General features: G+C 37.9%; 2 protein-coding genes and 2 pseudogenes across 13 annotated transcripts; 1 reads left to right on the top strand and 3 right to left on the bottom strand.

The window, feature by feature from the left end:
• Positions 1-1761: 1761 nt before the first annotated feature.
• Positions 1762-1986, bottom strand: LOC130847952 (small integral membrane protein 15-like). Its single transcript, XM_057725727.1, has one exon. The coding sequence runs from the start codon at positions 1984-1986 to the stop codon at positions 1762-1764; it is 225 nt and encodes a 74-aa protein (XP_057581710.1).
• Positions 1987-13918: 11932 nt separating this feature from the next.
• On the top strand, positions 13919-207539 carry RPS6KC1 (ribosomal protein S6 kinase C1). 12 transcript variants are annotated; one of them, XM_057725866.1, is made up of 15 exons: positions 13919-14158; positions 32247-32282; positions 38082-38202; positions 62654-62769; positions 74789-74882; positions 86651-87013; positions 126660-126775; positions 135570-135662; positions 165969-166016; positions 167226-167358; positions 175984-177576; positions 177848-177937; positions 196113-196195; positions 197242-197337; positions 206571-207539. In XM_057725866.1, exons 1-15 carry the CDS (start codon positions 14054-14056, stop codon positions 206679-206681), a joined length of 3198 nt encoding a protein of 1065 aa, XP_057581849.1. In that variant the 5' UTR covers positions 13919-14053; the 3' UTR covers positions 206682-207539. The 12 variants fall into 12 exon arrangements, with proteins under 12 accessions (XP_057581849.1, XP_057581853.1, XP_057581852.1 ...); XM_057725870.1 differs by lacking the exon at positions 206571-207539 and adding an exon at positions 199509-199556; XM_057725869.1 differs by lacking the exon at positions 135570-135662.
• Positions 38244-39219, bottom strand: LOC130848009 (NADH dehydrogenase [ubiquinone] flavoprotein 2, mitochondrial-like; annotated as a pseudogene).
• Positions 45491-46423, bottom strand: LOC130848052 (centriolar and ciliogenesis-associated protein HYLS1-like; annotated as a pseudogene).
• Positions 207540-288358: the final 80819 nt, after the last annotated feature.

Consider the following 288358-nt stretch of genomic DNA (forward strand, 5'->3'; position numbering starts at 1 on the left):
CCCCTATATGCTGTTATATTTTTTTTATATATGTAAGTATCCCAAACATTATATAATGTTTTATGTAATATATATTAAAACTATATCTAAGTGGCACACTCTATATCTTTCTGCAACTTGTTTTTTATTTATCTTTTTTTATAGAAAGTATCAAATTTATTTATTTCTAATTTCATTTTTAAGTTAAAGATTTTGGACAATTTTTTTGTAATTTAAGATTATCAGAGGTGAGGAAAACATTAATAAGCTATTAATTTTTGACAACAAATAAAATTATTAACCATGTATTTATAAAAGCCATGTGAAAGAGTTAAAAGTTCCAGTTATACTACTTAACTGAAGGAAATATTCCTTAGCTCTTTATTTCTAATTATAACACATTCTCATTTTGACATAATTTACACCTTTTTCACCCAATTATACTTTGCCAAACAAAATTTTTCCAAATGTTAAGCCTTTCTTTTACTTTTTAAAAGTTCCTTAAAAGAAATTTGAAGACTTCCTAGGTGGCTCAGTGGTTAAGAATCTGTCTGCCAATGCAGGGGACACAGGTTCGATCCCTGGGCTGGGAAGATCCCACATGCCGCGAAGCAACTAAGCCCGTGTGCCACAACTACTGAGCCTGTGTGCCATAACTATTGAAGCCCACGTGCCTAGAGCCTGTGCTCCACAACAAGAGTAGCCACCACAATGAGAAGCCCATGCACCACAATGAAGAGTAGCCCTCGCTCACTGCAACTAGAGAAAACCCATGTGCAGCATCGAAGACCCAATGCAGCCAATAAATTAAATTGATTAAAAAAAAAGGAATTTGAAATTTTAATTTTCACCATGAACCTCTTGGATCAAAAAAGCAAAGGTTGTCACTACCAAATGAATTAAAAGAATGGAATAAAAAACAAAAGTGGTACCTATATAACCAGCAAATTATTTAAAAAGACATTTTAACTACTTCATGTTTTCATTTAGCACAAGTGAGAATAAACTGGTTCCAAGGTACTACAAGGTTTGGCATTTTTACTCCAAGCTTTAAATCATAGTGTTATTCTACTCAAATCACCTCTAAGAAAATGGCAGTCTTCATAAGTACAAAAATTGTTATATCCAGTAAATGGTATTCTCTATAGTCATGATAATAATAAGAGAATTCTTTATCAAATTGGATTTTAAAAAATGCAGAATCCCTGGTAATTACCAGCATTTCAAAAGCTAAAATGAGAAAAATACAGAAAATAGAATTACTCATTGAATAGTATTTTGCTTTGAGGAAGCCAGAAATAATTCTATCCCAAGATATAGGTAACAATGATAAAAGATGTAATTAATACACTATATCTCTTTTAAGCCAAAGCACGCTTTTCACCTCAGGACAACTCTGATTTTTACATTCTTAATCTCCTTTGTCCAGAACAGGACCCCATTTTAAGCCTTTACTTGAATAGAGTTCATAATCTAAAGCCATTTTTCTCCACAAGATGTTTTCATTTTAGTACATAAGCTGCAAAAAGGCAAATGACTGTCAGTTATGAAGAATTTGTAGCATAATAAATGCCAATTTACAGTAACTCTCAATAGACTTCTACACGAAAGCCTAAAATTTGCTACAGTACAGGTAAGAACTAACAGGATTCTTCCATATGCTCAGACTTTGTTTACTAAATGATACTGTCATAAAATCCGAAAAGAAATCTTAATGGGTCCTTCCAAAGCTGCATAATTTTCCAAATGATTTTCCTTTGGTTGCAGAACATGTTCATTCCTTCAATCCTTTTTTAGTTGTTTAGCTTTTGCAATATTTTCTTGATGTTTTTGTTTCTTCTCTTGGTCCTTTTTCCTGGCCTCAATCATCTTGGCCAATTTCCAAGACAGTGTAGCACTAGCTAGAAACAATGGCGATAGGGCCAAAATAACTGTTGTAAGGAAGCCATATGGGTCCTTTGCAGCCCATTCCGCAACATACGCAGCCCAAGCCTTTATATCAAACATCTTTGTAGAGGCCTTATACTGGAGTAGTGATCTTTAATTTTGTCCTGGGATTATTAGCCAATCACAATTTCAGGTGACCCTCTGTGGGTTGTCTTCTTCTTTAGCTCTACCATACACTTATGAGAGATGGCTTAAATTCTGTATACTCCAGGCCAGAAGGCTGCAGCTTGCTTTTTTTTTTTTTTTTAATTTTTTTATTTTATTTTTTAATTTTTTTTGGGGGGGTACACCAGGTTCAATCATCTGTTTTTATACACATATCCCCTGCAACTTGCTTTTTAAACTCAATATTATATTTTAAGATTTACCCATGTTTATACCTCTAATTCTGGTTCGTTCATTTTTCAACACTGTACAGCATTCCAAATACAAGTCACAATTTATTAGTCTTTTATTCTGTCGATATACATTTATGTTGTTTACCATTTTTGGTAGTATTATTAATGCTGTAATTACTAATAAATGTTCTTGTATGTCTCCCTGTTCACATCTGTGATGTTTCTTTACATGTTCTCAGGGGTGGAATTGTGCCCATGATAGGAAATACATCCTCATCTTTACTGCATATTGCCAAATTGCTCTCCAAAGTGGTTTTACTTCCACTTGGCATGTATAAAAATTTCCATTGTTCCAAATACTAATTTTCTTGTATTCCTAACAAAATTTTGAGTAAGAATTTTACTATCTTTATTCTTTTCATGATTAAGAAAAGAACTTTAGCAGACTTTAATTTTTCATTAAACATTGCTGCCCATATTTCTTGATTTTTTTTGTTCCCTCAACATTAGTTTTTTAATAGTATATTCACCAACATATTTATAACAACTTCTTTGTCCCTTTGTTGTTGTTAAAAAACAAAATTCAGCTAAAGAAATTTGAAGATCCAGTTGGCTTTATTTAAGGATTCAGGAATCCGGCAGCATCCCATAAACAGATAGAAAGGAGCTCCGAGGAGCTGTACAAAGTGGAAGGCTTTTGGAGGCACAAAGGGATGAGAAAAAGGAAGTTTCAGCGAAGAGTGGGTTGTTTCAGGCAAGCTCACCTGCCTTTGGGGAACAGAAGGGTTCTTTTGAGCAGACTATCTTGCTAGTGCTGACCAGGTAATTTCAGACTGGCGGATTAAATGTTACATTCCTAGGAGAGGCTGAAACTGCAATTATGTTAGGTATTAAGTCTTGATTTGCTGATGTGGGACTTAGCCCAGTGAGTCCATTTTGGGCCTATTGTGTCGTTTTTTTAAACATTGCTTCTCTTTTTAGCAAGTGTCTGTGGGTGATCAAATCCTTTGGTTTTTGTGTGACCCATAATATCTTCATTTTGGTTTCTCTGTAAGTGATACTTTAGGATTGATTTGGTATAGTTACCAAACTGTCTTATTTGCCTCCATCTCCCTGCAAGGAATCCCAGACCAGAATCAGGTCTCACATTGGTGGCTTAGGCTTCTGTAGGTATGTTAGTAAGAAACACCGAGTCCAGTCTCTAATCTAGTGGACTGCTTGACCCAGGTCCTGGATGTGAAACTGTCACCTTTCTCTTGCCTACCTAAGTCACGGCTCTGGAAGCAGTCATTGCAGTGCTTTTCAACCTTTTTTTCATAGGTGAAGAAGTCCCTAGCTTCAGCAGTAAGACTGAATCCATCTTTTTTCTTTCATGGGAGGACTTTTGGTCCCTGTTAAAGAGCAGGAACCCTAGCAGGCCTCAATTTTAGTGTTTCTGGGCTTCAGAGAGGTTTATATTGGTTCCAAGCATGGTAGTTTGTTTATTGTTGGGCTTTGTTGTGTTGTTAATTTCTCTTTTTATATTTTATCTCATTGTTATGTGTTGGAGCAGAAGACATTTCAGTGCAAGAACTTATAAGGTATCTTAGCTGGAAGTACAAATATATTATATTATATTATATCCAGAAACAATTTCTTTATAAGCTCAAAGTATATGCCTCAAGAATCATGAAGACATTGAGATTCAGTGTAGCACAGGAAATGGAAAGACTTGTAAGTGTCAAATGGACCTGGGACTTAACAGACCTGACACTTCCAGATGTGGCATGGCACAGCTGTACCACCTCTTTATTACAGTTAGCGCATCTCTAAAGGGGAGAATAATACTTATGAAATATTGGAGGATTAAATAAAATGATAGCTGTGAAGTATCTGTTATATAGGACACAGGCAGAAATGTTTGTTTTTCATCAACTTTGTATGCAAAACAAATGAACATAAACTTGGTTAAATAAACAACATATACCGAGTAGGTAATACGCATGCAACAGAGCTTTATGCAGACACTTTGGAAAACAGCACAGAGGAAATTTAACACAGAATATTTAAAATGTTATACAATCACATGAAAAGTAATATGGTATAGATTCAACACATAAGGTATCCACCTGATACTCTCAGGTTTTAAAAAATATTTATTTATTTATTTATTTAGGCTGTGCCCGGTCTTAGTTGCAGCACACAGGATCTTTATTGCGGCCTTCATTGTGGACTCCTTAGTTGTGGCATGTGAACTCAGAGTTGCGGCAGGCATGCGGGATCTACTTCCTTGACCAGGGATCAAACCTGGTCCCCCTGCATTGGGAGCGCAGATTCTTACCCACTGGACCACCAGGGAAGTCCCTACTCTCATGTTTTTTAAGCCAAGAATGGGTATGTTAATGTATAACAACCTATTTTGAACTATTGATTGATATAAATGTGTTCTATTCTTCAAAAAACCTTGTATCCTTTGTTTAAAAAAACCCTCCTAATTCGTGAAGTTACATAGTCATATATACATGTACATAACATTTATATATAAATATGGGGTACAGAAATTATTTTTGCCCTTTTGCTCTTCAAAAACAGGATTTGGCAATATGTGGATTGCAATGAAAAGCTAAGGAATGAAGATCAAAATCCAAATTTGAAGTGTATCTCAGCTCCCACGCATGTTCTTATACTTCACTCTCAGCCTCCAAATTCCAGAAAATGTTTCTGCATAGCCTACTGACTCTCTCAATAAAAATATCTCAGGTTGTCATGGTGACATATAGTTCTCTCCCCTGCAGAACCTTGTAGTCTGGTACAGTGGTTTCTTAACTTTTTATGGTTATAAAATCTTACCCTTCTTTTTTTCATGCTGTTCCTCATTTTTTCCAGCCTAAATTACATCTGATCCTGCTAGAATGGTGGCAAATTAAAGATTTAATTTGGAGCATGCTAGATTTCACAAATGGTCTCGCAATATCCAGTAAATTGTTCTGAAAAGCTGATCGAATTCTCCATGAGTTTATGTTCTTTAGTGCTCCTTGTTGAGAACTTTACAGAGTTCAGCCCTTGCTAGAATTTCTCATTTCTTTCCTAACCTGTAAATGGGCTGATTAAACTGCAAACTCTTGATGCTCAGGCTTTTAAAGCAGAGGTACAATGATAGAAATTTGGTAGTTAGGAAATAAAACACAGGTTAGCTCATCTTTTCCCTCTACCTGAAACCCTTTTTTATTCCAATCTCTCAGTCCCAGAACGAGGGCTTTGTAGGTTTGTGAGTCCCCATAGTGCAGACATTCGTGAATGTTTCGGCATTGAGCTCAACTCTGACAGATGACCTTGCTGCCTGGCTTGGTCTGTTGTCGGGCTCCCACAGCTATCTTTTCGGGAAGCTCTGAAAAAGCAAGAACAGATCTCAGCAGGGGTTCCCTGGACACAGAGGAGAGTGAAGAGTCTGAGAAATGGAACAGCAGAGGAGAGCATGAAGAAGCTACATGTGAGACAGAGCAAAAATTCTCTGTGGTTGTCTAATGCAACTGTTTCAGTGTCTGGCTTGGTAGCTTTTGTTTGTCTAAATAATGCGTAAATAAATGGATATTTTATGGTATTTTACCAAGCATTTTGACTCTGCCATGCCGAAAGTAGATACTTAGCTGAAAGCAGTATGTGCCTTTCATGAAGGCTAACGTCAAGGTGTAATTTATGTATCATTTTATTCTCTGTAATTAATCTTTAGTTCATAAATAGTTATCTAAACCTGGGAGGTTTAGGAGGTCAAAAAATTTAAGGGAATCTTTGAATTATTACAATATTTTGAAAAATCTAATAGAAATTGAAGAAAAGACTACAACAGGTAGCAAAGGTTTGCCAAAACCTCAAGTTTCTTTGCTTTTGACTGATATTATGTGAGCTTAATATGGGTACATTTTTAATTTCATTCTGTCAGAAGCTCAGATCAGTAGTTATAAGTTGGTGATTTTGGCAAAAAGATAAATAATTATAACAATATATTTAATTGGATTGGCAGGAAAAAAATCTTTAGAGCCTTGGAATTAATGCACTCAGAAGCTCTTGTCTTCTAGCTTAACTCAGAAGCTTTTATCTTCCAGCCACTGCGGACAGACACCTGGGGTACAATACAAAGGAAGAACAGCCCCTGCCTTTAAAGTGCATGAGGGAACTCCTGCAGTGATGACTCTGGTGGTGGTTACACAATTATAGACATTTGTTAAAACTCATTAAAATATACATTTAAAATTGGTGAATTTTACTGTAAAGAAATTATGTCTCAATATAAACGAAGTTATAAAGGAACACTATCTTTTAAAAATAAAAGCATGCCTTTTTCTTTCCCATACAGGCAAGAATTAACATTCACTTAATATTGCTGAGAAATCTATATTACATTATGAGAATTTTGTGAACTTAGCATGATGAAACATCCAAAAACACTGCTAAGGTTCTGTTATATCTGTGTCTCCTTTAACTAAAGAGTTGATGGAAATCTATAAGAGAATTTTGCAATTCTGAACAGAAGTACTTATTCTAGATGAAAATTAATAAGCAACACAGAGTTTAACTGGGAAGTCCGTTAACAAGCTTGTAACTGGCCATAAGGTTATCTAAGCCTGACAGGTTCCAGAGAATTGAAAACAAAAGTATAAAGGAGATTTAAGAACATGAAACAGCTCTTATACTATCCAAAATTTAGCAGTGGTGTTGTACTTCCCATGATTCTAATTCTACTCCTACATAAGGAACCCTGCAAGGATCAAGAACATAGAGATCATTCCTTAAAGCTAGAAATCAGTCAGTAATAGGAACCATAAAGAAGACTGCCTTTAAAGAGTTCACAGTGTAGTGGGATTAAAGACATGTCAGCCCTAAATTAGCCCATGCAATATATCACTACCATGTAGTAGGTATAGAGATGTGGTAGCAAAGAAGGAGGAGCATCTACTATTCCTTGAAAGGGAAGATAGGAGCTGTGAAAGAGGGCTTCAGAGAGACGTTAGTCCTTGAGTGAGCTGATTCCTGAAGGCTGGTTGATGGTGGTGGGAATTTCAAAAGAAACAAATGGTTTGAAGATCTGGAGGTGTGAAATTGTAAAGGATTTGGTTGAAAGCCAGAGAAATGAGACTGACAGGTGAGAAGGGATCAGACATGATGAATCCTAAAAATCTATGACAGAGAAATCATGACAATAAGACCCACTGAAGAGTTTTACAGAGGAATGACATACTGCCATAGCTCTTAAAATGGATGATTTTAATGAGAACATGAAAGGTAGATTGGAAGGAGCTAGGAAGACCAGGGGACTTTTATTTCCTTAAAAAGTTGTTAAAGTATTGATTGGGGTACAACATAGACACAGTAGAGTGAATAAATCATAAACATTTAGTTTGATAAATGTTTTCTTTTTTTAAAAATAAATTTATTTATTTATTTGTTGGCTGCATTGGGTCTTCGTTGCTGTACATGGGCTTTCTCTAGTTGCAGTGAGTGGGGGCTATTTTCATTGTGGTGCGTGGGCTCCTCATTGCGGTGGCTTCTCTTGTGGAGCACAGGCTCTAGGCATGTGGGCTTCAGTAGTTGTGGCACACAGGCTCAATAGTTGTGGCTCATGGGCTCTAGAATGCAGGCTCAATAGTTGTCTCACATGGGCTTAGTTGCTCTGCGGCATGTGGGATCTTCCTGGAGCAGGGATCGAACCCATGTCCCCTGCATTGGCAGGCAGATTCTTAACCACTGTGCCACCTAGGAAGTCCCTAGTTTGATAAATGTTTTCATATGTATACACTTGTGTAACTACTAACCAGTTCATGGCCCTTTCTAGCATCCCTGAACAATTTCTCATGTGCTTCTCATGTGCTCCCCATCCCCATCATCTGTGGATAGCCACTGTTCTGACTTCTATCACTATAGACTAGCTTTAATTGTTTTTGAACTTCACATAAACGGAATCACAGTGTATGTACTCTTATGTCTGGCTTCTATGCTGAACATTATGTGTGTAAGATTTATCCTTTTTGATGTGTGTAGCAGGAGTTAATTTTTTAAAAGTTTTAGTGTATGGTGTTAGGTAGAGATACAAATTCATTCTCTTGCATGTGGATATCTAGTTTTACCAGCATAACTTGTTGAAAGAATTATCTGCTTTCCCTCCCCTGCCTCCTCCACCCTCCTCAGCTATTGAATGGTTTTGGGACCCTTGTTGAAAATCACTGGACTATAAAAGTATGGATTTATTTCTGAGCTCACAACTCCATGCCATTTATCTCTGTGTTTACCCTTATGCTACTACCACACTGCCTTGATTACTGTAGCTTTGCAGTAAATTTTGAAATCAAGGAGTGAATCCTTTTTTTTCTCCCAAGATTGTTTTGGCTATCCAGAGTCCTTTGCATTTCCAAATGAATTTTAGGATCAGCTTGACCGTTTCTGAAAAAAGGAAAAAAAAAAAAACAGAAACCAGTTGGAATTTTGATGGGGATTACATTGAACCTTTAGATAAATTTGGAAAGTGTTGCCATCTTAACAATATTCCAATACATGAACATGGGATGACTTTCTATTTATTTAGGTATGCTTTAATTTCTCTCAACAATGTTTTTAGAGTTTTCAGTATACAAGTCTTACATTTCCTTGGTTAAATTTATTCACAAATATTTCATAATTTTGATAATATTATAAATGGAGTTATTTTCAGATTGTTCATTGCTAGTGTATAGAAATAAAATTGAATTTTGTATGCTGATCTTATTTCCTGCCATTTTACTGAAACTGTTTATTAGCCCTAATAGTTTTATTGCATGTGTGTGTGTTTAGAGTTTTCTATATATGAGATTATGTCACCTGCAAATAAAGAGTTTTACCTCTGTCTTTCTACCCTGAATGCTTTTTATTTCTTTTTCTTGTCTAATTGCCTTGGTTAGAACGTCCAATACAATGTTGAATAAATGTGGAAAGATTGTACATCTTTGTCTTGTTGCTGATCTTAGAGAAAAAACCTTCAGTCTTTCACCATTGAGTAAGATGTTAGCTGTGAAGTTTTTTTTTTTAATTTAAAATATTAATTTATTTATTTGGTTGCACCAGGTCTTAGTTGCAGCAGGCAGGCTCCTTAATTGCTGCATGCGCACTCTTAGTTGTGGCATGCGTGTGGGATCTAGTTCCCTAACCAGGGATTTAACCCAGGCCCCCTGCATTGGGAGTGCAGTCTTATCCATTGTGCCACCAGGGAGGTCCCCAGCTGTGAGTTTTTCTTCAGTACCCTTCATCAGGTTGAGGAAATTCCCTTTTATTCTTACTTTGTTTTGTGTTTATCATGAAAGGGTGTTGGATATTGTCAAGTGCTTTTTCTGCATCTATTGAGATAATTGTGTGTTTTTCCCCTTTATTCCATTAATATGGTATATTACATTGATTTATTTTCATATGTTGAACCAACCTTGCATTTTGGGGATAAATCCCACTTGGTCATGTTATTTAATCCTTTTAATATATTGTGGGATTCTGTTTGCTAATATTTAGTTGAAGATGTTTACATATATTCATAAAGGATATTGGTCTGCAATTTTCTTCTCTCTCTCTCTCTTTTTTTTTTACAATGTCTTCATCTGGCTTTTGCATTCAGATTATATTGGCTTCATAAGATGAGTTATTGTTTTCTCTTCTCTTATTTTTTAGAAGAGTTTGAGAAAGACTGGTGTTAATTTTTATTTAAATATTTGGTAGAATAGTGAAGCTATCTTATCCTGGGCTTTTTATTTGTTCAAGTTTTAAAATTACTGATTCAACATTTTTACTCTTTATGGGTCTCTTCAGATTTTCTGTTTCCTTTTGAACAAGTTTTGGTTGAACATTTTGAACATTTTTTGTTTGTTTTTTGTTTTGTTTCTTAGCTCTTTGGACATATTTATAATAGCTTATTCACATTTGGGCTTCCTCAAGAACTTGATTTTCATTGATTGCTTTTTTCACTGTGTATGGGCCACACCTTCCTATTTTTTAGAATGCCTCATAATTTTTTGTTGAAAACTGGACATTTTGAATATCATAATATGACAAATCTGAAAACCAGATTCTCTTCCCTCCTCAGAGTTCATTGTTACTGCCTATTTTAGTAGTTGTTGTTTGTTTAGTAAATATTCTGGCCTAATTTTGTAAGGTCTAATAGTTGTGTGTGGCCACTGAAGTCTCTGTTCTGTTAGCTTAGTGATCAGTTAATGATTGGACAGAGATTTTCTAATATGCCTGGAAAAAAAGAATCAGATTTATTATCCAGCTGTTTTGTCAGTTACTGAGAGAAGAGTGTTAAAGTCTTAACTACAGTCATGGATTTGTCCTTTTCTTCTTTTAGTTCCACTGGGTTTTGCTTTTATACATTTTAAAGTTCTTTGATTAGGCACATGCACATTTAAAATTGTCATGCTTTCTTGATGAATTTGTCGACTGAAAGAAAAATAGACAACATAAAACTTGTGAATTAAGTTTTATTCAGGACCTTACTGAGGACTATAGACTGGGAGACAACCTCTCAGACACCTGTAAGGAACTGCTCCAAAGAGGTAAGGGAGGAGCCAGGATATATATGATTTTTTTGCTGGGAAAAACATGATGTCAAGCATCAAAAGATAGCTGCTAATCACAATGAATAAACTTCTCAAGTTAATGATTTTAGTGTTTTTCTGTGTATGGGACGATGTAAGAATCTGGGGTCATTTGAGAGATTTCCTTCGATATGCATCTTAACTATTTAAGGGCCAGTATATCCAAAGCATGGAATGTTTCTGGTTTTTCTCTACCCTGAATTCCCCTCAGGGTGCACTGTTAGTAGGCAACTGCAGTGACTAATGGCTTGATCCTTGTAGAACTGGAATGGCAGGCAGCATTTTTTTTTCTTTACAAATTGAACCCTTTATCAGTTAAGTTTTGACTTTCTTTATATCTGGTAATATATCTTCTTCAAAGGTTCCTGAGTAGTGCTTTCATGGTATATCTTTTTCCATTCTTTTAGTTCTAACCAATGGCAGTTGCTGAATCAAACAAATTTGGAGAAAGTAGGAGAGGAAGTTGCTAAGGGTGATTCCCAGATGCCTGGCTAATGTAACTTAATGGAGAGTAAAGCCATTCATTGAGATAGGAACAGACTTTGGAGGAAAATAAAAGCTCAGATTTTAATCTGTTTCGTTTTTAGTGGTATTTGGATATATAGGTAAAGAGGTGCATAATGTGTGTCAAATCCTAGGAAAGAGATACTCCTTGAGATATAGATTTGTAAGTAGTAGGAATAAAGAACAAAGGCTCAAAGGCAAAATCCTGAGGGACAAGAACATTAAAGGTTCCTGGAAGGAGGAGAAATCAACAAAGGAGATGGAGAAGGAGTGAATGCCTCAGAGTATAAAAGAAAAAAGCAAGAGAATGCTGACTCATATACTAAGGGCATAGGAGAGTTTTGAAAAGGTGGAAATAATCAGACACATTCAAAGTCTGAAAATAGTGGGTAAGATGAGGTCATTAGAAACTTTTCAAAGCAGTTTCACAGTTGTAGTGTAGTAGTGAAGACGGATTGAAGTGAATATGGGAATGGATGTGTGATATTCATGAGTGTGTGAATGTGTGATGAATATTTGAATATCGATGCAGATTACTTTAAAATCAACTTAAACATCTTTGACAAAGAGAGGAAGGAGAAAGAAAGAAGTAGGGAAAAAGACAACATGAATGATGTCCTTTACTCTCTTCTCTGCCTGGCTAATTCCGATGTTTCAAGATTCAGTCATAGTTTCCCTTGTATCAGAAAGCCTTATCTGGGACTTCCCTGGAGGTCCGGAGGTTAGGACTCCATGCTCCCAATGCAGGGGGCCCAGATTCAATCCCTGGTCAGGGAAATAGATCCTGTGTGCTGCAATTAAGTCTGGGCACAGCCAAATAAATAAATAAATATTAAAAGAAAAGAAAAGAAAACCTTAGCTAATCTTCCAATCTTGATTAGATGTGCTCTGTAGCATGCCATCTATCCATCCGTTATAATATTTATAACAATATACTTTAATTGTTCTCTGTTTTTTTCTTACTAGATGGTTCTTAAGAGCAGGGACTGTTCTTGTAACAGGAATGCCTAATTAGCATGATGTCTGGCACATAGTAGGTGGTGAATTCAGGTTTAATGAATGAATGATAGATAGATTCAGGCATACCTAGGCTGAGAAGAAGCAGCCAGTGATAAGGAAGAGACTAAAGGTACAGAAAGCAGAGTTAGGATGCCATTGATGGAACAATGTCTTTACGTCTGCCAATGAGGATGGGTATTAGGGCACAGGAAGAGTGATTAGTCCTGAAAATGAGGTAGGGATATGTCTACATCTCAGATTGGAATAGAAATGTATGAAAATGAAGGGATTGGTACTAAGAATATTCTCCCTGCCATAAAGATGGAGGGGCCAAAGGGTAGGGAGGCAAGATGAAGAGGAATAGAAGGTTGAGGAGAATGGCAAATGCTTGGAATGAATCTTATGGGGAATGAGAAAATCTTGATCAAAGGAATGTGGAGGAATTGACAAGCAGTGGATAGCAACAAATTGAAATAGGAAATTCTATCTTCATAGTAGCTTTCTGAGGTCAGGCGATTCCCCCCACCCCCTCCCCCACCCCCAGCCAGAAACAGGTTCCAGCTTTTAGAATATGAGGAGATGAATTTTATATTACTTTATTTTGTTTTGTTTTGCTTTATTTTTTTGCTGTTCGAAGATTTTTTATAATTATCTTTTATTGGAGTATAATTGCTTTACAAGGTTGTGTTAATTTCTGCTGTACAGTAAAGTAAATCCTCTATGCATATACATATATCAAGGGGATGAATTTTAAAATTGATATAGGGTTGTGTCAACTAATAAACATGCACACCGTGAGAACAATGAATTTCAGGTTTATTTAGGAATAGTTTTGAGGACTATAGCACAGGAGACAGCTTCTCAGATAGCTGAGAAACTGCTCCAAAGAGATACAGGAGGAGTCAGGTCATATATGATTTTTTTTGCTGGGAAAAACATGAAGTGAAGCATCAAAAGATTACTGCTAATCACACAGAACAGACAGCTCAAGTTAATGATTTTAGTGCTTTTCTATGTATGGGAAGATGCAAGAATCTGTCCAATTTTTCTTTAGATATGCATCTTAACTATCCAAGGGTTAGTATACCCAAAGTAGGGAACACTTCTTAATCTTCCCCAGCTTGAATTACCCTCAGGGCATACTGTCCCTGGTTGTTTGCAGTGGATTGCAACTTAATCCTTGCAAAATTCTAATGGCAGGCAACAACCTTTTTTTTACATTTGGGGGCTTGCTATGGTGGTATAAAGACAGGTGCACAGGTGGTCGCGATTTGTCTCTTTAAAAAAAGGGAAGAGTTATGTTAGGGAGAGAGTTCAGATGTTGTGCATATTTTAAACTTATGCGTCATCAGTAGTGACAGAAAGAAGATGCTAGCCTGGGGCATCCCTCCACCCTTCACAAGCGGTGCGACTGCCTGATCCTTGTCCACTTGCCAGGTTCAGGCCCCTGCGTGGGTCAGCGTTTAAGGTATAGTCTCTCCTCCTCCGGGAATTGGAGCCCCGGCCTGACCCGGAAGCTTTTCCGCCAACCCGGAAGCAGAGCCCTGCGGCGGACTCGCCGCCGCGGAGCCGCCGCCGCGGAGCCGCCGCCACCACCTCCTCCTCGCTGCCGGCCAATGCTTAGAGAACCCGGACCGCGGCGGCGCCGGGTTGCACTGATGGTCCCCGGCAGGCGGCGGCGGCGGCAGAGGCGGCGGGAGGATGACCTCTCCCCGCGAGCGGGGTGCCGACCTGGCCCGTTTCTACACTGTCACCGAGCCCCAGCGACACCCCAGGGGCTACACGGTGTATAAGGTCACCGCCCGGGTGAGTGCAGTTGTGGGACTGGGATAGGAGTCTGAATTGGGACGAGAGACGGGCGTGGACCGTGGTGTGGGGATACCTGACCCCGGGTCAGAGCCGAGGGTGGGACTAGTTACGCCTGCTGCCAGGACAGGCGTCCGAGTTGGGGACTTAAGGAAGGATTGGGTAGGGGCAGAGCGTGGGATGTCCCGGGCAACCCTGGAAGCGGTCGCGGTAGTGTCCCCATTCCAGGGTGGAGCAGACGTTGATGGTTTTAAATTGATGACTCAGCCCCATCCCACTTGGACTTTCTCTTCTGAAGCTGAAATTTGCAGAAGTGGTTTTGGTTGCCTTTGAGGGATAATGCAGGTTTTTAAAAAATGTTAAATTTATGTACTATTTGATTTATGTAATAGGAGATATTTCTTCCCTTGACCAGTTTTAGGGTTGCACTGAGGCAGATAAACTCTTGGGAAGGTATATCAGTGGTAGGGCTGTCATCCTAGGGCCTCTGTATCTGTGTCTTTTTGCCGCTGAGTTTTTCAGGGTTTTCAGTAGGAGACGTGAGAAATTCTGCTGAGGGCATCTTGTGTGAGTTATTTTGAGGACACATTTAAATTGTCAGGCTCTTTTACATCAACTGATTGCTCCAATTTTTAGTACGCACTTTGTTCGTGTTTCATTGCTCTTGCCTTGAGTTTTAGAGTTTGCATCTCCCTTCTTGGGAAATAAGAGTAATAAAATTAAATATGAATATTAAATATAAAATAAGAATGTTAAAATTAAATATCAACATGTATGTAATGTATGTAGTATAAATGTGTGTGTATATTAGGCATGTTGTACACATCACCCAATTTAATCCTAATTTTAATGATGAGGAAATTAAGGTTCAGGAAAGTGGTGTAGCTTGCCCAGCTTCACATTGCAAGGCGGTAGCACAACCAAGGTTTGAGATCAGTTCTGTTGAACTCCAGGTTGTATAAAATGTTAAGAATTAACTTTATCATTATCATAAATTGTTAAAAAGAGAATGATAGATAGTAGTAATAGTACAATATACATTTGGGGGTTGCAATAATCTTGGGTGATAGCTCAGGAAGTGGGCTTTGTGAAGAATCTTAAAGTTTAAATAGATTTAGATAAGCAGAGTTTGAGGCATGGAAATTGCACGTGCTTTATGGAAATGGTGCACAATTCAGACAAGCGTGAGAGGATGGAATGAGCAAATTTGTGTAAATATAATAAGACCAGGCCTGGTTATTGCAGAGGGCTGTGCCAAGAATAGAGAGAAATTTGTTACTCCCTGTTTGCAAGTAAGGTTGTTATGTAGGTGGAGTGTTAGTTTCCGGTTGAGACAATTTTTTAAGACTAGGGGGCTCTTGTTATATCACTCTTGAAACCTTCCTAGTCTTTGGGCCCTTCAAAAGCCTAGACTTGGTTTCGCAACATATTTTGTGGAATTAGAACAATATACCGACACAGCCTGTTCATCTCTTATTATAACACTTATCACAGTTATATTGTATTAATCTGTTTACTTGTTTGTGTTTCTTAGTAAGTGTAGAGTAGGTCTCTGTCATTGGTATTTGTTTCCTTTTATATCACAGAAGGCAGTGTGGGCACAGAGTGCCCCCCAAAATATTGTTGAATGTTTTCCTCTCTGTTGTAGGCAGCACACCCAATAAATGTTTAAGTTTCAGGCACTACGTGCTCTAGGGATACAAGGCTAAATAAAGTGGGGACCTTCCTTTCAAGGATACTCCTACTAGAAAAGTTTACTGAACTTAAATAGAACAAGGTAGAAAGTGTTAAATGCCATAAGAGACTACAGAAAAGAGCTATGGGATTTAAGAAGGCAGAGAGATTGCTTCTGGCTTAAGGAATCAGGGAACATGTACCAATTAAGATAGGTGGTGAGAGATGGGAAGAATCTAGGTGGGTGGGATAAATGGAGAGGGCATCGTAGGTAGAAGGAATAGAGCCCCCCAAAAACCTGAAGGGGTGAATGTGTGTGGAACTTGAATAGGAAACACTGAGTATGATTATTGCTTGTATTCTTACTTTACAAAAGGAAAGGTTAACCTAATTGAGATCTGAAATATCTTTTCTTAAGCTGTGAACTAACTTACATGACAGCATAAATTAGAAGATAAAGTAGCACATTGCCTGTTCTAATCAAATCCTTTTAATATGCATGCTATGTATTGCTTTGGTTATTTAACTGGAAATTGCTTACACTGCCTTTTTTTCTCCTTGTAAATATTTACATCCTCATTTATACTTATTGTACAGATTTTGTTTTCCTAAATTTAAGGATTGAGGGTTAATATAGAGATATACTTAAAAAAACTGCTTAGTATTATAAAATAAGGAAAATATTTGTTATTTTTTGAGACTTAAGGAGAAAACATCTTACGTCAGGAGAATTAATCAGGTAAGTAGAGCTCCCCTGAGAGAACTTCATGAGATAAACATGTCTTCTTTATGGTTCCTGTTGCTGCCTGACTTCTAGCTTTAAGGAACAATCTCTATGTTCTTGATCCTTGCAGGGTTATTTATGTGGGAGTAGAATTAGAATCACGGGAAGTGCAACACCATTGCTAAATTTTGGATAGTATAAGAGTTGTTTTATATTCTTAAATCTCCTTTATACTTTTTTTTTCTCCCTAATTCTCTGGGACCTGTCAGGCTTAAGTAACCCTACGGCCAGTTACAAGCTTGCTAACGGACTTCCTAGTTAAACTCTGTGTTGCTTATTACTTTTCATCTAGAATAAGTACTTCTGTTCAGAATTGGAGAATTCTAATGCAGATTTCCATTGATTCTTTAAAGGAGACACAGATATAAAAGAACCATTAGCAGTGTTTTTGGATGTTTCATCATGCTAAGTTTACAAAATTCTCATAATGTAATATAGATTTCTCAACAATATTAAGTGAATGTTAATTCTTGCCTGTATTCTTTCCGTGAATATGGAAGAAAAAAGTATGCTTTTATTTTTAAAAGACAGTGTTGCCTTATGACTTTATTTTGTTTATATTGATACAATTTATACACAGTAAAATTCACCAATTTTAAGTGTATAGTTTGATGAGTTTTGACAAATGCCTATAATTGTGTAACCACCACCAGAGTCATCACTGCAGGATTTCCCTCATGCTGCTTTGCAGTCAGTCCCCTCTCCCCACCCTCTGTCCCTAGGCAACCGCTGGTTAGTTTTCTGTCGTGTTAGATTAGGTTGTATTTTCTAGAATTTTATGCAAATGGAATCATATGCTGTGCTTTTTTTGGAGGGTGGGGAGGATCCAACTTCTTTAACTCAGCATGATTATTTGAGATTCCTCTATGTTGTGTATTTTTATTCTATTTTATTGCTGACCAGTATTCCCATGTATGGTTATACTACAATTAATCCATCTACCTGTTGATGGACTTTTGGGTTGTTTCCAGTTTTGGGCTATTATTATTATAGCTATTATGAACATTTATATACAAGTCTGTACGAATGTGGGGTTTTATTTCTCTTGGTAGTACACAGCCTTGTTTACTTTACCTTTATACTAAGTTGAAATCTGGTAGTCTTGGTCCTCTTTCTTTCTCAAGATTGTTTTGGCTATTCTAGATTGTTTGCATTTTCATACAAAGCTTGGAATCAATTTGTCAAGTTCTGTAAACATGCCTACCCAGATTTTGACTGGGATTACATTGAGAATGTAGATCAGTTTCAGAAGAATTGATATTTTTAAACAATATTGAATCATCTGATCCATGAACACATCTTCCATTTATTTAGCTCTTTAATTTGAGCAGTGTTTTCTAGTTTTCAGTGTGTAGGTCTTGCACATACTTGAAGTAATTTGGGTTTGTTTTCAAACTGTGAGAATACATGTCTTTATTTTATATAGCTAACATTTATTGGGTATTAATAGCAAACACTTCTGTAGTGTTTACTGTGAGTCAGGCTCTATTCTAAGCACTTTATATAAATTAGCACATTTTTCATAGCAGCCCAATGAGTAGATACAATTATTATTCTCACTTTATTGTGAGAAAATTGAAGCACAGAGAGATTAAATAACTTGCCTAGGGTCACACAACTAGCAAATGGTAGAATCTAGATTTGAATCCTGGTAGACTGGCCCCAGTCACAGTGCTTTCAATCCTAGTGCTGTGCTGTGCTGAACACTACCTAAACACATTTAATTAGAGGCTGTGGGTGTACTGTGGCTTGGCAAGAGTGATAGATACAGTGATTAGGATGGTGTGAACAAAGGGGAACAGGGAATGAGTAGTACTCAGCTTGACTCAAATCTGAAAATTGCCATTTCCAAAGCTTCATGTTCAAGCACTATTTGTATGGCTTGGAGGGAACGTGCTTTCAATTCCGGACCACATTCTTGCATGGCCTGCTTGTGTTTGGGAAGATAATTATTTATAGTTTCCTAAGTATGCTGGTACACTGCGTTCTTCCACACCTCTCTGTTAGATGCTGTTTCCTCTGTCTGGAATGCTCTTTCCTTTTGTCTTGGCAATCCTGATCATCTCAAGTGTCATCTCCTGCCCTGTGTTCTACAGGAAGCCTTTCTTAAGTGTGGAACTCTATGTGTATTGTGTATTCTTCCGTTAAAGACTTTATCATATTGTACTTGTTTGCCTCCTCCTCTGAGGGCAAACTCTGTCTTTTTAACTTTTCTTGATACCTTGCACAGAACTTGGACTATAGCAGGGACTTAAGAGAAGGCTGGAAAGAGGCAATATTTTCCTTTGTAAGTGGTACTTTTAAAATTAACATACAGTAAAATTAACTTTTTTTGGTGTATAATTCTATGAGTCTTTACACACTAATATATCCTCTATCATAATCAGGAAACATCAGTTCAGTCAGCCTCAAAAACTCCCTCTGCTTTCCCCGTTTTACACCCTTCTCCCCGCCCCTTAGCCCCTGGCAACCACTGATCTACTCTCTACCACTACACTTTTGTCTTTTTGAGAATGTCTTATAAAGAAAATCATAGAGTATTTAACCTATTGAGACTATCTTTTGCCCGTTTTTTCAGTGAGTTATTTGTTTTCTTACTGTTGAGTTTTGAGAGTTATTTGTTCTGAACATATTTTTTGTCAGATATGTGGCTTGCAAATACTTTCTCCCAGTGTGTAGCTTATCTTTTCGTTCTCTTAACAGTGTCTCTCACAAAGTAAAAATGTTTAGTTTTGGTAAAGTCTAGTTTATCATATTTTTCTTTTATGGAAGAAAAATGGGCTTTTAGTATCATCTAAAATCTCTTTATTGACATCAGGTTTTAAAAAATGTAGACCCTTTCTGTTCTCTTTTTGTTTATTGACAACTTATATGCTCAGATACTACAATTTTAATATTAAGGATTTTTATGTTAACTTTAAGGATTTTTACTTTCCTTGAACTTTGGAAAATAGAATAGTGCTATAATAATTGGTAAAATTTGAAGTGAGAAAAGCAAGTTTAGCAAACATTTATTGAGTATACAAAGGTAACTTGCTGTTACAGTTTCTTTTATTCTCCTTTTTGAAAAAAACTTATTTATATTTTATTTTTGGCTGCGTTGGGTGTTTGCTGCTGCGTGTGGGCTTTCCCTAGTTGCAATGAGCGGGGGCTACTCTTTGTTGCTGTGCGCGGGCTTCTCATGTGGTGGCTTCTCTTGTGGAGCACAGGCTCTAGAACTCAGGCTCAGTAGTTGTGGCACACGGGCTTAGTTGCTGTGTGGCACGTGGGATCTTCCTGGAACAGGGCTCAAACCCATGTCCCCTGCATTGGCAGATGGATTCTTAACCACTGCGCCACCAGGGAAGCCCTTATTCTCCTTTAGATTTTGGGATTTTAATAATGTAAAAAGTATTTATTACTTTCAACATATTACGTTTGTAAGAACTTACTAGCAAATTGAATGTCTAAAATTTTTCCCATTGACTTATCTTATTGGGAGTTCTTTCACTCCAGAGTCCAAAAAAAATTGTCAGGTAATCTAATTATGGTTTGTGCAGGTGCTATTTCTTGGGTCCTGACTACCTGGCTGGCAAGTGATTAACCAGCACAAATATTCTTGCCAACCAGTGACACCTGCATCTCTGCAGGGAAAAGAGGGAGGGAGGAGCTGAGATGCAGGTGGTAGGGTGGGAGGGAGGTTGAGTTTGGTAAGTGGATGCTTGCCTATGTGAGCTGGGCACTTTGAGGTACCTGTTCTTTTTGCCAGAGTTTGTGTGTGTGTATATGAAATGCAGTTTAAAGGTGTCAGTGTATTTTTATGAAAGTATGGATTTTATGAAAGTCAAATGTCTGAAAGTCAGGATTGCATGCATTACATTGATGTATGTACGATTTGGTTTACTTAATCACCACAGTGGGAGACGTTCAGTATAGTGTAGCCTTACATTTGTGTATATCTTATTTTTTTTTTCTTCTACATTTGGAAAGTCATATCTTTTTTTTTTTACATTCTTTTTTTTGTTTGTTTGTTTTATTCTTTCCATTATGGTCTATCAGGATATTGAATATAGTTCTCTGTACTATACAGTAGGGCCTTTTTGTTTATCCATCCTATATATAATAGTTTACATCTGCTAATCTCAAACTCCCAGTCCTTCTTTTCCCCCTCCCCCTTGGCAACCACAAGTCTGTTCTCTATGTCTGTGAGTCTGTTTCTGTTTTGTAGATAGGTTCATTTGTGCCATATTTCAGATTGCACATATAAGTGATATCATATGGTATTTGTCTTCCTCTTTCTGACTTAAACTTCACTACTTAGTATGATAATCCCTAGTTGCATCTGTGTTGCTGCAAATGGCATGATCTTATTATTTTTATGGCTGAGTAGTATTCCATTGTGTATACGTACCACATCTTTATCTATTCATCTGTCAATGGACATTTAGGTTGTTCCATGTTTTGGCTGTTGTAAATAGTGCTGCTCTGAACATAGGAGTGCATGTATCTTTTTGAATTGTAGTTTTGTCATGTATCTTTTTGAATTGTAGTTTTGTCCGGGTATATGCCCAAGTGTGGGATTGCTGGTTCATATGGTAATTCTATTTTTAGTTTTCTAAGGAACCTCACACTGTTTTCCCTAATGGCTGCACCAACTTACATTCCCACCAACAGTGTAGGAGGGTTCCCTTTTCTCCACACCCTCCCCAGCATTTGTTATTTGTAGACATTTTAGTGATGGCCATTCTGACTGGTGTGAGGTGGTACCTCATTGTAGTTTTTCTTTGTTTTAAAAATTTATTTATTGTTTTTATTTATCTATTTATTTTTGGCTGCATTGGGTCTTTGTTGCTGAGCATGGGCTTTCTCTAGTTGTGGTGAGTGGGGGGCTACTCTTTGTTGTGGTGTGCGGGCATCACAGTGTGGTGGCTTCTCTTGTTGTGGAGCATGGGCTCTAGGTGCGTGGGCTTCAGTAGTTGAGGCACATGGGCTCAGTAGATGTGGCCCACAGGCTTAGTTGCTCTGCAGCATGTGGGATCTTTCTGGACCAGGGCTTGAACCCATGTCCCCTGCATTGGCAGGTGGATTCTTAACCACTGCGCCACCAAGGAAGTCCCTCTCATTGTAGCTTTGATTTGCTTTTTTGTATGAATTAGTGATGTTGAGCATCTTTTCATGTGCCTGTTGGCTATCTGTATGTCTTCTTTGGAGAAATGTCTATTTAGGTCTTCTGTCCATTTTTCGATTGGGTTGTTTTTTTTGTTGTTTTTGAGTTGTATTGAGCTGTTTGTATATTTTGGAGATTAAGTCCTCACATCATTTGCAGATATTTTTCTCCTGTTCCTTAAGTTGTTTTTTCTTTTTTTTTCTTTCTTTCTTTTTTTTTTATGGTTTCCTTTGCTGTGCAAAAGCTTGTATGTTTGATTAGGTGCCATTTGTTTATTTTGTTTTTATTTCATTGCCTTGGGAGACTGACTTTAGAAAACATTGGTACATTTTATGTCAGAGGATGTTTGCCTGTGCTCTCTTCTAGGACTTTTATGGTGTCATATATTGTGTTTACATCTTTAAGCCATTTTGAGTTTATTTTTGTGCACGGTGTGAGGGTATATTCTAACTTCATTGATTTACATGCAACTGACCAACTTTCCCAGCACCAGTTGCTGAAGAGACTTTTTCCCATTTTATATTCTTGCCTCTTTTGTCAAAGTTTAATTGACCACAGGTGTGTGGGTTTAATTCTGGGCTCTCTATTCTGTTCCGTTGATCCACGTCTGTTTTTGTGCCAATACCACACTGTTTTGATTACTGTGGCTTTGCAGTATTGTCTGAAGTCTGGGAGAATTATGCCTCCTGCCTTTCTTTTCCCCCCTTCAGGAATACTTTGGCAGTTCTAGATCTTTTATGGTTCCATATAAATTTTTGGATTATTTGTTCTAATTCTGTGAAAAATGTCATGGGTATTTTGACAGGGATTGCATTAAATCTGTAGACTGCTTTGGGTAGTATTGCCATTTTAACAATATTAATTCTTCCAATCCAAGAGCATGGGATATCTTTCCATTTCTTTGAATCCTCTTTAATTTCCTTTATTAATGTTTTATACTTCTCAAGTATAAGTCTTTCATCTCGTTGGTCAGGTTTATTCCTAAATATGGAAAGTCATATTTTTGAGAAATGAAAAGAGAGGGCATGTCTCTCTTTTTCGTTGTGTTTCATTATTTGTACCGACACTTAATTTTTTTTTTAAAATATGTTACTTTTGTTAATTTTATCCTCTTAGGTCTGCTATTACCCTAAACTAGGAGCTGAATGCTAATAGTGAAGTGGCCATCAGAAGACTTGGTTATAATAAATTGCTCATAAAAGTAGCTTTTTAAAATTTATATTTAACTGATTTCTATTTGTTTCTTTTTTATTTTATTTTATTTTTTTCTTGATTTCAAATTTTACTACAAAGCTACAAGAATTAAGACGTGATACTGACATAAGAAAAAGACATATAGGTCAGTGGAACAGAGTTGAGAGCCCAACAATTTTGACAGTTTCTCAAAATATTAAACATAGAATTACCATATAACCCACTCGTTAAGTGTATACCAAAAGAACTGAATACATATATCCACATAAAACCTTTACACGAATGTTCACAGAAGCATAATAGCCAAAAGTTGGAAACAGCCAAATGTCCATCACCTAATAAATGGGTAAACAAAATATAGTATATGCATACAATGGGATATTTTTCAGCCATAAAAAGGAATAAAAGGTTGATGAATGCTACAACATGGATAACCTTATAAATATTATGCTAAGTGAAAAAAGGCCAAACACAAAAGACCACATTTTATATGATTCTGTTTGTATGAAAGGTTCCCATTCGGCAAACACGTAGAGACAGAAAGAGGATTTTGTTTTCCAGGGTCTTAGGGTGAAAATGAATTGGAAGAGACTAATGGATGCAAAGTTGCTTTGGGGGGGGGGGTGATGAAAATTTTTTAATCAAGTCATTTTTTTTGATGTTGGGTTGTATGAACTGTTTATATACGTTGAATATTAATCCCTTATTGGTCATATCATTTGCAAATATTTTCTCCCATTCAGTAGGTTGTCTTTTTGTTTTGTCAGTGGTTTCCTTTGCTATGCAAAAGCGTTTAAGTTTAATTAGGTCCCATTTGTCTACCCAGCAGTTCCACTCCTGGGTATATATTTGGCAACTGCTTCAATAGTTTTTCATTGGGGTTGTGGTTGGGGTGAAAGTTCCAGGCAGACAGGTTGATCCCGCCCGGGTTAAGACAACCCTTTCCAACCAGTTGGGTTGGTCACGTGAGCTGGGCAGCTTGGGGAGATTTGGTTGAACAGATGTTTGTGGAATTGTTGACTCGGGGAGCTGCTCTGTCACTGGGACAGGGGTGGGACAACCCCATCCCAGAGAGCCTTGAGGGCTCAGGCTCACCTTATTCTAGCTTTCAGCTCGGCTTCCTTCTGGGCTAGAGGAAAAGCCGCTTCAGCCATGCTGAGTCCGCCACAGACATCTATTTGTTTCTTATTTTGTGGTTGTTTTTGATAGGAAGTATAACAGTTAGATTTGAATAAATTTTGTGGTTTTGTTTTCCAGTAGCTGTCTCTTAACCTTATGAAGAAGACAATTCCTTGTGTACGTCTAAGTTGAGGTTGATTTCAAATCTTTATTATGAAGTACGATGATAAGTAGTTAAAAGAGTGCTTTTGACTTGACTTTTATGGAAACTAGGTAGTACTTATTAGGAAGTAGATAAGGGACTTCCCTGGTGGTGCAGTGGTTAAGAATTCTCCTGCCAATGCAGGGAACACAGGTTTGAGCCCTGGTCCAGGAAGATCCCACATGCTGCAGAGGAAATAAGCCCGTGGGCCACAACTACTGAGCCTGCACTCTAGAGCCCATGAGCCACAGCTGCTGAGCCCACGTGCTGCAACTACTGAAGCCCACGCACCTAGAGCCTGTACTGCACAAGAGAAGCCACCACACTGAGACGCCCGCACACCACAAAGAAGAGTAGCCCCCACTCACCGCAACTAGAGAAAGCCTGTACACAGCAACAGACCCAACACAGCCAAAAAATTAAATAAAATAATAAATAAATAAAATAGATTAAAAAAAAGAAGTAGATAAAATAAGTTAGCACTGGAAAGGATTTACAGGGCCTAATGACAGTATGGTTTGTTGTTTATTATGGGCCTTAGCTAGGTCAAGCCGTAACATTGGTTATTTTTTTTAAAAGATGAGCAAGAGGGCTCACTTTAAGATTGCAGTTCTTTGGTTTATCACTGAACTGGCAAGAAAGCAGTTTACAGCTAGTTGCAGAGCTGGTATTTTGACTCTACTTCATTCCTTCTCATCTGCCAAAGTGCTTCTTCAGCTTCTGTTTTTTGGTTTAGTTGTATTTCTCTGTGAAAGACAAAATGGGTTTGCCTAACAGGCATTGGGACTATTACCTGAAAGTAGGATTTTATTTTTGTTTTTGTAGTATTTAATTAATTAATTACTTTAGGCTGCCCTGGGTCTTTGTTGCGGCACGTGGGATCTTCATTGCAGCATGCGGGATCTTTAGTTGCTGCATTCAGGCTCATAGTCACGGCCTGTGGACTTCTTAGTTATGGCATGTGAACTCTTAGTTGCGGCATGCGTGTGGGATCTAGTTCCCTGACCAGGGATCAAACTCCAGCCCCCTGCATTGGGAGTGCGGAGTCTTACCCACTGGACCACCAGGGAAGTCCCTTGGGATTTTAATCTCTAGGAGGGCTGATTTAATTATGTCCTGGAAAGAGTACTTTGTTTGGAATCACAGAGTTGTAAGATCCAGTCCTGTCTGTTACTGATTAATCTGATTAGTATTGCTATGCTAATATATGCTCTTGGGCCTTGGTTGTTTCATCCTACCAGGCAAGATTGTCTTGTTGAGTGAATGAAATAAAGTACATTAATGAAATAAAGCACATTAAGAGAGAGTTAACCTTCACTATGAGCCCTTGTTTTCCTAAATTCAGAACTTGCTCTTGGCATTAACCGAGGCATATGGTCTACAAAGGTTGCAGTAGCATTTCCCAACTGTGTTTCAAATTTTAGTAGGTGTTGCACTGAATAAATCAAATAATAATAAACAACATATAAAAATAAAAAGCCGAGTGGATAAATGACCTTGCAAAATACTATATGTTTTCCTTTCAGAGATTTACTAGGCATAAATAATGTGTTCCAGGCCTTGAGAAACTCTGCTGTAAAAAAATTGTTTTTAAAACAAAGGTAAACTGAACTGGTCATTAAGCCCTTCCTTTGAGAGCATGGATTTTAAAGACTATCTGTATTTTATGCAGCACGGTTTGTGAAGTAATGCTTTAGCGTAATAATTTTCAAGATGACTTCGTGATAGAATTCTCTATAGCAAAAGGCTCCTCAACATAATGTATAGTACTTACTGAGCCAGTGGTAATCAACACTTGCAATTTATGAACTTTAAATGAAGGGAATTACTGCTTTAAATTTTAACTTTTTTTCCCCCTCTAAATTAAAAAAAAATTTTATTTGTTATTTATTTTGGCTGCACTGGGTCTTAATTGCAGCATGCGGGATCTTTTAGTTGCAGCATATGGGCTTCTTAGTTGTGGCATGCACGTGGGATCCAGCTCCTAGACCAGGGATCAAACCCGGGTCCCCTGCATTGAGAGTGCACAGTCTTACCCACTGGACCACCAGGGAAGTCCCTTTAAATTCTAACTTTTGTGAAATTATAGGCTGAATTTTATGACAAAATATTGAAATTCACCCAGAAAAAAATTACTAAATGCTAGCAATCTACATCAGGGTGAAATTATAGTATTTTTGTTTTGGAATTGGTATTACTTGTTGAGATAATTGTTAATATGGTATTACAGGTTATAGACATCTGGGATTGAGGACAATTTTGTTTATTTTCAATATGATCATGTTTTTCTTCAGATTTCTGACTTGATATTCTTATTTTTTGTCAATTTTATGGTGCTGCCGAAGAGAATTATATAGTTAGAGTTACTACTAAAGGACATTTGGGCTCAACTCATGTTATCCTAACACATTTGTATTTTTGGTTTTCATTTCAGAGGACACATTGTTAACTCATTTAAGTGAGATTACACACGTGGGAATACTGAATCCTTATAGTGGGGTACCAAGCGGTTGAACTTGGTAATAATGTATCTGACAAGTGATTGTATTTTTATATTGTGATATAGGAATCAGACCCAGTGTATTCACCACTGTGTTTCAGTATGTAGCAGCAGAGTAGGCACTATTTGTTGAATGAGTAAGAAAAAGAATAAATAAAACCTAATAGTGAAGGGTGTTGTGAAAGTAAGTAAAGTTAGTTATTGCTAAAAATACTGTGGATAAATTGAGGGATGCAGTAGAGTACAATGGCAAGAGCACTGAATCAGGAGTCAGAAAACCCGAGTTCTAATTCCAGATCTGAATAGCTGTGTGACCTTACACAAGTTTGTGGATCTTGTTTCCTTTTTGGGTAAAAGGGGGACTCATAATAGTCACTTATGCCTGTTCATAGGTTGTTGAGGGAATAAAACGAAACATTGATATATCAATGAAATACTTTGCAAATGTAAATGTAGAAAGTTAAGGTTTCCCTCCACCCCCCACATGCCTAGCACAGTGTCTTGAACAGTATTAGCCCAGATATAGACTTCCTCTCTTAATACTGAAAAGGAGGCTGAGAAGCAGAGTTAGGACTGATTCTTGGAGTGCTTACAGAGTGTGGAGGGTGGAAGGAAGAAGAACCTACAAAAGAGAAGCAAAAGAGCCAGAGAGGAGAGAGGAGAATCAGGCAAGTATAGCCCTATACTTTCCTTTCCAGACATGATTTTCACTAAGCTTTGTTTATGCTGTTTGGGAAAAGGATAGTTAATGCTCAGGAAATAAAATAGCTTGTGACTTAATTTTCCGAACTCTGCCTAAGTAAAATTTCCCCCCTTCATATGAGAAGTATGTGAGGGTGAAGAGAAATTCCTTTTGTGAGCTTAAAATTAAAGAGCTTAACTTAGGTAGTTTGAGTACTTAAGCCTTGATTTCTGTAATAACCATGAGTAACAGCATGAAAACATTGAAGGTCTTAAGTCAGTGACCTGTTCTTTGCTTCTGGGATGCCACTGTGGTCTGGACAGCGAGCCTTCAGTGTCGTGGGACGCGTCTGGGCTGAAGTGTTTCTTACTCTGTTGCTCAGCACCCTGCTGTCATGTGCACCGCCAGACTGTGAGCTCTGGGAGGTGTGAGGGCAGGGACTCCCTTTTGCTCACCATCGTAGCCCCAGCACACAGCACAAGTGTGCGAGCCACTAAGAGTGTGGATGAGGAATCATAATCAGATTGGTTATTTCTGATGAAGTGGTTTTAAAATTGTGGTTATTCCTAGGGGATAACTAATGTATTTCTGCTTATGCAGTACACATATATTTGATTTCTGGAATGGCTTACCTGAGGAAAATCTAAAACGTGATACTTTATTTTTTGATCAAAGATATACCACTTTTGGGCTTCCTAGGTGGCGCAGTGGTTAAGAATCCGGCTGCCAATGCAGAGGACATGGGTTCGATCCCGGCTCCAGGAAGATCCCACATGCCACGGAGCAACTAAGCCTGTGTGCCAAAAAAAAAAAAAAAAAGATATACCACTTTTATTCTAAAATATGACACTTTTTCCCTTTCTTAATGTTTTCAGTTCAACTAGCCTGAGTAGCTGCACATACATATACATAAATAATGCACAGACATATATATAAATAGTACTATGTATATATTACATATATGCAAAAAATGAAATTGAAAAAGAGATTGAATAAAAAAAATAAGTATAAATGGATTTCTGTTGTCTTCTTCATATAGTACAATAAACAAGTTTTATCAAACTCGGGTAAGAAGGCCTAATCTGCGGTTTAGTTTTCTCTTCCAAATACTAGAGTAATGATTTTAAAGTACTTTCAGTATTACAGTTTTATAATTTCACCAGTCTCTAATAACTAAAATATTCTCTCTTTGAAAAGAGAAACTCAAGCAATTTGAAATATTCAACAAGAAGAAAATAATAGTGCCCCACAGTTACCCATCTCACAGGAACTTCTTTAGGAAAATTCTAAGGTAACAAATTAGGAGCCAAAAGAACAGAGCAGATTGCATTGCTTGCTCTCAAGACGTGAGAAAAATAAAATTCAATCCTGTATTGTATAAAGCAAACTTACCTGAATGAAATAACTACCTTTGAAATAATTCAGCACTGTTTGCATGACCATCTAAGAGTGAGAAAAATATAAAAACACTTTGTTGCATAATTATGCACCTGAGGTACTTCCTCAGGTATCTGAGCTTTAAAATTTATTTATTTATTTTTAATTAATTAATGTTTGTATCTATGTATTTATTTTTTGGCTGCATTGGGTCTTTGTTGCTGCATGCAGGCTTTCTTGAGTCGCAGCAAGTGGGGGGCTACTCTTCATTGTGGTGCGTGGGCTTCTCATTGTGGTGGCTTCTCTTGTTGAGGAGCACGGGCTCTATGCTCACGGGCTTCAGTAGTTGTGGCACGTGGGCTCAGTAGTTGTGATGCATAGGCTTAGTTGCTCCACAGCATGTGGGATTTTCCCTGACCAAGGATCGAACCTGTGCCCCTTGCATTGGCAGGCGGATTCTTAACCACTGTGCAACCAGGGAAGTCCCTAAAATTCGTTTTTAATGTAGTCAACAAATAGAAAATGCAGGATAATTTTCTATTCATCTGCTATCATTGCTGATTATCAGCAATGATAATCAAAAATCTGTAGCCCCCCGTGAGTGTCCAGGCACAGCCCAGGGCCAGTGACACCTCTGCTTCCTTCCCAGTTGGATTTCTCTGGAGGTGTTTGTGGCGGCAGCTGCTCAGGCGACTGTGGCTACAAGACTAACATGTGATACTTCTGATACATATCCCAAATCAGGAAATAATTTCTTTTGTTGCAAAAAGATCATTTGCATGTGTAAAGGAGGATTGTTTAAAATAGTAAGATACTTTAGTATGTTTATAAAATGATTGAGTTGTAAATTCAGGAAATTGATAAATTTTCAGAAAGATACATCTTGTAGAATGTAAGGAACACTTGAATAAATCTTGTTGCCAGTGATCATATGTTGATTATTTTTGGTGGGTGGATATGAGTGGATTGATTATCTCTAACTTTCCTCTCATTAGCACATTTTACAAAAATACAAGAAAAAATTATGAGGCAAAATTAAAACATTTAATTATGTGAGACACTGTACTTTTGGAAAGGTGTGTGTGTATTTTTTGGGGGAGGGTTGGAATTTGAAAGTGTAACAGGGAAGAGCTAAATTGGACTCCATGTTGGATCTATTTCTTTGACTTTAACCTTTGCTTTTTTTTTTTTTTGGTGCACGGGCTTAGTTGCTCTGCAGCATGTGGGATCTTCCTGGGGCAGGGATCAAACCCGTGTCCTCTGCATTGGCAGGCGGATTCTTAACCACTGCGCCACCTAGGAAGCCCTGACCTTTGGTTTTTGTTGCTTTGTTATTATAATCACACATGATGGCCAGCCTCAGGGAACCCTGTGCCTCTGCCTGAATGTTAAACTGAAGTGCCCCTGTTCAGCTCACAGGCAGACAGTCAACCCTGCCTACCTGTGAATGGCTGCAGAAAAGAAGAAATCAACACATCCCCTCACCAAGGCTGGTTATTCCCTGGCTGGTCTTTCTCCGTGATGTTTTGCAAGACTGATGGCCCTTTTACTTTACTTCCCTGCCACCTCTCCCTCTCTATTCTGCATTTTTACTTTACTTCTTTACTGCTTCTCTCTCTCTGATTCTATAAAAGTAACTGGCATCAAGACCCAATAAGATGGTTCTTTGGAGACACTGGTCTGCCATCTTCTCGGTCTGCTGGCTTTCCAAATAAAGTCATATTCTTTGCCTCAACACCTCGTCTCTGATTCATTGGCCTGTCGTGCAGCAAGCAGAGTGAGCTTGGACTCGGTAACAAAAATAATAGCTAAAATCCAGTATTTGAATGATACATGGTTGTTAGTTACCTCTTCTAACTTCTAAATCTGTGTTGTTTAATATGGTAGCCATTAGCCATATGTGCCTACTTTTATTTACATTTAAAATAATTTAAATAAAATAAAATTAAAAATTAAGTTCTTCAATTGCAGTAGCCGTATTTCAGGTGCTCAGTAGCCACACAGACACATGTGGCCAGGGGCTACTGTGTTGAACACTGCAGATAGGGAACATTTCCTTCCATCATCAGAGAAGGTACTGTTGGACAGCACTGTTCTAAATGAATGAAAATTGGTATGAGATTTCACCAAATTTTATATCCTGAAAATTGAAGAATAGAGTGGCAAGAAATTGGAAACCTTTTCTGTCAGAATTCTTGTGTTAAATTCTATAGTAAGAGAGAGAGGGAGATAACTTTGATTATGGAGTTCTTGCTATGTTCTTATTTGATGTCTACTACAGCCAGGCCAGGCTGGGAGTATTATCCCCATTTTACAGAGGAGATCAAACATGTAAGTGGAGGAACTGTAACTTGAATCCAGGTTTGTCTGACTTTAAATAGTATACTTTTTGTTTTGGACCTCAGGAGTAGTGTTGAGTTGATCATAATCTCCGGTTCATGATATTATCACCAGTCATTAAAGACTTCACCAGTCATTAAAGACTTCTCTTTCTCTCCTCCACAGGCAACCATTTTAGTATGTTTGATGTATCTTTTTGTTTGTTTCTGCAAAATACATATTGTAGCATCAAGTTCATGACTTTTACATTTGCATAGAGGGTGTTATGTATCTAATGTGAGATTTTCCCACTCTACAATGCTGTTTGATGATTTAAGCACCCAGCCTTCTTCTTTTTGTAAATTTTGTGAGGAATTCTTTGTAGATGGTGTTAGACTTTTTGGCTTTTGTCATTAGAGAAGTCTGAAAGAATCCATCCCCCTCACCCCCGACCCCCCCTTGCTCAGGGAATATTGATAGGATTATTTGTCCCTGAATGATGTATATAATTTTTTATAGGTTACTTTTTTTCTTCACCATTAGGAGGTCAGGGATTACTTCGAACAGATATTGATGTATCTGAGCATTGTGGCTGCTCTTTTTTAAACTCGAAAAATTTTTGGAGCTAATTGTAGAGTCACATACAGTTATAAAAAATAATATAGAAAAAAAGGAAAAAAAAAGAAAAAAGAAAAAAAAGAAAATACAATACAGTGCTATCCTTTTGTATACTTTGTCCAGGTGCAGCTGCTTTTTATGCTTCTGATTTACATGTAGGCTGGAAAGGGGGATAGACAAGCTGTTAGAATGATGTCAAGTAAGGCTGAAAGCAGGAGGCATTCTCTTGTGAATGTAACAGTACATGAACTCTAGCATGTGGACTTTATTTAGTTGCCTTTTTGCTTAATTTTTTAGTATGTGTTTCAGTACTGAAGTTATTGTATAACTGAGTTCTGTAAAATTGATATAATAAGGTATTTTTCTTTAAGCAAGTTGAATTTTTCATACAAATGCTATTGAAAATAATCATGCAAATGTAAAATACTAAGTTTTGGTAATGATTAGATATTTCTGTGTATGCTTTGTTTTAGGTTGTTTCACGAAGAAATCCAGAGGATGTCCAGGAGGTAACATGTTTATCCATATGAAAATTTTATTTTATGTATTTGACAAAAATTTAATTAAATGCTTTATTGAGGAAACAATTATATGTCAGTCTTTGTATGTTTGTCTGAAGATGGTCTTCAATTCACTAAATACTAGCTGAAGAATCTTATTTCAGAACTATTAAGTACATGTTAAGTTTCAGTAGGTGTTAAATTATATAAATAAGAATTTTAGGAATTATAAGTGCCATTTAATAATGTGATAATTTTTCTGATAACTACCACTCAAAAGATTTCAGTATTAGTTAAGGGCCCCTATTTACCTGTTTTAAAATCATGGTGCCTCTTTGGTTAAAAAAAAAAAAAGTATTAGGTAACTAGTGTTAATTTTAAATATCTAATAATAAATTATGGGTTACTGTCTACTTCCACTTTTATACTGAGTTGGCATGTTGACATCTTGGAAAACTGCTTCTTTTTAAGATTTTGTAGTTAGCTCTTTCACAGACTATTTCCCTCTTTCTAAAATGATACCAGCTTGTTATATTTTTGCTTAAAACTGTGGAATTCTCTATTTGTAATTACTTTGTCCTCGTTATATACCTTTAGGACTCCTAACTGAGGAGTTTGCTTCTCTTAACACTATAAAATTTACTTTCATTTTGGTCCTTGCTTATTTACAGTAGGATTAGAAGGATATATATTTATTTGTTTTTCTTTTTCTTGCTAAAATGTTTAAAACAGATGTTGTAAATTGGCAGTCTTGATTCTGCAAGTTTTCTTTTTTAATTGCATTTTAATGTCTTCAAGTGGGCTATGTACTATGTACTATCTGTTTAGCCACAAGCCCCACTACTCCTTACTGACATCCCTGGCTTGATTCATAGATTTACGTTGATTGTTTGGTTCTGGTTGGTTCGATTGTGTGACACATGTTTAGATAATATTTTAACTTTTATATATTACCATTTCTTGCTACATCTGACACTTGTTTTTGCCCTGTTGTTAAAAAGAGCTCAGTAAGAAAAGTTCAATAAAAGACACATTTAAGAAAGATTTCAGACTTTTTTCCCTATATAGGGATTTTAAGATATCTCACTTCCCGCCACCCCCCATCCCCCAATAGCCAGGAAGAGAATATTATAATATTGTTATTTTGGAAGAAAAGGCTATATCTATATCTATATCCATATATCTTGATCCTTTCAAAATGGCAGTGAAAATAACTTGTACCTTTGATTAATAAAGTAATCTTTCTACCTAAGTGTCAGTTGATTAGTATGAACTATTCCTTAAAATTCTGTTATGTCGAATACCAGGCTCTGTTAGGATTGAAGTGTTTCCTTTGAATACATTGTCTAATTGCTGTGCTGTAGTTTGTAGCTTGATGTTCCCCTTTTCCAGGGAGACTCCTGAATCAGCCTATCCATGAACATACTCTCTGCCATTTCCTTAATCCTTTTCTGGGGGAAACTCTTTTATAATAACAACTGTTGGTGAACCATTCATCAGAAAACTCTTGTAAGTGTCCTTTAGTTAGATGATTGCATGGTCCTTTGTTAGAAATGGTATAAAATTTTAAAAAGAATATCTTCTGTCTAGCTGGCTTCTTGAAGTCTAGAATAACCTTGAAGTTATAACATTTTTTGGTTTCCCATGTATTTCATTTAAACATTGGAATTCTTATTTAGGAGAGGGATTTACTACCTAGAATTTGTTTCCATTTCCTTTTTTTTTTCACTTTCTCTGCTAACTGATTCATTTAGTTATTGCTTTAGAATTTAGCCATGCTTAACAAGGGCTATTGAAGAGCAGTAGATGTACTGCTTGTCTAAGTAAATATGGGGCTAATAATGTGCTATCCTTATAAAACTGGAGAAATTTAGCTGTTTCGTGTGCACGTGCACACACGCGTGTGCACACACACACACACACAGCCCTTGGCACATGCTACCAGATAGCTAAGTTTTCTTCCTAAGTATGCGAAAATACTCACATGGAGTAAATAACTTAAAATTACCTAGGATAGTTTTTCTTTTTATCTTTTAAAAATTCCCTCTAAATTTTTATTTATTAAGAGCAGCATGGGTGAATCAGAAAGGGGACAACAATAATTAATGTGGCTTCTTGTTCAGTAGATTCTCTAGAGCAAGAACACTTGCAGAAGGTAAAGAAAAAGATGGAGATGTTGTGCCCTTCTCTCCCAACCTTTTAAAAAAAGTAACCTGTAGCTTTGTTTCTGTATAGGTAGTAAATTTCACTGAGGAAATGTGGGAAAGAAGAACCAAAATAGAACATTCTATTGTATCATGTTAGAAATCTCTCACTTTTAAGTCATTTCATAAGTAGTTTTAGAAAAGCTTTGAGCATGTTCAGAAATGTGTCAAGGGAAAGGAAAGGCTCTTCAGAAGGGAAGGAGAGAAAATCCGTAAGCAGGTAGTATGGTGGTGATGAGATAGGAAAAGATGATCCACCAAGTTTTAAATACTATATGAGAGTAAAAAGGACAAAGTTAATTGAATCAAGTGGTTTTGTAAAAGATCTAAAGTTTTTTTGGTATTAAGAGAAATTATCTGAAAAGAAAGCATTGGTTTTATGTAAAAAATATTTAAGGGAATGTTTTTAATGAAAATTAAGCTTTTAATATATTTGTAGTTTATTATGATTATCACTAAATTCATATTTAATTGAGGAATTTTATTCAGAGCAACTTTAATGAATAGGAAATTTCTGCAGGGTTGGTTCAGTAGGGTAATAGCTATTAACATAACTTCTTTTTCCCTGATAGGAAATAATTGATTATTAGAGAAAATATTTTTTGCATGTATCTTTTGTGACTTTGTGTAGTCCAGTTATAGACATCAATACTTGCTGATGTAATAGAAGTATGCTTTTGTTCATGTTTCCATTTTGAAAATTTCTAGACATGTCCACGCTTAAAAGGACTAAGAAGAAAAGGAGGCAGTGGCTGGTGCCATTTTTGGAATGCTTTGGTTTCCTGCATTTTTTGAGGGTTTATATTTGCTCTTAGGTATTTCACTTCTACAGTCCTAGTGTTGAGAATAAGGAATATGTGAGTGAATAAATTAGGGCATGTTGAAGAAACACAGATTCTCTAATTTTTGCTCTGACAGACTGTCTACTGGTTTATATGCCATGGTGTTATTACCGTTATGGTGATTGAATTGTTAACTTTTGCCCCTTACGTTACTCTGACTTTATTTGAAAATGACCCTAACTAGAATATAAACTTTATCTGCAGATTTAAGTATTTCCATGAGCTTCAGTCTTTGGAATAGCTCTTGTTTCTAGCTTATAATGGCTTTAAGAATTGCATTTCCCTTATGTAAGGTTACTGCCATGAGCCCACCACCCATTTCCCCCTTAAGCCCTTGGCAAATGTGGTAGCAGCATAATTTGATCTATTTAAAAATATAAAAATAACACTATTTTCCCATGACAGAATTATGTTAATGTATCAAAATTAGAAACTACATAGAAGCAAAATACGAAAATTAAAATCACTTTAATCTTACTATCCTGAGACCTTTTACTTTCCAAGTGTTGGTCTGGCTCTCTCAGTTCTCTTACTCTTTTACTGGAACTGTTGATTCTCTGCTATCAGCATTTGTCTTGTTCACTTCCATTTAAAATAAAATCTCTTCTTCCATCCATGTGTCCTGTGTCATGGCATAGCTGAGCTTCTTAAACACTTACTTTGCTCTTGGCTTCCTCTCCCTTACTTTTGGGTGACTCCCATCATTCAGTTGTTAGGCTCCTCATCTTGTTACAGATTTCTGAGTGATTACCACCTCTTCCCTGATGACTCCCCAGTTAACACATCTTGTTTAGTTCTTGTTCTTGAATTCCAAACCTGTCCATTCAATTGGACATCTCCAATTAAATGCCTTACATGCACCTAAATAAAATATGTCTAGAACTGAACTTCATTCTTATCTCAAAACAGCTTTTTCTCCTTTGCTCTTCACCTTAGTGAATAGCACTACCATTTATCCAGTTGCAAAGCCAAGATTTTAGTAATTGTATTTGGCATCTCACTCTCCTTTTAAATACTTCATTCCCAACCACTTCTTTGTCTCTCTCTCTCGCTTTTTTTTATTCTAGCCATTACTTCCCTTCAGTATGCTCACCTAAGTCAATAATACCCTTCCGCTGCCCTTTGTAGCATTTATCAAGCTCTCTTGTGATGTAGTTATTATGTTGGCTTATTCTTTTTAATTTGACAGGGAACTATTTAAAGGAGGGTCTCTGCTTCTCATTTCTTCATCCTTTGTGCCAGCACAGTGCCTAGCATCAAGTAGGCTCATGAAAATATTTGTTTTGATGACTACTTTTGTTGTTGAGTAAATGAATAAAAGGAAGGATCAGGAGGAAGCAGTTTGTTTAAATTAATTCATATTATAGTCTGACTAGTCTTTTAGGATTAAAAGCAAGTCTCCTATATTAAAAGGAAGACACTTAGTAATCATGGTAGAATTTTTGATAGTATGACAGAGTTTAGTGAAGGATTTCTTATATGCAGAGAGTAGATTTTTTGACGAGTCTCTTAACTCACACTTGGTTACCTGTTTGGCCTAAGATTTGCTTATTAACATTACACTAGAAGTGAGATAATTAGGTTTCTCAGAAGTAAAGGCCCCAATATACCAGGTAATGGAATTAAAGACTCAGTCGTACCCTATTTTGTGGGTATATTAGTGATATCCAGGCGATGTGTCAAATTCTTTTTCTTAAGTGTTTTTTTCCTTCTAATTTAAATCTAGGTAAGTTTAGACAGTAATTTAAACTAATGTAGGTAAACTTATGTGTTGTATAATCTAAATGATTGCTATTTATTTATTTATTTATTTATTGTCGAGTTTAGTCTTCTTTGCTGTGCACAGGCTTTCTCTAGTTGGGGTGAATGGGGGCTACTCTTCGTTGCAGTGCTGCAGTGCGAGGACTTCTCATTGCGGTGGCTTCTCTTGTTGCAGAGCACAGGCTCTAGGCTTATGGGCTTCAGTAGTTGTGGCACGTGGGCTCAAGAGTTGTGGTTCGCAGGCTCTAGACCGCAGGCTCAGTAGTTGCAGCACATGGGCTTAGTTGCTCCATGGTATGTGGGATCTTCCTGGCCCAGGGATTGAACTCGTGTCCCCTGCTTTGGCAGGCAGATTCTTAACCACTGTGCCACCAGGGAAGTCCCATTGTTTTTTGAAATATCTTAATTTTAGTGGTATTCTGATCAGGATTTACCCTTTCCCCAGAGATCTTCTTAGTATTTTAATTGAGATTTATGAAATGCAAAAGGTTAGATTAATTGCTACAAAGCCATTTCTTCTTCGGTGTTTTTCAGATTATTTATCCATTTAGGCAAATGCTGAGTATGTTCTTTATGTTTAAAAGTTGTCTAAACTATTTTGTGTTTATAAAGATGCTGTGTTTGAGACGAAAATATATTTTGACATCTAACTCATTTCCAGGGCAGTAGTAATTAATGTTTGAAGAGGTTAAATGACATTTTACATAGTGTAGACCTTTTTTGTACCAAGTTGAATATTTTTCTAGTGTGAAGAAAACAGTGCTTGTTTAAAATGAAATTTAAAAATCAAAACAGAACAGTTGGAGTAAGAATTGCTGCTTTATATTTTTAAAGCAAATATTATTAGTTAATTTCAAACAGTTAACCATATTGGTTAGAACATATTTGTTTGCCTTTGCAAGACAATTTTGAGCAGTTTAATGAAAAGCTTATTTGTTGTTCAGATATCTGAACCTAAATGGTTTCACTGAGATACACATTTAATTTTCTTCTCTCTTTAGATAATTGTGTGGAAGAGATATAGTGACTTTAAGAAACTACACAAAGAACTATGGCAAATTCACAAAAACTTATTCCGACATTCAGAATTGTTTCCTCCATTTGCTAAAGGAATAGTGTTTGGTAAGTGACTATTTTGAAATTTTGATTTTGAAAAGTGATGATTAGCTAATTGTGTATGTATACTGAACACTGAAACACTGTACTGTGAAATCAGAAGCCCCTTGTTAAGAGAATTCCTATCATGCTGCAACACTTGAAGTTGTTTTTTCATGTTTTTTTTTTGTTTGTTTAAGATAGGAGATTTGTAATTTATTTCTCCAGTGACATATTTACAGTTGAATATAAATTGAAGGCTTGCTTGCACACCAAAGCGAAGTCCTTTAGGTGGTTCAGTCAAAGGTAAGACCTCTGGCTGGCTCACATGGGAAGCATCCACTCCTTGGCCCAGGTTTTGGGATTTTGCCAGTCTTGAGCTCATCATTAATTTCTTCAATATCCTTAAGTGTCAGATCCTCATAGTAGTTGTCATTTACTTGAACTATTGGAGCATTTACACAGGCCCCTAAACATTTCACTTCTGTAAGAGTGAAAAGTTTGTCAGGTGTAGTCTCCCCAACTTTTATTCCAAGCTTTTTTCTAAGTGGCCTCCAGTATGTTATCAGAGTTTCTGAAGCATGCATGGCATAGTAGTGCAGACTTAAATATGATACTTTCCAACTGGCTTTCAATTATACATTGTATAAACAGCTGCTACTTCATATACTCTCGTTGGAGGTACTTGTTAAACTTCTGCAGCCTTGTGCATAGCAGAGATGGGCAGCCATCCATTCTGTCTTTGGGCTAAATCCAGGACTGGAAACACAGCTACTGCTTTATTCCCTTCTGGGTAGTATTTTGCAATTACCTGTATCATCTTATAGTTTTCTGGTGTGAAATCAAATGGAGTATCTGGGTTATTCTCAGGAGTATTTCTGTGCACAAATAAAGCTCCTCCAGCTCCATTCTGCACAGCTGTCTGTTCTAAATTCCTTATATGTCTTCCCACTGGGTGGTGAGGCCAGCTGCATGGGCCTGAGCTCCACGGAGAGAAAAATGGCAGGCCAAACTGCGGGCCTTTTGGTCTACCTGCTTTTTCATGTTCTTGCTTTGGTGTTACTAACTCAGAAAGCATTTACTCCTCCCTTTCATGAGAAAATAGCACCAGAACAATTCAAACTCTAACCAATCAAGCAAATAGAAAAACCCTCTAGGAACATAATTGACAGTGAATTATTGTTACACAGTTGTCCCTTGATGTCTGTGGGGGATTGGTTCCAGGACCCTCTGTGGATACCAGAATCTGTGGATGCTCAAGTCTCTTGTATAAAATGGCATAGTGCAGTTGGCCCTGTGTATTTACAGGTTCTGCATCTATGGATGCAACCAGTCGTGGATCAGCACCTCATATAAGTGAAATCGCACAGTATTTGTCCTTTTATGACTGGCTTGTTTCACTTAGCATAATTTCTCAAGATTCATCCATGTTGTAGCATGTGTCAGAATTTCCTTCTTGTGCCTGAATATAGTCCAACATACATGATTTTGTTTATTTTTTCATCCATCAGTGAACACTTGGATTGCTTTTGCCTTTTGGCTGTTAAAAATAATACTGCTTTGAACATGGGTGTACACATATCTGTTCAATTCCTGCCTTTTTAAAAAAATTAATTAATTGATTTATTTTTTATTGGCTGTGTTTTTGGTCTTTGTTGCTGCGTGTGGGCTTCCTCTAGTTGCAGTGACGGGGCTACTCTTTGTTGCAGTGCATGGGCTTCTCATTGCAGTGGCTTCTCTTGTTGCGGAGCACGGGCTCTAGGCTCGTGGGCTTCAGTAGTTGTGGCACTCAGGCTAAGTAGTTGTGGCTTGCGGGGTCTAGAGTGCAGGCTCAGTAGTTGTGGCGCATAGGCTTAGTTGCTCCATGGCATGTGGGATCTTCCCGGACTAGGGCTTGAACCCGTGTCCCCTGCATTGGCAGGCGGATTCTTAACCACTGCATTACCAGGGAAGTCCCTCAGCTCCTGCTTTTAATTATTTTGGGTATATACCCAGAAGTAGAATTGCTGGATTATATGGTAATTTTATTTTTAATTTTTTGAGGAACCACCATAATGTTTTCCATAATGGTTGCTCTGTTTTATATTTCCACTAGTTGTGCACAAGGGCTTCAGTTTCTCCACCTCCTTGCCAACAGTCATTATTTTCTTATTTTGTTACTTTGGTGTTCCATTTTTGCCTTAATTTTCAAATAGTTTACTTTTTTTATATTAAATTCTCTTTGTTAAAAAAATTGATATTTTTTAATCCCAGCTTGACCTTGACCAGTAGAGTACAGAATGTAATTTCTTGTTTTTTCTATAACTTTACCATAAATTTTCTTATATGGACAGCTTTATATTCATCCTGTTATTATTATTTTTTAAAATATATTTATTTATTGGTTGTGTTGGGTCTTTGTTGCTGCACGTGGGGTTTCTCTAGTTGTGGAGAGTGGGGGCTATTCTTCATTGCAGTGCACAGGCTTCTCATTGTGGTGGCTTCTCTTGTGGAGCGTGGGCTATAGGCACACGGGCTTTGGTAGTTGTGGCACGCGGGCTTTAGAGTTGCACTGGTGCACGGGCTTAGTTGCTCTGTGACATGTGGGATCTTCCCAGACCAGGGATCAAATCTGTGTCCCCTGCATTGGTAGGGGATTCTTCACCACTGCACCACCAGGGAAGTCCCTGTTGTTATTTTAAAATCAATTTCTGCATATGGAGTTGTAGAGTCAAAGTATATGCACATTATTTTTCAAACTAGGCAGTTTTTTTTTTCAGATTATAAAAGTAGCATATGCAGATAACTCAGATGATACAGAAAACTACTTAAAATAAAAATTCAACCTTAATACTGTCTCCTAGATGGTATAACATTTTAGCATAATTTTTAGACTCTGTTGTGTGTGTGTGCACGCGCACGCTTGTGGTTGTATGTACATATGAATATGCACGTACCTCTTTTTAATTTTTTTTATTTTTCTTATTTTTTTTATTTTTACGGGCTTAGTTGCTCCGCGGCATGTGGGATCCTCCCGGAACAGGGACTGAACCCGTGTCCCCTGCATTGGCTGGCGGATTCTTAACCACTGCGCCACCTAGGAAGCCCCAAACCTCTTTACTTTTCTATACATATAAATTTCAAAAATGGAGTCTTCTAAATGTAGTTTTGTAATGTCTTTTTCATACAGTGGTATATTGTGATTATCTTTTCATATCAATAAAAAGAATCTACATTATTAATTTTAATAGATGCATAATATTTCAGTTTTTGTATGTACCATGATTTATATTATTTTTAATGTTTTTGCTATTATAAATAACAATACTTAATATTCTTATTTGTACATTGTTGCACAGATGTATAATTATTTAGTTAGGGTAAATTCCTGGAAGTAGAATTGCTTGGTTAAAGGGTATGCATATTTGTGTGACTTTTGATGCATATTGCATTATTGTTTTCAAATAATTTTAATATCAGTATCCTTTATACATTGGAATAACTTTAAAAGTCAAAGTAATATAGGCATATGGCTAAGAAAATTGAAAAGCAAAACACAAAACAAAGCTAATAGAAGAATGCTCAATAAGAAGCTGTAACTTCCTGGGGAGTGACATCAGGATCATGGCAGCATGACGTGATCCCTTCTTTCCCCTTCAGTCTACAACTAGTAAAACATCCACAACTCAACAAAGTTTTCTGTACCTAACAAAACAGGATGCTGGAGAGATCCGCACATTTGTATTACCTGAAGATGAGTGGACTGAAACATATAGAGGAGGTGGAACCAGGGGAACAGTGGAGGTGGTGCTTGCAATTCCAGCCCGTTGGCCATAGTAGCTGAGTCCACAGCCCCAGAGAATGCGGTAACAGCAGTGGAGGGGGCACATGTGACTGACCTTCCAGCTGCAGTGGCACCTGAAGCCACAGGGGACCATACATCAGTGTCAGTAGGGCATGTGATCCCGCTGATGCACTGTCCAAAGTCAATGATAAGGAAAGAATTTAAAGGCAGCCAGGGGAAAAAAGACAGTAACCTACAAAGGTACCCCCATTGGGGTTTCAGAAGATTTCTCAGCAGAAACTCTATTGGCTGGGAAACGGTGGGATGACATACTCAAAATACTGAAAGATAAAAACTGTCAGCCAAGAATAGTCTCTCTGGCAAAGTCATCCTTCATATGAAGCAGAGCTAAAGCCTGTCCCAGACAAATAAAAACTAAAGGAATTTATCACCATTAGACCTGTCTTATAAGAAATGTTGAAAGGAGCTCTTATACCTGAAATGAAAAGGTGAAAGTACACAAAACTTCGAGTAAGGTGATAAATAGACAGAATCAGAAAGTATAACTCTGGCAGAATAGGTTGATAAACACTATTATGACATAAAGGTTAAAGGGAAAAGAAGCATTAAAAATAACTAGCTACTTCAACTTGGTAATGAACTCACAACATGAAAAGGGATAACAAAACCATAGAAGGGGAAAAAGGAAACATAAAAGGGGAAGAGGAAAAGGATGGAAGTTTATAGGCAAACGAAGATATGATATTATCAGCAGAAAAAGGAATATTTTATCTATGAGATGTATTATACAAACCACAAAACCAAAAAGTCTAGAGCAGAAACACAAAACATAAAAAGAGGAAACTGAGAAAAACATCACACAAAAACACCAAACTAAAATGGCAGACAGAAACACAAGAAAAAAGAAACAGTGAAGATATAGAGCCACCAGAAAGTGATAAATAATGGCAGTACTAAGTCTTCGTATGTCAGTAATTGCCCCACATGTAAATAGATTGAATTTAATCAAAAGAAACAGAGTGACTGGATGGACTGAAAAATAAGACCCAACTATTTGTTGCCTCTAGGATACTCATGTCTGCTCTAAAGGCAAGTACAGGCTCAATGTGCAGGGGTGGAAGATGATACTGCAAGCAAATGGCAGCTAAAAGAAAGCAGATGTAGCCATATTTATTTATTTTTTTAATAAATAAATTTATTTATTTTTATTTTTGTCTGTGTTGTGTCTTCATTGCTGTGCTCAGGCTTTCTCTAGTTGCAGCGATCTGGGCCTACTCTTCGTTGCAGTGCATGGGCTTCTTAGTGTGGTGGCTTCTCTTGTTGCAGAGCATGGGCTCTAGGCACGTGGGCTTCAGTAGTTGTGGCACATGGGCTCAGTAATTGTGGCTCGCAGGCTCTAGAGTGTAGGCTCAGTAGTTGTGGCACATGGGCTTAGTTAGTCCTCGGCATGTGGAATCTTCCTCGACCAGGGATTGAACCCATGTCCCCTGCATTGGCAGGTGGATTTTTTTTTTTTTTTAAAGAACTTTTATTGAGAAACAATTGACATACAATAAACTGCATATATTTAAAGTGTACAATTTGATATTTTTTTTCTTATTAGTAATGTGTATATGGCAATCCCAATCTCCCAATTCATGCCCCCCCCCCCCCCCCCCACTTGGTGTCTGTATGTTTGTTCTCTACATCTGTGTCTATTTCTGGCAGGTGGATTCTTTTTTTTTCTTTTTTCTTTTTTAAAGCTCTTTATTGGAATATAATTTTACACTGTTATGCCAGTTTCTGCTGTACACCAAAGTGAATCAGCTGTATTTATACATATATCCACACATCCCCTCCCTCCCATGACTCCCTCCCTCCCTCCCTCTCCCAGCCCTCTAAGTCATCAGCCATCATCGAGTTGATCTCCTTGTGCTATGCAGCAGCTTCCCGCTAGCCATCTATTTTACATTTGGTAGTATATATATAACAATGCTACTCTCTATCACTTCATCCCAGCTTCCCCTTGGCCCCTCCCCCCCTCCCCCCCCACCGTGTCCTCCAGTTCATTCTCTGCATCTGCATCCTTATTCTTGTCTTGTCACTGGGTTCATCAGTACCATTTTTTTAGATTCCATATATGTGAGTTAGCATACGGTATTTGTTTTTCTCTTTCTGGCTTACTTTGCTCTGTATGACAGTCTCTAGGTCCATCCACCTCACTCAATTTCATTCTTTTTTATGGCTGAGTAATATTCCATTGTATATATGTGCCACATCTTCTTTATCCATTCATCTGTTGATGGGCATTTAGGTTGTTTTCGTGTCCTGGCTGTTGTAAATAGTGCTGCAGTGAACATGGTGGTACATGTTTCTTTTTGGATTATGGTTTTCGCTGGGTATATGCCCAGTAGTGGGATTGCTGGGTCATATGGTAGTTCCATTTTTAGTTTTTTAAGGAACCTCCAAACTGTTTTCCATAGTGGCTGTGCCAATTTACGTTCCCACCAACAGTGCAGGAGGGTTCCCTTTACCCCACACCCTCTCCAGCATTTATTGTTTCTAGATTTTTTGATGATGGCCAGTCTGACTGGTGGGAGGTCACTGTGGCTTTGACTTGCATTTCTTTAATGATTAGTGATGTTGAGCATCTTTTCATGTGTTTGTTAGCCATCTGCATGTCTTCTTTGGAGAAATGTCTGTTTAGATCTTCCGCCCATTTGTGGATTGGGTTATTTGCTTTTTTGGTATTAAGCTGCATGAGCTGCTTATATATTTTGGAGATTAATCCTTTGTCAGTTGCTTCGTTGGCAAATATTTTCTCCCATTCAGAGGGCTGTCTTCTTTTCTTCTTTATGATTTCTTTTGCTGTGCAAAAGCTTTTAAGTTGGCAGGTGGATTCTTAACCACTGCGCCACCAGGGAAGTGCCAAGAAACCCATTTATTTATTTATTTTCCTTAACAACTTTTATTGAGATACAATTGACATACAATAAACTGCATATATTTAAGAAAACCTATTTATTATAAACCAGTGTTATCTCAAAAAAAAAAGCTGTAATGTTCCGCTCTATCCATCTTCCTCCCAGTTTTGCTTCTAGAGAGAACTGAGTTTCACCTTTTTTTCCCCCACAAATTTCCCACATTCTTTAATAGATAAGCTTACTGCCCAGCAGCTTTAAAAACATACTCATAAAAACAGCACCTCACACTGGCCAAAGGTAACAAGTTTATAAAACAGAAATGGTACTCGCTTTGCTTACTCATCTGATAAAACACAAAGACCAGGTCTGTTTTTCTTTTTCTGGCATGAATCCTCTTGCAATTGCTAGATTTGAGAGTGGTAATTTGGAAGTTAAGTGGTATCTGATACCAATGTGACATATACCTAGGAAAGACCAATGATGGATGGAGTCCTTACTCTATGTTCCATGGCCTTTTGAGTTAGTTTCTATTTAAATAAAAGGAAAGAGATTAAGAACTGGGTTATCCCAAACAATCCTGTGAAAAGAGAGACAGGTTAAAAAACAAACAAAAAAAGACTGAAGAAAGAGAAAGAGGGAAGGGATGCTTCTTGGGTATCACGCCGTTTACAAGGTCACAACGAACACCCCAATGAAGGGCAGACCATTTCTTCTCAGTTGGTACTAGGTAATTGTTTGGAACATACACGTGCTGAGGCTTGGCTTGGGGTTCTGCACGACAAAGCATCTGCTCTCGGACACCCCAGCGTAATTCCTTCCTATGATCTTTACCAGGTAACCGCATTGAGTCCCAGTCTCATTTATACTCAGAATAGCGGGCTACCCAGTCTACCTTGCCCCGGTTTCGGCCCAACTGGTCCAGCCTTGGGAGAATAAATGACTTGGGTTGGCTGGCAACAATGAGGTCTTGTTCATAAGCTGGAGGGCCCATTTCTTCTCTTTGTAGATAGCAAATGAGCTGATCTTGAGAAATTCCTTGGTATTCATGTGGTAGACTAAATTTTTGTCACATATCATCTGGAGATTCCCTGTCTTCCTGAAACTGCAGATTCATGAGCCTTTGTCTTAAGTCCCAGACATCTGTGTCACTTTCCGTATCAGGCTCTGATTCACTGATGATAGACTCATCCGTCACTAATACTTCCCCACTGGGCTTTCGACGCAGCAGCTTTCTCTTCATCACAGGCTTGCGAAGTCTTTGGGAGCCCTCTGAGACTGCTTCTGAAGGGGCGTTGCTTTCCATATTTGGGTAATGTGGTTGCATAGGAAAAGCAGGTCGCTTTCCTGGGGTTACTGAGGCTTTACTGTAGGGATCACATGGGATGGACTGGGCTTCTCTCCTGACATCTCCCTCACCCTGCCCTGCACAGATACAGGTAAAAGCTGTAGGAACTGCTAACATTTGTTCTTCTGGATCCGTATTGGCCCATTTTTGTCCATCAGGTCTCACGAGTTCCTCCATTGCTTCCCCTACACTGTGGGACCTTCTTCTTTCTGCCATCAAAACTGCTTGAAGTGGGAAAATCTTGACTCCAGATTCTACTTCCAATATCAAGTACAGTCACTGACAAGTTTCTTCCATCAGGCCAGTCCCTGTTGTACCACTTATTTCAATGTGCTTTCACACTGGCGTCAGTTTTCGAGTCAAAGAAAAACTGGTCCCACCGCCGGCCCCAGGCCTGCGCCTGGCTAGCGCAGCACCGCAGATTTCGGTTCTATCTTTTTTATTTTTCGTTTCTTGAGTGTGTATTCTGTAACCATAATAGTAAGTTTATACCATTTTTTTCATTGATATGACAGCTTATGACGTGTCTATTGACTTTTTACTCTGATAGGTAAGAATTTACCTTATCCTGTTCCCCCGTATTATTACATAATAATTTTAGTTCCTCTGTTGACCGCATCTGTTTCTTATTCCATAACTGTGGACAGTGCTATTTGTCTCTGTAAGATGAATCTAAGCGCATATTTGTCCTTTCTTTTACCTCTTTAGCCCCTTTCAACACTCAGCTTTTTAAACTTATACACGTATTTAGTATTTGTCAAAGGTGATAATATTTGTATTCTGTACAATAATCATAATTAAGATTCCATACTTAATCTGTAGAATGATTTTCAAATCGGAAACTTAATAAACATCATCTGTGACATTTGTATTATTATAACTATGTAAATATTGTTCATTATTATGTCAGGGAGTGTACCAAAGTTACATTTTGTTCTCTAAGTTTAACTGTGATAACTACTGTGACAGTGTAGTTTTAATGGAGTCTTTTTTCCTTATACTATATCAATAAATCAAATTGATGCTGCATGCTAGTTTGCTAAATATTTGGACCATGCCTTTTGTGGTAGACAATCTCTAAGATGGCCACCTGTAATCCTCCTCTCCTGCTAGTTACACGTTTGTGTATTCCCTTTCCAGGGATTGGTCTGTATGATCAGTTGCCTAAGGAAAAATGACAGTGTGTCATTTCTGAGATTAGGTTATAAAGGCTGTGGCTTCTCTCTTGGGGATGTTCCCTCTCTCTCTCTCTCATTGCTTGCTCTGAGGGTTACCAGCTCTTGTATTGTAAGGACCCTTGTGCAGCCTGTGACGAGGCCCATGTGGAAAGGAACAGAGGCCAACAGGCAACACCTAGCAGGTATCTGAAACCTGGCACAACTGTGTGGATGAACTTAGATGCAGATTCTCCAGTCCTAGTAGACCTTTGAGATGACTGTAACGCTGGCTGACAGCTTGACTGCTGCCTCATGGGAGACCTTGAGCTAGAACCACCCAGCCAAGCAACGTTTGGTTTCCTAACTGTCAGAGGCTGTGTGAGATAGTAATGTTTGTTGTTGTAGGCTACTAAGTTTTGGGGTAATTTGTTACATATCAATAACTACTTAACAGACTTTTTTTTTTTACCTGGAAGTGGAGTGCTGTTATGACAAAAACCAAACATGTGGCAAGTGGCCTTGGAATGAGCTGTGTGCTTTGAGGAGAGTGTAAGTGAGGGCCTGAAGTGTCTTGAGGAAGCTGCTTATTGAAGCCTCATGGTCTTTGATAAGACTGCAGGTGAGGGTTTGCAGGAAAATTAGGTAAACGTTACTGGAAATTAGAGGAAGGTAGTGGATCCTTCTTAAGTAGTTGCAGAAAGTTTAGCAACATGGTTACATACAGTTATGTGGAAAGTAAAAAAAATACCAAAGGAAGAGGGTAATGTAGCTAAGGAGATTTGCAGCCAGAGTGTTTAATAAGTATGGTGTAGTTTCTTCTTGTTGCTTTTAGTAAAATATGAGAGGAGAGAGAAGTTGAAGGATTGTTTTTGTTGTGGCTTAAAGCAAGAGAACTTTATTTTCTTACAGTTTTGGAGGCCAGAAGTCTGAAATGAGTATCATTGGGCTGAAATGAAGGCATCAGCAGGGCCTAGAGCCTCTAGGGAAGAATATGTTCCTTGCCTCTTTCAGTTTTTGGTGACTGGGTGTATTCCTTGACTTGTGCCATTATCACTTGAATCTTCAAGGCCGTCATCTTCAAACCTCTGTCTGCTTCATCTTCATATTGCCTTCTCTTTGTGAAATCTCTCTTTCCCTTCTTTATAAGAACATTTGTGATGGCATTTAGTGCCCATCCTGATAATCCAGGATAAACTCTGCATCTAAAGAACCTTAATCAAATCTGTAAAGCCTCTTTGTCCAAATAAAGTATCATTTATAAGTTCCAGGAGTTAGGACCTGGTGTCTTTGGGACCATTTTTCAGAATATTGCATATATTCGCCTTCTTCCCTCCCTCCGTCTTTCCCTCCCTCTCTCCCTTCCTTTTTCCTTCCTTTCTTCCAAACTTTTAAGATCGTTAGTATATCCTGCTCTTCTACAAAATTGCCTCTTAGAGTTAGCATCCATTGATTCTTTTTTTTGTTTTAAATAAATTTATTTATTTATTTATTTAATTTATTTATTGGCTGCATTGGGTCTTCGTTGCTGCACACGGGCTTTCTCTAGTTGCTGCGAGCGGGAGCTACTCTTCATTGTGGTGCGTGGGCTTCTCATTGTAGTGGCTTCTCTTGTTGTGGAGTGTGGACCCTAGGTGCATGAGCTTCAATAGTTGCGGCACATGGGCTCAGTAGTTGTGGCCCACGGGCTCTAGAGCACAAGCTCAATAGTTGTGGTGCACGGGCTTAGTTGCTCTGTGGCATGTGGAATCTTCCCAGGGCAGGGCTCGAACCCATGTCCCCTGCATTGTCAGGTGGATTCTTTACCACTGCACCACCTAGGAAGTCCATCCATTGATTCTTGCATGAACCAGTGTTTGCATGATGGGTACAAAATAATGATTTTCCAGTTCCAGCACTCCTTCCACATTAAGGATTATCCTCTCTTCTCACTTTATCTGTGTGTCTTTGTAACTGTTCTTCTTTTTATCTGTATCTGTGTATCTATCTATACAGCTATATGTCTGTCTGTTGTATCTGTCTATACATTTATCCATCTACCCATTATTTATTTGGACTCATAGACCTATTTTTTTCCCCTAATAGTTTAGAATTCATTAATGTACTTAATTATTTTGATGTTCAAATTGTCCTAGCTTTGACCAGTAGGATAGGAGCCCTTTTACTCTGGTTTCTCTGTCCTTGTGACTTCTTCCCATCAATTTTTTTTTTCTTTTTAGCACTTCTTACTTTTAGGCATAACAAGATGTTCAGTGCTTCTCTTGAATTTATTGTGCTCCAGTCATCAGCCATCTCGTCACAGAGCTCTGGCTGCGTGAGGAATGATTTTAGAAACTGCTAGTTATCAATTTATTGTATTTTAGCTCCAAATCCACCTTTTATTGCCTTATTGGACCTACTTTTCCAACTGGCAAGTATAAACTTAATCCGTAGAGGATGTTGGAGGGATCCTGTGGGAGATAGGGTTTGGACATGCTTCTGTTCCTGCCCGCTCTGTGTTGTCAGTGGCATGTGCATGTGTGGGATGCCCAGTGGTGCTCACCCTCTAGCCTACAGTTCCTTGCCCACCGACTTTGGCCCTCCTGCTATGGAACAGGTGTGGCTGGGGAAACCCAGCTAACTTCTCTCACCCAGTGTGCTGCAGCCATACTGTCTCCTTGCGATCTGAATTCCAGCCTTGGGGAGGAGGCGCCCCTTACAGGTACTGCTTTTGATTCCATTCCTCTACCCTAGGATATTCCTTACAATTCTTTTTTATTCCTTCTTAGTAGTTAATGCTGTGTAAGTGGTTAATAATTCTTTATAAGATTTTTCCTGTTCAAATTGCTGCATGGATTCCATTTTTTGGCTGGACTGTGGCTGCCACAGAGACTGCTATCTGGTCAGTAGATAAGCTCATTGTAGCTTGCTTCTAGGCTCTTTCAGCTGCTGTAGTTGGGAAACACAATGCATGTATGTACATACATATTACAATGTATACATTATACGTACTTCCATTCATTTACAAACCTGCATATATACATGTATATGTACACAGATTTTATATACGCGTACATATACGTATTTCAGAGTTGTTTATGATAGGTTTTGCTAAACAAATTTTTATACGTTCAGTTCTATTCCTGCATGCCCCTCCACTAACCTCCCTGCCAAGATTTTGCGTTTTGGTCCTGATTAGAAAGGTCTCCCATACCTACGTTTGCTTGTAAGATGATTTTTATAGCTTAAAAAATTCTTTTTAATATCCATGTGGAATGTATATTTGAATGGGGTTTCAGATGATGCTCCATTTTACTTTTCTTTCAGATGGTTAGATATCTGTTGTAGGATCATTTACTAAATAATCCATATTTTTCCTAATGAAATCTTTGTTATACTTTTCATATGCATTGCTATTAATTAAAGCCTTTTTCTTTTTCTTTTTTTTTGTTTTAATAAATTTATTTATTTATTTTTGGCTGCATTGGGTCTTTGTTGCTGTGCACGGGTTTTCTCTAGCTGTGGCAAGCGAGGGCTACTCTTCGTTGTGGTGCACGGGCTTCTTAGTGCCATGGCTTCTCTTGTTGTAGAGCACAGGCTCTAGGCATGCGGGCTTCAGTAGTTGCAGCACGTGGGCTCACTAGTTGTGGCTCTCGGGCTTAGTTGCTCCACGGCATGTGGGATCTTCCCGAACTAGGGATCAAACCTGTGTCCCCTGCATTGGCAAGTGGATTCTTAACAACACTGTACCACCAGGGAAGTCCCTAAAGGTTTTTTCTTTTGTGGCATTTATTTGTCTATTACATTAATTCCTGTTTCTATACCATGTTGATTTTTGTATAATGGCTTTATAGCGTATGTTCTGTTACCAGCTGTATTTCTCATCAACATTGGAGAAATTGCTGCCTTTTAAGATCATCCTGGAATTCCTGGGGCTCTTATATTGGTACTTTTTGGTTCTAAGAAGCCATGCCAATTATCCATTTATTGCTTCTTAGCTTCAGGTGCTTTGTTTGTTTGTTTGTTTCTTTTTTTTTTTTTGGCCACACCATGTGGCTTGTGGGACTTTAGTTCCCCTACCAGGGATTGACGCCCCCGGCAGCGAAAGCACAGAGTCCTAACCACTGGACGGCCAGGGAGTTCCCTTCAGGTCCCTTCTGTCATTTCCTGTTCTGCATTAATGGGTTGAACTCCTTAAGCACTTTCCTTTACAGTGAGCGTGCAGTTAAATTTCACAGTAGAGGACACAGGAGGGGCATTGTGGGAGATTCAGGTCTTTTCTTCCTCTTTCCAGTATGCTGTGGACTTTGGTTTTTTTTTTTTTGGTTTTGCTGCACCATTGCCAGAGATATCTGCCTCAGCCATACAGCTAGAGCCCAGGCTCCTCATAGGCTTAGCTCCAGCTCAGAACACCAAGGTCTCCCAGACCTGTTGGAGAGTGTTCAGACTCTCTGACTCCCTCTGTGTACCTGCCCCTCAGCTTCAGCCTGCTAGCACCTTGTACCCCTCCTGACAGGGACACTGTAGACCTCAGGCCTAGTTGCCTGGCAGGTGAGCAGATTCTTGATACCCCTGTCCTTCTACATGCCTGTCTGACAGCTTTGGCCTGCTTTTATGATTCAGAAAGTCATTTCCTGTGGCCATCCTGACACTGACACTGTGGCCCCCAGGCCTTGCATTACCTTTCTTATGAGTGGGCTCCCAGCACTGTGACTCTCTCTTGTTGCCCGCCTGTGAACCTTGTCCCATCTGAAGTCTGGAGGGGTCTTTCCTGGCAACTGTGGACCAGCTCTGGCCTGGGAAACCCAGCAAACATCCCCCCCATCCAGTGGCTGTAACCATACTTTTTCTAAGAAGATCTGAGTCCTAACCTTGGGGAGGGCTACCCCCTTCCAAGTTTTTTTCTTCCTTGGGTACCCTGGGGGTATTCTTTAGAGTTCTCTTTTCACTTTAGAGTTTCTCATTTTTCCATTTTCTGGTTAATAGTTCTTTATATTAAACTTTTCCTGTTCCAGTTACTGTGTGGTTTTGATCCCATGACTGAACCCTACTCTCTTTCATTTTAGAAGAATTCTGGGTGATCTGACATTATCCTGTCTCCATTGGCTCAGAGTGCACATGGCACAGGGATTTCTCCATCCTGATTTGATCGCAGGACCACAGTATTAACTGAGCTTCACACCTGCTTCCTCAGGATATTCAGCACGTTTTCACAGCTCCTTGATATCTGGGTACAAGGCGCAGAGAACCTTGCATAGTGTAGCAATGTCAGTGCATATATGCCAGGATGAAGTGGTCATTGAAAGCTTCCTGCTACAATTCTTTAATTTTAGTAAATACTAAATGTTAACAATTTATGATATATAGTGAAATTTTGAAATATAAGTAATAGCAAAAAGTATCTCGGGTGCATGATTAAAAAGGTGAAAAATGATTGAGGGATGTGGGCAACTGATCACTATAACAGTAGAACCATTAGTTCTGATGGGTCCATCCATTCATTCCGTTTTCCTGCTAAGCATTAGGGGATTTGTGAACTCTTGTTATCATAGGCTGTTAATCTTTGCTTGCTTTTTGCCTTTGAGTCCAGACTTTCCATTGGTGCTGCACGTTTCTGTTGCCTTTTGGTCATAGTTATTATCCAAGATCTATGGTGCCTTACTTTTTTTTTCTTTTTCTTTCTCTTTCTATTGGCTGCATTGGGTCTTTGTTGCTGCACACGGGCTTTCTCTGGTTAATGCGAGTGGGGTCTACACTTCCTTGCGGTGTGCGGGCTCCTCATTGCCGTGACTTCTCTTGTTGTGCAGCACTATTTTTTCTTGACACCTGTCCTGATTAAAGTTGTAGCTGGTTATAAGCCACAAATGTGTTATTAATAGAGTCTTCTCTGATTAATTTCAGTTTAGCCCTTAATTATCTGGAAATTTTATGGGCGCATTTAATTCAGGAAACATTTTAGAAATAGACACTGCAGAGACAATGACTCAACTTCTGTCTTCTAAGAAATTTAGTCTCGTAGTTGAAGTGAGCATCATGATCCAGAAGTGCTTTAGCATGTGGCATGCTTTTTTTAAAAATTAATTAATTAATTAATATATTTATTTATTGGCTGCGTTGGGTCTTCGTTGCTGCATGCAGGTTTTCTTTAGTTGTGCTGAGCAGGGGCTACTCTTCATTGTGGTGTGTGGGCTTCTCATTGCGGTGGCTTCTCTTTTTTTATTAATTAATTAATTAATTAATTGGCTCAGTTGGATCTTCGTTGCCGCACGTGGGCTTTCTCTAGTTGTGCCAAGCGGGGGCTACTCTTTGTTGTGTGCGGGCTTCTCATTGCAGTGGCTTCTCTTGTTGCAGAGCACGGACTCTAGGTGTATGGGCTTCAGTAGTTGCAGCACGAGGGCTCAGTAGTTGTGGCTCATGGGCTCTAGAGTGCAGGCTTAATAGTTGTGGCCCACAGGCTTAGTTGCTCCGTGGCATGTGGGGTCTTCCCTAACCAGGGATCGAACCCGTGTCCCCTGCATTGGCAGGCAGATTCATAACCACTGCTCCACCAGGGAGTCCTGGTAATTTTTTTGTTTTTTAAGAACTTTTATGGAGATATAATTGACATACAATAAACTGGATATATTTTACATATATTTAAAGTGTACAATTTGATATTTTTTTCCTTATCAGTAATGTATATATGGTAGTCCCAGTCTCCCAATTTATCCCCCCCACCCTTGCTTTCCCCCCTTCATGTCCATATGTTGGTTCTCTACATCTGTGTCTCTATTTCTGCCTTGCAAACTGGTTGATCTGTACCATTTTTCTATATGTGTTAATATACGATATTTGTTTTTCTCTTTCTGACTTACTTCACTCTGTGTGACCATCTCTAGATCCATCTATGTCTCTACAGATGTCCCAATTTCGTTCCTTTTTATGGCTGAGTAATATTCCATTGTATATATGTATCACATCTTCTTTATCCTTTCATCTGTTGATGGACATTTAGCTTGCTTCCATGACCTGGCTATTGCAAATAGTGCTGCATTGAACATTGGGGGGTGTGTGTCTTTTTGGATTATGGTTTTCTCTGGGTGTATGTCCAATAGTGGGATTGCTGGGTCATATGGTAATTCCATTTTTAGGTTTTTAAGGAACCTCCATACTGTTCTCCATAGTGGCTGTAGCAATTTACATTCCCAGCAACAGTGCAAGAGGGTTCCCTTTTCTCCACACCCTCTCCAGCATTTACTGTTTGTAGATTTTCTGATGATGCCCATTCTAATTGGTGTGAGGTGATACCTCATTATAGTTTTGATTTGCATTTCTCTAATAATTAGTGATGTGACAGTGGTAATTTCAAAAAGGTTTAGTTACATTATGGAATCTGAAACCCTATCAATGAACCTTTGGTACTGTTATATTAAAATCCATTGGACTGTCTTAGATTTGAATGGATCTTTTACTTATGCATGAGCTTGTAACATCATGCATTGATCATTTGAAAAATATTGGTTCCCTGAGTTATGCATATCTAGCAAATGTTGACCCATTTCATTATATAATATCAAAAGTTGTTAATATAATTGCAGATTTGTAAAGGAAATTTTTTAAGTATTGGGAAGCTGTCAAGCTTATAATGAATTTTACCCACAGACTTTACATGTCTTTTACCCACAGACTTTTAAAAAGGAATGGTCTCAGGGACTGAGGTTTAATAAAGTTAATAATTTTTACTGCTTCATCAAGGACATTCTTACATGGAATTGGCATTAAAAATTTAATATGAGTGAGTGACAATAAGGAATATGATGATTACTATAGTAATATAGTTTGGTACCATTGTCTTGATTCACGCCAAGAGGTCAGCAGTTTTACTGCCATTGCTTTTAGATTATCAGTGCAAATGTCAATGTGAAAAATGCAACTGCTGTCTTGGTATTATTATGAAAATGGTTTTGACCTTGCTGATCCCTTGAAAGGCCTTTGGGGGACCCTCAGCTGTCTGTGGACTGAACTTTGAGAGCACACAAGACATATATGAACACACATATATGTATATACACGTGAGTTTCCTTGCAGCATTTTCAGTAGAAGAAAACTGAAACTAAATTTTCTCACTATGTGATTGTATGGATGTGCCATAATTTAGCCAATTAATAGAATTCTGCAGCTATTTGAGATACACTGGTATGGAAAGATGTCCGAGAGATATATATATATATATATATTTTTTTAATTTACCATCTTCACCATTTTAAAAAGTAAATTTATTTATTTATTTATTGGCTGCATTGGGTCTTCATTGCTACACACAGGCTTTCTCTAATTGCAGCGAGTGGGGGCTACTCTTCATCATGGTGCGCGGGCAGGCTCCTCATTGCTGTGGCTTCTCTTGTTGCGGAGAACAGGCTCTAGGCACATGGGCTTCCGTGGTTGCAGCACACGGGCTCAACATTTATGGCTCACGGGCTTTGCTTCTTGGCAAACCCGTGTTCCCTGCATTGGCAGGCGGATTCTTGACCACTGTGCCACCTAGAAAGTCCCCAAGATTTATTTTAAAATACAGAAAACAAATGCTGCATAGCAATATGTTTAGTAAGATCCCATCTGTGTTTAAATAGACATACATATTTGTGTGAAGACATACCTAGTGTGTGTAACCTATGATGATGTGGGTGGAGGGATATTTTTACTTTCTGCCTTATACCTTCTGTACTGTGGAATTCAACTGCACTGTAACTTTAATTCATATAGGTGTAACTTTGATGTTGGGAGATGTACAGCCCGGCTTCTCTCTTTTTTTTTTTTTTAATTTTTAATTTTTTACGATAAACTGCATATATTTAGAGTGTACAATTTGGTATCCCAGTCTCCCAATTCAGCCCGGCTTCTTAAACAATAAGCTTGTCACTGGGTGAAAAGGAGTGGCTTCTGAATTGGTTGAGGTTCTCAGCTATTATTGTCTGTTGTTAGCAGATTGTTTTCAACTTTTCTCCACATCATTATGTATTAAAGTGTAAAAGTTTCTTATTAATCTTAGTAAGTAAGCAATTTATCTCTTTCAGTAAATGGTACAGTCCATTTGTAATACTTACAGTTGCAGTGAACCCTGCAGGCAGCAGCTGTGGTTGTGTGGAGGGAGGTGTTGCTTAATCATCTATCTTTTTAGCTGTTCTCACATTTTTAGCAGGTAAGCCTCAGCTGCAAAAGAGAGTCCTGTTGTAATTTACAGAACCATCAGATATGTAGTTACTATTCTAGAGTTACAGTGAAAAGAAGATGCCTTTTGGAATCAGATAGATTTAGGCCCAAATCTCCTGTGCACTCTTTACTAGCGTTGTGATCTTGTACAGATTAACATCTGAGATTATTTTGTTATTGATGAGTTAGGGATTATAACTTCCTGTTCTGAGGATCATACTCATAGTGTGTATAGCTCGGTGCTCTACACAGGTCAGCTACTGTTAGCTCTCATCTGTCGCTGGGTCTGTCCTTTCTCTAATGTACAATGCTTTCTGTGTCTCCTTCAGTGTTGCATTGCCCCACTGAAGAGGTTCTGGTTAGCCTTTCAGATTTTTAGCTGTCTTCTCTTCTAGGAAGTTCTCTGTTTCCTTTAGGCAGAGTTAGTTGTTTTCCCTTTGTGGTTCTGCATCTCACCAATATGACACTTAACTCATTTTATCTTTCTCCAACTTTTTTAACTTGCAGATTTTTCAAATTTACAGAAAAACCCTAAAGAGTGGTATAGTGAATGCATATACCTTTTGCCCAAGTTCACTGATGAACATTTTGCCACATTTTTCTGTACCTGTGTGTGTATCCTTTTTTTCCTGATCCACTTGAGAGTAACTTGCAGATATTGTTACATTTCATCCCTGTTTCCCCTATTTCCCCTGTAGTCACAGTACCATATTACACTGAAGAAATTTAACCTCGATATAATACTATTATCAAATATGTAGTCTATATTCAGATTTCTCCAGTTACTCTAAAAATTTTTTTTTTTTTTAGGTTTTTGTTTTTTGATCCAGGATCATGCCTCTAGGTTTGTTTCTTTAATCTAGACTATTCCTTATGCATTTTTTTTTTTGCGTCTTTCATGACGTTGACATTTTTAAAGAGTATAAGACAGTTGTTTTGTAGCTTTCACAATCTTGATCTGTCTGGTTGTTTTCTCATGATTAGATCATTGTTTTTTCCTTGTTTTGTTACATCTCCTTACACTGTGATTTCCTGTAAGAAAGGGAAAAGCAGCTCCTGACAGATCTAAGAAAGAACTGGCCCAGATATTACCAATTTGTTTGACCTTGGTGTTCTTAGAGCTGGCCTGGCATTCATAGCTAGGCTCTGTTGTTCACCTGTTGAACATAAACAGTTTCGCAGAACAGGAACGTTAGACAAGGCCACTCTCTGTCCTTGGACCAAGACTAAAACACGACCACTCTGTAATCATGTCTTAACACAAAAACATGAACATTGTTCAAGTCACAAAAATGATCAAACATATATCTTCATCCTGGCTATCATGATGACTACAGCTTTTTTTTTTTTTTTTTTTTTAAATAAATCACAGCTTTAGCCTCTCTTCATTCTTCTTGGCCTCAGTAAGATTTATTAAAATCATAGAATTGTAGAATTACATAGAATTAGTAAAATCATAGAATTACTCCCACTTCCTGACAGCTTCCAAGCCTGGGCAAACAAAGCCCCACTTCTTTGAATCTTTCCCTAAAGCACCTGACACAAGCGCAAATCCTGTAAGTCCTTTCTGATACCCTCTTAGTGAAATTCCCCAGGGCTCCCCGTAGTATACTTTCTCCTTAGTGGTAAGGGGTCTTAAATCCAACTTGTTTGACTAGAGGTATGTTCTTGGTACTGTTGACTAGAGGGAATTCACACCTGAGAACCTTGGCCTCTCTCTTTTTCTTTTTACTCTGTGAAAGAATTTTTAACATAGTTAAGAATTAGCACCAAGCTTTTCTGGCTAGTTTTTTACTGTTCAAGGATAACTTTTAGTTTTATATAACCAGTTCCTGGTCATTCATATTTGCATTTTTAAAAAATTGTAAACTCTGCTTTCAGGAATTGTTCTGCATAATTAAAAAAAAAAGTAGAGAAAATCTTGAAGACAGCTTATAAATCAGAGACTTTATTTACGATGCTTTACTGGCTTTGTTAGAAGGTTTTGGTTTAATTTTCCTTCCGCAGCTTTTAGTAGCAAACCATTGTTGAGTAATTTGGAGGTGGTGGAGTGGCTTAAAGATAATGTATACACACTCACACACAAATAGTGTAATACCTAATATGTAATATTCTATAATAAACCTCAGGAAAAATTTGTTTTACATTTTCTATCACAGATTACCTGTAATTTTTCTGTTTTTTATTCCTCTATTCACAGGAAAATAAAAAAATTCCCATTCCAGTGAGTGGAAATATAAAGCACTGATAAAAGAAGCACCTGTTTATAATTTCTCAAGTTGTTGTTTTTTAAGGGTGGTTTTGATGATATTATAAGATTAACAATTTGAGAATAGCCACTAGGGTGTTACCTACCATTAGAATTACAGTTGAATCTTGCTACCTTTTAATTTAATTTTCAAATTACGTGGCTGTGTTACATGTATTAGGGCCAGTAGTTATTGTATTAAAGTTCATCTGCTTCTCTTTGTCTGTGCTACCAATACTATTTTGTTGTTGCTGTTGTTGTTATTCTGAAATATCTTAGGAACAAAGAAGTGAGCGTGTTCTTTCATCGTATTTGTTCTGATGATAGGATTCCACGTAATTGAACCTTTTAATGCATTAGCCTTTAATTTTGGTTTCACTCCACTCTAAAAAATGTTCTAATTCATCTCTGCTTGTCCAAGTTTAGTGGAATAGAAATGCATAGATCAATAGAAATGTAATAAAAACACACTTTTGACATGTTTATTCTATTTAGAAGTTGATATACTCATTGCTTAAGCATTTAAATCTAGTTTAATAGGGAGGTGGGATGAGTCATTGATCACACTAGGATTAAAGCAGCCAAATCTTTATGTATTTGTTTCAGCTAGTAAATGAGTTTTTTAGGATGTCATCAAATATTAGGAAGTTTTTCATTAAAATTTCGCAGCAAATTGTTAGTTCATTTAAAGATAATATCAGGTGGTCTTGTGGACTGAAGCATAATATATAATGTGTGCATTTTCTGGATTTCTGTTCTAAGATTACAGATGCTCACACAATGACTAATATTAATTTACTGGTTTCGCAGTTTACTTTTTTGTTTAAAGGATAAATATGTTGGATAATAATCATAAGCACTGATGAATACTTAATTTTTTATTTACGCAAAAGAAGGAATAATGGACCTTTAACTGTTATTTTAACCTGTTTGGCCAATGGTTTTTTCCCCAAGATTGAATATCTTAGACTGTTTTCAGGCCAGAGAATTGCTTTATGTGTTAGGCCTCTTAGAAGTTTGTTTCCAGATAAAATTATTGATAGGTAAGCTAGCAGTGTCATTTTAGATGTGTTTTTGTCATTGGAAGAATTTAATGTAATTGTTGTGTATGAACTGGGAACTAGTAGAAAAACAGATTTAGCATAATGGATTATGTTAGGTTTGGTTACTTGTGACAAAACTTAAAGCCAGATAGATGTCAATTTTTTTTCTCATGGCATAAGCTCTGGAGGTAGCCTTAGGTAGGGTGGCTCCAAAGTAATCAGGAATCCAAGCCCCTGCCTTATTGCTGTATCATTTTTAACCACCCACATCGTACTCCTTCCTGAAAAGGGAAAAGGAGATAGAAGAAAAAGGGGGAGGGGGAGAGGTGAGGGTATATATTAGTTGTCTTTTAAAGAGATTTCTGGTAAGCCGCAAAATAACTTTTGTTTATATGTTATTGGCCAGAATTTAGTCCGTGTCCACATGTAACTGCAAAGCAAGCTGGAAATTATAGTCTTTTTTTTTTTTTTTCTGGGCCACCATATATCTAGTTAGAAATTTGGGATTATTTTACTTAGAAAGAGGGTAAGAACAGATACTGGGATAGCAACTGGCACCTTATCCCATAGTAAATGAAGCAGCATACTGAATGTTAGGAATCCTCTAATCAATTGCCACTTGCCTGGTAATCTTTACTGGGCCCTGGGCTCTTTGAGGGTGCTGTTGCAAATTACAGATCTTTTCCCTAGAAAAATGTACCTGTGGACATATGCATGGAATTTTGTAGGATTGTTGTAACACATCCATTAAGCATGGGGGTTGTTTATGGACTCACTGTTAAAATTTCTTATTAGTGAAAGATGACTATCTTCTAGGGTAGGATGTTCCATTGTAAGATAGTTCTTTGTGTTAGAAAGTATTTCTCATTTTTTATTATTCACTCATATAGTCAACAAAAATATATTAGCATGTTCTGTATGCCAGACACTTTGATGGTACTTGAAGCTTTAAAGACACTGTGATTGGTTTATTAAGTATTTATTATATGCCTGGTATAGAACGGTTCATTTTAAGTACATTATTCATTTTTTCCATTTGGTAAATTAGGAAATAATCTGCCTAAGATTTTATAGCTAGTGAATGATAGAGCAAGTGGTTTGAACCCAGGTCTAACTCTGAAACCATTTCTTTTAGTTACCATGAAGTAGACATTTCACCATAAGCATGAGACACATTGAGCTGAGGTATTTAGTGGTTCAGTTTCAAATTCTTGCCTTGGGTAGTATAACTAGGAATCTTTCTCTCTCTTTCTCTCTTTTTTTTTTTTTTAGGTTGACTAACATTTTTAATGTGATCATTCTACTTTGCTTATTTACACTCCATAGACTTTTTTTTTATGCCTGTTCTCTTCATCCCCCTACACTCCATAGACTTTTAAAAACCTGTCCACTTGCTGTTTAACATTGTTGACCATTTTAAGGTGATGTCATGATTAAAATCAACATGCTTGAACTTCAATCTATTATTTTCCACAGTCTAATTATTACCTCATTTTCGTCAGCTGGGACATAGTTTAATCATACACACATGGGCTGGTTTTAAATTAAAATATGTTGGATTAGATGTATGTGACGTTTCCTAGTTCAGAACATTTTTTCCTAATTCTGTGCTCTCACAATAGAGTTGAGCATTTTGAAACAGATTTCTCCATAAACAAGGGAGAGTGGAGAGTTGGCACAGATTTAGTTAGCACACCAAAATTTAATCATTAATTGTGTTTCTGAGTGGGTGGAAAATAGATGTGGTATTTTAAAAAGTTACTAAAAACCAAATTTCCTTACTTTATAGTTATATTAAATACTTACTGAGCTACTGGAAGAAGTGTGGCACTACAAAAGTAACCTCTTTTCTCTTTGTAATCTCAGATGTAGTTTAATGCAAGTGAGGGCTCTGTTTTAATGAGTCTGTTTCTTTTTTTCCTCCCTTTCATTTGCTGGCTCTGTCATAACTGCAGAGAAGTTGATTTATTTCCAGTAAGTTGTGGTGCCTATAACTAGGAATCTCTTTATGCCCCAGTTTTCCATTAACATTTTGCAAAGCTGCTTAAGCATGGGATGTGCTACTCTTTTGAGTTTTGTATTTTTTTAAATTTAAATTGCAGTCAGTATGATACATGGCATGTGACAAATGCCAACTGGTAATCTTATCTGAGTGTAGTACAAAATGATCATATTTGAAAATGTCATCAGCATTCAAATTGTATATATCATTAAAAAAATTCTATGAAAACCACCTTTTGATCACCTTGTAAACCAGAGCTCACTGTGTTGTGTGTGTTCTCTTTTTTCTCACAAGCATGCTTTCATGTACACTGACAGCAGCACACATGGAATTTGACTTGAAAGCTTTTTGCTTCAAGCTGAGGTTTTTGACCCCACTGACATACAGATGTTCTCATAATTTCCTCTCTTCAACTCTCTTTATAAATCAAAAAAGAGTGGGAAAAGGAAAATTATGTGAGTAATTACAGTATTAAATTACTATAGAAAACCATTTGAGTTCTTTATAATTCTCTTTTCAACTTTAGTTTCAAATCACCAGCTTCTTAAATGGTAAGTTTTTTATATTGACTGGCTTTAGATTATGACTGCATTATTTATTTACTAGTTGACACCTCTGCCTCTTGTTTTATCAGAAACATTATTTTCTTTTCTGGTGGAGGACTGCTGATTCCAGTTGTAGAGACTAAATTTGACTTCAGAAGGTTGCATGATGAGCACAGCAGATAGGCAGTGAGGGGTCTGCCGCTGCTTTCTAAATTGTGAACATAAACTCTCGTACACCAGTGTTTGATCTTTCTTTCCTTAAGTGTTGATTCTTATTTAATTCTAGGACGGTTTGATGAAACTGTTATTGAAGAGAGGAGACAGTGTGCTGAAGACCTGCTACAGTTCTCTGCCAATATTCCTGCTCTTTATAACAGTAAACAGCTTGAAGATTTTTTCAAGGTTTGGTGTTATTTCTGAAATATTTTATATTTTATTAAATGTCTGTTTTCTAATTTGTAGTAAAGGAAGATTCAAGTTTATTAAAACAAAATGTCACTTACTTTGAATTTCATTATTTACTAAAATAAGTAAAGTTAATAGCTAAATAACAATGTCTATTTCATGTCTTCTGTTTCTCGTGTAGGAATGTATACAATTTTCAATTCACAGATTTAAAAAAAATTAATGCAGAGGGCTGAGAGATTATCTAATTCACTCTATCGTAATTGAAATACATTAAAACATTTAAATATTATGAAACTCCAGTAGTTATCTTCACTTTTTGAGGTGTCTTTCAGTAGTAGACTTCTTTTGGGGACAGAAACCACTATAAGTCCATGTTAAATTTGTTCTAATTAGACTAACTTGTGTAAAGATAAAACAAAACTAGTCACTGTACAACTTGGGTAGACTACTACAAATTGTATTACCAGAGATCTTTGGATATTAGTGTTCTAAGTTTCTTGACATGTAATGCCTTTATGCCAAGTTCGTTATCATTTTTTTAAAAATTTATTTATTTTATCGGCTGTGTTGGGTCTTTGTTGCTGTGCGCGGGCTTTCTTTAGTTGTGGTGAGCGGGGGCTACTCTTCGGTGTGGTGCGCAGGCTTCTCATTGCCGTGGCTTCTCTTGTTGTGGAGCACGGGCTCTAGGTGCGTGGGCTTCAGTAGTTGCAGCACATGGGCTCAATAGCTGTGGCTCACTGGCTCTAAAGCGCAGGCTTAGTAGTTGTGGTGGCTTGGTTGTTCTGCGGCATGTGGGATCTTCCTGGAGCAGGGATCAAACCCGTGTCCGCTGCATTGGCAGGCAGTTTCTTAACCACTGTGCCACCTAGGAAGCCCCCATTATCATTTTTTTTCTTTTTCTTTTTTTAAAATTTATTTATTTATTTAATTTATTTATTGGCTGCCTTGGGTCTTCCTTGCTGCACACAGGCTTTCTCTAGTTTATGCGAGTGGGGGCTACTCTTCATTGTAGTGCACAGGCTCCTCATTGTAGTGGCTTCTCTTGTTGTGGAGCATGGGGCCCTAGGTGCGTGGGCTTCTGTAGTTGTGGCACATGGGCTCAATAGTTGTGGCTCACAGGCTCTAGAGCACAGACTTAATAGTTGTGACGCACGGGCTTAGTTGCTTCGTGGCACGTGGAATCTTCCCAGGGAAGGGCTCGAACCCATGTCCCCTACTTTGGCAGGTGGATTCTTTACCACTGCACCACCTAGGAAGTCCCCCATTATCATTTTTAACAATAATTTTCTAGTTTATTTTGTACTGAACCTGTGCTAGTTGTCAGTTAATATCTGTTTTTATTTATAATATTGTCTTAATTTTCCTATTACATTTAGCTTTCTAGACTAAGGCTAGGTGATTGTGCCATAATTATTTTTTCCCTTCTTTAACTAAAAATCTAGTCAATTGTATAAATGTAATTTCTTAGAACATATGGCCACCAAGGTATATGAGGATCTTACAAAAGGATATTACCAAAGGATCTACAAAGGAAATTTATTTTTTATGACCTGTTTTAGTTTACTGAAGGAAGTTGATCTTTTGAAAAACATTACAAACTTATGACTTAGAAATAGAAATAGGAGTAGAAAGGTTTGTAGTAACAATAAGATTCTTGCTGATTGACTTTGTTGCTTAATTTTTCATTACTCTGCAAACTAGGAATTTGACTTCTGCTTATGACCTAATGCAGATATTTAGGCTAACAGGCCAAGTCAAATTGATACAGTGTTTAGCTCTTTGCTAAATACAGCTGTTTCTATGTGGCAGGGAATCTATGCTTATAGAAAAAGGCAGCATTATTAAGCAAGAAGAATATTGCTTTATAGAAATTGTGAAAGGCAGTCTTGCAAATTAACACACGCCGAGGGCTAAAAATAGGATATAGAGATCAGATCGTAGACTGTGAACAATTTAAATAAAAGTTAGTTGTTCATTCTTTTTCTTTTGGATCTGGGAATTCCTAATTGTAACTGCTGCTGCAAGACACTTGTTTTTAGGCTTTGTGAAATGAGAAACAACAGGAAGAAAAAAAGAAGAATTTTAAGAGCAGTCAAGCTAGTCTTGGAAAACATCTTGGAAATATCTTAAGTAGTGTGCTTGGCAGGAGAGAGATACTGATTTGATAATAACACAACAGTGATACTTAGTTTCTTTATGTAGAGATAAGTAAATATGGTCTTCGGTTATTTAGCTCCAAGTAAACAACACCACCAGCAAAACTCACCATATTATCTTAAACAAGAAAGGGGTTTATTTGTCTCACACAACAAAGTTTTTTTTTCCATATATATATATTTTAAATTGAGGTATAGTTGATTTTTATATAAGTTTCAGGTGTACAACATAGAGAATCACAATTTTACTTTTTTTTTCTTTAAGCACTTTGAGATACAATTGACATACAATAAGCTGGGTATATTTAAAGCATAGAAGTTGATATTTTTTTCTCATTAGTAATGTATGTATGGCAATCCCAATCTCCCCATTCATCCCACCCCAACCCCCCTACTTTCCCCACTTGATGTCCATATGTTTGTTCTCTACATCTGTCTCTATTTATACCTTGCAAACCAGTTGATTTATACTGTTTTTCTGGATTCTGCATATATGTGTTAATATACGATATTTGTTTTTCTCTTTCTGACTTACTTCACTCTGTATGACAGTCTCTAGGTCCATCCATGTCTCTACAAATGTCCCAATTTCGTTCCTTTTTACAGCTGAGTAGTATTCCATTGTATATATGTATCACATCTTCTTTATCCATTCATCTGTCGATGGACATTTAGGTTGCTTCCATGTCCTGGCTATTGTAAATAGTGCTGCAGTGAACATTGGGGTGCATGTGTCTTTTTGAATTATGGTCTTCTCTGGGTATATGCCCAGTAGTGGGATTGCTGGGTCATATGGTAGTTCTATTTTTAGTTTTGCAAGGAACCTCCATACTGTTTTCCATAGTGGCTGTATCAATTTACATTCCCACCAGCAGTGCAAGAGCGTTCCTTTTTCTCCACACCCTCTTCAGCATTTACTGTTTGTAGATTTTCTGATGATGCCCGTTCTAACTGGTGTGAGGTGATATCTCATTGTAGTTTTGATTTGCATTTCTCTAATAATTAGTGATGTTGAGCAGCTTTTCATGTGCCTCTTGGCCATCCGTGTGTCTTCTTTGGAGAAATGCCTATTTAGGTCTTCTGCCCATTTTTTGATTGGGTTGTTTGTTTTTTTGATATTGAGCTGGATGAATTGTTTATATATTTTGGAGATTAATCCTTTGTTGATTCATTTGCAAATATTTTCTCCCATTCTGAGGGTTGTCTTTTCATCTTGCTTCTAGTTTCCTTTGCTGTGCAAAACCTTGTAAGTTTCATTTGGTCCCATGTATTTATTTTTGTTTTTCTTCCCATTACTCTAGGAGGTGAGTCAAAAAAGATCTTGCTGTGATTTATGTCAAGGAGTGTTCTTCCTATGTTTTCCTCTAAGAGTTTTATAGTGTCTGGCCTTACATTTAGGTCTTTAATCCATTTGGAGTTTATTTTTGTGTATGGTGTTAGGGAGTGTTCTAATTTCATTTTTTTACATGTAGCTGTCCAGTTTTCCCAGCACCACTTGTTGAAGAGGCTGCCTTTTCTCCATTGTTTATCCTTGCCTCCTTTGTCATAGATTAGTTGACTATAGTTTATCTCTGGGCTTTCCATCCTGTTCCATTGATCTGTATTTCTGTTTTTGTGCCAGTACCATACTGTCTTGATTACTGTAGCTTTGTAGTATAGTCTGAAGTCAGGGAGTCTGATTCCTCCAGCTCCATTTTCCTCCCTCAAGATTACTTTGGCTATTCAGGGTCTTCTGTGTCTCCATACACAATTTTAAAGGTAATACTCCATTTATAGTTATTATAAAATATTGGCTATATTCCCTGTGCTGTATGGTATAATCTGGTAGCTTATTTATTGTACACATAATAGTTTGTACCTCTTAAGCCCTTACTCCTATTTTGCTTCTCTCCCTTCCCCTTTCCTCAATTGTGACCACTAGTTTCTCTGTGAGTCTGTTTCTTTGTTAGGTTCATTAGTTTATTTTTTAGATTCCACACATAAGTGATATCATATAGTATCTGTTTTTCTCTTTCTGACTTATTTCACTAAGCATAACACCCTCTGAGTCCATCCATATTGTTGCAAATGGCAAAATTTCTTTCTCTTTTATGGCTGAGTACTATTCTACTCTATATATGCACCACATCTTCTTTATCCATTCATCTGTTGATGGACACTTAGGTTGCTTCTATATCTTGCCTGTTGTAAATAATGCTACTCAGAACACTGTGGTGCATATATCTTTCTGACTTAATGTTTTTGGTTTTTTTTTTTTGGATGTATACACAGGAGTGGAATTACTGGGTCATATGTTAGTTCTATTTTTAGTTTTTTGAGGAACCTCCGTACTGTTTTCTTCAGTTGCTGCACCAATTTACATTCCCATCACCCGTGCACAAGGGTTCCCTTTTTTCCACATCCTGGCCAACATTTATTGTTTGTGGTCTTTTTGATGCTAACCATTTTGACAGGATGAGGTGATGTCTTATGTGGTTTTGATTTGCATTTCTCTCGTGATTAATGATATTAAGCATCTTTTCATGTGCCTGTTGGCCATCTGTATGTCTGCTTTAGGAAAATGTCTATTCCAGCCTTCTGCCCATTTTTTAATTGGGTTGACTGTTTTTTTTGATGTTGAGTTGTATGAGCTGTTTATATATTTTGGGTATTAACCCCTTATTGGTCATATCATTTGCAAATGTCTTCTCCCATTCAGTAGGGTGTCTTCTTGTTTTGTTAATGGTTTCCTTTGCTTTTCAAAGGAAACAGCTTTGTTTATTTTGCCTGTTTCCTTTGCCTTAGGAAACAGATCCAAAAAAATATTGCTATGATTTATGTCAAAGAATGTTCCACGTATGTATTCTTCTAGTAGTTTTATGGTTTCTAGTCTTACATTTAAGTCTTTTATCCATTTGGAGTTTATTTTTGTATATGGTGTGAGAAGATGTTCTAATTTCATTTCATATAGAAAACATATATCAGATAGATCTTGAGCAGTGGAATTGCTGTCTTATGGTAAGTTTATGTTTTTAAGAAACTGCCAAACTGTTTTCCAAAGTGATTTTACCATTTTACATTCTCCAGCTCTAGTTCTTTCACAACCTTACCAGCACTTGGTATTGTGTGATTTTAAAATTATAACTATGTGTATGTGTGTAATAGTATCTCACTGTAGTATTAATTTCAGTTTGGCTAATGATGTTGAACTTATTTTCATGTGCTTATTTATATGTCTTCTTTGGTAAAACCTGTTATTCTTTTGGTTGAGTTGTTTGTCTTAGTGAGTTCCGAATGTAATTTGGATACAGGTAGTCTATTAGGTATGTGATTTGCAAATATTGTCTCTGAAGGTGTGGCTTGTCATTTCATTTTCTTAATGCTATCATTTGAAGTGCAAAAGTTTTTAGTTTTGATGAAGTATAATTTACCAACTTTTTTTCTTTTTGAATCATGCTTTTGTTGTCATATCTAAGAACTCCTTGATTAATCCAAAGTGAAGAGAATTTTCTCCTATGTTCTTTTCTGGAAGTTTTAGTCTTACATTTAGGTCTGTGATCCATTTTCAGTTAATTTTTGTGTATAGTGTGAAGTAACAGACTAAATTCATCTTTTGGCACGTGACTATCCAGTAGTTTCAGCACCATTTTTTGAAAAGACCGTCCTTGCCCCATTAAAATATGTTGGCACTGTTGCTGAAAAAGAGTTGACCATACATGTGATGCTTTATTTCTGGACTTTTGACATCTTCTATTGATCTATGTGCCTGTTCTCTTACCAGTACTATAATGTCTTGATTACTGTAGCTTTATAATAAGTTTTGAATTCAGAAAGTGTAAGTTTTTCCACTTTATTTGTAATTTTTAAAAATTGTTACAGCAGGGACTTCCTTCGTGGTGCAGTGGTTAGGAATCTGCCTGCCAAAGCAGGGCACACAGGTTCGATCCCTGGTCTGGGAAGATCCCACGTGCCACAAAGCAGCTAAGCCTGTGCGCCACAACTACTGAGCCTGCACTCTGGAGCCTGTGAGCCACAGCTATTGAGCCTGTGTGCCGCAGCTATTGAAGCCCACGTGCCTAGAGCCTGTGCTCCACACAAGAGAAGCCACCACAATGAGAAGTCCGAGCACTGCAACAAAGAGTAGCCCCCGCTCACCTCAACTAGAGAAAGCCTGCGTGTAGCAATGAAGACCCAATGCAGCCAATAAATAAATAAATAAATAAATTTATAAAAATACATACATAAATAAATAATCTTAGAAGTCAGCCAACTTAAAAAAAATTGTTACAGCAATTTTGATTCCTTTGAATTTTCATAAAATGTTTTAGCATAAGCTTATCCCTATGAACAGAAAATTCTGATGAAATTTTGATTGGAATTGTATTAAATCTATAGTTCAATTTGGGGAGAACTGTTATCTTAACAATATTGCCTTCTAATTTATGAACACGAAATAACTCACCATTTATTTAGGTGTTCTTTAATTTGTCTCAGCAGTGTTTTGCCATTTTTGGGTATAAGTCTGCCACTTCTATTGCCAAATTTATTACTAAATATTTTATTTTTTTGATGGTATTATGAGTGGAATTGTGTTCTTTCATTTAGCATTATACTTGAAAGGTTTATCCATGAGTTATAGCCAGTATCCATTAATTCCTTAATTACTTTTTTATACTTGCTATGCTATTCCCTTGTATGGATCCATGGGTAGGCCACATTTTGTGTATCCATTCATCAGTTGATGCACATATGGGTTGTCTTCTCCTTTTGACTATTATGAGTGATGCTGTTAAGAAAACTGGCATATTAATTTTTGGGTGGACATTTTTTTTTGCTTCTCTTAGGTATACCTACGAGTGGAATTGATGGGGGAAGATTTTAAATTCTAATTCAGTTTATTTTTTTGTTAAACATCTATTCTAATTTCCTCTTTCTTCTTGAATCAGAGTGGTAACTTGTATCTTTCTGGGACTTCTTATCTAAATTCTGTAATTTGTTCATAGTGTTCCCTTACAATGTTTTTAATTTCTGTAGGGATGGTAGTGATGGCCCCTCTTTCATTCATGATTTTGGTAATTTGTGTCTTATCTAGCTAAAAGTTTGATATTTTTGTTGATCTTTTCAAGGGATCCACCTGGTTTCATTGATTTTTTTTTTTCCTCTATTTTTCTATTTCATTTCACTGATTTCTGTTCTAAACTTTATTTCCATCCTTTTGCAAGCTTTGGATTTACTTTGATCTTTATCTAATTCTTTAATTCCTTAAATTGCAAGCTTAGGGTATTGATTTGAGATGGTTCTTCTTGTCTAACATTGGCACTTATGGCTATAAATTTTCCTCTTAACACTGTTTGAGCCTCATCCCATAAATTTTTGTTTTATTTTCACTTTTATTCAGTTCAAAGTATTTTCTGATTATTTTTATGAATTTTCTGTTTACCCAGTGGTAATTTGGAAATATGTTTTTCAATTTCCAAATATTTGTGGATTTCTTAAAGTTTCATCTGTTGTTAATTTCTAATTTTGTTTGCTTGTGGTTGCAGTTGGAAAATATACATTGTATGATTTCAGTCATTTTAAATTTACTGAGACCTGTTGTATTTCTTAGCATATGCTCTACTCTGGAGAATGTTCCATGTTGAACATATTCTGTTGTTGGGTGGAGTTTTATGTAAATATCTGTTAATTCAAGTTAATTGATAGCGTTTTCTTCTTTATCCTTGCTAATTTTCTAATTGTTCTAGCAATTATTGAGATTGAAGTATTGAAGTCTCTATTACTGTTGAATTTTCTATTTTTTCTTTCAGTTATGTCAGTTTTTACTTTATTTTGGTGCTTTTTGGCATGTGCGTGTATGTTTAGAATGGTTATGGTTATATCTTCCTGATGAATTAATTTTCTTAACCTTATGAAATGTCTGTCTGCCTAGTAATATTTATTGTCTTTAAGTCTGTTTTGTGTGATTTTACTGTAGGCACTCTAGGTTTTTTATGGTTTACGTGGCACCTTTCTCTTCATTCTTTTGCTTTCAGTCTGTTTGTATTATTGAATCTAAAGGGTACTCTGTCATGTGCTGTGTATAGTTTGATCCTAATTTTTTATCCAGTCTGAAAAACACTGTTGTTGATTGTGGTATGTAGTCCTTTTATATTTAATTATTGATAAGATTGAATTTTTGTCTGCCATTTTGCTATTTGTTATATGTTTTACATATTTTTTGTTCTTTCGTTGCTGCTGCATGCCACCTTTTGTATTAAATAGGTATTGTGTATTATACCACTTAAATTTTTTTTATGTGTGTATTTTTAAAAGTTATATTCTTACTGTTTGCTCTAGGGATTAAAATATGCATTTTAATTTATGACAGTTTACTTTAGAAGAATACTAACTTAATTCTAGTAAAATATAGAAAGTTTGCTCCATAAAGCTCAATTTGCTCTTCCTTTTTTGTGTAAATAATATCATATACCTCAAATATAAACTGAACAGTACAGCATTATGATGTCTTTTTGAAAAAATTTATTTATTTATTGGCTGCATTGAGTCTTTGTTGTGGCAGCTGGGGGCTGTTCTTCATTGTGGTGCATGGGCTTCTTTCTCAGTGTGGTGGCTTCTCTTGTTGTGGAGCATGGGCTCTAGGCGTGAGGGCTTCAGTAGTTGTGGCACATGGGCTCAGTACACTCAGTACACATCTCTTGCACTTCCTCTGTGCATGTGCACCCTCTCATGGTTTGATCCCTCTCTGGTTTTTCCTGCATGGATAGGTAGAGAGCTTATTAAGAACCCTTATGGCTGTATTATTTTCTGGATCTTCCTGCTAAACGTCTGGCTAATGTGCTGGTCCTTTGCTAACTGCAACTTCATGCTTGCTGAGGCACTGTTCTTGCCATTTGTTTGGCAATGAGATTGTTACTGTTATTGATAACACTGTTTTGGTGGACTTTTCTCTGTGCTTAAGTCTAAATCATGCCAGCCTCTGCTGCAAGTGAATCTGCTGGTTTTTAAGGCTTGTCTTCCCCTATATAATTACCATAGCAACCCAGCTGGGATGAAAGATGGGAACAACACCAGGCAAGAATGGCACAGACTCCCACAGTTCTTACCAGTGGTTCTATGGTTTTTCATGAGTAGCCACTTATTCTTTTTTTGTATGTTTTTGGTCAATTTCCAGAGCTCTCAAATGGTTGTTTTGACAGTTTTCTCTAGTTTTGTTGTTGCCTTTTGGGGGGAGAGCAATTGCTGATTTGCTGCCGTGTTTGTATATTCCAGCATATCTGAACTCCTTCCACCCCACACTCCAGATTGACTCTTCATTAATCAAAACTTTGAGATGCTGTATAATAAGAGTTTCTTTTTTACTGCATACTCAGAAGCACTAAAAGGTTAATGTTTTTGAACTAGAGATTTAAAATGGAATTGTGGCATATTTTCCTACTACTTCCCTTAAGTTCCTCTAGAACAGTTTTCATTATTATTTTGTTTCGTTAAAGATTTATTCTTTATTATATATTTTGTATAGTATTGTTTATTAAAGTGGGTAAGTAAAATTTCCCTAGGATTATGAGCTAAAACGTTTTTTGCATTCTTTAGTATTTTGTTTTTATTTTCTCTTATAAACAGATCTTGTATCAGCTAGTAATAATAACAAATAAGTATTTATTGAGTGCTTACATTGTTCTGGATACTTTATATGTATGAAATCTTTTAGTCCTAACAAATCCTTGAGTTAGTTATATAGACATTATTTCCATTTTATAGGTAAGTAACTTAAAGTCACATACCTGGTAGTAGAAGGAGGTAGTTAATAGTTGAAAGGCACTTTCTATTAAGCGAGATTGTAGGTAAAATCAACTTTGCCTATTAAAATTCTCAAGAATACTTTTAGATTTTCTTAAGATTTGGTTTGAATGTTGTTTAAAGGATGGCTTAGTCTGAAATAGATACTCGTCTTTTTGGAGAAAAATTCAGTTATGATCTGTGTTTTGAATATTTTAATAAAGAAATAGAATAAAGTGATAAAAATTCAAACATTTTCAAAGTTTCAGTTCACTTACAACTCAGGGAAGTTAAATTTGATAATTTGAGAAGGAACATTTCAAATTTTTCTTCCTTAAAGATGTACTGGCATGGAGACTTGATTAGGTAGAGTTTTTAGGGGCAGGGGGAAGGATAGTTGTTGAGTTCTTTGTGCTGACACAGAGAGAAAATAGGGGTCTTATATTTCTCTTGGATTTTGCTATCCTGGTAAAAGTGTTTTGGGGGTATAGAACTGTTGGTGGAAGGTAGAAGGAAATATGTTAAAGAGCAGAAGAGAGGCTTCCCTGGTGGCGAAGTGGTTAAGAATCCGCCTTCTAATGCAGGGAACACGGGTTCAAGCCCTGGTCCAGGAAGATCCCACAGGCCGTGGAGCAGCTAAGCCTGTGCGCCACAACTACTGAGCCCACGTGCCGCAGCTACTGAAGTCCACCTGCCTAGAGCCTGTGCTCCGCAGCAAGAGAAGCCACTGCAATAAGAAGCCTGCACACTGAAATGAAGTGTAGCTCCTGTTCTCCACAACTACAGAAAGTCCGCGCAGCAATGAAGACCCAACGCAGCCAATAAATAAAAATAAATAAATAAATAAATAGAAAAAAAGCAGAAGAGCTATTATTTTAATTAGTTATAGTTATTTAAGGGTTATAAGCCTTTATATCTGTGCTTGGGGCATTCAGTCCATAAAGCTGCAGCACAAAATCACACCATACCACTTGCCTGATAGAGCATTCTCTAGTTGCACACAGAGTAAGAAAAAATAGTCTTTTCAGGCCTGAATTTGCAAACTTAAATATAGAATTAAAATGATGACCACGTGGATAAATCAGTTTTATATTTATTAAAAATGCGTCTTTCATAAAACATCTTAAGTTTATTTCATTTATGTACATTGTATTCAATGATTCTCAAATATAAGGCACTTCTCGGATCACTTGAGGTGTTGTGTGGTATGTTGTAGTTATTCATTTGGTAAAATTAAATAACTTCCTAATGGAGTCCATCATTTATCACTAGAAAGACTAGTGTCTACTGAGGATACTGAACAATATCCACAGCTTTAGCTGGTGGGCTTTTTTCTTTTTCTGCATTTTTTTAATGAGTACTTTTGGTAGATTTAAAATAATTATTTTATAAAAAGCCACACATTATTAAAAACATTGTAAAATTCCTGTTGTATTTTTATTAAAAATTTTATATTTTTTATAAATTTATTTGTTTATTTATTAGCTGTGTTGGGTCTTCATTGCTGCATGCGGGCTTTCTATAGTTGTGGCGAGTGGGGGCTGCTCTTGGTTGCAGTGCACGGGCTTCTCAGTGCAGTGGCTTTTCTTGTTGTGGAGCATGTGCTCTAGGTGTGTGGTCTTCAGTAGTTGCGGCATGTGGGCTCAATAGTTGTGGCTCATGGACTCTAGAGCACAGGCTCAGCAGTGGTGCATGGGCTTATTTGCTCCACAGCATGTGGAATCTTCCCGGACCAGGGATTGAACCCGTTGTTCCCTGCATTGGCAGGCAGATTCTTAACCACTGTGCCATCAGGGAAGTCCTCCTGTTGAATTTGAAAACAATCGGAAAAATTATGCAGAAAGTGTAGAGTTTTCCCATATATTCCACTTTCTCCCTTACAGTTTCCCCTGTTATTAACATCTTACTTTGGTGTGGTACATTTGTTTCATTTGATGAACCAATATTGACAGTCCTATGATTTTTTTTAAAAAGCAATTGTAACCTAATAGATGAGTATTTATGTAATTCTTATACATAGTTGAGATAACTATTGTTCATTCATTACTGACTTTTTAAAAATACTCTTCTTGACAATGAAACAGTTACCCTGATCTTTTTAGGGTGGAATAATCAATGATGGTTCTGAGTTGATTGGTCCCGTTGAAGCTTATTCGGATTCCCTCATTGATAGCTTTCCTGAGTGTAGTACAGAAGGTAAGAGATTTTAATTTTTGTTTTTCATTTCAGTGGTTTTGATTGCAGCGACTGTAAATCATATCTACATTGCCAAAATTAGATGAATATTAGGAATTTGAGAGTGTTTTACTAATTCTAAGATACTTTTTTTTTCCTTCACATTTTAACATCACTGATATTGAGTGTGTAATATTGGGTTGATGATATTTTACATTTAATTGACAGCTTTTTTCCTTTATTAGTGGTGTATAAAATAATGATTTGTGCTACAATTAATAGCTTTTAGATTTGATGAAATGTGGTATAATGAGTGTTCGGAATTTGTATTGTCTAGGATAAGAATGCCTTGCTAAAGTTTATTTAGCAACATCTAACTTTCAAACAATTCTAAGACTGGCTTTAAAAGTTTAGTCATATACCAGAAAGAATAAATCTAAGGAGTTTTAGTGTTTTTGATATGTTTTATAATAACATGAGTCTAAACTAAAGCAATTTTTGTATTTTTAATCACTTTAATTCAAGAATGCTTAATGTCTTGTTTTATTCCTCTAATAAGCCATCGTTGAATTTTTATGAAGATGTAAAATACATACATTTTGGTCTTTGAATTTCCTTAGCTAGTTTTCTTCCAGAAAATATTTTGGAATTAAAAAAGAGAGATTTGGGGACTGGAGTGGGGAGAATCTTTAAAAATAGGTGATTAGATTTGTTTGAGGTGGCTTAGGTTTGGCTTATGTGAAAGAAAAACCATAGACTAGATAATATTTCTTGATCTCTTTCATAAGAAAGAATTTATGGTAGAGGAGAATGGTTTATGACTCTAACGTGAGAGGTAGCCATGATCTCAATGTAGTGATGTTTTTGTGGGGATGTGTACTGATGTCATACATTGACAGACACTGACATGGATCTATTGCAGTGAATTCCCATCATGTTTTGCTAGGAGCAACAAGTTCCCATCCATTGTGTGGGCTTAAAATTTATTTTTCTTTTGGTGGTTCCACATTGGGAACTGATTAGCTTTTCTTATTTTTCATAATAACTCTCATTGACTTAAAAGCACAGTCCATTAACTTATACGCAGTGTTCTGTGTAATGTATGGGGACTTTAGGTCCAGGAGTCCCCCTTGGGTCCTCAATATCTTTGACTCCATCCTGAATCAGCTAAGGTCATACGAAAACATTTTTTTTTTTTTTCTTTAAAGTTTATGTATGTATGTATGTATGTATTGGCTGCGTTCGGTCTTCGTTGCTGTGTGGGCTTTCTCTAGTTGAGGAGAGGGGGGCTACTTTTCATTGCGGTGCACAGGGTTCTTATTGCGGTGGCTTTTCTTGTTGTGGAGCACGGGCTCTAGGCGCGCGGGCTTCAGTAGTTGTGGCACGTGGACTCAATAGTTGTGGTTCGAGGGCTCTAGAGCGCAGGCTCAGTAGTTGTGGCCCATGGGCTTAGTAGCTCCTCGGCATGTGGGATCTTCCCTGCCCAGGGCTTGAGCCCGTGTCCCCTGCATTGGCAGGCAGATTCTTAACCACTGTGCCACCAGGGAAGCCCGAAAAACATTGTTGATAGTAATTTTACTTTACAGTCCATCAGATTTTTTTGGGAAAAAAAAAAAATCTATCCTCCATGACCTCTTTGGATCTGATATTTTTGCTAGGCTTTGGAAAAATCTAATCAGTGCTTGGGATCCCGAGGTGACTGTTTCTAGAACTAGTTTCCTTGGAGGATGACTTTTCTGGGATAACCTGATCTGGCTTGTTGCCTCAGAGATACCCACCTATCCTGAGAAAGAGGGAGAGGACATTTTCTGCCTGTAAAATGTGCTGATTTGGTGCCATCCAAGAGAGGACAAGTAGGAGAGTTAGAAAGGTTTATGGGAGAGTATTCAGTGAGGAGTACAGTTTATGAAAATTACAGAATGTTTCTTTTCTCTTTTGATGCAGGAATTGAAGGGTATATGATTTGGGGGATGGTTATATTCTTTGATATCCATGATAAGTCTTTATTACCCAGGTAGGAGGGTGAGCGAAGGGTGTCTCAGGAGCCTGTTTTAAGTATAAGGTAGTTGTGGATGGGAGTGGTGTAGAGGTCTTTTGCCCTTTGCTTTAGTTTAGGAGAGAAAGGGAGGAACGTTATTATTAGGATGACTTTTCTTGGGATGGTGTTCTAAAACGTGGAAGGCTGTTCAGAATAAAAAGGTGGATGTATTAATGTTAATGGAGATATAACCTGAGGTAGGTTATAACTCTTACCTTATAAGCTAGTGTGAGCTTGTAATTTATTGTCCAAACTGACACACTTCTGAGAATTAAAGAGGAGCTATTGTACTTACTGTATACTAAGACAACAAGCATAAACCAGGACTTCTCTGGGCAGACTGGGTGAATGGGCCACCCTACCTACAGCGGTGGTAGAGTAGATTTGTTTCAGAGTTTGTCTTTGATGGTTCAAAAAGATGAGTTTTCCTTGGCAGCAGTTATCATTTAGGAATATGCTTTTATGAGAGAAACTGGGGGCAACATTTCTGTTAAAAACACAGAGATACTTAAAAGTAATACTGAAATTTTCTCCTTTCAGTGTATAGTTTAGTCTTCTAACTATATTACCATCTCTAAAACACACTGTGATCCATGAAGAATGAAAAATATGGAACTGGAAATGCTGTTAATGTTAAATGTTTTTTACCCCCTCCCTTTAAAAGCCTCTATGCCTGGCTAATTAATCCTGCTGAAAGATACCTTGTTGACATATACAGGTCAAGTGTCAGACAACTTGCAAATTCATTGATATTTGAGAGGAAAAATGACTTTTAAATATCATGAGATTGTCGGGCATACTGGGCAAGTGGAAGATTTACTTTCATACCAGAAGGTTTGCAAACCCCAGAGACAACCAAAGGAGAGGGCCTCTAGTAGGAAAAGAACAGGAGAGCTGGCAGCCTGCCAGGCCTCACAGGTATGCGGTGAGATGGAAGGTGGTAGAGGGATTGTGGTGGCAAATGCTTGTGATGTGGATTTAGAGCCAAAATGTGAGGAGGTGATTCACTCCGTAACAGCTCCTCTGAGTGTAGTATTTTAAATGGTGTTTTGAAGGTGGATTCATTTTTCATACTTGTGATTTAGTTTGCCAGTGGAATGAGCCAAAGGGGCAAATCTTAATATATAGTCTGTTGTGCCAAGGTCCTTCAGTTGGAGTTAGAATGACACATGGCAAGTATATCACCACTCAGAGAGAGAACAGATGTAGTGGCTAAGTGATCATTATTTTTATTGGTACCATAAAATGCAATCAACAAGTCTTAATTTACCTTGAAAGAAAGTTTTCTAAGCAAAACAAAGAGTTGGATTAGTGGACTTAAAAAAATTTCATTATTTTATAATACAGTGCGATAGAGGAAACCCCTTGAAGATTTCATAAAACCAATAATTTGGCGATTAACTGCTAAATATATTTTATCTAATACAAAATTGAAAATTATAAAATTACTCAGTAGATTTTTAGGTAAGAAGTTAATATTGTTTTATGTTTTTAAAATGAAATGCTGGTTGCTCTTTATCTCCTCTGTTCAGAGAAATTAAACTATTTTCTCAAAGATAAAAGAAGATTTAATTGATTATTAACATCTTATTTCCTTTTTTTTAAAGATCTTAAAAAAAATCTGTCTATTTATTTTGGCTATGCCAGGTCTTAGTTGCCGCATGCATGTGGGATCTAGTTCCCTGACCAGGGATCGAACCCGGGCCCCCTGCATTGGGAGTGTAGAGTCTTACCCACTGGACCACCAGGGAAGTCCCTTATTTCCTTTTTTAAATTCCATCTTTTTGTTGAATTAAACTTAGCTATAAAGTTACTATGACATTTGTGGAAACCTGGCCAAAATGGTGCATGGGAATTGAACTCCTTGACATGTTTCTCTCATCTGTTGGCCTGTTGGAAGGATGTAGGTTTCTTTACTGCCATGCTGGCCTTGATAGTAGAGCCTTTGATGTTGGTATAAGCGCATCTGGTAAACTGTGTCATTTCCTCTTCCTAGTACATTACTTGACTTCCTTTGCAGTTTTGGGAGTGACATTTTCCAGGTGTATGCAGCACATAAGAGAAAATAATTAGGTGATTATAACCACAAATACAAATGGAGACTTCAGCTTCTTACATGTAGCATATCTTAAGAGTAAGTATTCTTAAATGTTTCCCGGAACAGTCAGATTCACCTTTTTTGCCTTTTTCTTTTTGTCTGCAGGTTGTGGAGTAAGAGCTCCCTAAGTGTTCATGATGACATCTGTAGACACAGGAAAGATCTATTAAGCTGTCTTGAATTAGCTATTTTAGAGTAAATGAGATGTACATTTTGAGAATAGCATCTATTGCTGGTCTGTGTCAGGGACCTCTTAAAATCACTTTCAGTTGGAGATTTGTGTGTTTATTTGGTGGCAGGGTAATAATTCTTGCCATTATGTAGATAAGCACAAAGATGACAAAATATAGAAAGCCTAATTAAAAGTGATTTAAAGTAGAATTTAGTTCACTTGTCCACTAGGTGGCACCATGAGAACTCTACATTTTGTTACTGGGCTAATTCTAGGCCCTCCTATATTACTTTAGAGCGTGCGTATTCAGTTTGAAATTCCGTTTTCTCTTGAGTACTTAACTACTTAACTTTTATACACTGTCCATTATTAGTTGAATTTTCTTTGGTGGGGGAGTTTAAAATAAACAGGAAAAAGAAGAATAAGTTGTTATTCTCAAGCACAAATGAGAGTGTGTTTGTGTGTATGTGTGCAAATAAAACAAATGACATAAATAATAAATATTGACCCTTTACAAACTCTAGGGCTATTGAGGATAACGTTGGATATTAAGAGTTTAGGAGTCGGGTGGGGCAAATAAAAAATTCATGTTATGTTGTGGGAATGGGTTTGAGAGTAGAGGAACATTGGGAATGATATAGGTAAATCTCTTATGTTACAATTAAAAATTGGAATTTCAGAGAAGTTACACCAGGTGCCTAAGGCAGTCAAGACACTCCAGATATTTAATAGCAATCACAGAACTGTATTTTGAAATGAGGTTTCATTTTATATAGGGGGAGGCAGTGAGGATACATATTTGGTATAGAAAGCTCAGTGTGAGCTACATGTGTGCTGGTTACAGGTTTGATTTGCAGCGTAGACTATGGAGAGTAGCAGCATAAAAAGTTCATTAGGTAGAAATGGAAGCCAACTCATAGATCTTTGTTGTTCATGATAAGATAAGAGTATTAGGGTTGTAATTGTGATTGATGTGTTGTGTTCTGAGCTTATTCTCTCTTTTTTTAACCAAATATGTATAGATATTCTGATGTTCCTTTTATAAAATTTCAAGGATGAAGCAAAGACATGTATCAAGGACGTTATAAAAATGTGACACGTTAAAGGAATGGTTCTTTTTAGAAACAGTAGCTATTATTGAATGATGAGTTGGTAATCAAGTAGAGAAATCTTAACTAACATCAACTTTTAGGTTTAGGTATTCACTTAAAATTATATTTGTGAGGGCTTGTTTCTTAATGAAGATTGATTTGTGTGTCTTCTACCTCAGGGTGACCTTTGTTCTGCTGGCTAGATTTCTTGCTTTGTGTGTGAAGCTTGAGTCATTGCTACTAGGAAGAGTAGAAATTCCCTTTCATTGACCGTGACAATGTTTGAACCTCAGGGCTCAGTGAAAGCTATCACCTAATAATAATGAGGCCATGTATTTTATATATAGTCGGCCATGAGAGACCACCTGTTGTTCTAAAGGAAACGGATCTCTTTTTGCAGATGGTCTTCAAATACAGATTTCTGATAGCTTATAGTATAAAGATTTATTCTATGGCAACTCAGCCTTTTCCCCTGGTGCCTGTCTTTCAGAGATGGTATCTTAGACAGATTACACTATACTGCCCTACTCTGAGCAGTTCAAAGCACAGAAGGTGAGGGTAGGTAGGTGAACTGGGATGCTATACAAACCCTGCATGTCTGTAGCTGCTTTTTTAACCAGTCACCTGGGGCCCTCTAATAGCCCTGAGACTTGAATCTCTGTGATATGAACCTGGAGGCAGAATGCTTTCATAGAACCTTTGACTCCCCCCCACCCCCCCACCCTTTCCAAAAAAGGCTTAGGTTTTTGACTTGATGGTGTTGGTAAAGGATACACCTTTTACTCTCATGATGGCCCAGAGGGCCCCTTTAAACATGGATTGACTTCAGGTTGGTTTAACTTTTGACAAATAGTCTCTGTATTGTCAGTTGTTGCCCTGCCTTATTCACAATGTTCTTCCTACTCACCTCAACTGAGAACCTCTTTCTTGCTTGCAGCTCTCTTTATCCTACTTGTTAACTTTCTGGATTTCAGGTATCAAGTGTCCATTTCATGTGAAATTTATATGTGTAGCTTTGTGAAAAACAGATTGAATGACAGGACTGTGATTTTGAGGAGTTGAGCAAGCACTGTATTAGTAGATTTATTAAGGATATAAGATGAATAAACTAGGTACTGAGTATTTGCACACCTCTATATCATTATATTCATTGCTGAGGTGGTAACAAGGAGTGTTCTTCTTGAGCTGGTTGGGGAGTTCATCATTGAGAAGGAGGAAAGTTAGAAATTGCTTCTCTGTGGAAGAGAAACATATCAAATAATACTAGATGAGTTGCAGTGTATGGTTGAGGAAATATGATAGGGTTAGGCTTTCACTTATGTTAGGGTGCATCTTAAGAGGAGAATTAAAGGAAGAAAATAAGCAAGGAAGAAGTGTCAGGGGGGTTATTCCGCTTTATACACATCTGTCTTTATGATCATTTATGCCTTCTCTCTTAAGTTAAAAATTTCTTGGGTGATTCATACAGGCCTATATTTTATAAATTATGCCTGTATAACATATATTTATTTATAGACAAATCCTCAGTTTTAGCTCTTGCTGCATCTTCTTTGATATCCTTCACGTACAGAGCCTTAAGGGCTTGTCATACACATACAGCAAATATGATGAGTTACCTGTAGTCCCAGCATTCAGAGAAAAGTACTGTTAATGTTTAGTGTATCTTTCTAGCCTTTTCTTCTGTGTTTGTGTTTTTAAACTAGATTTTATACACACACACAGGCACGCACACACACACACTTTTTTTTTTTTTTGGCTGCATTGGGTCTTCCTTGCTACGCATGGGCTTTCTATAGTTGTGGCGAGTGGGGGCCCCTCTTCATTGCTGTGCGTGGGCTTCTCATTGAGGTGGCTTCTCTTGTTGCGGAGCACGGGCTCTAGGCACACAGGCCTCAGTAGTTGTGGCACTCAGGCTCAGTAGTTGTGGCTCACGGGCTCTAGAGTGCAGGCTCAGTAGTTGTGGTGCATGGGCTTCGTTGCTCCACGGCATTTGGGATCTTCCTGGACCAGGGCTCGAACCCGTGTCTCCTGCGTTGGCAAGCAGATACTTAAGCACTGCGCCACCAGGGCAGTCCCTGTATGTATACTTCTTTGCAGTTTGTTGTTTTTGATTAATAGAACATGAATACTTTAGCATTTTTCTTCTATAACAATTTTTAATAACTGTGTAATACTTTGTCATAAAGATGTGCCGTAATCTCCTATTGTTAGGAATTTGTTATTTCCAATTGCACTAATTTTTGTGATGGATATTCTTAGGTATGGATCTTTTTTTCACATGTCTGATTGTTTCTGGTATAAATTGCTGAATTTCTGGGCCAAAGATACAAGCATTTTTTGCATCTGATATGCATTGCCAAATTGTTCTCCAAAAAGGTTAAACCAGAAGAAGTCTTTTTGTTTCCTTTTGCTTCTCCTGTTTAGGCTAAAAAATTTCCTCTTCCATGCAGATGCAGAGAATGGACTGGAGGACACGGGGTTGGGGGCTTGGGAGGCGAAGGGGAAGCTGGGACGAAGTGAGAGAGTAGCATAGCCATATATACTACCAGCTGTAAAATAGATAGCTAGTGGGAAGTTGCTGTTTAACAAAGGGAGATCAACTCGATGATGGGTGATGCCTTGGAGGGCCGGGACGGGGAGGGTGGGGGGGAGTCGCAGGAGGCAGGGGATTTGGGGATATGTGTATAAATACAGCTGATTCACTTTGGTGTACCTCATAAGCTTGTACAATAGTGTAAAGCAATTATAAAAAAATAAATTAATTAAAAAAAAAGTTTCCTCTTCCTAACCTGCTGGTTTTTATGTTTGCTTGTTTTGAAACATTCCTTATTTAGAAAAATCAGGTAGAATTTGTAAAGAAAACAATTTGTATAGAATATTTATTACTTTATTTTACTGTATGACTTTCTCCCTAGGTGTTTTGATGGTCTTACTCTTCTGATCTAATTTCATTTAATCATGATTTCCTTTGCTAATAAAATAAGGTTGAAAAAGTAAGAGGAAATATGACTATGTGACTAGATTTTTATGGTCAAAAGCCAAGAAACTGAGTACACATAACTTTACCCTCTTGCCCTTTGGTATTATTGTTCTTGTTAGAAAGGAAAATCAGGCAAAGCATGAAACAGTACAATGTGATAGATGATGTGGAGGTTATAGTGACAAGACATCAGAGAGCAGACAAAGGATCTATAACAACATTTCCTTTCTTTTGTGATTAGCTGTATAAACCACAACATTTTTTTTCTTTGTCTGTTTATTAATTTCAGTGGACCAGGTTATATAGTGATAAACTAAGGAAATAAATATGTATTGAATATGTAAAATATTTTAAAATTATTTAAAAAAATATCTTGTAAAGTTTATGTATTTCTCATAGCAGTGGATAAATAATTTTATAGATTTCTATAAAGAGATTTTGATTTTAAGTGCTGTGTATACAGTTGAAATATCAGAGAATTGAAAAGATTTTCACTAGGTCCAATGAATTTTATCTGATACTGTGGATTTAATGAAATCTGTTGCTTTTAGGGAACAAAATTTAGTACTTTATGGACATTGTAAGGATTTGGGGGAAAAAAACCCCCTGAAAACAGGATATACTGACAGAGTGCCAAAGTGGTGTCTAAAGCTGATTTGAAATTTGAGCTTAGCTGCCAGTAGATGTTTTTACCCTAACTTACTTTATTCGGTATGAAGTAAGCAATTTGAGTCTATAATAGGGGTTGACAAACTGTGGCCCATGGGCCAAGTCTGGCCTGCCACCTGTTTTTATATTACCTACATTCTAAGAATGGTTTTTACATTTTTAAATGGTTGACAGATTCAAAAGAATATCATTTTGTGGCATGTGAAAATTATATGGAATTCAAATTTCAACATATATATGAGAAGTTTTATTGAAACACAGGCATACTTTTCTGTGTAGGTATAGTGTGTGACTGCTTTTGTGCTACAACAGCAGTGTTGCTTAGTTGTGACCAAGATCATATGGCCCACAAGGCCTAAACTATTCACCCTGTGGCCCTCAGAAAAAAAGTTTGCTGATCCCTGATCTAGAGTTGTACATTCAAATTCACCTTTAATTTTGACTTAGTATATGATCCTGAGGAGATCATTTTCTTCTTAATATATCTTCCTTTCTGAGAAACTTGGCAGGCAGTATTCAGTGGAGATGCAGCTCTCATAGTTGTTCCCAAACCTAAGTTTTGCCTAACCCTGTTGCCAGTCTTATGTAATGATATAGATCAGTGGCTCTCTTTAGACCCCTGGGTATTCCTGAGATCTTTTCAGGGGATCCCCCAGGCAGAAACTATTTTTATAATAATCTAGGAAATTATTTGCTGTTTCCGCTCTGCTGACATTTGCACTGATGATCCAAAAGCAATGGTGGGTGAAACTGCTGTCCTTGACCATGAATCAAGACAGTGATATAAGACTGTGACAGTGATTGTTGCACATACCTGCAGTAATACAATGCTAATTTCACCTAGGAATAAAGCCTTGCTAAAACAGTAAAAACTGTTAATTTTATTAAATCTCAACCCTTGGGTTACATGTGTTTTTGATACTCTATGTGATGAAATGGAAGTATGTATAAAACACTTTGCATAGCAAACTACCATGGTTGTCTTGAGAAAAAGCACTTGTGCAGTTGTTTAACCCATAAACTAGCTACTTTTTTCCTGGGACCTCATTTTTGCTTGAAAGAATGATTGACAGAACAACTATCCTTATTCAGACTTGGATATCTAGCAAATACTTTTTTTTGAAAATGAATGAAGTGAGGTGACACTTCAAGGAAAACAGCTAACAGTATTTGTTAAAATTCTAGTTTTCAGCCCTAAATTAGAAGTTGGGGAACCTGTATCAGTTACTTTGAGCCTGACAGTTTTCCAATACTTAAAGAGTTTTCTGGTGATATGTAGCAAATACGATTTTCTTGGAGATATAGTGATAATGAAATTTGTCACTGTTTGGAGGATTTGTGTCAGGGAACTAATATTTTCAGAATGACCAGGCTGTGATGTTACAAACTCCTGCGTGATAAAAGATCTGTTCAGTGTGTGAGACGGACTCATGGATTGAATGTAGCAGAAACAAAGTACATTGATAGAAATGTACATTCCACATGTAAACTAACCTTTAAGAAACTATTACTTAAGTTTTATTTTAGTATTTAAAAAAAAGCCACAATTATTTGAAAAGGCAATTAAAATATTCATCCCATTTTCAATTACTTACCTATGTGACATATTCTTCAAATCTTTCAACCAGAACAACATCTGACAACAGATGAGCGCAGAATTAGACATGACAATCTAGCCATCTTCTGATAGCAAGATTTGCAAAATGTGTAAAACAACGACACGTCTTAGTTATTTTTATAAAAATTATGTTAACATGTAATGGGCTTTAGTGTTTAAAAAATTGTCTATTTTTAAAATATCATGATTAATAAATATTTACAGATATAATCCATATAAACAAAAGCTCCTTGTGGCGCTTAATCGTTTTTAAGAATGTAAAGGGAGGTCCTAAGACCAGAAAGTTTAACTGTTGTTGTATTCAAGCTCATTACTATGAAGTCTGTCATATGAAATGGAAGAAGTAATTTTTACATTGCTTAAATGTTTCAGTAGCACCCATTATTCATTTTCTGTCAGAAAAGTAAGATGCAAATATAGACCAAAGCTTTCTCCAAAAGCTTGTGGGAGAGGCTGAAACTGTAAATTTCAAAAAAATTCAGTTAAAAAAAAAACACAACTAAATGGCATACATTTTGCAGATATGGATGGTTTCTTAAAAGCACACCTCTGAGGATACATTATATTATAGTAAAATAATTATTATGTAATTGCTATAATAGTTATAATTTAATGATAGCCTGTTACATGCATTAACTCTTTTCCTCGTTTAAAGCCCTGCGTAATAAGTTATATTATTAAGGAACTTGCTGTTGGTCACACAGTAAGTTTTAAGAGCTGGAATTCTAGCACTTCTTTTTGTCTTACTTTAAAGCTCTTATTCCTTTCCTTTTATCATAATGCTGTTGTTCACAGTGGCTGTATGTACAAGCATCAGCCTCCTATAAATAGGTCACAAGATCTTGTGGTAAAGGCTCTTTTTGACAGCAACGCTAGATAAAGACTTGTCTTCAGTTTTAGTTTGACGATTAAGGCAAGTAGATTGTCTTCTAGAGCTGTAGGGAGACAGTGCAAAAGTGAATGAACTAAACTGAAACAAATTGCTAGACACTGACTTCCATCAGTGAATTGCAACCTTCTTGATTGACATGGGTAGTATGAAAAAATGAATAGTCAGTAGGATTTTTATTCTTTTGGCTGATTCTCATTTAATATCTGTTTACTATTGTGGTCGTATTTCTAGGCTTCTCCAGTGACAGTGATCTGATATCTCTTACTGTGGATGTGGATTCTCTTGCTGAGTTGGATGATGGAATGGCTTCCAATCAAAATTCTCCCATTAGGACTTTCGGTCTCAATCTTTCTTCGGATTCTTCAGCATTAGGGGCTGTTGCCTCTGACGGTGAACAGAATAAAACAGAAGAAGAACGGGAAAGTCGTAGCCTCTTTCCTGGCAGTTTAAAATCCAAGCTTGGCAAGAGAGATTATTTGGAGAAAGCAGGAGAATTAATAAAGCTCGCTTTAAAAAAGGAAGAAGAAGATGACTATGAAGCTGCTTCTGATTTTTATAGGAAGGGAGTTGATTTACTCCTAGAAGGTGTTCAAGGTATGATTTTTATCTGTATTAATGTATTCTGGCATGTTCTTATGTTGGTATCTGGGGGAAAAAAGTATATATGTATAACTTTTTCTTGTGTATAATCCTATGTAAAAAGACTGAAAAGGAGAAATTACTGGTGATTAAATGACCTAAATAGGGATATATACTTTTAGTTACATGAAATGGAAGGCAGTATCAGAGATACTTAAGTCTCTGCTTTGATCAATTAATCAACAAAAACAGAATTAAAAAAAAATCAAGCCTCTAAGTCTCTTGTACAAATAATAATATTCTTTTTCTGACATGTTCACCAGGCTTCACCTCTCTCAGGAGTATTCACAGAGATTCTTTAGTACATTTACTCTCGATGGCCTGAAGAGACAAGATGAAATGGGCTTTTAAACTGAGAGTGTAAAGGGTTCTTGGATTTGCCTACTATTCTCTTTTTGTTAGTTGCGATAAATTCTTTGCTAATTAGTGGGGGTGATATGGGACATTGTAGAGCTGAATGTTGTTGAATATCTGGAAGTAGAGCTTAGCTTTTTATTTATTTTTTTACGCATCAGCTTTTATCATTTGCCTTTTCTTTATGGAAGCAGATTGAAGCATATTGTAATTCGTTACCTGACTTTCTGGACACAGTAATCAAAGGTTGATAGGACCTTCTTCCAGTGGTTTTCTTTCCAGAAAATCATTATTGTCGTTGTTCTGTGGCCTTTGACTTGTTAGTGCCATTTAGATTACCACTGTATTACTACAGTACTCCCACCCTCACTATGCCTGGTGTCCTATAGTCTAGACACCTTCTGTTTACTCTTCCTAGAGCAATGGTCCCCAACCTTTTTGACACCAGGGACTGGTTTCATGGAACACAGTTTTTCCATGGAAGCTGGGGGGAATGGTTCAGGTGGGAACGCAAGCAATGGGGAGCAGCGGATGAAGCTTTGCTCCCTCGCCCGCGGCTCACCTCCTGCTGTGCAGCCTGGCTCCTAACAGGCTGTGGGCCAGTACTGAGTTTGGGACCCCTGTCTTAGAGTATAAACTTTCTGTCTTCCAGTGTGGTGTAAAGATGAATACTTGGCTGTATGGAGTGGAAGGTGGAGTGTGTGTAGTGGTGTCCTAATTACTTCTTCACCAGGATTTTGATGAGTTCTCTTGTTTTTAGCCTTGACACTCACTTCCACAGCTACCTAAAACCACCAGTTCCTGAATTTTGGACAGATTTACAGTGCTGTGTAAGTCAGGCAGGTTAGGCAGCTTCCTTGAGTTGACCAAGTCAGTAACCACTCACCTGTCTACTTTTTAGCTTCTAAAATTTTGTTGCTGCTATTTTCTCTCCCAGTCTCTTTGTTCTTCAGGGTTTTGCCTTAAAAATAAATTTTTTTACTGCCACATTAATGGAACTTCAGGAGGGAGCATCTCTTATGGTTTGATTGATATGTCATTTTGATATAAATTTTTGTTTTTCAGATAGTTTCATAGTCTTTTGGGTTATTTTGTATGCTAATGGAACATTCTTGTCTTACTGATCTACTCATTTTTATTCTTTGTCTTAACTCTCATTTGGAGTTGGGAGTTTAAATTAGGGATGAGATGCAAACAATTGGCTTTGATATTTTGCCCTTTTCTTTCTATATAATTTTGTGTTAAAACAAAATTGATATATACTGATATAAAATACATCACTGTGATACTTTTCTGGCTAAAAGTTGTTTGCATTTAACCGTAGAACACTTCATAATGTTACCACTGGATGGCACCAGGAAATAAAAATCTTTACCTCAGAGTGAGAATTATGGATGCATGTCAGCAAATAACAACAACAACAAAATATCATTTAGGTAGTTGCTTTGTGATTATGGTAGTGAGTTATTTCTCCACTGGAACTTGATACCAAACCTGCTAGACCTGTATCTTAAGGAATGTTACTATTTAAACATATTTTTCCTGTTTAACTTATGCTGTGTCTCTGAAACCACCATCTCCATTTCTGCCTGGATTTAGTTTTTGTGGTTAAAATGCCATCAAATCCAAAAAGTTATAATCAACGACTTGCTTTTAACCTACTTTTGTTTATTCATGATGTGATCAATTTTATTCATACAAACTGTGGAAACCACAATCACAGAATTCTAATTTTTAGCCAAAATGTAAAACAACTTGTGTTTCAGGCCCATGGTTGTACATTTAACTGTGTCTTAAATGTAATGTCAGAGCAGTGTTTCTAGTCTGTGGATTCTGTTTAAAAGTATACCAGTCACCACACATGGATATTATTCTTAAAAAAAAGTGTTTTCTTCAGTTTTACTGAGATATAATTGACATATGACATCGTATTAAAGGTGTACAACATAATGATTTGATATATGTATATATTGTGAAGTGATTAATGCAGTAAGTTTAGTTGACATACATTAACTTACATAATTGTGAATTTTTTTTCTGATGCTGATAACTTTTAAGATCTATCCTGTTAGCAAGTTTCAAATATACAATACAGCATTGTTAACTATAGTCACCATTTGTGTGTTACATCCCCTGAATTTATTAATCTTATAAATGGGAGTTTGTATATTTTTACCACCTTCAACCCTTGCCTCTGTCAACCACCAATCTGTTCTCTATTTCTATGAGTTTGTTTCTTTTTAGATTCAACATATAAGTGAGATCATATGGTATTTGTCTTTCTCTTACTGCACTTAGCATAGTGCCCTGAAAAATTTTTCTTTCTTTTTTCTTTTGGTTGAATAATATTCCATTGTATATATACACCACATTTTATTTATTCATCTTTTGATGGACACTTAGGTTGATTCATGTCTTGGCTATTGTATATAATGCTGCAAAGAACATGGAGGTGCAGATATATCTTTGAGACAGTGATTTTGTTTCCTTCCGATGTATACCTGGAAGTGCAATTGCTTAGTCATGTAGTAGTTCTATTTTTAATTTTTTGTGAAACCTCCATGTTGTTTTCCATAGTGGCTACACCAATCTACATTCCCACAACAGTGCACAAGAGTTCACTTTTCTCCATGTCCTTGCCAACATTTATTTGTTGTCTTATTGATGATAGCCATCCTGACAGGTGTGAAGTGAGATCTCATTGTGGTTTTGATTTGTGTTTCCCTTATGATGAGTGATGTTAAGTACTTTTCATATACCTTTTAAGCATTTGTATGTCTTCTTTGGGAAATTGTTCACTTCCTCTGACCAAATTTTATTGTGATTTTTTTTTCCTGTTGAGTTGTGAAAATTCTGTATGTATTTTGTATATTAACTTCTTATCAGGTATGTAATATGCAAATATTTCTCCCATTTGGTAGGTTGCCTTTTCATTTTGTTGATGGTTTCCTTTGCTGTGCAGAAGAAGCTTTTTAGTTTGATGCAGTCCTGCTTGTTTATTTTTGTTTTTGTTGCCTTTGCTTTTGGTTTCAAGTCCAAAAAATTATTGCCAAGACTGATGTCAAGGAGCTTACTCTATGTTTTCTTCTAGGAATTTTTGGTCTTTAAGTCTTACATTCAAGTCTGTAATCCATTTTGAGTTGATTTTTGTGTATGGTGTAAGATAGGGGTCCAGTTTTTTTACTCCTTTGCAAGGGGCTGCTCAATTATCCCAGCACCATTTATTGTCCCTATCCTTTCCCTATTGAATATTCTTGGCTCCTTTGTCAAAAATTAGTTAACCATACATGCATGGGTTTATTTCTGGACTCTCTATATTGTTCCATTGATATTTGTGTCTTTTTAATGCCAGTACCATAGTGTTTTGATTACTGTAGCTTTGTAATATAGTTTGAAATTAAGAAATGTAGTGCCTCCAGTTTTTTTCTTCTTTCTCAAGATTGCTTTGCCTATTTGGGGTCTTTTGAGGTTCCATACAACTTTTAGAACTGTTTTTTTTCTACTTCTTGAAAAATGCCATTGTAATTTTGGTAGGGATTGCTTTGAATCAGTGGATCACTTTGAGTAATATGGATGTTTTAACAATATTAATTCTCCCAGTCCATGAACATGGAATATCTTTGTTTTTGTCTTCAATTTCTTTCCTCAGTTATTTGTAGGTTTTAATGTACTGATCTTTCACCTCCCTGGTTAAATTTATTCCTAGGTATTTTATTGTTTTTTATGCATCTGTAAATGGGATTATTTTCTTAATTTCTCTTTCTAATAATTTGTTGTTATTGTGTAGAAACACACTGATTTTTGTCTGTTGACTTTGTATCCTGTACTTTTACTGAATTTGTTTATTAGTCTAATAGTTTTGGGGGGAATCTTTAGGATTTTCTATATCTAATATCATTCATCTGCAAAAAGAGATAATTTTACTTCTTCCTTTTGATTTGGATGCCTCTTTTTTTTTTTTCTTTTTCTTGCCTAATTGCTCTGGCTAGGACTTCCAGTACTATGTTGAATAAAGTGGCAAAAGTGGGCATCCTTGTCTTGTTCCTGATCTTAGAGGAAAAGCTTTCAGCTTATCACTGTCAAGTGATGTTGAGTATAGTGGACTTTATTCCTTAATTTGTGGGGAAATTGGGGCTCTAGCTTGTGAGTTAACTTGGCATTTAGGAGCAGAAAAGATGTCTTCTTGGAGAAACTGTTATTGAGACATCACTATAACCAGTTATACCTATGAGTCATTTTGACTTAACTCTTGCTGTGAGAATTGTTACCTGTGACCTTGGATTGGATTGGCATGCTTTATAATAAAATAACTACTTTTGGATATGTGATAATCCAGAGAAAGAATCTTTCAGAGCTAAGTAGGAGTACTTTGTATAGGGGTTCTTATGAGTTGGCAAATTTTGTTATTCTGCATACTAACTATTCATCCTAACTAAACTATTCATTCTAAAGGAATTTATCTAGGTTGTTTGTAGATCTGATAAAGATGGATTGATGTTTTTCTTACTTAACTGGTATTTGCACAGCTGCGCTTAGATGCAAAACATAGTAGCAGCAGTTCTGTTTGCCCATCCAGCAGAGAAAAAGCATACCCCCATAGTTGTAACTTTGAATTCTCCTTTTGAAGCCAACACTTATTTCCTCAGTCTAGAAAAAGCTCTTGAAATTAAGGTGCCTTCTACTCTTCTAAGTCCTCAGATTTTTATGCATTTAAGAGAGAAAATCCAAAAGTCAAGATTGAAGGAATCAGCTTGAACCTTTGAAGAAATGTTTCAGTACATAACCTTTCATTTCTGTCTTATTTATATATTTCTGCAAGTGGCTGATATGATTAATCTATATTCTTAGTGTGGGCTTATTGGAATAATTGTGATAATGTAGAGTGGCAAATAGATGACATAAAGGTATTAGTGAGATATTTAAATAATAATTTTTTATTTAATACATGCCTGTCACTGTATAAGGTTTTTTTCTTAATGTTATTTTTACTCCTCAGAGCAAACCTATAAGCTGAGCTATGTCTGGTCATACTGGGCTTTGTCTAAGGACACCAAAACTTAGAGGGTGCAAACATTTAATATAATGATTCTAAAAGCTTGGCACCTAGTTAGCAAGAATAATTATTTGAAACAGGAAGCTACCAGATGGCAAGCATTGTTAGCAACACCCATCTGTGGACCACATTATGAATTACAGAGTTGATTTGAGAGCTGGTTTTTTTCAGTTTGTTATAGGTGCCAACATCGCTGGTGTATTGTGTTTGTAAGGTGGATACTGGAATCCCCATTTTATAGATGGAGAAAACTAAGACTTATATAAAGTAAGCAATTTGCTCAGCAGCATAAACCAGTAAAAGTTTCAGCTAGGATTTAAATCTGTGTCTTTCTGAGTTCAAATTTTGCCTCCTTTCCACTCTGCCATGCTACTTCACACATATCTCCCCTAATTAGATTAGCTTCTTAGAATGGAGACACAAGTCTTCTCCAGTATCAAAGTTTTTTAAACTTTGAGTATTTATTCTTTTTCCTTCTACCCATTTATTTCTTTGCTTGTTCAACCATCTGTCATTCAGTTGACCATTCAACAATCTTTACTACTTGTATGTACCAGGTTCTGTGATAGTGAATATACAGTGGTTTTTTGGTAAAAATATAAAATTGAATGATGGCCTTTCAAAATGAGACCGCCTCTCCTCTCTGCCCATCCCTTCTCCCTTCCCTTCCTCTCTCCTTCCCTCCCCTCTCCTTTCTGTTTCTGTTTAAGTCTCCTGCATACATTATGAATAGCATAATGAAAAGAGTTTCTGGATGTTGTTGGTATCTCATTTTTTTCGGCAAACTTGTTGATATTTTTGACCTGTGAGCGTACTTATGATGTTACTACTTGGCTGAGAGATGCAAACCATCTGCTGCAATTTTCATCCAGGTAAATGGTATAATAAGCAGTACCAAACCATTTTTATAGTTTATCCCATCCATGGGTCTGTGTGTGCTAGGCTCTCAGGGATGTCCAGACATATTTCAAAAGCTGACCTACTGTGCTGAGGTACTGTTTATACATCATTCTGGGTCTCTTATTAGGCCTTTTTTTTCCCTCTTCTTTTCTTTTCTTATTGGGTCTTGACTATTTTTCTTCCCCTTCCCACAGTGAGGAATAGAATTTCTGAAGAAACCATAAACCTACATACACTTCTAGGTTTCCTTTGAGTCACTTTGATTAGCTCAGAATTGTAGGGTTGGTTCTAGAACATGTCCAGGCTTTATGAATGTGGCTAGTCTCTGTGCAGTCATAATGACGTATACTCAAGTGCTTTAAAAGCAGTTTTGCCTGTTGATTCATTCCTTTGAATGAGAGTTACTGAAATATCAGGAACCTCAAAGGATAAACTGGTTTGCTTTAGAATGGATAGATATATGAGAAAGCTAGTAGTAAGTTTATGTTTGATGAAGAGAAGCAAGTCACATGATTTCTTACTGCTGAATTTCAGAAATGGAAGCATGTAGCTTTAAGAATAAAATTTATTTGACTTGTTTATGGTGTTAACTCTGAAGATGTTATGAAAATATTGTCTAGCCCACTTTTTCTGTAAGGGATTGCCCAGTTCAGTACAACGTATAAGGCTAACAAGTATATAGTATAAGGCTAACAAGACCAAAAGCTGTATTTTTAATAAGTGATGGTGGTATGATTGTCTAGCCTTCTAACGCATTGGCTCCTAGCTCCTTTGATTTATGATCCTCTGAGAATTTTGTTCTTCTTTTTCAATGTTGTTTCTGCTATTGGGGTCTCGTTACAACTCTATATAAATTTGAAAATCACCTTTAAAAAATTGAGGTTAATTGACGTTTTTATTTTTAAAATTTGTTTTTATTTTTTTAGAAATCAGCTTTTCTATTTCTGCAAAAAAGGCTGTTGGAATTTTAGTAGGCATTGAATTAAATCTGTAAATAAATTTATGGAGTATTGCCATCTTAACAATATTAAGTCTTTCAATCTATGAATACGAATGTCTTAATTATTTAGATCTTCTTTAATTTCTTTCAGCAATGTTTTGTGGTTTTCAGTGTATGAATCGTTCATCTCCTTAGTTAAATCTATTCCTAGGTATTTATTCTTTTGAATGCTAGTGTAAATGGAATTGTTTCATTAATTTTCTTTGCAGATTGTTCATTTCTGGTGAATTAAAACAGTTGATTTTTTTTAAAGTAATTAGTTAATTAATTTTATTGGCTGTTGGGTCTTTTTTGCTGTGTGCAGGCTTTCTTTTAGTTGCGGTGAGTGGGGGCTACTCTTTGTTGTGGTGCGCGGGCTCCTTATTGCCGTGGCTTCTCTTGCTGCGGAGCACGGGCTCTAGGCGCGTGGGCTTCAGTAGTTGCAACACATGGGCTCAGTAGTTGTGGCTCACGGGCTTAGTTGCTCTGCGGCGTGTGGGATCTTCCTGGAGCAGGGATCGAACCCATGTCCCCTGCATTGGCGGGTGGATTCTTAACCACTGCGCCACCTAGGAAGCCCAACACAGTTGATTTTTGTGTGTTTATCTTGTATCTGGCAACTTGCCGAATTTGTTTATTAGCTCTAGTAGGTTTTTGTGGATTCCTTGGGATTTCTATATATAGGATTATTTTATCTGTGAATAGATGTAGTTTATTTCTTCTTTTTCAGTTTGGATGCCCGTTTATTACTTTTTCTTGCCTAATGCTCTGGCCAGAACTTCCAGTATAGTGTTCAGTAGCATTGGGAAGGTAGGCATCCTTGGCTTGTTTCAGATCTTAGGGGAAAAGCTGTTAGTCTTTTACCATTGAATGTGATGTTTATTATTGGTTTTTCATAGGTGACCTTTATAATGTTGAAGAAGTTCCCTTCTATTTCTAGTTTTCTGGATGGATTTATCAAGAAAGAGAATTAGATTCTGTGAAGCAGAGTTATCACAGATTTGCAACACAAATTTATTATTTTATGGTCCCATAGGTGAGAAATCTGACATGAGTTTTACTGGGCTGAAATCAAAGTGTGGGCAGGACTGTATTCCCTTCCAGAGACTCTAGGGGAGAATGCGTTTCCTTGCCTTTTCCGGCTTCTAGAGGCCACCTGCATGTCTTCTTCCTTCTTGAAAGCCAGCAGTTTTGTACCTCTCTGATCATTTTTCCATAATTACATCTCACTTTGATCCTTAGCAAGGACACTACCTGATTTTAAGAACCCATGCGATTTGGTTGGGTCCACCCTGATAATCCAGGAAAACTGCCCTGTCTCAAGATTTGTAAACTTAATCACATTTGTAAAGTTGTTTTAGCCGAACAAAGTAATATATTCACAGGCTCCTTGGTTAGGACATGGACATTTTAGGGGTCCATTAGTCTACCTGCTACACTTGTGAATGACTTCTAGGTAATATACTTCTAAGTATGTTATAAGTACACTATTTAATACTCCAGCCATTGAGATTTTTCTGATTATCTTTTTGTTACTAATTTCTAGCTTAATTCCATGGTGTCCAGTGAAATTTGCCTGAATGATTTTAATTTTTCAAAATTTGTTGAGGCTTTCTTTATGGCCAAGGGCCTTGAAGTGGGGATGCTTGATACAGTCAAACAGTTATTTGAAAGTTTCATGATACTTTCTATAATATGGCTATTGTATTTATGTTTGTAGGACATTTTCTTACCTTTTAGTAGTCTCTACCTTATTTTTGATAATCAGTCATTATGGAATGGTCATAGGTACTTATAATTAAATTTATTTTTGAACTGTTGATATATGAGATGTCATTAAATTATTCTCTGATTAGTGAAGGCGTATGTGCTTTATTGGCTGTGGGTGAAAAGCTCACAAATATAGTAAAATCTTGCTATAAAATAGTTATCTTGAATAAGCCAAGATCAGTGATACAAAAGAAAAACACACTGTAGGACAATAAAAAACAAAAGCTTCGAGTACCCAGGACAAATAAAAACAGAGATTAGAAACAAAGAACCCCAAACTGTTTTTTTGTTGTTGTAGTTAATTAGTTTGGTACTTGGAGGGGGAAAAGTGCCTTGACTTGTGCTGTTAGTAAAAGGCCCATCTTCAAGCAACAAGAAGCAAGATTTGAAGGAATAAAAAATGAGAAGAGGTAAAGATGAATTATCAGAGGGGAGAGAATAGCAAACAATTGATTAAAAATGCCATTACTTTGTAATTTCCTAGTCTTCAAAATTACTTTTATTAGTACCTCTTGATGGCTAACCTATCCACTTTTTCTTTCTAGCACCTCTCAGTTTTTTCTATTTCTCTATTTTAGTTTTCATGATACATCATTTCAGAAAGTCTTTTGGCAGATACCTTAATTTCCCTTGCTTTTTGACCTTACATCACTTTTAACTGGGAGATCCCCAGCTATAGATAAATTTATCCACTTGTTTTGGAGAATCCATGAATTTCTCATATTTCTGGTTTACAGAGGTTGCTAACCAAAATGAATTCGTTGTTACTCATCTTAACTGGACGCTCAATAATGTTACTTATCCTAAATATTCCTTTGTTAACACAAATGTGTACACTCTGCAGTGATTGTATTTCATACAATATCTGCAGTGATTGTATTTCACACAATCTCTGCTTTCCTAAATCTCTTCTACTTTTCCAGTGACACCACACTTTTCATTTTCTTTCTGAGGTTGACTTTTCTAAGTCTACTTTGCCAGCTCTTTTCCTGTCTGACATTTAACTGTTAATTCTTGGTTGTTAACCTTCTTAAGCTCCTTACACTGCTTTCTTAGGTGATTTCGGCATTACATAGTTTTGGAGACTATCTACAATAACACTGTATAATATAAATATAATGTAAGACACATTTAAATTTTTCCAGTAACCACATTAGAACTAGGAGTCCTGCTACTGGCCGATATGGGTAACAGGGTCTGTATTCACTCTCCTTCATGAAGTAACTAAAAGAACAAGACAAAGTATATGTAACAATGGTTTTCAAGACACTGGATATTAGGTAATGAAGGGCAGTGTTTTCTGAGGTAGAAGAAACAAATGGGATGAGTCTTACGATTGTCCAGCTTACTGTCTTGAGTTTCCAGGCTGTGGTTCAGGAACAGGGAAACCAGATGGATTATGGCAAAACCTCTGAGTTGAAGAGAAGGAGCTGAGAGTCCATGAAGGCCAAAACTAGAGTTTGCAGTTAAGAGCTTGCAGGATCATTACTTGATGCCCAGTGTTTTATCTAGAGAGGAGATGACTGTATAGAGAGTTGCAGAGTGTCCCCTGGAATATTCAGTGGAGTACAGATTAGTGCATGGATGTGGAGAAACTTTCCATAGTCATGGAAGGATTCCCTGAAAGGATCGGAGGAAACATTCTGGGCACTCACACAGGGTTGGGAATAGTGTCTGTTTCTAAAAGGTAGTCCTGAAAATCTCAACCATGGGGAATCGAGTGAAATACTCAGAAGAGTCTTGCTCCAGGAGGGTGGAGTAATAGTTAGCTCTGGGCCCACCCTAACAAACCTTAGAAGCAAGACCCGCCAAAATGAAACAGCTTTCAAGAAACATAACTATCCCAGAACAAATCTCAGTAATGCCTGAAAGCTTTCCAAATTTGATTAAAACACTCTGCTGGTCCAAGAAGTGCAACAAAACCCAAGCATAAGAAAAATGAAAATGACACCAAGGCATATTATAATCAAATTGCTCAAAACCAGTGATAAAGGAAAAATTCTTAAAGTTAAAAGCAGGCAGAAAATAAAAAAACAAAATGTTAACAGAGGAACAAAGATGAGTGACATCTGATTTCCTGTCATAAATAATGTGAACAAGTAGACAATTGATTAACATCTGTAGCATAACAGAAATTAAAAAAAACCTGTTGACTGAGAATTCTGTACCCAGTGAAGATATATTTAAAAAATGAATGCTAAGAAAAAGATGGCGGCAAAGTAGAGGGATGTGGAATGCATCCCTCTCCACAGATGCATTGGGAATGCACCGAAGGATGCAATAATTCCCACAAAGAACCAGCTGGACACCAGGAGATGACCTCGGACACCAGAGAGGACCGCAAGGATCCCGACATAACTGGTAGGGAGGCATCTACGACGGCTCAAAGAGGGTGAAGCGGCGGAGCCATGGCAGATGGGAGGGAATGAGAAACATACGGAGGGTCCGCAGTGCAGCTCAGTGTTCCCGGACCGAGAAGTCGATTCACAGCTGAACAGAGGGTCCAGGAGTGGGAGCGTGGGAACCGGAGAGCTGGTTCAGGGTGAGAAAAATTGTTGCCAGTAAGGTGACAGACCGAGAGGACGGGAGGGAAGAGGTCCGCGGCAAGGAGTACCCGCCCCTGAGAGCTGCCCAGCCATGATGGTGGCTGGATGCTGCGGGCTCACGGGTGGGGGGGAGGAGCCGCAGGCATAGCCTCTCTCTCTCTTTCTGCGCCTCTGCAACAGGCAGTGGAGAGACGCCCTGTGGGCCACCTAAGGCGCTCAGGGATAACAAGTACCCTCAGGCACTCGGGCGGGGCTAGATTAAAACCCCTTGGAATGGCAGCAGGGAGGCCGCCAAGAAAAAAAAACAAAAAACCCGAGAGAGGCCCAACTCTGAGACTTTCTGTTTACACCTGAGCCACTGGGGTCCCTCTGCAACAGGCACCTCCAAGCCCAACTGAAACAACAGTGCGCCACTGCTCACTCACTCCCAGGGAAAGGAGCCACTATTGTACCATCTCCCTCCCCACACACCGATGCTTACAGACGAAAAAAAAAGGAAGCTCTGCTGGTCACAGAATAATGCAGAAAAACCCAAGGCGAGTAGAAGGACACTTACAGCTGAGACTCTAAGGAAACAGAAATATTAGTATCAATCCTATTGAACTGGTCCATTCTGGGATCAGTTCTGGATTTTTTTTTTTTTCCTTTAATAATTATGATCTTAGTCCTAAGAGAACTACAAGTTTTATAACATTTTTTTAATGCTATTTTTTATTCTATTTTTATTTTTTTGCCTTTTTATATACTTATATATCTAGCTGAGTTTTTGGTAGTACGGACAATATATCTCTCATACTTTCCTTTCATCCCTATCTTTTATACATTTCTATTCCTTTCTTTTTATTTGCATATTTCCAGTCACACTACGCTCTTCTGTTCCCCTTTCTTCCATCCATTTTTAGTTTGTTTTATCTTAACATACTTATAAGCAACACTATCGATCTGCTCAGACTCCTTGCTCTATTCTCCAGATGACATACCGCCTTGGTATTTAATATTAGGTTTTTGTCTTTATCTTAGTTCTTAGTATAATTGTCTAATTTCATTCTGAGAATCTGCATTCTGTCTGGTGGTACTCTAGCTCTTTTCTGTATTTGATTCTAGCTTACAAAATCTCCCTGGATTAATGTTTGTATGTGTAAGGTGTTATTTGTTTGTTTGTTTGCTTTTGCTTTTGTCTCTGACTTGTTCTGTTTCAGTTGTCAATTTCTGTTGGGTTTCTCTTTGAATATCTGATAGCATACTGGGGTTCTCTCAGGTCTTTCCAGAGCCTTATGTCCTAATGGATTCAGTAATTGTGTATCTTATACATGTATGTGTTTCCTAGACTTAGTATCTGTTTAACCCAACACTTGGACATTAGTTTGAGGCTTGGACAGTCTTCTATAAACACCTCTATTGTCAGGACAAGCAACCCCAAAAGTTTGGACAACCATGAGGAAACAAAGAAACACCATGCAGGCAAAGGAGCAGGAAAAAACCCACAAGACCAAATAAATGAGGAGGAAATAGGAAAAATGCCTGAAAAAGAATTCAGAGTAATAATAGTAAAAATGATACAAAATCTCGATAACAAAATAGAGAAAGTACAAGAAACAGTTCATAAGAACTCAGAAAAACAAACAGCAATGGATAACAAAATAACTGAAATTAAAAATACTCTAGATGCTATAACCAGCAGAATGACTGAGGCAGAAGAACGAATAAGTGAGTTGGAAGATAGAATGGGGGAAATAAACGCCACAGAGCAGGAAAAAGAAAAAAGAATAAAAAGAATAGAAGACAGTCTCAGAGACCTCAGTGATAACATTAAGCATACCAACATTCAAATTATAGGCATCCCAGAAGAAGAAGAAAACAAGAAAGGGTCTGCGAAAATATTTGAAGAGGTTCTAGTGGAAAACTTCCCCAACATGGGAAAGGAAATAATTAACCAAGTCCAAGAAGCACAGAGAGTCCCATACAGAATAAACCCAAGGAGAAATACACCAAGGCACATATTAATCAAACTAATGAAAATTAAACACAAAGGAAAAATATTAAAAGCAGCAAGAGAAAAGCAACAAATAACATATAAGGGAAAACCCATCAGGATAACAGCTGACCTTTCTACAGAAACTCTGCAGGCCAGAAGGAAATGGCAGGATATACTGAAAGTCCTGAAAGAGAGAAACCTACAGCCAAGAATACTCTACCCAGCAAGAATCTCATTCAGATTTGAGGGAGAAATCAAAAGCTTTCCAGACAAGCAAAAGTTAAGAGAATTCAGCACCACCAAAACAGCCTTACAACAAGTGCTAAAGGAACTTCTCTAAGTAGGAAACACAAGAAAAGGAGAACACCTACAAATACAAACCCAAAACAATTAAGAAAATGGTAATTGGAACACACATGTCAATAATCACCTTAAATGTAAATGGATTAAATGCTCCAACCAAAAGACACAGACTGGCTGAATGGATACCAAAACAAGACCCTTCTATATGCTGCCTACAAGAAACCCACTTCAGACCAAGGGATACATATAGACTGAAAGTAAAGGGATGGAAAAAGATATTCCATGCAAATGGAAGTCAAAAGAAAGCTGGAGTAGCAATACCCATATCAGACAAATTAGACTTTAAAGTAAAGACAATTAAAAGAGACAAGGACACTACCTAATGATCAAGGCATCCATTCAAGAAGAACATATCAGAATGGTAAATATCTATGCCCCCAACATAGGAGCACCTCAATACATAAGGCAAATGCTAACAGCTATAAAAGGGGACATCGACAGTAACACAATAATAGTGGGAGACTTGAACACCCCACTTACATCAATGGACAGATCATCCAAACAGAAAATAAATAAAGACACACAAGCTTTAAATGACACATTTGACCATCTTGCCTTAGTTGATATTTATAGGACATTCCATCCAAAAACGACAGACTACACTTTCTTCTGAAGTGCACATGGAACATTTTCCAGGATAGATCACATCTTGGGTCACAAATCAAACCTCAGCAAATTCAAGAAAATTGAAATCATATCAAGCATCTTCTCAGACCACAATGCCATGAGACTAGATATCAATTACAGGAAAAAAACTGCAAAAAATACAAACACATGGAGGCTAAACAATTCACTCTTAAACAACCAAGAAATCACTAAAGAAATCAAAGAGGAAATCAAAAAATATCTAGAAACAAACGACAATGAAAACACAACCACCCAAAACCTATGGGACACAGCAAAAGCAGTTCTAAGAGGAAAGTTTATAGCAATACAGTCCTACCTCAAGAAACAAGAAAAATATCAAATAAACAACCTAACCTTACACCTCAAACAATTAGAAAAAGAAGAACAAAGAAACCCCAAAGTGAGCAGAAGGAAAGAAATCATAAAGATCAGAGCAGAATAAATAAAAAAGAAAGGAAGGAAGCCATAGCAAAAATTAATAAAACTAAAAGCTGGTTCTTTGAGAAGATTAACAAAATTGATAAACCATTAGCCAGACTCATCAAGAAAAAAAGGGAGAAGATGCAAATCAACAGAATCAGAAATGAAAAAGGAGAAGTCACACGGACGCCTCAGAAATACAAAAGATCATGAGAGACTACTACAAGCAACTGTATGCAAATAAATTGGATAACCTGGAAAAAATGGATAAATTCTTAGAAAAATACAATCTTCCAAGACTGAACCAGGAAGAAATAGAAACTATGAACAGACCAATCACAAGTACAGAAATTGAGGCAGTGATTAAAAATCTCCCAACACACAAAAGCCCAGGACCAGATGGATTCACAGGCGAATTCTATCAAACATTTAGAGAAGAGCTAACACCTATCCTTCTCAAACTCTTCCAAAACATTGCAGAAGGTGGAACACTCCCAAACTCATTTTACGAGGCCACCATCACCCTGATACCAAAACCAGGCAAAGATGTCACAAAAAAAGAAAACTACAGACCAATATCACTGATGAATATAGATGCAAAAATCCTCAACAAAATACTAGCTAACAGACTCCAACAGCACATTAAAAAAATCATACACCATGATCAAGTGGGGTTTATCCCTGGGATGCAAGGATTCTTCAATATACGCAAATCAATCAACGTGATACATCATATCAACAAACTGAAGGATAAAAACCATATGATCATCTCAATAGATGCAGAAAAAGCTTTTGACAAAGTTCAACATCCATTTATGATAAAAACTCTCCAGAAAATGGGCATAGAAGGAAATTACCTCAACATAATAAAAGCCATATATGAGAAACCAAAAGTCAACATCGTTCTCAATGGGGAAAAACTGAAAGAATTCCCTCTAAGAACAGGAACAAGACAAGGGTGTCCACTCTCACCATTATTATTCAACATAGTTTTGGCAGTTTTAGCCGCAGCAATCAGAGAAGAAAAAGAAATAAAAGGAATCCAAAATGGAAAAGAAGAAGTAAAATTGTCACTCTTTGCAGGTGACATATTATACATAGAAAACCCTAAAGACTCTACCAGAAAACTGCTAGCACTCATTGATGAGTTTAGTAAAGTAGCAGGATACAAAATTAATGCACAGAAATCTCTTGCATTCCTATACACTAACAATGGAAGAGCAGAAAGAGAAATTAAGGACACTCTCCCATTCACCATTGCAACCAAAAGAATAAAATACCTAGGAATAAACCTGCCTAAGGAGGCAAAAGATCTGTATGCAGAAAACTTTAAGACATTGATGAAAGAAATCAAAGACGACACAAACAGATGGAAGGACATACCATGTTCCTGGATTGGAAGAATCAACATCGTGAAAATGACTGTACTACCCAAAGCAATTTACAGATTCAATGCAATCCCGATCAAATTACCAATGGCATTTTTCACAGAACTAGAACAAGAAATCTTACGATTTGTATGGAAACGCAAAAGACCCCGAATAGCCAAAGCAATCTTGAGAAGGAAAAATGGAGTTGGTGGAATCAGGCTTCCTGACTTCAAAGTATACTACAAGGCCATAATGAGTAAGATAGTGTGGTACTGGCACAAAAATAGAAAGGTAAATCAATGGAATAGAATAGAGAACTCAGAAGTAAGCCCAAACACATATGGGCACCTTTTCTTTGACAAAGGAGGCACGAATATACAATGGAAAAGAGACAGCCTCTTCAGTAAGTGATGCTGGGAAAATTGGACAGCAGCATGTAAAAGAATGAAATTAGAACACTTCCTAACACCATACACAAAAATAAACTCCAAATGGATTAAAGACCTAGATGTAAGGCCAGACACTATAAAACTCCTAGAGGAAGACATAGGCAGAACACTCTATGACATCCATCAAAGCAAGATCCTTTTTGACCCACCTCCTAGAATCATGGAAATAAAATCAAGAATAAACAAATGGGACCTCATGAAACTTAAAAGCTTTTGCACAGCGAAAGAAATCATAAACAAGACTAGAAGGCAACCCTCAGAATGGGAAAAAATAGTTGCCTATGAAACAATGGACAAAGGATTAACCTCCAAAATATACAAGCAGCTCATGCAGCTTCATACCAAAAAAGCAAATAACCCAATCCACAAATGGGCGGAAGACCTAAATAAACATTTCTCCGAAGAAGACATACAGATGGCCAACAAACACATGAAAAGATGCTCAACATCACTAATCATTAGAGAAATGCAAGTCAAAGCCACAATGAGGTCTCACCTCACACCAATCAGAATGGCCATCATCACAAAATCTGGAAACAACAAATGTTGGAGAGGGTGTGGAGAAAAGGGAACTCTCCTACACTGTTGGTGGGAATGTAAGTTGGAACAGCTGCTATGGAAAACATTTTGGAGGTTCCTTTAAAAACTACAAATAGAACTACCATATGATCCAGTAATTCCACTCCTGGGCATATACCCAAAGAAAACCATAATCAGAAAAGAAACATGTACCATAATGTTTATTGCAGCACTGTTTACAATAGCCAGGATATGGAAGCAACCTAAATGCCCATCAGTAAATGAATGGATAAAGTAGATGTGGCACATATATACAATGGAGTATTACTCAGCTATAAAAAGGAATGAGATGGAGCTATATGTAATGAGGTGGATAGACCTAGAGTCTGTCATACAGAGTGAAGTAAGTCAGAAAGAGAAAGACAAATATTGTATGCTAACTCACATATACGGAATCTAAAAATGGTACTGATGAACTCAGTGACAAGAACAAGGATGCAGATACAGAGAATGGACTGGAGAACTCGAGGATTGGGAGGGGGCGGGGGGTGAAGGGGAAGCTGGGACGAAGTGAGAGAGTAGCATAGACATATATATACTACCAAGTGTAAAATAGATAGCCAGTGGGAAGTTGCTGTATAACAAAGGGAGTTCAACTCAAGGATGGAAGATGCCTTAGAGGACTGGGACGGGGCGGGTGAGGGGGACTTGATGGAGGGTGGGTGGGGAGTCGAGGGAGGGAGGGAATACGGGGATATGTGTATAAAAACAGATGATTGAACTTGGTGTACCCCCCCCAAAATAATAAATAAATAAATAAATTTTAAAAAAATGCTGATTTTGTCTCTTTGTTTTAGTAGTTATTGAGACAGCTCTGACTAATGTTGAGTTGTCTGTTTCTTGCTTTATTTCTTTCAGTTTTTGCTTCATGTGTTTTAGGACTCTGTTGTTATCAGATGCCTGATTTTTTTTATAACTTCTATTATCTTCCTGATGAATTTAACTTTTTAACATTAGTCTGTTTTTGTCTCTAGTAAAATTTTTTTTCTTAAAATCTACTGTGTTGGATGTTAGTATAGCTATCTACCTCTCATTACTTTTTATATGATATATGTTTTTTCCATTCTTTTACTTTCAACCTATTTGTCTGAATCAAAGTGTGTCTCCTGTAGACAAAATGTAGTTAGATCCTTTTTAAAAAAAATCAGTCTTAATAATCTCTGCTTTTTGATTGGCATGTGTAATCCATGTACATTTAATGTATTTAATATTATTGGATTTATGTTTGCTGTCTTACTATTTGTTTTCTGTATGCATCATTTCTTTTTATTTTTACTGCTTCCTCTGTGGTAAGTAGATATTTTTCTAGAGTACCTTTACTATCTGTTTTTTTTTTTCTTAATGGTTTCATTTTGACTTTGATTTGACTATGATTTTCCATAGTGGTTTTTCTGAAGATTACAGCAATAAGCATTTTAACTTAAAACATTCTACTTCAGAGTAAAACTACCTTAATTCTAGTGACAAAGAGAAACTTTGCTTCAGTATAGCTTCCTTCCCTTCCTTCTGCCTTTTGCTAGTATTGTCATATACATTACATCTTTATATAAGCCCTACAGTGCAGTTTTACAATTATTGATTAAATTTACTTGTCTTTTAAACCAGTTTGGAGAACAAATGAGAATAAATACATTTATGCTGTCTTTTTAAAATTTTACCTAAGTAATTTCCTTGCTCTCTTTATTTTTTAAATTTAAATTTGAGTTACTTTTTGGTGTTTTTCCTTTTCTTTCTTTCTTGTTTTTTGTTTTTTTTCTCTTCTTCTGCAGTATTTCTTGTAAGGCTGGTCTACTAGCAACAAATTCTCTCAGTGTTTATGTAGGAATGTTTATTTTGTCTTTATTGTTGAAAGGCAGTTTTCCTGGATATTGAATTCTTGGTTGACAGTTTTTTTCCCCCTTTTCAGCATGTTGAATATGCCATACCACTGCCTTTTTGTTTTCATTTTTCTGATAATGTCAGTTGTTAAATTTTGTTGAGATCCCCTAGTATGTGATAGTAATGTTTATCTTTTGCTACTTTTTAAGATTTTCTGTTTTGGCTTTTGACAGTTTGGCTGTTATGTATTTGGGTGTGTATCTCTGAATTTATCCTTCTTGGTGTTTGTTGTATCCTTGGTATTTGATGACCTTCTTAGATATGTTGATCATTGTTCATCATATTTGGGAAAATTTCTTTCTTTCTTTCTTTCTTTCTTTCTTTCTTTCTTTCTTTCTTTCTTTCTTTCTTTCTTTCTTTCTTTCAGTATTTATTTATTTGGCTACACTGGGTCTTAGTTGTGGCACGTGGGATCTTTGTTGTGGCACTCGGGATCTTTAGTTGTGATGTGGGATCCTTTAGGTGCAGCATGCGGGATCTTTAGTTGCGGCATGTGGGATCAGTTCTCTGATCAGATATCGAACCCGGGCCCCTTACCTATTATTTCCTTAAATATTTTTTTCTTCAGTTTTCCCCTTCTCTCTTCTGTTTTTTGGACTGCATTATTTGTCTGTTAGTGTGCTTGGTGGTTGCTATAGTTGTCTGAATCTGGTTCTTCCCCTGCACCCTCCCTTTCTTTTTTAATCATTCAGCTTTATTCAGACTGGATAATGTCTACTCATTTATCTTCAAATTTGTTGATTCCTTTTTTTGTCAGCTCAGTGTGCTGTTGAGGATTTTTTAACTCCAGAATTTCTATGTGGGTCTTTTTTACAGTTTCTGTGTTTTTATTGTTAATCTGTATTTGTTGATTCTTTGTCTTTGTCCTTTCTTTAATTTCTTAAACAAGATTTCCTTTAGTTCTTTGAACATATTTATAATAATTGTTTGAAGTGTTTGTGTACTAAGATTTACTTATGAGTCCCTTCAGAGACAGTTTTTACTGACTGCTTTTTTTTTCCTGTTTATGGGCCGTACTTTTCCTGTTTCTTTGCATGTCTTGTATTTTTTTGTTGAAAACTTGGTATTTTAAATAATATATTATAGCAACTCTAAGATTCTCCCCTCTCCCCTCTATTTTTCTAGGGTTGTTTGTTTTTGTTGCTGTTGTTTGTGGTCAGCCAGTGATTGTTTATAGATTATGCTTAGGCTTCTGCCATTTGCTGAGACTGTCTGTGTGTGGGCTAGGACATTCAAAATTCAGGCAGTTTACAAGTCTTCCCTGGTTTTCACTTTCTGTTTTTGCAAGGTCTCCTATTCACCAAGAATGAGTGGATAGCTGTGGTCCTCTGTAGTCTTTTCTGTGCTGCGTGTGTATAACTTTCAAGATCCCCATGAATATGTGGGAGCTTATCCAAGCACATTATGATTATCTTGTTCCTCAGATTTCCCTGTTAAATTTTTGGTTTGTCTGTTGTCACTGTTTGCTCTTGATTTCAGTTAGCCTGGAGTTTTTTTCAGTGTGGATATCAGACTAGCGCCCTCCAGCTGCAGGAAGACTGTTGATCCTCACATCTACTGTCCACACTGGGCTAGGGATGGGTAGGAATAGCTGCATGTTAAAACACACTTGCTTCTCTATTATAGTTCAGTACTTTTTCTTATAACAACATTTCTTAATTTTTTGTATGTCTGTAGTCAGTTTCCAGAGTTGTTGTTTTTGATAATTTTGATCAGTTTTGTCTGAGAAGAGGTTTTCTCCAGTTCCTCTCTTTGATATCCTGGAAGTCCCACCTTCCATCGTTGTTTTCTAAGAACTTTATAATTTTTTTTCCTGCTCTGCTCTTGCTTGATTCTAATCCATTCTTTCTCCACCAGTAGCCTTAATGATCTTTTAAAAATAGTCTAATCATGTCACTTTCTTGGATTAAACTCATTGCTTTGAGGATAAAATCCAAGGATATTTTGGTCTACAAGGCTATGAGTGATTTGACTTCTTACTCCCTCACCAGGCTCATCTTGAACCACGCCTCTTCACTTACTCTTCTTTAGCCACAGTGGCCTTCTTTTACCTGCTGGCAGGCACCAGGGTCGTTTCTGTTTCGGAACCTTCACATAAGCTGTGCTCTGTTTGAGTGCTTTTCTGTGTTTCTTCAGTTGATATTTGCTTGTTCATCAGGTCTCAATTTCTTTTCTTTTTTTTTTTTTTGGGCACACCGGCTTAGTTGCTCTGCGGCATGTGGGATCTTCCTGGAGCTGGGATTGAACCCGTGACCTCTGCATTGGCAGGCGGATTCTTAAGCACTGCGCCACCTAGGAAGCCCTCAATTTCTTTTTTTTTTTAGATTAATTTATTTATTGGGTGTGTTGGGTCTTCGTTGCTGCACACGGGATTTGTCTAGCTGTGGTGAGGGGGGCTACTCTTCATTGTGGTGTGTGGGCTCCTCATTGCTGTGGCTTCTCTTGTTGCAGAGAGCACAGACTTTAGGTGCGTGGGCTTCAGTAGTTGCGGCACACGGGCTCAATAGTTGTGGCTCATGGGCTCTAAACCACAGGCTCGATAGTTGTGGCGCATGGGCTTAGTTGCGCCACGCCATGTGGGATCTTCCTGGAGCAGGGATCGAACCCGTGTCCCCTGCATTGGCACGCGGATTCTTAACCACTGTGCCATCTAGGAAGTCCCAGGTCTCAATTTCAATGACAGTTCCTCAAGGAAGCCTTTCCTCACCACTGTTCAGACCAGAGTAGATTTCCTGAACCTACTGTCATTGCACACTGTGTAGCTTCAAATGCTTATCATATTTACAGTGAAGTAATTATTTATGCAATTGTTTATTGAATGAATATCTCTGTTTACATGTAATGTCTTTGAATGCAAGGAATTGTTTCTTTCTTTTTTTATCTTTTAGTATAGCGGCTTTTCCATGGAAAATTCTCTATAAATATTTTTGAATGAGAATGATTCTGTAGATACATATAAATGGGCACTTGACCAGGGGGAAGAAGAAAGCTTGTAGGGAAGGCTTCTGGAGGAGATGATAAAAAAGTGGAATCTTAAAGTATGTGTAGTAAATAGCCAGTATGCATTAAGGTAGCTTGTGAAAATGTCAGATAGGTTTAACATGACTCCTGTAGGGCATATCAGTACTCCACAAGGATATCAGTATATTTGTCCTGGAAGTTTGACAATGTGTAGAATTCAGCCATTTGAAATGATGTTAATTATATGCATTATTATTTGTATACATTTATATTTGTAGCTATATCAATAGTGAGAACTCAGTGTTGAGACTTCTTGCTAATGTGACCCTGATTTTGATTTCTTGCTTTAGCAAATAAGCTTCTGTGTTGGTTCTTTTCCTTGTCTTGGTCTTGTATTTCCCTTTTCAGCATCCTGGGAACTAGGACTCTGTTCTGTTTTGATTAGAGTCATTGCCAAATTGTCCAGAGTTAGCGTTCCACCTAAAGCGCAGGCTTGGCAGCTGGGAAACTGTCATGCGATTTACTCTGTTTTCTCATGTGCTTTTTGGGAACAAGGTAGGGATAGATAAACACCTATACTATATTCCAGTAGCTAGTTAGACATGTGTAGCATATCACAGTAGCTAATAAGCAGGGGAAGAATGGAGTAACACAGTTTAGAAATATTTGTATCAAAATAAAGAGTTGTATAAGCGTGGAAGCAGAAGGGCTAATTCTATGTTATCTTTAAAAATTTTGATTTTGAAAATAAACAGAAAAACCTTGTTTCCTGAGAGTTCTTTATTACCACAGTTTCTTATACTATAGGTTTTCATGATAGATGTTTTAAAAATTGCCGTCTTTAAAAAGAGAAGGGACCCTAGAAAAATATTATAGGGTTGTGCTTCTCCCTTAATTTCAGATTTTGTTACCTCTGGAAGCAGAAATTTAGAGATCACATAACCTTGGGCATAGAAGAATGTCCATCTGAGGACAATTATTGATATGAAATATTATTAATCTGTAATAATAGTAATGATGATAATTAAGATGATCTTTCATGCAGTTAGAACTCAAGCAGAATAAGTTGAATATGAAGCAGTATACTTTGGGCAGGATTTGATTCTTCATTTGTTGTTCTCATGTTAAAGATACCTGTGCTTGGTGGTCTAGATAGAATGAAAACCATACATTCAAAAAATAATGGACCTTCTAAACCTCTGATGCTCAGGAGGCTTAGCGTTTGCAGCCGATGGGCATAAAGTGCTGCAGTGCTGCGTTCCCACATGGTTACAATTGAAGGAAAAAAGTCTGGATGAATCATCTGTAGGCATATGTTTCTTGAATTGTTGTCTATTTTGGTGTTGACTTTTATGTTGAGAGTTTCATGTTTTAATGACAAAAATGTTCACTGGAAATTATAGCCTGGAAAAGAGGACCGCTTTCCTGCTTCTGCAAAAAGCTAGGTAAAGCATTGATGTGGGGTAAAGTAGCTGTGGAGTTTTATATTCAGATTGTATGAAGAGTAAACAGAGCATCTAAAATAACCACTTGCACATTGCAACAAACACATCATCATTTGCTTAAAAAAGAGTTATAATTACAGTTGACGAAGCATGGACACCATAAAAAATGCATTAGTTTGGCTTGACACATTAATTACCTGTTTTTGCAGATGTTTTTATGTATTGTTGTGTGAACAGTTTACAAAATAATTACAGGAAAGTCATATGGAAAATAAACTAAGTGGGTGGTTTCTCGTCTAAATATTTTCATTCATGTGAATCTGTGAGGCACAGCTGTTCTAAAGCAAAAGCAGAGAGTTAGAGGAGGATTCTCAAAGATTTTTTTTTATTAGATGGTCTCTGTCATCATTATCACCACATTTTTATATCTTTAGCAACACAGTTTAAAAACATTAAAATGAGAGGGTTGGTTTAATCCTTGTGATTATTGAAAAAAATTTTGATTCTGATCAGAAGAAACGTAGCTATCTACGGGTATTTTAAAAGAAACCGAACAAAACTAAAATACCCTAAGTGAAAAACTACAGCTATTTCAGTAGTAGCAGGTTGTTAGGCACTTGGGCAAAGAATTAATCATTATATTGTTATTACTTGAGTTACATGCTTTTATATAACTTACAGCTTAAGCTATATCTTTTTTTTTTTTAAATAAATTTATTTTTTGGCTGTGTTGCGTCTTCGTTACTTCTGCGTGGGCTTTCTCTAGTTGTGGAGAGCTGGGGCTACTCTGCGTTGTGGTGCACAGGCTTCTCATTGTGGTGGCTTCTCTTGTTGCAGAGCATGGGCTCTAGGTGCGTGGGCTTGATTAGTTGTGGCATGTGGCCTCAAAAGTTGTGGCTCACAGGCTCTAGAGCTCAGGCTCAGTAGTTGTGGCATATGGGCTTAGTTGCTCCACAGCTTGTGGGATCTTCCCAGACCAGAGCTTGAACCCCTGTCCCCTGCATTAGCAGGCGGATTCTTAACCACTGCGCCATCAGGGAATTAAGTTATACCTTAATTAAACATTGAGCTAGTTATAAATTGCATGGAAGTTCAGCTTATTGTCTTTTAGGAAGTATTAAAAATGTAAATCTACTTTTTCTCAGAAGATTACACTGTATTTCTCTTAGTGATCTCAAAGTGTGTTTCATTTGAAAAATAACCAGATCATTATACCATACTTTTACAAACTGTTAAGAAACACGTTTTCCAAAATTGTAATTGCCAAACAATATAGCTCATAGGCTTCATTTTATTTTACACAATGATTTATAATTATGTAGAATATCTGTGTTATATTTTCCTCACTGATACTGTTATGATAATTTTTCATAAAATTAAACCAAATATAGACTCTCTTTTTAGTCCAGCTGTGCCACTTCTATGCTGTATTCCTTTATATTTCTTTTTTATGTATTTCATCTACACAAATGATGAAGACAATAATTATACACATTTTCTGACACGTGTTTTGTGTGACTCTTATGAAAGGCACTAAGTTATAGAAATACGAGATAATTGAACCATCTCTAGGCATGAAGGTATTGCTATCAGACTGTGTAATATTGGTGCAAAATCATTCATTTACTTTTTCGTTCATTTGTTTAACAGAATTTTATTGACAGTCTTCTATATGTAATATCCTATGATACCATTGAAATGACTGTAAACATTGAGATGACTTTGTGTCTGGAACATAATAGATGTTCAGTAATTATTAGAAATCTTTCTTTCTGAAAGGGGTAGGAGAGGCAGGAATAAGTGGTATGGAGAGCTATTTCACTCTTGTGGCCTACTTAAAGAAAGCCAGTTGCTGGGAGGATTTTCTTTGTTATCCTGAAATGGGCTTCACATGTGATATACTCTGGGAGTATTGCTTGATATACATACTTTAAATTGTTTAAATGTGGCGATATGTGTATCTTCACCTTAAGTCGGTCTGAAGAAAGAGGGGATGGAGTCTGTTGTAATTCTAGTATACACTATGTCAATTTAATTTTTAAGGTGGGGACCCATTAAAGGAGCCTATGAAACATAGAATTGAGAAGAATTAACTGCTCATAATCAGTATTTCTGTGGATCATTTTACATCATCTCAAAGGAAAAAGATTTGATTCCATATCATGACATCAAGAAAACAATTGTTGAACTGACTGTTTCATAGATTTGCTCCTTCTCTTAAGATGTCTCTTATAGCCAGTGAAAAAATGAGCAAAAGCTTTTGTATGGTTTGGGGGACTTTCCATATTTACCTGTGTGACAGATAAAAAAACTCTTAAGTTTGTGTGGAGTTTCCTTTCCAGATTTTCTCCTATCGTATTTTTATTCCATCTTAGCTAAGACAAAATTTTAGCTTTTTGGTTTTAATTCTTTATTCCTTTTTCCTTAAATATATCTCTAGCTCCTTTTAGTCTTTTTATCTTAATCTTTTAGAAGCCATTTGATTAGAACATGAGGGACACTTAGGGGATTATTACTATCACCACCACCACCATCATCATCAGGAACATTTAGGGGATTGTTTATTTATTTACTTACTTTCTTACTTAAAAGAGTTTATTGTCAGAAAGAGACTGTCCAGGCAGTGTTGTTTTGAAGGAATTGAATGATTGGTCTTTTAGGTTCTCCCCTTTAAAAATGCAAAACAAAAATAGGTTAAGGAGCAGAAAGACGTTGAATCTAAGAGAAGGCTGTCTGTGTAGGCATTTAACTCTCTATGACCTAATGATGTGTTAGTTTTCACTCAGTATTACTGATGTGTTAAGTAACACAATATAAGTGAGTAAATTTGAAGATCTAAGATTGGCTTTATTAATGGATTCATGAATTGGGTAGCATCCTATCTAGCAAGTAGAAAGGAGCTCTAAGGAGCTCCAGAAAGAGAAAAGTTTTTACAGGCAGAAAGGGGGTGGGAAAAGGCAGTCATAAATAAAAATAAGGATTATTTTGAGCAAGGTCACCTTCCTTGGGGTTAAAAGGGTTTATTATGCATATTATCTCACTGGTCCTGACTGGGAAATTCCAGATTGATTGGTTAAGATTCCAATCCTGGGGAAGGTTGAAATGACAGTTAGGTTAGGTATTAAGTCTTGATTTGGTGACATGGGCTTAGCACAAGTGACTCCATTTTAGGCTTTTTTTTTTCCAAAAAAAAAAAAAAAAAAAAGCAATTCTCCCCTTTTGATCAAACTCTTGGCTTAACTGAGAAATGTGATCAAAGTTTAAGGCATAATATAATGTACCAGGGAGATTACTATGATTATAAAAAGAATAATTCTCAATGTTTGGGGTGCATTTTGGAGCCATGGGCCCCAAGATCCAAACCAATCAAAATCAAATAAGTCAAAGAACAGCCCTGCTGAAGAAGTCACCTTTTTAACCAAGTGGCTTCCTCAGTGATCTTATGTAACTGAGTTTCAGCTTCCCCAGCAATGTTAATCCAAGCACAGCAGGTGGTGTTGGCAACAGCATAGACATCACTCTGCTCAGCTAAAAAATAAAGGCTATTGTATTATGGGGAACAATTTTGGCTGGAGAATGTAAGGATTTTGGGGGGGGCAACTATTGTTTTAGGAGCAGATTCCAGAATATCTTCTGGAAATTTTAAAATCATATTCTCAATTACATTTACTTATGACTAGGGAAGCATGGCCTTGCCAAAGGAAGTGAAGTGAACACCTCCTGGTGTCTTTTCTAATTTTCTGATGTAAATCCATGGGATTTGACCAATGAGGTGACTAATTCATTTGTGGAAAGTTAGGGGTACAGTTAGGTAACCTGAGAGGCATTGCACAGTGGTACGCCAGCCACCTAGGTATTCATAGACCCAAGGAGAATGATCACCAGCACAAACAAAGACAGTCCCTATTGGGGCACAGACCATTCCTGTTAAAGTGATGCTGCTAGTGGATCATTCACAGGGATTGCTGTGTTTACTGTTCAAGCCTGGGGTCAGTTAGGATTTCAGTGCATACAGAAAGAAGATCTTTTAGCCTGAAATAAAGAGTCATCTACCTTGCAAAGATGGGTGCTGCTGGTGAGATCTCTTAGTGAGTGGGGGCAGATCTGATCTAGATAATCATGAGAATGTGGGGGTGCAAATGACCTAAAATTATGTAAGTGTGTCTAATTGGGTAAGTGCAGTTATAATTGGAGAAAGGTAAAAAAAAAGGTATTTCATGTTCTGGCTATAAGAGTTGAACTTGGTAAGAGACTTCTAAGGGGGTGGGTGGGTGAGGTGTTGATCATAGTTTCTAGTGACATTGGGAGTAGAGGAGAAATTAGTCACAGGGAGGACCAGGAATCTCTAGTATCATGGATAGATCGGAATCTTTGGTGACAAATCCAGCAGTCTGAGATGTTACTCTGCTTAGCATTGGGCTGGGAGATATGGAAATGTTTTTCCATGCTAATTCCAGAGTAAATGAAAGAAAGAAAAGAATAAAGGGTTTCATATTTTGTTAAATATGAAGTCTTGATCCAGCATCATGGGCAGAAGCAATCTACCTCGATGTCAGCTACTTCTCTTCCTTGACAATTTGATTCAGAGGTCTCTAGTGTTATATAGGACCAGATGTCAGGTGGAGCCTTCTTCAGCTATGAGACATATATCCAAGGCTCAAGTCCCTGAAGTTTGACTGCCATCTGGGCAGGGGCGAGAACCTGGTTATAGTCCCTTGCAAGGAAATTGAAGGGCAGCCTTTGTTTTTAGTGATTTTAAATTAGAACGGTGGGAGAAAATTAGAAATGTTAGTTTGGAGAGTTGTAGCCAGATATTTGAGAAAACTAGAAGAATTTAGAATCTAGTTCAGTTTATAGGTGTATAACAGAACCTCAAAGACAGTTAACAGGGTTAGACTCTAAAATAGACAAAGGTGCAAACATAATTTTTCTCCCTGCAATTATCCCCGCTATTCTTTTTTTAAGGATAATTACAGTAAATCTACTTAGTTGGCATTAGACTTGGCCTGATTATTTACGTAAGTGCAGCAAGAATAGTGATTGTGTAAGTTCTTTTTGAGACTGCTTTGGTGGAACTTTTCATAAGGGATCTCAAATTGAACTCTTAAAAGCCTTTGAGGCTAGGAAGCCAATCTGAAGGTCATCACTAGATTTTACCTGCAATACCTACAGTTTGAGTGAAGTCCTCTCTTTTCAAGATTCCTGGGCCTGCCAGGAAGTGTAACCTTCCATACTCATCTGGAAAGGCTGACAGTAACCCGGTAAGTAAGGCGCCAGGCCAGTTTTTCCAAACAGTTCCTTAAAGCTGTCTGGTCATATCTGAGTCTGTACACATTTCTCTCAAATGTGGCATTCTAGTTAAAGCCTTGGTAATATAGCTGGTGTTTCCAGTTGTGTTCTGTTACAATGAGAACAGATTCTTATTGAACTTATGCAAATAGTGAACTTTATTGCCATGAAAAGAATACTCAAGAGTTTCTGAATTTTGGTGGGATGAAGTAGGGAGAAAAAGTAAATATTCCACTTTAATTCACAAATGTACATTACCAAATTGCGGTTAGCTTTAAGAGGTAAAAGGATTTCCTTAAACTTAGAAAAACAAAATGCAAAAGAACCAGTAATGTTTTAAACAAAAAAAATCATAAAAAATTATATTCATCTTCATCAGTTCATTCAGTCCTATGTAATTAGTTCTTTTTTTTCCTTTTTTTTAAAATTAATTTTATTGGAGTATAGTTGCTTTAGAGTATAATTAGTTCTTGATCTTCATCTTTTGTTAGCAGTTTTATGAATCCAGTTTTTCCTTATAGTTCTAGAAATTCTTATCCAGTTGGTGTTATGATCTGAAAGTTACCAGAAACTTGAATCCTAGAGTACTTGTCCGAATCCTTTCTAGAAATTTCTCTGAAGAAACGCTTTTGTAGGAATACTTTAGCAAAAGCATCCGAGTAAAACAATAACTGTGTGTAAATGTTAAAAGATTTAAAATGCCCATGGTTAAAGATCTGATTAGAGTTCATTACAGCACAGTTGACAAGGAAATTTGGTTATTTCTGTGACACACAGCACTCCAAGACAGTAATCAGAATTATGACTGATAATATCATATTGTTGTATTATTACTGTTATAAATGTATCATTATATGAATTATAATGTATTATTACAACATTATCAGATACTAACATACATCAGATTTCTAGAAACTTCATACAATTTTTAGAATACTAATATACCTATACAAATACAACATAAAGAAGGCTTAGTATTTTTATTTCTCAGTGCTTCAAATGTAATTTAACATATCAAATAAATCTAAGTTTAACATCTGTCTTTTTAAGAGAAGAGAGAACAAATCTTTTGAGATATGCCAGGGACTCTCTGGAAAAATCCCAAAGTTAGTTTGAGGTCAAAAAGACTTACTTTACAATTTGATTTTTGGGATGTTTGTAAAAAACAACAAACGGTTTAAAAACACTTGGTCAATAGGGTCATAGGACACTGCAAAACGATACTTACATATTTAACCAAAGTGGCAAAGACTTTACAGGCAAATATAAATTACATAATTCCCTGTGTGCGAAACTTAACTCTTTTAATATTGAGAGGACTAAGTTTAAGAAATCAAAGACCTAGTAAAGACAACAGGGAACATAGGTGATTATTTTGACAAGACCCAAGATCTTTGTGTTTCTCACCTCCTCCCTGGCAGATTGTTCAGAAGGTAAAGAAAAACCCTTTATAATTTCTTACCATCAAAAGCAGACCAGTAGACCAAAAAAACTTTGTCCATTTTAACAGGGAGAAAGTCAAATTCTAATCTTACAGCAGCTTACTTTTGATATTAAAACTCAATCAAATTCATTCCAATCTTAGCCAGTCTTGATCACACATAAAATTCCTTTTCCTTATTATTTCTAGTAGTTTTAATTACCTATACAAGAATTTCTTTAACGCTTAGAAACCTTTAATTTCTAATGAAAACTGGGAAGTAAGCAATTATGAGCTTTGTACGTTAGCATTCTGTGGATTGGCAGATTCATAAATACTTTTTATAATTTCTAGAAATGTGTTTTCTCATAGACATTTTCTCAGTGTGGCATAAAACATGGTTATTAATAGACCCGAATGTCTTTAACTTCTCTGTAAAAAGAAGCAAACATTAGATAGACCTATGTTCAGTAGTTAATGTTTCAGTACTTTACCTTGTTTGGTAAACTATAATTTAGTTTAACAAAATTTCAGGTTACCAAAAAGATTTGGAGAAACTATTGGAAAGTTCACCTAAAATTTTTTTATCCTACTTACATCTATTTCATTTACTTGTTTTTAACAATTATCTTTAGACTGCCCACAGAAACTTCATGAGACGTTAGACAGTGTCAGTCTTCATCCCAAGCCATTTTTCTTGCTGACAGATTTTGTAAGAGATAACATGAACTTATTTGATCTTTAGTTAGCCTTGGTTGAATAAAAGATGTATATCAATTGATAACTTTAAAGATGTGTCTGTTTTAATTGTCAACAAACTTAAAATGAGCTTTTATTTACTAAAGGTTATTTCAGATTGTGTGTACCTCAAAAGCATTTGGGTTAATTTTTTCTTATTTTTTAAGAATTTTATGAAAACGTGATTTATGTAAGCGCTTAATTTTTTATAAGCCAATTAAGTAGAGCTCTTCTATAAGTTAATTTTGGCAATACTATCCAGAGGTAGAAAATATACCTATAACACATGTATATAGGCACATGTGAACATATAGATAGATGCGAACAGGGACGTGATAGCTTCTGTACACTTAAGATTTCTCAATTGCTCCAATTCCAAGTGACCTACCCCCTGTTCCTCCCCCCCCCCCTTTTTTTTTACTGATAAGAATTACCTCTGAAGTTTGTACTTTAATATTTACATCTCAAAGGTGCAAGAAAAGAATGCAAGTTACAAGTCTTTTAAAATAAATAGAGGAGGTTTTGGGATTGGAAAAAAGAATAGGTGAATTTGTGCTGCCTCTAGAGCTGCATTTCTAGTTTTGCAAAGATTTGTAAAATAAGGACAGTTGCTCTCAATTACTCAAGGAATTGGGTTGTTACTTAAATGACATCATAAGTTTGTCCACCCATAAGTCCTTTTATAAGGGCTTTAGAAAGTTTTTCTTTCCTACTTGGTATGTTATTTTAGTTTAGGGGAGAAAGCCTTAAAAAACAGTTCTTACCAAACTCTGCATATCAGCTTCCAGTTTGGCCAACTTTTGACCACAGAGCTACTTTAAAAAAAAAAAAAAAAAAAGTCAGTTTTCAGCTTGAATAAACAGTAAATATTTCTGGCAAATTGAACTACTCCTTGGACTTAAGAGGCATCCCCTAATTGGATGCAAAATATATTTCATTTTTCTCTTTATTGGGTACTATAGACAGAGATCCAGGAGAATTGGCTCTGGTAATAATTTTCACCCTTAGTTGGCTTCTGCCAGTTTTTCCAGGATCCCACCTGCAGGTTATGAATAGGGTTTAAGTGGAGAGTGTATTTCTGATATTTACCAGAATTTGGCAAGGTTTTAAATTAATTTTTAATTTTAGTTTCCCCTTGGTTGTTTAAGGGAATGATGTAGCAATTTACCAAAAAAATCCTGTCTCATTACCACTGAGAGGGGTCCTTCCAGAGTCCTTCTTTTAAAGGTAGATATGGGGATGCCTGTATGGCCATTAACTTGATGGACTTTTGTTTATGACCATCTAGTCTCTTCAGAGTGGAAAGACAATTCAAACAGAGGGTTACTAGAATGAGTACTCAATAAAGGAAGATAGAGGGGGCAGTAGGAGTTGTGTCTGTCTTATAGTCCTTCCTTTTAGGTACCTCTTGTGTCTTTAATTTTTTATTAGCTTTTTGTAATGAAACTTCCAATGAAGTTCTTTGGCATTTTGAAGCCTTTGGAAGCTTCTGCTTACCAGTTAAATTATCCCATTGTGTTTGTTTAAGTGGGGAACTCTTATTTTAAGTGCACTTCTTAAGTGAATGATTGTCTAATTGGAATGTTCCCCATAATGGCCATTGTAATTCTAGGTTGTTTTTAGTTAAGATTTTGCCATTTTGGGGGTAGATATCTACAGTTTCCAGGATTATAATTGTTAGACACAAAATAAGGAGGTGTGCCCAAAGGGTGTTCTTAGCTCTTTGGATTTTAAGGATCCCATTATTGTTTTTATTTTTTTAGCTAAGCCTTTGGGTCTCTTGGGCCCAAACTAATACCTAAGAGGGGTGTGTCATAGGGTTGGGGATTATGTGGTGTTTTGCAGTGTACCTATGCATGGGAGTTTTCTTAATGTTGGTTGGCAGCTGACTGAATATCAATAACCCATTCTATGACCAGCTTATTGTAACATGGGAGTCTCTAAGTTAGGTGGTGGGTGCTCTAACAGATCTTAAGTGCTCAACCCTTACCCATCAATTTTGAGGCTGTTTTTACTTCTGAGATTCCTATTAGCATTTAGCCTTTATCTGCATAAAATCAGAGAAAAAAATGTGTACCTTAATATATACTGAGTCCTAGTCAAGAAAATGCCCTGTGTGTACCACACCAATTCCCCAGTGTGGGACCTTGGACTGGCGGGAAGGATTGAACCAGCAGATCTCAACAAATGGGGGCTGTAACTGGGGTCCCCACATAAATAGGGAACTGCACATTGTCACTAACAGTTCCTAAGTGGCTCCTGGGGCAGAATTAAGGGTTGTGAGTTCTGCTCAAAAACCTGAGAATGATAAAGCTAGGGGTTTGGGTTCCAGGCAGAACTGTCCACCAGGTCAAGCTGTCTTGCTCAATAAAGGAAAACCAATTCAATCTGGAGCTTGATGCAAAGAGAAAGCAGCTCAGAATTGAGAGAAACTTACTCTGGTCCCTGAAAATAGCAAGAAGGACAGTGAATGCAAAAAGGGGTTCACAGATAGCACACCTGTCTCTCTTGTCCTCAAATGCCGTCAGAAGTTTGTTCGTTTTGGATCCTGACCGCTGACACCATATCTGTTAAAAGACAAAATCCAGCTGAGTAAATCTGAAGATTTAACTGGCTCTATTAATTGATTCTTGAACCAGGCATCATCCCATCTAGTAAGCAGAAAGGTGCTCCAGGGAGCTACAGAAAAGGAAAGGGTTTGTTGGCTGGTTAACTCTCTGGTGCTGACCAGGTAATTCCAGACTGACTGGTTAAGATTCCAGTCCTGGGGAAGGTTGAAACTGCAGTTAAGTTAGGTATTAAGTCTTAGTTTGGTGACATGGACTTAGCACAGGTGGCTCCATTTTTGGCTGTTTCTTTCTTTAATGGCAGAAAAACTGCTAAACAACATTGAAAGCAGTTATACTTGAGGCAGTGCCTGGGCATGATTGTTATTATGACTGTTGCTTTTACCATTCTTCGATGACTCTTTGAACTTCTAAGGTTCACAGTTTCTTAGTTTAGGAAAAAACGTTAATAGGGAGTTGGTTAAATGCACATGGGAAGCAGATTCCCTGACCAATGGGTTTGTGTTATTCATAGAAAGGCTGATGGCTCCAGATTTGTGGGTGGTATGTAGAACCATAAATTACAGTTCTTCTCAAGGTTGCCTTTTGTTGTCAGAACACTTAGCATAAGTCAGAAATGGTAGGCTTCACCTGAAAAGAACAAAAAACCCGTTAAATATAATAAATCAGCACTTAAAACTAACTACCAAGGCCATCTCAGACACGTTCTTTTATGTGACTGAAGTTGTTTAAAAAAAACGAAAAAAAAAAAAAGGAAGCACCAACAAACAAAAACTTATTTCAGCATACCCAGGTTGATTGGGGTGTTCTTTCCAATGTGATAAATCTGAATGAAAACCAAGCATGCCTGACCAAGAGTAAAGTGGCATAGGGCCTATTGGAGAATGTGGAGCAGAGGAGAGGAGATAAGAGTATAAGATGTGACTAAGTAGAGGCTTATATGGGGGTTAAATTCTGTGCATGTGGAGACAATCAAGTATGGTCAAAATATTCTTGAAAATCCCTTAAATTTCCCATAAAGTACAAATGTAGACATAGTAGCTTTCAAGAAGTCTAGCATGGCCAGTTCTTCCTTTAACATTGCTTTTCTTTTGTTGAATCAATGATGAGGCATTAGCTATATTCTTTTTGGTGTCTAAGGGTAGAATAACGGAAGTAGAAGAATTAATTTTTTTAAAAAAATCTACTTATTTATTTACTTGTTTATTTATTTATTTATTGGCTGCTTTGGGTCTTTGTTGCTGCGTGAGGGCTTTCTCTACTTGCGGTAAGTGGGGGCTACTCTTCATTGTGGTGCTTGGGCTCCTCGTTGCAGTGGCTCCTCTTTGTTGCAGAGGCTTTAGACATGTGGACTTCAGTAGTTGTGGCACACGGGCTCAATAGTTGTGGCTTGCAGGCTCTAGAGTACAGGCTCAGTAGTTGTGGCACACGGGCTTAGTTGCTCCACACCATGTGGGATCTTCCTGGAGCAAGGATCAAACCCATGTCCCCTGCATTGGCAGGTGGATTCTTAACCACTGCGCCACCAGGGAAGTCCCAAGAATTAACTTCTTATTCTGGTTCTTGAAACTGATTTTCATTATTTCTGTGAATAAAAATGCCTTTTTGTTTTTTTATGGGCAAATGAGGAAGGACCTTTATTTTCCAAAGAAGTCCTTGGGTGACAAAGATGTTTGAGAGCCCAGTTTTTCTGAGAGGCCCATTTTCTTTTACATGGTGGGAAATTTATACCTCTTCATAGCTCTGTTTTTGCTGTGTGCTTGTCTGTCTTCTTCAGTCTCTTTCCTTCTCTCTGATTCTGTCTTGTCTGATAGGCTCCTGCCTCAACTCCTTACATTTATTTTCTCTTCATCTTTGTTCCCGTATTCGCTTGTACTTGTCCTGTGCTCTGTATGTTTCTTGTTCTATTCAGTAACAGTAGAATAATCTCATTCAAAGTCAGTTACCTGAAGTGTGGTAGCATAAGACCTGGTTTAGGTTTAGGCTCTTATATTAACTTTGTGACTGAGAAAGGCATTTCACATCCCTGAGCCTCAATTTCCTTAGTTATAAAAGGAAGGTAGTATGTTAAATGAATTTGATATAGTGAAGGAGTACCAAATGGTGGTGGCCTCTTGGGTGAATTAGAATTTCACAATTCTATTATCTATAGATTGTGCTGTCTATAATAACTTCTCTTTGTAAATTGAGTCAGAGTTGGTGCTCTGAGAAATGCTGGATAGGCAGTCCAGTGGTTCTAAAATTTTCAATGACAACTTTGTAATTTCTCCTCATTTCTGTTCAGCCACACTCTCTTCTTTCATGAATCACAATCTGTAATTACCCTAATTCTATCCTCTCTCTTAATCTGAGGTAAAGAAATAGAGGTTGACACAATATATATGACATCTTTTATGGTACACCAGAGCTTTTTGACATAAGGTTAGTAAATAAATAATGGAAGCAGTTTTTCTCTTTTGAATGCCAAAGTACAGTGGAAATTCTTGTTCTATCTGAATGATTAACAGAAATGTAGAGAATGTATTGAAGATATTGGTTTATCTTTAGGTAAAGTGTTAAATGTGTATCCATTTTTAAAAGCAATTATTAAGTGTCTAACTAGATATATTACTGAAGAAATAACAGCCACTTGACCTAGTATGGAATTAAAAGTTGAATTCCAGGTAACCTAGTTTTATTGAAAAATAATCATTATATGCTGCATGTGTGCCTTAAAATGAAGATTAAGAAATTAAGAAGGTTAGGGTAAAAAATTTTGATCAAATTTTGACTGTTTAAAGTCACATTTATAAATAATTTGATTAACTGGAATTATTCTGGAAATCGATAGGTTAATCTTTTCTTTCTGGTACTCACACACCTCAGTACATATCCTGCAGCAGAAATCTGCAAGAGGTGGTTTTCATCCTTGGCTACTGCTATTGATCAGCAGTGCTTGTGACCTACTTTTAAGGGGCTGATAAGGAAGGAGTCATAGTATGTATATTTAAGGTTACATTTAAAAAGCCTTCCAGTATTTCCATCACTTCGTTGTTGTTTCCATGGAAGCGGAACCACTATCATCAGCAGGAGTCCATTTCAACTGCTGGCTTCCGGTTCTTGTTTCTCTGTTACCATGGTGACTGCCTAGAAAGCAACAGAAATACCAAAAGTTTTAAAAGCAGTAATTTGATTACAGAATATGGTTTTAACTCTAGCTTTAATTAGGTGTTTTATAATCTTGACATTTTTGAATTTCAAGTTACTTTGCGGGGCAAGTTGATTTTTTTGGAAAAAGAAAAGTTTGAAGTTTTATTAAAGCTTAATTACACTGAATTAAAAACAAAAACCTAAATTGCCGTAGTTTAGACTTGAGCCTAAGATGAACCAGTAATTCTAAATGAGGATTTAAATGAGGGCCTAAAAGGTATAACCTGCAATGAGAAGAGCGAATGATAATGGGAATAGCAGTTGGAGTCCATGAGCAATAAGCTCAAAACTAAGGACTAGTAGTGTGTAGAAATAGCGAGTGCTTCTTATTTATGTGGCATATTTTATCTTCAAAATACATTAGAGTTACTTAGGTGATTTTCACAGATTATATCCATTTTTCAACCGAGAAAAAATAAAAACCTTGGGTTTATAGGCTAAGTAAATTTTAAGGACAGAGGCAGGAAGCATACTGACTTACAATTCCGTCTCCTTTCCTTTTTGAGTAATAATTCACAAATATAACTGGTCTTGGTGAGGGATGGGAATCTCTGTTGCTTTTTAACTGTGAAACAATCTATATCTCTTAACTCTCCATCTCCTCAAACCTCAAATAAAAGGTCAGCCTAAAGCTAAACCAGGTCTTATGCTACCACACTTCAGGTTACTGAATTTGATTTACATGTGACAAAATCCACTACCGTAGGCAAAGAATGGCAAGATTGTAGGTTCAGCTAAAATCAGGGACCCCAGTCCCACTAGGGTTCCCTTTTTTTGTCTCTCATATTTTCATCTCTCTGTCAAGCTCCTTCTTGCCGATTGGTTTTTTTGGTTTGGCAGAAACTCTGGCTCCTGACAGTTCCCGCTCATCTTACTTCCAGCATCAGTAACACAGAAGGACTGAGTGGTCCAGTTTGTATTGGCACAACTTCTCGCTTCTCCCAACTGTGGCCAAGGGGGTGGGGTTCTATGATTGGCCCTGCTGTGACAGGAAGGCTCACCCTTGGCTAACAAGTAGTGACTAGAGGGGCTGAGATCTAAAATAAGGTAGCAGCTTTCATTCAAACCATGTTGCTAAGGGTTGGTAGTGGTTGGGGGGAGAGGTGGAGGAGTATGAAGGGAAGGAGAAAGGGGCATTTCCCAGAAAAAATGGAAGATATTGTTCTAGGCAGAAATAAGGAGAGGTGTTTCCACCTATAGTTTTTTGGGGGAAAATATCTGCTTTATTCTAAATCAGTTCACTTCTAATTCAGCACACCAGGTGACATTATTATGTAGGAGTTGGTTTTGAGAGAAAAAACAAGATTGAAAACCTTTACAATTTATTGCTTCCTATAGTACTGGCTGTGTTATACCTTTTATGTATGTTGTCTCCATTAATCTCTATAGTCATTCAAGGTATATGTTTCCATTTTAGAGAATGAGGAAGAGGTTCAGAGAATTGAGATGACTTATGATCGGACACATGACTAACGAGAGGCAGAGCCAGAATTCAGATAACCAGAGTTTCTGGAATGTAATCCCTGGTACTTTCCACTGTGTGATACTTACGTTTTGGTTAACTTCATTCAGAAGATGCATAGGGTGACTTATAAAAACAATACTGTGTATTAAGTGCTTTGATAAAAATGAGTCATGAATAGTGTTGAATATTATTTATGAGAGGAACCTTAGACATCATACAGTACAGTGGTTTCAAACTTTTTGACTTTCAGCCGTAGATTCTTTTCTTCAAATGAAATGTTATAATCGAGTACATAAAGTGGATAAAAGCATTGGATCATCCTGCTCTGGAGAGCAGAGATCCAGAAGTGGATCACCTCCTTTTTGAGATACCAGCCCCCGAGCCGCAGACTGGTATGGGTCCGAGGCCTGGTAGGAACCCGGCCGCACAGGAGGAAGTGAGCTGCGGGGGGCTGAGCGAAGCATCATCTGCTGCCCAGCACTGCTCGCATTACTGCCTGAAACATCTCTCCCCTCTCCCAGTCCGTGGAAAAGTTGTCTTCCTGGAAAGTGGTCCCTGGTGCCAAAAAGGTTGGGGACCGCTGCTTTAGACGTCCTTTAGAGGTCCCTAAGGAAAGGGTATTCAAAGTGGAATACCCTTTCCTTAGGGAAACCAAGACCCAGACAGGGTAAATGACCCTTGTTCACGTTCACATAATTATGTATTACAAGGATTTAAATCACGTTCTTGTTTTCAGTTGTAAGGTGGATGACAATTCGTTATTAATGAATAAATCATGATGCTTACAAAAATCAAAGTGAATTTAGAGTTACCCGAAATAATTTTATTCTCCAGTTTGGTGGTACTTTTACAGCATATCACATCCATGTCACAGTTCGTATTAAACATCTCTTGTATTTAGTCCTATTTGTTGAGTTGGACAACTGTGTACTGTCTGGACTAGGCTAGTCTTTTGTCCGCAGAGCTTTTTACATATTACATTCTTTATATGTTGACTCCTCTTATAAAATATATCAAGTTCTCTATACATATTTAAATAGGAGAGTTTCAGATTTAGGTAAATGAAATTTATCTGGGTGTAAATTTATTTAGACCTTGCTGATATTAGTAACTTTGATGTCTGTTCCAATTTTGATCTCTCTCTCCTTTTCAGTTAGAAATGTGAACAAGTGGTAAATTGGGTAAAAGGAGGTTAATCTTCAGTTTGGATAAAAGAAAGTTTATTTATTTTTCACACGTCCTGACTTTCGTTTTCTCCTTTTAGGAGAGTCAAGCCCTACTCGTCGAGAAGCTGTGAAGAGAAGAACTGCAGAGTATCTCATGCGAGCAGAGAGTCTCTCTAGCCTTTATGTGAAACCTCAACTTGATGATGTATCTCAGGTATGTCTTATGTTTCATTTCATATTTTCTTTAGCCATTTTTGCTGTTTTCTCTCTCAGTTTTACTTCTAACTAGAATGTTTGAGCATTTTGGTGTTTGGAATTTTATCAGTGATTTTCTTACAAATTATCGGTGGGAAGAAACGCATTAAAGCAAACCACCAAAACTGGAATAAAATGGGACTCACTTTCTACTTCTCTTTCTTGGCCCTTTTGTTCTTTATTCCACCCCTAACATCCCTGTGTGTAGAATGACAATAATTTATACTGAATTTTATTTGAAAAAATTTTTAAGTTAAATTATGATTCTTATACCATTCCTGTACAGTGTATTGATTCATACTAAATTAATTATTTAAGTTCTATAAGTAGCAGCTATAGATTACATAGGATTATAAAGGCATAATTCTAACAGATATTTAGATTATTTTGGGGCTACCCCTACTCTTGTCTAGAAAGCAGATGAATGCTTAAGACGTTTGAAACATTGTGGTGTATCATTATTGTTTTTATGTTATGTCCATTTGGATTTGACAAATTTCTGGGAGAAATTTTTTAGTTTTGTTTTTTTTCTATATGTTAAACTAAGTTTTTCCCTCCCTCTGGTGCAATGGAAGAGGTATATCTTCTAGAGGTGGGAGAAAGTGTTTATTTTCATGTTTGTTTATTTATTTATATTTATTGGCTGTGCTGGGTCTTCGTTGCTGCACGTGGACTTTCTGTGGTTGCAGAGAGTGGGGGCTACTCTTCGTTGTGGTGTGTGGGCTTCTTATTGCAGTGGCTTCTCTTATTGTAGAGCATGGCCTCTAGGTGGGTGGGCTTCAGTAGTTGCTGTGCACAGGCTTAGTTGCTTTGCGGCATGTGGGATCTTCCCGGACTAGGTATTGAACTGGTGTCCACTGCATTGGCGGGCGGATTCTTAACCACTACGCCACCAGGGAAGCCCCAGTGTTTATTTTCTTAATTGATCTAAGAGGCAGGCAGGCAGGCTTGTTCACGTCTCAATTCTGTCCCTTGGAGCCATGGAAGATTGAACAAGATACATAACTTCACCTCTTAGCTTCAGTTTCTACATCTGGATAATGAGGATAATAGTAATTCCTTGCTAGGTTGTTGTTAGGATTAAATGAGTTTTAAAAAAATCCCTCATGTGGACGTGTGCGTGCGCACACTTGTAAGCAATCAAGTGCCTATCTCATAAAAAGACCAGCCTATAAGCCAAGCTAAGACTAGCTTAATAAGTGTTAGCCCTGTTTTTCATTTCCCCTCTTATATTGCTTTATACCTTTTCCCACATTTTAAAATGTTTTTTATACTTTTGGAAAATTATAAAATATCTCAATTTTCTAGTTTACAAATAGCCCATTATTTAATCTTGATTCATTGGACGACTAAAACTTTTTTTTGCTGCTTTTCTAAGCCCTTTTCATTTTCTGTGTGACCTTTTAAAACATACAGTTATCAGAACTGTATTTATTAGTGTAAAAATTTTCGTTGTTAAGTATTTGGCGATTCTATTTAAACAAAAACGGTATTCCAACTTGGAAGTAACATACTTACGTTACTTGTTCTAACATGATGAATATGTTTAAGTAGAATATCTGCTGACTCATTTTCAGATTGTTAGTTATTGTGACTCTCTGTATTCTGTTTGCTAATCTTTTCCTGTTTTCTATCATTGTTTCAATTATATTGTTTCCTTTAATGCTTCACTATTGAATTTTATCGTTTTAATTTTTAATGTTAAAATATTTATTTTTATTGAGGTATAATTGACTTACAATATTATATTAGTTTTAGGTGTACAACATAGTGATTCAATATTTTTATACATTACAAAATGATCACCATGATAAATCTAGTTCCCATCTGTTACCATATAAAGTTTATTACAATACTGTTGACTGTATTCTTTATATTGACTTATTTACTTTATAACTGGAAGTTTGTACCTCTTAATCTCCCTCACCTATTTCACTCACACCCCGTACCCCCTCTGGCAACCACCAGTCTGTTCTCTGTATCTCTGAGTCTGTTTCTGTTTTGTTATGTTTATTCATTTGTTTTGTTTTTTAGATTTCCACATATAAGTGAAATCATACGATATTTGTCTTTCCCTGTCTGACTTATTTCACTTAGCCTAATATCTTCTAGGTCCATTCCTATTGTCGCAAATGGCAGGATTGAAATTTATCTTTTTTAAATGGAATATTTATCTAAAGATTACTTTGAATCCGATTCTTATTTTCTGTGGAGTTGGCAACCTGCCCTGTATGCTCTCCTGATGTGTATATTCTGCATCCATTTTTGGGGATATTGATCAAGTATTAAATAGGATAGGGCTCTATGAACTCACTTGTTTTACTAAATCTATCTTGTATGTAAATACAATTGATCCTTGAACAACATGGGTTTGAACAGTGTGGGTCCACTTACACGTGGATTTTTTTCAGTAGTAAATACTGCGGAACTATGTGATCTGAATTTGGTTGAGTCTAGATGGAATTGTGGATACAGAGGGCTGACTGTAAGTTATATTAGGATTTTCAACTGTGGGGAGGGTTGACAGCCCAACTCCTGTGTTATTCAAAGGATAACTGTATTCTAAAAGTTTTAGGGAGTCAAAATTAGCAGTATTCTGTTCTTTCTATTAATATTAACTTTGAACGTTCTAATTATACTTACTCATTCAAACTCTCTGTTTATGCATCCCGTTACAGTTTCCCATGATCACTTCTATGGAGCAATGACTTATTAGGCAAATAAATAGATAAAGCCTGTTGTATAGCTTCTGACTTGGAGAAAGGAACCATGAAGTATATCAGTCAGAATTTTCCTTCAAGCATAGCTTCAAATGAAAATAAAACAAAAGAGATACGGTATAGGAAAGCTGATTGTATTAAATCTATATAAATCCACTAAGCATCTGTTAAGACTCTGTGTGTATACAGTATCAAACTATATATGTGTTGGGATTAATAAAAGATATGACACAGGTTTGCTCTTGCAAACCTTAAAGCATAATTGAACACCCAAAATATGTGCATAATTGAGGTAGCAGAAGTTAGAGAGGATTGTAAGAGCCATGTAGAATAATGGAAACTTGTATCAGGAAGGGTTAAAAAAGAGGTACCTAGTGAATCAAATTTGATATGCTAGGATATTTTTTTCAGTTCTTAGGCAAGGAGGTTAGAGTTTTTCTTGATAGAGCAAGATGTTTTTCTTTTCGGATAAGAATTTGCTTTTTATTTTCAATTTTGTATTTTACTCTATTAAACCTGGCCCTTATTTAGGTCAGAGACATGCTTGATAATTTTTTATCTGTAATTTAACTTAAATGTCTTCTAGAGGTTCTTTCATTAGCTTGGTGAATTTATTATTTCTCTTCTTTAACCGTCTTTGGGCAAAAGTTTCAACCAACACAATGAGAGAATGGTATAAATGATTTTTAGCAAATCTTAAATTCTGTGCAGAGCAGATAGTATTTCTGTCTTGAATACATGCGCAGCTATTTCTTTCTAGCCTGGTTAATTAAGAAAATGAAGGAATCCTCCTTTTTGGGTTTGAAATTTTTTTTGTTGATTACTGTTTTTCCCTTTGGTGCAGTCTAGGTCGTGACTCACTTTACCTGAGTTTTCTGTGGTGGTTTAGGCTTTTGCTTTATTGAATTTATTTGATACTCTTATGTGGTAAATTAAGAAGTTCCGAATTTCCAGTCGTTGGTGATAGTGTCCTTTTCACAAAATGGACAGAAAGGAGCAAAAGCACTCTCCTACTCTTTCTTCGTTCATTACTGAAAGCTCGGAGGAAACTTAAGGAGCAAATCTCTGAAAAAAAGGAAATGAGCTTTATTTGGGCTAAAGGTGCAGTTTTAACTAAAGGAGATGGATTTCTTTTCCTTTTTCCTTTTTTCCTTTTAAATTGTACATGGCTTTGAATGGTTTAAGAATTGGTATTAGAGGGGATTTCCCTGGAAAAGACTTGAAATAGCTTATTTGCTATTTTTAGCTCTAGGAATTTAAAACTTAATATCAATGAAATTAAGAAAAAGACAGTAAATGGTCTAAATTTAGGACATAAAAGATTGTGTAGTTTTAAAAAATACAAATACATTTTTTTTGTTTGCAGTTGCAGGGTATGAATGAAAATACACTTGGCCCTCTGTACCCAGGGGTTCCACATTTGTGGATTAAACCAACTGCACATTGAAAATATTTGGGGAGAAAAAATTCTAGAAAGTTCTAAAAAACAAAACTTGAATTTACTGCCTGCCGTCAACTATTGGTATAGCATTTACATTGCATTAGGTATTAGAAGTAGTTTAGAGGTGATTTAAAGATTATGGGAGGATGTGTGTAGGATATATGTAAAAACTACACCATTTTATATAAGGGACTTGAGCATCTGTGGATTTTGGTATTCGTGGGGGTCCTGGAACCAATCCCCTGTGTATACTGAGGGACAACTGTAGAATATATGCCTTTTCTGAATATTTTATGGATTTTGAGTATAGTTGCTATAATATTGAAAATATTACTCTGTTGTGCATTTTGTGTGCTGGTATTATTGGTATTTCTCAATTCTTCTTTAGCAAAGATTTTAAAATGAGTGTTGTGTCACCCCTGGTGAGACATGGGCGAAAGCAAAGGTGGTAGTCAGGCATATTCCAAGTCAGCAATAGGATATGCAGTAAAGAGTCATGCTTGAAATGTGCTCTGAGAGAGACTTATTTAGGAAACTGAGTATTGAGGGTTAATAGGTTGCCAATGAAAGTCTTGGCAAAGCCAAAAATCTACAGATGAAGCCAAGTTCATAAACTAGTGTAGTTAGCAGAGTGTGGATTCTTGATACATTCTTTGTAGAACTCTCCTTTTGTCCTTGCTTGCTTATTCCCTCCCAAATAATGCTGACTTACTCTCAGGTTATTTAAGGACGAGTAGCTAACCCTACTCCACGTGTGGTTGGTGGACCAGCGGCACCAGCATTACCTGGTAGCTTCTCGGAAATACAGACTCTTAGGCTCCACCACAGAATGACTGCATCTGAACCTCCATTTTTACAAGGTCCTCAGGTGATGTGCGTGCACGTTAGTTTGGAAAGTACCTCACTAACAGATTGGTAAGACTTGAGATAGATCTCATTGAGAAAAGGGAATAATACCAAGTGAAAAAGACCCTGGGCAGGATAAACAACAACTTAAAAAATACCCCAAATGACAACAAAGGTAAGCTTCACCTAGCCATTTAGATAGTGTTGAACAGGAATAGTAAGTAGGCTTTACTAGTGTGCTAACTCTAGTCCACTGGTAGTGGCTGCCAAGAGCACTGATTGCAAGACAGAGTGTGGTACTAACAGAGTCTGCCATGGGCTTGAGCAGTTGAGTGATACATACTTGGATCTTTGGTTTTGAAGGCTGTTGGATTATCATATATTCTTACCTCTCTCCCCTCCTCACCCCCTGTATTAAGTTTTGAATTCCTTGCTTCTCTAGGAATCTTCTGATATAGTTAGCTAATACAAGTAAGTGAAATTTTTACTTTTTTCTTTAAGGAACTCAGCCATATTGCCTAGAAATATTTCCACCCCACCCCGCCCCAATAGCATTGGCTATAGTTTCCCTAAACAATGTTATATTATTTTATAAATAAATTTATAAATTTTATAAATAAATTTATCTTATAAATAAGATTTAATCCCCTCTTATCTATTACCTAGTTTTGTCATCTTAGACAAATTGCTTAACCTTGCTGCTTTTCAGTTTTCTCATCTGAAAAAAAAAAAGGAATGTTGGACTTGATCTCTGTCTCTTTCTGTTCTTAACATTCTGTGGATTTATATTTCCTTTTGCCATCTAAAAAAGGAATAGATCTATAGGGATTCTACCCAATTTAAACACTGCATATCAGAAATATGGGATTTTTTATTGATGATTTTTTTTCATGATCTTTCTTTGTTCGTTTCTCTGATCTTAAACTTTTATAGATGGTTAAAGTAGAAAGAGAACTTGAATGATCACTTTGCCTTTGGTCTTTCCCCCATTACAATTTCACCATTCCTGTCTTTGCAAAAGTAACCTTACTAAATCATCGTTTTCATTGGATTGTTTCTCATGCAAAAACTTGTTTTCTAGACCCTGGAGAACATAGTCCAGACTTTTCTTCCTGGCATTCAAGGCCTGTTAAAGCCAATAAAGCTGACTAACCTTAAAAATATAATTTTATTTTCCTCTGTTCTACAATTTGAACATTTTTTTCCCCACCAGGCGAGGTTTTTTTCCCCAATCCTATGTATAATATCCTTTCCTAACCTAATTCCTACTTAATATTTAAAATCCCCTTTGATTCCACTTCTTTCTGAAACCACAGTTTATCATACATTAACCTAGTGACTTATTGCTGTTGTCTTATGTTTTTAAAAAATATTTTATTGTTATTTAATTTTTCATGTATTTGGCTTATCTCCTCAAGTAAGTTGTAAACTTCCTGAAGCTAGGGACCGTGTCTTTTGATAATTTTTATCCCTTTTAGTCATCATGCACATAGTGGGTACACAGTAATTTAATGAAAGGCGCAGTAGAGATTTTGTGGTTTACTGTCTTTGCTGAAAGCAAAATGATAGCTTTCTTTGGAAACTGAAAGATCCAATGACATCTGTGAATAAGAGGGATAAGTAGGAGATAGGGATGTTGGACGTGTTCGGCCGTATTTTCAAAGACGAATGCAATAGATAAATTATCATTTAAAGTATTCCTTATCCTCCTATAGCTTTTCCTAACCATTCCTTTTACCAAAATCACAAGCAGTTCTTGCCCTTCCTTGGTAATAGAGTAGGGGGAGATGAATTTTTAATTATCAGAATGTGTTGTGTAGCAGAAGGACTGTAAGCAGTAGAGTAAGGAGTTGGGGTCTAGTCTAGGATCTTTCACTGCTGTTTCTGACCGTAAACACGCAGCCATTCTGAACTCCCTTTTATTTATCTGTACAATAGGGATGATGATAATAACTTCTGGTGAGTACTCCACGCAGGCCAGGGTGAGCTATGAAGATGAAATAATATAAAGAGAGAAGAGACTATTTCTGTTAGCTGTCTGTTAAAACACTCTGCTAAATGTTTTTCTATCCTTAAAAATTCCCCTTGGATTTTAAGCTTTTAGGGAGGCAGAGATGTATCTGCGTTTTATGTCATCTAGCTCAGCACCTAATAAAGTGAGATATTAAAAAATAATTTTTTTGGAAGTATATCCTACAAGTAGAACTTAAATAGATTTAAAAAGATTGTTATTATCCTGTCCAGTTGCCACTATCACCAACATTCTCCAGTTGTCTCTTTAAAAAAGTTGTCTTTTTTAAAAAAAATTAAATACTACCTCTTTAGAGATACTGAAGTTAGTATTTGCTTACTAAACCTAAAAACAACAAAAAATTTTTTGAAAGCAATTAAGATTGCTGCTTTTATGAAATTTCACAAAGTGACAGATTTCTCAGTTATTGAAAGACACCTAATTTGTCTATGCAGCCTCCCTCACTTGTTACCCTCCTTCCTTCCTGCTTTGTCTCTTTTCTGCTCTTCCTCTTTGCTTCCAACCAATATGCTAGGCACTGTGAATATAAAGATGAATAAGGCATATTTCCTGTTCTCAAGAAGCTTCTTGTCTAGTGATATTGGGCTGCACTAGGGCTTGAAGTATCAAAAATGTAACTCAGTAACTCTGGTAATCATGACATTTGGTTAACCAGGATATTTATCATCTACTCATGGGGATGATAAATGTTTCCTATATAGTCTAACAGATTTTTGACAACAAAAAGGTCTGCTTTGAGGTTGTAATAAGGCTTTGTGTGTCCTGTCATCCTTTGCAGCATCACCATTTTAATATGAGGATTGATAAAGCATTGCTTTCTGGTTGTAAATGCCAAATGGAGGTGTCTTTGGAGTTTATCTAATGTTTTACTTTACTGGTAGGGAAAAACTAAGACCAGTGGATAGGAAGTTAGGATTATTCTTTTATTGTATGTAGTACTGAAATACCCCTTTTGTATTCACTGATGGTTTTTGGACTCTTTTTCTTGTGGCGAACAGACTAAGTTTTCCACATCACAGATGTTCAAATATTAAAAAAATATTTTCTTTCTTCTGTAAATCATCTCCTTTCCTAGGCTTCAGCAATCTCAGTTCTAATTATTACTGGTTATTATGATAGTTTGTTAATTTTTCACCATTATTGGCAATTCTGGTTGAACTTGAATTTGCCAGTCCCTCTTAACATACATAGTATATATTTATAAAGTAACATTAATGGACTGTAGTTTTATGATGAAAGAAAATGACTTGTGTTCCATCTTTTCCCAAGTTTATCTGTTGTTACCTTGTTTTTTAGTCCCCTCCTTCTAAATTACTCTTGAGCCTTCTGGGGTAAATATAAGGCTGTGATTGATTTTTGGCTCAGTTATCCATTTGTTACAAAGTTTCATTATAGCTGCACAGTTCTGAATTGAATTGTTGCTCTGGAAACTATATCAACTTATTAATTTTTCTTTAAAAAATTTTTGTTTTCAGTGTTACCATGATTTATTTACTTGCAACTTTCTTCTTGCTTTTTCTTTTTGATTTTCTTCATTTTTGATTTTATTATTTTTTTATTTTATATTACAGACAAATAGAAACTTCCTCCTTTCATCTTTCCATTCTCTGATTTATGATAAATTTAGTTCCTTTGGCCTGGCATTTGCTTCAGCAGGCAGTCTTCCTTCAAGTACCTCCCTGATTGATGTATAATCTTTGATATCTTCCATTAGCCTCCAGGATCACTAAGTTCAAGGCCCCCTTGGAACCTAAGGAGCCCTGCCGAGGAGCTGAAGGCCTTCAGAGTCCTTGGGGTGATTGACAAGGTAATTCTTCAGTGTCTCTTCAAGAGTTCAGTCATAAATTGACTGCATGCTGACATTATGTCTTTGAAGCTTTGGATCTTAAGGATATGAAACAAAAGGAGAAAATGACTCAAATGCATCTGTACTTTAAAATAACAAAAGCAGGAGAGAAAAGGCTTTTATCTAAGCAATTCATGTAAGGTCATGCAAAATATATTTGTGTTAAAGGAGAAGGTGCTTATTTGTTGGCATTCAGTCTAGTAAAGGGTTTGGTTTTATAAACCTGTGATAGTTATAAAAACTAGTGAGTCAGTAGTTGTTCAGCATTAACTGGTATAGTAAATCTAGTGGTCAAAAAGAAAAATGGCATTCTGCTAATAACTACCATTTCTTGACTACCTACTATGTATCAAACCACGTGTTGGGCATTTTATATAATATAAACAATGTATTAGTCCTATCCAGCCCTGTTATTTGCATCTTGGTGGAAAAGTGATGTTTAGAACAGTTTAAGTAACTTACTCAGAAATCGCATAGCTTTTTAGGGTAGTACTGTAATTCATATCTAGATCGTTGTGACACCAAAAGCTGTGCTTTTTCCAATACACTAAACCCACTTTTGCACACACATATTTTTATATTTGGAATAAAAGTACTGTGATAACAGAGGTCTCTGCTGTTGAGTTTTCCCAAATTTGGTGACATCTCAGATATGCCAAACATTAACTGGGCCTGTCGGAGAGTTTACAAATGTAATTAAAAAGTCATACACAGTAAGCTTTGTTTTAAATATATTTGGTCAACCCACAACTTTACCTTTTGAAGTGAAAGAAAATGTCTTAATATTAGGTATAACAATTTAATCTTTTTTATGTTAACCATCTTTTGTGAAGCACCTTAGTATTTATTTATAACTTCATGTTCATTGAGTACTTCTTGTGTTCTAAAGTATGTGTGTGATTCCATGCTAAAATTGAACAATATGCAATATATTTCAGGTAATTTGAACAGTAACTAAGAGTTCGAGGTATTTCAAGAGGAACATTAGGTTGGATATTACATGAAGCTGTCAGGATCTTATTAAATTCTTATAAACATTATTTTTCTCAGATAGATTTATTTGACTTAATTTTAAAGTTAAAGAATTCTACGTCCTACTGGACTTTTTGAGCCTGAACTGTTTCCTTAACCATGTTTTTCCTAGCCTTTCCAGTTTAGAGAGTGTTGTATTTGAGAATACAGAGAAGTAAAATAGCAATTAAATAGTTCTTGGATAATGAAAGGTATTTAGATTTCTATGCAAGCAAATATACTTTTTTGATGTACAGTGTCTCCTCCCTCTCTTAGATCTGTTTGTTTTGACAAAGTGTGACCTTTCATTGCTCTGCTCTAATCATGAGTAGGTCACCTTTAAGTCCTGATAACAGCTGTGAGTCTCACACGTTTATCCAAATAAGGATGTTGACAGTGGAGGAATTCCTAAATTCTATGCTGAGGCATAATTCATTACTATCTTTGTTCCATTAACCTGGGGAGTATGTTGGTGTTTAGAAGGGGACATTATTTCTAAGTAGAAATAAGGAAATATGTACTTGGGAATTAATAAGCTTTGCAGATAATCTTTAAGTATTTGTAGCAGTCTGTACTTTGTACAAACATGAATAGGTAGATTTTTTTAAAAATTTGAATTTTTAAAATAAATTTACTTATTTATTTATTTAGGCTGTGTTGGGTCTTCATTGCTGTGCACAGGCTTTCTCTAGTTGTGGTGAGCAGAGGCTGTTCTTTGCTGTACACGAGCTTCTCAGTGTGGTGGCTTCTCTTGTTGCGGAGCACAGGCTCTGGGCACGTAGGCTTCAGTAGTTGTGGCACATGGGCTCAATAGTTGTGGCTCGTGGGCTCTAGAGCACCGGCTCGGTAGTTGTGGCGCACGTGCTTAGTTGCTCTGCCGCATGTGGGATCTTCCTGGACCAGGGATGGAACCCGTATCCCCTGCATTGGCGGGCGGATTCTTAACCACTGCGCAACCTGGGAAGCCCTGAATTGTTTTTTAAAATAAATTCCTTCCTATTGTAATGAGGAATACCTAAAATTTGGGTTTTGGAACTTGAAGTTTGGAAGAGAAATGTTGTATCAATTCAAACAGCTAGAAAATACACTGGATATATTAATCTCACTTGTACTGAACACTCTTTCTCTGATTCTGTTTCATTACAATGTGTTCTTTATGAGTTATTTTGAGTGTTATTATCTAATAACTTAAGAAAATAAAATTTCCCAAGGAATAGAATTTTACAGACTTTTATATACAAAGTAAATAAAGCAGATTTGTTCATTAATATCTAGCCTGTAAGCTCCATGAAGATAAGAACATGTCTTTCTTATTCACCTCTGTATTCTTAGCACCTAGAATCATGTCTGGCACAAGATGAATGCTTAATAAGTATTTGTTGAATGAGTGAAATTGAGACTTAAACAACTTTAAATATATCATATATAGAGTGACACCTGCTGGTATAATGTTAGACTGCTACCTAGTATCATGGTTCCAGACACTCAGATGTCTTTACCCAGAAGGACAGTAATTGCATAGCTGTATCTTGGTCTAGAATTCAGAGGGGTGTAAGTGACTTTCTATTCTTTAATTGGGATTAGAAAATGTTTCATTAATATATATGAATAATATATATATATTATATATATATGGTAAAGAACCTAAGCTCTTGGAATATAAATAAGCTGGTAAGGATTCAGAAGCAAGAATGATAAGGCTAATGAAGACCCTCAAAATCGTATCATACAAAGAAGAGCTGAAAAATGGGGTTAACCTAATGAAAACATGTGGTCTTCATATTTTTGAGGGCTGTACAGGATAGAGTGAATATATAATGTGTTGTTCAGATCTTGAGGGTGAAAGGGGTTGTTAAGTATGCCAGAGCAACAGATGCAAACTAGGATATCTTAGGCAAAATAAGGTATCTGTCTCTCCTGGGACAAAGGCAGTGAGGGAGAAGCCTTTTTTGTTCATATCAGCCAAAGGATACAACTAGAACTAAATGAATATGTACATTTTAAAGTTTTTGGCTAATAATTAGAGATACCTTTCAAGAATTAGGATTGACCAAAGGTGGACTGTATTCCTTCATATCTTGTTTCTTGTCATTAGAAATATTCAAGTAAAGGCTGAAGGATCATTGATGAGGATGCTGTACAAGGAATTCAAGAATTGGGTGAATTTTTATGTTAGATAACTTTTAAAGATTTTTTTTAGCCCTCAGACTAATTTACACACAGTTTTCATGTCGTAATAGTAAGGGAAAGTAGAGATTAGTGGAAATAGAGTACTTAGATAAGAAAGATGGGATTGCTGTTGTTTTCATGTAAGTTTGTGCATGTGTGGGTACAAATTTTTGTGTTTACGTATGTGAGGTGTGACTGTATGGGGTATGTATATGTGTGTGTGTAGAAGGATTGTTTATATATAGATAATTTGCAGTTGAATTAGAAGTCTGGATTGGTAGTTTGCTAAGTGCTGGGAGAGTTTTTGAGAAAGTTCACTGTTACATAACGTATCTATTGAGAGGGTGAAGAATTTATAGTCTAGTAAAACAGTAATGTACTAATGTCAGTTTCCTGGTTTTGATATTGTTCTTTAGCTATATAGGATGTCACCATCAGGAGAAGCTGGGTGAATGGTACACGGGACTCTTATTTTTACAGCTTCTTATGAGTTTTAAAAGGAGTTAAAAAAAAAAAGGCTAGGAGGAACACTGACTTGAACATCTGAGTAAAAATACCAGGATGTGACCCCTTCATGTCCTGGTAACCGGAGAGTTATTCTGCATGTGGTGTGTGTGTGGTGTTTATAAGGTTAACCAGTGAGGATGGTATTGTTGGCTTGCCCAAATACATTGCCACTCCTTGAAAAATAGCTTCAGTAGGATGCTTTATAAGTCACTGTTATGAGATACCACATACTTTGTAAACCTAAAACTATTATTTCAAGTGCCTTGGTGTTTTGTAATTGAGATAGCTTCCCAACTTTATTTGATGCTCGCTAGGTAAAATTCTTGGGTTGGCTTGCAATTGGAAAAAACGTAAGAGTTTCTATTTTGTAGCTAAGATATGATTGAGAAAATTTGTAGAGATTGTTCAAATTGAGTAGATGTTGAGCAACTGGTACTTACTTTCGTAAAGGTTCTTAAGTAATGTCCTCTATGATGATGTGTGGAAAAAGCTGTCTTCTTTGGGAACACAGAAGCATCAGTATTTGGGTACCTATTCATTAAGGGAACATTGAGTTGAACTGAATTAATGGGAATTTATCCTTTATCTAAACAGTGTGGTAAAAATATTACCTAGTATCTTTAATGATATCAAATTACGGGTGTTAGACTTTTGCTTCTGGAAAAATGGTTGATACCCTTTTCTCTATTCTTTCCGCTAAGGACAAATAAAACTCTGGACATTATATAGAAAACAGACACAAGAAGACTGAAAAGTCGAGAGTAGAAGGAAGACTGGTTAGTGACCTTGAGATCCACTGGACTACATGGTAGTGAATTCCCTGAATTTTCTTTTGCGTCACTTACTCCAGTCTGGATGTTGGAGAAATGGGCACCTCGGAGAAGCCAGCGGGCACAGACAAACCTAATGAAAGCCTGTTCTTTCTGGCCAGAGGACTTGGAAAGCGGCAGCTTAGCAAGACAGAAAACTTTCAGACATTAACCATTCTGCCGTAGCCAAACACCACACAAAAACTTTTGCCCTACCTCACCACAACTAGCAAGGGCCACGTGAGGCTCCAAGACTTCCTTGCAAGCCAGAAGTGAGGTACACATCCCTCCTGTTGGGATGGTGTCAGAAATAGCCAAGTGAGAAACTGGGACTTGTATCCCCACTGGGCAGAAATGAGACATGTCAGTTGAGACCCCTTGGGGAGCCTGGATGCTTAGCCCCACCTGGTGGTAAAGAAGCTCCCGTTTCTTTCCCCACTGGGTTAGTGTCAGAGGAGGCCTGGTGGAGATTTAGGATTTGGCCACTGCCCAGTGGTAATGAAGCTTACCCCCACATGGTGTCAGTGGAGGCCACGTGAGGAGCAGTAATGATGTACCTCTGTCCTTCCCAGCCTGGATGATATCAGCAGAGGCCTGAACTCCTACCCCACCCAGCAGTAACTTTCCTCCCCCTGTTATCAGTGAAGGCCAAATGGGGAATCTGAACTTCCACCTCTACCAGAGAGTAACAAACTGATTATCCCCATCCCCATCAGAGTGATGTCAGGCGAGGACTGCTAAAATAAAAACATTAAATAAGATCCAGGGTCTCATAATATAATACTCAAAATGTCCAGGTTTCTGTAGAAATTTATTGAGAAAAGACAATCTACTAATACCAATACTGAGGTGACACAAATGTTAGAATTATCTGCCAAGTATTTTAAAAGGGGCATCATAAAAATGCTTCAGTGAGCAATTACAGACATGCATGAAACAAACAAAAAATATTGTCTCAGCACAGAAGTAGAAGACATAAAGAGAAACCAAATGGAAATTTTAGAATTGAAAAATACAGTAGGAGAGAGGGGGGAAACAAAAAACCTCAGTGAGCTCAATAGCATAATGGATAGGACAGAGAAAATGGTCAGTGAATTTGAAGATAAAACAACAGAAATTATCCAATTTGAATAGAGAGAAAATAGACTGGGGAAAAAAATGAACAGAGGCTCAGGAACCTATGAGACTAAATGAAAAGATCTAACATCCATATCATTGGGGTCACCGAAGAAGAGGAGAAAGAAGGTGGAGCTGCAAAGTATTTGAAGAAATAATGGCTAGACATAAATCTACAGATTGAGGAAGCTGAGTGAACCTCAGAAAGGATAAATCCAAAGAGATCCACAGCAAGGCACATCATTGTTCTAGAAACTAATGACAAAAAATTTTAAGGCAGTGCGAGGGAAGCAACACTTTACCTTTTGAGGAAAAACAATTCAATTGACAGTGAATTTCTCATCAGAAACCATTGAGGCCTTAAAGACATGGCACAACACTTGAGTGCTGAAAGAAAAGAACTGTCAACCCATTTTCTATATCCTGTGAAAATATAAAAGAATGAAAGGGAAGTGAAGTCAATCATGGATGAAGAAGCACTAAGAAAATTTGTCACTTGCTAATCTACTCTGAGAGAATAGCTTAAGTTCTCTAAACCAATAGGAAATAATAAAAGCAGGAATCCTAGAACATTAGGAAGAAGAAAGAACAATGAAAAGAGTAAAATATGAGTAGATACTTTCCTCTTCCTCTTGAGTATTTAAATTGTTTTAGGGTTGACCAAAAACTATACTGTCTGATGTAGTTCTAAGTGTGTGTAGAGAATATTAAAGATAATTATATTATAAATGAGGGAATATAAGGGGACATAAAGGGATGTAAGTTTTCTACACTTCATTTGAATCAGTTTTTACCGATGACACCAGTAGACAGTGATGTCATGTGTATCTAATAACTAGAGCAAACACTAAAGAAGCTATATATATAGAGAGAGATGCACCAAGAAACACTATAGATAAGCCAAAATGGAATTTGAGAGATACACCAAAAACCACTACAGATAAACCAAAATGAAATTCTAAAAAATGTTCAAGTAACCCACAAAAAGGCAGGAAAAAGAAAACAGAAACAGAAAACACAAGAGAACAAATAGAAAACATAAAATTGGCTTCAGAGCAAAGAAAATTAGCAGAGACAGAGGAACATTATGTAACAATAAAAGGGTTAATCCACTAAGAGCACATAGCAGTCCTAGACGTGTATGCACCAAATATCAATTTGGTGTATTAATATACTGATACACACATACAAAAAACTGATAGAACTGAAAGGAAAAATAAATTCACAATTGTAATTGAAGATCTCAACACCCTTTCTCAACAATTGATAGAACAATTAGACAAGAAAATCAGCAGTATATAGGAGAACTCAACAACACCATCAACCAAAAGCATTTGATGTTTATAGAACATAGTACCCAACAATAGCAGAATACACATTGTTTTCAAATGCACATGGAACATATACCAAGATAGACCATTTCCAGGGCCCCAAAACAAACCTAAATGAAATGAAAATGCTTTAAATCATACAGGGTATGGTTTCTGACCACATCTGAATTAAATTATTAAGCAATAAACAAAGATAACAAGAAAATCTGTAATTACTTAGAAACTAAACAATACACTTGTAAATAATCCATGGATCAAATAGGAAGTTTCAGAGGGGATTAAGAAAAACATCTAGTTGAATGAAAACAAAAGAAGAACATATCAAAATTGATGGGACACAGTTGCAGCAGTGCTGAGAGAAAATTTTATAGCACTAAATGTTTATATTAGGCAAGAAGAAAGGTCTCCAATCAGTAATCTATGCTTTCAGTCCAATAGACTAGAAAAAGAGAGAAATAAACCTTAAGGAAGTAGGAGGATTGAAATAAAGACCAGAAATCAGTTGCAATTAAAAGCCATAGAGAAAAATCAGTGAAACCCAAAGTTGATTCTTTGCAGAGATCAGTAAAATTGCCAAACCTCTAGCAAGGCTGACAGAAAAATAAAAGAGAAGATGCAAATTATATTATCAGGATTGAAATAGGATATTGTTATAATTCTGGAGACATCAAAAGGATAACAAAGGAATACCACAAACAACCCTACACATGTAACTTTGATAACTTAGATGAAATGGACTATTTTATACAAAAGTGTAGACTATCACCTAATACGAAATGGATAATTTGAATAGCCCTGTAACTATTAAGGGAATTGAATTTACAGTCAAAAAAAAAAAATCCTAAAATGAAATCCTGGGGCTCAGCTGGTTTCACTGGAAAATTCTACCAAAGTTTTAAAGAATTGACACTGATTCTGTATATTCTTTTCCAGGTAATGGAAGAAGGTGGATCAGTTTCCAGTTCATTTTATGAGGCCAATATTATCCTAACACCAAAATCAAAGACAGTACAAAAATGAAAATTACAGGCCAATATTCATAGATACAGAAATCTTCAACAAAATATTAGCAGATAGAAATCAGCAGTATCTAAAAGGAATTATGTGCCATAACCAAGTGGAGTTGATTTCAGGGATGCAAAGTTGGTTCAGTTTGAAAATCAATCAGTGTAATCCAACCACATTAACAGAATAAAGAGGAAAAATTGTATGATTGTATCAATTGATGCAGAAAAAGCATTTGAAAAATTCAACACCAATTCTTGATTTAAAAAAAAATCTCTTTAAAAACTAGGAATAGAGTGGAACTTCCTCATCTTGGTTAAGAATATAAAAATCTCACAGCTAATCCCATAATTAATGCTGAATGACTGAATGCTTTACCCCTAAGGTTGGGAACAAGGCATGTTCTTAGCACGTCTGTTGAGCATAGTACCAGAAGTTCTAGACACTACTATTAGGCAAGATAAGGAAATAAAAGGCATGTGAATTGGAAGGGAAGAAAACAATTGACCCTATTTAAAGGTGACATGATGGTCTACACATATAAAAACATAGAACCTATCAAAAACCTAGAACTAATAAGTGAATTCAGCAAGATTGCAAGATATAAAATCAGCTTACAAAAATCTGTTCTATTTCCATATACTAACAGTGAACACACAAAAAATGGAATTAAAAGTACAATATCCTTTACAATCACTCCAAAAATATTGAACTACTTAAGTGTAAATATAACAAAATATGTATAAGACTTTTATGCTGTGAAGTACAAAACACTGATGAAAAAAATCAAAGATCTAAATAATTAGAGAGACATACCATGTTTGGCTTGGAAGACTCAACATAGTAATGATGTAAATTCTCTCCAAATTGACGCACAATTTTAACACAATTTCTGTCAAATTCTAGTGGTTTTTTTTTTTTGTTTTTTGTTTTTTTTTTTGTAGACCTAGGCCAACTTAGTTTAAAATTTACATGGGAAAGTATAGGAACTATAATAGCTAAAACAGTTTTGAAGAAAAGAATAAAGTGAGTACAATCAGTTTACTTGATTTCAAGACATATAGCTATGCAGTAATCAAGACTGTGTAGTATTGGTGTAGGGAGAGACACATGAATCAATGGAGTAGAATAGAGAAGGCAAGAATAGCCCCACAGATACGGCCAGCTGACTTCTAACAAAGGTACAAAAGCAGACCGTATGGGAAGAATCGTCTTTTTAATAAATAGTGTTGCAACAGTTGGATATCTATTGGCAAAAAAATGAACCTTAACTTATACCTCACATCTTATATAAAAATTAGCTCGAAATGGATCATACGTTTAAATGTAAAATGTAAAACTATGTAACTTTTCAAAGTAAACACAGGAAAAAACCTTCAGTAGCTAAGCCTTGGTTTATAGATGTTTTTGACGTGACGCTGAAAGCATGATTCATAAAAGGAAAAATTGATAAGTTGACTTTATCAGGATTAAAAACTTTTGGTCTGTGAAAGACCCATTAAGAGAATGAAAAGAAGCTGCACACTAGGAGAAATTATTTGCAAATCACATATATGACAAAGGATTCATTTAGAATGTATAAAGAATTCTTGAAAGTCAGCATTAAAAAACCCAAACAATACAACCAGAAAATTACCAAAAGATACAAAAAGCCGCTTCACCAAATGAAACGATGGCAAATTAGCACATGAAAAGATGTTCAACATTGCTAGTCCTTAGAGAAATGCAAAATAAGATCATAATGAGGGATCACTATACACTTATTAGAAAACTTTATTTGTAATAGCCCCAAACTGTAAACAACCAAAATGTCTTATAATAAATGAACAAACTGTACATCAATACCATGTAATATTACTCAGCAATAAAAAGGAATGAACTATTGATACAAACACGAACTGAGATGGATCTCGAGGGCTTATGCTGAATAAAAAAGCCAATCTTAAATATATAATTATATGTTTTATGATTCCATTTATGTATCATTCTGAAAGTCACAAAATTATCTATATTTTTCCTAGTTTATTCATTTCTCATAGTTCATTCTATTTAAGAATTGAGATAGTATAGGACAAAGAGATTTAAAAAACTACTAATAAACTAGATAAGGATTAATAATTATTGCTACAATTTATTGATTATATATTACAACAAAAGTGAGCTAATGCAATATGCTTCCATATTTTTTCTGGCAAATTTATTATTATTCTGTTGAAACTTTTAAGAAATCACTGCTGTGAATATTTTTTATACTAAATTATAGTAATTTTCACATATATAAGATAACAATACACTTTGCTAGTACGTTTTTAGTATGTAGTTTAGATATATAGTATATTGTCAAAATAGTAGTTTACAGTAACAATTCTCAAATTATAACCTGCAAATGTAATCATATAATCATAGTTTCAGTATATTATAGTATATCCAGCAGTACTATAGATGTAGATATATTTAAAATGAAGTAATTCGTCACAGTGGTTTTATGTGTAGCATAGTACTAATAATGTTGATATTGAAACCTATGTTTATAAATACTTAAAAGTCACTATAGTACCTTTTTGTTTTTGGTCTACCATGTAAAGATCTTAGAAGGCACCACTCCATCCTGACAAGTAAAAAGCTAAACACACTGAAAACCAACAACTCTTCTGAGATCTACCACAGGCATAAAGTCATAGGGCAAATAGCTGCCCCCCAAATTGGAGAGGCAGACATTGGATACAGAGAGTCATAGGTTACTGAAGCAGAAACCCATGAGCAGAAACCTCTGTGGGAAGTAGTCCCAGGGTAGAAAACTGGACTGTAAATGACAAATTGCCAGAGACTCAATAGGGACAAGTTTGAGAGTTAAAAATTCCAAGGGGTGTGCTCTCAAGTTTGTTTGAGTTTTATCTCCTGGAGCTCTACCAGGTTCTCACAGTGAATGTTAGAGAAAATCCCTTCAGGCTTCCTGAAAGGGGAAGGGGAAAAGTAGACATTTTGAAATACAGCAGAGCATTCTATTCTTATCAGAGCCTAATTGACTTGGCGGGAGGGAAATACCAAACTCCAGTTTGGCTCTGGCTTTGTGTGTAGGGGAAAGGAAGTACCCAACTCCAGTTCCCTGTAGCCATCTGGTTCCATCCATCTAGGGCTGGGGAAAAGCTGATAGACACTTGTGAAGTTCATAGCCCAGGGCCACAGGCTCACTAAAAGACTAAGACATAATCATAGAACTATAGAATTCCTCCCCTCTCCAGACATCTTACCACCACATCACTAAAAAAGTATTAACTGGAGTTGCTTTCATCTAGTATATCATGTTAGATTTCAACAAAAAATCACAAGGCATACTAGATGGCAAAACCCCATAGTTCGAAGAGACAGCAAGAATCAGAACCAGACTCAGATATGGAGGAATGTTGTAATTATCAGGTCATGAATTTAAAAACAACTATGACTAGGACTGCCTAGGTGGCGCAGTGGTTAAGAATCCACCTGCCAATGCAGGGGACACAGGTTCGATCCCTGCTCCAGGAAGATGCCACATGCCGTGGAGCAGCTAAGCCCATGTGCCACAACTATTGAGCCTGAGGTTTAGAGCCCATGTGCCACAACTACTGAAGCCCGTGAGCCTAGAGCCTGTGCTCTGCAACAAGAAAAGTCATGGCAATGAGGAGCCTATGCACCACAACGAAGAGTAGCCTCCGCTAACCACAACTAGAGAAAGCCCATGTACAGCAATGAAGAAGACCCCACACAGCCAATAAATAAATAAATAAATTTATTAAAAAAATTATGACTAATATACTATGTGCTCTAATAGAAAAAGTAGACAACATGCAAGAACAGATGGATAATGTAGGCAGAGAGAAAGAATTTTATTCTAAGAAAGAATAGAAAAGAAAACTAGAGGTAAAAAATATACAGAAATGAAGGATTCTTTTGATTGGCTCATTAGTAGACTGGACAGATCCGAGATAAGAATCTCTGAACTTGAGAATATGTTAATAGAAACTTCAAACTGAAAAGCAATTGAGGAAAAAAAGACTAAAAAAAATGTAACAAGATATCCAAAAACTGTGATATAACTATAAAAGACATAGCATAGTGGGAATACTGGAAAGAGAAAAAACAGCTTGTTCAAAATATTAATATGACAGTGTATCCAATTATGTATAATTAAGTATGTATATATTTGCTTATATATACTTATGTACAAGTGAAATGAATGCAGCAGTGATACCAGGGATGTGAGAGATGGATTGAAAATATTTTGCTATTATAAGGTACTTGTACTACCTGAGAAGCAGTGTGATTTTTTTTGAAAGTGGAGTTAGATTAGTTGTAAATGTATATTGCAAACTCTAGGATAAGCACTGAAGTAAAAAAAGGAGGTATAATTTATTTGCTAAAATGGAGAAAAAAAATGATCAATTAAAGCCACAAATGGCAGAAAAGAGTGGGAGGAAAAAATAGGAAAAATAAGAAGGAAGAAAGAAAGAAGTAAATAATCATAAAGCTCAGTGGTCTAAGTGTACCATTTAAAAGATAGAACTTGTCAAAGTACATCAAAAAACAAGACCCAACTATATGTTATCTATAAGACAGTCACTTAAAAAGACACATAGATTAAAGGTAAAAAGTTAGGGAAAGATTCACCATGTTTACACAAATCAGTGGAAAGCAGGAATAGCTATAGTAATTTCAGACAGTGCTGACTTCAGAGCAAGGTAAATTATTAGAAATTATCAAAGGCATTACATAATGATAAAAGGATCAGTTATCCAAGAAGATATAAGTCCTTAGTGTGTATGTGCCTAATAATTGAACATCAAAATACATGAGGCAAAAAACTGATAGAACTACAAGGTGAAATAGGTAAATCTATTATAATTGGAGACTTCAACATCACTATATCAGAAATGGGCAGGTCCAGTAGGCAGAAAATCATTAAGGACATAGTTGAACTCAGCAGCACTGTCTGAAATTACTAGTCAATGTAATTAGAAGCAACTGACACTTACAGACTTCTTCATCTAACAATAGCATAAAATATATTCTTCTCAAGCTCACATGGAACATTCATCAAGATAGACCACATTCTGTATCATAAAACACACCTTAACAACTTTGAAGGTGTAGAACTCATACAATATCTGCTCTTAGACCACAGTGGAATTAAATTAGAAATCAGTAATAGAAAGATAACTAGAAAATTCCCAAATACTTGAAGATTAAACAACATACTTCTAAATAACACATAGATCAAATAAAAAATCTGAATATAAATTTTAAAATATTTTTGAACTCAATGAAATTGAAAAAACATTATCAGACTTTGTGAGATGCAGTGAAAGTGGTGCTTAGAAGGAAGTTATGGCATTGAATGCATATATTAAAACTGAAGAAAGATCTAAAATGAGTCATCTAAGTTAGCATCCTAGGAAATGAGAAAAAGAAGAGAAAATGAAATACAAAGTAAGCAGAAGAAAAGAAATAATAAAAATTCAGGCAGAAATCATAGGAATTGAAAACAGGAAATCAATAGAGAAAATTAACAAAACCAAAAGCTAGTTCTTTGAAAAGATGAATAAAATCAATAAGCCTTTATCTAGGCTAAGAAAAAAAGAGATGACACAAATTTCTAAGATCAGAAATGAAAGAGTGGACATCACTACAGACATGGACATTAAAAGGGTAGTAAAGGAATACTGTGAACAACTCTGTGATTCCTTGAAAGACATAGTCTGTTGAAACTCACACAAGAAATATACAATCTGAGTAGGCCTATATCTATTAAATAAATTGAACCAGTAAGCTTAATAAAGCTTCTATAAAGCTTAATAAGCTTCTAAAACAGAAAGCATCAGGCCTATATGGTTTCACGGGTGAATTCCACCAAACGTTTAGGGAAGAGATTGTACCAATTTTCTGCAATTTCTTCCAGAAGATAGAAGCAGAGGGAATACTTCCTAACTCAATCTCTGAGGCCAGTGTTATCCTAACATCAAAACCAAAGATATTACTGGAAATGAAAACTATAGGTCAGTATCTCTCATGAACATAGGTACAAAAATCCTAATCAAAATATTAGGAATTTGAATCTAATAATGTATAGAAAGAGCTATATACTGTGACCAAGTGGGATTTATCCCATGTGTGCAAGGCTGGTTTAACATTTAAAGTCAATTAATGTAATCCAGCATATCAACAGGGTAAAGAAGAACAATCACATCATCATATCAATTGACTCTGAAAAAGCGTTTAACATAATTCAATACTCATTCATGACAAAAACTCTCAGCAAATTGGGAATAGAGGAAAACGTCCTTAACTTGATAAAGAACATTTACAAAGCTCCTGTAGTTTTCATCATCCTTAATGGTGAGAAACAAAGTTTTCCCGCCAAGATCATGAACAAGGCAGGGATGTCCTCTCTCATCCCTCCTTTTCAACATCCTACTGGAAGTTCTCCCTACTGCAGTAAAACAAGAAAAGGAAATAAAGATATGAAAATTGGAAAGGAAGAAAGAAAACTTCGTTTGAAGGTGACATGATTTTCTGTATAAAGAAAGCACAAAAAATCTCCTGAAACTAATAAAGGATTATAGGAAGGCTGCAGGATACATGGTTAATGTATAAAAGTCAATCACTTTCTTATATACCAGCAGTGAACAAGGGGAATTTAAATTAATACAATATGACTTACATCAGCACTTACAGAAAATGAAATACTTAGGTATAAATCTAACAAAATATGTACAACATTATATGAGGAAAACTGTTAAACTCTAATGAAAAAATTAAAGAACTAAATAAATGGAGAGGTATTCCATATTCATGGATAGGATGCCTGGTTATTGTCAAGATGTCAGTTCTTCCCAGCTTGATTTATACTTTTAGTGCAATCCCAGTCAAAATCACAGCAAGTTATTTTGTGGATATTGAGAAAATGACTCTAAAGTTTTTATAGAGGAACAGAAGTCCCAGAAAATCTAACACAATATTGAAGGAAAAGAATAAACTCAGAGAGCTAATTCTTCCTAAATTCAAGACTTACTGTGAAGCTACAGAAATCGACTGTGTGGGACTGGTGAAAGAATAGACAGATCAGTAGAACAGAATAGAGAGTTCAGAAATAAATCTACATGAATATAGTCTAGTGGTCTTTGATAAAGGAGTAAAGGCAATACCATGGAGAGAAGATAGTTGCTTCAACAAATGGTAGTGGAATACCGCATCCAGTGGACATTCGCATGAAAAAAGGGGACCTTGACACAGATCTTACATTATTCAAAAAAATTAACTCAAAGTGGATCATAGACCTAAGTGAAAACACAAAGTTATAAAACTGCTGGAAGCCAGCATAGGAAAAAATCTAGATGACCTTGGGTATGGCAGTGACTTTTTAGATATAACCAAAGGCATGATCCATAAAAGAAATAATTAATAAGCTAGACTTCATTAAAATAAAAAACTTCTCCTCTGTGAAATACACTGTCAAGATAATGAAGACAAGTTGTAGACTGGGGAAAAACATTTATAAAAAATATATATCATAAGGAATGTTATCCAGAATATACAAAGAGCTCTTAAAACCTAACAATAAGAAAATGAACAACCCAATTAAAAAATGGGCCAAAGATCTTAACAGGAACCTCACCAAAAAGATACACAGATGGCAAATAAGCATATGAAAAGATGCTCCACATCATAGGTCATCAGGGAAATGCAAACTAAAACAACAATGAGATACCATACCTATCTGTTAGGATGGCCAAAATCTGGAACCCTGACAACACCAAATGCTGGCAAGGATGTGGAATGATAGGAACTCTCATTCATTGCTAGTTGGGAGTGCAAAATGGTACAGCCACTTTGGAAGACAGTTTGACAGTTTCTTAATGAACTAAACATGCTTTTACTATATGATCCAGTTGTGCTCATTATTTATTTATCCATATGAGTTGAAAACTTACATCCACACAAAAATCTACATGTATATATTTATAACAGCTTTATTCATAATTGCCAAAACTTGGAAGCAACCCAGATGTCCTTCAGGAGATGAATGGATAAATAAACTGTGGTACATCTAGACAGTGGAAGATTATTTAGCACTTAAAAGAAATGAGCTATCAAACCATGAAGACATGGAAGAACCTTAAAGGCATATTGCAATCTGAAAAGGGTACATACTATATAATTGCAACTATATGACATTCTGGAAAAGGCAAAAAATTATGGAGACAGCAAAATGATCAGTGATTGCAAGGGATTAGGAGGAGGGAGGAGGGATGAATAGGCAGAGACAGAATTTTGGGGGGCAGTGAAACTATTCTGCGTGGTATTATAATGGTGGATACATGTTGTATATTTGTCAAAAACCATTGAATGTATAGCACCAAGAGTGAACTCTAATATAAGTTGTGGACTTTGGGTGATAATAGTGTGTCACTGTAGGTTCGTTGGTTTTAACAAATGTACCACTCTGGTGCAAAGATGATCATAGTAATGGAGGCTGTGGGTGTTTGGGGACAGGAGGCATATGGGAACTCTGTACTTTCTGCTTAACTTTGTTGTGAACCAAAAACTGCTTCAAGAAGCTAAGGAATAGTTAACAATAGAGCTAGATTGTGAAGATAACATTAATAACCACAAACTAATTTATGCATATTGTTGAAGGGAATATAGTTTACCCATAGTGTTGCTATATGGAATCAAAATAGGCTCTGATTATAATTAATAATATCATCTTTAAGGAACCACATCTAATATACCTGCTTTTTAAAACAAGGGACGACCACATGTTTGATACACACATATGAGTTTTAGTTATGTTCCATAACATTCAATGCTCTAATATCTTATTCTGTCTATTGTTGAAATTCACATCTTAATTATAATAAAGAGTACACAAAATGAATTCTATACATGCAAAACCCTTTATTAATTTTAATAGATTAGATTAATAGAATCTTTGTTCCAAAGAAGTCAAATTCTTTTTGTATTTAAAGTGTGATTGTCTAATATGTTTTTAGGGATAGATTTGTATGGTCAGTTTTATAATAGGACAACCTAAGTAATTTCAAAATAAAGGGACTAGTTTCATTTTACCTCCTAATGGCTTGGGGTATATAATCTCAGGGTTAGGAAGGACTTTAAGGTCATCTGACCCAGTGAATTACAGATCTTGTGGCCCATCTGTAGTGCTCCATTGAATGGCTGTTCAGCTTCAGGGCCTTTTATTTATTAATTTAACAAACTTCTTTTGAATGCTGCCATGTGGCAGGCACTGTGTTAGGCACTGTGTTAGACTTCTCTTTAGTCTAGCAGGAGAGATATAGGTCAGTATGTAAATTCTAAAACAGCATGGAAGAGACTATAAAGGAGCATGAATAAAGACAGAGCTACTTAATGTCTCAAAGCCAGTCATCCCATTTCACGCAATTGAAACTCTTAGAAAGTCCTTTTTTCTCGAGCCAAATACTGCCACTTTACTCCTTAGTGCTGCCCTTATCCAATAACCATTTTTTAGTTATTTCAACACAGTGTATTGTCTTTCCAATTGGTAGTGTTTTGTTTGTTTCTTCTCATTTTATTTTGCTTAAATTTGGCCTAAATTTCAATCTGCTAAAATATCTTTGGACTTTCATTGTACAAATTTTTGATTTTTCTTGAAGTACATAAATTGCCTCATTTCCCCCTATTTGCTTATTTTTTTCTATGTCCCTATCATTATTTATTACTGAACTCCTGATGCAACTTTAAAACGTCTCAATACAATCAGACACCTGAGATACTACATTAGATCAGTGGTTTTCTCAGAGTCTTCCCTCTTGGATTCCTTCCTTGTTCTGCTCAAGTCTGGACTGGTCTGTTCTCTTGGCCCTCTGCACAGCTTTCCTCATCACACTTCCACGTCTTGCTATTGTGGGAATTCTCTTCATCAGTCTTGTATATTGCATTCCAATTTCTGACACATTTTTTTTCCTCCCTTTTTCTAGCTGGAGGCCTGTCTTCTCCCTGTCCCTACTGTTCTAAAATTTCACAATGATTTGTTTGGTGGGAGTTTTTTTTTTTTTTTTTCTTTTCATTCATTGAGCTGGGCATTTGGTGACCTTCAATTTGGGTAATAATCCAGGTGTTTTATTAGGAGACATAATCAAGTCAGTATCTATATGCCTTATCTTTTAGGCTATTTAGTTTTCTTAGAAAAGAATCTTTACATCTCTTACCAAGGGATCTAGTATTAGACTAACTAGCATTCTGGGAGCCCAGGGGTTGAAGGAGGACTAGTGTCCTCATCAATTTGGTGTTTAGGTTTTCATGTAGTGCCCCTGTTTTCAGTACCACTCTTCAGTCCCTGCTTTAGCTGTCTGTAGTATCTATCTGATTCATTCTGTTTTCTGTCTTCTAAAACTTTTCTTTCTCATCTCCTTTCTTGTTTTCTTTGTAGTCATTATTGTATAGTTTTAAATATTTCTTTACTGTTATTTAATGCAGTTTCTAAAGGGGATAGTGATCTGTATTTCAGAGAATGTTAAATTTAACACATTGTGCAGTCCTCTCAGTTTCATGGTGTCCATAATTTTGATCAACATATCTTTGTTTACCTTTTTCAAGTTGTTAACAATTTTTTTCCCAACAAATTAGGACCAAGAATCCTACAGGGTTCTTTTGGAAGGCTCCCTTGCTTACTTACCTCTGCTGTCTGATTTAATATTTTTTGCTGTGTCCTTTTAATGCCTTGAACCTGTCATAGCATTCATCCGTATTGCATGGTAGTTTTTGATATAATTTCTGTGCCTTCTCCCACAACCCTTCATATGCCTCAAATAACAAGTATTTTTCTTCCTTCCTAAAAACTAAGATTTTTATATATAACATTTTACAGTATTCACAGACATCTACTGGACAGAAGATAGTCTAAATCCTGTGCAGAAGATATGTGTCTTTGGAGAATAAGCCTCTATAACATGTCAAACACCAGCTTGGTGACTATATCTTATTTAATTTTGTATTCTTGACACTTAGCATAGTGACTTACAAATAGCAGGTACTCAGTATATATGTGTTGGGAAAAAAATGAATGATTGAATGAATGATACCTCTCTACTCACATTATCTTAAAAAAGGTAGGGACCATTTATGCTAGTTGGCCTGCCTCCTCACCGTTTCTCTCCAGGTCTTTTCCATTTCTCTTTTCTCATTGATTAATTCATTCATTCAACAAATATTTATTGAGCTCCTGCTTTGTGGCAGGTGTGATAATAGCCACTGGAGAGATATATAATGATAAATAAAACAGCTGATCTCTGCCTTCTCAGAGTTTATAATTCAGTGGGAAATAGCAATTACAATACAACGTGAAACTGCTTTGGGTGGAGGAAGTACAGTAGGGTATTGTGAGAACATGTAGGAGGGGTACCTAGCTTGGGGCTCTCCAGTGGCTTCTTAAAGTAAGCAAAGCAAAGGCATGAGGAATGAGTAGGGTTTAGCTCCTAGAAGAGTGTTTCAAGCTAAAGGAATACAATATACAGGGGTATGGGAGACTTAGAACATGCCTTTTTTTCTAGCTTCTTCAACTGCTTGAATCCTTTCTTCTTTTTTCCTTCCTGCCTACGTATGTTTAATCCATTATTCAAAACTTAGCTGAAAGCTTATTTCTGCCTTAACTGTAACACTCGTCTTTCCTTTCTTCGAATTAACACAACTTAGCGTTCGGTTGTGTATTATTTTCACTCGTATACCTTTAGTTGCCTTAAATATATTGTTAACCTGTCCTAGAGGGCAGGAACTATATCTTATCCTTCTTTATTTTCTCTGATACTGCCTAACTAAATACAGTGCTGTCCATGAAGTAAGGATTTAATAAATGCTTGCTGACTAGTTATAAAGGGGACAAAAAGAGATATTACATGTGTTTTAAGATTTCAAATACTCTGAGTCTGCACCTCAAAATATACTACATGTTCAGGATCAAAGCAAGAGGAGTAGTTTTGAAAACTGTCACAACACTCATCATCCCCCTTTTTCATCCTCTCTCACAGAATACACCTGTAGATTGTTGGCAGGGAAATAGTTGCAACCAATGAAGTTCACAGTTTGGGAATGAGTGTTGTGTTTCATATGTGCTTTAAAATATTTTGGAATTTTTTAGAGCATGAACACATTGTATTCTGCTAAATAAAATTTCTAGGTCATATTAAAACATTGTTAAATTTTAATCAGTACCAAAATTTCAACTCCAGCGGCTACAAAAGTGCAAAACTCATTTAAAACACTTAAAAATAATAGCATTTAAGGCTTTCTTGCCCTTGAAGCATTTTCTTCTGAATTGAAATCAGGCTATCTCTGACATTGGCAACTTAGATACGTATTGATTGACTTGAAGATGTAACCTCTGTGTCCATCTGTTACCCTTATAAGATGGCATTTACTGAGTACAGACTGCACGAATTTTGAACACTATATAACAGCTATGTGGACATATTTGCTGCTTCTTAGGGACTTGTTTCAGTTTCCAGGGCCTATAAATTTGAGCATATTTATGGAGCACACTTAGCAGCAAAATGAAAATATTAAACCAGAGTATGAATGGACAGAGTTTATATCAGCACTGGAGTATCAGGTGTTTCTAACAAGTGCAAATAAGAAGGATCTAAAGCTAAATACAACAACAGACTGTACTTTTAATTGAATTAATTTTCATCTAAACTTAACAGTGTTAAGTCATTATCCCAAGTGAACTTCAGAATTCAAACCAAAGAAATAGTATAAATGGTTTCATTATGGAACTGAATGACATAAGCTGAACTTGGGCCTATAAACCCAGAACTTCAGAGTTTTAACCGCTCTTTAGCATAATCTCTTTGTGGCCTTGGGCAAGTTGCTTTGCAAAAACAGAAAACAGACAATCAAAATGAGAATGACAAAGGTGTAGAGATCTAGCTTTTAAAGCATTTGGATCTGAGAAGAGCCTCCTAAGTGGATGTTTTTCCTAGCTCTTCAACGTTTCTGTTTTAAACTCAATTTCTCTGTCTTTTATATTCTGCCTTCTACTGTATTTATATCCCGTTTTCTTACAAAGACACACCATGTCCTTTGGAAGCATGTTTTATGAAGTAATAGATGTATAGGCCTAGGATTTGAAAAATTATACAAAGTAAAACTTTTTTTCATACATATATATGACATTTCTGTGATAGCTTTATTTTTCACTAAATCATTAACCTCACATCCTAGTATGAGACATCATTGAAGAATGGCTCACATTCATTGACACTTGGCTAATAGGAATATAAGAGATTTAAAATTCATATTTGTGGTTGAAATAATTACTCCCTGGATTATTTTCTGGAGGATCATGTGTATTTTGTGTTGCTCTAGGGCAGGTTTAGATTTAGCTATTTACCTAAGGAAGAATAATCCAAGTGTCCTCCAAGTGACTTTTAGATGTAAAGTAGAGAAACTGCCTTGAAATTCCTTTTATCTTTTCTAATCCTGATATTAGTCTGTCAAAGAAAACAAACTTTGCCAATCATATTTCAGTGCCCTTTGGAGGAATGAAACGATGTGAGAATGACTGGCCGTTAAATTTTGAGTAAATTACTTGCATTTGCAGATCTCTTTTAGCACCACCCAAATATGCTTATTTTCTTTTTTCAATGTTATGATTCATAATATATTCATAACATATCTTGGAAGATAAAGTTATTTTGGTAACATTTACTCTATTTTTAGCTATCACAGTGACAAACTGTGATCTTTTAAAAAATCATCATGATTGTTATTGAAGTTACTAAGTCACAGAGGCATGGATTGTGTTCACGTGGGGCACACACACAACAGTGTTGTGTTCAGTTGTAGAAACTGAAGACGGTTGTGCTCTACAGGTTGTGTGTTCAATTTAAATAGAGGTCAGGACAAATGGACTTTATTATGACAGTTCTTAGGGTACACAAATGCTTAATAATGTCCTAGTTTTAAATTAATTTATAACTAATTCACTGTGGAAGCTTGGAAGAATTTTGAAAAATCTGGATTAAGGTTTGAATAAATGCAAACTAAATATATCTGATGCCATTTAAAAATCAAGAATTAAAAGATGCTTTATGTATTGTAAAAAATACTTTCTATATTGCTTTTCTTCTAACTGCATTTAAGATACCAAAAAAACCAACCCAGGAATCAAAGATGATGTATAAGAAAATTTCATATTAGTGAATTTCTTTTAAGATGAATACATAGCCAGGTTCTTGAGATTCTCTGTTTTTAATATTTTAAAAGACACCACAGTATTTTGTTTCTATATGAGGTATTATGGTGAATGTAATCATTACCTTAAATAAAAGATTTTTGAGTAGCTAGAAATCAGGGTTTTTAATTGCTATTTTGTGGATTTTATAAAACCTCATCTCAAAGTACATTTACCTTGGGTAACATTTGGATTGTAAATATGATGATACACAGAAAACAAACCTTTCAAAGCAAGGTACCTTATTTTAGGACTACCTGAAAAATATATATACCTTTATTATTGTTTCATAGACTAAATACACCGTCAAATTTATATTTCATGTTATTTATTGTATGCTTGCTTTGAGTAAAATTATAGGGGGTTGAAAAAATAACTACCCCCTCTTCTTTTTAAGGAAAAAATCATCACATTTATTTAATTTACTTAAGTAAATTCCGTTAGAGGTAGTGTTTCTCTTGTCTTTTTGTTCAGCCACTGGAGTCCCTTGTGACCTTGGGTATGTATTCTAAGAGGTGACTGATGGTTCGTGATGTTCTGAATTTTCTGGTAGCCTGCCTGTTGCCTGCCTCTGGGTTTGTCATCGCCCTTATGCTGACTTAGGCAGTGTTCCTTCAGTCTCTTATCTCCAGGCTTTGATGCATATGTTCTGAAGGTGGCCACAGTGACTTTGGGTAGCAGCAGATGGTGAACCTTCAGGCTGCCACTGGCTGTACTGGTGTTAAGTTGGAAAGTTAACGTTTGATGAAGAATCAGTAGTGCATATGAAAGAGCTTTCGCTGCTGAAATATCTTTTAATTAAAAAATTAGCATACTCAAACCTTTGCAAATGTCTGGGCATTTAAAGAAATCTAAAATCAGTTGTTTTCTTAGAGAGAAATTAAGTTATTTACCAGCTTAGTTTTGTGTTGCTTGCTTGTTCTAATGTGTTTTTTTTCCCCCATCCCAGCCCATGCCCCAATTTGCTTGTAGTTAAATCAGGTAAGAGAAATAGGTAAACTGAAATGGGATGTTTTGGGGAGTTAAATGTGTTTGGATAAATATTTAAAGTATATTTTGATTAATGGTAATTTGGAATTTAATAACTGGAAGGAAATGTGGATCTTACGTACTGCTTTCATACAGTCCTAGTAGATTAGTTCTGTTGTTCCTACCTTTGAAGATATTTCTAGGTTATATAGAAGCCTAAAGAACTCAGCCCACTTCAAAAAGATATTTCACCTTGCTCTGAGTTGGTTGGTAATGTTTTGGCTTTGCCATCAGTCCACAAAGCAATACCCCTTTTGATTGTTCACTTACTTCATGATATTGTGCTGTTTTGAAAGTTCTAGCACAAATAAAACACTGGTAAGACTCCAAATAATTTCTTTTTTTGTTCCCCTTCAATCACAGGGGTACCTTTTATGCTTTGCTGGTGATAGATCTGGAGAGTAGTAAATGAAAATACCCTTTAGGGTAGAGTTGTAAGTATCCATGGCAAAGTTTACCTTTCATACTTCTGTTCTTCTCAGTGGAACAACTTTTGTGAGCATAGGACCATCAAGGACAGATTGGTTTCATGGCATCACAGGTGAGAAGTGCCTCTGCACAGTCTGTTCCTGCTGCTCCTGATGCTGCAGCTTCTCCTGCACAGAAGTGGTAGGCTGAGTGTCTGTAGCTTTTGGAGTTGCTGGGCGATATACAGGGAGCATTGCTAGCCTTCTGATGTCGGAGAAGGAGAAAGTTAGACCCCAGTGGGGAGAATTGTTGCTGTTAAAGGTCACCTAGTACTCTCTGTTTTCTGGTAGTTGAATTTTTATAAGATATATCTCATGAGCATAAGGTATGGAATGAACAACTAACAGTAGAAATACATTTTGAATATTCTAAGCATATGAAAGGAGATGGGTTTTAGCAATAAATATAAATACCATTTAATTATCATCGTGTGATATTGACAGGGATAGCAAAGATTTAGTGCTTTAGGTTTGTTATTCAAAACCATTTCTACAGAAGAATAATATTACCAGCTCCAATAATGCTGCCAAGATGAGTTTAGTTAATTACTCATCTAATAATGGTCAAGCGTGGACTGTTTTTAAGAGAAAGTATAGTAAGTATCATCTTTTTTATCTGGAACTATGTTGAGAAAGACTGTCTACTGTGTGGAATTGGGCCTCTCTGTTTTCTCTGGCTTCCCCGCTCCCCGGCTTCTTTATGATGTTGATCCCGTTCTCTTCTGGTATGTTTGTTCATGTGTGCATTCCCAGCAGTATAACTTGCACAATCGAAGTCCATTTAGATGACATCCGGTCAACACGAATGGTACTGTGACATCATTAAAGGAAAGGCTATTTTTCTGGTATGGCTATCTCTATAGGCTTTTCTTAAACATTAAAAAAAGAAGCAAAAAAACCCCCAAAACTTTTAATAATTGTCTGGAGTTCTTTGAAATAACTGGCACCGAAGTAGAGGTAGATGTTCCCTCAGATTACCCGGGTGATGTTTCTTTCTAAAGGAATTGGAGTTAAATTTGCTTTTAGAGACTTACAGACTTTGAATGTCAACCTTTAAATTAAGTATCTAAAAAAATTAAAAAGTGGGACACATAATTTTCACTGAAGGGAACTTTCCATACTTCCTCACCGCAATCATAGTGTCTTTACTGCTGTTTGTCTCTTTTCTTTTCTCCAAACTTATTTTTCATATGCTTAAAAAATAATCATCATTTGATACTTTTGATACACTCCTCAACTTCTTCTATCTTTCCAGAGGTGGTACCTAGTTAAATATTGGGCCTTCCCCTTTCTAGTTAACAAAATTGAGTTATAATCAATTGGAACTTTTCTTGCTGCTGTTGTGAAAGAAGACTAGGCAAGTCTCATAATGCTTGTGGAATTGAGGAACAGATGAGGCTAATCCTAAAGGGGTAAATTGTCTGGTTTTTTTGTTTGTTTGTTTTTTCCCCCAGTTAGGAGAAGTGATTCTATATATTACCACAGGCGAAGATGAAGTAATCTCTCCTGTTAGACCATATGCTAATATAGTGCTGATAAGTAAGTGTGAAAAAATGAAAGGGAAAAATACATTAATTGTATTCTCTCAATAAGGTATGCTCTCCGAGGTAATTATTTCATGACAGTTTTAGTTATAGTCCTTGTTTTATCGTGAAATAAAAGGTGGTTTTAGGAGCCTTTTATTGGAAAGACAATTGTATCAAATGAGCACCAAATTAGATTTTTGTCTTTACAAAGGTGAGCAAACCCATGAGCAGTTTTTAAATTGATATGTTCTAGTCCACAAATGAACAAATTCTGTTTGAGGGTTAAAGAAGCTATTATTTTGTCCTTTATGCTGACAGCTTCATTACAGCTTGGCCTACTGTTGGCATTAACAAAATGTTTGGCTCCTTATGATCTTTGTGGATGCAAGTATAATATTAATGCAGCACTGTAGCACTGTTCATTAAGAAATGCCTCTAAATGAGGTTGAAGCGTGTAAATTTGGAAAGATACAGATGTTAAATGCAGTCGTTTCTCTTTGTATACAGCCGTATGGCTAATAATTTCCAAGTGGCTAAAGCTCTTGTTAGCAGGAGTGCTGGTGTGTTAAGAATGGCTCTATAAATAACTTTAAGAACTGAAGTTGAAGGTGCTTCTTTTAAAGACTATTGTTAACTAAACATTATTGCCAAACAGATGGAAAGCATTCACCAGCCTGATGTTTTTAGGTCTAATTATATTATCACCAGCCCTGTACGGCTCAGTTGAAGAGGTGTATCCAGAGGCCAATTTATAATCATTTAGCCAACACCTGTTTGGGAGAAATTGACAGTCAAAGGGCACATTTAAAAAAAATCACATATGTTCTTGTGTTTATTTGCCTCAATGTGAACATTGTCTAGTTGCAAACAAACTTGGTAGGAGAAGAAAGTAAATGTAAACAAAGCAGCCCTTCTCAGCCATGTTTATCGATCTTAATTTGGCCTTTTTATCTGATCCACTTCATGCTTCATGGCTAAGTGAGACCAGCAAAGAGATATCACTCCTGGTTTATGCAAGTACATTCTGTTCAGTCGATTAAAGAAGCTTCTGGTAGAAAAAAGTTCTTTGCTTTGTACAGCTTCCTTACCTTTTACCTTGTGAAACGTTTTCTATTTCATATAGATGTGTATTATTTAAGTTAGAATTGGAGTCTGGTGAGTGGCTTAAGAGCCACAACCTGATGTGAAAACAAATGAGATTTAAGGAACACAGTGTCTTCACAGACTCAGTAGATGTTTATTGAGAACGTCCTTTACAGAGATGTGCCTCCTTTTGCACTCATGATATGTTAATTTAACTGTCAAGGTTCAAGTTCTTTGAATGTTTTCCATGCCTTGGAGGTTCAAGATTGGTGGTGAATATAGCTCCAAGGGAAATTATGGGAGAATAGGTCTACCCTATCTGGAAATGGTTCGAACCTGATGATCCTAATTCTTTTATTTTAGTATTTTTCCTTCTTCTGACGTACTTCTCTATGGAAAGATATGCATATGTTGCCTTCATCTTCTTATCACCCCTTACTAACTCAGAGCAGTTGGCTTCTGTCCCCACCAGTTCACTGCATGATGCAATATTGAAAGTCATCAGTGACTTCCTAACTGTCTTAGGCAGGAGTCCTTTCTTAGTCGTCATTCCTCATGGCTTCTCTTTGTTGTTTGTTTGGCACAGGTAATTACTCCTCTTGTTTTACGCATTCTCTTTTCCTATGTCTTAACCATTATGTTTTCTGGGGTTTTTGGTATATTTCTCAGTGTACTTTTGGTTGTTATTGTTTTATATATCCTCAGTATTCCAGCTGTGTATATATAGATGTAAATAGTGCAGTTTAGCAGTTAAAGAGGAAGAGCCCTGAAGCCAGATTGCTAGGGTTTAAATTTCGCATCTAGCACATCTTAGCTTTGTGAGCATGGACAGGTTAACAGTTTTATGTTTGTTTTCTCATCTGTAAAACTGGTTAATAAAGGTATACCTACCTTGGGACTTCCCTGGCTGTCTAATTGTTAAGACTCTGTGCTTCTACTGCAAGGGGCACGACTTTGACCCTGGTCAGGGAACTGAGATCCCATGTGCGGCACAGTGTGGCCAAAAAGAAAAAAAAAGTATACCTACCTCATTGGACTGTTGAATGAATTGTGTGATTTAATTCTCTAAACCACATCACAGTGCCTGCTATAAAGTAAGCATCCCAGTGAGGTACTTTCTCAGGTCTTTAGCTGTTATTTTTATGGAGAATGCTCAGCTACTATACATCTTTAGTCCTGACTTATTTTCTAAGCTCCATTGCCATAATGCTATCTACCTTCCAAACTTTTATGCCTAAATTCATTTACATATATTTATTGAACAATCACTATGGGAGGCGAATAGGTTATGTGTTGGAGGAAATACAGTTTCTGCCCTGTATTAGTTTTCTATTGCTGCATTACAAATTACCACAAACTTAGCAGCCTAAAACAACTAAATTTGTTATGTCCAAGTTCTTTGGATCAGAGGTCTGACATGGGTTGCATTGGGCTAAAATCAAGCTGCTGGCAGGGCTGCATTCCTTACTGGAGACTCTGGGGGGAAAATCCACTTTCAAGCTCATTCAAATTGTTGGCTGAAGTCTTTTCTTTTTGGTTGTAGGACTGTGGTTGCTGGCTCTCATCCAAGGCTTGGTCTTTGTTCCTAGAAGCTGCCTGCTCATTCTCCCACTTACTGTGTGCTCCTAGAGGGCTCTCTCTAGTGCTTACATGTGGACCTGTGTATCTTAGAGCCAGCAACAACACATCCCTCTCACACTTTGAATCCCTCTGATTTCCCCTTCTGCCATATCATTTTTGTGCTTTCCAGTTCTGGACAGAGACAGTTCTCTAAGGGTTCATGTGATTTGATTGAGCCCAGTCAGATAATCCAAGGTAATCTGTTTTAAGGTCTGTACCCTAATTACATCTGCAGAGTCCTTTTTTGCCAGTAACATAACATATTCACAAGTTATGGAGATTAAGGTATGAGCATCTTTGGCGACTATTATTCTGCTTGCAACATGCTGATAAAAAGCTTGAAATCTGGTTGGGATATAGAAAGGTGACCAAATAAAACCAAATTGAAGAGGCTGGTACTGTATACAATGGGAGAACAAAGGAAGAAAAGCATCAGTGACATTTGAGCTGAATATGGAAAGATGAGTGCTTGTTTGATAAGGGGCTGGGTGAACATTTCAGGGAGAAGACGCAAAAACAGTGATAGCAATAATAGTAACTGGCTATAGCAAGCACTTTTAAAGATTATCTCACTGAAATTCTCACAAATGGTAGATACTATTATTATCTACCATTATAGCTTCTACAGGTGAAGCTATATCTTCACATATGGGGTAGGAATGGTAAAATTATCTTATTGGGTAATTGAAAGAATTAACAATGATTACGCATGACTAAAGCACAGCATATAGTAAACACTCAAAACATGGTAGACAAAGAGAAGAGTGGAGAGTGCAGAGGAGAAATACTTAGGAAGTAGAATTGACTGGACTTGGTCGCTGGTTATAAAGCTGGAGGTCAGGGGAGAATTCACAGTGACTTAGGGAGCTTTCTTGATTTGAGGGTTCCATGCGTGGGGTTGTTATTCAGTACTGTAAGAGGTAAAATGGGGTTTTGTTTTATTTTTAATGGGGACAGGGCTTTGGGAAGAGGAAGAGATGAGTTTAGGAGAATATCTGGGAATATTCAAATGAAATTAAGTGGAGTTAAATAGTTAGGTCAAGCACTCAGAAGAGGGGTCAAAGATGAAGTTGTCACTATTACTTCAATTTCATCAGATCTTAAATGGGTTCCTCATCTTAGCACCCCTGTTTCTTTTCACCATTCCTTTATTTTCCTAAGCTTGATATCTTCTTTTACCCTTGACTCCCAACTCTCTGGAGGGGGTGGGAAAAAAAGCCCTGTTTATAGTGTTTGCAGATTTCTGTGGTGTAAATTCTCCCGCCATCACCCATTTTGTACTGTGGCTGCGTTTATGTTACAACGGCAGAGTTGAATAGCTGCAACAGAGACCACATGGGCCTGCAAAGCCTAAAATATTTACTGTCTGCATCTTTCCAGGAAAAGTTTGCCAACCTCTGCCGTAGTGTCTCCAAAATGATAAGATTAACATAATATAAAATATATAACATAAATGTTAAATATATTTATAAACTGTAAACTATAAATATAAATATTAATACAGTAGGATAATTCCCTATCTCTGTTCACTCTTTCTTTTCACCAAGATGGGTGGGGGGGTAGTGGATAGTTTGAGGGGGCAATGTGTGAGATTATGAGGGGATTTGAGGTCCTTTTTTTGGATATATGCTTTTTCTCTGAAGTGGCATAACTTATGTCTTAAAAAGAAGACCCTGCCTGCTATTTTGAGAATAGACCATAGGGCAGTAAAGATGGAAGCAGAGAAATCTGTTCAGAGGCTGTTGTTGTAATCCAGGTAAATCTTTGCTTCATCCAGGGTAATAGCTATGGAAGTGGTGAGGTGAGTTCAGATTCTGAATACCTGATACAAGATAGAGCTGGCAGAATTTGCTGATGGGAAAAGAGCGGTTAAGGATGAGTCCAGGATGGAGAAGCAGCACCAAAAGAGTGCCTTGGGTTGGAGCCTGAGTTATTGAGATCACATTGTAGCAAGTTGCTACATTAGAGGTTTTAGGAAGAAAATTGAGATTTCAATTTCTGTTTAAAAAAAATTTTTTTTTTAATTTTTTTACTTTTTTTAAACCATATATGTTTAATGAGGAAAAGTTCTTTTTCTAAAATAGTTCTTCCTTTTCAGAAATATATTTTAAAATAAATCTAGGAAAACAGTGTTTGTAAAATATGGCATTTTTAGAAAGGAAACTCACTTTAGATAAACTATTTTAATCCTGTGATTTGGTGACTTAAAAAAAAAATCTATTCAGAAATTAAGAATTTTGGCAGGGTCAATTTCAACCCTCCCCCCAAACCTTTAACGTATAGTTTTAAAAAATTATGAGTTCATGTTTCATTGTATTATAAATAAATTATTGCTCATGTTTTATGTAGGTTTTACTTGTAATGGACACAAGGACAGAACAGACATTCATTTTAAAAGTAAGTAGAGTTTTTATATTTAGAAATTTATTTTCAAATTATGCTTCTGAAAGAAAATATTTAATTTTTCTTCTGGGTATTTAAATGTTCTTTTATGTTCACAGTGATCTATATTTATTTTACTTTGTGTCCTTCCATCACAGTTAGTGAATATAGCAATAGCATACATTTAAAAAGAGGCTTAAGTTATGGAGGAAATAATTTGGAAAAGTTGAAAACTCATTTTATGCTGTTTAAATGTATAGTGTATAATTTGAATACATCTCTAATATATTTTGCATAATTTCTGAAGACCACATGCAGTCATAACTTTGATTATGATTACAGTTCTTAAGAGTTGAAATTTTGCCTTAAAGTCTTTATTACAGGTATTTGGGAAAGTTTTATCTACATCCCTGGCCCTGTCTTTTTTCTAAATTCAATTTTGATTCTTTATATTACTCAATTTGTAATTAAATGAAAAAGGGAAGAAAACCCCCTCAATTTTGTAATTTCAAAATCATATTTGAAGTGAATTGTGATAGTACATATTCTAGAAATATCCTAATTTAAGCATTTTTGCAGCATCCAGAATTAATTAATTTCAAATTAGTTTTATAGTTTGCTGATATTTTTTCTTTTGCTTATCAGCATGGCAGTAGGTCACATTGACATATACTGAAATAAATTTCTTTTTATGAGTATACTTTATCACTGGCATTTCCTCAGATTTTTAAACCAGGATATGACAGCAGAAACTACACATACCTTGTTCCTTTGGAGAAAACTTAAAATGATCTTTGTACTTTTTTGAAATAGAATTTTAAAATTGCCCATTTAATCTAGTAATACCTTTTGTGTCTCAGGAATTTGAATTGATTGCACAATGTCTACTGCTTTAAAGATATACATAAGTAAAATAAAACTTAAGAAAAGGTCATAGAGAAATAACTGTGTGTCATCCTGATGACTTCGTTTGAGAGCATCTCTAATAAAAACACTGACCCACGTAATTGATTTTAATGGCAGCTTTGTGGCATCTTCCGTTCTCTGGATTCACGCCAGATGCCATCAGCAGAGCCTCCAGGGACTGAGGGGCATAGAGCAGCAGATGAGTGGTTTCTCTGAAGCCCAGAGTAACTCGGATAGATTAGTTTGGTTGATAAACACAGAGCACAGCAGGCTCCAAAGGCAACTGAGGGTACAACTGACCTTTTTGTTCTCTGTCAGGGTCTAAGGAAAAGCAGTGAATACAGCAGGAACAGAAAGACCATCATCCCCCGCTGTGTGCCCAACATGGTGTGTCTGCACAAGTACATCATTTCTGAGGAGTCAGTATTTCTTGTGCTGCAGCACGCGGAAGGTTGGTTTGTAGTTTAAGTTGTTTATGGAGTGAAGAATGTCACCTGCTTAGCTTTTTAGTTTCTGTAATGTCCTTCTTACTCTGTCATTACTTGAGCAGATAAAACATATAAAACACATGTAAGAAAATCTTTCCTTATTCCTCTGCTCTCCCTCGCTGCTTTGGGTTGTGAGGGAGAATGAAGGCCCAGGTGAGCCGCAGATTTCATTTGAACTATAGTAACATACTTAGATATACTTAACTACTTACTTACTCTGAGGATTGGTTCAATATGATGAGAACTTTAATGCGAATGTGTGCTAAGAGAACTAGGTTTTATTTTAGGGATTTCTCTTGTTCTCTGCTGAAAAGATACATTTAATGTTAGATGACAAAATGAAAAGCATCCCCTGAAGAATTAATAATTATCTCCTTTTTTAGAAGTTATAGGTATTTGCTTAACATTTGACATTACCTAGTTATTTTGATCTGAGTTTTTATGAATACAGCCATTGGCATCACATATGGGTACAAAGGAGAGGCACTGTGCTCTGCCTTCAAACTGTTTATGACACTTCAGCTCTTAGTAAAGGGAACAGCTGACAAAAAAAATACTATATTTTGGTTTGTTTGTGCCCTTTAACACCTGAATTTAAGTAAATAGTCTTTTATGTAGAATGAACACAGCATATAAATATAAATCCACAAGATAAATACTGCCTTTTGGCTTTTTAAGAGGTATTCTTAAAATAGTAAAGAAAATTAAATTATTTTCCATATTTCATGAAGATGTTATTATTTTTACATACTGAGAATAAAGAACAACTGTGCTTTAGTAATAGGCATAACATTTGAATTGAATGCATTTTCCCAGGAAAATGAGTCATTGCTTTGCAGAATGAGGTCTTGTATGAAAACTAACGTAAGATTTTTGATGGGGACAATAAACTATTAATATTGTTTATTATGAAGTACAGCACAAGATAACTACAGATGGAGGGAAGACCTCCATATGTAGTATTTAATAGGAAATTCAGAAGGGGCTCCATGGTCTCTCAGGTATTAAGAGAGTTAATTGCGTGTGTGAATTGGATAACTAATTCACCTTTGTTCAGACATTATAGACAGCTTTTATCCGAGGATACCAGTGCATTACAGACATTATTGAATTAGAGGTCATGTCATCTGATAGCGAAATACAGCCACCTCTGGTGTGGAACAGAATAACTTGCGTAGTAATAATCCATAATAATTTAGAACAAGGTCAGTAGGATGAATGTAATTATAGTCAATATTCTATTACCCAGTGTGGATTATTCATGCTGGAGATTATCTGTGGCAAATTTTCAATCCTAGTGTACCTCTGCCCATTTGCAGCTGCTTCTTCCTGTTTTTCCTTTTCCTTCTCCAAATACTTCATTTTTCTCTTGTGCCATCTTCTCTCCTTCTCTTATACTCCCTAAAGCTGATATTTCAACTGACTTTATTACTATAGAAAATGTTTATAATGTGCTTTTAAAACCACAGACATGTGGCTTTCAAATTTTCTACTGTTTTTAGATTATCTTTACCAAGTCTTTTTTCCTTTATTGTTGACCATGCTTGACTTTGAATGGTCACATGACCATAAATTTGTCCTGGATTACTTAAACTTGGAGGGGAGGTGGGGAGGGCAGGAATCTGTTATGACTATTCATTTCAGGTATTTATTGTTTAATTTTAAGAAGGTTTTATAATATAAATAGATTATAGTGTAAATAGGGACTCTGGATTCATTTAATATTCAGCAAATTTATTGAGCGTGTATTATCTATTAGGCATTCTTTTAGGTGAACAAAACAGGAAAAGAATCTGACTTTTTGAAACTTACATTCTTTTTGTGGAGAGTCCAACAAAAACAAAAGTGTGATAATATTGGTTAATAATAGGGATTGTACTCATCTTTGACACAGAGGGATCCAATCGAGAATGACTGGGGGACTAGTTTAGACTAGTTAGTCAAAGAAGCCCACTCTCAGAAGGGGACATTTAAGAGGAGTTCTGAATGACAAAAGAAATAACCCGTTGGATGTAAGGGGGAAGCCCATTCTAGGTATATGGATCAGTGTAAGAAGTCAAAGGCAAAAACAAACTTGGAATGTTTGATAAACAGGAAAGGAGACTATTCAGTTGGAGTCTGGTAGGTGAAGCTATTGGAGAAGCAGGCAGGAGCATGGTAAGGACTTTGGCTTTCATTCAGGTGAATTGGGAGACCACTGGACATTTTAAAGTGACAAAGTTTGATTTACATTTAAGAAAACCACTCTGTTGTATGTGGAATTGATTATAGAAAGGCAAAAGTAGAAGAAGTGAAGGGTAATAAAGTAGTCTGGGCAAGAGATGATGATAGCATGGCCTTATGGAATACTAGCAGAGTTGTTTTGAGGGTAGTCACTGGGACCTGTGCTGGATTTGAGGTTAGGGAAAGAAGAATCTAGGGTAATTTCCTGGATTGGGTATGAGCTGTCAAGTGAACTTGATGACAGACAGTGTGTTATCTTTTACATGTTAGTTTCTTTGTTACCTCCGTGAATTAGGAGGTTGTGCATTTATCATAAAAACATCAGTTTCATGTACGTGAATAGCTATTACTGAAAAAGTAAACAATGAAGAGTTGTTTTCTCCATAATGTGAATGCTTGAATATTTACGATTTGGGCTTTAACTTCCCTTTGCTTACAGAACTGTTCATGATTCACATGAGTCTTTAGACTAATTTTCTTAACATTTTTAATTCACTCACTTGGAAGTATTTTAGCTCTCTCTGTGATATAGGCTTAGTTCTGACATGGCAGTGAACAAAACAAAGACTCTGCCCACATAGAGCTTACAGTACAGAGGCAGAGCAGACAGTAAGCAAATACACAGGTAAATATATGAAGGAAAGCCAGAAGGGTGAGTTGGGGGTTGCTCTTTTATATAGAGTGGTCACCTTATTAACAAGGGAGCATTTGGCCAGTGACCTGAGGGAAGTGAGAGAGGGAGCAGATGTGGACATGAGAGGGAAGAGTATCTTGGCCAGAGAGAATAAGTACATAGGCCTGGAGGCAAGAGTGTATTTGCTGTACACGAAACAGCAAGGTCACGTATGGCTGGACGAGAATGGGAAGAGTGATAGGAAATGGTCTCAGAGAAGTGGCGAGGCAGGTGGGCAGATCTGGTGTGGTCTTCTAGGCCACTTTAAGATCATAGTTTTTATTCTGAATGGATAGGAAGTCACTGGAAGATATTGAGCAGAGGAGTGACAAGGTAGGGGTCACTCTGATTGCTTGGTGGAAAATAGAATCTAGGAGAAGCAGGGAGACCAGTGTGGAGGTTGTTGCAGCAATCCAGGTGAAATTGATGCTGGCTTGGACAAAGTATTAGTGGTGGAGGTGGTGAGAAATGTTTATTAGATTCTGAATGTATTTTGAAGATAGAACTGACATGATTCTGCCTTGTATGACTCCACGGTTTTGGGCTCAAATAACTGAAAGAATGGTTTACATTTACTAAGATGAAGAAAGCTGTGGGAGGAGTAGATTTAGAGGGAAAAACCAGAAATTCAGTGTTGGACATGTGAGTTTGAGATGCTTATTAAATTTCCAGGTGGTGCTGAGTAGGCAGTTGGATATGCCAGACAGGATTTTAGGAGAGAGGTTTAAAATGTTTATTGTTCCTATTAATGGATTTCTTATTTTAACTCTGTTTGAAGAAGAAAAGGTGGGAGAAACAAAGGTATTCAGTCAAGGCTATGTGTGTTATTAAAACTTTAAGTTCCTAAGATTAAGGATTCTGATTTATCATATATATGCATCCTAGCATTTACAGGAATACTTGGTACATAGAAGATGCTCAGTGTATAATTGTTCAATACTGAGTGAGAAAAGATGAATGACTAAGTTACAAGAAAGTGATTGGAAAAGCTTCCAAGTGTGAACATACCAAGTTGGTTGGGGGTGGGAACGAGTTTCTCCTCAAGTTACTTGGGCACCCAAGGGATGAAATGATTCTCTTTTTGTTAACTAGTCTTTAAAAAATACTGTAAAACTAATATAGAAAGAAATTCACACTAGATGGACGTAAAGTAGAAATAAAAATTATTCCTCCTTATTCACTTGAATGCCTTATTCTCTAGAAATAGGGGGAACATTTCTAGAAATTTCCTATGTATATAAACATATACTACTTCCTACCTGTCTGATTTTTAAAAACATAAATGGATTTTACATATTGTTCAATAGCTTGCTTCCCCCCCCATCCTAACAGTGTACTTTGGACATCTTTCCTTATCAGTACATATAGGTGTCCATTAAGAGAGGCAGTGTAGTATACTGATTAGAAAGAAGTATCTTAGAGCCAGACTACATTAACTTGAAGGTTGGCTTACAAGTTACTAGTTGTGTGACCTTGAGAAGATTATTTAGCCTTTTTATGCCTCTGTTCCTTATCTGTAAAATAGGGATAATAAGAATTACATAATAAGTAATTAACTGTAATAATTACATAGGGTAGATGTAAGGATTAAAATAGTTGATATATGTAAAGCACTTATAATAGTGCCTAGTACATGGTAAACATTATTTGTTGGCAATGTTGCTATTTATTTTTGAATAGATACAAGGGATTTGGTTGTGCAGATTTACCATAACTGATTTAAGTAGCCCTCTGTTAATTGTTGCTTAAATTGTTTCCAGTACTTGTCCCTATGTATCTTTGTGCAGTTTTTGTTTTATTTTGTTTTGAGAATTATCTGTAGGACAAATTTCTTGAAGTAGAATTGCTGGATCAAAAGATGATATATTTTACATATATTAAATTTAAATTCTGGTTCTGGTTAAGTAAATTGAACAGATTTTCTTTGTAATCTTGCAGAAAACCAATAGATGAAAATCTAAAGAGAGACAAAGAGTTTTTATTAAACCTATGGATTGCTATTTTCATAACTTAAAATAGCTAATGTCTGCAATTTTATATGCTTCAGCAGGGCTTAATGTCATTTATATTCTTAGAGTATTAAGAATTATCAATAGTTTAGATATTTTCTATTTATATTTTGTGATTTAGCAATGACAGGATTTTTTAGGTTAATGTTATTAATGTTACAATAATAATGTTGACACTTGTGTAAGTTTGTGTATGGGGCCCGATCTTAACTCTGTAGCAAAGTAAAACCCAGTCAGCTTCTGTGGATAAGAAATTTCATGGGAATAATGTGTTTTTATAAGTTATGTGATTTTCTTGATTTTGTAATCGAAAAAAAGTATGTCAGAGGACCAAATTTTTGTTTCTGTAGCCCCATATTATATGTTAATTCTAACTGCCCGGCTCCCTCCCCCCCCCCACCAAAGAATGAAAAGCTAAAACAGTTTTTTTTTCCCCTCTCTTGAAAATGTGCAGTTTTTATATTGGATTGGCCAAAAAGTTCGTTCAGATTTTTCCAGAAACTGTTATGGAATACCCAAATGAACTTTTTGGCAAGCCCAGTACTTCACATTAGAGTACTTGTTTAGGCTAGTAACAAATTTCATAAAGAAAATACCAACAATTACATTAATTTTTTTTATCTAATAATGAAGAGATGGAAATTAAATAAGATGCCATATTTGATTAAGCAAGTTGCTAAACTTGCTAATATCCAATATAGGTCAGATGCTTTGAAGATGGCACTAATAATACATGTTGCCTGTAGGAGTGGATTCTGGTACAGCCTTTCTGTAAAGCAGTGTAATGACACATATCAGAAGCATTAAAGATATTCATACTTCCTGACCTAGCGCTTTGATTTCTGGTGTTCTGTCCTGATGAAATGATCAGAGGTGTTAAGTATTTGTAAGTTAAAGTATGCATTATTTTAATTCTAGTAGTAAAAGGCTAGAAGCAGCTTAAATGTTCAACAATAGAGGAACATTTAAACGCACCATATCTATCTCATGGATATGCTGTGTAGCCATTCAAGTTCATATTCTCATGAAATTAGAAAATGTTTATGATGAGATGTTAGTTGTAAAAAGTCTGAAAATAAATATACTAATTGTTAGTAGTGTTTATGGGTGATTTATGTATTCTGAATTTTTTGCTGTTCTCCTTGTCCTTTTCTGTGTTAAAAAATTTTTTTTAATAATAAAACCATGTGTCTGTTTTAGAATAAGTAAGAAAGTATGACCAAAAATAATGACATTTTTAGAATGTATAAACTTTTCCTTGAAAGGTTTTCAAAAAATTTGTAAAGATGTCATCTTTTTGTAACTCAATAAGTATTTAATTCCTGTTATTTTACGTACTAGACAGAATCCCTTCTTGCAGTTATGAAGACCCTGCAGTCTGATAGAGCTAATAAAAATATAAAAGTAATATTAATATGAAATAGAATGTTGTAAATGTCATAAGGAGGATGAAGAGAAATAGAGGATTCTGAGAAGATAGGAATTGTTTCCAGTGAGGAGATATAAAAACATTGATAAAAGAAAAAAAGTTCTGAAGGACCTTCAGGAATGGGTGGGATTTTGACAAGCAGATATTGGGGAAACTAATAGGAAAGAAAATTCTAAGTGGTAGCTATAGTTTGAGCAAAAGCCCAACATGGGTTATAAGTGGAGAAATTCTATTCAGGTGAAATATGTGGTGATTTGAGAGAGAGGACCAAATCATGGGTTGGCACTCTATTACTATGGGTCCAAATGCCTATATGGAGTTGGTACACCGTTCAGTAGGTGTGGGGGTGGGGTGGGATTTGGGTTCTTGGAGAAATGACATGATAAGGTCTGTGCTAAGATGGAAGATTACTTGGGCAGCAGTTAGTATGACAGAGTGATGATACAAGAAGCACTGAAAGTAGGGGTCTAGTTGTAGCTGTAACATTATTCCAAGAAACAAAGAGTGATCAAAGGAATTAAAAGAAGAGGAAGACTGTGGGAAACATGGGTAGATCTTATAGGACTTGGAAACTTGTCAGATATAGAAAGAACAAGGGAGAGAAAATAGTCCCAGTTTGGTCCAAAGCTTTTGTGCCTCAGTAGCACTGAAGTCAGAGGGAGTGATCTGGGGAGCAAAAATAAAGAATTTAAGCACATTCAATTTTAGGTTTGAGCAGCTCATCCAGGTTGAATTAACCTAAGAATGAATGCACCTTTTCTTAGTACTTTACTAACTAGGTACTGCTCCTTGCTGACCACTAGAACTTTACAGCTACAGATAGTGTCTACTTTGTGATGGCATATCTCATTCTGATGAGTTATCATCTGAGTTAACAAGCATTGAGTGAATGCCTGTCATGTCCTGCACACTGTTTAGGCAGTACGTATATAAAGATGAAAAAGACCTAGTCCTGTCCTCGCAGTAGGACAATAAAATAATATACATCATTTTTTTTGAACTGCATACAAGAACCCCAGCTTCAGGACAGGCATTATTGTTAATGCGCCACAATGGAGGTATTTGTGATAAGAGGAACGTGGTTGTCAAAAGAATCAAAAAAGGTGGAATCGATGCATAGTTTATTTTGTGTGTGAGTGAATTTCAAATCAATATGTGAATCCTTAAACTTTAGTTTGAATATGGGGAAAGGAGACACTGAGTATAATCTAGTGATGACAGAAAGTTAGCTAAGAAAAAACAAGAGGGAAAAGTTTTAAACACCACAATGTTCTGTACCACTAATTATTATCAAAATGGGATAAGACTGTTAACTAGATCACTGGTAGAAGAAGATATCTGAGTATCTTAGGATTAATATTATAACTACGCTTTATAGCATTTACTCTATGCTGGGCACTGTATTGGATACTTTATGTATTTATTGAGTTCCTCTAAATGAAATGAAATGAAATGCCAAGGAAAGAAAGATTTTTTTGGATGCTTCCATTGACCTTTTCACATGTATAATTGACTGTCAGTGATTATTTCCCCTAAGATTTAGTTACCCTTGGTATATGATATTTAATAACAACATTTAAAAATGTGCTGAAAAAATTGCCTTCCCCTCATTAGTACAGGGTTTCATTTTAAATGCATTATTTCCTATTTTTGGGAGCAATAGTCATATCTTCACAAAATATGCTCCCACAATTTACTGTTTTTAAGATTTCTGGATCAAATTTAACTGTTCTTTCTTTTTGTAATACTGTTTCTAGCCAGTAGCGCTTTGGTGGCCATGCTTGAAAAAATTATTAATAAACAGAGCAGAACATAGTCGGATGTTTCTAGAGTAAATGATATTTAACTGTAAAGTAGAATTTTAGCTGTGAAATTTCATATTAGTATTTGTTATAACCAGTTTCTCATCAAAGGAAGAAATAGGTTGACATTTTAAAAATACTTGATATTAGGAGATATGCTTGAAACTATACTCACCAATAATAAGAAGGCATTTTATTTTATTTAGTTATTTTTTTTCATTGCAAAAATTCTGTTTAGACGCTTTGCTGTCGGGAATCCCCAAATCAAGCTCAACTATCCTTTAAGAAGACATTTTATTAAAATGCTGCTTACAGCATACTTGACATTAATGGGTATCATTGACTTGCTTTTGATTGATTATTAGAATACTTTTTGTTTTTCTAATGGCTTCAATAAGTAACCATTAATTTGGGGTTTTTAATTTTTTTTCTTTGGTTATACTTGTTCACAGGTGGCAAACTCTGGTCATATATTAGTAAGTTTCTGAACAGAAGTCCTGAAGAAAGCTTTGACATTGAAGAAGTGAAAAAATCTTCACTTGCTAAAGTTCAACTGCAACAACCAACTTCTAGTCCTCAGGACAGCAGCTTTGAATCCAGAGGAAGTGATGGTGGAGCCATGCTTAAAGTTCTGCCTTTAAAGACTAGTCTTACTCCAAGCTCTCAAGATGACAGCAACCAAGATGATGATGGGCAAGAGAGCTCTCCAAAATGGCCAGATTCTGGCTCAAGTTCAGAAGAAGAGTGTACTACAAGTTATTTAACATTATGCAATGAGTATGGGCAAGAAAAGATTGAACCTGGCTCTTTGAATGAGGAGCCTTTCATGAAGACTGAAAGGAATGATATTGATACCAAAGCTATTGAAAACTTCCCAGCACACCTTGCTGCCGACAGTGACAGCCCCAGCACACAGCTAATAGCCCACGAGCTGAAGCTTTTTCCTGGAGATGATGGCCTAGAAGTAGTTAGTTCTCTGAGAACATCAGATTCCCTCAGTAGATCTAAAAACAGTCCCATGGAATTCTTTAGGATAGATAGTAAGGATAGCACTAGCGAACTCTTTGGACTTGATTTTGGAGAAAAATTGTATAGTCTAAAGTCAGAACCTTTGAAGCCATTCTTTGCTCTTTCTGATGGAGACAGCACTACCAGGAGTTTTAGTACTAGTGAAAGCAAGGTAGAGTTTATAGCTCAGGACACCATTAGCAGGGGCTCAGATGACTCTGTCCCTGTTATTTCTTTTAAAGATGCTGCTTTTGATGATGTCAGTGGTACTGATGAAGGAAGGCCTGATCTTCTTGTAAATCTACCTGGTGAACTGGAGCCAATAAAAGATGGTGCAGCAATGGGACCTACTAAGTTCACACAGACTAATATAGGCATGATAGAAAGTAAACTGTTGGAAACCCCTGATGTTTTATGCCTTAGGCTTAGTACTGAACAGTGCCAAGCACGTGAAGAAAAAGGCACAGAGGAACTGAGTGATCCCTGTAGGCCTGAATCCCATAGTATAACAGAGAAACACTACGCACAGGGGGATCTTGGGATGTTATTTGTAGCCGCTGATGATCGTAGTAATACGGGAGACATGTCTTTGTTACACAGTTCAGATCCTAAGTTTCAAGGACTTAGCGTGGTTGAGTCGGCAGTCACTGTACACAACACAGAAGAAAGCTTATTCCATATTTCTGACCCACTCTCAGGTGCTAACGAATATAACGTAAACACAGACACTTTAAAAACTGAAGAAGTATTGCTGTTTACAGATCAAACTGATGATTTGGCTAAAGAGGAGCCGACTATATTTCAGAAAGACTCTGAGACTAAAGCAGAGAGTGGGTTAGCACTAGGAGGAGACAAGGAAATACATCAGATTTTTGAGGACCTTGATAAAAAATTAGCACTGAACTCCAGGTTTTACATCCCAGAGGGCTGCATTCAAAGATGGGCAGCTGAAATGGTGGTAGCCCTTGATGCTTTACATAGAGAGGGAATTGTGTGCCGCGATTTGAACCCAAACAACATCTTATTGAATGATAGAGGTCAGGAACTTTTGCAAATGCATTTCTTTTTATTCGCTGTTGCTTCCAATTAACTGAGTAGGCGTTTTATCTTGTAATTAGTATCTTCATTTCCTGTCTAGAGCTTCATTATCAGTGCAGCAAATTCACCCCCAGTAATAGCTTCTAGTACTTAATGATGCCATTATTCTTAATGATACTGTTTTTAGCTACAAAAGGAGTAATTACAGTTCACTTCTGCAGAAAATGGAAGAGAAAAATGTTTTGATTTCTCCTGTCGTTTTGTTTTTAGGACACATTCAGCTAACGTATTTTAGCAGGTGGAGTGAGGTTGAAGATTCCTGCGACAGCGATGCCATGGAGAGAATGTACTGTGCCCCAGGTTAGAACAATCTCCTAACACGTTTCCCTTGGAAAAGTAGTTCGGCAGCTCTCATTTCCTTATTGAAGTTGTATTTGCACTAGCAGTTGACAGTGTGTTGGATTTGGTTGTCTCTTTAACCCTTTACAAAAGATAATTTGGGGGATAAAGTCATGATATAGTCCATAGTATGTGTGTATGTGTATTTGTTTATATTCAATGGGTTTATACTTCTCTTGGAACTGGCAGTGAATTCGTAGAAATGTCTTAACTTCTTAGTGTTTAAAAGGACCTTTAAGTATCCTCAACCTCTTTAAATGGATGATTTTTAAGATGTGAGAGGTAGATGACTAAAAGAGTCAAATTCCTAAGGCTAAAAATGGATAAAATTTGAAATAGGAAAAAAACGCAATGTTGTGACTTCGGTGATGAGCCATACTGGCATTTTAGAGCAGGTTTTAAAGAGTTCTTTCCTTATATGAAAAATTTTAGGAAGCATATTCTTCTTGTTTTGGAATAACCCAATATTTGACAGAATAGGTTTCTCTTACTATATTGTCTTTGTTTTTTTTAAACGAGAGATTTATTTCTGGGGGGTGTTAGATCCTTTGCTGATAATTACAGGCCTCATAAGCATATGAATTGGATTTGAGTTAGTTTCTCTCTGTCATTGATGCAGGTGGGGCTGTGTTTGAATCCACAGTTTGTTCACCTTTTGCCTACCTCTTTGGGTGGCTACCGTTGCTTCACTCGTCACCCCTCTGGCTTTCAAAGGAGGTTCAAACTGATTGTATTGACATGATATGCTTAGTTGTTGATTAATACAGTATTTAGTGCTTACTAGCAAACAAGCGTATTATTGATGCTAACATTGTTTCCCTGCATAATGGGAAATGATTATAATTAGGATTGAAAAAGCTATATTGTTTTTAGTTACAGTTTTCATTGTTAAGAATTATTTCTGTATTGGGGAATAGCAAAGTTTTTCAATCTGCAAAGCAAATATCCTAAAACTATTTCCTGAAAACAGTGATTTCGATTTTCTTCCTACTGTTATACTCTTTTCTTTCCTCTTGCGTCCCCCAGATTAGGATTGTTTGATTTTATTTCCTCCTAGGGGCGATAGAGGGTGCCTACATTTTTTTGTTTCTCACAAATAGATGATATGCTGGCTTTTGAAATCTTGTTAGTGTGATTTAGTTAATGGGATAACAAAAACATTTTCATAGTGAAATCTCTTTATTATGGTTATCTGGTTTATTTTTTAACAGACCCTTCCTCTTTCTCACCTGGCAGTAAATAATATTTTAGGTACCAATATATATAGATAAGTATATGTTAATTATAATGGATTTCAGTGTTTTAGGATCAAAATTAAATCTGGGCCTTTCTTAAGTAAAACCTGTTAAGTTTTACAGTCAAGTGCAGTATGAACCTCACATGAAAACCAAATGTTTATGGGGACAGTTTAATGTTTATAACGGACTCTTTACTTCCTCTTTTTCTTCTCACTTTCTTGTTGGAAACTATCTGTAGGATTGTACTTTGGCTTTCTTAGCAGATTATTTTTCTTTGAAGTACAGACATGTTTACTTTAACATTCATAGCGTGTTGACCTCCTGAGAATTTTAATATATGTGGAACAAAACCATACTACATTCATCAGCAGATACATACTTTCAACTTTGTGTACTGAAATTCAGTTTTGTGTACTGAATTTAATACAGACCAGTTTCCAAGTTCTAATTTTTAAGTGTTTTCCCGGAAACCACAATTCTCATAGTTTACCAGCAGGTGGCAGTCTACCATTAATGGATTTTTGCTGGCGTCATCCAGGTTGTCCTTCACTAACATTTGCAAAAAGCTGTAGTCTGAAGAAGGGCTTTGTTTTAATTATTTGCATAAAAGAATTGTACTTTCAAGCTTTGTGAGTTGCAAGTGTTCTAGTATTATGGCATACATTGAACAATGTGGAAAGTCTCTCCATTCCTTGGACCTATTAATTTGTTTTCTCAATAGTATAAAACTCAGTCAGTAATGACCTTAATTGAAAAGCAATGTGGGTGTTCTGATTTAGATGATCTTAAACCTAGAGTTGCAGAACTCAGTTAAGTTTGTGTACTCCTGCCCAATTGCTTATAATGCAAGGGGAATTAGAACAAAAATTCGTGAATTACTGTTTGTTTCAAAACTGAATAGCAGTGCTACTGATAAAAATACAGATTGACTCTGCTCTTCTCAAAGGGGTGGGAGCAATGATAAGAAGCTAATGTTTCAGTGCTTAAAAATCACAAATCAGTGAACACACGGGGACATGGAGTACTGAGTCATCTTTTGATGTATTCTTTGCAATACGGAGGGTTGAAGTAATTGTCCTCCCACATCCCCCTTGCCCTCCTATTTCCCACCTCTAACCTTAGTATTTTTGTCCAAGTAACTCTAAAGCATGTTAAGCAGCTGATGTTTGGTTAGAAAGTAAAGTTGTCACAAGATTATGATGAGAACGATTCACTTCTGTTTAAACAGCATGCAACCTCTACCCCTACCACTCCTCCCTCCTGGGAATCCTTATCACACATTTGTCCTGAAAACATTATCCACCTGCCCTGTACTTTATAATATCAGCAGTGTATCTTTTTATCTTGTGGATGATGTGCCTTTATATTTTGAGAAAATTTTCCAGTAACAGATTCGATTTACATGGACAGAAACTTGAGCAAATGCCAGACTAGCAGGGGGGCCATTATTCTGCTCTATAAATAAGTTTAAAAAAGAAAACACACACACAGAAACCTGTGAATCAACATGTTTTGGTCTAATTGAGGGGAAAAGCAAGACAGATAAATTTTGAAATGCAAATGATCACCTTCTGTTATTTAAGTGTAGTTTCTGCCAACTTCTCGATCTTAGATTTTAAAAAGTCATTGTCATTTCAACAATGTATACTGCCTAGGATGTCTGACGCTCACAAGTTGCTACAGCGAAACGAAGAACTTTAAAAAAAAAAAGTTGCCACTTTTTTATATGAAAGAAAATAAGTCCAACAACAAAAAGACAAAAACGGTGGAGCTTTCTCTGTCTACATCTGTGAAAAAGCCAGCACATAAATGGCTGCAGCTGCAGGCCCATCAAGAGGGTCTTGAGAATACGAATTCACTGATCAAACCCAGCCCTGTTTTCACAGTAGAAGCCATTCCTTTTAGGTTCACTTTGTATCCTTAGATTATCTAGGATGACTCTCTCGAAAGGTTTTATTTTAAATAAACATCATTCATGGTAAATGGGTTCCTTTCATACCATAGGAACACAGAACAGAGTTCAGGAGAGAAAGAGCAAAGAAATAGTCCCCAAAGTGGGAATAAATTGTATAGCATGATGATATAAATACAACACTGTCTAGTTTCCATATAAGGAGAGTTTTAGGTACTTTATTAAGAGATATTTAGACAGATTCTCCTATTTTTTTTAATGAGAGATTATAGAATTTTTTTGTTATGAGAGATTATAGAATAATCTGGAGAATTATAGAATAACTAGAGTTAATTGGTTATTCTTCTCCAGAGGACTTCCTTGTAGTTACTCTGATTTTATTTCTATTTGTGTATACACACATACAAAGCACACGTATATGTAAAAGATTTAATGTGCTTTATCACTGGAACTATTAACTTATCATAATATAGAATAAAGTTTTGTTATAGTATTTTAAGTATAAAGGAAAAATAAAATAAGAAAGTATTCATTTTTTCTTTTACCAATATTTTTTTCTTAGCAGTCTCGTCTCTCATCATAAAAAAGCAGCTAGAAAATTGAACTTATTAAGCATATAAAACACAAAAGACTAGATTTGAAAGTTTAATATGCAATCTAAGACAAGTGAGTAAAATTGTTTATATGTTAGTTATTATGCTAACATAATCACTTAAGTTTCCCATTCTAGTCTTAACAAGTTGATATGGTATCCTATCAGTGTGTCCTTCACCTTTAGTTTCCACCCTATTATGAGCTTTTATAAATGCTTGAAATTTACATTGATATTTCTCTTTGAATACTTTTCACACTTGAGAATTTATAGGTGAATATGTGTGTAAATTGAAGAAGTCCGAAGTGCTTTTTACCGCAGCCCAATCTCCACGCTCCCAGATGTCAAATGACAGCTTTGCTTCCTCTCTTAGGCGATTTCACACTTGGAAACAGCTCACAGCTGACGGTGAAAAGTGAAACATAGAAAAATCATGCTGAAAACTATCTGCAAAATTCAGCTTTAGAGCATGACATTTATTTACTACCACTCTTTGCTCTTCTAGCCTGACTTTATCAAATAATCCATGAATATACTTTCAGGGCGTAGTCTCCCCTGCCCTTCTCCATAAGCATGCTTTACACACGATTAGTTGCTTTTGAAGCATGGTGCTCTGTGTGATAGTTATGTATTTCATAATTAGATCTAGGACTCAGACCATGGATGGTTTAAAAATACCATGAGGGCATCATAGGTTTAAGATTTAGAATATTACGACAGAATTGAGAATTACCAAAACTCAGTATTTTTCTAACATCAGCCATTAACTCATTGCATGACCTTGGACAAGTTATTTAAGACTATTTAGACCTTAGTTTACCAGTAATGAAATAGATTTTTAAGAACTTTTTTTTTAACGTTTTATTTTGAAAAATTTCAAACAGAAAACTTGGAAAAATTGTACACCCATATTTACCCATCACCTAGATTCTGCAGTTAACATCCTATAATATTTGCCTTATCAAACACCTATCCGAAATAGATTTGTTGAATATCAGATGTCAGATGATCTAATACCCTTCTTATACAAAATTTAGTCAAAATTCAAGTCCATCTTATTAAGGCAACAATTTTTCTGCCGAGAAATGAATACTGACTTCTTGTCTAACATCAGTAAGCTTAAAAAAATTATTTTAGGACTTTCTAAGTATTCTATTTTTATTCATTTATAGTTTGTACATAAAGTATATAATATGGAAATGAGGAATTTAAAGAAAATATTTTCATTTGAAGGAAGAAAGCCAAGACAACTTTTGAGTGGGGCGAAAATTAAATGCCAAGATTTTTAACAAACAAAGCTGTTTAAAAGAAGAAAGAATCATTTAGATCTGAGAATTTCTGAGTCCTGGGTAATTTCACCATGTATGAGTAATCTAATTTTAGGCATGCGAAGTTGATAGAGAAAGCAAATTAATATAGATGTATATTTTGAAATAATAATGTTAATTAACCAGGAAATATGGCTACATCCCTGGTCTAGTCTTCCTCCTGCCCGCCCACCCCCCCCCAAAGGAGAAGGAAGAAAAAGGCAAGAGGGAGCTATAGAAATAATTTAAAACAGTGAATATTTGTGGTTAATATTTAAATGTTATGTTTCAAACAGGAACTCTTTTGTTTGATTTACCCTTAAGCAAAACGTCAACAGTAGCTCTCATGTACATAGTAAATGTTTTAATGTTTTCCTCGAATGATTAGCAAGTACTTTTAATCTTTTACCTTTAGTTCCTTATGTGATAAAACTAAATCTATATCTTCTTTGAAAGAACCAGTATCTTTCCAAGTTTGCCATAGAGTAGTGGAAATGTTACACTGAGGAAAATTCCCTGGTGCACTCCACCCCTGTACACTGTTGAAGCTTGTGCTGCAGTGTATAAGGTAAGCAGAAAGAGGTTCAAGTCAGGTCTTAACCTTGTCCAGAAGGGTAAGACCCTTCGGGTGGAAAGAAGAGTAAAGGGTTACTTTATACTTGTTTGAGGATCTGGAACCTTGGGATCCATCCCTAAGTAGGGTATATCGTGGAGCCCTCACAAACCCCCTAATAATGGGCCAGTCACCTTCACCTCTGCGTTAAGGTCACTTCATATTGAAATAGACCCATTCTGAAGCCATACTTCTCATCAGGCCAGAATGTGATTTGTCTCTAGTGGTGAGAATGAGACAGAGTAATAGCCTATTCAGCCCTTGTTATTTGACACCTTAGTGAATAACACATTAATTCCTCTAAAGAGAAGAAATTCTTCAGCTGTTAGAACTAGAGAATTGATAAGGGTGAAAGAATTGATACTGTATTTCACCCCTTCTGTATAAAAACAATGTCTCTGTACTTTTCCTAGTACTACCTGATATTGAGGAATAGGAGTTTACTTCAAGCTTTAGATTACTAAAAGGAAGTTAATTTTAACTTCTTATTTACTCTAAATCTTTTTTCTTTTTGATCTTGGACAAATTTCTTTTTTAGAATAAGAGGAACACGAGATTAGATACTTACAGTTTTACGTAATAGCTGCAGTGTAATGCTTTTTGGCGACTGTTCAGTTAATACAGTGGTCTCACCACCATATTGTTATAAAGAAGAAAGTGAACTATCTTTTACCTCTGATATTGAACAAAGAAGATGTAATGCTGAGTTCAACATTACATACCAGAACTATTGGCTAGCTACTTTGACCAAATCATCAGTTTTTATACCATGTAAAATCTTGTCAGTTTGAATCTCCAGGAAGTAACCAGGGCTGACTCCTTCTAAACAACTCTTCATAAATACTTCCTTCAAATAAATGTTTAAAAATGCTAAGGTTTTAAAAGATTGATGATAAAGCAGATAGCATTCCTGAAGCTCACTTAATAGCAGGACATGTAGCTCTGCTTGCCTAACACAGCAACAGAGCAGCGGGGAAAGAGAGACAACTGCGTCTGTCGTTTTCACAATTTTCAGTGAGCCTTTTTCTCATCAATCAACTGTAATGGCTTTGGTTGGGTAACACTGTGATACCCGATGGCTATTCAGAATGGAGTTGTTGTGATATGATCAATGGAAAATGGAGCATGCTGTTGGTTTTTTTTCCTACCAGAAATGGAGGGTGAGAGAGTAAGCAAGATTGTATAGAGCCCCGAATTATAATTCTAATCAGTCAACCAGAAGTCATATGGTAGTTACCCGTGTCTTATTTTAACTCACAAGAAAACAGTATAATAATGACACCTATGAACTTCCTTGAATGAGTAATTTTTGGCTCTGGAATGCTGAATCTAGTTAAATCAAGGAGCTTTGACTCAAGTTGTGCAGACAATTGCAGGACGGCTCAGAACAGGGTAGCCAGGTCACCACGACAACAAGGAATTAAAGGCTGGGTAGTGGAGGAAGCAGAGTTTTGTGAAACCTCGCCTGACTTAGCTGAGTGTGGTGTGTACTTACATTCAAGTCTCCACAATACAACCCAAGGCCCAGGGTTTCATATAATGAGATGACCTGAAGACCCTGAATTAGTGTGTGTGGTGGCAGGGAGCAAGGCTAGAGACTGGGGTGAGCCAGGAAAGCACGTGTGTGAGAGGTGGAGCAGCACCGCCTCTCTCCCGTCACCTGGGGCGTGCGCAGCACAGAGCCCCCACTGCTGCAGACGCTCCCCTCTGGAAAGTGCTAGCCCCTGTCATTGGTCTTCTCCGATGACACTCTCTGAGTTAGAGTAATGTGATACCGGCAACTTTTAAACAGTACATATGCTCTACTTGACAAATAAGGCATTTGAATCATCAGTTGAGTACAACGTTGAAGGACCTTATGGAATGTGGAACAGATAACTGGGCAGCCAACATTTTCTGAAATATAAATAGACCTATATAAATGTAAATATAAAGTAAGAAAAAAGGAGCAAAATGGCCATTAGAAAGGATGGGCTAGGAAATGCAGATTCCAGGCTCTACTCAGATGTTATCACCAGCTTACCCATTTGTAACACATTTCATGTAATTGTGTGTCTAGATTCTTTCCATTGAACAGGGGGAGGGGAAACCTTGAGTTATCTCCCAGTCCCATCTTCTTCTTCCTCCCAGGCCTTTCCAGCTTCTTTTCCTTACTACCTTGCCATCCATGCCAGGACAAACTGCAGTAGTCATTGTGCTCTGCAGAGGGGAGCCCTGGAAGGTGTCCACTCGACCACCCCACTTTAAGCCACCATCATCTCTTGCCTGGACTCCTGCAGTCCTCAGCTGACGGATCTCCATTCTTACCCTGCTCTAATCTGGGTTTCATCCAGCAGTCAGAGTATGCTTTATTTTATTTATTTATTTTTTAAAATAAATTTATTTACTATTTATTTATTGGCTGTGTTGGGTCTTCGTTGCTGCACATGGGCTTTCTCTAGTTGCGGCGAGTAGGGGCTGCTCTTCATTGTGGTGCACGGACTCCTCATTGTGGTGGCCTCTCTTGTTGCGGAGCATGGGCTCTAGGCATGCAGGCTTCAGTAGTTGTGGCACATGGGCTCAATAGTTGTGGCTCACAGGCTTAGTTGCTCCACGGCATGTGGTATCTTCCTGGGGCAAGGATCGAACCCATGTCTCCTGCATTGGCAGGCAGATTCTTAACCACTGCGCCACCTAGGAAGTCCCCTGAGTATGCTTTAGGTAATGTTTAAAACCTTTCTGGCCTACTGTGTGTAAAGGTGCAGAAGGACCTCATGTAGATCTCTGTGCTCAATGAGACTTAAAGAAAATGCATGTGATGAGGTGTTTGTAGGTGTTTTGAATGCACCATGCTACAAAACACAAGATGGAGATAGTTGTTCAACAAACATGTATTGACTGTCTCTTGTGTGCCAGATTCTGTGCCTAGGAGCTAGAAATAAGACATAATTGGTTTAATGTTGACAGTTACTTTTGAAGATATGTATAAAAAGAAGAGACTGCCCAAACAGAAGACAGACACAGTTGGTTAACTAGGACATTAACAGACTTTATAGGTGAATAGTTATGTTTACAAAATTGTAATTTACCAAGCTAACAAAAGATATGCTTAGCTGTCCCTCTTCTCACAGTTTAGTTCCATGTATTGTTGCATATATAAAGAAAAAAGAAATGCTTTCTTCTGTGTTTCTTTCTCTTAGCTCTTTAGTCATCAGCTGTAGTGGAAGACTAATGCTCAGCCCCTGCATAGAAAATCTTTATACACAGCAAGAGCTGGTGAGAGAAATTGACTAGAATTTTGTAATTCTAGTCCCTTTCAATTAGCAACAGATGCTGCAGGGAAAGACTGTCTGTGTAGGAACACAGGACTAATGTTTCCATGCTCTGGCTGACATGGAATGCTCATTGCAGAAGAAAGATGTTCTTTTTCTTGGTCCAAGTATGTCAGTAATGATAGATCAGATTTAAAAAAAACAAAACAAAACTTTGCCGTACTATCTAAGGCCGTTAATGAAGTCTTGACTCCCTTGAAAGAAAGTTAACGAACTGTAATATGTAATAGCGTTTTAAATCTTAACAAACACTTACAGAATTTATGGAAAATTTAGACACCACAGCTTTTTTTATGATACTACAGAAGTGTACATGTTGCCTAATTTTAAGATTTATAAGAATGTGGCTTAATTTTTAGTCTTATTTGCCAAAGATCTCTCTTTTATTCTAAAAGCTAATGTATTTTTATTACTTTTTTTTCTTTTTCCTGAAAGAGAGAGTTGGAATCCATAAAGTCAGATATTTAATGTCGAAATTTTAAATATTGTTTTGGAAAAAAATCCTGTGGCATTAGAAAACTGTACTTACCACCCTCCCCCAGTGTACTCACTACTGACTGTCATTTTAATGTATTCTGTAGGTCTGTGGCTTTAAAATTGTTCCATCATTCTGATATTTGGATAAAGCGCCCTAGCATTTATGTAACTAATTCTTTCAGCATCTAAATGTTGGTTTAATTTGACTATTATATAAACACATGATTTGCAACAATTGTTGCTTTTTCATTGAGTTTTATGTGACCTCTTAATAACAGTTCCACAATTACTATAACTTTGAGAGTGAAGAGAAATGAGACGTTTGAGATTCTATTTATCTAAAATAGTGGAGTTAAGGAAAAGAGTTTGGGAGAAATGTTTAAGTACTTGTTCTAAATTAAAACAAATTTTTTGTATGTGAAATTCTCTTCTAAGAAAATTCTGAACTTAACTGTATTTCCTATCATATCCTGAAAGGAAGACAGAAACAGCAGAACATACTGCCAGAGGGAGGTTATGGAATTGTCTCTAACGATTTTTGGAATGGGAATGGGTAACTGTTGTTATCACTAGAGGTAAGAAGAAGGATGTGATGACCTGTGTGTGTCTCCCTTAGTGGAAAAACCAGGGAACAGAATCAAGTGATGTCACCAGTCTGAAATGTGCCTTAACAAATCATCAACGAGCTGAATGTAGAATATCAGATTTCCCTTATTTATCAAGCACCATAACAGGAATGTCTCTTTTAAAAAAAGTAAATTCTGAATTTGAGAATTCACAGTTACTTAACATGCAAGGTGATTCATCTTTATAAAGCTTTATAGGAAGGTTGGTGTTCATTTATAAAGCTTGAGTTTGAGATGCGTTTTCTAGCATTTAAACTTCTCTGTACAATTTCCAGCATAGTTTTAGTATTATATACAGTCATTTTTGAGTCATGTCTTTGACAAATCCGTGTGGCTTAAATTGTATAGCTCTAAAAGGCAGGGCTTGGGCCAGTAGATAGTATATGTCTTGATCTCAGCAATTCTGGGATCACTTGGTCTCTCCAGTGTCTTTCAGACTTCCTCAAGATCAAGAGTGTATATTTTGCTTTTTTCCCTTCACTTCTCGCAGAGATGGAGACATTTTATGGTTTCCTGGGTCCAGGCTTTCTGCTTTTTTTTGCTCTTTTACTTTTGAGGAGCAAGACTTATTATAGTACAGTTTTGGGGTTAGATTAATGTTATTATTTTGGCTGTATGAGGGAGACTTAGTAAACTCTGACTATCATAAGGACTATAAAACTCTCTTAGTCTATGTTTTAGCAATATAGGTGACTAATATGGGTTACTAAGGCAGCATTATTTTTCTGAAAAATGTTCTGGCTTATTGAAGTGTTCTGTGAGGTGTTAAACATGAGTAAAACATGGGTGATGACTTAGAGGGCCAGGATAGGGAGTGTGGGAGGGAGTCGCGGTAGGGAGGGGATATGGGGATATATGTATAAATACAGCTGATTGACTTTGGTGTACCACAAAAACTGGCACAACAGTGTAAAGCAATTATATTCCAATAAAGAGCTTTAAAAAAAAAACACACGAGTAAAACAAAGGTAGACGGGGCATATTTTTATGTTGTGATGTCTTCATTATTTTATTTAAATTTGTTTACTTGTGAATTATGATAGTTTGAATCAATGAGATTTTATATTGTGTTAGAATATGAGGATTGATAGTGCTAAAATGGGAGTTCTAGAATTTTACTAAACTTTTCTCACATATTTGATGTCCTCAAAAAAATTTGGATGAATTGAGATCTAATCTGGAGCTAAGCTTATGTCTCCATTACGTTAAAATTAAGATGGTAACAGTTAAATTTAGTGACACTGATTCATTTCACTTGCCACCAGGTCTCTTAGGGGAAGAGAAGGGTGGCTGTGTATAGAAAAGAGAAGAAGGATGATTGTGGGATGCTGGCTTATTTTAGCATAATCCCACTCTTTGGGCATCTTAGGTTAATGGAGGGAGAAGAAGTTATGAGAAAGGCTCATGAGTGCTTTTGAAAACACTTTCAGGATCATAAAATTACAGGTAAAAAGAGTGTTAGAGGTCTGGCTGTCCTCATTTTCAGAGAAGCTGAAATACCCAGCAGGCTCAAACAGTAGCAGAACTAGAGCCCTGTCAATACATTTCTTTGACGCAAAGGCAGAAATTCAGGATTCTTTGATATCACTATCTCTTTTTGAGTTTTTGTGGAAATAATCTGAGAATTTGTTTTCTTAGGGAATAGTTTATTTTTCCCCCTGATCACTTTGCTTAATGCCTATAACCCTGCTGCCCTTGAGGAGAATAAGGATACTGCTTTACCACCCTAGAAACTGCAGCTATAGAATGTAGTGCCCAGGGAAGGGGTACGGGTGGAAACTGAACACACTGAGTTTTATAGGGAAAACATTTTGAAAATTGACAAAAGCAGTGGTAGAATTTATCCTTTAAACTTTTTTTTTCCCCAGAGATTTAAAAAATTCAAGGTAGGAGTTTAAAGGTATTTCTCAGCTTTACTGTGTTATACTTTTTAAAAAAAAATAAATTTATTTTTATTTATTGGCTGTGTTGGGTCTTCGTTGCTGTGCGCAGGCTTTCTGTAGTTGTAAAGAGCGAGGGATACTCTTCGTTGTGGTGTGTGGGCTGCTCAGAGTGGTGGCTTCTATTGTTGCAGAGCACGGATTCTAGGCATGTGGGCTTCAGTAGTTGCAGAGCGTGGGCTCGTTAGCTGTGGCTCACGGGCTCTAGAGCACAGACTGTAGTTGTGGTGCATGGGCTTAGTTGCCCTGCGGCATGTGGGATCTTCCCAGCCCAGGGATTGAACCCATGTCCCCTGCATTGGCAGGCAGATTCTTAACCACTCTGCTACCAGGGAAGCCCTACTGTATTACACTTTAAAAGAAGCCTCACAAATTTATTTGGTATTTCTTTATATTCTCTGCTTTTGACTTTGGACATATACACCTGTTTACCTGGTGTTTGTAGTAGCTATCATGTAGCTTTATATATGAATCAGTACTCTTGGTTTATGCTTAAAATTTTGTATAGATTTTGCATGTAAAGCAGTTTTAGAGTATTAGTTTTGACAGCCACACAACCTCAGTCTTCTTTTTGGCAGTGTAATTTCAAGGTGTATCTTTAAAATTTTAATCTAAGAATTATTGATCGAACTCTTAGTTATAGTTCAGAGTCATCTATTAAAATCAAGGACAGTTGGTCATGATGTCATTTCACATTAATTAATGAATCCCTACTTAATATGAAGTCATTTTGAAGTGGTTCAAGCTGTACTGTTAAGGCGCTGGATTTAAAAACTTGTTCAATGTCTTTTTCCCAGATTTCCATGAGAAGAAAATTAATTTTTCAAAGTTGCTGTCTTTCTTTATTAGCCCCATCAGGTTAAAGATGACATTCAGCCTAGTTGTCTTCAGACTTTCAGAAGCAGTTTTTCTTAGATTGGGATCAGTAGTTTCTTTAGGCCCAAGTGCCAGTAGAACCAATGACAGCCAGGAATGGGGAGGAAAAAGAGAATAAGGGGAGAGGAAAAGAAGCAGGCTGTCAGTGGAAGAAAGAAGAGGGGAAGATCAAGGAAAGATGGGAAAAGAAATGTGGAGTGAGTGAAGTAGACTAAGGTTGACGGTGCTCGAGTGTCACCAGCAGGTATATCAGGTGCCACGTGGTGCATCCTGCGTCCTGGACCAGACAGGGGGCCTACTGAAAATGGGAAGTAAATTGGCTTATGGTCTACTTCAGTCTCTTGTCTGTGTTGCCTGACGTTCAGACTGGGGCTCGTCAGACACTGTGGCATCCACAGTTGAAGCAGTATGTTGGTCACTATCTACCTGTTAAGGACTCTGGCAGAAAAATTTGAGGGATTTCAAGGCAGCATAAAAACCAGTGAACCTGGTTCTTAGACTCCTTAGTCGAGCAAGGTCACAGAACCGAATGAAGGAATAACCCCCTTGTCTGTCTTCTGAAGGGCCTCTCAAACTTTTTTTACCCAAGTGCTTCTGACTGTAGAGGTGATATGAAGTGGGGACCTCCAAGACTAGTAATATGATCCTGAAGTTTTTTAGAAAGTTAAAGTTTTTCTTGCAAATCCATGTTTCATAAAGGGTCTGTGTTTCTTTTAATAATAAAACATCCTGCCCCCTCCCATGCATATACAAATCTTCGATGCTCAGCAGGATGCACTGTGTTTATGGTGGCATCAAGGACCCCCTCCCCACAAACACGCACACACATAGTGACAGAGTTCACCTGCAGTGCGCATGCCCAGCAGTGGTATGGGAAGCAGGCACAACGTGTAGTGTTTGGTGGTCTAGGCTATAGTGGTGATGGCAATTTGGACCTTTTGCTGAATTTGAAAGCTCCCTTTTTAAATTATATTAGCCACTGATAACATTGCATAGACTTAACCACAGTGACCCTTTGCTCAATTCTGATAGGAAACCTTTGTGAGCAGAGACTTGGGGTGTGGTTCTAGTCTGTAGCTCCTCCGAGCATTGTTATTAGACCCTGTAAAACCATCTGATTTTCACAACTTTCTCTTAGCTGACTGGGTCAGATGTTCCTCTTTTCCCTGAACACAAAAATGCAGTATTCTTTCTCCTCCAAAGTCATTCTACCCAAGTAAGTTCTCTGTAAGGATGCTTGGAAATTTTAAACAAATCATGTAAGATGTTAAACATGGTTACTTACATATAGTAAGCAGTCAGTAGATGTTATCTACTGTTTTATTGTTGGCAACTATCATTATTGCAGTATGTACCCTCTAGCAACATTCATACATGGAAAGCGAGACTGGAGGTAGCACATTCAAAACACATGGCCGAGCAATAATTTGGGGTCTTGAGTTGTGAGCATAGAACACCTTTATAAAACTAAGGACTGTATGCTACTTGCTATATGATTCAAGAAAATGACATAACAAATTCTTGAGCAAGATATTTAAAAATAAAGCCATTAACTCTGCTTGTGGGAAAATAATTTTAGTTTCATATTATTTAGCAATGTGGTGAGTACATAGAGTTCTGTGGAGGAAATAGTACCTAGTAGGGTACCTAGTTTGTACTGCTTATATGTGTTGGTTTGAATGAGTCTGATAGGTTGAGACCTCATTATAGAGGCCTGAATATGTACATACATGCCTGGTTAAGCAAGACATTTAAATGTTATTTAATGATTAGTGAGAAGCCATTTCAGAATTTTGAACAGGGAAGTGATGTGATCCATTGCTTGCCTTAGACTGGAAGGAAATGTGCAAAAGGTTATATTTGATGACAGGGCTCTGGTAAGTTTCTTCTGTTTTTCTAAAGTTTCTGAGAACACATATCCTATCTAAAATTTCTAAAGCACATTTCTGAAGGTGATGGTGGCTCTCTGTGGGAATGTCCGAAATAGGGGTGGGGGCAGTGTATTTGAATCTGGGAGGGGTAGCATAAGTACTTTGAATGAGAGCCCCTAAGGAATTGTCTGTCAAGAAAATCACTGTTTTAGGAAATCCTTAAGTATGAGAATCGTAGATTATAGAGCTAAATTTAATCTAGAGACCCTCAGATCCAACCCTCATGTTATGGATGAGATTGAGTGAATTCCTCAAGGCTCTTAACCCAGGACTCCTGATTCCTAGTCCACTGCTGTCTCTAACATACGATACATTAGAGTTGTAGAGGATCACTTCTTGGCCTTTTGGCTAAGATCAAGTGTAAAGTTGTAGAGGAAATTATAAGGAAACAGACTTTTAGGGAGGACTGGCCTATATAACTTCATCTTTCCTGCTCCGACAAGCCTGAATGTTTTCATGCCATCTTGCCATACATTTAAAATTGTACCACTTAGATACTGATGTAGGTTAATAAGTCTAAGAGTGAAAATAAAAATCTCACCACCCCAGAGGCAAAGCACGAAAACATTTTGCTGTATTTTCTCACCAGTCTTTTAAAAAAATACATACTTTTAAAATTAGGATTCTATTGTTTTTAGCTTGTTTTTTAAAAATTTAATCTATCCAAATATTTACTTATATACTTAAACCTTTTCTGAATACATCATTTAAAATGCTTATGTAGTAATATTTCATCAAACTGAGGTGCCAAAATATATAATTAAACCTCTCTTGTTAGATAGTAAGATATGAGGGTGAGTCAGAAATTATCTGCACGCTGGCTGTAGAATTTATTTTAATTAAGTTTTAGAAAAGATAAATACATCATTTTTTGACACAATCTCCTTGCTTTTCAATACACTTTGTCCATCTGTCAACAAGCTTTCGTATTCCCTCATTAAAAAATGTTTTAGGCTGAGCTGCGAGCTACAAACATACCGCTGTCTTCACTTCTTTTTTTTTGGTAATAAATTTATTTGTTTATTTATTTATTTTTGGTTGTGTTTAGTCTTCGTTGCTGCACATGGGCTTTCTCTAGTTGTGGCGAGCGGGGACTACTCTTCATCGTGATGCACAGGCTCCTCATTTTGGTGGCTTCTCTTGTTGTGGAGCACTGGCTCTAGGTGCATGGGCTTCAGTAGTTGCGGCACATGGGCTCAGTAGTTGTGGCTCATGGGCTTAGTTGCTCCATGGCATGTGTAATCTTCCTGGACCGGGGATCTAACCTGTGTCCCCTGCATTGGCAGGCAGATTCTTAACCACTGCACCACTTAGGAAGTCCCTGTCTTCACTTCTTCATCAGAAGTGAATCTTCATTCTCATAGGGCTGCTTTCAGGGGACCAAACAGGTGAAAGTCTGGTGGAGCAAGATCAGGACTAAGTGAAGTTTTTGCAGAGTGTCGACAGTGTGGGCAGAAGTGTGTGGACGTGCATTGTCATACAAGATCACAACACCCTTGGATAGCAGTCCTCTGTGTTTAATCCGAAGTTTAGGCTTCAGCTTTTCAATAAGCATCTCTATCCATTCATACACACTTCTTCTTGACAAAACACTTTCTCCTTACTGCACACAAAGTCTTTGATAAATGACACCAGGTATACCCTCAGACCACGAAAAACGAATCACTGTACACTGCTCTTTTGTGCAAATCACAAGTGGGGTATCCATTTTTGCTCTTGTGGTTACAAATGAACTGATGTAACACGTTCACACCTGCATAGCAGTGACTGGGGAGACAGTAGCCCAGTCACTGAATGGAAAGTACTGATAAGACAGTGCGGCCAACAGAAGTTTTAGTATAACCGGAGTGCGGATAATTTTTGACTCATTTTGTAGTTCTCAGTTTTTCAAATAAGCTGCTATTTTATGAATGCAAATGGCTCTCAGAGGATTAGAAGACTTTTGGTCATTCACACAATGATTTGAGTTAGTTAAATATCTCTGTTTTCTTTTTCCCACCTATCTGAGAGCAGCTAAGTTAGAGAATGGAGGTTGTGGTTTAGCATGTAGCACATTAAGGAGAGGAGAGATGGGTAGGAGCCAGTGTGAAGGGTGTAGTTGTACATAGGCCTTCTGAAACCCAGAATGGAGGAGGGGCAGGGATAAGGAAGGAGGTTGCTGAAGTGGAGTAATTTCAGTATTTTGCATAGAAATGGCTTTTTTTCTCTTTTTCTGATCCATATGAGCTTTGCTTCTAGACTTAAAACTCAAGCTGTGTTAGGAGTTTTTTGGTCCTCCAACACAGTAGATTCGCTAGGTGTTGATTAAAAGGCTGGGCACCAGAGCACAGCTTCCACTTCTTATTGTCCAAGTTCCAACCTAACTACTTAAAACCTTTTCAACATGATTGTTATGAGTTGTGGGCTACCTGCAAACAAATAATAAGCGTGTTTTGTCAGTCTAATGGAAATGAAAGGGCAGATATATTCAGGCTTAGTGACTAATTGAATGTCATTAGGAAAGGACAAGAAGACATCAAACATGACTTAGGAGCTAAAAGCCTCAAAAATGGTGAAATGAGGAGTTATTGCTGATTTGTGGAGAAACCTGAAAGATGACACCTGAAAACTCATATTACATTTCAGGAACTTGTGCTGGTGAGAGATAGGGATAACGCAGATACAATTGTAATTTAGAGAGATTCTAAAAGCCCTTATCTTAGCCAGTAGTTTCAGTTGTGGCTTAAAACACCACATCTATCTGTACTTCTGAATAACAGAGTGGGTAAATTTTCATGCTTCTTTAGTTGAAAACATTTGATTATATAGGAGAGGGATGATACTATAAACTAGGTCTTAGTTCTGCTGCTGATTTACTATATGACATTGGACAAGGCGTTTCACCTCTTTAGTTTCTAGTCTGTAACTCAAAGGATAATTAACACTGGTTTAGATAATTTTCGAAGTTCCTTTTGAAACCTAGAGTCTTTATTTCTAAAACAAAAAATGACCCCTGAGATGGGGTTGGCTGTACATTCTCAAATTTGAAAATTTAAGCAAAATGCTGACCTAGTAGATTTGGAGTATAGCATCTTGAAGGTGTCCCTCTATCAACTAAAGAACAAATGTCTCAGTTTAATATATGACTGCATAAAAAAAATGCAACCACAGTAGGTGACCAGAGGGATAAGTAACTTTCAGGAATTTTGAAAGCCCAGTAGTATTTAGTATGTGCTCTCTCAGCATTAAAAAGGTCACCTTGCTAATACATGTTAATTTTGAGAGTTTAATTGACCTTTGGAATTTTAATATCAACCTTTTTTGGTGTGTTTAGAGGTTGGAGCAATCACGGAAGAAACTGAAGCCTGTGATTGGTGGAGTTTGGGTGCTGTCCTTTTTGAACTTCTCACTGGCAAGGTAAGCAGTGACCTGGAGGTTTAGTAAGTTTATCCAGATGCTACCATGATTTCAAATTGAGAATGTTTAGCCTTTGCCTTTAGTTTTCAGGTCAGGGACTAGGTAAGAAAACCTTGATATTAAAAGGGAGGGGGCTGCCAAAAAAATGCAAGTTTATCAAGATTCCAGATTTGTTAAAAAGTAGAATTGTGTTACACTGAATAAATTGATGGTAAAATTCTGTTATGTCACATTGTTAGTACATAGCAAGATAGAAGACTAGACATTCTCTTTTTCTTTGATTCAGTTTTAACAGAGTTGAATCTGTAAGGTTCATGTAAGGATTTATTAGAATTTTCTGTATGTTTTAAACACCTGTCTGAAACCAGGAGGGAATTACATTATAGAAAATTAATGTAGATATTAAAGGTAGCATTATCTTTTTTCTCAATACTGTAAATTTTTCCTGTCTGTCCTGGCCTAGGGACAGAATATATACTCTCTCTGGTCAGTAACTTTTAAGTAAGATATTTGAGGTTAATAGTTAATAGATTTTAATAGAGTATTGTGCAGATTGCCTCCTGGGGTGAAAACAGAGGAAATGAACAGTCATACCTTGGTAAGTAGTCAGTTACCTTAAATATGTTAATACTGAGCTCCTAAGTGGAATGTACAAGTCACCTATACATACATTTAAACCAGAAAGTGCTATACATATATAAAGCATTATTATTAACAAATTTTCAACTTCGAAGGTTTTTAAGAACATTAAAAAATTCGTTTTACTTTTTGGGTATAATGGAAGCATTTTTATTATGAGCCGTTCTCTTTGTAACTAAGGGAAAAGGGCAAGTGGCATAAACTTATGGTGATGACTGCCTGTATTTCAGTTAAAAGTTCCGTAGGCTTACAGCCCTTGTCCTAAACTGCTTAGAGGGCACTGTGGTGATTACTGCACCTCCAGTTAAGGTGGCCGTTGAGCTCTCTATTTGTTGTCCATAAACACTGTGATGGAACAGAATATGATGTTATTTGGAGTAAGAAGTGTACCTGATTGATTGTTTCAGACTCTGGTTGAGTGCCATCCAGCAGGAATAAATACTCACACTACTTTGAACATGCCAGAATGTGTCTCTGAAGAGGCTCGCTCACTCATTCAACAGGTACTTTGATTGATCTATTGGCCAGGTATATCAACCATGCAAATTAGCAGAGCTCACAGCTCCAAAACCTTAAAGAAATTAGTTTTGGGCAAGAAAGACCCATTACTAATTACAAATTCAGAACTAGTACTGTATGTCTTTAGGCTTCTACTATTATCTAAGTGTGGATGATGTCAGAGAGAACAGTTAAAGCTTGTTGGTATCACTTTTTTTTTGAAATCCAGGCTAGTGTTTAGTCAATTTCATATATCTGTGTAGGCGTGAGATTTAAGTATTGCTTTTAGCTTGTCTGCAACTACTGTATTACATTTTGTAACCACATATGAACGACTATTTTCTTTTCTTTTCCTTTTTTTTTTAACTTTTTAAAGATTTTATTCCTTAGGGCTAGTCTTGAGATAGTGCATGGTGAATGGCTATTTGTAATCTTTAATTCATATTTATAAACTTAGGAATGGGCTACTTAGGAGAGAAGTGGTAGAAAATCTTGCCAAGTTAGGTCACTTATAGATCCATTCATGGAGCTTGTATATTTGTGTCAGAGTATTTCTGGTGGCTTTGAAGAAAGAGACTATTGATAATTAAAGTTCAGTATCCCAGAGGTAGGCTTGGAACTCTAGTGAGTTCCTTAAATTGATTCCCCACAGGTAAAATGCTCGTCTAGCATTGAAGAGCTAGTTTTGATGAGTACACTGTGGGTTGTTAGCATTGAGGTATGATAGGCTCACAGCAAATCAGTTGTCATGACTGTGATCCCCTATACTTTTGTGAAAGTATCAGGGGAAAAGTTATTTGAAAAAGATTGAGAACTAAAATTTTTGTTTAATGAAAAATGAATTATTTTTTAAATCAGGGAAAACAAAATTTGTATAGAAAGAAAGAGGAAGAAAAGAAAGAGAGAGAGAGAGAAAGAAACAAAGAAACAAAGAAAGAAAAGAGGACGGGAGACTATAATAAGAAGAGAATTACCTAGTATTCTCTTGAGCAGTGATTTTGGTTCTGTTCAACAAATATATGTAAGGCATAGTGTCATAAGCTACAAACTTGAGATTCACAAATAATTATATCACAGTTGGATTTGATAAAGGCTATCAGAGAATTTTAAAAAAAATACTTTGGCAAGTCCGGATAAAGAGGTGTTATAATTGATGCAGTGGTGGTATTAGGAAAGTTTTTGTGTAGTGAGCGTTATTTTTGCGGAACCTTGGCCAGAATTTTGGCATGCAAGTTTGGATGTGGGGAAATAGCTGGGTGGAATGAAAAGCTTGAACAAAGGCAAGGAAGGAGTCAGAAAGACTCAATTTGGGAAATCAGAAGTTTGGTTTAGCTAGAGTACGGGAATGATTGTAGGGATGAGTAATAGTAGTAGATGAGTATAGAAAGAGAAGTTAGGGTTCTCTTACCACAAATAGCAGGGGAGAATGATAGTATTCAATTCAGTAAAAAAATTGAGATCTGGCGTTTTTGTGCACAAGAGTGAAAGGATCAGAGTTGTGTTTCAGGAAGATTAATTTGCCCAGAGTGTGTAAAATCTAAAGAAACTTAATCAGGTTGGGAATAGTGAGATGAGCATATCCTGAGCACTTTGTAAAAGGATTAAGAGGTAATGCAAAGATACATAAAACATTTCATTCTAATGGGAAAAAAAAAGACAGCTCCTCATTTGATTTCATCTTTGTTGTGGCACCGCAAGGTAAATTCAAAATATTTTTTTGGCTGTTAATTTAAGGAAGGCTAACAACTGCTATTTTTTGTTTCTCTTTCTTAAAGAAGTAGTCATTATTATATAATATTAAGAATAGAATTCCCCACATTAATTAATAAAGGTCTGCTGCTGCTGTCTATGAGAATTTATATTGTTAAAGGAGTCTGAACTTAAGATATGTTAAGTTCCCGAATACAGATATGTATAGCTTATATAGTAAAGCAGCCTTCTGTCATTGGCCTGCCTAAGGAAACCACCACTTATGTTAAGGAAACATCATCCGGAAAGGGAAAAGGGGTCTCTTGGCATGATTAGCAATTTGTCATTTTGACTTTCCTCTTCCACTACCTCATGGTTCATAGAGGTCATTTTAAAAAACCACAGAATGATTTATATGGAAAGAATTACTCCGCTTTGGGGAGATTTTCCCCTCTTTGGTCTTTTCAGCTTCTTGCTTTCTTCCTAGGTTTCATAATTGCCTGTACCCATGGTATTCATCTCAGTCCAAGTGAATGGTGCTAAAGTAAGCATAGTTACATTTAAGTGCAATTTAAGAAAAAGATACTTAACATTTTACAGATCCTCAGCGTGTATGTTTATACTTCACAATGTATGTTTAGTTCTTTATGACACAATTGCTTTGACAGTTGGAAGATACTGTGTGAGAAAAAGACCTTCAAAACAAATTTCTGTGCCTCCATTACTCAGCTTTATTGCCTATTCTTTAGGAGAAAGGAGGTTGGCAATGACTGTCTTGGTTTTGCCACTGGCTGACACATTCTCTTTGCAATAGAACCTTTGTGTGATCTCTCAGAAGGCCTGGGATAGAATTTAAAATGGCAGAATACCCAAGACAGTCATGGGTAAAATAATTATACTTTTGCCTGTAGATTTATATTTGCAAATTTATAGAAGAGTCTATTAACTAAGGTAAATTGACTATAGTAAAAGTCAAAATATGAACTTTTATTAGAATTTCATAATGAGGTCATATTTTGGAAAGAATGGGGGTGGAAAAGCCAGTTGTAACAAGAAAGAACTTATATGTTTATATGTTTCCTAAAATATTAAAAAACATGCTCTAGTTATAGTTAATTCTTACCAAGGTTTAATATTTTAGATTTATATTCAAATGTTTGATGCCTTCCATGTTTCAATCAGTAGACATGAATTGTCTGATTCTGAAAATGGATTTTATATGTTTAGGATATTCTTCTGAAGTTTATTTTATAATAGAAGCTTTTCTCTTAACACACTTCAGCAACTTCTAATATAAGAATTCTTTGAGCAGTTTGCTTTAATAGAAAGTAGTCATTTTGAATGCTAGATACAATAATTTCAAGTGAAAAGACTGTGAGTACAGTCTTTTGAAGTATATGCATCACTCCCCTTGTGAATTTGGTGATATCAAAGTGAAGTAATAGATTCTTGGCATTTGCAAATCACACATTCATAAGGCAGTAAAATGTTGTGATTAAGAGCAGAGGTTCTGGAGACTTTAGTACCTGAATTCAGATCATATCCTTGCTACCTACTACCTATATGATCTTAAACAAGTTATTTAATTTCTCTGAGTCTCTGTTTTCTCATCTATAAAACAGAGATGATTATAGTAACTATTCATAGAGTTGTTTTAAGGTCAATGAATTAACCTATGTTAAGCAATTAGAATAATGCCTGGCACACAATGTGTCACACAGTGTTTTGTATTATTCTTATTGATAAGGCAGCAGTGAAAGCTTATGACATGTAGTAATTTATAATTTGATGAAGCATATAGTACAGGGCTGCTGCTGTAAGAGTGAGGCAACTACTGTTGATACAGTTGAAGAGGTCTAAAAAAGTAGTGGATTGGCACATAATAGGACATCAACTGATATTTTTATATAAATAAATTAATGATTAGTGAATAAAAGAAAAATAGAAATAAAAGAAAAAGAAGAAATAAAAGTTTAGGTTTGATTTGAATAGTGGGATTTCCTATAGGTATAGAACCATTAATGTAATCATCCAAATATTTCAGTTGCAGTTGACTCAATTCTGTGGAAAAAATTATATGTTATAGGAATATTCTCAGATTTGAATGGCTATAGCCATATGAGAAAGTTGGAAAATTCTCTTCCCAAAAAAGGAAATTATAAAGTTGGGCAGAATTGGCAAAAAAACCAAAACAAAACCAAAAAAGCAACATCTTAGTGCTCTGGAAATTGATCAAAGGGATACAACAATCTGGAAAGTATTTACTCTTGAAAAATAGCTGAACTTTGGGAAAGAATTGGTGGGACTCTGTGGCATTCTTGCCTGGGGCTACTTGCATTCTCTCTTCCTGCTTGGTCAGGTGTGAAGGTTCTGCTGAATTGGGGGTAGGCCATGAAGACCAACCCTGAGGCTGTATGCATGTGCAGGGAAAGATCTCAGTAGAAAGTAAAAACCAGGACAGACTTGAAAGTAGCCTAAGTTTTGAATGTGTTCTCCTGCCTGTTGGCATAGGATGGAAGCTTTAGTGGCTAAGGTATTTGAATGCAACCTCATTTTAATCACTGGCTGACCACTAAGCTATGCAGACACAGGGGTGACCCTTAGGAAACTCAGCTTAAAAATGAAAACTTAAAACTTTTTTTCTTAAAAAAGAAAAAAAAATGAGCAGAGGTATCAACCTCTGCTTGTTACAGTGTGTTAGGGGAAGCAGATTTACAGAACTAGCTGAAACAAATTACCAAACAGAGAATTAAACAACCAACAGCAAGATAACAGTCTTCATGAGAAAAAATAAGACTCCAGAGTCACTAAAATATATTATCTAAAATGTCTTGTTTTCAGCAATATGTTGTAAAATATCCACAGAAACAAAACACTGTGATCCATAGGCAGAGGGAAAAAATGCAGTCAATAGAAATTACTCTGAGTGTCCCCAGATTTCTGGATTTAATATAGACTTCAAAACAGGTATTATAAATATGTTCAAAGAACTAAAGGAAACCATATATAAAGAATTAAAGGAAAATAAGACAATAATGAATCAACAAATAGAGAGTCTCAGTAAGGAGATAGAAATTATATTAAAAGAAAAAAAGGAACCAAATAGAAATTCTCAAGTTGAAAAGTACAGTAACTGAAATGAAGAGTTAAGTAGGGGAAAAAAAATTCACTGGAGCATTGCAACAGCAAATTTGAGACAGATCAAGGAAAAAGCAAAGAACTTAAAGACAAAATGATAGTAAATTATCCAACCTGAAAAACAGATAAAAAAATTTGAAGAAAAATGAACATGGATACAGAGACTTGTAAGATAATACTAAATGTACCAATATACGTATAATGGGTATTCCAAAAAAGAGAGGACTTAGGGAAAGGGGCAGCAAAAAATGTTTAAGAAGCAATGGCTGAAAACTTCCCAAATTTGATGAACAACATTGAGATGTATCCAGGAAGCTTAGTGGACCTTATGTGAGAGAATACAAAGACATCCACATAGAGATATTGTAGTCCAATTGTTGAAAGACAAAAACAAAGAGGAAAATTTTCAAAGGAGCCAAAGGAAAACAATTCATTGTATCCAAGGAAACATTGATGTCTGACTTCTCATCAAAAACAGTGAAAGACAGAAGACAGTGGAATGACATATTTAAAGTGCTGAAAGGAAGTAACTGTCAGCCAAGAATTCTGTATCCAGCAAAATTACCCTTCAAAAATGAAAATGAAATAAAGAAATTTCCAAGTGAAGACAGAGAATTAGTTGCTAGCATTCCTGTCTTACAAGAAATAATATCGGAAGTCCTTAGGCTGAAAGTTACCAGATAGCGACTTGAATTCATAGGAAGAAATGAAGAGTGCTGGAATGATAAATATGAGTTAATAGAAAAGACTAAATATGTTTTTTCTCATTTCTCAGCTCAACTTCTTTTAAAAGACATAAGATTGTACAAAGCAATACTTACAACATTGTGCTGGTAGGTTTATAATATATGTAGGTGTAATATGTAGTATTTTATGACAGTAAAAGACAAAGGAGGAGAGAAGGAATGAAACTATAGTGGAGCAAAATTTCTACATTTCACTGGAATTGTTAGTATTAATCTGAAATAGATTGTGATAAATTAAGAAGCATATTATAATCTTGACAGCAACCACTAAAAAAATAGTAAAGGAAAATTAATAGAGGAACTGAAATTGTGCAGTGAAAAGTATTTGACACAAAAGAAGGCAGCAAAGGGAAATAAAAAAGACAGTAGACATAGAAAACAAGTAGCAAATTAGCAAATGTAAACCCACCATGTCAATAATTACATTCATTGTGAATGTCTAAACATGCCAAACAAAAGGCAAAGGTTGTTAACTGGATTAAAAAGAGATCCAACTATCTGTGTACAAGAGACACACAAGTTAAAAAAACAAATAGGTTGAAAGAAAAAGGGTGGGAAAAGATAAACCATGCAAACAGTGACTATAAGAGAGGTGAGGTGGTTTTATTAAATATCAGAGAAAATAGATGTGAAGACAAGAGAATTACCAGGGACTAAGATGTTCTTTAATGATGAGAGGATTAATGCATAGAAAGATATAACACTTACAAATGTGTATGCTCTAATAACAGCTTCAAAACATATGAAAGCAAAGTCTGATTGAATTGAAGGAAAAAATTGATAATCCAGTAATAATAAATGGAGCCTTCAATACCCCATTCTTGATAATTAATAGAAAATCAGCAAAGATATAGAGAAGACTTGAACAACATTATCAAACAACTCTGACATATATAGAATAATGATTGCAGAATACATTCTTACCACATGCACATGGAACATTCTCCATGATAGATTCTTTGCTATGCCATAAAACAAGTTTCAGTATTTAAAAGGATTGTAATCATACAGCGTCCTCTGACCATGACAGTTTTTTATTCAAAATCATGAATAGAAAGAGATCTGGTGAATCCATCATACCAGATATTAGGAAATTAAACAACACAGTTCTGAATGACCTGAGTCAAGGAAGAAATCCCAAGAGAAGCCAGAAAATGTTTCTTATGGAATGAAAGCAAACACACAATATATCAAAATTTATAGGATGCAGCTACATCAGTTCTTGAGGAAAATTTATGGCCTTAGACAGAAAACAGTGGTCACAAATAAAAATCTCACCTTGTAACTGAGGAAACTAGAAAAAAGAAACTGTAAAAGGCAAAACAAATCCAAAGCAAGCAGAAGAAAGAAAGAAATCAATGAAAAAGAAAATCTTCATTGGATAGAAGAGAAAATTAAGACAAAAATTAAATCACAAGTTGGTTCTTTGAAAAGGTCAGCAAAATTGGGAAACCTTTAGCTGACTTCAAAATAAAGGTGAAAAGACAAGGGAACCTAGAGTATCCAAAACAATTTTGAAAGAGAACAAAGGAGTACTTATACTCCCAATTTCTACAGTCAATATAAAGCCACAGTCACTACTTAATTACCATGATATTAGAGCAAAGATAGACATATAGATCAGTGGAATAGAATTGAGAGTTCAGAAATAAACTGTTACATTTATGGTCAATTGATTTTTAATAAAGGTGCCAAGATAATTTGATGATGAAAAAATAGTCTTTTCAACAAATGGTGCTGGGAAAATCAAATATTCACATGCTAAAACCAAAATGAACTAAGACCCTTCATTCATATGATATGCAAAAATTAAGTCAAAGTAGCTCATAGACCTATATGTGGGAGCTAAAACTATAAAATTGTAGGAAAAAAAGTAGGAGAAAATTACATGACCTTGGGTTAGGAAAAGAATTACTAGATATGACACCAAAACAGGATCCATAAAAGAAAAAGAAAAAAGAAAAAAATGATAAAGTGAACTTCATTAAAATTACAAACTTTTGTACTTTAAAAGATACCAGTAAAAAAATGAAAGACAAGCCACAGACTGGGAGAAGTTATATGCACATTATGTAACTGATAAAAGATTTGTTTTCAGAATGTATAAAGAACAACTCAGTAAGCAGACAGCTCCGTATAAAAATGGGCAAAGATTCACCAAGGAAGCTATATTAATGGCTAAGAAGGATATGAAAAGATGCTCACCTTCATTAGTCATTAGGGAATATAAATTAAGACCATAATAAGATACCACTAATACCCACTAGAAGGGCTGTAATAAAAAAGACAGACAGTATCAAGTGTTGATAAGAGTGTAGAGAATCTAGAACTCTCATACATTGATGGTGGAAATGTAAAATGGTGCAGATACTTTAGAAAAGTTTGGTAGCTTCTTAAAAAGCTAAACATAAACTTAACACATGATCTAGCAGTCCCACTCTTAGGAATGTCCTTAAGAGAAATGAAAGTATGTGTCTGCAGGAAGTCATATATGTGAATGTTAATAGCAATACTATTAATTATAGCCGCAACCTGGAAAGTCCATATGTCCGTTAACTGGTGAATATATTAACAAAATGTGTTATATGCAAATAGTGGAGTGCTATTCAGAAATAAAAAGGAACAGACTGTTGATACCTGCTACTACATGGATGAATCTCAAAAGCATTATGCTAAATGAAAGAAGGCAGCTGCAAAAGACAGTGTATTTTTATGATTTCATTTATATGAGATATCTGGAAAGGGCAAGTTTAAAGACATAGAAAGCAAATCAGTGGTTGCCTAGGGCTGGGGATGGAAATGTGGATTAACTGCAAACAGCATGAGAAAACGTTTTAAGGTGATCGCAGTGTTCTAAAACTGGATTGTGGTGATAGTTTCACAACTCTTTAAATTTACTATGAATCAGTAAGTTGTACACTTACAAGAGATAAATTTTATGCTATATGAATTATCCTTCAGTAAAACTGTTAAACAAAAATTTGAGGATGCATGAATGTCTTAAGACACATTCTTTCAGTATACCCAGGGTTGTCTATAATTGTATATGACTACTTTTATTTTCCCACACTTAACAATCCTGTTGCATATAACATTAACTTATTTTATACCGGGTTAGTATTAGTGAAGAAGTCGAAACACTTTTTACTCATTTGGTCACAGTGTTCCATATGAGTCAGCTATTTCAAAGAAAGCAATTTTGGATATGAATTGGCTTATTCAGACCTTAGGTAAAGTTTAGACCCAGTGCATATGTAATTGACTAGGGGTTGAAAGACTTATTGTGCCTCCCAAACTTTCTAATCATGAAAGGAGATCCTGGATCTCTCAGAATTTGTTGCAATATCTAATTAATGTTATGATTATGCTTTTGGAGTAGGAAATTGATAGGTACAACTATCCTGTTGTACAATATGAGGATGAGAAACAGTGAGTTACTCAAGGTCATATTTCAAATCAGTTGAAAAGTCGTAAACTCAGATATATTGCCCATCACCCCACAGCTAGAGTGGCATAATTCCCTTTCAAGAAATATAGTCAGTTGGCTGTCAATCAAGTCCATTTGTTACTGGGGTTGAATTTAGAAGTTCTTTCCTTTCATATATTTTTATTTTCCTTTAATTCTTTAGTTGGATTCCCATTACTCACATTACCTTCCTTTTTAGCTCTTACAGTTCAACCCTGTGGAGCGTCTTGGTGCTGGAGTTGCTGGTGTTGAAGACATCAAGTCTCACCCATTTTTTACCCCTGTGGATTGGGCAGAATTGATGAGATGAGCATAATGCCAGGTTCTCTGCACACATTCTGATCTTCTCTGTGACAGGCATCTGCAGTACAGAGGCAGCTCTGCCTCACACTCAGTTATGGGGCACCAAGCACTGGGATGAAGATCTTTAGAGGAAATGGAGAAAGAAAAAGCCTGAGAGAGGACAATTCCTTTACAGTTACTGTCTGGACAAGATATTGGCTACATTTGCAAGGGGCTGTTATCTACAAACCTTCAAACAGGTGTGATCTTTATTTTATCTGCATTTAGTGTTGCAGATGAGTTGTAAACCCAACTAAAAGAGGAATGCCCTTCAAGAACTTCCTCTGATATGAAACTCCAAGTGGAGAATGAAGTGTTGCTTGAAAGGAGGACCTTTCCATGGCAGCTGATAGTGCGCTCCGCTAACCAAGACTGGTTTAATATGATCAAATTAATATTTGCTGAATAATATATACTAAAAGTGCTTCATGAATAATGTCATCTGTGGAGCTTAAAAAGTGAGAAAAAAAGAATGTATACATCATGTCTGATAGGATGCTATATAATTAATGTATGTCGAATATGTTCCCATATTCATTCTTTCCAAAAAGTCCACATGAGAATAAAACATTTCATGTTGTCAGCTTTGTACTTTGTTGGTTGATGCTGCTAACAGAAGAGTGCATGTGAGCACTCACTCTTGCCTCTCTCTTCATTTTTATCTTTCCATGTTCTATACCCGCTGCCAGTTCTCTTATATTCTGTTCTTCCTACCCCTATTAATATATAAACAGCAAAAAAGGGAAGGGAGTATTTATTTCCCCAAATTGTATCAACTTAATAAGAACTAAAGAATCATGATGTAAAATAAACGTGGTAAAAATTTAAATCTCTTTCTCATTTAACTAAAGATTTTTTCAAAGGCCTCTCTTCCTTTCATTTTGGAATGTTAGCAATTTCTGTTGCTTCTTACGCTTGACTTCATTTTAGTTTTTTGGCTTAGTATCCTAAGAACCAAAGGATCTCATCTAAATGGGATTGAATGGCAATCCTGTTTTATTATGTATTGATAGGATTTCCAGACTTGACCTCCCGTGACATTGTGTAGAAAGAGCATGAGTATTTATACATCTCCAAACATTTGTATTTGTTATTTCTTTCTGTTGCTAAGATAGCTCCTATAGTCCTGCATTGTTTACAACAATTTACAAAGTTTTTAAGTTAATGTCTATTTTTTAAACTTTATCCAAAGAAGAAAGAATTGTCACCATTTCCAGGTTAGGAGCCACTAACATAATGAAAGTTTTCTGTAAGTTTTAATTCTTTGTATTTTTGTACAAAGAATTGAGATCTGTGTGAGAGCCTATCACTACTTCAAGAGCATCTGCACAGCTTCCAGCTGCCATCAGCCAGGTCCACCCATCAATTTAAATGGAAGCAGAAAATGCTTTAGTGAGACAAAGGAAATGTGCAAGCATTTTTCCTTTTTCTATTATCCTACTCCCCCATTTTCCTTTTTGGTCCCCTTATAACCTGAACCCCAGCTGAAGAGCTGCAACAACACCGGGATGGGGAGCAGGTCACCAGGATCATAGCTCAATCAAGATGACATCACTCCCTGGAACTGGATTTCAACTCACTGGCCCCCTGGCCTCATAACAGGAACTCATGCAGGTGAGACACAAGACTGACTTCCTGTGTAGGACTAGTAGGAAATCTGCAAGTAGTTAGAGCTGGCCATTACAGAGCTTCCTTCCAGAAGTGCCCTATGACATGAAAGTAGGACTTCACAGCTAAGGTGAAGCTCCCAGCCCTACCACATGATTTTGGTCCCTTGGATTCAAAGGACAGTGTTAACAGGTGGTTGCTGTGTTAGTGTGTTGACACAATTCCATTGCTTCAGTTTCTGTCTCCCCCCCCCCCGCCCCCCCGTGTTTGGAACTTGTGCTTAATGTAAATACATCATTCATAATCATGGTGGACATGAATTATATTAGTAATAAACAGAATAAATAGCTTTGGGGTGATGGACTCAAGTCTGTTTTTACTTGATGATGTATACTAGAAAAATCAAAATCAGAGAACTTACCACTTAGTATTTCTCATTTGATTTTTTAAACTCATTTTTTTCTCATTAGATTTTTTTTTATTATAGTAAAATTTACATAGCATAAAATTTACCATTTTAACCACTTTTAAGTATATAATTTGGTGACATTAAGTATATTCACATTTTTTCCCAACCATTACCACTATGAATTCCAGAACTTTTTAATTATCCCAAACTCTTTACCCATTAAACAATAACTTCCCATTCCTCCTCCCCCAGCCCCTAGTAGCCACTATTCTACCTTCCGTATGAATTTGGCTCTTCTAGGTCTCTCACAGAAGTGGAATCATATAATATCTGTTCTTTTACGTCTGGCTTGTTTTACTTGGTATAATGTTTTCAAGGTTCATCCATGCTGTAGCATATATCAGAATTTCATTCCTTTTTAAGGCTGAATAATATTGCATTGTATGTATATATCACATTTTGTTTAGCCATTCATCTGTCAATGGACATTTGGGTATTTCTACCTTTTGGCTGTTGTAAACAATGTCCTTAAGAACACTGATGTACAAATACCTGTTTGCGTCCTTGCTCTCATTTGATTTTATATTTTTATATGAAATTACCAGTCATTCACTGTTATTTTACTATGTTCTTTATAAGAGAGCTTTTCCAATAGGTTGCCAGTAACTTGGCATAATGCCACCTATGCCAAGGTGGCAATATGACATGAAAATCTACCATTTCTATTTCACAGAAGGGTAAGTTAAGTTCCCTAAGAGTGAAAAAGAATGCCACGATTTTAACAATTTGTTTTAACTATGATATGAGTAACACTTTTTTGGGACATACATCTTTTCAACTTACTTATTGTAATAATTGACCTCTTGTTAACATATTTAAACCTGCCTTTTAAACCTTTTGAACAGCTATATTTCCTGTTGTGTTTTGACCCTCAGGCTTTCCCTACTCTATCTTATTTCAGAGTCATTGTGAACCAAGATTGAGTTTGACTTTTCTATAATGTGTTTAATGAAGAATATAAAATCTATAAATAATACTCATGCTATGACCAGTAACACTATATTAGGACTCTACACATAGTATGCCTTAGTTGAATTCACTTGCTCATAATTTATGACTTTAAATAGAAAGAAATCTGACTTTAGCACTGAAAGGTTCTTTGCCTCTCAGGGGGCCCTTTCTAGCATCTTTAGTGGACTCACTTAGGGATTACTTTAGAGCAAAGGCTAAAGCATAAGATGGGTCATCTTTCTTCTTAGAGTAGTTGACTTAACCTTTGGTGTATCTAAATGCTCTGGGTAATGAAGCCTGGTATATCAAGTTCTTTCTCTCAGGGCTGTGGAATATAATAGAAAGTCTTAGAGTGGTATCTGGTCCTATTTCTGTAACTAACTAGGCTTTTCTTTTAACTTTAATCAAATAACAATATTCTAGACTTGTTCCCTCACCTATAGAATGAAAAGGTATTTGAGTTCTATAATTCACAAGTATATGATGGCCTTTCTCTTTTTCAGAGTGAACTAATTTGATAAACCAACATTGTAAAAATACAAGGTTAATGAAAATCTTAAATTGGTTCTTAACTGGTTTCTTATAATTGTTTTTTTAGTAATCCCAGGTACTTGGGTTACTGCCATTTACCCACTCAGTAGCATAGCCCTTAGTGGTTATGTGGCTATAAAAATTAAAAATAGATTGAAACATTAAAAGGCTATTTTTCAGCTCAGTGCTGGAAAAGGAGATTGAAGGTCCAGATAGAAGTACACGGAGGTGAAAGGAGGTTAGGGCACACCTACATTTGCTCATTTCTTGGACCTTTCTCAACAGCTGTGGTAGGTTTCCTACCCCCATTGCCCTCATCTATCATATATTATGTGTTTATTTGACTCACTTTTTGGGCAGGCATAATCAGAGTACAAAATTGGTACTTTCTGTTCCTGTTTAATGCAGAACATTAACCTCTACCAGTCTAGGTAATTTGGACTTTTGAGTATTTGATGTCTACTCAGCTCATTTTAAGGATATCATATTAAGTCCTCATGTTGAAGGGTTACTAAATAGCAAAAGCTGTGAAGTCAACTATTTCTAAGAAAAGTTGTAAACATAGTAGCAGTAGGGAAATGGGAAGCAGAGCTCTACAGGTTTTTGAGATTTGGCATCACTTACTCTCTCAAGGACAGTAAATAGGAAACTGGAGAACAAGCTTCCTTTTTTAGGAAGATTTACAAATAGTGGTGATAGGTAGTCAGATGGCATAGCATTGCATTTTTTGTCCCTATCACATGACTTCTTCCCTTGATCCAGGGATCTATCTCAGGGAGAAATAGCAGCAGAGATGATTTGTGGAGGTGTAAGAAAGTGACTTGAGTGTTACTCTAGGAAAGTGAAGCAGGACACTCATCAGGCATGTTGGGCCAGGTACCTGGAGCAATAGAGAGTGTGTTTTTTTGAACTAGATTTAAAGGCTATTCTTTGTTCTTTGTTAGACAGAAACTGAAACTATTCCTCCTATCCCAGGAAAAAAGATGCTTAACTAACTTTTTGGAAAGGATTTAGTGGCACGCTTATCCAGAATCGGTTCTAGCTCTGCTTTCTTGCAGAAGACAGCTGGTGTGTCTGGCAGTAAAGGAAGGGGCCATGAGTGTCTATGAAGAGCTACTTTGGGCAGGTACACCTCTTATTGAATGGGATAAGGAAGAACGGCAAGTGAATCAGCTTTTAGTCACCCTTAGAGATGCTGGCATCCTGCTTTTGTAAATCTCAAAAAATGTTCATATCAGGAAGATAACTCTTCTGGGAATGTTGATTGAATTCCTCCTGAAGCTAATCCATAAGGCAGGAGTTTGACCAACCCCACCCAAGGAGGCAGATGTCACAGGGGATTTGACAGATGTAAAGGGATTTGAGCCAGTTTCAGCACCAAAATAATGACTGCAGTGTGATGTTGCCCTTATCATATGGGAGACAAACATAAAATTGACTTGATAGTGACGTAGAAAATAAGAAGAAAAGGAGGTGTAGTGTTGGCAAAACAAAAAATCTGTGCAACTGTTCAGTCTGGGTGGTTCTGGAAAGAAAATGTGTTAGATATTTGAAGGGTCTGTCTTCAGCAAAAACATCCTAAATGCCTAAGAAAACTATAAAACTGAACATGTCCACTCCCTGTGCTCTCCTACCCTTTTCTCATTCTTCTGCGTCTTCCTCTCTTCATCTCCTCTTCATCTACCCACCCTGCCTCCTATGGGTTTCTCTGGTCATTGAACAAAAGACATGGTACCTGTCTTCAAGGATCTTATACAACTCAGGGGAAATAAAGCATAAATAATAAGTAGGGCAGAATGTTGTAAGCATTATATGGTACAAATAGAGTATGGTGAGCTTACAAAGGAGAGATCTGATGAACTGCAGGAAGGCTTCCTGTATTGGAACAGAACCTTGACCTTTGAATAGTATTTTTAAACATAAGGACTTTTCTTTTTTCAAGATTTTGTTTGGGAAGAAGGAAAATTTCTAGGGGAACAAAAAACAGTTGTATACAAAGGCATGGAGCTGGAAAAATGTAAAGCTGTGCATATTCTGGTTGGGCTGGCATGTAGGCATGTGAATTTGAAAGGCGGGATGAGGCCAGATTAAATGCCACGTGGAGACATTTGGACTTCGTTCTCTAAGTTGTAGGGGACTTTAGAGAGATGCCATTATTGCAGCCTGCTGTTAAAAAGATAACTTTAGGGTTAGAATGGAGAATAAATTGGAAAGAAAGCGGTAAGAGGCAGATCAGTTAGGAGTTACTGCAGAAATTCAGGCAAGAGATAAAGTCCTGAGTTCAGGCAGTAGAATGCAAAAGAGGGATACATGACCATTCTCTCATCCATGTCTCTCAGGTGTAGAGTAGAGTTTCCCTATCAAATAATTGCTTTCCTTTTTTCTTGAAGCCAGTTTATACTAGGAGATACGGATTTGTTTTTTGTAAAATCACCCCCAAGGAATCACCAGAGAGGCAAACTGGGAGAGTTTCTTCCCCTTTCCCCCGCTGGTTGATAATGATGTTTACTATTCTGAGCTTAAAACCCCTGGGTCCCATCTCACTTTCTTTCATCATTTCATGACACTTCTTCCCACCTTTTAAATCGTTGGTTTGTTTTCTATTTGGATAGCGTTCTTCTCTTGCCCTTAGAAGGCATTACGTCCTGTCAGGTGATTGCTCTCTCCTCTGACATACCTTTAGCTTAGCTTAGTGGTCCTCAAAAAAAAAAATGATCCCAATCTGGGTCAAGGAAATAGAATGGTTTTTACTCTTCTTGTGAGTTTAAGTTTGAAATTACTCCCATATAAAAGCTTTAGGGAAATGAAAAAAAGGGGTCCCCAGATCATCAACATTAGAATCACCTGGAAACTTGTTAGAAATGCATATTTTCGAACCCTATCCCAAATCTCCTGAATCAGGACTCTGGGGGCTGGCACAGCAGTCTGCTTTGGCAAGCCCTTCTAGGTGGTTCTGATGGGTGATCGAGTCTGAGAACCAGTGGCTTAGTTAACGGCAGTGTATTGCCTCTGCCTTGTATGCACATAAGTATCCTTCCTTGTGGTGTGCGTTTCGAGTTTGAAGACATTTTCCAACACTTAGCATATTTCCCAGGAGGCTGGCCCAAGGAGTTTTTGCATCAATGGGAACACATGACAGGAGAAGACAGATGAGGACGAGAAGGAGGAAGGGAAAAGGCAAGGGGAGTAGCCAATTGGATAAAGACAACATCAGAGGACGGGGCAAAAGGAGGAGTACATGGTGAGGAGTGATTCCGTTCCCCCAGAGAGACTCAGCCACTTCCGTCATAGTGACCTAGGTTCAAATGACTCATCCATTTAGAAATAGAATAAACATTCTAATTATGGTTCTTTTTTTCACTTTTTAAAAAAATTTATTTTATTTATTGGCTGCGTTGCGTCTTCGTTGCTGCACACGGGCTTTCTCTAGTTGCTGCGAGAGGGGGCTACTCTTCATTGTGGTGTGTGGGCTCCTCATTGCAGTGGCTTCTCTTGTTGTGGAGCACAGGCCCTAGGTGCGTGGGCTTCAATAGTTGCGGCACATGGGCTCAGTAGTTGCGGCTCACGGGCTCTAGAGCACAGGCTCAATAGTTGTGGCGCACGTGCTTAGTTGCTCCGTGGCATGTGGGATCTTCCCAGGGCAGGGCTCGAACCCGTGTCCCCTGCATTGGCAGGTGGATTCCTCACCACTGCGCCACCTAGGAAGTCCTAATTACAGTTCTTTTGATTACTTGTTGTGTGTTGTTGGTCTGTTTGCTCGTCCTTAAGCAGAGCCACAGTGGAAACTTAGTATTTAGTCCCTGCATTGTTCAAAATCTGAATGTAGAGGATCTAAACCAAGTTTGAGAAAGACACCAGAATATTGTCATCAAATTCTAAAGGGTAGCAGAGTTGCTCAGTGTTCTCTTCAGAACCGAGGGACTCAGCTGGGGATGCTTTCTCAGTAGACTTGGTTTTGCCTTTTGAAAATGGGCACCAAGCTTCATAGGAGTAAAGTGAAATGTATTAGCTGTTCCCTGAAGGCTGTGTGTGTGTTGGGGGGGTGTAGTGAGGGGAATGTGGGTGATCCACTATTTTCCTATTTTTCACTTTAAATTAAGGCTCTTTTGTTTATGAGGTATCAAGATTATTCGATGAGATGATTCATAAATTTTGACCAAATCTGTATTGACCTCTCATGAGCATCTGCAAAATGTTTAGATAATTTTGGGTTTTCACTGGATGGGGGATTTCAATGTCAGCAGTTGCTTCATGTGTCTCTATGTTCTTGCTATGCCCGGACTCAGCCTCAATAGTAATGTGCTGTCCTTTTAAAAAAAATGGCACTATTGCTTAAGCCACCACGAATAGGACATGCTTTGCACAACTGTTTTCACTGGTAGAGTTTCCTACGAACACTCCCTCTTCCCCACTGATTATGAGCAGATGCACACCCTGGTGATTCTGGTTAGGGCGTACAGTATCTGGTGAACAGAAAAAAGCCAGTGTGCCCCTAAGAGAAGCAGCCCTCCTGCTGGTAAAGGTTCTTTGGGGCTGTTTCCCCCACCTTCTGACTGCAGAGGCTGGAGAAGATAGATAATGTTGTCGGTCTCTCATTTGTTTGCTCCTATAGCCTGTCTTTCAAGTGTAAGGCCCTGAGCAACTCTTGACAAGCATGATGTGGGTGAAAGGGGTGCTGGGTGGGATTTGGTATTTTGAGAAAGAAGAACTGCTGCCTTTTTATTCTCTCACCTCTCACTTCAAACCCTAAACTTTCCTCATTCAGCCCAGCCTCCAGGTCATACCTCCACCTAGTATGACTCCAGCAGGACCCAAAGCTTCACTCAGGCTGGTATTACCTTCATCAAAAGCCACTTCAGGGACTTCCCTGATGGCACAGTGGTGAAGAACCCACCTGCCAATGCAGGGGACACGGGCACAAGCCCTGCCCCAGGAAGATCCCACATGCCTTGCCACAACTACTGAGCCTATGCATCGCAGCTACTGAAGCCCCTGCACCTAGAGCCTGAGCTCCGCAATAAGAGAAGCCACCGCAATAAGAGAAGCCACCGCAATAAGCCCACGCACTGCAACCAAGAGCAGCCCCCGCTCTCCGCAACTAGAGAAAGCCCGTGTGCAGCAACGAAGACCCAATGTAGCAAATAAACAAATAAATACAAAAGAATTTTTTTTCTCCCAGGCCCCAAAAAAGAAATATTAAAAAAACCCCAAAAAACCCACTTCAAGGCAAAGGGCTTCTTTTTTGCCTGCACCCTGATCCTGTGATCAAAACAGCCCCAATCACACCTTTCTTGATCAGAAGGATCCCCTGAAGATTGCCAGTCTGGATCTCGCCCTGGCCATTTCGTTGGCCTTTCTGGCGCTGGTCAGCCTTGGCTCTCAGAAAGCAGAAAGCGGCAGCCATCCTGACGTGGCCACTCTCCGTCCCTCTGCCGCAGACGGAAGCGCTCTCCAGTGGCTCATCTCCGCTGTGGGCTATCATGGAGTGAGGGAGAGCGGGGGCTGCCTGCTGCAGCTGTCTCCTTTTGAATCAGCCACCCCCACTCCCCAGGTGCCAAAGTAGCTCGCTGGGTTTAGAATGCTCCCCATCTCTACCTCTCCTGCCCATGGCAGCGCTGGTAGCAGCTTTCCAACGAGTCTTTTGTTGTGGAAGCTCTAAATCCATGGTAGGGAAATTACCAAGAGACTCTTCCACAGCCTGCCCTCCCTCCCCTTGCTCCGTCTCTTTCTTTCCTTCCTTTGTCTCCTTCCGTAGCTGGGGTCAGAATCCCTAGCCAGACTGAGAACATGGTTGCGATTCCAGGACCCAGATGCCAATATGTGGCAGCATCTGGCTTATTGGCAAGCGTTGCCGGCAGTTGTGCTGGCTGCTTCTAGGCCTGTCATGTGGCTGAGCCTGCTAATGGGGGCCCTGTCACAAAACGGAGTTTCTTTGAGAATATGGTCTCAACTAAGGAGCCCACCAGAAAACAATGAGCTGCACTGAGAGGACACGAATTATTGGGCAGGGTGACGGCAGACGAGAGCTTTGATGCTGATCCTGGACCTGTTTTGCAAAAATCCCTGTTTCATGTTGTTGGAGTCTGCTCCTCCTGTAACCTTACCTTCTTGTGCTGTTCGTGTTGCAGGTGCCTTAAGGCATGGAGCTCCTTGAAAGAGAAACACAAATCACTAAAAATGTTGAGATAAAATCCTGCTCCTCAGAGGCGCCTGTTTGGCACGGTGAGCGCATGATAACAGCTTGCTTTAGAAAGGTGACATTTCTGCTGAAGGCTGAATAATAAAACATGCATTTTAAAAACTCAGCTCTTCCCTGTCTTCTGATGGTTGACTTTTGGAGTGAAGGCCATTTCTTCGATGTGAAGGGTCTTTTTTAAGGCTAGCCTCTCCAGCCCCAAACATGGGCTGATTAACTCTTGTCATCATTGATGAGGCCAAGGAGCTCTTTAAGTTAATGATCACATAATAGGGCTGTTAGTAGTTTTTTTCAAGGTGCAAACACTGAGTGCTCAGAAGGTCTCAGGCACTGTCTGAGGCATTGAGTGGCAGAGACAAAGATGAAGAACGACACAGAGCTGCATCTCCCCCCCCCGCCAGGACTCAGGCCACCGGTGGCCAGATTGTGTATGCTTCCGTTATTTCATTTCTTCCCCACAACCTACACAATTGGACAGGGCAGTGATATGCTCTGTGTTTTACAAAGGGAGGAACTGAAGTCCCGAGAAGTTGCCTTACCCCAGTTGGCAAGGCAAACTAATAAGAGCTGTGATTGAACAGCTCTTATGAAGCAAACGTACAGCTACCTGTACTTCCGCTTCACTAAGCAGATGTGTGCTGCTTTCTTAGGTTATAAAGGCCTAAGGGCAGGGACCATGTCTTTAACTTTTTGCAAATCTGCCCCCAATTAGCAAATCTACTCACTCATGACCCTGTCCCCATACATCTCACCTCAACACCCCCCCGCCACCCTCCCCCCCCCCAACACACACACACTCTAAATACAGGGACTCTACAAACTGAGGCCAAGTTCTTCCTGTGACAGGCTGAAGGAAGGAATCAAGAGGAAGTACAAAGCAAAAATTAGCCTGAATTAAAAGATGGTGATGATCCTGGGAAGATGGTGGTGATGATGGCAGGGGCACACTGCTCACAGAATCCCGTGTAAGAACGTAGAGAGCAATTAGATAAGTGAGTAAAAAATTCATAGATGACGTTTACAACAAAACCAGGTAACAAGATACCACAAACCCCAAAGTGCAAGCAGTTGGGGACAAAATACAAGAACCGCAGGACTCACATGATGAGCACATCTGTGTGGGAAACAAAAAGAAGCAACAGTGTAGCTTTTGACTGGACCGGAGAACAGGAGAATCCTAGCTAGCCAGCTGGTACTCGCTAGGAAACTCAGTGGGCCAAGTTGAGGACAGCAGCTGAAGGTGAAGGCGTTCTGCCTGCTCAAACACCTGGTAACTGCAGAGAGCTTGCAATACAAGAGATGAAAGGGGCGGGCTCCCTGAACTCTCAAAATTGACCTGCCAGAACTGCCTTCTTGTGCAGGGTCCTACACTGAGAAGCAATTGCTGGGAATGGGATCAAAACTGAGCAGGTAGGGACAAGAGAAAGGTCCAGTTCAAAGGAAGGGAAGAGCGGCCAGGAAATCGCAGAAAGCCAGATGTCATACTTTTTTTTTTTTTTAAACACTTCACAAAAACAGCAGAAGAGGGAGCTCTGTGAAGTTGGAGCCTTTTAAAATGTAACCTGCTTCATTCTCATAGTTTAGGAAAACTAATTTCACATAAAAATACGCAACAGAAAAGAATCAAGTCCCATACCAAGTTATTATAAGAAAAAAAGAGAATTAGGAATAGAATAATATCCTTACAGACAAGGAAAGAATTCTGGAAAGATGTTCTCACAAAACAGATCAAAATTAATTTACAATTTCAAAGTGAACTGAAGGACATTAAGAAAACTATATGACGTGAAAGAACAGCAAAAATCATTAGTAGAAAACTCAGAAATGAGGTGGAAACTCAGGAAAGACTTAGAGATAAAATTAAAAAAATCATTTAAGAAATGAAGACTAAACTAGGAAGACCAAAAGGGAATAAACATGACAGATAATGCTTTTAAGAGAAATATAAAATGAAGATGAAAAATTAAAAAAAATTTTTTTTTAAGTAAGACTTTTAGTGCAGTTTCAGCTTCACAGCAAAACTGAGGGGAAGGTACAGAGAATTCCCAAATGCCCTTTGCCCCCACACATATGTAACCTCCCGCACTATCAATATCCCCCACCAGAGTGGTACGTGCATCACAATTGATGAGCCTACACTGACACATCATTATCCCCCGAAGTCCAAGTTTACATTATGGGTCACGCTTGGTCTCATGCTTTCTATGGGCTTTAAGAATGTATAATGACATGTATCCATCGTTATGGTATAAGGGATATTTTCGCCCCCCCCCAAATATTCTGTGCAACTGTCTATTTATGCCTCCCTACCTCCTCCCACCCCCAACACCCAGAAACCACTGAACATTTTACTGTCTCCATAGTTCTGCTTTTTATAGACTGTCATAGATGGAATCCATACATGATGCAGCCTTTCAGATTGGCATCTTTCACTTAGTAATATGCATTTAAGGTTCTTCCATGTCTTCATGATTTGATAGCTCATTTCTTTTTAATGATGAATAATTTACCATTGTCTGGATGTGCCACAGTTTTATTTACCCATTCATCTGCTGAAGGACGTCTTGGTTGCTTCCAAGATGGTTGAGCTATCATGAATAAAGCTGCAGTAAATATCTGTGTGTAGGTTTTTGTGTGGACATAAGTTTTCAGCTTATTTGGATAAACACTAAGGAGCGTGATTGATGGATTGTATGGTAGAAGTATCTTTAGTCTGGTAAGAAACTGTCCAGTGGTCTTCCAAAGTGGCTGTAGCATTTTACATTGCCTCCGGCAAGGAATGAGAGTTTCTATTGCTCTACATCCTCACCAGCATTTGGTGTTGTCAGTGTTGCAGATTTGGGCCATTCTGATAGGTGTGTGGTGGTATTTAACTGTTGTTTAATTTGCATTTCCCTGATGACGTATGATGTGGAGCATCTTTTCATGTGCTTATTTGCCATCTGTATATCTTCTTTAGTGAAGTGCCTGTTAAGATTTCTGGCCCATTTTTAAAATTGGGTTGCTCATTTTCTTATTGTTGAGTTTAAGAGTTCTTTGTATGTTTTGGAGAACAGTCCTTTATCAGATAGTTATTTTGCAAATATTTTCTCCCAGTCTGTGGCTTGTCTTCTCAGTCTTCTGGCATTGCCTTTTGCAGAGCAGAAATTTGCAGTTTTAACAAAGTCCAGCTTATCAATTACTTCCTTCATGGAATGTGCTTTCCTCAGCTGTGTCCAGTCTACTAATAAGCCCATCAAAGATATTCTTCATTTCTGTTACAGTGTTTTTGTTTTTATCTATAGGATTTCTTTTTGTTTCTTTCTTAGGATTTTCATCTATCTGCTTACATTGCCCATCTGTTCTTGCATGTTGTCTGCTTTACCCATTAGAGTCCTTACCATATTAATCATGCTTGCTTTAAATTCTCAATATGATAATGCCAACATCTCTGTTCTGTTGCTTAATCTGTGTTTTCAGATGGTGTTTTTTACCTTTTGGTATGCCTTGTAATTTTTTCTTTTTTATAAATTTATTTATTTTATTTTTTTGCTGTGTTGGGTCTTTGTTGCTGCATGCAGGCTTTCTCTAGTTGTGGCGAGCGGGCCTACTCTTTGTTGCAGAGTGCGGGCTTTGCTTTGCAGTGGTTTCTCTTGTTGCAGAGCATGGGCTTTAGGTGCATGGGCTTCAGTAATTATGGCATGCAGTCTCAGAAGTTGTGGCACACTGCTTAGTTGCTCTGGGCATGTGCGATCTTCCCAGACCAGGGATCAAACCTGTGTCTCCTGCATTGGCAGGCATATTCTTAACCACTGTGCCACCAAGGAAGTCCCCTTGTAATTTTCTCTTGATAGACAGACACAATGCACTGTGTAAAATGACTTGCTGTAAATAGGCCTTTAGTAATGTCATTGTGAGGTATGGGGAGAGGGGACACATTCTATAGTCCTGTAATTAGGTTTCATTCTTTTAGTGAAACTATGCCTCTGGACTGTGAACTTCACAAGAGTTTCTTAGTTTTTTCAACCCCCTTAGGTAGGACAGGGTGGCTAGAATTGACTAGAATAAGATATTTCCATTCTTGCACATGGAAGACTGGAGTTGGATATTTTCCTTCCCCAGGTCAATTAGACTCTGTTAATATCCCAGCAGGTTAGGCTAAGGTTAACTAGTTTCCCCTAAGGGAAGGTCTTGTTAGGAGAAATAGAATACCCTGGCATATTTCGAAATCCCTTTTCCTTGCTGGGCGCATGGAAACATGAGTGACTTTTTCTCTGATATTTACTATGGAAACCTGGTTGAGTTTCTGGAGGTAAATCTTATGATATTGTAGGGGACCCCAATGACTGATTCCCCTGGAGTTTTTAAGTCTCAGGCTTGTCCATATTGAGCCTCTATCACTGTGTCAATTACAGTTTTCCTACCACAGTCTAGGTTGCCACCTGTGAGTTTTCCATTTATGAACTTCTGCTCTGGTAAGCCATGACTCCCTGTATTCACTTGTCTGTCTCTCCAGTCTTGGAGGCAGAGACACGTTGGCCTTTTGTCTCTGCCCCTCTCTTATAGATCCAAGAAGAGTTGTTGGTGTTTCAGTCTGTTCAGAATTTTACTTGTTGTTAGGATGGAGTGGTGACTTCTAAGCTCCTTACATGTGGAACCAGAAACTGAATGTCAGGAAATTGTTAAAAAAATTAAGAGAGAAGGAGATAAAAAGTGTTCAGGAAAAAGTGCCAAATACTGAAGTGGGCAAAGGATATTTGACATATGGTTGGTAGGAGATCACAAAGAAAACCAAAGCAAGGCAATTGAACTATAAAAACTAATTCAAGGGACTTCCCTGGCATTCCAGTGGTTAAGACTCTGTGCTTCCACTGCAGGGGGCATGAGTTTGATCCCTGATGAGGGAATTAAGATCCCACATGCCACATTTTTTGGCATGGCTGAGAAAAAAAAAACAAACAAAAACCAAGAAAACTTTTCTGAAAATTGAAAAAAAATATGAAGCTAAATATGGAAATAGCACTCTGCATACCTGAGAATGGTGACACTATGACTAACACCAAGAAAAGGAAAAAACCCTTTGCACTTCTAGAAGAGAAAGTGCACATGACTTACAAAGGAGAAAAGTTTATCATGAATCACTTCTCAACAACAGTGTTTTGTTGGGAAAAGTTTATCATTAATCACTTCTCAACCGCAATGCTTTATTGAGGGGAAAAAAATGAAACAACATAGAGTTGACTCTTGAACAACATGGGTTTGAACTCTGTGGATTCACTTACATGTGTTTTTCAATAGTAAATACTACAGTACTACACCATCCATGGTTGGTTGAATCTGCAGGTGTGGTACTGTGGATATGGAGGAACTGAGGATATGGAGCGCAAAATATGTTATACCTGAATTTTCCACTGTGTGGAGGGTCAGGTCCCCTAACCCTTGTGTTGTCCAAGGGTCAACTGTACTTAAAATAAGGAAAGAAAGAGTGAGCCAAGGATTTTATACCCAACAAAGTTAACTTTTAAGTATAAAGGGCACAATAGTTATCAACATGGGAGTATTCAGGGAGTATTGTTCTCATGAGCTCTTCCTGAGAAATCTACTAGAGAATATATTGTAGATGACTGAGGTGATGAGGAACACCCCAACATAAGACTTAAGCATTAAATAAATAGTTGCTTGTAGAACTAGGACTAACGGGGGACTAAGAGGGAAAGAATATAGTGTGTAATGACTATGTGCTCTGACAATGTAGATGTAGGAGATTTATTTTTTTTAATGGGGATAGTAGGGATAGCATATACAAAAATATAAAAATATTTTTTATAATCCTGTTGGTGGTGATATTAGTGTTTTCATGCTGAGATTGTTTCTGTGTAATGTGGAATAAACCAAATAAGTCATTATGAGATGTTCTAAGTCTATCATCCTCTCTGCTTTTAAGAACCAGGATTCTCAGAATGGAAGAAAAGATTCCGATGTTATAGAGAAGTGGTTAGGTAAAAGCTCTGTAGTGTTGAATTTGAATAGAAAGCATCAATATACATTTATGAGATGTTTTTTCTTGGAATCAATAATATTTCCTAGTTTATTCCACTGAAAAGTTCTAGAAACTATGTCTAATTTAGCAAAGAGCATCTCTAGCACTCAGATTGTGGTTTTGAAATACTGTTTTCCTGTAAAAGAAATTTGGGCTTTTTGGAGAAATAAGTCTGAGGCAGAAAGTTTACAAAATGAAGCTAGAACATCTTAGATAACAAGTAAGCTATCCAAGACTTCCAGGGTCATGTCTAAAGGACACAGAGCCTCCTACTGGCCAAGGATGGGACAATTTGACCTTCGGTAATGAGAAAAGTTGAAACCGATCATGTATGTTTAATCCATGATTTGATAATGATATTAAAAAGAATTGATCTCCTTTAGAGAATTATAGAGAATTGATTCCTTATCTTGAAAACTGGGAAGTAAAGGGAAAGAATCAAGCATTTATACTGACTTTTATATGAATTATATGACTGTGTGTCCAAATAGTAAATGAGGCACAGTCTCTTACAGAGTTATTCTAGCTATGGAATGAAAAAGAAGTGATAGAATTAGACTGTCACCATTTTGCCAGTCCTGATGGATGAATACAAACATTAAACATCAATGGCTGCTAAGATTATAAAAGAAAGACAACCAGACATTTTGTGCCTCCTATAGTATCATTGCTAAACACCACTTGTAGTCTTCATGAAGGGGTCCAAAAGCGGTCTGATACTTAAGTGGACTGAACTTGCAATTTGAAATTTGGAAATTCAGAAATACAGAAGACACAGGAATACGTTCAACTTTTCCATGAGTATTCAGTCAGCAACATCAAGACAATGGGAAACTATATGTCAAATTGCCTGACTTCTTCAACAGATAATTTATAAAGATATGAAAATGATGGAGGAGAAACCTATAGATTAAAAGAAAAATATTGAAATTTTTAAGGGCATGTCTAAACAATAGTGTCTAGAGATGCACATTTGGGTGATAAAATAATTTTTAAAATGCAAAGAAGTGATAACTATAACAGGATAACTGTTACATTGGGGGAAGGGAGGGATTATGATTGGGTGGGGCACATGGAGGGACTTCTTGGGGATATTATTTATATATATATACAAATATTATAAATATATAAATAAAATAAAAACATAAAAAATACACAAATAGGACTTCCTAGGTGGCACAGTGGTTAAGAATCTGCCTGCCAATGCAGGGGACATGAGTTCTATCCCTGCTCCAGGAAGATCCCATATGCCACGGAGCAGCTAAGCCTGTGCGCCACATCTACTGAGCCTGCACTCTAGAGCCTGAGAGCCACAACTGTTGAGCCCGTGTGCCACACCTACTGAAGCCTGCACGCCTAGAACCCGTGTTCCACAACAAGAGAAGCCACTGCAGTGAGGAGCCCATTGACCACAATGAAGAGTAGCCCCGGCTCGCCGCAACTAGAGAAAACCCATGTGCAGCATCAAAGACCCAACGCAGCCAATAAACAAATAAATACATAAATAAATACATAAATAAATAAATTTATAAAAACCCATAAATATATAAATAGGAACAAAGAGGATGCTGGCTACCTTGTCCTTTTACTACATATGAATTTCTACAGAGCTACTGCTAGGCTTTATCTTTGTGTAATTTAGAAAAAGGCAGCCCTTCCTTGGGGCATTTACTGCTATTGGCCAGTAAACACAAAAATCTATAATAATGCCTATGAATGAAAAGTACCTCTTTGATGGTGCCTTTGTACAGTGTACAACCTGCACAGCATTATGAAATGGTCTTGAGTCTCTGTGTTGGTTCAGGCTCATCTCTGTTCAGTGTTATTAAGGAAAGGGTTTTTTTTTTTTGCAAGCACCATTTTGTTCTTTGAGGGATTTTACTGCAGTGCAATGTAGCAATCCAGTGGGATAGAGAAAGTGCTATTCTAGTTAATATCTCTCTCACTCATTTTATTATTTATTTATTCATTTATTTATTGGCTGCGTTGAGTCTTCATTGCTGCACGTGGGCTTTCTCTAGTTGCGGAGAGCCGGGGCTACTCTTCGTTGCGATACATGGGCTTCTCTTTGCTGTGGCTTCTCTTGTTGTGGAGCACGGGCCTTGGGCATGCAGGCTTCAGTAGTTGTGGCATGTGGGCTCAATAGCTGTGGCTCGCAGGCTCTAGAGCACAGGCTCAGTAGTTGTGGCGCATGGGCTTAGCTGCTCTGTGGCATGTGGGATCTTCCTGGCCCAGGGATTGAACCCGTGTCCCCTGTATTGGCAGGCGGATTCTTAACCACTGTGCCACCAGGGAAGTCCTCTCTCAGTCATTTTAGCATGCAGTATTCCCTAAGGTAGAATTAAGTATTTCCTGAGATGTTATATAGTCTATAGAAAGATTTAAGAGGGCTGACTGGCCTCTGAGGCAGGAAGTTCCCTGCTCTGGCTGGCACAGTTTGGGCTCTAGACTCCATCTTGGCCAGGTCCAGACTTGATTCACCATAATTCATCAGGTTCAGGGGGATAGATCCACATTAGCAAAGGTTCAAAAGATTGTGATATAAATCAGAATGTCAGTGTATTAATTTTCCATAATAATAGTAACTGCTAAACGAATGAGGGTATTCATGTTATCTGTATTTTCTCCCCACTAGGCAAATACCTTCGAAGCCAGAAGGTTATGTGGTTTGCAAAAGGAGGTGGATGATCCTAATGGTTGGTGACATTCTCATCACATTCTGATCCACCCACCTCCACTCCAGGGAGATACCTGCCAGCTGGACCAAAACACTTGTGTCAACCGTGTCAACATTGTGCAATACACACACTTACAAATTCTTGCTTCCTAGTTTATCTTTTCCCAGGCTCCACATAGAGAGAGAAAGGGAACACCTTTGCAGTCAGCCAGAGCATCTGGGTCAGCCCTAGTGATTGGTGGCATGACAATTGAAGCAGCCTGCCCACCTCACGTATAAAGAATTTCAGGTAAATGAATCTAACAAACTTGGAGCAACTTCCACGGACTAGACACAAAGAGGAACCCGCAATCGTTCCTGGTCTTAAGTAGCTCTTACAGCCTGATAGGGCCAGATTTAAACATTCTTTGCCCACTTCTGCTTGCGACATATACGAGGGTGAGTCAAAAATTATCTGTACTCTGGCTGTAGAATTTATTTTAATTAACTTTTAGAAAAGATGAATACATCATTTTTCAACATAATCTCCTTGCTTTTCAATACACTTTGTCCAATAAGCTTTCATATTCCCTCGTTAAAAAGCGTTTTACATTGAGCTGTGAGCCACGAATGCACTGCTGTCTTCATTTCTTCATCAGAAGTGAATCTTCATCCTCGTAGGGCTGCTTTCAGGGGACCAAAGAGGTGAAAGTCCAATGGAGCAAGATCAGGACTATAGGGAGGATGCTTTAACACCTCAAAACGAAGTTTTTGCAGAGTGTTGACAGTGTGGACAGAAGTGTGCAGATGTGCATTGTCATGCAAGATCACAGGGCCCTTGGATAGCAGTCCTCTGTGTTTAATCTGAAGTTTAGGCTTCAGCTCTTCAATAAGCATCTCTATCCACTCATACACATTTCTTAGCAACAAAATACTTACTCCATACTGCACAAAAAGTCTTTTCTTTTTTCCAAGCTCTTTATTGGAAAATAATTGCTTTACACTCTTGTACCAGCTTTCGAGGTACACCAAAGTGAATCAGCTATATTTATACATATATCCCCATATCCCCTCCCTCCCGCGACTCCCTCCTGCAACTCCCTCCCGCTCTCCCTGTCCTGGCCCTCTAAGGCATCACCCATCATGAGTTGATCTCCCTTTGTTATACAGCAATTTCCCACTAGCTATCTATTTTACAGTTGGTAGTGTATATATGTCTATGCTATCTCTCACTTCGTCCCAGCTTCCCTTTCACCCCCCGCCCCTCCAACCCTGTGTCCTCCAGTCCATTCTCTGCATCTGCATCCTTATTCTTGCCCTGTCACTGGGTTCATCAGTACCAATTTTTTTAGATTCCATATATATGAGTTAGCATACAGTATTTGTTTTTCTCTTTCTGGCTTACTTCACTCTGTATGACATACTCTAGGTCTATCTACCTCATTACATATAACTCCATTTCATTCCTTTTTATGGCTGAGTAATATTCCATTGTATATATGTGCCACATCTTCTTTATCCATTCATTTGTTGATGGGCATTTAGGTTGCTTCCATGTCCTGGCTATTGTAAAGAGTGCTGCAATAAACATTATGGTACATGTTTCTTTTTGGATTATGGTTTTCTCTGGATATAAGCCCAGGAGTGGGATTACTGGATCATATGGTAGTTCTATTTTTAGTTTTTTAAGGAACCTCCAAACTGTTTTCCATAGTGGCTGTACCAACTTACATTCCCACCAACAGTGCAGGAGAGTTCCCTTTTCTCCATAGCCTCTCCAGCATTTATTGTTTCTAGATTTTTTGATGATGGCCATTCTGACCGGTGTGAGATGATACCTCATTGTGGCTTTGACTTGCATTTCTCTAATGATTAGTGATGTTGAGCATCTTTTCATGTGTTTGTTGGCCATCTGCATGTCTTCTTTGGAGAAATGTCTATTTAGGTCTTCCACCCATTTGTGGATTGGGTTATTTGCTTTTTTGGTATGAAGCTGCATGAGCTGCTTGTATGTTTTGGAGATTAATCCTTTGTCCGTTGTTTCATTGGCAACTATTTTCTCCCATTCTGAGGACTGTCTTCTTGTCTTGTTTATGGTTTCTTTTGCTCTGCAAAAGCTTTTAAGTTTCATGAGGTCCCATTTGTTTATTCTTGATTTTATTTCCATGATTCTAGGAGGTGGGTCAAAAAGGATCTTGCTTTGATGTATGTCATAGAGTGTTCTGCCTATGTTTTCCTTGAGGAGTTTGATAGTGTCTGGCCTTCCATTTAGGTCTTTAATCCATTTGGAGTTTATTTTTGTGTATGGTGTTAGGAAGTGTTCTAATTTCATTCTTTTACATGTAGCTGTCCAATTTTCCCAGCACCACTTATTGAAGAGGCTGTCTTTTTTCCATTGTATATTCTTGCCTCCTTTGTCAAAGATAGGTGCCCATATGTGCTTGGGTTTACCTCTGAGTTCTCTATTCTGCTCCATTGATCTACCTTTCTATTTTTGCACCAGTACCATACTGTCTTGATCACTGTGGCCTTGTAATATAGCTCGAAGTCAGGAAGTCTAATTCCACCAACTCCGTCTTTCCTTCTCAAGATTGCTTTGGCTATTCAGGGTCTTTTGTGTTTCCATACAAATCGTAAGATTTCTTGTTCTAGTTTGTGAAAAATGCTATTGGTAATTTGATAGGGATTGCGTTGAAACTGTAAATTGTTTTGGGTAGTACAGTCATTTTCACAATGTTGATTCTTCCAATCCAAGAACATGGTATGTCTCTCCACCTGTTTGTATAGTCTTTGGTTTCTTTCGTCAGTGACTTACAGTTTTCTGCATATAGGTCTTTTGCCTCCTTAGGCAGGTTTATTCCTAGGTATTTTATTCTTTTTGTTGCAATGGAAAATGGGAGAGTTTCCTTAATTTCTCTTTCTGCTTTTTCATTGTTAGTGTATAGGAATGCAAGAGATTTCTGCACATTAATTTTGTATCCTGCTACTTTACTCAATTCATCAATTAGTGCTAGCAGTTTTCTTGTAGAGTCTTTAGGGTTTTCTACGTATAATATCGTGTCATTCACAAAGAATGACAATTTTACTTCTTCTTTTCCAATTTGGATTCCTTTTATATCATTTTCTTCTCTGATTGCTGTGGCTAAAACTTCCAAAACTGTGTTGAATAATAGTGGTGAGAGTGGGCACCCTTGTCTTGTTCCTGTTCTTAAAGGGAATTCTTTCAGTTTTTCACCATTTAGAATGATGTTGGCTTTTGGTTTCTCATATATGGCTTTTATTATGTTGAGATAATTTCCTTCTATGCCCATTTTCTGGAGAGTTTTTATCATAAATGGATGTTGAATTTTGTCAAAAGCTTTTTCTGCATCTATTGAGATGATCATATGGTTTTTATCCTTCAATTTGTTGATATGATATATCATGTTGATTGATTTGCATATATTGAAGAATTCTTGCATTCCAGGGGTAAACCCCACTTGATCATGTTGTATGATCTTTTTTAATGTGCTGTTGGATTCTGTTAGTCAGTATTTTGTTGAGGATTTTTGCATGTATATTCGTCAGTGATATTGGCCTGTAATTTTCTTTTTTTGTGACATCTTTGCCTGGTTTTGGTATCAGAGTGATAGTGGCTTCATAGAATGAGTTTGGGAGTGTTCCTCCTTCTGCTATAATTTGGAAGAGTTTGAGAAAGGTAGATGTTAGCTCTTCTCTAAATGTTTGATAGAATTTGCCTGTGAAGCCATCTGGCCCTGGGCTTTTGTTTGGTGGGAGATTTTAAATCACAGTCTCAATTTCCATACTTGTGATTGGTCTGTTCATAGTTTCTATCTTCCTGGTTCAGTTTTGGAAGATTGTACTTTTCTAAGAATTTATCCATTTCTTCCAGGTTATCCAATTTATTGGCACATAGTTGCTTGCAGTAATCTCTCATGATGTTTTATATTTCTGTGGTGTCCGTTGTTACTTCTCCTTTTTCATTTCTAATTCTGTTGATTTGCATCTTCTCCCTTTTTTTCCTGATGAATCTGGCTAATGGTTTATCAATCTTGTTTATCTTCTCAGAGAACCAGCTTTTAGTTTCATTGATCTTTGCTATTGTTTCCTTCCTTTCTTTTTCATTTATTTCTGATCCGATCTTTATGATTTCTTTCCTTCTGCTCACTTTGGGGTTTTTTTGGTTCTTCTTTCTCTAATCGTTTTAGGTGTAAGGTTAGGTTGTTCATTTGATATTTTTCTTGTTTCTTGAGGTAGGACTGTACTGCTATAAACTTCCCTCTTAGAAGTGCTTTTGCTGTATTCCATAGGTTTTGGGTTGCTGTGTTTTCATTGTCATTTGTTTCTAGATATTTTTTGATTTCCTCTTTGATTTCTTTAGTGATTTCTTTGTTGCTGAATAGCGTATTGTTTAGCCTCCGTGTGTTGTATTTTTTAGTTTTTTTCAGGTAATTGATACCTAATTTCATGGTGTCATGGTCAGAGAAGATGCTTGATATGATATCAATTTTCTTGAATTTACCGAGGCTTGATTTGTGACCCAAGATGTGATCTATCCTGGAAAATGTTCCGTGTGCACTTTTGTTTGTATGTAAAGCTTTCGATTTCTCCTCTGAATGAGATTCTTGTTGGATAGAATATTCTTGGCTGTAGGTTTTTCTTTTTCAGGACTTTCAGTATATCCTGCCATTCCCTTCTGGCCTGCAGAATTTCTGCAGAAAGATCAGCTGTTATCCTTATGTGTTTTCCCTTATATGTTATTTGTTGCTTTTCTCTTGCTGCTTTTAACATTTTTTCTTTGTGTTTAATTTTTGTTAGTTTGATTAATATGTGCCTCGGTGTATTTCTCCTTGGGTTTATTCTGTATGGGACTCTCTGCACTTCTTGGACTTAATTATTTCCTTTCCCATGTTGGGGAAGTTTTCCACTATAACCTCTTCAAATATTTTCTCAGACCCTCTCTTTTTTGCTTCTTCTTCTGGGATGCCTGTGATTCGGATGTTGGTGCACTTAATGTTGTCACCAAGGTATCTGAGACTGTCTTCCATTCTTTTTATTCTCTTTTTCCTTTCCTGCTCTGTGGCAGTTATTTCTCCCATTCTACCTTCCAACTCACTTATTCGTTCTTCTGCCTCAGTTATTCTTCTGTTTATACCATCTAGAGTATTTTTAATTTCATTTATTTTGTTGTCCATTACTGTTTGTTTGCTCTTTAGTTCCTCTGAGTCCTTATTAACTGTTTCTTGTATTTTCTCTATTTTGTTGTTGAGATTTTGGATTATCTTTACTATCATTACTCTGAATTCTTTTTCAGGCAATTTTCCTATTTCCTCTTCATTTATTTGGTCTTGTGGGTTTTTTTCCTGCTCCTTTGCCTGCATGGTGTTTCTTTGTTTTCTCATTTTGTCTGATTTATAGGATTTGCTGTCTCCTTTCCCTATGTTGCCTAGTAGTAATTCCTCTTGTTTCTGCCCTCTGCCCCCTATGGTGGGGTTTGTCCAGTGTCTTGAGTAGGCTTCCTGGTGGGGGTGTCTGGTGTCTGCTTTCTGGTGTGTGGCTCTGTGTCTTTTCTCTCTGATGAGCAGGGCCATGTCAGGTGGTGTGTTCTGGATATCTGTGAGGTTAATATGGCTTTAGGTAGTCTGTGTGCTGATGGGTGGGTTTGTGTTCCTGTCTTGTTTGTAGTTTGATGTGAGGTGTCCAGCACTGGCAGTTGCAGACAATCAGATGACGCCGGGTCTTAGACTCTGATACAGGGCTCCATGAGAGTTCTCTGAAGTTAACCTTCCCTGTGTCTGAGGACTCCTTAGTAGTCTAGCATCCTGGATTCAGTGCTCCCCCCCAGAGCCTCCTACTTGACTTCTGATGGAGAAGTCCAGACTTCAGAGGTTGCTTGCCCTGGCAATAAAGGGGTTTAAAGCAGACTGTCCAAGCCCCAGACTAATGGCAGAGTGTTGAGTCAAACGAATACTAAGTCAAGGAAACACGTACATGTATAAGACACACAAATACTGAATCCAGTAGAACATAAGGCACTAGAAAGACCTGACAGAAGAACCCCAGTATACAATCAGGCAATCAAAGAGAAAATCAACAGAAATTCAAAACCGAAAAACAAACAAACAAACAAAACAAAACAAAACAGAAAACCCCCACACACAAACAGGGATCCAGGGAGATTTTGAAAGCTAGGATCAAATATAATAAAGAGTGAGAGTACCACCAGACAGACTGAAGTTTCTCAGAATGAAATCAGACAATTATACTTAGAACTAAGATAAAGACAAAACCTAATAATAAAAACCAAAGCAGTATGTCATCTGGAGAATAAAGCATGGAAACAGAGCAGACTGATAATATTGATTATAAGTATATTAAGATAAAATAAACTAAAAAAGGATAGAAGGCAGGGCAACAGAAGAGTGTGGTGTGACTGGAAATATGAAAAGGAAAAGAAAAAGAAAAGAGAAAAAATAGAAATGTATAAAAGATAGAGAAGGAAAGAAGGTAGGAGAGATAAAGTTAGCACTACAAAAAACTTAGCTAGAAATAGAAATATGTAAAAAGTCTAAAAATAAAAATAGAAGAAAAAAGAATAAAAGAATAAAAAATATGTTATAATATGTGTAGGTCCCTTAGGACTAAGTTTGTAATTAATTAACAACAACAACAACAACCCCCCCCACACACACACAAACACATATCCAGGGAATTTGAAAGCTATGATCAAATTTAATAAAGAGGAAGAGTACAACCAGACATACTGAAGATTCCCAAAACAAAATCAGACAATTATAATCAGAACTAAGAGAAAGACCAAACCTAATAATAAAAACCAAAGCAGTGTGTCATCTTGAGAATAAAGCAAGGAAACACAGCTGAATGATAATTTTCATTATAAGTATATTAAGATAAAAGAAATTAAAAAGGGATAGAAGACAAGGCAACAGAAGAGCATAGTGTGACTGGAAATATGAAAAGAAAAAGAAAGAAATAGAAATGTATAAAAGATAGAGATGAAAAGAAGGTAGAAGAGATACAGTCAGCACTACAAAAAACTTAGCTAGAAATAGAAATATATAAAAAGGCTAAAAATAAAAATAATATAAAAATAGAATAAAAAATATGTTATAAAATTTGTAGATCCCTTAGGACTAATTAATTACAGTCTTAGGACTATAATTTTAGGACTAAGATTATAATTAATTAAAAAAAAAGTAGAACTGACCCCAGAATGAACCAGATCAATAGAATTAATAATAATATTTGTGTCCTTGGGGTCTCAGCTGTAAGTGTCCTTCTACCTGCCTTAGGCTTTTTGTGTTACTCTGTGACCAGCAGAGCTTCCTTTATTGTTCATCTGTAAGTGCCAGTATGTGGGGAGAGAGAGGGTACAATAGTGGCTCCTTCCCCTGGGAGTGAGTGAGCAGTGGCGCCCTGCCTGGGTTGCAGTGGCTCAGGCAGCTCGGGTGGTGCCTGTTGCAGAGGGATGCCGGTGGCTCAGGTGTAAACAGAATGTCTCCAGAGCTGGGCCACTCTGTGGGCTTTTGGCTCTTGGCTGCAGGCACTCTAGACCAGCCCCACCTGGGGGCCTTTGTTATCCCTGACTGCGTTAGCCAGGCCCAGAGGGGTCCTTCCTTTGTCCATCACAGGTGCTGAGAGAGAGGCTACACCCACAGCTCCTCCCCTCTGCTTGTGAGTCAGCAGTATTGAGCTGCTGCCATGGCTGCCCGGCTTTCCGGGGTAGGCACTCTCAGTGGATTTCTTCCCTCCTGTCCTCTCAGTCCATCTCCCCACTGCCAACAATGTTTCTCACCCTGAACCAGTTCTCTGGTTCCCACATTCTAGCTCCCAGACCCCCTGTTCAGCTGTGAACCGACATCTCAGTCCGGACATGCTGAGCTGTGGTGCAGACCCTCCGTGTGTTTTTCACTCTTTCCTGTCTGCCACAGATCAGCCGCTTCACCTCTTTGAACAGTCCCAAATGCCTCCCTTCTAACCCAGGGAAATTCCCTGTCGGAGAAGGGATTTCCACATCAGATAAGGGACGTTTCCCCAAATTTGGCAATCTCCCCTCTGTTTCAGCTCCCCCTGCCCCAGGGTGTGGAACACGTCCCTTTCCTTTCTTCTTCTCTTCTTTCTCCTTTTCTTCTCCCCTCTGTCCCACCCAGTTATGTTGGGATCTTTGCAGTCCTTTCTGGTGTTCGAGGTCGTCTGCTGGTGTTCAGCTGGTTCTCTGTGGGAATTATTGCATCTTTTGGTGTATTCCTGATGCATCTGTGGAGAGGGATGCATTCCATGTCCTTCTACTTCACTGCCATCTTTCCTCCCTCCTAGAAGTTTTAATATAACAAGAGTGTGGATAATTTTTGACTCACCCTCGTATATAGATATAGATATAGAGTGTGTTTGTGTGTGTGCACATGTGTGCACATGTGTGATTGAATCAAAAAAAGCATCAAATTAAACTTTAGCTTGGCCTGTGTCTGAGGGATGCAAGATTCAGATTACTGGGTCTCTGTCTAAATACAGTTTTATTGGATTTCTTTTCTTGGATTTCTGTGTAATAGAACTGAACTATACCTGAACCCAATCTAGAAATTTTATTAGGTGGGATTGGATCTATTGGATCCTATGGGATGCAGCCTTATCAGGTAGAAGCTTGTTGTTTGGTTGTGTCTTTAGAGAAATAGCAGTAATTTCCTTCAAAGGTGGCAAATTACTGAGAAAGGGGACTACATCTCTCCACCTTTCGTTTAATGCTATAGGTCTGTGTGGTTGGGTTTGGCTGCTTTTGTTTGTTTGTTTGTCATTTTTTTTTAAAATCCAGCATAGAACATGGAGCTACTGGTGCTGCTCCAGGTTTCTGGGCTCATCCTTCTCTGAGCTCAGGTGATCATGGTGTGTGACCCCCTGCTGTTCCTCAAGCCCATCAGCCACACGGCCACTGTAGTATCTTCTCACAGGCCTGGCACCTGGTCTGGAAACAGAGGGTTTAAAATTAAGCATGCTTTCCATCCTGGAATTTTGAACTAACCTTTAGAACTCAAATGAGGGGTTGGCTATGACAGTAAAAGAATTAATCTGGAGAGTTGGATGCTCAAAAAAAAAAAAAAAAAAAAGACTGAAAGGACCTGTCCATTAAATATATTGGACCTGAAATGGAGATGATTATGTGTATTTTGGATTTAAAAGAGTTTTGTAAAGAAATTTCTTTTCCACGAGTTTTTGGTTTAATTGCCTGGCAGGGTGGGAAATCCCAACACAACAGCGTGGAACTGGGGCATGAAAAGCAGCAAGTGAAACGGATTTATGAAGCCCATAAATAAAAATGAAACTCCGTTCATTGTCCAAATTGAGTGGAAAGGCACAATCTATCCCAAGTCTGATAAACAGAAGAATGGGACACACATAGGAGAAGTTTTTTCCATTTAAATATGGCCAGATAAAGGTAGCATAACTGAGGAATTTCAGAAAAAAGACATTTCCTTTTGCCAGACTTGACCAAGGAGGCATGTTACTCATCTCTATGCTGTGGGGGAAAATCACACACTTTTCCAAAAAGAAGTACAATTGACTGCATGTTTAAACAGTGCCCCCAAAGAAGCATTTTCCTATAAAGGCAACAGCAGTGAAAGGAATGAGAAAAAGCAAAGGCCAAAGTGACAGCCATGGTAGGAGATTTTCATACTTCTGGAATTTGAGGCATGGCCAACTTTTTACTATTCTCTTCTAAGAAGCACATTGGTACTTAACTGTTCTTCAAAGCCTGTTTATTCCTGTACAAATGGATCAGATAAGGTAGAGGTGAGCAATAACAGTGAACAGCTATATTTAAAAAAAAAAGTATGATGGCATGTGCTTGCAACTTGAATGTCAGGATATTTGTGCTCTGTGGCTTGTCAGTGAGGTGTGGGCCACAGTCCATTTCCTACTCCATATTGATTTCCAGCCCCTCCTTCTCTCATGTGTCAATTCAGCCTGTTCTCTTTCCAACTAAATTCCTGGGGTTTTTAGATTTTTCTTTGTAGTTTTTTTTTCTTGTCCAGTATCAGCCTCTTCCTGGGCCTGGTTGTGACAAGGACAGGTATACCAGTTGGTTGGTACAAATTAAGAGCACAATCTCTAGTTGTGAGACTAGAGAGAAGCCAGTGGGCTTATAAGGGAATCAAACCCAGGCATGAACTTATCATCTTTGACACGGAACTAAAAAACTCATCATTCATTTAATAAACATTTTGAACACTTGTCTTGTACTACTCATCCTGCTAGGCATTTACATGATTCAAAGATAAATTAGACCTGGATCTCACCCTCAGTAATCCCATAGCAACGTGCAGAGTCCTCACTTCCTCCCTCAGTGTTCATTAGCACCCCCCAGGCCACTCCAAGAAACGTTCAATCTAGGTAAAAATGGCATGTTTGCTTTGCAAATGTGGCTTCCAGACAAGTTCTCTAAGCCCCTTCCAACTGGATTGCTCCCTAAACCTGTCTTATAAATAGAAATTCTGAAGCTACCGCAACCTCCTGGGTATGCACTGAAAATACACTCTGGCAACTAAAAGACAACATAATCAAACCATCTCTTCATCCATCTCTTTATTCATGCATAATTCAAGGCTCAAGAAGACTGGTAGATTCCCTCCCACTTCTTTGTGCAAACTTTTGGAAGCATCCTGTCACCTTTTTGCACACTGGGGAGAAACCACCCCTCTATGGGAGATGATGAAGTCTCTTCCACTGCCTCCTCTCACCCTTTAGCTTCAAGAATTGACTCTACAGCAACTTAGCCAACTTGATTGAAAACATGTCCAATGCAGACTCCTGGAATTGATCTTTCTTGTTTGGTGTTCTATCCTTGGATCATTAAAGACTGTGACTGTGAGGAGCTTCTCATGTGGTAAGAATTTGACTAATTAAATTAGCACAGAGGGAGGAACTTTACTGTTGGTTAAAGCAAAATATGTACCAGTGGAACAGGGGAGGAATCTTCACTGAAAATTGGAGTCCAGAGAGACCAAGTTGGCACAGTTGCTCTGTATAAGAGAAAGGCACTGCCTGCAAAGAATTAGAGTGTTTTGACCACAAGAAAGGGGTTCCCTGTTGTGCAGAGGGGAAATTCCATTGGGCAGAACCCTTCCACACCATTTTGCTTTCCTGTTCCAATTCTGAGTTTACCAAGGAGCCTTCTGATTAATAACTGAGCCTCCTTTCCTAAACACATTGATATTGGGAAGGGGATCACCTGGAGAAGAAGCATGAGAATCCCAAGCTCTCAAAAGGGGATTTCTGAACTCTTCCATTAAAGATTAGTAAGTTAATATATTGATTTATTGGGTAATCTATGTGAATTTGGTAATAATAAGATTATCAGTAAGAAAATCTGATTTGTGAGGTTGAGGTGCAATCTCTGGAATGTGTTGCCTCGAGATGCTTGAGAACACCTTTCCTGTGACCACCCCCATGATGTCTTCCCAGGTGCCACCCCAAACTCCAGCACATTCCCCATTACTTTTCACTCAAGGGTGAGACCATCCATCAGAATGTGTGCTAGTTACGCTGTGGGTTTTAAAGATTTTTATGTCTTTCTCCTCCTTACCACCTTATGATAGACAGTATTTTCTAAAAGGAAATGGGATAGAGGGAGTAGTATTATGCAAATTAACGTAATTATTAAGAAACAAAGGAAGAACTGCAGGCCCTCTTAAATCATGATTGGGTAATTGTTCTGATTTGCTGGTATAGACTTGACCAATGAGTGCTCCTTACACGGTGCTCCCTACAAAAGGGGAAAAAAGAAAGAGAAACTCACCATTAAAACCAGGCCAACCTCCTCTTTGAATAACTCTGACATGGATGAGGGAAAAACCCAGAAGGAAAAAAATTTGAAAAGTTTACTTCAGGTTGAGAATTTCTAATTCTACCACTTTTGTGTGTGTGTTGTTGTTTGATAGACATGACAGCATCTCCTCATTATTATGGAAAATATAGGGTTGGTGGTAATTACTATCTGAATATGAATGGGAGCAGAAGTGGGCATAGCCTGCACTGGCCTTTCTTTGACAAGGTATAACTTTCTTCTGAATTTCTGTGTTAATTAATGCTTATTTAAAAACCACTTTAATTGGTAGTAAACACCTCAACTTTTTGTACTCATTAAAATGCAGCCATTGATGTGTGATGGATTTTTTTAAAGCTTAATTAACTTTCCTTCTGTATATATAACCTATAATAATGACAAACATATTGGGAAAAAATTACCCCTGCTTTTTCCCCCTCTCTCCTTACCCGCATTATAAAGACATTTTTAGCTGTGGTTGCCTCACTTTGTTAGGATCAGATGCCATTAATTTGGCATTTTGGAGAAGAGTAGGTGGCAGGAAATCAAAGCTTTTTGAGACGTTGGTCATTTCTAAGCCAAATATTCATGTTTCTGCTGGAGAATCAGGCTCCTTTTTTTTTTGTTTAAGTAAAGAGAAAGTTTAAAGAAACCAATATACCAGATGACTCAAGACTTACCTTCAGTAACTATGTGGAAAACATCAAATTCTTAAGATGTTCTTGGAAATCTTTTCTTGGAGTGGTTATAATTGTGTAGGAACTGAGTAAGTACTGAATCCCTGCCCCTTTTCATTAGGAGATGTAATTACTGTTAAGATGACATAACTACTGTAGAGAAAATTTGGAAAAGAGGAAACAAGTCTTAATAGTCTCATGACCCTCACACAACCATGGTTTTCAGTTGTTCATATCCCCTTGCATTCTTTGTTCACAATGGACACAAAGTTGTCAAATAGTAAAAACCATAGTCAGCAGGTTTAGAAGGAAATTGATCAGAGCATCAGTAAGGTGGGAGGAATTAGAGGAATTTTGTGGTTTTAACAGGCACTGGATGGGACATTTGGGTTTTATCAAGAATGGGGGAACAACAGCTGCAGGGGCCACGTCATACAAGGGCATAGCAGGAAGTTTTTAGTCACTTAGAGTCTCTTAGAGTTCTTCTTAGTCAACAAGGAGACCAAGTCTTATCATTTGATCAGATTCTGATTTGTTCATGCCCTAAAATTATCTAACTCCTGTCAATTGCAGTCTCAGACCCATTGGTGAGGACTCCTGTCAGAGTTTCTTGTGACTTTTGCCTTTGTGGTTGCATTTAAATCTTTTTTTTTTTTTTAGCAAGTGGCTGACTAGAAACATTTAAGTCTCTGATGAGAACACAGTGAATGACTGTGGAGACAACATGTATTAAAGGAATTGTCAAAAGGCCTTGGAGAATGCTTATTAGTCCAGATCCTGCCCCATCCTCAGATCAGGCAGAACACTTCCATTCTCAGCCCAAGGAGAAGGGAGGTTAGATATTAGTAAAATTTCCCAATACTTTGTTCATCCTCTTGATTTACCAAGGTTTAATCTCTAGCATCCAGAATACTGTAACATTATTATGGGAAGTATTTTTAAGAATCTCATTTTAACAAAGTTTTAAATAAACAGAGAAGGGAAAAGATAGTTATGGAGAGAAGGATGAAAGAAAGAGGCAAACAAAGGTATGGCATTTAGTGGCTCACTGAATTCTGGGTCTTTATCAGGAGGTGGTGGGTCAAAGCTGTTCATGTCTAGCCTGATATGGGATTTTTGGGAAAATTGTCTCCTTTGTGATACCACTTGCTTCAGAAAAATCCTGAGGGAGTTTCAATTTTAGATCTCCTGTCACTATGGAGGCCCAGGATGTAGGTGTATGATGTCTTGGGAATCATGAATCCAATGGGGGTAATTCCTTGGAATTTCACTGCAGTATTTGTGTTTAATGTTAGGTACCTGATAAGGTCCCTTCCAAGGGATACACCAGAGGTTTAAGAACACCAACAAGGACGGTAAATATGGCAGTTGTGATGTCTTTACAGAGAGTATCCTGGAAGGTGAGATAGTTAACAGCCTGAGATGAGAATAGCTTTATTTTACAGGACTGGATTTTTGGCCACTCAAATTTGACATGAAAGATTTCAGTGAGAGCTTCTAAAAGATCTTGTCTAGTATTTATGCTCTTTTTTTTAATCCATCCATGGTCCATTTTTGATCCATATATTTGAGATCATTTTGATAATCAAATAAACTGATAGAGACTGAGGAGCCCCAGAGTATATGTTCTGAGGACAACCCTTAATTCATCAGTGAATTCTCATCTTTCCTACTACTGTGGGTCAGAAAGCCCTTAAATGGATTATGCAAATCTGATTTTGACCAAGGATTAAAGTTATAAATCCATTGACCTTGGAGATTATCTTCATTCTCACCTCCTTTAAAAAACCATTGTAAGGAGCTATTTTCCAGTGAGAAAGATGTGTTTAAGAAGGAGCAGTGGGGGAGAGGAAAGAGAGTCTGGTGAAGGAGGAGTAGGAGAGCAAGAGTGAGACAACTCTTTTTCTCTCATTGAAAGCTTTGAGGATCTTTTCTCAGTTCCTGCTATTCTAAATTTCTCTGTCATGTGCCTTTTTCTCAGTTTCCCAATAATGAGCCCTCAGTAGACTGTTCAATCTGTAAACTCATATCCTTCAGCCTAGAGACTATTTATTGTATTATTTCTTCTGTTTGCTGTTCCTTCAAGAATTTCTGTTAGCCAGGTTTGGGCCTTTTTGCATGATTAAACATTGTTTTTCTTTTCTGTTTTCTTTTTATTCTTTTTTTGGACATTTCTTCAACTTAATCTCAGTTTTCTATTGAGTTTTCTTTCAGCAGTCATTTTCAAAAATCTTGTTCTTTGGGTACACCTATTTGATAGCATCCTATTCTTATTTTATTAATGATACATTTATATATATTTATATATTTACCTCTCTAAGGAGAGAGGAATTGTAGTTTAAGCTTTTTTGTTTTCCTATTTCTGGCATGATTCCCTCTGTTCTAGTTATCTAGCGCTGTTACAAAGCCCGCCCCGCCACCCCCCCAATATTAGTGGCTTAAAATAGCATTTATTTTGCTCATGAACCTTCTATTGAGCAGAACTAGCAGGTATAGCTTATCTTTGGTCCATTCAGTGTCATCTAGGCCAGAAGTGTCTGACGCCTCAATCACTCGCATGTCTGGTGTCTGGGTTGGGAAGATTCAGACAGCTGGGGCATCTTTCTCTAGCAACATATGTTCCTTCCAGGATGGCAGCTTCAAGGGCAACAGATTTTTACACAATGATTCAAAGCTTCTAAGGTGCATGTCTCAAGAGCATGAGAGTTGGGTGGAAGCTGGATCCTTTTTATTACATAGTCTCAAAAGTCACATAGAGTCATTCCTTTTACTCTATTGCAGTGCTCTCCAGTTGGAATATAATGTGAGCCACAAGCATAGTCTTAAGCTTTCTAGTACCCACATTAAAAAAGTAAAAAGAAATAGGTGAAATTATTCTTGCTAATATTTTATTTAATCTAATATAGTCAAAATATCATTGTAATATATAATCAATATAAAACTATTAATGAGATAGTCTACATTCTTTCTTTTCATGGTCTTCAAAATCCAGTTTAGATATTATACTTATAGCACATCTCAATTCAAATGCTAAATTGTTTTTCAGATGCAAAATTTTCAGTAGTTAATGGGAGATACAGTCCTATCCAAACAATCAAGTTATTGGCAAAATATTTTATACTACTTCAGTTTTTTAATTTAAATGATTTAGAATTGAATAAAATGATTATTTCCATTCTTCAGTTGCAATAGCCACATTTCAAGTCTTGATAGCCACATATGCCTCGTGGCCATTTGGCTCCTGTATTGAACAGCGTGAATCTGTTAGTTGGAGTCCCACCCAGATTCAAGGGAAGAGAACATAAACCCCATCTCTCAATGGAAGAAGAAGCAAAGTTTTAAAGAAAATGTGGGAGGAGAAATATTGCGGCCATCCTCTCCAAGTTTCCCTTGGTTTATTTTCCGTATTTCCTGGTGAAGACTTTCCTCTGACACCTGTTTACTAAAGCTGAAGCCCTTAGAGGTTGGTTGCAAGGTCTGTGTGTGAGGCAAGGCTTGTCTGTCAGTAGACTTCATGGAAGGGTGATTGATGGGGCCAGTCATCTTATGGGGGATGTATCACAGGTCAGCATCTTTGCTTGTCTTTCTTAGGTCAGTGTCTTCAGAGAAGAATCAGTCTTCTTAGGGTATAAAAGCCTGAGTGTCAGTGTTGGAGGCAGTGGAGGAGACTGGGGTGGTGTCAGTGTTCACCTAATGCCATTGTTTCAGTAAAGCATCTCACCTCTTCCCTCTGTAGTGCCTGGTGTCTTCACAAGAGCCACTCTGATCTAATTATACAAAGAATAAACCTCTCAGGGTTCTCTGGGTTGGGGAGGAGTGGTCTCCAGGCTGCCACAGGTAGGGTTGGGGAGCAGCCAATTCTCCTCTTCCAGCTCCACTCTCACCTGCCTCCTGAGAAGGTCCCTGAGCCTCTCTGGGCCTCTACTGTGAAGCAACCCCATTCAGGGCATCCTCTCTACTGGCTCTTAGATTTCATATTTTTCCATTCTGCTAAGCCAGTTATCACTCATGCATCCACCTTCCATACCCCAAATATTTGGAAACATCTGTTGTATGCTATCTTCTCCTCTCCTGTTTTCTTTGTCCTTTGTATAGTCCTTTCCTTATTATTTTAGCAGGGTTTTAGGAGGAAGCAGAGATAGCTTTAAGGTAGCAAAGCCCCAATGTCCTGCTAATATAACAATGCCATCAAAAAGAATGCCAGGCCATTTGGTGCCTTAGAGCTTCTAGCTGTTGGGCTCAACAATTGTGCTGCTTTTAAAATTAAAACTTAGTATAATAAGTTATAATCCATATAGTGGCCAGTCAAGAAATATTTCCTGGGCAGCTAGCAGATGCCAAGCATTGTCATGGCCCTGGGTGTGCAGTAGCAAACAGGGCAGAAAAGGCATGTAGTTCAGTGCTTCTCAGACTTTTGTGTGTGCATATCATCTGGGGATTTGTTAAAAATGCAAATTTTGTTTTAGTAAGTCTGGGGTAGAGCCCCAGAGTCTCCCAATAGAGGAGCCTGACCTCCCACACAGAGCTTCCAGTCAATTTCGAAGCCCTTCACTCTCACTGTGAACAGACATTAGAAGAGAGTCTCTAACACGAAAGATGTTTAATTTCATCATAAACCTTGCTTAGGAGTAACATGCTCTGCCCGTCTATGCTTTTGCAATGTCTCTGCTTGGCCAGAAGTTGGCTAGTGGCCATTTATAGGCTTCTACATCTGTTATGTTCATAGGTTCCTAAGATTGGAAAGGACCTAAGAAGTGATCTAAAGACCCATTTGTAATACTTCTATTCCTGTTGTGGTTTCCTTATGAGTTAAGTTCAGCTGCTGAAGTTACTGGGTCATATCTTCATAGCGAGGGCCCAGCAGCAGGGTTGAGGTGTGGTGGGAGGTAACACGCCAACAGCTCTAACTGTGGCCCATCCACAGGTGGGCACAGGTTTGATCATAGGCACCTCCTATCTGTGCCAGTGGCTTCAGTGTCCCTCCAGACACTTGTTAGTAAGATCCAGGCTGGGAGAATCCCAGGGACAGAACTCATGTAATATGCTTCTCCTAGTGCTTGGAACACTCTAGGTATTCGATATTAGTAACTTGTTTTTTTGTATATATTTTGCCCACTGGACTGTTTTCCCCTCACACTAGACCTTTGACACTTAGAATACTGTCCAAGTGCTAGAAGTATCGACCTCACCTGGAAGCTTATTGGACTCTCAGGCCCTACCCCAGATCTGTTGGGAGAGAATTTGTACTTTTAACAAGATCCCCTGCTGATGTGCATGTGTACTTAGAAAGTTTGAGAAACACTGGGTTATCTGGCTTTTCTGCTTTGTTTACCTCAAATGTTGGGCAGTGCCCTGCCAGTGCTTGGCATGTGCTGGCTGCCCAGTAAGTACTAGTTAACTGGCTGGTCCTTGGGCAAGCCAGGCTGGGGCATGAGCAGAAGGCCCTCTGTTTTATGAGCTCCCAGTTGGCTCCAAGGATGGGAGGCAGAGGAGAAGATAAAGATGTCCTTGCTTTGTGCCTGGGAGCTTGAACCTATTTGGAAGCCCCGGGAACAATATCTAGTGTTCCCTTCATGGTTCATCTCAAGATTTTCCAGACTGAAACTGACCTTTGGGACTCCCTCCACTCCTAAAGCAACACTGGAAACTTGATGCCATCCTGGACTCCTTCCAGCTCTGAGGGATCTTGGACATTAAAGCAGATTTCATGCCTGCTAGGACGCCTGGACCCTGGCCTATGGTGCAGGGGAAGTCCTAGGACTGCAATGTGGGGGTGGGTGCAGGGCTCTTCTCCCAACAGGGCTGTGTTCCTCCTGACAAAGGCCAGTGTGGGATGTGCCAGAGGCCTGGAGAATCCAGCATCTTCTTCCCAGCCATGCTGACTTATTTTAAGAATCCTGGATTTTAAACGGGCTAACTTGAGGACAGCCTTATATTACTAAAAGACTTTTATAAATAATTTAACAAGTCTCTGAATAGTGTTATGATCATATTTCATTTAATTAATAATATATCAACCGACAAATATAAAAATAAAACATCCCTTCAGCAAAGCCATCGTATTGCACAGTAATGACTCTTGTCTAGGATTGCATTTAGATGGTATAGAGGGTTGAACCAAAGCTTTCCTCATCCCAGAACATCCCCTGGAATAATTAAAATCACTGAAGCCCTGATACAAATTTAGTTTGCTTAAAATAAAAGTTTTCCTCTAATTTAAAATCATATGTATTCATTAACGAGAACTTGAAAAAACGTAGACACTTTTGAAGAAGAAATAAAAATCACCATAACCCATCACTCAGAGATAGTCACTGGTAACATTTTTAACACACTTCCTTCTAGTTTTTTTATGCATGTTCTGTGTTGTTACGTCAAATTGAAATGATTCTGTTTAGAAAATTTTGCATTTTTGTTCACCTAACATTATATTGTAAGTTTTTTCCACATCCTTTGAGACATTCTTTGAAAACACCATTTTGCTTTACCCATAACATTCTATTATATGGGTGTTTTCTATTTTTGTTGCTGTTTGTTTTTTAATGATTCCTCTTTAGCTGATCACTTAGACTATTTCCAATTTTTGCTCTTACTAATACTGTAAAGCCACAATCTTCTACCCTGGAATCTGTCTTTGGGAAACAGTCTGAAATCATACAAAATCTTTATTACTGGATCAAGTTGGGATTTAAGCTTGTCTCTTTGCAATAAACTTGCCAAACCAGTATCTGGAGTAAGGTTCCACATTGCTTTGGCTTTATGAAACTAGTTGTTTGAAAAGTGTAGAGTAAAAAACCCCAACTTCAATCGGTTGTGTGTTCTGCTTAGCTCATTTTAACTCAGCAGAAGGGAGATGGCACCCATGGCTGAGCTTGAGGGAGGTGTCGGAACAGAGGGTAGGGGAGTGGAGAAGAGTTAGGAGCGACGGCTGGAGGTTCACATAGTGCTTCTGGTGTCTTGGGTAAGCACAAATCCCACTGGCCAAATGCATTACCACAGATTTCCTGGTAATGGATTCCTCTGTTCATCTTTCTTTGCCCCTGCCAGCTCCTCCTTCAGCATCCCCTGCCCTCCCCAGCTTCACCTCTTTTCTGCTTTGCTCTTTCATCAACTGTTTTGGCCCTGTAACTTTTGAGAATCTGGTTGCTGCTCCTAAAGTACACTGGACTGAGGTCAGGGGACAGGTACTCCATCACAACTGACAGACCTCATCTTTACTGTATTAGGATAAGCTAGGTAATGCTTAGTAACCAGTGGCAGCAAAATCTTAATGCCTTTACACAATCAGGTTTATTTCTCACCCAGATAGCTGTCATCAAATGGGGTAAGACTCAACAATCCAGTCTGCTTGGATTATATGGCCCCTTGATCTTAAGATACAATTTCAGGATGACCATGGCAAGTGAAGAGTGTGCAGAAAAACTGAGCATCATCTCTTAAGTGCTTCAACCTGGAAGCGACACACAGTTGTAGCCTTTGAGTCAAAACTAAGCACATGACCTCACCTGATTGCCTGGGGTCAGGAAAATGTGATTGTATGTTTAGAAGGGAAAGAGAACTGGAAATATTGGTGAGCATTATGATGTCTACCTGGTATACCAAAAATAGAGATCTTAAAATATATCCCAAACACAGTAATTAGAGAAAAACATCATTGTTAAATGTGTGCAAGCAGAACCAATAAATAGCAACTTATGACAGCATCCACTATATAGGCTTAATGTTTCAAACCTATTTGAATTTGTTTCAAACCTATTTGAATTTGTTATTTACAAATATGTGAAGCTGTATGCCTCATGGTGAAAACAACAACATCCAATTAACCTGGATGTCATGACGGAGCTCAAAGTTACCCAGGAATCTACCTATATTTTCTATACACATCGCATCACTTAAAGGGAGAGTGTTATGATTTAGCTAATTGTGAAGGGACCACAGGCAGGTTTTAATTTGTGTGCCACGGCTACTTGATTGGTAGTAAACGTCTTAGAACTCAACTGCTATGTTGAGCAGGGCTCTAAGGCAGCATGTAGGCTCAGGGAGGAAGAGTGCAGTGGTTCATTCATTCAACAGATGTCTACAAAGCTCTTACTACAGTAGGCACTCTACCAAGTGCTGATGCTTGCAGCTCATGTGTAACTCAGTATCATGGAGCGCTGTCTGTCCTGGGAGGCCTGCCTGTGTGCATGTGCACGTGTGTGGGGATGGGGGTCAGGGAAGCGGAGCCACGTTGTTGTCTTCGTATTTCCATCTCTGAGCTAATGTGACTGTTCACTTAGTGCCAGATGAATTCAAGCAATAGAGGTAATTGCTCATCGCCTCTCTCTCACATGCATTCCCATAAGAAAGATGTAGGTGTTGAAGTGCTTTCCCCTGATCATGATAGTCCTGCAGAACTAACCATAGGCTTCATCCCTGTAACATGTGTTTTCAAGGAAACTAAAGGTGTTAATGGAGCACCATGTCCTCTTATGTTTCTCTTTCCCTAGCTCATTCTTCTGGCTGCTATGTAAAACTTTACTTACTCTTATTAGGTCCCAGATTCCATCGCCTTACACAGAATTTTCTCTTGTCTTAAAATGCTTAAATTAGCAAGTGGGAATGATAGGAATGCCCCTCCTCTGGTTCCTCTAAGTTTTTTTTTTTTTTTTTATCCACCTAAGATGGAGCAGGAGCAATGCCACCTTTCCTTGTCAACTGCTTCAGGATAAGTGGTATGAAGACATGCAGGATCTCCAAAGGGGCTCCTTCTTGGCTGGGACTCTGGGAGGGGTTCCCCATAGAATCTGTACAGTGAAACTCTAGTGAAATGATAAACGGAACAAGAGAGCCCCAGCAGGACCTACATGGTCAATTTACTGGTTCCGTCTCTCTTTGTTCTCATCAGCGTGCCTCTCCTGGGTCCCCCAGCCTCTCTCATTCCAGAGAGTACAGGACTTGCTTGGGACCTTCTTGTGGTGCAGTGGGCAGAAAGTCAAGTACTGTGCCAGCCTTGAGTAGTAAAGGGTTGTGTAATGACAGTGGACTATTGCCACAAATTAAAAAGAAAAAAGGAAAATGGATTTATTTCCAAAGAAAAATAGGAAATGCATTGTTCCATATTTTTCTCCATCCTTATTATCTCTATGTCTATATAGTAAGTATGATAAGTCTAGGGACAGATTTCCCAAAATATTTTCTCTATTGGGACCCACAGAGTATTTAGTACACGTAATTATAATTATACACACACATATACACAGATTTGGAACTAGAGGTTAAAATGCCACGCCTATCTGCTGAAAGGCATTTCAGACCCATTATGGGAAACTTTTTAAAGCTGTCTCATTGGGGTAAGTATCCTTTCATTCTCTGAGTATTCACTATCTGAGTCCTCAGTTGTGTATGGAAGGAAAAGCCATTCCAACAAGGAAATTCTCGGTAATAATGTGACCACTTATAAAATCAGTCTCCACTCAAACAACCCTCCCTATTTAACACTGGAGTTTTAACCCTGCCCATTGGGTCAATATCTTTAACATTTTCGGCTCTCAGTCTGTCTCAGCTAATTTCAGGGTATTGGAAACATTTGACAACCCTAATGCAAATAAAATATAAATAGATTGCAAAGTGAAGTTGCAAATCTTGCAGCAGATCCAAGTTTTCTTAAAGTTGCTGATAGCGATATGGAGCAAAGCCTTTGATAACCAGAGATCTGGCAGAGCTGGATTGATCAAAAATTGAGGAAGAGACAATTGAAAGGGAGGATGACAATACAGGTGTTTGAAAAGGGAATTATTTGAACCGTAAGGACACAGATGTAATATCTGAGAATTTAAGAAATGATCTGCTTTATACTCTTACTCCATGCCAAAAATGAAGTGAAAAATGTCACAGTCCAAAAGAAGTTTACAAAATTTTAGTCCATCTCACTTTTGACATGAACACCCAGAGAGGTTGTACAAGGTCACGCTGCTGGTGCTGGAGCAGCACTGGACCGTGGGTCTCCTGGCTCGGCCGGTTCTTCTGGTCACTCCAGCCAGTCGTGTTTGGCTCCTTCTCATGCCCCACCTCCCACCTGTGAGCAGTTCCTGTTGGCCTCTCGTTCAAAACACACCTGGAGCGGGGAGTCGTGGGAGGGAGGGGATATGGGGATATGTGCATAAAAAATAGCTGATTCACTTTGGTGTACCTCATAAGCTGGTACAAGAGTGTAAAGCAATTATATTCCAATAAAGAGCTTAAAAAAAAAAAACCCACACCTGGAATCTGACCACTTCTCACCCCCGAGTCCCTCCCCTGGATTGCTGCTGTGGCTTTCTCACTGACCTCCCACTGCCGTCCCTGTCCCTGTGGTGTCTACTCTCCACACAGCAAGCATTGTGATCCTTCCAGTAAAACAGGTTGCACCTTACCCCTCCTCAGCGCACACCTTCCAGCGGCTTCTCATCTCCCTCAGAATAAAATCCCACATCCTCCCTGAGGTCATAAAACCCAACCACGTCTTGCCGTCTGATGTCATCCCTCTCGCTCTCCTCCTCCTGCACTGTGCTCCACTCCCCTGGCTTCGTCGCTCTTCCTCAACTCCCCAAGCTCACTCCCTGCTCAAGGCCTTTGCGCTTCTCTCCTTCTGCCCAGGAGGCTATTCCCAGATATTTCACTTTCTTTCAGTATTTTTTGCATGTCCTGAGTACCCATTTTAAAAGAGCACTTCACCTTATCATCCTTTCTTTCTTTCTTTTTCTCTTTTTTTGGCTGCCAAGTAGCATGTAGGATCTTAGTTCCTGGATCAGGGATCAAACAGGCCTCGGCAGTGAAAGCACATAGTCCTAACCACTGGACCCCAGGGAATTCCTACCTTGTTATCCCTTCCTACTAAATTATTCTTCATTAGAAAAATGATCACGGCCTGACATATATATTGATATGTTTATTATCTGCCTTCCCATATCAGAATATAAGTTTTGTATTCATTGTATGTTCTTTTAAAGGTTTTTGATTCTTTTTTTTTTTAATTTATTTTTGCCACGTCCATGCGCCCTGCATTGGGAGCCTGGAGTCTTAACCACTGGACCGCCAAGGAAGTCCCTCATTGTATGTTTTTAATCTCTGCACCAGGCACCTGTGTCTCCTTTGTTTGCAGGTACTGTTAGAACAGTAAAGCTGCTAGGAAATGCTAAATAAGTAATTCTTGAGTAAATAAAGAAGTAAATAACATGAATGATGAAGTAAGCTATATTATCTATACTGGGATTACATAGAAGAAAATTGTTTTAAAAGTCAGACTATTTGCCAAGTTTCTTCCCTCAACAGCACTTCCTCTTGCGGTGCATTTATCTGTGCCATGCACCGCCCCCACTCCTTGCTCTTTGAAGCCTCACCCTGGGAACTGGAAGACCATTAGGTCCCTGCTTCTCAGTCTTTTGGTGACGAGATGGGGCAAATTCGGTTATATATATATTATATATATGTTATATATATATTAGCTTTCAGATTCTTTTCCATTATAGGTTATTGTAAGATATTGAGTATAGTTCCTAGTGCTATTCAGTGGGTTCTTGTTGTTTATCTGCTTTATATATAGTAGTGTGTATATGTTAATCCCAAACTAGGATTTAAAAAACATTTTTTTAAATTTAGAATTTTGGCAGCTCTATAGATCAGAAATTACCTATGCAATTTCTGGGCATTTGGCCCTATTCTTTTGTATTTTGGCCACAAAAAAGAAGGGAATTTCCCCTAAGTTGTCAAACTTATAGTGAGAAAAGAGGTTGAAATTCCTGCTCAAAATCAGTTTCCTTGGATTTTTTTTTCTTTTTCTTTCTTTCTTTTTTTTTGTGGGCATAGTGTTGGCATAGTGTTGGTGGTGGAGGATTGCGCAGAAGAGGGAAGCTTCTGTGTTAAGATGCATGTACTGTTTAGGGACATTCACTTTGAAAATTTGGGAAACATTTAAGGACTGTGAGTTTTTTTTTTTTTTAATCAATTAGCATGTGATAAGGGAAATTTAGGGGATATGTGAAGTGAGGAGTTGGGGAACTCAGCTCAGAGTAAGAGCCATTATTACAGTTGAAGTAAGTGTTAGTAAGAGGGGTGTGATGCACTGAAAGAGCTGGGGCGGTATCAGATGGGTTGCTCTCTTCTCAGGGGCGTGGGCGTCTGGGAGCAGAAGATAACTCGAGGTGACCATTTGGCTTTTATAACCCTGGATTCTGGGTTATTCCTTGAAATTTCAGGGTCAGCAATACTTAACTCATTTTGGTGGCAATTGATCTGACAAATTGGCACCTGGGAGATTTTCAGCATAGGAAGATGCTACGGTGTTTCCAGTCCATTCCCCAACCACACAATCAGCTTGGGAAAGTTTGGAGAATGGCGCTAAAACTCCATCTCCTGCCCTTGGCTTTGCCCGGTAAACACTTTCCTATAACTCTCTGCAGTGTGGCATTTCCCCGCGCTATAGAGTGAAAGCGAGCCCGGCCCTCTCCTCAAACCTTCATCCTGATTGAAAGACGAGTAAGACTACTAACCACCATCTCGAGCAGCTTCGCCAGCCCCACCATGTGAGGACAGGGTAATGAAGTCCAATTTTGCACACTTCAGATCCATTAGTAGCAATTACCTTTCTGGAGGTGTTTTGAGTTAGTTTTAACATAGCATTCTTACAGTTGGCGGATAATGACAGTAATAATGTACACAGCATTTTCAAGTCGCTGTTTTTAGCTACAATAACACCATTAGTAGGTCTATTTAACAGATGCATTTCATGCTAAAAGTTAAGGTTCTTGTGATTTCTTTCCCTTCCCCCAGGCAAACCTTCACTGCTATTTTATTCAATGGAGATTTTGTACTCCGAATTTTCAGAGATATTTTTTTTTATTCTGAGTCTTCCTATTGAAACGAGATGGTTGCGTAACTGGTTCGATCCAGCATTATTAATTGTTTTAGCTGCTCTTATTTAGCTGTTCTTTTCATGATATGCAAGCTGACCCAGAAATCCAAAACTCACATTAATGGGAAATCCATGGGTTTGCTAAGACTCATTTGGGGATATTTATGAGAGATTACTAGGCTTTACATGGTGACTTCAAGGCAGAGAGATGACCACTGAGCTGCCCAGGGGCGAAATCTCTCAGAAGAGAGATTATATATATTCTAGTGACTCCATCAAGGTGTGTGTGTGTGTGTGCATGTGTGTTAACACCTCGGATAATCCAGATTTGTGTTTACTCCTCCCCACCTCTCCCACCTCCTCCTGAAAACCATCTCTGATCACCCCAGCCACCAGAGAGCTCTTTCCCTCTCAAGCCCTGCATCTTTGTTATCTGTAGTTTTTTTAAAGTATTTTATTGAAGTGTAGTTGATTTTCAATGTTGTGTTAATTTCTGCTGACAGCAAAGTGATTGTTTTATATACGTATATATGTATATATATATTCTTTTTCACATTCTTTTCCATTATGATTTATTACAGAATATTGAATATAGACAAAAGCTGTATCTATAATCCTTTTTGGACACCTGTCTACACTGCCTCCTTCCATCCTACTCTCTTGTGTTATTTAGTCTCCGTTTTGTAGCTGGACATTCGTGTGTCTCATCCTCCTGTATTAGATTCCTAGGCTGCCATAGCAAAGTAACACTAACCAAGCGGCTTAAAACAACAGAAATTTATTCTGGAGGCTAGAGATATGAAACTAAGGAGTTGGCAGAACCGTGATCCCAGAAGCCTCTAGAAGGGGATCCTTCCGGCTTCCTAGATATTTGGTGGCATAACTCCAGTCTCTGCCTCTGTCTTCATGTGTCTTCTCCTTGTGTGTCTCTGTCTTTTTACATGACTGACCTTTTTTTATAAGGACACTAGTCATAGTGAATTAGGGGCCCACCCTAATGACCTCATCTTAACTTGATTACATTTGTAAAGACCTTATTTCCAAATAAGGTCACGTTCGCAGATAACAGTGGTTTGGATTTCAACATTTCTTTTTAGGGGAAATGATGCAACTCACAACACCCCTCAAGTAAATTGTAACCTTCTCAAAGCCTGGAGTATTTCATGTACTCCCTGAAGCAGTGTTTCCTAAAATCTTGGCAATGAAACAGGAATCCTTAGGTTCTTGGTTAAAGAGTGTCCTATTGTCAAACACATTAGAGGTGCAGGATATCAAGAGTCCCTGACCTGGGGACTTAGGATGCCTGTTAGCCTATTCAAGGAGCTGAGAAATCTTGCTATAAAGACACTTGCTTGCGTAAAACTTATTTTCACTAGCTTTTTTGACCACAGGAACTTTTTTCCCCCTCCAGTTTCCTCCATTAACAGCAATGGAAACTGTCCATACTTTGGGGGAATATAGACCTATTGAATGTTGTTTCTGCCATATGAATTGCCGTAAATGAGGTAAGCAGAATATTACGGCATTCAGTTGAATATTTTTTTTTCTTTTGTATAACATGAAATGGGTAATGGAGAACAGGAGTGATTTTAAAAGACCCAACGCTAAGTGATACTCAAATTTGGTCAAGAGTTGGACAGGATGCCTGCAAGTCCCCCCCGCTCCCAGGCTCAGTCCACTCACCTGACCTCTGTATGGTGTGCTTCCACATTTGAAATGGGGACAAGCATGGACCTTAAAAATATATGGTGCATACTCACGATTTGAGCCCAGTAATTCAACCAGGAAAATCAATGAAGTCAGTGAGCCTTATGCTATTCTGTGCTTTCAATAACAATGATTTTAAATGATGTGATGGAATGGTGAGCTGCCTGGGAAAAACTTGATTTTCTGCTTATATTTAAAGGAACATAATGATGATAATTTCTCAACAACAATAAAAAAGTCATCTTTTTGACCCTTTCAACACCGTGTGAGTTCATTACGCATCTTTTTGGAAAAAGTTTAATCAGGTGGGCTTTTCAGCAAACTTGTGATGGTTGTTTCTTTTCCCTCTCTGCCCATTGGTGTGCCTTGGGGGGCGGGGTTACAAATCCATTTCGGTGCTAGCCTGGGCAAAATCTAGGAAGGTCAGACTCCTGGCAGAAAGGTCACACATTATATTGCAGAGCCAAATAAAAATGATTTTGGAATCATGGTTGTGTCCTGGGTTAAGATGAAGCTGGTATACTTACCACAAATAAATACAGGAGAGTGCTCTTTCATAAAAAGCATTGTTCGTTTTTTAAAAATATACAACTTGAAATTGATTGCAAGTTCCCTTTAAATAGTAAATACTCCTGGTATATTTCAGTTAAGATTTATTTTACAGATATCTGATTTCCATACCACTTTTTGGATCATATCAGATGTGCAGAGCGTTTAAGAGCATGGGCCTTGAAGTCAGACAGACTTGTGTTCAAATCCTAATCGACTTCACTCCTTACGACCCCTGTGAGCTTGTGCAGATGACTCACTCCGTGAGCTTCAGTTTTCTTATCGGTAAAATGGGAATAACAACACCTACCTCAGATGGTTATAGTAGGACTAAATTAGATGATGTACTTAAAGCTCTGTTCCTGGTATGTAAAGAGTTTAGCTTAACGCCCAGTGTGTACACATAGGATGTATATAAAAATCTTATCTCATCACTCAATAAATGTAGCTGCTATTATTACCTGCTACCTTATAATCATTTACAACTTTCATCATTTAAGCAATACGTATTGAGGGTCTATTATGTGCCAGGCACTATTGAAATTGCTGGGGATATAGCTAACAGAGAACAAATAATTTCCTGCCTGCTCGTCTTTCTTCTCTTTTCCTAGTTCTAGTCTTCAACATCTTACTATGCTTTCTCCTTTTGTACAACCATGCCCATTTCCCGGGGGGATAAATATCATTGATATTAAGGGCAGTGTCTTGGCTCAGGCTGCTGTAACAAAACGCCACGGATTAGGTGGCTTTAATAAAAGTAAATTTCTATTTCTCACAGTTCTGGAGGCTGGCAGCCTAAGCTCAAGGTGCTGGCGAGGTAGGTTTCATTCTGAGGCCTCTTCCCTTAGCTTGCAGACCGCTTCCTTCTTGTCAAGTCCTCACATGCTGGGGAGATAGGTCAGTTTTTTTCTTACAAGGACATGAATCATATCAGATCAGGGTCCCACCCTTAGGATCTCATTTAATCTTAAGGGCCTCCACGACAGCTCTATCTACAAATACAGTCACATTAGGGGTGGGGCTTCAAAATCTGAATTTTGGGGGAACACAAACATTCGGTCCATAACAGAAAGGAAGTGACATGGGAAGAGTTCAGTTTTTTTTTTTTTTTAAAACCGGTATGGAGACCATGCTCATTTAGCTAAAACAAAATATCACCACTCTCTTAGAAGGAACCCAGCAGTTGCTGTCATTTTTCATAATGAGGTGTAACCTACCACAATTGCCCTAGATATGGTGGTTACATCTACCGGAGGACCAGGACCGCATCCCAAGGTCCTCTATAGGGATGATCTTACCAGACTGCACTTTAACATGAGATGCTTTAGGAGGAGACAGTCACCTGCAGGTCCTCAGCAGGGCCGCCTCAGGCATTGTGTGTTGTGTACAGGGCTCCTGCCTAAGGGGGCAAATGAGGGCTGAAATCCAGCTGGGCTCCTCTCTGAGCCCTGTGCCCTCATGGGCACGCTGGCCTGGAGAAGTGTGTCCTTTTCTCATTCACACAGAAGTACCTGTGGGCTGACAGCAGCCTCCTTACTGCATGGGTGTGATCAGACATTGAATGATGTCTTCTCTGTCCTCAGGAGAAATTTCTCTCCAGTGGGATGATTACAAGTAGTTGTGCTTCCCTTGGGCTCCTGGCTGGTTTTGTGTTATGGGTACTTACAACTGTACTTTCCTCTTCCCATGGACTCTGAGGCAGCTTAGAATCAGGTTGGAGTCTCCCCTCTAGCAGCAGATGGGATTTCACGGTAGGCCTTCCATGCGCCACTGGCCCTCATCACACGGGATTCCTGGCCACTCTGAGTGCTATGGGTGGGGTGGGACATCTTATAAAGTTGTTAATATGAGAGCATGTTTTATGCACTGCTTGGTCATAAATTGAGTTTTGGTCTGCTTACTTAAGGAGAGTATTATAAGTTTGCATTCATTCCACATGTATTTGTTGAGTATCCTACTGTGTGCTGGTCACATGGTAGTGGTAAAGAAGACAGGCTAGGGCTCTGCCTTCAGGAGCTTGTATGCTAATTAGGGAGGAGGCAGGGAAATGAGCAAGGTGATGACAGACTGGAACAGTGCCCTCCAGGAAGCAAGCAAGCTGCTGTCTCGAAGAGTTACTGTGTGTGGGGTGGGGGTGGGGTGGGGTAAGAGGGGGTTCTTTATTTTATTTTATTTTTTTAAATATTTTAAAATTTTTATCTTATTTTTTATTGGGGGTATAGTTGCTTTACAGTGTTGTGTTAGTTCCGGGTGTAAGAGGCGGTTCTCTAGACAGAGAAAGCAGGGAAAGCTTCTAAAAGAGCATTACTTTAGATAATGTAAATTAAGTCCTTAGCTTGGTGCCTGACACATGGTAAGCCCTCATTTCATGGTAACTGCTATTATTATTATTATTATTAACAACTGTCTCCTCACTTTCACTGTGTGCTGCTCAGTGCATGAAGGCAAGAGGAAAACAGCACCAAGTTCGAAGAAATGGTGATGGCTTTGCAGATGTGCCAGCACTGGAGAATTGGGCAGCTCCAGTTCGTAATCCCTGAGCATGTCTTTTCCCTCTTGCCATCTTGAAAGGCAGACCTTCCTTGTTGGGTGGAACTAAGCAGCTTTGCTGGACATCTCATCTTGGGTTTGTCATTTGAGCCCTCTCTCCAAACCATCGTCCCCAAGCATTAATCTGCTGCAACTGCCCAGTTTCTTTCAATCTGTATTTTCCTGCTTGTTATCGTAGTACAAGTTTCAATTCATGTCCATTTAGAACTGAATGCAATTAAATCCTGAATTAATAGGGGAGCAACGAATAGCAGAAGGCCCTTCCTTGAAAAGATAATATTCAGTGTTCAGAAGAGTTGTTCAATAGATTGAAATATACCTCCTCTAATTTCATGTTTTTGAGCACTGTCTGAGCTTCTAGAATAGTTGGCCTGTCTGGTGGAAGAGGAGAGAGGGATTAGGGCCTGACACTGGGAGCTTTGGTGAGTATAACAGATTGGCTTTGCTGAACTCCAAGGAATGATGCAAGGCAATGAAATATAGGAGCTAAGCTTGGGGAAGTAGCTGCAAAAGCGTTGGGCCTCCATCTTGCCCACAACTCAGCGCCTTCCCTTGGTTACCTAAGGGAATCCACTTACGACTCTATTACCCAGTAAATTAGGAGAGTGATTCAGCCAGGTATATTTATCATGAAGAGAACTGAAGATAATTAATACACTGCATTGAATGCAAATTGCACCCACAGCACTTATCTCATTTTCAATTAGCACAAATGTTACAGCACTGCAGGCTTGTTATGGTTTTACCATGGGCTGGGTAATTAATTTCTGTGAGCCACATAGCAGGCACCTGGTAATGCCGTTTATTAATAAATGTCACCCCAGGTATCGGTTTGTTAGAAGAGGTAAATAAATGGAATGCGCAGTTGTCTGCCCTGTGTAAATCTATTTTTACACCTCGCTGAGTCTTTTCACGTGTTTGTTTATTGACTAGAGTGACTACTGGGATTACAATTGCAAACAAAGGAAAATCCCCACCCTTAACGTGGCCTCAAAGAGGGATTCCTTTTTCTTCCCCCCTCAGGGATGCTGAGGCCTGTGAGCAGAGTGGAGCGCGTTGTACATGAGTTGCTGTTGCTTCAGGAGGCATATCCCCAGATGAGACCTGTGGGAGGAGAGTCAGAAAGGAGAGAGCTCTCCTGGAGCACCCGCTCCCCGCTAACCCCATTTGACCACAGACCCACTACACCTCCCCGTCTGTGAATCCTTGAGGAGTGAGAGCTCTTGCCGGCCCCTTGACCGAGCCCCCTGTCCCATCTCATCCCTGCCCCCTTTCGCTACTCTAGTTCTCATCTATACTCTTAGCTACCAACCCTCTACCGTTTGGGCCTCTGACATGAGAAGGTGGGTGGGATTTGGAGGCTTTTGACAAGTGTGGCTTGTTGAGTCAAAGTCTCCCATTTCTCGGAGCTTTTCCACGTTTCTGAACTTGTGCCTTCTCTTTCCATATCGGCAGGTGACTTTAGGTTTTTTTTGTTAAAACAACCAAACCAAACCAAACACCTGAATTAGCAGATTCTGACTGCATACCTACTGTGGCTCAGACACTTTCCAGAGCTGGAGGGTTATTCGCTCAGACTCCATTTTCTCTCTTGAGATGACATCAGTTTTGCCTAGTGAACAGTTTCCTCTTTATGCCCCGAACCAGCTGGGATCTGAATTGGAAGTCAGCAATTCCCTCCTTACATTTTGAATTTTGTGGCTCCTTGAGTTTTCTTGAGGAACCTATGTGAAGAGCCACTGTGATTTGCTCAACTGGGTTAACACATGTAAAGCGCTGCCCGCAGTGCCTGGCTTGGTACGTTCCCAGGGACTCAGCTGCAATTGGCATCACTGTCGTTATCAGCCCTGGTTACCTTGTCTCTTCGGCTCCAGCCACGTCAGAGAGTTTGAGTGCCTTAGAGCAGGGGTCCCCACTCCCAGGCCCTGGACCGGTACCGGTCCGCAGCCTGTTAGGAACCGGGCTGCACAGCAGGAGGTGAGTAGCAGGTGAGTGAGTGAAGCTTCATCTGTCGCCCCCCTCCCCCCCACACCCCATCACTTGCATTACCGCCTGAACCATTTCCCCCCCCAACCCATCCGTGGAAAAATTGTTTTCCACAGAACCGGTCCCTGGTGCCCAAAAGCTTGCGGACCACTGCCTTAGAGAACATCGGGTAGGGAGGGAAGATTGGGAGTGGAAAGGGGTTTCAGTTTTGAGATTTCAGCTTTAAACAGGGCCCTAAGGAAGGCCTCTCTGAGAATGTGCCATTTGAGCAAAGACATGAAGGAGGTTAGAATCTAGCTCTTGATGTCTGGGAAGGAGCCTTCTAAACAGAGGGCAGAGCAAATGTGAAGACTCTGAGACAGGAGGCTGCCTGGAGCCCCATGGAGACCAATAAGGCCGCGGTGGAATGAGAGGGGGATATGGCAGGGGAGGAAGCCTCAGAAGGTGGGATGGCTAGGTCAGGCAGGACCTGTGGGCTTCGCAGAGCTTTGTATTTTACTCTGAGATAGGGCACCATAGGCAGATGTGGAGCATAAGAGTGACTTCGGTTTTAAAAGGATTCCTCTTGCCTTTATGTTTAGAAATAGGCCAGAGAAGGACAAGGACAGAAACAGAGAGGCCAGAAAGGAGGGTGTATTCATTTCTTACTGCTGCTGTAACAAATTGCCACAAATTTAGTGGCTTAAAATAACAAATATATTATTTTACGGTTATGGAGCTTAGAGTCCTAAAATCAAGGTGTCAGCAGGGCTGTGTTCCTTCTGGAGGTTTTAGAGGAAAATCCACTTACTTGACTTTTCCAGCTTCTAAAGACCACCTGCATCCCTTGACTCGTGGCTTCTTCCTTCATCTTCAGAGCTAGCAGCACAGCATCTTGCAGTCTCTCTCTCTGACATCTGTTTCCATGGTCACATTTCCTTCTCTGACTCTCCTCTTTCCCATATAAGGGCCCTGGTGATTATATTGGGTCTATCTGCATAATCCAGGATAATCTCCCTGCTTAAGGTCCTTAATTTAATCACATCTGTAAAGTCCTTTTTGCCATGGAAGGTGACATATTCACAAATTTGGGGGATTAGGATGTGTTCATCTTTTGGAAGATCAGTATTCTGACTATCTTAGGGGTGAAGGCATTAATGTGAAGGATGAAGGTGGTTTGGGCAAAGGTGGTGAGAAGCAGTTGGATTGTGGTGATATATCAAGCTGCCTCACAATTTGGGGCAGTTTCAGCATGGAAGCTTCCATAATTCTATGGGCCTGTGGCATGGTACCCCCTCTTCATTATCATTTCAACTGACTTGGGGTCTATTTCTCAACCCAGTAGTTTGCCCAGAGACAGGAACCATAGGCAGCTGTAGTGGGAAGGGACTTCAGAAGCTAAGTCCCCATTATCAGTTCATTAATTACTGCTTTATCCTGGGCCCATTGAAAACATCTTGGATGGTTTTTGGGTTTTTTTTTTTTTAACCAGCTTTATCTGGTTATTCTTTTAATCACTCATCAGCATTTTCTGGGCACCTGTTGCGTGTACCGCTCTGTACCATGTAAAAGTAAAACTAGGAGATGTAAGAGTCATGGGCCTTATCCTTGGGAGGTAAGCGTCTATTTGCAATCTATCTGGAGGGAATCAGGGAATAATTATACAACTAAATATAAGTGAGTAAAAAATGAAACACAGGATTTGTGCATCAACATCAAAGGAGGGAGGGAAGTAGAGAGGCTTCTTGAGAGAAGTAACAGGTCATGGAGTTTTATTTTGTAATTGGAGGCCAGTCAGGGAATTGCCAGCTTTTAATTTTGCTAAGAATGGACATTAGAAAAATTCTTACCCTCTCTTATTGCCATCATTTCAAAGTAGGTAGGACATCTACGATATAAAAAGGACATGCTCTCAGAATAAACGGGGAGTCCATTGAATTAAACATATTTTGCTTTATACAAACTCGATGCTTTGTCTTTATTTTTCTCCTTCCACTGAGGGTCGTTGCGGGTTGGCGCAGGTCTCTAAACCTCAGTCTGGAGACGGAAGGCTGTTTGGGTTGTTTGTAGTTTGGACTTCTGACTTTACTGAGCACGATTATCTCCCTGTGAGAGCTGGTGACCAGGTGTCTGGGATCTGCTGTTTTGCTTCTCAGACCTTGTCGCCGCTCACTGGTCCTTCACCAGAGGGAGGCTTGGGAGGCAGAAGAGGGAAGAGAAACACAGACCCGTGTGTCTTGTGGTCCTCAGGTGGTTGGCCTCAATGATAACCTAATTATACACTGAGATTTGGGGGTTCTCTGTGGTTCAGTCATCATGCTTGTATTAGCTTCCTGGGGCTGCTGTAACAAATGACCACAGACCAGGTGGCTTAAAACAACACAGACTTACTCTCTTGCAATTCTGGAGGCTGGAGTATGAAGTCAAGGTGTCAGCCAGGCCATGCTCCCCCTGAAGGCTCTAGAGAAGCCTTCCTCAACTTCTTACTTTGGGTGGCTTGCTGGCCATCCTTGGTATTCCCTACAGCTGCATCACTCCAACCTCCACCTCTGTCATCACTTGGCGTTCTCCCTGTGGGTCTGTGTTTATATATGTCTCCTCTTCTTTTAAGAACATCAATCACTGAGTTAGTTTAGGGCCCACTCTAATCCAGTGACACCTCACCCTAACTAATTACATCTGCAAAGACCATATTTCCAGTTGAGGTCCACGTTCTTAGGTTCCTGTGGACATGACTTTTGGGGAAACACTGTTATAGGCAGAATTGTGTTCCCTCAAAATTCACATGTTGAAACCCTAACCCCCCGTACCTCAGACCATGACTTTGGAGATAAGGCCTTTAAAGGTAAAGTTAAAATGAGGCCGTGTGGGTGAGCCCCAATCTAATATGGCCGGTGTCCTTATAAGAAGAGATTGGAGACAGCAGGGGTGTGCACACAGAGAGGAAAGACCACGTGAAGACACAGCCAGAAGGGGGCTGTTTACCAGCCAGCGAGAGAGGCCTAGATTTTGGACTTCCAGCCTCCAGAACTACGAGAAAATAAATTTTTGTTGTTTAGGCCGCCCAGTCTGTGATATTTTGCTGTGGCAGCCCAAGCTGACTGATACAGACAGTACTCAACCTGGCACAAGGCCTGATAGCCTTTATTTTTAGCTTAGATAACCCAGTGTATGATGGAGGGATCCCCAAATAGACTTCAAGATGTCTGTGTTCTACCTGTACCTTGTTTTATCACTCACTCTGTGTCTTTTCCTACCTATGTACCAGATATCCTCCACTCAGAGAGGGGGTTGGCAGGGAAGAGTGTGAGGGCTTTTACACAAGATGTGAGACGGAGGCACCCAGATAGACGTCTGGAGGCCACTGTCACTGGGGAAATTCTGCACAGGTAGGTTATGGATTTGCTACATTGGGAGTTCTTTGTAGTCCCAGGTTCAGCCGACGTGTGTACACATCAGGGCGGGGGTGGGGCAGGCAGATATGTGAGGGGAGGGTCGGGGTGAGGTGGGGGCTCTGACAGCACCAGTTTCCCTGCTCCCAGCCTCATTATCCCTCTCCGCGGACCTCAGTCTCACCCAGGCCAGCCCTGCCCCTTTCTGCACCCAGGAAACGCTGCCGGTTAGCTTTCTCATGAATATGGATTTCCATCTTCCCTCACTAGGGATAGATGTTGGGGGCAGAGCTGTTGATTACATTTCCAGCCAATCATTGCCCATTAGCAGGGAAGAGCGGTGGGCATTATGCCTCTTCAGTGAGGAGCCATTTGCATTTGGTTGGGCCCTGCTTTCTTTCTGAGCATCCACGGACCCTCAGCGCACTCAATTACTCCTGCATCCGGCTCTTCCTCTATGATGCTCTTTTGCTTTCTAAGTGTCTTGATTGGATTCGCCAAATAGCTTGGTGCTAACTACCGCTGTTTAGCATATTCCTGGGTGGAGGGTGATAAGGACACGAGGGCTTGGGGTGGCCGTAAGCAGCAGGAAACCTTATCCTTTCTGCTCACACTTCTCCTCGTCCCCTCCTGAAAGAATCCCCTGTGGTTTGGAGGGAATAACCCCAGCAGGCAGTGGGGTACATGCTCATACATTTTGCCTCTTTTTAGGGGAGAGCTGGAGGCCCTTCATTCCTGTATTCTCTGCCTAGTGCCCTAACCCCTGAGGATTTGGTTTCCTGGTGGCTTCTTGGGAGGGCCTGTGGGATGTGGATAGATACTGAGTTTCCCTCACTGCTTCCACTTCTGAGAAAGAGGGCGTGAGCTGGTCTAAGGAGAGCCCACTGGGAATACAGTTTTCCCTCCTTTCCTGCATATTCCATCAGAGTCATTGGCCGTATGGGAAAAACGGAGGCTTGACCCACGGGACAGGCATTTTCACACCCTTTGTACAAATCCTCACAATCAGTAACGTGTGAAGACAACTGGGAATGACGGAGGGTCTCTTTCTTTCGTAGGATCCTGTTATTTCTAACCCCCTCCTGCTGCCCGCGGTCCCCTGAAAAGCCCTTCTCGAGAGTCAGGAACATTTCTTTGCTCTTGTTAAGGCTGGAGCCATTTTCCCTCCCTCCTCTGGGCATCGCCTGTGTGCCCCCCGCCCCCTGCTCCCCCCTCTGCTGTGTTACTAGGGATGCTGTTTTGTTTTCTTTTCCTCCTTTGTTTTGCTTCTTCAAGAAAATGAAAGTGAGCACCTTGAGGGGGAAGAGAGAGTGGGCACCAAATGATCTGAGAATGATAAAGGAAGGTTACCTGTGTGTTTGTCAACAAGATGAAATAAATAAGAGTAAAAAAAGAAAAAAAAAGGACAGCAGTCAAAGGCAATCAAATATGTATTTAATTAAAGCAAACATAAAAATAAAAGTTACATGTTGAATCAATAAACAGCACTTTTTTCTACATGCATTTTGAACAAGACAGATCAGAATCTTGCCTGATGAAGACATAATGTGTCATAATAATTAGGAACACAGACAAAAGAACAGCTAATCAGCATGCAAATGTATGCAGTTCTGGTGATTCAGATGAGGCAGATTTCTACCTCTTTTTTGCTTGATTCATCTTCATTGCTAATCATCTGAAGGCTGCCAAATGTTCACTGACACTAATGTATTATAGGTCAAGAGAGGCAGGTCTTCACCTATTACCCCCCCAAACAATATGCTTCCCTTCCCTGTTTCCTCTTCAGGATTTTCACCAATCACTGCCAGATGCAATCAGACTCCTTGAATAGGAGCAACTGAGGCTTGTTTGTGGCTCGGATTCATTAGAATCAGGAGGCTGAAGAAAGGAATAAATTACTTAATTGCACAAAAAAGTTGCAGCCAAAGTGATGGTGAGAGAAACTGATTGTGCAGATACGCATTAGGCCACTCTTGGAATGGGGCGTCTTAGAATAGCTGGTAGTTTGGCCTCACAGATTCAGACAGATTTGGGTGTCCTCCAAAACAGATGGCTCCACATACCATCTATTCTTCTCTTTGTCAGGTTTTACCATTTATTTGATCTTGGTCCCTCTCTGATGCTGCTTGTATGAGTTGTAACACAAATATGCATTCAGATCATAGCCATTTAGTCCGGCCTCTCCCAACTTTCGTTCTGCATCTTTTTTTTCTCTTTTGTCTTTTGTTTTCTTTTCTGTCTCTTCTTTTCTTTTCTTCTCTTGTTTCGAGGAGATGATCAAGTTGAATAAAACCCTTGTAGTCCACCTCCTGAGTGCTCCTTCGCACGAAAATGCAGGAAATGGGGAGCCTGCACAGGCCTGGGGGGTAGGGCCAGAAACCCGAGGAGGGGGAAGGCGTTGCTCAAATGGGGTAAAGAAAGAAAGAAAGAAATTACTTTATTTTCCAAACACTGGGATACCTTTCCTGCCTCAGACTAACTCTTAATCTGCTAAAAAAAAAAAAAAAAAAAAAAAAAAAAAAGTGCACTATTAACCAGCGCTGTTCATAGAAACCAAGGAAGATGAAATACAACACTGCGGACCAGGCTCCCCCATGCTTCCTCGCTCCTCTCTGACACCCTGGCCCATGTCTCCAGCCCCGCCGGGGCCTCTTCTCAGGAATTCCACTCAGGTTTCTGGTCACGTGCCTGACTTGCGGGTGGTCTTAAGGTTTTGAAGAAGGAACTTGGTTTTCTCTCTGCCGCCCCTGCATTGCTAGTGGTTGAGTGTCTCTCGGTGCGTATGTGTGTGTCTGATGTGGGGGAAGGTTTTGGGGGAAGGGGCTAATATAAGGCAAGAGGCCCTGGCAGGGAAGCAATTGGGGAGAAAAACAATTATGATTGATTTCTATTTGGGGGAAAAAAAAAGCATTCAGAGAGTGAGGGGACTTTTCCCGTACTGTTGACAAAAGTCATTGGCTAGACTGATCTACCCAGGCTTGCTCTGATGCTTCTCCGCCAACCTCCCTTTGCTCTTGCTGTTCCCTCTGCTTGACGATCCCTTCTTCTGGGTCTTTCCAAGCCTGGGTCATCTCATCATGTGGGTCTCAGCATCAATCCTGTGTCCTTGAAGAGGTCAGCTCTGTCCTCCGAAGGTCAATTAGCGATCACCCTTCCACACCCATCTCTATCTTGTTACCATGTTTTTATTTGCTGTATAGTTTTACGACTCTCTGAAATTGGTATAAAAGTTATTTACTTATGTATTACATTTTATTTACAAGTCTATTCTCTGTTGTCCCTATTAGAGGGTGCGTTTTGTGAGGGCAGTGTTATCCATTTTAGTCCTATATCCCCAACGTCTGCACCTTCAGAAGGCATGCGAGACATCTTTACTCTGTAAACAAACGATTTCTGAAAACAAATGCAGCCTAGACGTCAAATCACATTAACCATCAACTCTGAGAGGTGACTCAAATTATGTTCCCGAATTGTGATACTGTCATAAAATGTGCTGGAGGCGAAAATGTGGGCCACTGAGCTCCTTTAGTTACAAAAGGCATTTTTCCAAATTCCCTTTTTTAAGCCTGGTGCTCATGTGATGGGTAAACGAAGTAGTGACTTCTTGGAAAGGAAAGATATTTCTTTTCCTGAATTCATGGTCTGTGTTGTGTCCACTCAGTGTGAGCCGGGACTTAGCCATCTCTGCAGTTCTGCGTGAACCTCTGGGTGTGGGAGGACTGCTGGGAGGAGGTGAGGATGGGGAGGGGGAGGGGAGAAAAGAGGAGATGAGAAGGGAAAGATCCTAGACAAGGAGGGAGGAGGCTCCTCTAGTCTTGACATTGCAAAATTAGAGACACTGCAAATGGACCCCACATGGCTGAAAGGCTGAGAGAAATGCCAGGTTGGTTGATCTCTGTTAAGTGAGTGGACACAGGCTAACAGCTTTTTTCCAGGAGCTGAATAAGCCAAGAGAGTCACGGGGAAAGGCATTTCCTCCTCTGGTTTGATCACACCCTTTAAAAATTCCTATTACATAGACCAAGATTCCAGTCGCTAAGAGTTCCATCTCCCAACCCTGAGCCCCCCCCACCAGGCCTGGGTGTTAGTTGGAGCTTTTTGTGAGGACATGAAAGAGAAGCCCTTTTCTTCCGGTTTAGAGTACCACTTGGGCCATTACAAACAAAATAAAACAAAGCCAGTTCTTTTTCTGGAACTTTCCAGGACTGATAGAAATGGAAATGAAATTCATCTTGGGGCTTGTTTTTCTTTTTCTGTCTTACAGATGGAAAGATTCCTTTCTCCCAGGAAGCTCAGTGAGGCATCGCTCAATAGCCTTGATCTCATTTCCTTCTTCAGGGGACCCATGGGGTCACAGATTTACTGGGATTGGGGAGTGGAGTGGGAGGCAGGTCCGGAGGGAGCATTTTAATTTTCTGTGGCATTGGCAAGAAGAAGGCCAGAGCAGGCCCCAGACCATCTAATCCCTTATCGCAAGGGCCCCAGCTCCACGCCAAGAACTCGACTTACGGAGAATGGCAGCCTTCTTGGAGGGAGGCTCTCATCTCTGTAGGAAGCCAGCAGGCAGAATGGACACCACCAGCCAGAGCCTTCTGTAGCCAGTCCAGAGGCATCTGAGTATTCAGTGGATGGCTATTTTTTTTTCTTCTGGTCCAAATAAGCCTCATATCCCTTCATCAGAACAAAGCTGAATTCTCCCACTCTCCGGCTGGCGGAGATAGCTGTCTTAGGCTCCTTGGAAAAAGCTCCATGGTTACCTTTCTTTCCCTTTTCCTTAGATCTTTTTGTTTGTTTGTTTGTTTTCTTTCCCCTAAAGTGAGAAAGACATTCTTCTGTGCCTTGGCAGACAGCTGTCTGAGGTCCTTCCTCTATTGGGGTCTCACCGTTGGACCCCCGGCCCCTCCCAGTCACACAGGCGACAAAAGCTCCTCCTGCCTTCCTTTCACATACCGTGTCTGAGGGAAGGAGCCGGTCTCCGTGCCAGCAAGTGAACCCTTGGCACCCTCTCAAAGGGACCTGAAGTGAGAAGGGTTCAAGAGGGACATCGCTTTGTGTGGAAAAGCTCCCAGCACAGACCTTTCCACCAGCCTGTCTGAGGGCCTCCTGTGGGGGCACTGGAGCGATGGAAACCCGTTCACACTGGGCATTGTGTCCACCCTGGCTCCTTCAGCCATTGCTTTAGCTTTAAACAGACCGAAGGAAAAGATTCCCATGGGATATAGGAGAAACCTAAGCCCACTTCCCTCCCATCGTGTCTGCTCTGGATTTGAGATTTTAGTCTCAAAATGCCTCATTTCCCCTAACCACCAAGTTAGTTCACTGACCCTCTATATGGAAACGCCATAAGCAGCTGGCCTCTCTGTTCATGTCTTAGGTTAATACACGTTTATTGCTGCACCATCCTGTTGGAGACCAGTAGGCAAGAGAGACATGTAACAATGAACTTACAGGGTAGTGCCACAGGGGCCAGAAGTTCCCAGAGAGCAGCTCTTCTTGCATAGGACCTGGTCCATGTGCAGTCGGGGTTGCTAAAGGCTCACTGATCCTTGTGAGTGATGGCCCCAACCTTCGTGGTCTCAGGGGTAGGGAACCTGAGACACTAAGACCCAATTGGTGTGATTATTGGGAGAACAGAGAACCACCCTGAACCCCTTCTCATTTCATTCATACAGGGTGGACCAGTTTGGAGAGGGGAGAAAGAAGATTCCAGGATGTCATGGGAACAGGGTGTTATCTACTTTCATTCGTCTCCACTGCCCTCCTTTTCTTGAGATGGTGAAGAGTGAGCACTCCATGGTTTAAGTGTCCAGGTGCTGGGTTGGAATGCTTTCACTTTCTCCCTGGAGGGGAAATTTTCATGGCATTAGCAGCTACTTTGAGAAGAGGTAATTGCTAAAGCAAGAGGAGATCAGATCTCTGCTGAGAGTTCACATGGGAAACTGCTGGAGAAGTAGAATTAGACGGCGACATTTTTTCTTGACCCATGGAAGAAGGAACAAAGAAGAAGAAGAGGTGGTGGTGGTGATGTTTTTTTGTTTGTTTGTTTTTTGTTTTTTGGTCATTTGAAGAAACAATGAAGAGAGAATGAGCATTTAGCCATTGCTTTGTCCACTGTAGGAAGTGAGCACGTGTCCTTCTCTGGGTGCTAAAGTCCTGACACAGGAGACCCATGCACTAAAGTTTCTCTGTTGTAATGATGCCTTGAGGATTCATGCCCAAGCAGAAGGTTGGACTCGATGAATTCAAGGTTCCCATCCAACTCCTTAAGTTTGGCTTGTCCATTGGGTGCCTGCTCTGGGCAGGGGCCCGCAACCGCTCTCAGCTGTGAGAGGAAATTTGCTTTAGTTGGAACTGAAAACATGGACCAGGAGACGAGAATAATGTGGTAAGAGTGTGACTGGTGGGGGTCAACGTCATTTCCAGGACATTCTGGTCAACTATTAATTGAACAGCTAGGTGTTATGGGCCCGGCTCAGTGTTGTGTGGGGAGGTGGGGGTGAAGGAGACCGTGAGCGCACGTGGAGGGCCTGTGTGATGATCTGGGCCACGTGGGAACGAGGCCCCGGCCCCCGGGTCCCCACGGTGCAGCTGCCGCGTCACGTCTGTTACTGTCTGGGGGCTGGGGAGGCTGGGACACTCAGGGTTAGCGCCTGGGTAAGGAGATTGGTGGCGTTGTTATTATTTGGCTCTGAAGGAGGCCGTGCCTTTTGTGTAAAACAGAGGTGAAAAGGCTGTGGTCCTTTTGTGTGGTGGAGACTACGTCACCCTGCAATTCTCTACAGACTCCTGAGGAACTTGTGCTGACAGATGAACTCCTGGCCTCTCTGCTGGCCTCCTGCCTCGCTGCCCGCCCAGCCTGCCTTTGTTTTGACATCTTTTGACTCTCCTCTCCACGTTTCCTGTTTTCATGGGTCTTCCCCCTCTGCCGTATTTTTCCTGTGTCTGTTTGGTCTCCCAGATGTTGCAGCCCCTGGTTATTTTGGTAGCTATCAGGGCATCACAAGATTTAAAAAAAAAAAAAAAAAAAAGCAATGGAAAAATCCTATATTGCAAAAAAAATTTCCATACAGGTATCGCAGATTGCCTAATGGGTCATCCCAGTGTTTCCAATCCATAGCTTAGGTGTTGTTATCATGACAGAGTCAACCAACTAAAGTGCAGCGAATTCACTTAAAATGGCCACAACGCTTTCATATGATGCCGCTTGCTCGGAGCACACCGTGGCACCCTGCACGTAGCTGGCTCTCACCAAACACTGGCTGAATTATGTTATTAAGCGCTGGACCCTTCCTGGAGATATCTTTTTAGGTGGGACAGTTCATGGTCCTTTTAAAGCACCTTTTTTTTTACTAGTTGTCATATAGGGAAAAAAAAAATCCATCTATACGGCAATCCAGGCAAATGGCAGTGGAGGCCACGCTTGTCTGTACGTGCAAAACAGAAGAAATGCCACAGAAGACATATGCCGCTCCGACGGGGACTCTAATAGATCTCTGGCACCGGGACGGCCAGCCGTGCCTGGGAATTTGGCCTGAGAAAGGCCTATAGGAAGAGTCTCATTAGTTGATTCTGTGTGGGCCAGATCCTGGAGGCAGGTAAACTGTTTCCTTAGACGCCGTTTAGTCGGCTCCTCTGCGGGTGGCTGTGGGGCGGCCCAGCTGGGCTGTGAGTTCCTCTCTGTGTGGAGGGGGTGTCTTCTGTCTGCTCTGACCAGACCACACTCCTGTCCAGAGGGCCCACCTCAGATGGGGTGGCAGGACCACGTGCTCCTTAGACACCACTCTTTCATACCCACCGTGGGATGGATCCAGCATTGTAACTGACATATAACAAGTGACAAAGGAGACACCGGTCCTTCACTGGAATTTTCCACCAGTCCATGGGTTAGGTAGAAGAGGCATTATTACCTTTCTTGGTTGGAAAGAAACTCAGGGCTCCAGGTGGATAAGTGGTAGAGCTGAAAGAGCAGAGCCTAGACGTCAGGGCATGGAAATTCTAGCTGGGTTTCTTCCTGTTCTTAAACCACTCACCCCACATCCAATCAGTGGGAAAGTCTCCCAAACGTTTCTCAAATCCATTTTTTCTTTTCATTTCACAATCATAGGTGGATCTTAGGCCTGTAGTTACAGATTTAAAGAGAAATAGCTGTTCCTGGGACTTCCCTGGTGGCGCAGTGGTTAAGAATCCGCCTGCCATACTTACCTGGCAGGGGAGATACCATGATCAAGAATCCGCCTGCCAATGCAGGGGACACGGGTTAGATCCCTGGTCCAGGAAGATCCCACATGCCGTGGAGCAACTAAGCCCGTGTGCCACAACTACTGAGCCCATGTGCCACAAGTACTGAAGCCCATGCGCCTAAAGCCTGTGCTCTACAACAAGAGAAGCCACTGCAATGAGAAGCCTGAGCACTGCAATGAAGAGTAGCTCCCGCTCGCTGCAACTAGAGAAAGCCCATATGCAGCAATGAAGACCCAATGCAGCCAATCAGCTAATAAATAAATAAATAAATAAATAAATAAATAAATAAATTTTAAAAATAAAGAGAAATAGCTGTTCCAGCATTTCTCCTATGAGTGCACGTAGACCCCTGAGTCTGTAGAGGAGACTTGGAAGAAGGGTCTCCTGACTGCTGCTGCACATTTCCTGTCATATTTGTGACCACGGTTCCTGGTATTTCTTTGATTACAAGGAGAGCTATATTTTCTAAAACTGAAAAGCTGAATTTGATGGAGTGAATGTCATAAATTAAGGGAAAAGCCTGATGTGTCACCCGCGTTAAGAGTATAAGACTTACTCACCCATGTGGTGGTTGTCTCATGTTCACTGAAAATACCCACACCCGTTATCTCCATGTACACGGGGGACTTAAATTTATCTTAAGGATAAGTGACCCCAATGATTTCTTTAGCTGTGTTGAATTGTCTTGTGAGGTGCTTAGGGTGAGATTTGGGGGTGTGTGTTTATTTGTTTTGGTTGCTTGATTTTCTGCAGCTTCATGAAAGGAATAGCTGTAGGAATGTTCCTGAACTCTTTCCCGATATTCCTGTGATGCTCCACGTTGCATATTAGGGGCATTTTGGCAACAAGGCCTGGCTTTTTTTAAATTAAATTAAATTAAATTAAATTAAATTAAATTTAATTTAATTTTATGTTTTTAAGAAGTTTTATTGAGATATAATTGACATACAATAAACTGCATATATTTAAAGTCTACAATTTGATATATTTTTTCTTATTAGTAATGTATATATGGCAATCCCAATCTCCCAATTCATCCCACCCCAACCAAGACCTGGCTTTTTAATGGTTACTAGGAGACACTCACTGAAAAACTTCAAGAGCAGGCTTGAGACCTGCTAGATTCCAAAGGGGAAGTAGATGGAAAACTCTCGCAATTTCAGGGCCATAATAATAATAGCAGTAGCATTTACTGAGGTCAGGCCCCCGTTCAAAGTGCTTCATATGAATTCACTCCTTTGATCTGCACAGCCACCCCAGGAGGTAGACTCTATACTCCTCATTTTATGGGGGAGGAAACTGAGGCACAGAGAGGTTGATTAACTTGTCCAAGGCCACATAGGTGGCTCTAAATTTTGTCAAATTTGAGAAAACTTCTATTAAGTTTTTCTTATATACTATTCTTAAATACTCTATGAATTGATGCTATGAGGAGTATTCCTGGCAGCCGTGCCTACACTAGGACCATTAGCAGTAAATATACATGGGACTGCAAACCACACCAACATACCCCACAAAACCCAAACTGAAGGTATCACCAGCTCAGCTTTCCCATCCCATTGCTGAATCCCCAAAGTGCCTGCGGCCATTCCTTGGAATGGAGGTGAGTGGATAGAGGGAGAAGTCTTAACTTAGGGCTAAAATATCTTAATCTTGCATAATTTATAAAAACATATGATGATGTGATTACATTGCAAGGGCCTCTCCTGTGGTCTTTTTTTTAAAAAAATAAATTTATTAACTTATTTATTTATTGGCTGTGTTGGGTCTTTGTTGCTGCACTCTGGCTTTCTCTAGTTGCGGTGAGCAGGGCTACTTTTCGTGGTGGTGTGTGGGCTTCTCAGTGTGGTGGCTTCCCCTGTTGCAGAGCACGGGCTCTAGGCGAGGGGGCTTCAGTAGTTGTGGCTCAAGGGCTCCATTTGTTGTGGCTTGAGGGCTCTAGACCTCAGACTCAATAATTGTGGCACGTGGGCTTAGTTGCTCTGCAGCATGTGGGATCTTCCCAGACTGGAGATTGAACCCGTGTCCCCTGCATTGGTAGGTGGATTCTTAACCACTGCGCCACCAGGGAAGTCCCTCTCCTGTGGTCTTTGAAAGTGATCTGGGACTTGGAAGCTTAGGCTCATTAACTCCACAGTAAATTTGCTCGTGATCATAATATATTTACAGGATTTACACACACACACACACACACACACACACGGTAGAAGGATACTTGTCTGAAGGTGTTTGGTGGCTGTCTTCTGCTGCCAATCCTATTGTGTATTGCTGTGACAGAAATAATAGCTCACCTGGAGATAATATGAAACCCTTTGGGAAGTTGAGGCTTGTATCAAATGCCTTCCCCACCACACCTCTCCCTGCGACAACAGTGTTAGCAATTATTATCCCCATTCCACACGTGCAGGAGCTGAGGCTCAGAGAAGTACACAGAGTAAAGAACCAGCTCTGACAGTCACTTTCTACTCGCATGAACTAATGATGGCTTCTATAAAAAGCACAAATAAGGATCACATTTCATGGCCTCAAGAGGATGGGATGGCAGAGAGCTTATTGCTCCTTAGGGGAAGTTAAGTACATAATGATAGGTTGTTGTATTAGTTAGGATTAGTTTTGGCTGTGAGTGGCAGAAATTCCTAAATGGCAGTGGTTGAAATCAGATGGATGTTTCTCTCTCGCTCAAGTGAAGGGCCAGGTAGCTGGTTCACCATGGTCAGGGGCCAACTTCCTTCTACTTTATTGTTCTGCCATCCTCCACATGTAACTTCTGACTCATGGTCCAAAGTGGCTGCTATAGCTCCAGCCATAAAATCTATAGTCTAGCCAGCAAGAAGGAGAAAAGGACAGAAGGAAGACAGACTTCTTTTTAAGTACACTTACTTAGAACTTTGTGTGTACACACAAGCACACAACTTCCACCCCGAGTTACAATCCATTGGCCAGAATTTGGTCCTATGGACACACTGAGATGCAAAGGAGACTGGGAAGTATAGGTTTAATTCTGGGCAAGGATGTATACAGATAACGGTGTGGGAAAAGGGTAGAAATGATATTAGGGGGCAGCCAGGACCATTGTCTTATGCTGTATTGCATCACATTTTGCTTTTTGTCTTCTAAAGAAGATTGCATTCTCTTTAAAGGCAGGAATTCTGTTCTATATTCACCCACAGAAGCAGAGGTATTTCAGCGTGTGTAAGGGCATCAAGATTATCCAGTTCAGTGATTCTCAAACTTCTTTTTATCAATATTATTTCCTTTTTTGAAAGAAACTTTGTATAGGACTCCAATATGTAAGACATAAAAGCAATACTATTAAAATAAATTTCTTAAGATCAAAGTTATAACAGTTTCTTGTTTTAAATCAACAAGAACTTGAGTTAAAGCACTGAAGGTATATAATGTGCTAGTATTTGATGCATGGTACATTTGAGTGTGTGTGTTTTCCACTGGTTTATAAATACATTCCCTTTTAATAATGAAACACAATACAATACTTTCAGAACCTCTTCAAACTTGAGCTTGAAAATGATAACTCTAGCCCAGTTCTTATTGTATAGCAAGTATTGTGAGGTTGAAATCAAGTTTATGAGTCAAAAAGTATAAGCTAGGGTCCCGGTATTGTGGCAGGTGACAAGTGCTTCTCATTAAATCCTTCTACATCACGTAAGAGACAGTTGGGCATGGAGAGGCTGTGTGATACGTATTTGTTGTTAGAGAAAGATCTTTTCTTAATGATGGGGTGTGTCCAATTAAGAAGGGTCACAGAGACTTTATTTGATAGGGAGGGAATGACAAAACCTAACATTTTTTGACTCTTTACATATTCACAAAGTGCTTTCACATACCTTATCTCATTTGATCCTCTCAAAAAACTTTTCAACAATTGGGGCAGATATGATTCCTGTTTTATAGGTGAGGAAACTGAGGCTGCTGGGTGACTTGCCCAAGAACACAAGGCAAGTGAGTGGTGGAGCCAGAAGTTACCAACTCCAAATGCACATCTCTGTTCCTTGTTATGACCCTGCTTGTTGAGTTTTTCATACACTTACTGCCTTGCTTCCCCCTCCCATTTAAGTCCTGCCTTCCTCATTCTCCCTGGCTTAGTATAGGGTGGGGCTCAGAGTTCCCACACAGCCAGCCCACGTATTACAGCAGCAAGGACAATAGTTGGCTAAGCTCTGATCTGAAGCCAAAAGATCTGGGCTTGAATCTCACCTTCATCATTAATGAGCCACTATGTGGACTTGGATAAGTCCCTTTGTCTCTCTGAACATTAGATTTCTCCTCTGTAAAAATGGAGATGTTCTACCACCGCTTATGCTTATGTTAATAATTCTGTGTATCCAGCTCTGCGTCTCTACACAGCACTGTTTACACCCTATATGTATCCCCACCTCATCAGTTTCTGGAGGACATAGGTGGCAGGAGCAGCAGGCAGAGAGGCACACAGGTTGGTGAGGTTGGTTGATTTGCCCTCCATGTGATACACTCAGGGAATGATCATTAAACATCAGGCCATTTCTTCCAGTATATCATGATCACTACGGTGATTGATTTTGATGCTGTTCTTGGTGAAGACTGGACCCAGCCTATTGGATCCTGGCATATAGTGTACATTCATTCCACAGATATTTATTGAGAGTCTGCTACGTGCCGGGTATATTCAAGGGGGCGGGGATGATACAGCCCTACACTGAATGGATTGAGTTCTTGCCCTCATGCAGTTTACAGTCCTGTGGGGGAAGGGGGGACAGATAGACAAAAAGCAAAGAAACACAAAGGTATGTAATATAATATAAGGCAGTGGGACTTCCCAGGTGGTCCAGTGATTAAGACTTCATGCTTCCACTGCAGGGGACACAGGTTTGATCCCTGGTTGGGGAACTAAGATCCTACAGCTGCACAGCCAAAAAAAAATTATTAATATAAAGCAGTGACATTTCTCTGAAGATGATAGAGCAGGATAAGGGGTTAGTGAGGGGTGAGGCTGTGTGTGTGTGTTTAAGTGGTGTGTGTATGTGTGTGCAGAATGGTTGCGAAGACCTCCCTGGAAAGATGACCTGAATTAAGAAGAGTGAACTATGTGGTTATCTAGGGGAAGACCTGAGTTCCTAGGTCCTTGGAAAATTCTCTTAATGTTAAAAATATAATTATTCGTGGATCTTGCGCCTACTCTGTTCAAACCCCACCTTGCTTTCCCATGGACCATCAAGTCCAAATGCCTCCAAGGGCCTTTCCATCATGAACCTTACTCCCCTCTTCATCTGACTGTCTCCTATATGGCCCCCCTATATCAAGTCCATTCTTACCACCCTGCTTTGGCCTGGTCTTGATGCTCTGTGAAATCTCTCATTAATCCACTGGCCCCTCCTTTCCGGGCGTTTTTATTGTGCTTGTAGCCTGCATCTCATAGTTTGCATATACTTTGTTTCCCTTTCATTCATGTTTGCTCACTTTGCCTCTTCAACTGGAGCTTAGTAGTTTGGAAGTACCTGCAAGGGCTGTACTCGCCCAGCTTCAAGACTTAAGAATGACCTGGAGTCAGCAACAGAGATATCAATGGTTTAATGGCTGGGGGAGCTTACGCGGCTGAAGCAAGGTCCTGGAGTGACACTCCACTGTGTGTGGTGGCTGGCAGGGCACAGTGGCAGTCTTTGCTCCCAGGAGCCAGGGTGGTGAGGTTATGCCCCTTGCCACCCCTTTCATAAGCATAATGGAGAATTCTGATCTAAAGCTAGAACAATCACTGGCCGGGCCCTGGGGCGAGGATGTAGGAAGGTCAGTCACATGAGTAGGGTGCAGGCAAAGCAGACACTGGTCAAGCAGGGGTGTGCAGAGAACAAAACAACAGCCATGTTGAGTGGCCTGATCATGCAGCTGTCTTTAAAAAATGTTTTTAAATTTTATTTATTTGTTGTTTATTTATTTATTCTTGGCTGCATTGGGTCTTAGTTGTGGCACGCGAGATCTTTGTTGAGGCACATGGGATCTTTTGTTGCTGTGCACAGGCTCTTCATTGTGGGGTCTCTAACTGTGGCATGTGGGTTTTCTCTTCTCTAGTTGTGACACACAGGCTTCAGGGTGCATGGGCTCTGTAGTTTGTGGCACGCAGGCTCTCTAGTTGAGGTGAATGAGCTCAGTAGTTGTGGTGCACGGGCTTAATTGTCCTGCGGCATGTGAGAACTTAGTTCCCTGACCAGGGATCAAACCCACATCCCCTGCATTGGAAGGTGAATTCTCTACTACTGGACCACCAGGGAAGTCCCTCATAGCCATCTTAACTCCTTCTGGATCCCCTGTGGGATATTCCAAAATGAAATATCCAAAGCAGGTGCTCAACAAACCCTTGGTTATTTGTCAGTTGAAGGATTATTTTCTTCTTGGAAAGAACAAATTGAACATAAGCCAGTGTGATAAACTGCAAACAGTAGTACAAGCTCCTCCATCAGGATATTGTGTCTCTTTCCTCAGTCCTTGAATCTGGGCTGGTCTTGTGAGGTGTTTCGATGAACAGAATGTGGGCAAGTATATTGGGCAAATTCTCGGTCTAGGAGCCTTGTAGCTTTTGATCTTGGTCTGGAAATGCTTCCAATACTGAACACTCCAAAGTGAGCCTGGTAGAGGGCAAGAGGTCACATGCATGGTGTCTTGGCCATCTCCACTGTGGCCCCATTCATCGGTGTAAGCCTGGCCAAGCGGAGCTGAGCTGGGTTCAGACCAGAAAGATCACCCCACAGAGCATGAACCAAACTGCCCAGGGACACAATCATGAACTAAATAACCTGCTGGTGGTTTTAAGGGGCAGTTTGTTCTGCAGCACTGAGTAACCAATACATTCTATGAGAACACTCTGGTAGCAAGGCAAAGTGGTTCTAGAAACGATTTCTTGCACTCCTATGCTGCATTCATGATATACATCAGAGTTTTTTTTCATGTCCGTCACCTCATTTAATTCTTGCAGAACTTTTTGAGGAGACAGATAGTTGTCACTGTACCTATTTTACAGACAACAAAATCAAGACCTAGTGAGGTTGCCTCAGACACGTTAGCTGGAAGGGGATGTAGAATTAGTGCTCAACCCCCCTGTCATGCAGAAGTCCCAGGATGCCCGGTGGCCTCCTCTGTTGAGGGCAGGTTAACCTGAGGACAATAGCCTGAGGTGGATGAGGAAAGCTGAGACCTCGGGGCCTCACTCAGAGGCTGCCTGTTCTAATGAGCCCTGCTACCCTGGGCTCATCTCACCTCCAAGCAGGAAGGTTGTATAATGAGAAACGCATAATGAGGCTTAGCAAGTCCTTGTTTTTCCCAGTAGCTCTGAGCCTCTGCTTTGCTGCTGGATTGGGCTGCTTGTGAAGGTTTCTAATTCGGGGTCTTAATTTTTGTAAAGCGTGAATTACAAGAAGTCAGAAGAATGATGCAAAGAGCATTTAATAATGCACATTCACAAAAGAAGTGGTGTAACTACATTAATTAGGCAAGTCTTGCGTAAAGATGCAATGTAATTATATATTTGAGACAGTTAATTAGGGAGCTACTTGGAAATTTCAGTGAATATTAAGGTAATTATACATAAATACTATAACCATTAAGACTGCACCCATAATGAAAGCAATAACTAATTACATAAATAACAGCATACTTATGTTTTTACATTACCAACACCTAACAATGCTTCCTCTCCCCCGCCTCCCTTCACCATGCAGATGACAAATCTTCCATTTTTAACTCAGATATTCTTGCAAATGGTGGAGAACAATGACCTTTCCTCTTCTTTCCTCTATTTTGATAAATCTGGGCCTGCTGCAGGAGCTTCCAGTGAATGGACAGAAATGTGGGTCATGAGGGCTGGTTGGCTCTGCCTGACTCCATCTGAGTGGTTGTGGGCAGGAATAAATCAGAGCCAACTCATGAAGTGGCTGGAGAGGGGCGAGGCAGGACCATGGACAGAGTCAAGGTGTGGGCTGCAGAGATCTAGCCCAGATCTGCCCTTTATCAGCTGAACCACCTCAAGGAAGTCAGTGTCTCTGAGCCTCAGTTTCCTTGTTATATTAGTTAGGGATGATAGTAATCCCTGTCTTTCAGTGCAACGATGGAGAGAAAATAGAAAACTGTCAAATGCTATCCTATGTGATTGGTTGAAATTTGCTTTTGAAGCTCCTGATCTTTGACCTCTGTGCCTTTTGCTCCTTTAGCTTGTCCCCTTTATCTTTAGGGGCTCAGATACTCATGAAGCTGCCTACACCACCCTCCCAGTTAAGAACTTCTTTCATGAGAGAATCTGGAGCTCATTCACACTCAAGTGTGACTGACTGATGAATTAAAATTTTGGGAGGGCCAGGGGATGAGGGGATATATTCGTATTTTAACAGGAAACAAAGTTTTCAGCTACTGCCCTGTAGGATGCCCAGTCAACAGGTTGTTAATGAAATATCTGGGTAGGAGCAATGCTGGGCATCCTGCTATCTCACCACATAGGCATTTGCTATACTACATGAGAGGGACCACACAGAGTGGTGGGTAAGAGCGTGGATCAAGGAGTCTGAGAGATATCCGGGGTTAACATCTCAGCTCTACCACTAGCAAATTACTTAGCCCGTCAATAATAAAAACACTAGCATTTACTGGCCAGTGACTATGTTGTAGGCACTGTTTTAAGGCACTATTTTATGCATATTAATTTATCTTCATAACAATCCCACACAGTACCTGCTATAATTGTCTTCCTCTTATAGGTAAGAAAAGTGAGGCACAGAGATGTTAAGTAACTTGTTCTGGGTCACTGGCTAGGAAGTGGAGTAGCCTGAATTTGATATTTATTTATTTATTTATTTATTTATTTATTTATTTGATGCTTTGGGTCTTTGCTGCTGCCAGCGGGCTTTTCTCTAGTTGTGGAGAGCGGGGACTACTCTTCGTTGTGGTGCGTGGGCTTCTCAGTACAGTGGCTTCTCTTGTTGTGGAGCACGGGCTCTAGGCTCTCGGGCTTCAGTAGCTGTGGCACGTGGGCTCAGTAGTTGTGGCTCACGGGCTCTAAAGCGCAGGCTCAGTAGTTGTGGCATGGGCTTAGTTGCCCCGAGGCATGTGGGATCTTCCTGGACCAGGGATTGAACCCATGTCTCCTGGATTGACAGGCGTATCCTTAACCACCATGCCTTCAGGGAAGTCCCCTGGATTTGATTCTTAACACTTGGCTCTACAGCCTGAATTCTTGCCTCCATGATATACTTTTCTCTTCAAATGCAAGGTGGTGGAAGTCATCGTACCTACTGCATGGGACTGTGGTAAGTATTACATGAGATACCATGGGTAGCCAGCACATTGTAAATATTCTATCCTGTCAAAGTTTGTCTCTTACCCCAAATGCCAGCAAATGTTCATTTCTGTTTGGCTTTTCTCTCGGCAAGTCAGACTCTCTCCCATGCTCCCCATTTCCCACTATCTTTTATTATTTGCAGCTCAGTCAGTTTCTCACCAGATAGTCTTTCCTGCTCATGTGGGGTGTGGATGTGAGGGGTGGCCCATCAGATGAATGCTACCCATTCAAAGCCTTCAAAAGGAAAGCCACACACTTGATCTGACATCGCTTGCATTACCTAAGGTCTGACTGGTACCATCTCCTCCTGTCACAATCTGCTGATTACTTGGAAATCACACCCCGTTTTTTACTGGGAAAGTTTCATCATCTCACTTATTGATCAGATTTGGAAATGAATTGTTTTTTAACTTTTTAAGGAAAAGCAAATCTTCTCCCTTGAAGTTGTAAGCAGTAGTAGTGTTTGATACATAGGGGCTTGTTCTTTAAAGAAAATGAATGTCATGTCTGGAATGGGAAATGGCTCTTCGTACAGCTCTTGGTACCTCAGCTCTTTCTTAATTTGGGAGGGATTGGAAACCATCCTGTTTCCATGCTCCCACGCATGTGCCCTAACATAGTCAGTCAATTTCTAGCCTTCCCATATATTCACAGCTTGTAGTTAGTCTTCTCATCCAGAGAAGAGGCATGTCGGGAAAGACACAAAACATCAGAGGAAAGTTGTACCATCTACTTGTATCAGTCAAACTTCATAAGTATAAATAAGACCTTTATTCAGTGTAATATGCACTAGATGATCTCTAGACATTAAGGGCAAAAAATGTAAAGCACCAACATATCTTTCCCAATATGCCTTGTCTCTGGATGAGAAGACTGACTACAAACTGTGACTATATGAGAAGGCTAGCAATTGACTGACTATGTTAGGGCACATGGGTGGGAGCATGGAAACAGGCTGGTTTCCAATCCCTCCCAAATTAAGAAAGAGCTGAGGTACCAAGAGCTGCACAAAGAACCAACAAATAGAGCTAATCCCAGAGGAAACAGAGATAATTTAGAGAAAAGGACTTAAATTATTTTTAGTTACTGTCCTTGGAGGACTTAAAGACAATATTGTATTTGTAAAATAACTGCTGCTCTAAAAAAGAGAGGAATTAAAGAACAAGAAAGAATTTTTGGAATTAAAAATTAAAATACTGAAATAAACTTTTTAATAAAGGTCCTGGAATATAACACTAAAAAAAAAATCTGTTTACAGAGCAAAAAGACGTAAGGTACAAATGAAAAGTTGAGACAGAAAAGGTCATACCAAGAGATATAATCCCATGCAATTAAAGTTCCAGAAGGAGATACCAGAGAAATGAAGAAAAGGAAATAATCAAATTTCCCAAAGTTCAGGAAAGGTAGCCTATTAAAAAAATTAAATTAAAAGAGCCCATTAGCTATCAAACAGATGAATAAAATATATCCACATCTAGCTATTTGTTCATTAGATTTCAGGATGTAGGGAAAAAGAGCAGATTCTAAAAGGATCTGGAGGGGAAAAATAGATTACCAATTAAAGAAAAATAATGAGATTTCCATACGATTCTCATCAGCAGCACTGTTTGCTAGAAGAGAATTGAGCAATACCTTTCAACTCCTAAGGGAAAAATATTTTGAACTTAGATTTCTAGTACCCACCAAACTTACCATTCAAGTGTGAGGTATAAGGACACTTTTCAGAGATGAAAGGAAATTCTATCCTCCACACAAGCAAAACAAAACAAACACAAAGCAAACAAACAAAACAAGGCAGAACGAAAACAAACAAAATTCTGAGCATGTAGTACAACAAAATAAGAAAAGAATTGAAGAAGCGGGAAAACATGGAATCCAATACGCAGAGAGTATTAAAAAGAAATCCCAGTGTGACAGCTGGATAGCAGGCCAGAGAACCAATCTGATAAAGTTAGAACTGGATGTCAGATAACTCCAGGAAGAATGCTTTTAAGAAAAAAGAAGTGGATTTCATTCAATAAGTAATGTGATTATGAGCTCTCAATATCTTAAGAACATGATTTAAAAAATGTATACTTCTTTTCACTACAAGAAAAAGAAAAATTCAGAAGTTTCAGGAAAAAGAAAACTATATCAAAAATCATGAGCCAAGTATGTACTCAGCTAACCTATAGCATGGTTTTGAGTAATCTTATGGATTACTCAAAGCCCTTAACATCTTTTTATATTCCTTATAATCTTATTATCTTTAAGTATCTTATTTGTTTTTTGTTTTGTTTTTGTTTTTTATACCCCCAAAAGAGGGCAGAGAATTTTGTCTATTACAGTCACTATTTTATTTCCTGCACCTAGAAAAGTGCTCAGCATACAGCAGGCACTTCTTATTTGTTAAATAACTGAATGGACTAAGAAAATGCAATCCTTTTGATCCTGACTTTTAGTATATTTTTCTTCAAATTACACAGGTTTAGTGACAGAGGGTCATTTTCCTTTGAGTTCAATCACATTCTTTGGTTCTGCAGTCAATAATAATTATATAAACTTAATATTGTAAATGCTGCCTATTTTTCAAGAATAAATTATTTTATTGAAGTATAATCTATATTCACAAATCAAAGGGTACAACTTGATGAATATTATTACCCAGATCAAGAAACAAAACACCACCAGCATCCTAAAGTTGTCCCAACTACTCTCTCAGTTTGATGAAATTATTGATCTTCTGTTTTCTTGAATGTAATAATCATAGTTATTTCAAAGCTCTGATCTGATAACTGAAATATACGGATTTCCTTTGGGTATATTTACTTTATTTTTTAAAAATAAAAAATAGATTTTATTTTTTAGAGTAGTTTTAGGTTCACAGAAAAGCTAAGTGGGAAGTACAGAGAGTTCCCATATACCCTTTTCTCCCAAACACCCAGACTCCCCTACCATCAACATCTGGCACTAGAGTGGGACGTTTTTACTTTCAATGAACCAGCACAGACATGTCATCATCTCCAAAAGTCCATAGTTTACATTAGGGTTTATTCTTGGTGTTGTTCATTTTATGGGTTTTGACAAATGTGTAGTAACATGTATCAGCCATTATAGTTTCATACAGAAGAGTTTCACTGACTGGCAATCTTAGTTTTGCCTTTTCCATAATATCATATAGTTGGAATCATACAGTGTGTAGCCTTTTTAGACTGGCTTCTTTCACTTAGTAATACTCATTTAAGTTTCCTCCATGTCTTTTCATGTTTGATATCTCATTTAATTTTAGCTCTGAATAATATTCCATTGTATGATGTGCTACAGTATTTATCCATTCATCTACTGAAGGACATCCTAAATTGCTTCCAAGTTTTGGCAATTATGAATAAAGCTCCTATTAACATCTGTGTGTAGGCTATTCTGAGGGCCTAAATTTTCAGCTCCTTTGGATAAATACTGAGGAGTGTGATTGCCAGATGGGAAAAAGTAAGGTAAAAGTATATTTAGTTTTCTAAGAAATCATCAAACTTGTCTTCCAAAGTGGCTGTAACAATTTGCATTCCCATGGGCAATGAATGAGAGTTGCTGTTGGTTACATCCTTGTCAGCATTTAGTGTTGTCAGTTTTGGATTTTAGCCATTCCAATAGGTGTGTAGAGGTATCTCACTGTTGTTTTAATTTGCATTTCCCTGATGACATAGGTACACAGCATCTTTTCATATGTTTATTTGCCATCTCTACATCTTCTTTGGTGAGGTATCTGTCAAGGTCTTTGACCCATCTTTTAATTGGGTTGTTTGTTTTTTTATTGTTGAGTTTTAAGAGTTCTTTGTAGATTTGATTTATTTATTGATTTATAAATTTATAAATAAATTAATTAAATTTATTGGCTGTGTTGGGTCTTCATTGCTGTGCATGGACTTTGTCTAGTTGTGATGAGCGGGGGCTACTCTCTGTTGTGGTGCGTGGGCTTCTCATTGCGGTGGCTTCTCTTGTTGAGGAGAGCGGGCTCTAGGTGATCGAGCTTCAGTAGTTGCAGCACATGGGCTCAGTAGTTGTGGCACACAGGCTTAGTTGCTCTGCGGCATGTGAGATTTTCCTGGACCAGTGATCAAACCTGTGTCCCCTGCATTGGCAGGTGGATTCTTAACCACTGCACCACCAGGGAAGTCCATTCTTTGTATATTTTAGATAACAGTTCTTTATCAGACATGTCTTTTGTAAATATTTTCTCCCTGTCTGTGGCTTGTCTTCTCCTTCTCTTGATGGATATGTTTTTGTTTGTTTTCTCCTCTTTTGGTCATTTAGTCTTGCCTGTTATTATACCAACTGTTTTTGATTGAATTATGGATGATGTGACATAAGCATCGTACAGGGGATCTATGGATGATGTTTTCAGAGATGGCAGGCAGTGCACCTTAATCCAGACGAGGATTAAGTTTATTCAAAGCTGGGCTTCGGTCTTGGGAAAGACTGGTCTATTCTAGTTTGCCTTTATTTCTAGGGACTTTCCCTTCTAGGGCATGACTGGGATGTTTTCTGGGGCTCCTCTATCTTGATAGGCCCTAAATTCCAATTTTTATTCTTCTAGCCACATGAGGGTGTCTAGAATTCTGTTTAGCCTCTCAGGCTTGGGGCTGTCACTTTCACTTCTGCTTCTCTGACACTGCTTCTTGGCCTCTCATCTGCAGCTTTAAGAATTGGCAAATGCCTTGAGGCTGAAAACTACATGGAGAGCTGACTTTATTCTGTACTTACTTCTCTTTGATATATTGGCCCTCCGAAATCTTCTTGCCTTGGCAGGTTTCCAGTGACTTCAAATGTTTTTTTCTTTTAATAAATGTTTTATTGGGAAATAATTTTAGACTTGCCGTAAAGTTGCAAAAATAGTATAGTAGAGAGTTTCCATATATCTCTAACATAGCTTCCCCTAATGTAACATGTAACATCTTACATTTGCATAGTACAGTTGTTAAAACTAAGAAGTCAACATGGGTACATTACTATTAACAAAATTTCAGACTTTGTTTTGATTTCATCAATTTCTCTACTAATGTCCTTAAAAAAATTACTGGATCCAATCTAGGATATCACATTGCATTTAGCAAATGTATATTTTAAGCCCAACTCTTTAGTTATTCTTGGCAGGGTGGCTGATCTGTTATAAGCTATAGTTGGCAGTAGAACTCCTATCTACTGGTGTTTAATTTTTTATAATTAACCTGTGGATAATGCACAGACAACTTAATATTGGGTATTCATCATTATAAAGGTAATCAGCAGAACAATGAAAAAATACAACCAATAAAATTCTGGGAATAGTGATGAGGTAAGAGGTAGTATTAGAGAGTTAAATTTTATCATTTTTGATAGAGAACAGTCAGTTGATACCATCAATTTCATAAGTCATGACACAGAAGTATAAGAATTATGATGGAAATGATTAGAAAAACAGAAAATAGAATTGGTTATCTCTTAGTAATGAAACAGAATGTTGTGAGGGTATAAGAATTTTGCTTTTCTTTTATTTAAGCTCATTTGCTTAAGCTTTTTTTAAAACTATATTAAGTATAATCTATGTGTACTGACATAGCATAATGCCTATTATACCGTTTAAGTGGAAATAAATTGGACAATATAGTATGCATGGTAGGACACTCTTTACATGAAACCTCTATGTGGATACATACGTACAGAGCATGATTTTACAAACATATAAGGATGAGTCAAAAATTATCCGCACGCTGGCTGTAGAATTTATTTTAATTAATTTTAGAAAAGACAAATACATCATTTTTTGGCATAATCTCCTTGCTTTTCAATACACTTTGTCCATCTGTCAACAAGCTTTTGTATTCCCTCACTAAAAAAATATTTTAGGCTGAGCTGCGAGCCACAAATGCACCGCTGTCTTCACTTCTTCATCAGAAGTGACTCTTCGTCCTCGTAGGGCTGCTTTCATGGGACCAAACTGGTGAAAGTCCGATGGAGCAAGATCAGGACTACAGGGAGGATGCTTTAACACCTCAAAATGAAGTTTTTGCAGAGTGTCAACAGTGTGGGCAGAAGTGTGTGGACGTGCACTGCCACGCAAGATCCCGAGGTTCTTGGATAGCAGTCCTCTGTGTTTAATCTGAAGTTTAGGCTTCAGTTCTTCAATAAGCATCTCACTGTAATGAACATTGTTGATTGTTGAACCTTTTTCTTGATAATGTTCCAATACTGGCCCTTGAGAATCCCAGAATACTGTAAGCATCAGTTTTCCAGCTGATGGTTGACTTTTGAACTTTTTCTTGGTCAGCACACTGCTCTTCTTTCATGCAAGTCATGAGTGGGGCATCCATTTTTGCTCATACCACAGTTACAAATGAACTGATGTAACATGTTCACACCTGCAGAGCAGTGACTGGGGAGACAGTAGCCTTGAACAGAAAATGCTGATAAGACAGTACGGCCAACGGAAGTTTTAATATAACCAGAGCAGATAATTTTTGCCTCACCCTCGTATATGTACTCTTGTGCGTCTTTCATTCTCGTGAAAAGAACATGTCCAGGTTAGCTTTCTGGTCCCAGGAGGATGAGAGATACATGGGGCAGAGCTGACCTAGAAGCTTCTTACAGGAAATTTGGTCTGAATGTGAATTACCTAGAGTCCTTTGTTATCAGGAGTGGAGGTCAAGAATGACAAATACAGTCATTATACATTTCTCATAACTAACAATAAATATAAACAAAGGAATAGCATCTTCAAGTGTTGAGTGATAAAAGGCATTAACCCAGATTTCATAGCCGAAAATCCCACTAATATTTAAGATTCAAGATGACACATAGACCTTTCCACTAATACAAAAAACCAAAAGAATTAACCCTCCAAGACCCTTCCAGAATAGATTAATAAAAGGTGTACATAAAAAGAAGAAAAGTGATCCCAGAGGGAAGGAGTTGGATGCCAAAAAGCTAGTGAAAAATGAAGTGACTATCTGTTGGTAATGATTAATTACTAAAAATTTTTTTCCTATTTGACAAAAGATGCAACAAGAAAAATTAAGGTTATTGGTTCTCAGGAGATAGTTAAACAGTTCTTGCATTATTTTGGAGATGAGAGACATTGAACAACTTTAGAATTAGGAAAATATATAGTTATATATGTATATTAAAATGTACAGATAATTAGGATAATAAAAATAAAAGTCTAGCTTTCAGATCAGCAGGAGAAAAGTAAAGGAGTAAAGAAAACTTGCTCAATTCTGTAGTGGGTAGGAAATAGGAAAGAAACAAAGGCAAATGTAACTTAATCACAGCTGCCAAGTCCTTTAACAGGTTATGGGGATGGAATATGGACATCTTTGGGGCAGCTGTTATTTAACTTGCCCAGGAACATAAAGGCAAAGGCCCTGAGGTGAGAATGGGATTGGCATGTTCTGGGAGGTCAATGTAGCTGGAGTGAGGTGGCGGGGGTGGGGGTGGGGTACGCTGGCCGTCAGGAGCAGCTCCGGAAGGGCTAGTAGACCACACTAAAGACCTGCATCATCTCCTATAGGGTCTGAGGATGTATTTTAATATTCTCAAAGTCACTGAACACTAGAATCAACTGGGGAGCTTAATAAAATACACATTTCTGTGCAAATCAAAACTACAAAGAGGTACCACCTTACACCGGTCAGAATGGCCATCATTAAAAAGCCTACAAATAACAAATGCTGGAGAGGGTGTGGAGAAAAGAGAACCCTCCTACACTGTTGGTGGGATCGTAAATTGATGCAGCCATATGGAAAACAGTATGGAGTTTCCTCAAAAAGCTAAAAATTGAATTATCATATGATCCAGCAATCCCACTCCTGGGCATATATCTGGACAAAACTATCATTCAAAAAGATACATGCACCCCTATGTTTACAGCTGCACTGTTCACAATAGCCAAGACGTGGAAATAACCTAAATGTCCAACAACAGATGAATGGATAAAGATGTGGTACATATATACAATGGAATATTACTCAGCCATAAAAGAATGAAATAATGCCATTTGCAGCAACATGGATGGACCTAGAGATTATCATACTAAGTGAAGTAAGTCAGAAAGAGAAAGACAAATACCATATGATATTAGTTATGTGTGGAATCTAAAATATGACACTATTGAACTTATCTACAAAATAGACTTACAGACATAGAGAACAGACTTGTAGTTGCCAAGGGGGAGAGGGGTGAAGGAGGGATGGATTGGGAATTTGGGATTAGCAGATACAAACTATTATATATAGGATGGATAAACAACAAAGTCCTACTGTATGGGACAGGGAACTATATTCAATACCCTGTTATAAACCAGGATGGAAAAGAATATGAAAAAGAATGTATATATGTATAACTGAATCACTTTGCTGTACAGCAGAAATTAACACATTGTAAATCAACTGTACTTGAAAAAAATAAGTTAAAATATACATGCATTTCTGGACTGCAGAGATTCTGATTCAGTGGTTCTGAGGAAAAGCCCCAGAGACTGATGTTTTCTAAAATATCTCAGATGATTTCACTCATGTTTCCAGGGATCAACCTGTAGCCCGTAACTACTTGCACCAGATGAAAACAACACCGAGGGGTGTTGTAATAAACACCCTCTGTCTAACTCTTCCTCTACTTCATCTTCATGGTTGTTTCTGTTCGCCTTGCAGGTAATGGGTTTTGGAAAGGGCACGTGACCTGATTCTGGCCTAGAGACATGAAAGAAGTCTTCCAAAGATGCTTCTACAGACATTGTCCTTTCCCTTAAAAGAAGAACTATCTGAATATGGCAGCCGTTACACTGTCATCTTGCAGATGAGGCCGACACGAAAGATGGCAGAAAAGAGATGTAAAGAACATGGGATTTGGCACTATTAAGGTGCTGAATCCACCCATCCTGAGCTCACCCTGCCTTTGGATGTTCTGCTGTGAGAAATAATAAATTCCTACATTCTTTAAGGCATTCAGAGTAGGTTTGTCTGTAACTTGCAGCTGAAGTATTCCTAAATGATGTAGGAAGAACAGACTATAATTCTTCTAAGCGGCTCCGTACTTCTTCTGGGTAGAATGAAAAGCCATAGCTCCCTCCTCTGTATAACAACTCCTATCGGGCAGGTTTGTGAAAGGATGAAATGAGATGTTTGTAAAGCCCTCGGCACAGTGTTTGGCACAGATAAGTGCTAGAGAAGTGCTTAATAAATGCTCCTTGAAGTCAATGAATGAGTGCATGGGTGATTGAATTTGTTGAAGGGCTGTGAGAAAACAGAAGTAACACCACACACATGTCTTCATTCTCAGGGTCTCTTTCTCAAATCAGGGTTGGAGATGACTTTGACTTTTTCCACCAACTATCCTGTTGTCCTCATTACTCTTTTCTAACAGATGTTCTATTAGCTTAGGAAAGGCTAAATACCTATTTTTTATTCATATAATTTTATTAACTATAGGCAGCTCTTGTGCATGTGTTTCCCCCCTAACCCTCTGCCCCTGGTCACCACTGGGACTGACGTGGAGGAGGGAAACACATCACCGCTGGGATGGCCCAGGGCAGCCAAGGGAGGTAGGATGGATTTAGATCATGTGATACTTTGGCTGATTGTCAAGGTGCTTATGTGACAAGCCTGCTTTCCCTGCCCCGGGGAAAAGGATCCTCAGGTTTCTGTGTTTTTCTGGCTTACAATAGTTGCAGCAGGCAGAACCCAGCCTGAGGTCAATGCTAAGGGTCATCAGACTCTTAGGGCAAATCATAGATTGGCAAATAGGTCCCAAAAGGCAGAAGGGGACTCTCTCAGGGAATTTACAGTCACTTTTTTTTTTCTTTGGCCACACTGCATGGCTTGCGGGATCTTAGTTCCTGGACCAGGGATCGAACCTGGGCCCTTGGCAGGGAAAGCGAGGAGTCGTAACCATTAGGCTGCCAGGGAATTCCCCTACAGTCACTTCCTATTTGAACTCAAATTTGTAAAACCTGAAAACCTTCTCAAGCACAAAAACACAGACCACATGGGAAATGGAACAGTACTGTATTTCAGTATTTCAAAAATAAAATTGGAAAACAGGCCTTTTGTCCTTTACAGTAAAGTTGCTCGCTGGACCTGGCAGTAAGGATCGAACTTGACAGGGT

The sequence above is a fragment of the Hippopotamus amphibius genome, chromosome 3 (genome assembly GCF_030028045.1).
Source record: "Hippopotamus amphibius kiboko isolate mHipAmp2 chromosome 3, mHipAmp2.hap2, whole genome shotgun sequence".
NCBI lineage: Eukaryota > Metazoa > Chordata > Mammalia > Artiodactyla > Hippopotamidae > Hippopotamus > Hippopotamus amphibius.

Excerpts from the sequence above, each read along its gene's own strand:
- LOC130847952 (XM_057725727.1), bottom strand. The coding sequence starts at position 1,986 with ATGTTTGATATAAAGGCTTGGGCTGCGTATGTTGCGGAATGGGCTGCA.
- RPS6KC1 (XM_057725866.1), top strand. The coding sequence starts at position 14,054 with ATGACCTCTCCCCGCGAGCGGGGTGCCGACCTGGCCCGTTTCTACACT. Across the intron at positions 135,663-165,968 it reads TCCTTGGGGTGATTGACAAG|GTTTTACTTGTAATGGACAC; the intron begins GTAATTCTTCAG and ends TGTTTTATGTAG. Across the intron at positions 197,338-206,570 it reads CTCGCTCACTCATTCAACAG|CTCTTACAGTTCAACCCTGT; the intron begins GTACTTTGATTG and ends CTTCCTTTTTAG.